We start from the raw sequence: 288358 nt of genomic DNA, 5'->3' as shown, positions 1-288358 counted from the left end.
CTCTCTTAAAATTCAGCAGAGGTTATAAATGAAATTTTCCCCCTGTTACACATGTAACGTGAAGGGGGGTATGATGGTACGTGCCTATGTGACTAGCTCCTTAAGAGGCAGAAGTGAAAGAGTGCTGAGCTTGAGGGTTTGGCCTGCAGTGTAATCACACTAAATTTAGCAGCATTATGCTATGGAGCCATAAAGAGATTTCTCATCAGCTGGGGGAAAAAATGCTCAAAAATATGCTTCATCTCAATCATGGAAACCTTAACACACTCTTTTTAAAATTCCACTTGTTTAAAAATAATATTTCATTTTCAATTTCATGTTAAATTACTTTTTATTTTATATTCATTATTTGGGGAATTTATCTGTTACTAATTTATAAATATTTGAATTATATATATTTGCTAATGTATATTGTATTGATATTTCATAACATATTTTAATTTTCTATGTTTTATTTATATTATGTTTATACATAATATATATTTATATTTGACTTAGAACATATATATTTATCTTTGAATTATATATTCAGTTTCAGCTTACTTTTGCTTGTGTATTCTGCATGCTTTTTAATTAAATACTGGTATTAAAGTTAGTATTTTGGTATTATAGAAATAAATACACACACACGTTCACAAATACCCTTGGCATTCTGTGCCAGTATTGCAATTCACCAGAGGAATGAACTCCAGGATGGAAACAGCAGAACAAAACTCAGATGCTGATTAAAACACAGATGTTTGACAGTGGCCATTGGAAACAAACCCAAACAATAAATATTTCAGTTTGATTTTTTTGATGCCTTCAGACAACTCTTTAAAATCATATGTAGACAAGGCCAAGATTTCTGTGGGTATCTAATAATTTCTACAAACAAAATGTTATGCACTCTATGTTTTACTCACCTTTATCAATGAGTTGCTGTTCATTTGCTAAGAGAACAGGAAAAAGATTGCAGTGCAAATTGCACTTGTATATGTTGTCAAAAGGAATTATTTGGAGAAATCTTTAAGGAAAAGAGCTGTATTTGGATAATAGAAGAAATACCAAGTGATAACATTCAAGTCTGTCAGAATAATCTATTTCATTTATCAGAAACAATAAAGCATGAAGGTTTCTAATAAAGTTAGTTCTGACTTAGATACAAGAAAGATAATACAGTAAAACAAGGGAGTCCATAAATGGATTGAGCTAAGGTTTGCTCACATTTTATTTTATTTGAACTAACAACGAACTTGAAGACCACAGAGTACATTTGTTTTACAACAGCAATATTTGCGACTGTTCTATTAATATTAATAATGAACACCCTCATTTTACAAGGTACGTTTCAAAGTATAAATGATAACATATTATTCCTCAAAAATAAACAATTTCAAAGATTAAAAATTGAGAGAGTGATCTCTGTCATTTATCACTGTGCTAACATAACAGTGTGTATTTCCAACATTTAAATTACTTTAACAAACATAATACAGACCTAATACAAACATGTTAACCATTGAATAGCATGGGTTTGAACTGCACAGGTCCACTTACACAGAGATTTTCTTCCCCCTCTGTCACCCTGCGACAGCAAGACCAAACTCTCATTTCCCTCCTTCTCCTCAACCTACTCATCCTGAAGACAATGAAGATGAAGATCTTTATGATTATCCAGTACACTTAATGAATAATAAATACATTTTCTCTTCATCATGATTTTCTTAATAACATTTCCTTTTCTTTAGCTTATTTTATTATAAGAATGCAGCATATAATACTTATGACATACAAAATATGTGTTAATCAACTGTTTTTGTTATTAGTGAGGCTTCTGGTCAATAGTAGGATAGTAGTAGTTAAGTTTTAGGGAAGTCAAAGTTTATGTGCAGATTTTTGACTGTGAGTGAGTCATTGCTGCTAAACCCCATGTTGTTCAAGGGTCAACTGTAGTTAGGGAATAATTGGATGGCTAATTGAACAATTAATGATAAGGAACATATTAATAATGAACAATGACCATAATGCAAGACATTAATTGAACGCTTACATATTGGCACAGTGCTATGGACTTTCCATGGATTATTTCAATGAATTGTCACAACCTAAGGTACAATCATTGTTACTTTATTATAGGTGAAGAAAATGAGATAGCTGGTTTACCATAAATTTGGATAATTGAATCAAAATGAATATGAGATCATTTTTCAATCAATTATACCTTATTTTAAAAAGCCCACAATTCAAGTTCATTCATGAAGTTTTGAACATAAAACATGTTAAGATGTGAGTTGTAATCAAAAAACAAGAGAGAGAAAGAGAGAATAAAAGAAAAGAAAAGAAAGAAAGAAGGAAAAAAGGAAAGAGAGGAAGAGAAAGAGAGAGAAAAGAGGGAGGGAGGGAGGGAAGAAAAAGAAAGTATTCATTCACTTTGGTAAGATGTGGTACCTATATTGATCAAGGACCCTAAGCCCCCCTACTTCTCTCTACTTTGTAGTGCTATTCTCAGCATTCTCTCTTGATATAGTTTTGCATGCAAGTTGAAAGGCAAGGACCTGGAGATTACTGATCAAATCCTTACAACTCCATGATCAGAGGGGTGATCATCATTTTAAGGTCACTGGGAGAGTGGGTGGAGGAGAAGGTAGGAGTGCTTTTTATATTGTAGAATTTCTTCTGGGGAATTCTAAATTCTTCAGAGAGTTTACTTCCATTCTCATATGGGTAGAAGCTACACTGACAGTACACTGACTTCTGGACAGAGGAGTGTGAAGATCTAATCTTTCTCTATACAGACGTGTAATTAGTCTCCTGGTTTTCAGTCCCTTGCCTAATCATCTGGGGTGGATGCATCAGGCAGAGTTCTATGGAAGGAAATGATTGCTCCATATATAGATTTTATTGGGTCAAGTATTAAAATATACCCCGAAAGAGGACAAAAATTTACTAAAATAGGACTCATGCTTAAATGTTATTTTTTGGTTATAATTTATCAAACACATTCATATAGTATTATTCATAACTATTTGTATTAGTCTGTTCCCGCTGCTATCACAAAATGCCACAGGCTGGGTTACTTAAACTACAGATATTTACTTTATCCCAATCTGGAGGACTGGGAAGTCCAAGATCAAGGTGTCATCACAGTTGGTGTCTGAGTTGGAGTTTTAGATGGCTGCCTTCTCTCACATGGTCTTTCCTCAGTGCGTGCTCACAGAGAGCAAGTTCCCTGATGTCTCTTCTTATAAGGACATTAATCCTATTGACCAGGGCCCTACACTTATGACCTCATCTACCGTTAATCATCTCCTGACTCCAAATACAGCCACACTGGGGGGGAGGGCTTTGACATATGAATTTTGTGGAAAATATACATTTGGTCCATAATACCATTAATCTATATAATGTATTCGTATTTAATCAAATGACCAATCCAAGACAGCAAATAGCATGTAGTTGTCATGCCTCCTTAGCCTCCTACAATGTGTAACAATTCCTTCGTCATTCTTTGCCTTTTATAACATTTCATGACACTTCTGAAGAGTACTTACAAGTTATTTTATAGAATAGCCCTGAATTTGGGTTTGTCTGACATTTTCTTATGATTAGATTGTGGTTATGAATTTTTGGCATAAACACCACAAAATTATTATTTTGTCCCTTCCCAGAGCTACATACCAGGAGGTAGATAATATCAAAGGCCTTTGAACTCAGATTGAATTATGCTACCAGCTTTTCTGGTTCTCCAATCTGCAGACAGTATACCGTGCATGGGATTTCTCAGTTTCCATAATCACATAAGCCAATTGTCATAATAAATAAATAAGATTATATACATATAATCTCCTCTTGGTTCTGTTTCTCTGGAAAACCCTGACTCAATACAGTCACTGTAGCTCAAAAGCAGCCGTAGACAACCTATAAATGAATATTCATGGCTGTGCTGTAATAAAACTTAATTTTGGAAAGACTTTCAGATGTATGCTCTAGTAGGTGCCTCAAGAAGAGTTTATGGATGCAGAACTCACTAAGTTTTTGTATGCTTGAAACTGAAACTGATTCCTATAGCTTTAATACTTGAAAGACAGCTTCGCTGAATATAATTTGTGGTTCATACTGTATTTGAGTTTTATGAAAATGCTACTCCATAGTTGCCTTGTTTACATTTTGATTTTTGAAAAATTTGTAAAAGACTAATTATTTTGCCCTTGAAATTATTTGTTTGTTTCTCCTGATGGCCTTAAAAATTTTGTTTTCTTCATTTTTCCATCTAATACTTTTACCAGAATTGGTCTTGAAGTTGTTATTTTGGCTAATTTTCCCAGGTGTCTAATAGACCCTTTAAAACATGTATATTTAGGTTTCCTTTTATTTCTAGAAATATTTCTCAGATTATAGTTTGAGTATTAGTTCTGTTCCATTGTTCTCTTTGTCTTCTTCAAGGACACTGATTATATTAATGATGTTTCTTTTTTTCTTGTCTTCCATTTCTACCATTTTCTCTCAAACCCATTTTCCATTTTTCCTCTTTTTTTAAAATTTCATTTTCATTGTCTTGGAAATTATCCTGCCATTCTCCAATGGTCTTTATTAAGTTTTCATTTAAGTCTATTCTCCCTTTAGCAATTTGCAATCTATTTTTGTTTCTGAGATAATTTTGCCTCTCATTCCATTTATTTCATGAGATCAATTAACGCCTTTTTCTTCTTTTTTCTTTATTTCTTTTTCTTAGTTTTAAATGTTCTGATCCAAGATTTTTAAAATTTTCTTATTTCAGCCTATTATGGGGGTACAAATGTTTAGGTTACATATATTGCTTTTGCCCCACCCAAGTCAGGGCTTTAAGCATGTCCATCCCCCAGACGGTGTCCACCACACCCATTAGGCATGAATATGCTTGTCCCCTCCTTCCCCCTCCCACCTGCAAGTTTTTTTTTTTTTTTCTATACTCAAATTTTCATTTCAAAGCTCAAATGTTCATTTGAGTATATATTTAACTAGATTTGAAATGCTGTCTTATATTTTAGGAGTTGGCTTATGGTTTTGTTGGGGAGTAATGATGGGATTTTATTAAAGTGTATTGTACATTTTTCTGATTTGTTTTAATAACACTGTATAGATTGTTTCAATTCCACAAATACATATTATATTGTACTTATGTAGATATATAAACATAGAAATATCTATGTTTCTCTACACGTCTCTCTCTCTCTCTCTCTCTATATATATATATGTATATATATATATATATATAACCTCCATATATTTGCTTTTTATCCTTGTGATATTCTCATTACATTTTAGAATCAAGGTTATGCTGGCCTTGTAGAAAGAATTGGTAAATGTTTCCTCTTCTCTCTTTTCTCTACAATAGTTTGTGAAAGATTGATATTATTTCTTCTTTGTAAATTTGGAAAAAAAAGATTAGTAAAGACTTTTGTGCTACAGTTTTTCTTTGTGAGAAGTGTTCAACATTTAAAGATAAATTGCTTGAGAGTTGTGCCTTACTAGTTTAGAAGTCATGTTTTCAGTTTTATACAGATTAAAATGGATTCTATTTTCATTTTAATTTTATCATTGAGCTGTGGATTATTTAGAAATGCTTTGTTTAATATCTAGGCAATTGAAGATTTTCTAGGTCCTTTCATCATTTAATGTAGCTTAATTCTACTGTGAGAAGAGAGTATTCTCTAAATGATTTCAATTTTTTGACATTTATTGAGGGCTGTTGTTGTTATTGCCCAGCATACAATCATTTTGGTTAATATTCCATGAATATTTGAAAAAAGTATATTTGGCAGTGGTTTAATGCATTTTCTATAAATATCAATTAGGAAAAAATCTGTTCATTGTATTTTTCAGATCTTTTATATACATACTAATTTTTTTGTCTGCTTCTTTATTATCTCATGAGAGAGGTAAATTAAGACCTCCCAATATAATTATAAATGTGACTTTTTCTTTTATTTACATCAATTTTTGCTTTGCCTATTTTGCAGAGAAATTAGTGAGACTTCATTATCATTACAAAAGTCCCTCTTTATCTCTATTAATTCATCTCACTTTAAAGCTTAGTGGGATATTAATATAGTGACGTTAATTTTATTCACTGTGTGCATAGTACATCTTTTTCCATCTATCTTTTTATTTTCAAGATTTCTTACATAAAATGCACAAAAAAATTTAATATAAACCTACCTCCTCCAAGTACAAGGGTTCATTGAAAAAACCAAAAAACTAAAATGTATTGTAAAGTAAGTCCAATATCATTAAAATCCAAAATTAAATTCACTTGCCCTTTGAATATTAAAAAAAAAATCTATACATCTTTGCAATTGATTATCCTTTTCAGTCTTAGCCAAAGGGGCTCTTAGTGCTTGGGTAGAGCTGAGGTTACTGGAGAGGCTGCATACAATCTGTGCTATCTTTCATAGGAATGGGTGAGATTTATTGCCATTTTGATGAGGAGAATTAGTTCAGTATCAAATTTCTGATAAGCTTTACTTTTGTAGAATCCAAACAGTGTATAGAGCACAGAAGATTATCACAGCATTGAAACCACTATCTTCATTTAGAAAACCATTAGTATATGTTCTTGAAGTGATTACTTCAACCAAAGTATATTCCCAGAAACCAGCACTTAGTGTTGCCAAGGGTGATAGCATTAACTCAGCGGTGTTGAAGGAGTTTGACCTGAGTTTCAGCCTCAGTAGGTTTCCAGAGTCTATGTAAGTTTCCAGAGTCTACTCACTGATATATAAACTTCAATTGGGAGAAATTTAACAAGTGGCTTATTAACCCAATCTGCAGGAAAATCAACCTATATATCCTGTCTTTGGTAATTGAGGCATTACTTACTTCCTGCAATGTTTAGAAATTTGCATTATTGGCATTTCCTGTCACCAGGTCTTTCTTGAGATGTCTTTCTTTTTTATTCATTATACATTACAAAAAGTAGAGTTTAAGAGAATGTTAAACTCTTGCTGACTAGTTGGTATCTAGCTAGTTACAAAGGTGTTTTCATTCCTCTGTTAATAACACATCTTGCTGTGCTCATCCTTTTGGATGATGGTTTTTCTCTTATCCCCACGTTTCATCAGTATAGTCACTTTTAGCAGATTTCTAAAATAAAATAGCATTTGATGCCTTTGAAGCCAGTGCCCTAAGAGCATTTGAGGACCAACACCACTTTTTGTGTTCCTGCTGATAGTGGCTTCCCTCAGCTTTTAAATATCCCAGCCTTTGCATTTTTGCTATATCTTTTTCTGTAGTACTAAGATATACTTCTAGTAAAAGTGTTAACTGATATTCTTACACTTTAATCTTCTTATTTTTTAAAAAATTATTTAATTTAAAAATGATTTTATTTGCTTTTTAATTGAAAATAGAGGATATTTATGGTGTATAGTATGGTGTTTTATTCTATGTATACATTGTGGAATGGCTAAATTGAGCTAATTAACATATGCATGTGTTAATTATGCATAATAAGTACATCACATACTTATTTTATTGTGGTGAGAACACTTAAAATCTTGTTTTAGCAATTTTTGAGAATACAATATATTGTATTAACCATATTCACCATGTTGTACAATAGATCTCCTGAATTTATTCCTCAAAACTGAAATTTTGTATCCTTTCTCCAACATCTCTTTAATACCCCACCCTACCCCTGTCCCTTAACCACTATTCTATTATCTGCTTTTATAAGTTTGACTTTTATAGATGTCTCATGTAAGCGACATCATGTAGTGTTTTTCTTTTTGTGTCCAGCTTATTTCACTTAGCATAACATCCTTCAGGTTCATCTATATTGTTGCAAATGACACAATTTTTTTCTTTTTTAAGTTTGAATAATATTGTTGTGTATATGTATCGCATTTTCTTTATCCATTCATCCATTGATGGATACTTAGGCTTATTCCATATCTTGGCTATTATGAATAATGTTGCAATGAATATAAGAGTGCAGATATTACCTTGACATATTGATTTTACTTCTTTTGGATATATAGTCAGAAATGGAATTGTTAGAGGTTCATATGGAAATTTTATTTTTAATACTTGGTGGAACCACTATCCTGTTCCATAATGGTAGCATTACTTTATAGTCCCACCAACAGTGTGCAAAAGTTCCCTTTTATTTACATCTTTGCCAATACTTATCTCTTATCTTTTTTGATAATAACTATCCTATTTTCATATACCTGTTGGCCATTTAATCTGCTTAAGTATTTTCTTATCTTACCACTAATATTAATAGGTATAAGTACTGTTTGCTGGATATAAGCTCTTTCCATTTTTCTCCTTTGCTGTCCCATCCAGATGTTTTCTTCTTAACGTATCTCTAGATTTTGTCTTATTGATTCTCTAAAAGTAAGAAACAAAAGTCATTGAGCTCTGGGCCAGGCAAAAGCATCCACTATCCAAAAAAAATATTGTCCATATATACTTTACTTAATTGAATAATTAATAAATCCACTCAGTTGATGCACTCTCATCAAACCAGCTTATCATCCAGCAAGAGTTGGCCCTATTATTGTACCCCAGGTTCCCTTTAATATGATTCATTTTGTATTTTCTTTCAGAAAATTATAAATTATTTCAGAATAAACTCAAATAATAGTAATCCTCCCCAAATATCTATGACACCTTGAAATATATCCAGTAATTTTCTGAGTACTTTATTCTGATCTCCAACTTTTCTTCTTATATTATATATTTTTAAATTTTAGTATCCTAATTTCTAAATGATAGTTTCTATATCACTCTTATTAGGGACTGTCATAACCTTCTGAGAGAGTCACCCCAGCCCATTCTATGTCTGTAGCTCTTTCCTTCAGATTTCACTGGACACCAAGGACTGTCTCTGAACTAATGAACACTCTACTGAAAATTTATTTAGCAAAATTAAACCTGGGTAGATACCATTTTCTTTTTTGTGTCAGACTATCTTGTCCTTCAAAATTTTATTTTACCAATTTTATTTTATCAGGCTATTATTTAAAAAATCTGTCTTTTCCCACGTAATCAGTCTACCTTTCTTTAGTTTGTTTTCATTCTTCTACTGCACCTATTCTGTTGGTAAGCATGTTTTCAAACCCTCTCCAGGTTTTTCTGAATTTCCTGGGTAGGCTTGATGAGACAGAACATTTCATGTACAAGCCCTATTAATTATTTCTTTAATCTTAGGGTTTGTGATCATTGAAGTGTGTTGATAAATCATGTACTTTCTTCATGGTAAGGGGCCTCTTTCCTCTAATCCTGACTGCTAGAATAAAATCTATCCTTCTTTTATGGGTAAAGCTATATGTTACATTTCTGATATGTTCAAAATTTTTATAATTGACAAATCTAAAAGCAACTTAATGTCTTGTGGTAGCAAATGACAGTTGAACCTATGGGAAAAATATATGAATTAGACTGGAAGGACAGTTCAGAAAAAAAATAAAATAAGAAAGGTTTTGGAGGCCGGGCGCAGTGGCTCACGCCTGTAATCCTAGCTCTCTGGGAGGCCGAGGTGGGTGGATTGCTCGAGGTCAGGAGTTCGAAACCAGCCTGAGCAAGAGCGAGACCCCGTCTCTACTATAAATAGAAATAAATTAATTGGCCAACTAATATATATAGAAAAATGAGCCAGGCATGGTGGCGCATGCCTGTTGTCCCAGCTACTTGGGAGGCTGAGGCAGAAGGATTGCTTGAGCCCAGGAGTTTGAGGTTGCTGTGAGCTAGGCTAACGCCACGGCACTCACTCTAGCCTAGGCAACAAAGCGAGACTCTGTCTCAAAAAAAAAAAAAAAAAAAAAAAAAAGAAAGGTTTTGGAGCAGCTAATCTACAGTGCCTACTGACAAAACAGCCTGCACTTTGATGATGACCTGGTATATAAATCCAGCAAAACTGCCATATACTGCAGAGCCTCAGCAGGATCAAAATTCCACATGTCCTACTTTTAGGAAGATATCACCAAAGCCTGAAATCCCCTGCCTTGGCCATACAAGAAGCTTCAGTTTCCATATATTTTAATGTACTCTCAAGTCCACTTTTGCTCATACCTAAAAAGTTCAACTTATACATTGGATTTTTTAGTTCAAAGAGACCTATACATATCAGCTCTCTTTCAAAGCTGAGTCCTGAATAAATTGAGAAATCAAATCCATAAATGAATAAATAGGAGATAAAAATGTCACTTTCATTGATAAAACTTAGGTTAAAAGATGCAGCTTATAACTGTAGGTGTAAAACTTTCTAATCCTGAATGCCGGAGTAAAATATGTATCTGCTAATCACAGGAGGTAATGGAAACTTAGTCTTCTCTTTTGGGGGCAGTCTCCTTTGATATCACAGCAGGAAGGAGCAAAACATACATCTAGAAGTGTGTTTGTTTAGCTCATTAAAAAAAATAAGGAGAGAGATCAGGAAAGAGGAATGCATGTCTGGTTCCTTATTCTTACTGACCATCTTCCTTAGGTTTCAGTGACCAAGGTGAAAATTCTAAGCAGTCAACACAGTACAACACAGACTGCAGGCAACTGTCAAGGTCAAAGGCCTATGCTAGAGCGGCGTCCCCAATGCTTAAAGCCCCGTGTCCTGACTGCCAGTAACCTCATCTCTGAAGGATATCTTTCCTCTGCACTTCCTGCTGTCTCCACATGAACTAGATATTGATATTTGAGGAGGGTAAGCCAGAGCATTGCTCTTTCCTATCCCACTCCCTTGTGTTATTAAGAAATTGAAAGATAAAACAAATGATGAAGGCAGATGGAAAGTAACTATCGCCTTTATTGTTGATGAAGATGATTTTGAAGATTAGTCTGGGGAGCAAACCAACAGTGTGCTTTCTGTTATGGAACTCCAGTGAGGTCAGCATATCCACTCAAGCTCACCCCGATGAACGCAGGGGCAGACCTTCTCAGATGGGTCAGGAACGCACGCTCTCCTGGTAGGCCAGTTCCCCTGAGGAATTGGGAGGGACTAAGCTGACCATGTAGCATTTAATTTGCCCAATTTTATCAACCAAATCATTCCTTCTTGTCCAGAGAATGTGAATGAATGGGAAAGGGAAGAAACAGAAGTTCTTAGAGAATCATCTCCTTGCGAGAGTCAGAATTAGACATGACATATTCACTAACCACAAGAGTCCAGTTTTCAAGTTTATCGGCATGAATTCTTTTTTGTAATTGTCTTATAAAAGTTTCTGGAAGCAAATACTATTTATTTAGTTACATTATTATTAACATCATGGTTACGCAAAAGGGCACTAGAGACAAACTCCATAAACTCAGTTTCTGGCTCATTGTGGGACCTTGGCTAGCTGTATGACCTTGAGAGACTATAAATTTAGAATAGTAAATCTCTCTACTCCATAGATTGCTGTTGCAGATTGAATGAGAGGATACATGTGAAATACAGGTGACTATCTGTGCATTCTCTCTTAGTCTCATTATTTTTGTTATTTTTGCTCAATTAGCCAAAACTTTATTTGATCAGTTTTTTCAAAGACCTTTCTTATTTTTGTTTATTATTGTATTTTATTAATTTTACCTCCTATTATTATTTACTTCTTTTAAGTATTTTTGTTTATCTTTCTTAAATTCATATGTTGAATGATGTAAATAACTTATAGTCTTTCAAAAATTTTTATTTTAAATAGCTATATTTAAGAATTTTTAATTTCTAAACATACTGAATTATTTTATCTTTTGGTTTCTCACTCCTTTTCACTCATTTCCAATTTTACTGCTGAGCTCAGGGATGGAGATACTATTCACATTGTATCCTGTGTAGTGTATTCTTATAAAATATGGAATTCTAAAAACATATTATTTTTTCTATAAGAAATATTTTTAGCAATATAGTTAGCACCTAATTTGAAAATTTATGAATAAATCTATAAACACATGCAATTTGTATTTATACAGGCTTAAATATGAATGTATCAAATTTATGCTAATTATTCTCCACATTTTTTACCCAAAATAACTAGATTTACAGACAATGCCATATGGTTTTAAAAAAAATGCAAAATCGCCTATGAACAGATTTCTAAAACAGACATTAGATAGAATTTTCTAGCATCTGTTTCAAAGTGAAAGTAAAATAAAGCATTTGCAATTCCCAGATAATAGGGCTATTTTGTATTAATGTTAGTGGATTTCCATTTATTTCCTCAAATATTCATATTTAAGTACTCAATGAAAACAAAAGATCTTCAATGAGTAGAGTATAAATAAATGTTAAAACATTTTTATTGTTAATATATAAAACTAATGAGTATATGAAAAAGTGAACTTCATTTGAGGTTCTTATGAGAAATGCATAACATAAATATATAACATAAAAATGAAAAATTTAGAACTTTATGTTAATCATACTGTCTTTGAAGAAGTAAACCAGGAGTCTAAAATTTTTAGCACTTTATTTTCCTCTTTATGAAATAGGATTAAACTCACCTTCACCAAAGTAGATATAGGAACAAAAGTCCATAAACAAAAAAATCGCTATTGATGGATACTACTAAAATATAAACAAAATGGGTTTTAATAATTTGTGTTTTAAATTCATATGCTAAATTCAAGTTTCTTGCATAAAAGGATATAATATAATTTCACAAAAACATACTGTAAAGCATATATTTCTCCAGAAATCTTTATACCGTTTCAAGAATATTCTATTTCCAGAATTCCCTTGGGGTTGTATATTCCTGAGAATACCTGAATATGGCACAAGCACTTTTGTCAGAACATGATACTGAGAGCTAATTTAGCAGAAAAACAAAATAAAACACTTTATATATGTAAACTGCATATAGAAACACAAATTTTCTTTGAAAGCCAATTTGCAAAACCAACTCATAAGAGTTTGTTGCTTTACTTGGTTTTACTTCATTATTAAAGTGATACATAAGACCTGGCAGAGCATTTACTTTTGTAAACCCAGTTCCCCTGGGACTTCACTGCACAGGTTGAGTTTTGCAAACGACTCATTGTCTCTTTCATCAGTACTTTAGTTGCACCATTTTATTTCATATTTGCTCATGAAGATTCTCAACTCCACATAGGTCCCTAGTTTCTTAGCTTATAATCTGGTTACTTCCTATGTTCCAGGAAGTCACCTGAAGCATCTTTCATTCCCAAGCCTTCTTTGATATTATCAAAGGTAGCTATATAATTCCTGATAATTGTCATTTTATATAAATAATCACTATTGATGTCTTTATCATGGGTGAGAGACAATTTTGACCCCATTCAATATTACATGAGCTACTCTGCTCACATAGATCACCAAAAAGGCCCACCTCCATCATTTATTCCCATAATACTGCCTTATACTATTAATATGGAGAGAAATTTGTATCTTTCCTTCATATATGCATGACTCATCCAATCCCCATATTGTGATACCCAAAGGACAACAGCTAAAGACTCAGGCACTCCACTATTTTCCAAGAAGCAGAGCTCTTCTATGGAAAGCAGCAGAAATTCTGAAGATATAGAATGATTATGAGTACTAGTTTTATAGTCCTATCATGTCTTTACCTCTACTCATTCTTAAACTTCCAATGCCTCAAAATGTACATTTTAAAGTGAACATAATATATGCTTGCAGTAGAACAACATTTATTCAGAAAAGCCTTATCTTCTCTCCTCTGTTCACCTATTAGAGAGCATTTGGGTTTAGAGGCTTTTGGTGATTGTAAATTAAGCTGCTTAAATATTTATATATAGGTTTTCATGTGGATGTAAGTTTTCATTACTCTAAATACCCAATGGTGGGATTACTGGGTCATAAAGTAAGTGTAAGTTTAACTTTATAAGAAAATACTTTCCAAATGGTTGGACCATTTTGTATCCCTACTACCAATGTATGAGAGTTCCAAAGGCTTTCTATCCACCTCAGTGTACTGATACTCTTATCAGTATTGTTGTCAGTATTGTCTTATCAGTATTGTCTTATCTGTATTGTTTTTTAATTTAGCCATTCTAATAGGCATATAGTGGTATCTTCAACTTTTCTCATGACAAATCCTCAAATAATTCATAGTGTATGTTTTCTACAACTTTAAATTACAATCCTTACAAAGATGGTTTCTTTTTTAATGTATTTTTTCACTATAATCCATACATCCAAATACCTTATAAAATCAAATTAACTCCTAGTTTTTAATTGAAAGAAGAAGGCAGATAAGGTCACTGTAAATATGAAATACCATGGAAATGACATTGGCAATCTTTAGTAAATAACCAGAATTTACCCCTTCAAATTTTCTTGGAATCAAGTTTACTTTGAGATTTAATATAAATGACACATTTTCCTTTTAGAAAGAATAAACTAACAAACACCAAATATCTTCTAAGTTTACAATGACTTGTCATCATGGACCAAGAATTGAGATTCAAAACAATAAAATTTAAATATTCAAAGTCATAATAAATTTATTTTTATTGTGTTTCATTGTGTGATAACCTGCAAATTAATATGTAATTTGATAATAGTAAATAGTTCTATGTTTATATCCTTTTTTGCTTCTAAAAGTGCCTTTTAAAAGTAATAATTTAGAACTAAAAGCTAAATTGAAATTAGGTGAGGGATGAATTGAGAAAATCATGGAAGTTAATAACTTTATCAAAATATCATATTACTAAGACATATATTCTGCAAAGGAGTTGTATGGATTGGAACTTCAAACTGGTTGCAAACAGGTATTGATGCTAACTGCTGGCAAAGGCCTCATGTGGTAAAGCTTCACATGAGTAAAAAGATAAAGCTGTGATTTGAAAAGAGATGAAGTGGATGGCAATCAATACTCATTGTTTTGTTATGGATTTTGAGAGAAACCCAGAAATAATTGAGCATGTGGCGTTAAAAATTCTCAACTGTTTTTAGGTCACTGAAAAGAATGTCAAGATAAGAATTAATTTGACCAGAGATTCAGTCAGTGTATTTTAATATGTTTATTAAGAGAAAATTTAAATAAATTCAGAGAAATGTAAACATTTTTTCAGTGCTAAAAGCTACCACTCTTACTAACTTTGAGGACTCAGTTCTTCCCTTAAGATGTCAACAGCCAAATAAATTTGGCTAAAAACTGAGACAACAAGAGTTCAGACTCACATTGGGTTCTGATTATTATGAAAACATTTTATAACAGTGGAGTAGAAGTGGTGGAGGGATGTGTGATGATTAAGCATAAAGTCTTGGAGACAAACACATGGATCAAAATTCTGGCTCCAGTGCTTACTATATATGTGGCCCCAGAGAGGCCCTGTAACCTCTCATAGCCTAAACCTTAAGTTTTTCATGTGAGATAAAAGTACCTAAATTTATAGAACTGTAATAAGGTTAAAAGAGAAAATTGATATGAATTTCTTTCTGTATAGTAAGTGCCCAAGCAATATTAGCAGTTTCTATGTTGACATTTATTATTCCCAGAGCTGTAAGACAGTGAGCCAGAATGGATATTTTCCATTTCCTTTTATATCCTTACTGACAGGATTATTGTAAGATTCAAATAAAATTATAAAATATATACTATGCAACCTGGTGAGCATATGCTATGCAAGCAAGCGTACACACAGAATACTAACCTGGTGCAAATTATAAGGCACCATATGATCAAGATAAGCTAACACAAACCAGTAACAGCTGTCACCTGAATTTTTTGTTCTAGTGTGGGTTTTTTTTCTGTTTGATTGTTTGTTTTGGTTTCAACAAACTCATTACATTAAAACCTAAAACCATGGAAATTTGAGAGTAGGTCTTATCTTTCATATTCCTGACAGCATTTGAAGTTAGTTTTTCTCTATTGTTTACCTTTAAGAATCTGTTTATCAAATATCAACTCCTCTGGTTCTCTGGTGTTTGTACCTGGTTTTAGGCACAAATGATACTGTGTTTGTCCATAAAGTTAACAAAATCATGATATACATAAAAAGAATTCTTATTGTATATAGAAAATAGGCATTTAACAAATAGAGAAAAATGTAATGTGAAAATATCTCAACGAACATACACCAGACATTTTATCAATGCATATTAAAGATTATTCTATGATAAATTAATCCATATACTTTCACTGGAAAGAGCAGTGCTCCAAATACAAGTCAAGCATTGTTTGATGACAGAAAGATATTTCAGTGCTCAATGTTCAAATTTATGTAAATAAATTATAGGAGATTAGTCTAAAACTTCAGTGACTCATAATGTTTAACCTTTTTCTGTTTAAAATAAACAAAAATTAATACTCTAAGTTGGTTATTGTCATTAAATTTAATCATATTTTAGGAGCATTTGACAATATGTTAATGATTTTTCTATTTAACAGCAATGTAATTTTTGGCATTATCTTCTAGGAAATTATGGTTTCAAGATGAGTTAGTCCCCACATTTTTCATAATTATTTTGTATCTCATTTTTCTTCACTTCCTTCTTACAACTGAAGCATGTGAAAACAGATTCTGCTTGACTTGTATGATACTGCCTCTTTTCCTTACAGGAAGCTTGACTTGGTCTTCAAACTGATATTCCCCATTATTGGTTACAATATGTAAGGAATTAAAGCTAATTTTTGTAATGGTAAAAGATGGCTTTATGGTCCCAATTAAATTACCCCTAAATCTTACTTTGTCAGTCACCTTTAGCCACCAGCCTGCTTCCCCTCCTCCCACCCCAATGCAAGGATCTAATGAAGGTATTTACAAGGAAAAGTTGCTGAATAAAAATCAAAGCACATTGAAAAACTACCCAAGTGTTAGGAACTTCAATGTAGACTTCTATCATAAAATCAAGGTTGTGAGTGGCTCATCGGTAAGCATCTAACAAGGCTTTTTATTTACTCCTTCGCTCATTTTAAATCATAGACCCATTATACTGAGGCTTACTTCAAGGAAAGTAGAGAAATGTAAATGACTTATGTGTATGGAAAGTTCTTGAAAAATTACCCCCTTGGATGAGGGTGGGATAGAGGTACAACAAAAGAGGAAGGCTTTGGGCTACAGTCCTTGCTGGTGATGGCCATAGAGAGCTAGGTAGACTCACCACATGGGATGCAGAAGGAGCAACACTTGGGTACTGCCCTTTGAGCACAAAATCCTACCCACTTAAAATCATGGTTCCATCAGTATTTGGAATTCTGAAAATCAGATGAAGAACGTGTCTTTTCTTGAGGTTATTTAGAAGGAAAAGGTGGAAGCTTCCTGGAGGCAAGAGGGGAGAAAGGCTCTTTCTTCTTAGATGAACAATACCAGGAATGTTGTCATTGTTTCTGAGTTAAGGGCGATTTCTTTCTTACCTCTTTATATTTTTTAATTAACTCGAAAGAAACCATTTTGTTTCCTCAAAAGAAATTATGTGACTAGTTACATTTTTTTAAAGGCATATTCTGAAACCCAAACTCTTAGTGTGTTTGGTTCTTCTCAAACTAAACGGATCTAAGTCACCCTGGCCTGGCCCACCAAGTTCTAGAACTTCTGAATTATCTTGCAGGGCAAAAGATACAGACCTTTGATGTAATGGGAATTATGTGGCAGACTTAGGTGTTTCCTATTGTATAACAACTCTTATCATAATTGGATAGTAAAATAATGTTGGCATTTCTGATACTATCACCTATGACTTCGGTGAATTTAGTCTCTAAGTCCTCAACATAATGTATCAATAATACTTAAATCTTTCCATTGATTTCAGAATCTTCACATTCTTTAAAAAAGGAATATATACTTGAATATATAGTTGTCCCAGAAAAGGAAAGTGTTAAGGAGGACTCATTCTTGTGGATAGTATATGGCGATATTTTAGCTATAACCAAAATTCCATTCACCCAGTGAGTTCTTGCATATACAGTTGACACCAAATGTTATTCTGTCATTCTGACTCATCAGTTTATCATAAGCCAAAACTTAAAATGTTCATAGACAAAATGAAGCACTCAGAAGCCTGAAAATATAGCTTCAGAAGACTGATTGAGAAAAAGGAAAGAAAATTACTTTCTCCTGAACAAAGAATTAAAGAAAGAAAGAAACAATATGGTAACTACTAATAAAAGGAATTAAGTTCCTTTACCTTTGGTAATTGGAAAAGTAACTAGGATTGTGCAAACAAAACTTGAGAAGAGGCCTTAATGCGTAGTGGCTGCTCTATGACCTGAGGAATTTTAGAAATTGGAAAGGAAAGTGTAAGCAGCAGTGGCACAGGGTAGGGGCAGAGCACTGGGGAGATGGCATGTCAGCTGGGATGGAACCCAAAGCATTTTCTTATCTATCCCCATGAGTTGGTGTGTGCACTACAGGTTGTGTGCTCTATGTGAGACATGAGAATGAACTACTCATGCAGTGTAAGGCAGCCAGTTTGTGTCTTTCAGGGTGTAGAAGTTTATGCATACAGAATTCCAGGGAAATTAGAACAGTCTGTGACTTGAATAGAGAAACAAAAGTACCTGAGTTCTTAAATGCAAAATCTAGCGTGTGAAAGTTTGTCAGACATTAAGGACAAAGTTATCACATTTTGAAGATTCAGGTCACTTAAGAATTTCCAAAATCTATATAGGCCATCCTTATAAAGATTGACACAGTATATAGTATTTCTCCCCATTCAAGTTTTTAATACAATGGTGACATAAGCAAGTAATCAATCAATCAGTAGAGGAGAAAGGAATTTAGATAAGCTATTTTATTGTATGAGATCCTAAAGTTTAGAAAAAGTATTGATAGTGTAAAAACAAGTTTGGTTTCATCATTAAAAATAGATTTAATAATAAGCACTAATGAAAGTGATGGATTTTTCTTTGATTCCATTTGCTCTGAAGATTGCTTAAAGTACACTAATGACTGTTTAGGTATTGATATATGTATACATACCTATAGAATAAAAGTGTGCCTTGTAGAAAGAGCTATAAAACATACAATAAACTCAGGTTAATAGTTTTACAGAAAAAGTTATAGTATCAATTTTGTGAAGATAGATCTTATAAGTATAGTTAGATTAGATATCTTTAACTAAAACCAAATTTCAGATACTTACATTGAAAACTTGAATGCTAACAAAATACCTCTTATTCACTGAGATACTGTTAGAGAAGCCCAAATATCACTGTTAAGAGCAATTACACCACTATATTGAATTTAGTATATGACTACAAATCCTTTTTTCTCTTACATTTTTAATATGCTTTATGAAGAATGAGGAAAATCAAATGCATTAATAAAAGAAATAAAATAATCTCTTTCTCCCCACTCTTCCCTTTTAATTGTTTGGGAAATGACTTGAGTTACACTTGGCTAAATCCTCAATATTAACATTCTTATGGTATTCTTGCCATTTAGATCATAGGTTATAAATTTTTTACAGGAATTAAACATTCCTTTAATAATTCTCTCACAACACCATCCCAAGAGCCTAGGTATTTTGTGATAAGTGTAGCATGTTGGAAATACCTTATTACTAAGAGTAGTTAATTTTTTTATTTGTGCAAGAATTTTTTCTACATTAGTGTTAATTCAAGGATATTTCCATATGCCATTATTTCCACTTTCTCTTCTTGTATAATGAAACAATTCCTACGTGTTAGAAAGCCACAGCTAGATCTTTTAGGGTGTTATTTCAGACAGTCAGTTTTGTAGTGGAAATGACTGTCTCAGAAATTTATAGTTAAGAAAATACACCAATAGATTAATAAATCTTATATATCCTTCCACCACCTCTAATATGCACTGGTCCAAAATTAAGTGACTTAAATTAAGAGTGAAAAATAGTATTCCACTGCTTCATATACACCCACATTGCAAAATATCAGAATGTGAAAATACTTTCAGATTTCTCCTAATATTTCTGGTAGTTTCCAGGTAAGGATGTGTCATGGTATCACGGTGCAGTATTACTTGCTATTTGACTCAGGACTTCCTGCTAGGCCACAGTGACAACTGGCTAGTGTCTAAGTATTGGCAGTGGGGCCAGTAAAGCACAGATCACACCACCAAATGCCCAGTGCTGCTGATTCTCATAGCAAAATGTATGTTCTATGCCTCTTGGACAAGCATATACATCTATGATATCCTCTTGTTTCCTCTCCATTCTAAACCATCTCCTGCTGAGGGTGATGTATGCTTTCATATCTACCTCCAGGAGTACAAATCAGGATTTCATTATGCTTCTAATGTGTTACAGCTTATTACAGTGTTTGTTAAACCACCAGAGTGGCTTAAAACCTATTACTACTTAACATTGAAATTAGAATAGAATTTTTATCTGGTTATCTTTATTCTTCATAACATGACTTCTGACCGCATCTCCAAGTAAATCTCACACTACTTATCCCCCTCAATCATTATGTTCTGGGCCTTTCAAAATATAAGTCCCTCACTCATTCCTTCCTTACTTCAGAACCTTTGCTCATGCATTCTCTTTACCTACAATACTCATATCCCTACTTTTTACCTGGCTACTTCCTACTCATTATTCAAGTCTCAATTTTAATGTCACATCTCATTTTCATAAAGCATTAATTTAATCCAGTAGCCATGTTATAAATGCTCATACCTGTTATTTTATAAAATAATCTTATATTTTTTGTATGTACTCATTAGTATAATTATTGCTTCAATGCTTGTCTACCTCATTAGATTGGTAATACCATAAAATAAAGACTATGTCTATTTGTGTACCACTGTACCACCAGTGCTGAACACAATACTTGGAAAATACTGGTATTTCTCCAGAATACTTATTGAAGAAATTAATGAAGGAGATTGAGGTTAAGCAGGTGGCAGAAAGTGTGCTATATTTAATATTGCCCTTATTGTATTACTGTACAAGAAAAATTGATTCTGGATTTCATAAGCACAAAGATGGAATTTCTTATAATGGGCAAGTTCCTATTAAAGGCAAAGTACTCTGGGCAAAGGCTCCAGCCCAGTTTTTTGGTTCATATATCGGGAAATGTGGTTTACCATACGTATGACCTTTGATATGACAACTGGTGGCTGCCTGTGATGTTAGAGAGCATTCACAGAAAGGGCAAATGATCTGTGCCCAGATACTCACCTTTTGTACACCTGTCCCTTAATCATGGGTCAGTTCTTTAAAATAATTTATGTGGCTGCTCTCCATTTAAAGATGATTTCTTTCCCAAGAGGCACACTCCAGGCCTTATGACAGAGACCCATGTGAGAGGTCCAAAATAATTTCAAAGCCCTCTTCCTGAGACAGTGTGTCCTATTTAGAACACACATTTTTATCCTTTCCCCCCCAAAACACATACATACTCAAAAAGTTATAGCACAGCATCTCAACAACCAAAGTGACTTATGTGTCTTAAAGATTTGTGCCAAGATAAATTCCTTAAAAGTAAACATTTATTTTTACTTACTTTACTAAGGCCACAGCCCACTATCTCCTGTGCTACAACGTGGCATCCAGCACATGCCACAATGATCCCACCTGAATATGGTGTGTGTGCCCTAGACTTCATCTCACCAGGACCAAAGCTGTGAACGGACTAATCTGAAAAGCTCATCCTGCCTAATGATGCATGTAGTGTGTGTGTGTTTGATGGAGATAATAGGACACATTCATAATTCCAATTTTGATTTTTAAGCCGGGAGTTGGTGGAGGTTGGGGGACAGATATATGAACACGGCTTCTCTTTCCAGCACCATTCAAATCATCCCACATGATTTCTAACTGCTCTATCCATGCATCCACAAAACACTGAATGTTCATAGAATTGCAGTTTGAGTACAGTATTTTTTTAGAAATGTGTGGTTTTTTTCAACAGAGCATTAATTTTTCATTTAAGCGTGTATCTTTTACTGTGTGATTATGAAAGGAATAATTTATGCATTTTAAGTACTACTTTATTATAATTTGAGGTCACTATTTTCTCAGAGATATGTATGTCCAACTTTATAATTGGCTTATTGAAATAATAAATTGAATACACATAAATTTAGTTATCATGAACAATATTAAAAATGAATATATTTTTCTTATTATGCAATTAGTGATCATGATCTATGAGAATCTGGAGTTGGTATGCAACCTGAGATGGACATAAGAAAGAAATACCAATGGAAAAACTGAGTTCATTTTAGGAAAAAGATGGAAATTAATAACAGAATTAAACCATTTTTTTAACAAAGGAAGTATAATAGAGATTGCAATAACTAAAGAATAATAATACAACTATGGATTAACATAAAAAATCCATAATTTTTATATAAACAAAAATAGTCAGGATATATAATTTTTAAAGCCAGTAAAAATAACAGCTTCAAAATGAACATATAACTTAACAAAAAACATTCAAACCTATAAGAGGAAAGATCTGAACCACTATTTAAGATCAAAATGTACTTGAACAATTGAAAGTTGTTCCTTATTTATGGATAAAATATTTCAGCATCATAAAGATGCTGCTTCTAAGATAATATATAAATCAAATGTGATCCCAATAAAAATGCCAACAATACTAGATATATTGATTCTAAATTTCATCTAGACAAAATAATATAAAATAATATTTAGGCAAATATTTAAAATGAAGAGCAATTAGTCAGGTAGTACTAACAGATATTAAAATATACACAATTATTTATGTGTATGAACTTGGAAGCAACAAAGATATCCTTTAGAAGGTGAATGGATAAATAAAATATGATACATCTAGACAATGGAATATTATTTAGAGATTTAAAAACATGAGCTATCAAGCCATGAGAAGATATGGAAGAAACTTAAATGAATATTACCAAGTTAAATAAGTCAATCTGAAAAGGCTACAAACTGTTTCTAACCATATGACATTCTAGAAAAGGCAAAACTATGGACATGGTAAAAAGATTAGTGGTTGTCAGGAATTGCAGGGAGGGAAGGTTGAATAGCAGAGCATAGAAGATTTTTAGGGCAGTGAAACTACTCTATATGATACTTTAAGGATGTCATCATAAATTTTTCCAAACCTATAGAAAGTACAACACCAAGAATGAAACTTACTATAAACTATGAACTTCGGATGATTACAACATGGCAGTGCAGATTCATTAATTATAACAAAGGTACCACTCTGAGGAAGATGTCAATAATGGGAGAGACTATACTTATATTGGGGTGGGGGGTATATGGGAAATCTCTGTACCTTCTGTTTAATTTTGCACTGTACCTAAAGCTGTTCTAAAAATAAAGTGTATTTTAAAAAATCATACTATACAGATTCATGAAGAGGCCAACAAAACCATACAGGTAGTCTAGAAAAGACCCAGATACAAATAAAAATTTAGTGCATGCTATATATGGTATCTTAGACCACTAGAGAAAACATAGTCTTTCTAACACATAGTGTTAGAAAAACTGGATAGCTATTTTTTAAAAAGTGGATCCATTTTTGATAACATATACCTAAAAACACTCTACTTGGATCAAAAATCTAATTAAGAATATGATTGGCTTTGTTTATAACATCATTGGAAACATTACTAATTATGATTCAGTATCTTTCAGTCATATAAAAGAAAATATTCATAAATTCATTTTCATTAAAAGTATTTAAATACATGATAAAACTGAGAAAAATTAAAAGGCATAGGCATTTTCAACTTATATCACAGAAAAAAATGCTAATATTTTTAATTTTAAAACTTCTTAAATATAAAGTAAAAATAACATGGGAAAATGATGAAAAGATATGAACAGACAGTTCTCAGAAAAGATATAAAAATGGTCCTTAAATATATGAAAAGGCATTTTAATTAGCTAATAACAATAGGAATGCAAATTAAAACTACACAAATATTCTATTTCTTATGTACCAAATAGGCAGAAAATCAGAACCCTAAAAACACATCCTACCTGCCAAGCTTTGAGAACTCAGACACTCATAACAGTTGGTAGAAACATGTGAAGGTAAAACCCCTAAGGAACACACTATAGCAATATCTAACAAAACTGCATGTGCATTTACACTTTCATCTAGAAACCCCACTTCTAAGACTATACAGTGCATATACATATTTGCAAATACAAAACAGTATTTACAATAAGCTATTCAGTGCAGCATTATTTGAAATAGCAAATGTTGGATAAAATATAAAGGTCCATGCATAGAAGACAGATTAAATAATTTATGGAATAGCCACACAGTAGAGTACTATCCAACCATATAATGACAAGATAATTAGCTATGAACTTTTATGGAGTATTCCCAGGACACATGATTAAGTGAAAAAAGAAGGCTCAAAAAAAGCATACAGAGAATATCTTTGCAAGTAAGTATAGAAGAAGTGTGTATGTACAAATAAACGTTTTCCTATTATATTTGAATACATGTCACATAGTATGTAAAATATCACACATGGGAAGGATAAACAGAAAATAATGAAAACAGTTAATGAAATGGGTGGTTACAAAGAAGATGGAAGGGATGGAGGGAGGAAGGGATGAAGATAAGCTCTTCTTTACAGATGAATGACAGCAAACAAATGTAGAAAGAATGATAGACTTAGAAAAATAAACCATTTTCAACCACAAAGGCAATAGTTGAGTCAGGCAAGCATTATCAACAGATGTGAAACTATCATGTGAGTGCTATGGCGTCAGCCTAGCTCACAGCAACCTCAAACTCTTGGGCTCAAACAATCCTCCTGCCTCAGCCTCCTGACTAGCTGGGACTACAGGCATGCACCACCATGCCTGGCTAATTTTTTTCTATATATTTTTAGTTCGCCAATTAATTTATTTCTATTTTTAGTAGAGATGGGGTCTTGCTCTTGCTCAGGCTGCTTTCAAACTCCTGACTTTGAGTGATCTGCCCGCCTTGGTCTCCCAGAGTGCTAGGATTATAGGCATGAGCCACCGTGCCCTACCATAGTTATGGTTTCTTGTATTGACACTAACACATTATACAGTCAATTATGGGTGGGTCTAAAAATTAGAATAATGAGTGACTTCTGAAAAAAGGTTTATATTGATAAACTGCTGAAATTTTATCTGGATATATACTAGATTTGGGGAAAAACTTAGAGATATCTTCACAGTAATTTCATTCAGACTTACCTTAATCTATTTTCCAAAGCCAGGAGATGTATAAATATGTTTACAGATGTGGTGTCTTAAAGACGGGTATCTGTGAGAGCCTTAAGAAAAATAACAGCAGCTCAGCACATTTATATACCATAGAAGTAATGAGAAAATCCATTTATTTGGAAACATTTCACCTTCAAGTTCATGCCCTTCAACCATATAGACATGATTTCAAAACATTAAAGGTATAGCAATTTAATCACAAATGTTTTCCAGCTGCTGGCCAGGAATGGTATTTCCTGTTGTCTCTCTTTTTTTCTTTTTCTCATCTTGAAGACACCCAAAGTATAAGAAAACCTGCCAGATGTCATGAATTGCAGCCTGATAAACACAGTGCAGTCTGAAAAACAGATGGAGGTGTCTGAGGCTCCCCTCATTCAGTGATGCTGTTCTTTCTCTGGTGTGATTCACACAAGGTGATTATCACGGAGCCCAGACGCTGGCTCTGCAGCTGCCACCCAGAGCTGTGCCTTCTCTCGGGGTCTTATACTTTGTGTAATGACTTTGAAAACGTTTAGGCCCTGCTGAGCCTGCATTTTGCTTTTTTTTTTTTTTTTTAATGATTAGTCAATAGTGAAATGAAATGGGCTCTAAAGATAATGAATAAAATATAACAGGAAGCAAAGACTTTTTTTTTCTTCCTGAAGCAATGTTAGCATTCGTTTAAGTACAAACAGGAGAGAACAGTGACTATTTAGGATGCAGGTTGAGGCAAGTTTAAGAGATTGAGCAGAATTTAATGATAATGATGCTCTAAGATGTAAACCTAAAAGACAGATCTTCTTGAAAGCAAAAATTTTAGATACCTCTAGTTCACTTAACATCTATTCTACCACATGAAGCCTTAAAGTGGGTGTTTTGGCACCAGATGATTTACGTTTGAGAATGGAGAAAAACAATAAAAGTAAATTAAATATTACTAGACCAGAAATCATGACCAGTCAACCAACATCATAATTGGAGGAATCAAGGAAAGATATATTATTGGCCAAGGATATATCTGGGACAAGACAGAATATTGGATTTTTAATATTGAAACCTGTTTCAAGCACATAGATCTAACAAATGCTAGGTAGGTACATTCCCAGCTGAGGTATGAGGCTGAACACAAGTCATGATTCAGCCATTCAGTAGATATATTTCTTTGTACATCTTAAGGTACATGAAATGTATCACACATAAGGAGGTGAATTATATTTAAGTGAATTGTCAATTATTTGCTGATTGTATATGCTTTTAAAAAGTGGATGACAGAGTGGGGAATTAAAGGAAGGGATAGCAAAACTGCTTACAATCTTGAAGCAACTAACACTGGGAGCTAAGACATACACATAAGAAATCGGTAGCATCTTATTGACAGAAAGCAAGTACTGCTGAACAGATAGCAATATAAGTTTCTCATTAAGGACAAAGACCATGCATACGCATATTATGTCTGTCTCCAGTGCCTAACCCTTATTAGGTGACTAATAAATATTCGTTAAATATGATGAGACACAGAACAGGCTAGATTAGAGTAAAATACTTTTGGGCCAGTTCTTTAAGGATTAATGGACAAGACTTGGTAGAAAGGGAAAGAAATCCATGTAAGAGAAATTGTTAGAAAATAATAGGCAAATTATGCACAACATTTTAAATTGTAATATCTAAAAACACAAACTAAGCTACCTACTTTGACTTCAAGACATAAGCAAAGGAAGGCACCATTAATTTCTTTAGTGATTAATGAAGTATAAATGCTATCTAAGGAAAAGCATTCTTAAAGCATAGGTAGCTTGAGTTGTCATAGGAATGACTAAATGTAAAAAAAACTATTTGAAGACTAGCTATTCCAGTGTCAGTTGAAAAAGAACAATCATAGTTTTGGGGGAAGATATACAATAATCAAACAGTTTATAAAGACTGATTTTCATGTAATAATAGAGGAAAACAATAAAATAAGTTATAGAGTACTAGTCTAGAGATCCCAAGCGGTCAATCAATATCATAATTGGAGGAAACAAGGAAAGATGTGTTACTGGCTGGGAAGACAGCTGGACAGGCTGAATTTTAAATATTACAATCTCCTTCAAGCATGCAGACTTAACAAATGCTATGATCTTGCCATATTTATTTATATACTTTTTCTATAAAGGAATAAAACTATACAGATGCCTTTGATACCCCTTTATTACTTTCATTTCCCACTATAGTCAAAGGCAGGCATGAATATAAAGTCATTTTACATTAACAGTGTATGTTTTATACCATTATTAAATCTGTATGCTTTCATAAAGTATTGATTGTGTGTTTAAAATTTATCTAAATATTCCATTTTGCCTCTTTCTTTATAAACTCAGTGTTTTTTGATTACCATGTAAATATTTGTAATACAGGTTTCATTCATTCACTGTGATTCATTCACTGTGGGTGGGTTATTGACTGAGTTTAGGGTATCTTTTGTCAAGCAGAAGTTACCAATTTCAATGTCAAATTTATCAATCTGTTCTATGGGGTTTGTACTTCATATTAATATGTCTTGTTTAAGAGATTTTTTCCTTGCCTTGGAGTAAAAAGCTTTTCTTTTTTATTTGTTCTGTTGTTTTAAATTTAATATGAAATTTTGGAGTTAAACTGAAAATTACAACATGGTGCATGAAGCAAATGTATAATTTTCTGCTTTTTAAATTATCCATTTATTAGAGAGTCAATATTTTCTGCACTCATTTTTAATGCCACCTCTATCACACAGAATATTTTTATAAATCTGTGAGTGACTCCTCTCCCCTTGCACTGGTACATTTGTTGTCCTTGCATCAATACCACAATATTTTGATTTTTATAACATCACTATTGGATTGGCAGACTATCACTTGATAAAATCTACTAAAACTTGTTGGTATTTTGACTGGATTATGTTGAATTTATATATCAATGTGGGGAGATGTGACATGTCTGTGGTATTGAGCCTTTCCATTCATGAAAGAGTATATCTCACATTTATTAATTATGACTTTGTGTTCTTCAAAAACTTTTTACCATAAACAGATTATAATTTGAGTTGCTATAGTTGCTATAAAAAAGGTTTTTAAAATTTTAGTTTCTATTTGTTTTTTGTTTAAAATAGAAATGCCAATGGTGTTTTTTGCATCTTTGTCTTACATATACCAAACTATAGAACTCACTGCTTAGTTTTTTTTTTTTTTTTTGGCATATTATGGGGGTACAGATTTTAAGGTTTCAATAAATGCCCTTTCACCCCCTCCCCCCAAAAGTCTGAGTCTCCATCATGACCATCCCCCAGATGGTGCACATCTCACTCATTATGTTTGTATATACCCGCCCCCCTCCCCCCTCCCCAATACCCTATTACTATAGTACCTATATGTCCACTTAGGTGCTACTCAGTTAATACCAGTTTGCTGGAGAATATATCTGGTGCTTGTTTTTCCATTCTTGGGATACTTCACTTAGTAGTATGGGTTCCAGCTCTAACCAGGAAAATATAAGATGTGCTATATCACCATTGTTTCTTAGAGCTGAATAGTACTCCATGGTATACATATACCACATTTTATTAATCCATTCTTGGATTGATGGGCACTTGGGCTGTTTCCACAGCCTTGCAATTATGAATTGTGCTGCTATAAACATTCGAGTGCAGGTGTCTTTTTTGTAGAGTGTCACTGGATCATTTGGGTAGATGCCCAGCAATGGGATTGCTGGGTCAAATGGTAGATTCACTTGTATCGCTTTAAGGTATCTCCATATTGCTTTCCACAGAGGTTGAACTAGTTTGCAGTCCCACCAGCAGTGTAAGAGTGTTCCTCTCTCTCCGCAACCACGCCAGCATTTATTGTTTGGAGATTTTTTGATAAAGGCCATTCTCACTGGGGTTAAGTGATATCTCATTGTGGTTTTGATTTGCATTTCCCTGATGATTAGAGATGTTGAGCATTTCTTCATATGTTTGTTGGCCATTCTTCTGTCTTCTTTAGAAAAATTTCTGTTCAAGTCCTTTGCCCACTTTTCAATGGGGTTATTTGATTTTTTCTTCCTAATTTTCGTGAGTTCTAAGTATATTCTAGTTATCAGTCCCTTATCGGATGCATAGGATGCAAAAATTTTCTCCCATTCTGTAGGTTGTCTGTTTACTTTCATGACTATTTCTTTGGCTGTGCAGAAGCTTTGTAGTTTGATCATGTCCCATTTATTTATTTTTGTTGCTGCTGTGATTGCCTTTGGGGACTTCTTCATAAACTCTTTGCCCAGGCCGATGTCTAGGAGAGTGTTTCCAACTTTTTCCTCTAGAGTTCTAATAGTTTCATATCTTAGGTTTAAGTCTGTTATCCAGCGTGAGTTGGTTTTCGTGAGAGGTGAAAGGTGTGGGTCCTGTTTGTGCATTTTCTTCTTTTTGAGTGCCCATGTAAGAAATTCTATCATTATAAAAATGTGTTACTTTCCTTTTTTTAATTTATAAACAATTTATTAAGAAATTTATTTCTTGTGGTTATGGAGGCACAGAAGTTCAAGACCAAGGTGCTGGCAGGATTAGTATCTGGGAAGGGCTCAGTCTTCACTTCCAAGGTGACACCTGGTTGCCACATCCTCTGGAGAGGACGAATGCTGTGTTGACACGTGGCAGAAGACAGAAGAGCAAAAGGTCACTCCCTTTGACCTTGAGCCTTTTTATAAGGGTGCTAATCCCACTTAGGAGGGCAGAGCCTCCCAAAGGCCACAGCTATTAATACTGTTGTATAGGGTCTTGCGTTTCAACATAAATTTGGGGAGGCACACCATCACTCAAACCATTGCAATCACCTTATGTCCCCTGTGCCAGTTTCTTTACCTTGACATCCCTCCCAGACCCACGCCCCTACATGGCTGTACTTGAACTAAAAGCTGATGGGCCAAGAAGGACCCAGTTTCTGTCTGACTCTTTTTACTCATGTGGTCTCTGAAACTAAGAACTATCTTAGCATTGCCCAGCCCCAGATCTGTCAGGATAGACTGCTTAACAGGTAATAATAATGGCTACCATCTTTGGTGGACTTCATTGCCAGAAATGGTGCAAAGCACTTTACATTCATTCTGTTTCTTTTATCCTAATAGCAACTCTATGTCAGAGGTCATAGCCACATTTTACAAAGAAAAACTAAGACTCAAAAAGATTAATTAAATTTTCCTCTGGTAAGTTAAAAGAATACCATTAATAGAAAGTGACTAGAATGCACAGCTCTTTACCAATCAGCTATGCTCCAAATTTTCTGGCTCTGGGGCCATGTGGCATTAACCAGCAGATGTTCTGAGTGGCTCTGAGATTCTAATAAGTCCTCACTAGCCTAAGAAATCACTGGTACAGCTGCAGAAAGGTTGAAATTGGTCCAGAATTCCCAGGAGGAGCAGGGCAACATAGCCAGGTGAATGTATCCATGTATCCCTTCTTAAGACTTGTTAATTCATAAAGTGGCTAGAACTCACCAGACACGGCATTTTCCACAGGAGCTTCATTAATGGCTTTCAGTCTTTGACATAAGATTATATAGTACACAGGACTTTTTCTAGAACTCTCTCCTTGGAGCCCTTATCATGTAATTGCCTTGTGATGAAATCTTTCACTTTCAGGAATAAGACTACCTCAGATTTAAGAGAGAATCTTTTCACACTCACCCCACTTATTAGAAACTACCTTATGCAACGTCCCAATATGGTGGACACTTATCTGTAGAGATTTCAAGGTGGGGAAGAGATGTTAGCTATCTGGCAAATGATGCCAGCTGACTGCACTCTCCACCAATTATACCATTTTTTTGCTTTTTTTCTTTGAATCATCTTGCTCTAAAGAACCGAGAGAATTTAGGAGGTGTATGACTTCAACTTATTTTTATTTACTTATTACCTTGACTAGAATTGCAATGCCCATAATTTTAACCACTAGCTATATCTGACTGTTTAAATTCAAGTTAATTAGATTTAAGTAAAATTAACTGCTCAGTTGCTCAACTGCTAGCCACATTTCAAGTGCTCAGTAGCCACATGTGTCTAGTGGCTACCATATTGTGCCACTCAGAAATAGACCATTTCCATCATCACAGAAAATTCTATTGATGGTTTCAGGCTAGAACTTCCAGTAGAGTAAATAACAGAATAAATTGGGATAGCTCATGTACTAAAATAAGTTAGGATTATACTCATTTTATACTGCTGTGTAATAAATTATCACAAACTCTATGGTTTAAAACAGCATAAATTTATTATCTCACAGTTTCTGCAGGTCAGATGTCTAAGCACACTGTGGCTGGATTCTCTGCTCAGGCTTTTACCAGGCTGACATCAAATTGTCAGCCAGAGTTGCAGTTCTCACCTGGGGCTTGGTGTCTTGCCAGCTCACCTCGTTCTGGCAGAATTCATTCCTTTGTGATTGTATGACTGAGGTCCTTAGTTGCCAACCAGCTCTTGCCTGGAATTACTCTTTCTCCTAAAAGCCACCTATAGTTCCTTGCTGTGTGGCAGTTTATAGACAGTTTATTATATAAATATTTGCTTTCATTCAGGCCCACTAGAGTGCATCTCTCTTACTTCCTCTTCTGTGTCTAACAGGTGAAAACTCTACTTTTAAAGGAGTCTCTTGGTTACATCAGTCCCTTCGAAGATAATCTCCCATTTACTAAATCAATTAACATAATCATGAAAGTGATATCTTGTCACAGTCACAGCTTCCACCCACACTTAAAGGAAAGAGGATTCTAGAAGTTGAAGGTCACTGTGAGTCATCTTAGAATTCTACCTACCACATCAATTTTAAATGAAATGCGTATCTACTATTCTAACAATCAAGATAATTTTTCCTGTAGGTTTGGAGTAATTTCCACTAGTATGGCAAGAAAATTCACTTGTAGTTCTAATTTACTAAAATTTTTCACTATGTGCTTGTATTGCATTTTATCAAATAATATCTCTTGTTCTTCATAGTTGATCATATGTGTTTTTGTTTATTGATTCTATTAACGTGGTAAATCATATCCAAGAATTTCTCATATAAAGAATCTCTTGTATTCTTGGGGCCAGTCCTATACTTGGTACATAGTTATAACTAATAACAAATGATCTAGCAGGCATCACAATTCATTCTAGACTTTGGTATGCAACTTTTTCTAAAAAGATTCAACTGAAATTTTTTAATTATTTAGTTAGATTCTTATCTTTCCTATAGAGTAAGGAATATTTGCTGGATTTGAAGGTCTTTGTTCCTTTGTTTTATCTTTCTTTTGAACCTATACTTTTTTCCTCAAAAGTATTGCATTAGATTTTATGTTGTGAAGCTTCACTCTAGTAGTAACAGGTGTGAAAGTAATACATTCTTGTTCTCTCTCAAAGTTAAATCCATTGAAGTAAATTGTGTTCACCTTCATCTCCTTAAGCCAGATAATGCTACCTAGAAGAGACTTTCTTAAGACATCAGTATTGTAAGCAATCAATAAAAGTTAAGCAAATTTTATTAAAATCGTGTTTGTATAGCAAATGAAAACCAATATTCTCTCTGGATTTTTCAGATTTTTGTTTCAGTTGCTACCTCATATGAAATCATCAGGTTAAACTATTTACTATAATTAATTAATCATATTTATGCCAAAATGATTAATACATAGCTGTTTCATCAAAATTATTGGTATAACCTCTATATAGGCTATTTATCCTAATCATAGCTAGATGTTGTGAAAACATTAATTATTGAATATAAGAGGTGTTTGGAAAGTGGATATAAAAGGATAAATGCAATTACATCACTGTTATAGGAAAAAAATAATTGAAAATTTATTTTACACTGCCTGAGTGTTCATTTCATTACATTGGTTTACAAAAACAAATCAAAACAAACTAACTTATTGATGTTACCCATGTATGAATCTATATTAATGATGCAAATATTTCTAAGATAAGAACAAAGAAAAGCCAATCAATTACTAGGGAAAACTAAGTAAATTTTCATGAGAGATATTTAATTTATTAGTATATTTCTCTTACATACATTTTTAATCACAATGATTGTAATTATATTAATTTCAATAGGTAAAGTAGAAAACTTCATCTGGGCCCAGTGGTACATGCCTATAGTCCTAGCTACTTGGGAGGATCACTTGAGCCCAGGAGTTCTGTGATATAGTGGTCTATGCTGATCAGGTGTCTGCACTATGTTCAGCATCAGTACGATAGCTTCCCAGGAGCAGGGGACCACCAGGTTTATTAAGGAGGGGTGAACCAGCCTAGGTTGGAAACCAAGCAGGTCAAAACTCTACACTCCAACCTGGACAAAAAAAGCGAGACACTCATCTCTTAAAAAATTAAAAAAAAAAAAAAATCAAAGACAGTCCAGTAAAGATAATCCTGAGAGTTCAAACATGAAATAACCACCTGAAAATATAAGAGCAATGATAAAAATTTATGGTTAAATACATTTAAAAGGCATAGTATGTATAAGAGAAAGCTGTAACATCTCCAAGAACAATGAATATAACATAAAAAAGAACAGTGATGGACACTTGAAGCTGCATACTTACTAGGTTCTTGGAAATGGGCACAGGGAAAGGTATCCTGTAAATTATATTTTCCTTCAAGGTAATAGGTATGGAAAATAGGCCCTATGTGTCAGAAGATCAGTAGAAGGCTAAAGGTGGAAGGTGCTATTAGTGGGACTGCAAACTAGTGCCACTTCTATGGAAAATAGTATAGAGATTCCTCAAAGAACTAAAAGTCAACCTACCATTTGATCCAGCAATCCCACGACTGTGTGTTTACCCAAAGGAAAAAAAGTCATTTTATCAAAAAGACATTTGCACTACAATGTTTATTGCAGCACAATTCACAGTTGCAAAGAATGAAATCAACCCAAGTGCCCATCAATTCATTTTCCCCATGATTTCTCAAATTTGTTTTGAAGATATTTCATCTATTTAGTACTTACTTCTAAATACTTTCACAACTTACTACTGGAGTCTTCACAACATAAAATCTTTTTATGTTGTGCAATACTTTTGAGAAAAAAATATAGGTTCAAAAACAAAGATAAACAAAGGAAAAAAGACCTTCAAATCCAGCAAATATTTCTGACTCTATAGGAAAGTCAAAAATCTGACTAAACAATTAAAAGATTTCAGTTGAATCTTTTTGAAGAAGTTGTATAACAATGTCAGAAAGGGATCACCAGGTCATGACCCAGTTTTGCAGAAAGAATATAGTAGAAATAAATGAACATGATTGAAGTAATAGTGATTATTCAACCATACTTAGAAAATACTTATTAATACTTAGAAAATATTAAAAATAATGAGTGAATGAAAAAAATCTAGTGAAGAGCACATGGCCGAGGTCTTGGTCCTCACTAAATGTATGTGATCATAAACTTCAGGTATATCAACTATATCAACTGCAGCTTTGACTCAGGAGTATGCTGGTGATTATTTCCCAAATAATGTAGATGTATAAAGGATGAAGACCCTACTGGAAAGTGCCTTTAGACCTAACTGAAACAGAAACAGAAGCAGGATGCTGGGAATTTGGAAAAAGTAAATCTAAAACCCCTGCTAGTAGGTAGTTCTTACTCAGGTAAGAGGGTGCAGCCTGTGTTCTTGCGTCCCGTGTTCAACTCAACATTGGCCTGCATCAGCAACACAGGGCTTAAAGCAGAGTAGAAATTAAGAGGATGATTTTAAAATGGAGTATCAAGTAAGATTTCAAGATAATGGATGTCATGAGACAAAATTCTAAATTTTATGGGTAGTGGATATTTTCAAATACCATGTAATGAGAGATGATTATGCATTGGCAGGATTTTTTCTCTTTTCTAATGGTAAACATTATAGTAGGCAAAATAGTAGCTCCCCAAAGATGTCCATATCCTAATCCCTAAAACTTGTGAATATGTTGCTTTATATGGTAAAAGGGACTTTTCAGATGTGGTTAAGTTAAACAACATAAACGGGAAGATTTTTCTGTATTATATGGATAGGCCCAATGTAATCACAAAGGTCCTTATAAGGGGGTGGGGCAGTAGGGTCAGAGTCTGAAAAGAACATGTAACAATGATAGAAAGGTGGAAGTTGACAAGAGTAAAGGAATTATGTTTTGGGATTTTAATTTCCACTTAGATATTTGGTCATGAGAGGGGTACTATGATTTTTAATTTTAGAACATTTTCTAGAGCATTATTTTAAGATTAAGGTAACTTGATACTATTGAAATATCTTTAATAGGGTCTGGAGGACTATATTGGACCATGTGGCTGGGCATTAGTGCAGTAGGAACTTGTATTTACCTTGATTAATAGTTTTTCTTAACAATATCAGAGCTTTTTTGGTCAAAAATCTAAGCTGTCCAATAACTGGTCCCAGAAAATACATTAAGGATCATTGTTGGTATTGGATGTGAGGGCTCCTAAAGCTAGGGTCAGGAAAAAAAGCAAAGAGCATGGCAATATTATGGAAGAAGCCCTTATTCTCTGTTGTTTATGTTTCCCTATGTCAGTAAGAATTTTCTCTTCATTCCCCAAAAGGAAAACACAGGATGTAAAAAATATGTTTTCACTGCTGAATACTTTGAAAGAATATTTTAAGAGGTTCGAGAGGAGTTGTGTTGGAGTGAGACTACAAAAAGCAATATAAATATAAACTTAATATGGAAGTAATGGGGAGTCATTAAAAGTTTTAAAAATAGCATCATTATGGAAATACTTTAAAATTTTGCATTGTGCTTGAATTATGGTAGGAAGACCCAAGAAGCCAAACTAATTAGGACTCTGTGGCAATAGTTCAGTCAAGATATGATGGGGAAGTTTACTAATGAAGTCAGTGAGTGTGGAGAATAGAAGCAGAATTTAGGATCCATGTAGAGCTTTCTGTACTACAAACTTTGGGATGAAGGAAAGTATATAATGATTCACGCCAAGTTGCTATATACTTTAGGTAGAATAGTTATCTGATTATGGGATTGTGACTTTTGTAATAATTTAATTAAATAAAACTATAAAGTATCCAGTAATTTGAATAATAGAGTTCTCCAGGAATGAATCATATCAGTTCATAGCTCCTAGGATATATGGTTTGGTCAAATTCAAGTTGAATTTCAAGATTTGAAGAATAAGAAGATAGGCTAAAACAATGGAATTATTTAGTAAGTATGTTTGGAGCCTAGATATAGTCTAAATATAGGGTTCTGCAGAAAGTAGGTATTTAAACAACTTAATCAAATAGATGACTTGACTTTTGTTAATCATACTTTAGTGTGCCTGGTGTTATAAATCTAAAATTAAGTATTTTACACTACTAAGATGAATATAGTCTTTGCTTTTATTAGACAGAATATAAATTTCACAATGTATTTTTCTAAGGAATGAAGTTTATTGCATTTCTTTTATGATTTACATTTTCCCCACTAAATCAAATGTTTCTGTTTTTAGAAAAAATTATTTACTATGTAACAAAAGTCAAAAATAATAATTTAAACTCAGAATTGATTATTGTAATTGTTGTATTTAACTTACAGTGTTGATCTCCTAAAGATTAAAAGTCATCATATGCTTATAATACTTACATAGTATATATAGTAATATATAACAAACATAAAAATTAAATGAAAAATAAACCAAATTGGGTGCTAAAGTCATATCAATAAATATTACATAACTCTACAAAATATTGTGACCATGTATTGAATACGTAAAGCCGCATCATGCTAAAATGCAACTTTAAAAATAAAAAAAATCTTTTTACTTGAATCTCTTTGGAGAGTGCAAAAATATATCCAGATAAACACAGATAATTTTGAAAATACATAACAATATATTTTAGAAGTAACTTGTGTACTTTCCAAAAAATGAAATTGCTAAAGCAGGCGTAAAATCCTAGTGATAAATTTTCTAAACATATTATCATGACAGCCTCTATGTGAATCTACTCCTAAGACTATGGTTTCTAAAAACAATTTTATTTTAGTTTAGCAGGAGATACTAACCAAGTCATACATAAATTATCATTAAAAGAAACATTCATCCTTTTTTAAATTCATGTGAAGTTCAAACGAAATATGTGTGACAGGGTGAAGGTAAAGATTCACCTCAAGAGAACAATTCTGCTAAGAGTGAAGCTTCTGGAATCAGACAGACTCTGGTCAGTATTTTTAGAATTAAAATAAGCAAAAAGTTTAATGAAAAAATTAGCACTTATCTACTAATGTCTGTCAAGAGAATATCTCATTAAGATTAAATTTTTTTTCTATCTTCCTTACTTAATCCTTTATTATAAAATTCACAATAAAGGACCAATTGATAAATTAATATTAAAATTACCTTGTGGTTCATATGTAAAAGGAATGAAAATGAGAAAATATTCTCATTTAATTTTTTATATACTTATATCTCTAGCTAGAGATTGGAAGGAGAATTCACTGAGCTCAGTAATATCTTCAATAAGATTATAGCCCTTAGAGCTATATTAAGTCCTATAAACATAGGCATCCCTCAGAACTAGGATAAGGTTCTCTTGTATACAGGTTTCAACATTTAACATCAAGCTAAAAACATGAAAAATTCTGTATAAATGTTTTTTCAACTGAATTTAGCTGAAGGGAACAAGGAAAAGAATAAGGAACCTTGAATTGATTAGCTGGACATTTTGTGAGTGCTTTACAAAAGACATTGCACAAAAGTTATTGATGTGCACAGATATTTTTAATAAATATACTATGATTGAAACTGCTAAGGCAAAAGGAACCACTATCTCAACGGATTTCATTAATACATTGTAGTCACGTTGTATAAATCTGGTTTGATAAACTGGCTTCCTCACAAATTCAGGTGTTTGTCCCATGTTCACTTTACCTCATAATTTGTCAGTACTCATAAGTACTTTGGATTTCATTAGAGGGTAGATTTGTAAAGTTATAGAATACTCAATTATAAGAACTTGGCATTGCCTTATCTGAGTGCTAATTGATAAATAATAAATAATAAAATAATAAATGGTAAAGAACAAGTATGATTTATTCAATCCAAACAGCATTTTAAATACTGGATGATCACAAAGTCATGACAAGTCTACAGATTTAAGTAAAAAGGTCACAAAAAATGAATCACTGAATATATTTTTATCTTCACCAAAGTTTTATCTGTTTTTACTTAATTCCAAATATATTCTCTTAGTGGCCTAAAATTTAGAGAATCATTCATGAAATATTTGCTTTAGTCAAAGCATAAATTTATTCTGTAGTAAGTTTCTATACAAAGGGTGTCATATTTACGCTCCTGGGTCTTTACAATTAATTCATGTAATCAACAAATATTTAGGGGGCAACCACAATGTGCTGAGAGCATTAGTTTAAGGTTAAGCACTGGAGATAAAACTATTAGCTACCCTTGACAGCTACAGTCTAATAATCTGTAGTCTAAAAGGGAAATATTAATCAAAAAAAGGAAATAAGTAGATTAAGTTCAATTAAAAATGAAAATTATGCAGACAAATAAATAGGAGCTGTTCAATAAAAAGGAGGAAAAAAGTAAACCAAGGTTAGAGAAGAAAGGTCAATTGATTTAGGAAGATGGTGATAAAAAAGATCTTTTCTTGTTTTTCCATTCTTGTGATACCTCACTTAGCAAGAATGGGCTCCAGCTATATCCAGGATAATTAGTATTAATTGATCAACACTTACGTGCACAATATAGTAATAACACTCATCGGATGTCAGGCAGGTGGGAGGGGGTGGAGGCCAAGGGTATGTACACACCTAATTGGTGTGGTGTGCCCTGTCTGGGGGATGAACACGCTTGAAGCTCTGACTCAGGTGGGGGCAGAGGCAACATATGTAACCTAAACATTTGGACTCCTGTAATCCTGACCTTATTTGAAATACAGAAAGACCAGTGTTCCTGGAATTTATCAAATGAAGGGAAGAAAGCTTGAGGATGAAGTCAGGGAGGAAGCAGAGGTCAGTCAGGCCAGTCCTTAGGGGAAGGCAATGTTTTTTACTTGACTTGAATTGCAATGGGAAGCCACTGAAAGCAGGGTAACTATGGGTAACTATGTAACTTGCCATCCAATCCAGGACACTTTTGAGAGAGAAAAGAGGTTCTATTAATCATTATTCCAGAACAACAGAAACCAACTAGGACTCTCCCGAGCAAACGGGGACATGGATACACTCTATTGAAGATTTCTAAGCAGAGGAGTGACATGATATGATTTATGCTCATAAAACATTAAACTCTTTCATGGACTGGACTATAGGAAGACAAAACTTTAAGCAGAAAAGCCAACTAGAAGTTGCTGCCTGTGTCCCATTGACCAATAATTTTGCTTGTGTTCAGCTTTGTAGTAGCAGAGATGGTGAAATGTATTCAGATGTGAGGTTAGAGCAAAAAGAAAATTTTGTTGGATTGTGTGTGGGGTGTGAATGAAATAAATGAATACAGGATTACTTTGTATCTTTGCCTGAGCAAATGAGTGAATAATGACACTATTTACTTATGTTTAGTAAACTGGACAGGAGAAATAGGAGAGGAATTAAGAATTCTGTTAAGATAAATTCATCTGAGATTAATATTACATCTCCAAGTACAGAAGGCCTAATCTTAGCTCATTTGAGATACATGGTCAATGAATTCAAACATCCAGGACAAACTATTCAACAGAATTTATTCACATTCATTTGTCACAAGGTAGCCCATAAGGAAATGTAATAATTTTGAAGGTCTATTGTTTATCAAAAAGCAAACTTAATAAAAATAGTAAAACATAAAAAAAATACAATATGTAAGGATATTCTTCTATTTTAAAGTCCAGGGCCCTCTCCTGACTTCAATATCTAGAAAGACATAGCAAATTAAATATATGAATATATGTTGTAGCACAAAATGCATTAACTTCTGTTAGACTTTGCTCACATATACTTTCCATAGTTTCTCATTCTACTATAAAATAGTTAATAAATATTGAGAAAGTATGTGTTTTCATACCAAAAAGCATTAATACTGGTATATATGGATATCAAACAAAATTTTATTCTTTCTTATAGGAAATATATATCATTAGTGTGAAAGGGCCAGTATCTGATATATTAATAGTTGGTTAGCCATCCATTCTGAATGGCTGTTGCATTTGATATACTAGTAGTCAAAGAATCTTTATATTACTAATAGTTGAAGAATTTTATGCTACTTGTCTATATTTTAACTCCAAAAGTCAGATTTATAGAATTAACTATGAACAAGTATTTTTGTGGAAAAAATAAGCTAAAAAGGCCTATAAACTGGCATTTGATGTCAGAATGGTTAAACCCATAATGACAACTAAATATAATTAATTTCATATGGTTGTATAAAAAAATTATGAAGAATATAGTGTAAATGTAAAATCATTCTGCATTTCTTCTTCTTAAAGACTGAAAATAACCTTTAACCATTGTGCTTACTCCTTGTTTCAGGACTGGTAAAACTAAAGTTTAATCTCTGCATATGTGTATGTCCAGAGCACAGTCACTAAGGAATGGTCTTCATCTTAGAAACCTGAGCAAAGTGGCTAGATCTATGCTCCCTTAGTTGTGGTGTTCTCTTGGGGGAAATCAGCACTTTTCTTTATGTTCATACATACAATCTCCATATGTGTTAAGCAATAAGGCATGACACAGAGTGACATATTACAAAATAATGAGTGAGTTTGAATTAGAGGAAGTATCAGAAGTCACTTCACATGGATTCAATCAAGACCAATAATTTTGTGTTATGCATATTTCTATTCTGTTTGAGATAAAAGTTAGTAGGTAATTGTTTTAGAATTTGTAATTTTTACATTTTCCAGGAAAATGTCACCCTCTAGGATGTGGTAAAATGAGTCCAAGGCATGGATGCATCCAGATTCAATTATAATGTTGACTATTGCAATATAACTAACAACAGAGTGATATAATTTCTATTAAAATAAAAATAATTTAAATGTATATATTCATACAGACACATATTCAAATATATATATACATACTTAAATATGTATATTTGATACTGAATACTGGTGGTGGTGTTGAAAATTTATATGAAACAATAGAAGCTATTGATTTTGTTTAAGAAATTATTTCTTTACAATAAAAACCCTTTTTTTCTTTTGGCTTTTTTATTCTCCTTTTTCAGTTTGGATAACCAAATATATCTGAAAAATATGACTAAATTAGAATTTTTAGGTGTTTCTGCATTTTTCATTCTTTTAACTGATTATTTTATGAAATGAACAAAAAAGAACTTCAGAATTTTTTACACAATTCTAGAGGAAAACTATGCCTATCACATTCTAAATCAGAGCATTCTAACATACTTTCAATAAAAAAGAAAGGGATTTCATGAGGTCTGACAGTGTAAGATTCTAATAGTCAAAAAGGTTTCAAGGATAAAAGAAAATATTAGAGAAAATTATTAAAGGTATAAATATTAAATTTTGAAGTAGTAACCAATGAAATCTTTCATCTATATTCATTTTGACATCTATTGATTCCTTAGAGGAATGGACAAGCATTTGTGCTTCTTAAGTTTGGTTAGAAAATTCTATTTCCAAAACTGAGGAAAATACTAGCATACTCCTGAATAAATGTATCAAAAGATTTTCAGAAGGCTATGAAAATATATAACCAAGAAAAGAATCTCTTTTCTCTGATTTTATGCTATTACAAAAAAACTGACTATCCTGTGGTAGAGTTATAGATCAGAAAATACAGACAATAAGCACAAATATTTAACTGATTGACTACTATACGGCAACTGTCTTAGTACATTTGGGCTGCTGTAGCCAAATGACATAAATCATGTAGCTTATAAACAACAGAAATTTATTTCACACAGTTCTCAAGGCTGATAAGGCCAACATCAAGGTGGCTGTCATAAGATTTGTTGTCTAATAGGGTCCAATTTTCTTTCATAGCTGGTGCCTTCTGGCTGGGTCCTCATATGGTTGGGAAAAAAAGGCAAGATAGTTCTATGGGGACTCTTTTATAAGGGCACACTGACCACATTCATGAGGGTTCAGCCCTCACAATTTAATCACCTTCCAATGGCCCCATCTCCTAACTTCCTCACATTGGTGATTAGGTTTCAACATATGAACTTTGAGGGTTCACAAATATTCATCCACAGCAGCAGGCATTGTATCAAATGCTTTGAATACATTACTTTATTTAATCCTCACAATAACCCTGAGTTCATTGCATTTCTTAATTTGGAAAACAAGACAGGAGGTTCAAGCATCTTGACCCAGAGCACACAGTTAGATGTGGCAGGGCAAAAATTCAAACCATGTCTGTCTCCAAAGTAAAAGCTCTTAACCACTAAGTCATGCTATTTCCTTGATCATAAAAAAGAAAGTAAAGTGATAGAAAAACACAAGAAAATAGTCACTAGTATATCATAGCAGCTTTGCTGCATCTAAAGCATGGACAAAAATTCATTCCAAATTAGCCATATTTTAAAATGATGGCAGTTTGTCGAATAAAATTTAATGTGACTGCTTTTTGCACTTGATAATTCAAGTTTCTTTTTTCAGTAAGGTCTAAAGATCTAAAGTTCTATAAAGCTTTAGAATAACTCTTGGAGGTATTTATGAATACATCAACACAGTGCCAAAATTTAAAAATTAATCAGTCTGATTTTTGTCCAAAAAATATCAAATTATTTATTTATTGCTTTTGTTTTTCTGTGTATTACCACCAGTTTGACAAAAATAACCTTTTATTTCAACATAAGGTAAATAACTATTAATAAATTATAGGAAATTATATACAAGGCATATTTCAGAAACAAAAATTACTTTTGCTCATTTATAACCATCTACAATGAGACAAATCCAGGAAGTGAGAGGCTATTATTTAAAAGTAGAATAATCATTTTAAATATAAAGCTTTTATGTATTATTGGAAAATGTTATATAAATAAATCACTTTCAATAGCAGATAAATATGTGTGGCCTGAAATATTTAACACCTCTAAAAACTTTTAGGGATGGCACTTAGTTTCCTTGCTTCTTCCTTGCTTCTCAAAATCATACAAATAATAGCTTCAAAATATGTCCAGGAAAAAATTCACTACTAGCCCAGCACCATGTAGTGTTCACAAGTGTGGTGAATTCTAAATATGGGTATAACTAACTAGAAACAGAGCTAACAAATATATATGTAAGCCATAGTCCAGTCCCTTAAGAAGCTCATTGTTTCACAGAATATGAGTTAGTTATCTCTGAGGAAGCCATAAAATCTTATAATAGATGAAAAGAAATCAGTGATCAAAGCTAATATCACCAATATTAGTATAAACCAAGAATATGTAATTCTAGTTGTGGTGCACTAAGGAGCCAACATAAGGTCAGTAGTATTCCTGCAAAATTTGAATCAAATCAGAAGTAAACATCACACAAACCCAAAGTGAGAGATTCTGCAGAATAACTAGCCTGTACCCTTCAAAAATGCCAACGTCAATAAACAAAAAGAAAGGCTGAGGAATTTTTTTCTGATTAAATGAGACTAAAGATACACAATTCCTAAATGCAATGTGTAATCTTGGATAGGATCCTGGACCAAGAACAAAAGTGTAGGTAAAGGACATTTAAGGGACTATTGATGAAATTTGAATGGAGGCTACGGATTAAATATAAAATATAAGATATAATACAATATAAAGGAACATGTGTTTGTTCTGCAGTACTCAACTACTTCTACAAATTTACTTAAAGGCAAAACAATACATTTCTAACTCCAAAATTGTTCAAAAGCATGCTTATATTTTTATTTTACATAAATTTTACATAATTGGATTAAATGTACTGTTCTACAACTGGGTTTTTTCACCTAACAATATATCCTGATAACTTGGAGATTTTTCCATTTTAGAAAATATATCATTATTTATTCCTTTTAATAGTGTTACAGTATTTTATAGACATTGATGGGAATTTAGGTAGTTTTAATTTTTTAGTGTTATAAACAATAGGTTATTAACCTTTCTTATACTTATATCTTTATAAGCCTGTCTCAGTATTTCTGTAGAATGAGTTCCTAGAAATAAAATTGTTAGATCAAATGATATGAGCAATTTAAATATTGGCAGATGCCATCAAATCAACCTCTGCTATGGTTTGAATGTTTGTGTTCCCATCAAAATTCATGTTAAAATTTAAATCCCCAATACAACGATATTAGGAGGTGGAGCATTTAAGAGATGATTAAGTCATGAGTGATTTGCCTTCATGAATGGGATTAATAATCTTATAAAAAGTACATAGGCAATATAGCAATATGGAGATACCTTAAAGCGATACAAGTAGATCTACCATTTGATCCAGCAATCCCACTACTGGGCATCTACCCAAAAGCACAAAAGACAATCTACAATAAAGACACCTGCACTCAAATGTTTATAGCAACACAATTCACAATTTCAAAGTTGTGGAAACAACCCAAGTGCCCATCAATATATGAGTGGATTAATAAAATGTGGTATATGTACACCATGGAGTACTATTCAGCTATAAGAAACAGTGGTGATATAGCACCTCTTGTATTTTCCTGGATAGAGCTGAAACCCATTCTACTAAGTGGAGTATCCCAAGAATGGAAATACAAGCACCAGATGTACTCACCAGCAAATTGGTATTAACTGATCAACACCTAAGTGGACAATATAGTAATAACCTTTATCAGGTGTTAGACAGGTGGGAGGAGGAAGGAGGGGAGAAAGGGAGGGGTATATACCTACATAATGAGTGCAATGCGCACCGTCTGGGGGATGGTCACGCTTAAAGCTCTGACTCTAGGTGGGAGGGCAGACAGGGACAATATTCGTAACCTTAACATTTGTACCCCCATAATATGCTGAAATAAAAAAGAAAAGAAAACAAAGTACATAGGAAACAGTGTCCATCCCTTCTGCCTTTTTATATCCTCCACCTCATAAGGACATAGCATTCTTCACCTTCAGAGGATACAACAAAAAGTTGCCATCTTGAAACGAGAGAGCAGCCCTCACCAAACACTGAATTCTGGTACCTTGATCTTGGATTTATTTCCTAGTCTCCAGGAGAAGAAGAAATAAATTTCTCTTTTTTATAAATTACACAGGCTTGGGTGTTTTGTTATTGCAGCACATAGACTAAGTAGCCTTCTAAAATCTGAATGAATTTATCATAACCTTCAACAGTGTATGAGTACTCCATTTGTTCCATATACTCGTCATCACTACATATTAAACTTTTATCCAGCTTATGTATATCACTGTTGCCTTAATTTGGATTTTACAAATTACTAATGAGATTGAACATTTTTTAGTGTTATGTATTGATCATTTGTAGTTTTTTCTATAAAATGTCTATAGATGCCATTTGTTCATTGTTTTCTTTTGGCCATTTTCTTATTGAATCATATAAGCTTCCTGTATGTTATGTTTATTACTCCTCTTTTGCACCTAAACTGTGAAAATATTTTCTTCTAGCCTCGTGCTTATCACTTGCCTATATTTATGATATCTGTTTTATTGAATTTTAAGTTTTATATAGTGAAGTCTTTCAATCTTTGCTTTATGTACTCTGTGTTTTATACCTTATTTAGTAAGATTTTTCCTTACCCCTAAATTCTAAAAGTATACTTTAATATTTTCTTATAGTTTTTTAACTTTAATATCTTAATCTACTAGTTCTTATGTAGTGTGAGGCAGCTGTTGAAATCAAAAACATAAATCATTATGTTTTCAAATGGATGTTCATCACTAGTTCATTTAGTGCTTGCTTTTACTTACCCTACTAATTTGAAATACAACCATATACTAAGTTTCCCACATACAAATAGGCCTGTTTCTGTTCTCCCTATTAAATATCATCAATGTATTTTTGAAACAATACCGTGCTATTTGGGCACTACAATGTATTGAAGTGTATGCATTAAAGGATAACAGCCCATCACCATCTTGCAAAAGTAGTGTAATGTTTAGGAGCACAGATCCCAGAACCATCCCATCCCATAGGCATGTCAGTTTGTTACTGTCTTTTGAGTGGAGGCTTTTTCAGGTTCTTGGTGGTTGTCAGGAAAAGAATTTCATAACACACCACATAAGCCAAGCAAGCAGCTTTTTATTAAAAGATAAAAAGCAAAAGTTGTCTCGCTCTCGCTCTCGCTCTCTCTCTCTCTCTCTCTCTCTCTCTCTCTCTCTCTCTCTCTCTCTCTCCCTCTCTCTCTCCAGTGTGAGAGCAGGCAGGCTCAAAAACAGCAGCTTCCCTGAAAGGAAGGGGTTTTTGGTCTTATGAAGTCTTACTAATTGAGAGGAGTAATATTCAAAACTAAGGGTTTGGCTCTTACTAAGAATTTGGGTAGTAATTCCTAAAATTGGGTTCCCTCTCATTTTCATACTTTATATAGTTGTTTTGAACTGTCATGGCCATTTTAAGTATGGAGAAATTTCAAAACCACAATGCAAATTGTACTATAATTAGCCAAAGTTCAGGTAAGGTGACCTAGATAGCTGACAAACTGGTTAGAGCCTGTTGTTGCCTATGGTCATCGCTCCCCCACCCCCTTTGTCTGTTTACTTCCATACCTGCACCCCTCCATCTGGCTCCTAACCTAGTCAGTTTTTGACACCTTCACCCACTTTGCAACCCCCTGCTTCTGTTCTCAGCCCTGTCTCCTATTCTACCTCTCATTCCTTATCTATAAAATTTGCATGAATATAGGATTATTATTATCATTATAAAAGTGCTAGGATTATAGGATTATTATTAGCATTGTTATAAGTGAGTTAATATATGTAAAATTCTTAGATCAGCATTTATCATACAAAAAATACTCTATAAATGCTGCTGATTACTATCAACCCCCTATATTTCATTTTTTATAACATGGCCATCCTTTTGCAATATTTATAAACTTTTGAATCATTTTGCAAATTCTCATAAACATTACCATTTGTACTCCATTAAAACAATGGGTACTAGGTTAATTATACTTGAAATGCTATTTTGTGTAGATTGGTATTATTTATAAATGTAACCCTGACTTCATATGAAAGTTCAACTAGAATATAAAATATTAATCCCTTGAGGCTGGACCTGCAATGTTTACAGCTGCCAACCCTGACCACCAGTGAACAGTTCCCAGGACTCTGAGGAAAATGCTATGAAAATCTCTGCTTTGAAATAATTTTTGTCTTGTCATACTATCTCTCACCCCATGTATGTTTGTATCAGTGAGAAGTGACTGAGTTACTATGCTTTTATTGTCTAAGAGGAGGTTGCCATTTGGTATACTTCATAAGAAAAACATCCCTAGACAGTATTCCAGAATTTGCAATTTCAGGAAAGAAAGCAATAAATGACTACCATTGCCATCTGTTCAAACGCTGCATTTTCCTGAGGAGGCATGATAGATTAATGCACACCATATGAAAGAATTTTTGTTTCACCAAATTCATAAAACCTGTTTATATGGATACATGCTATAGCATATGGTTAGGTGAGATGATATTATAATCATATCCTCATCACTCTGGTGGATAAGCTAACCGTATTGGCCTTTTGTAGAAAATACGCTACTGAATTTTGTGGTCCAGTAGTGTTGTTATTCGTTGTCTTCTTGATTTAATATAAACAGCTCCCTAAACTGTAAGTAATTTAATCAGCCTTCTGTATTTTTATATTTATGTCCTCACTTCTGCTGAGCTAAAGATGCAATTCAATAGTTATTGTCATAAACATAGTCTGCTGAGTACGAGGAATTATTATAATAGGCTGTGTTTGTTCTATTGTTATACTTTGCTCAACCAAGTGACAGCATGAACTTGCATCTAAAATACAAGTTATTGTACACTGCAGGCCAAAACATAGGCTGGTTCTGGAGTCTGAGCTAATAGTGCAGGCATGGGATAACAGTGAATGGCTCTCCAGGTTCCAATGAATAAGGCAACTTTCCAGTTCATCTGAGAGAAGCACAGTCCAACGTTATCACAGCAATGTACCCATCTGTGAGTTTTAGTAGCTCTGAATGAACACATTGCAGAGATTGTGGCTAGTTAGCCAGTTATTAAATGTTGCACATTGCTTTGCCTGTGCAATAATAAAAGACACCACAGATGGGACTATTGTTTTAGGAGGGATACCAATAGTGGGTATCCTAATGCATTGTGTCATCAAAGTATCCAATGTCACAGAAAAAAGAATGGCTGACTTTCAACAAAGGGCTATTATGTTGAGGCAATCTAGGTACTTTGAGCCATTGGAGAAGAAACAAGAATAAATTTGAATTATTCATTATACATAGTGTCCAATATGCCTTGTAAATTACTTGGTAGATCATTATTTATGTAACTCACACAATATACATGTTACTATGTAGAAATTAAACTCAAAATCTTTATTTAAACAATAAATAATAATTATAAAACTTGAACATAGAGTCCTTAGAATTCTGTAAATTCTTTGAGCATTTTCTCTGCTCTAATCTAAAAAAAAATCTACAATTTTCTTATATATCTCCATGTGATATATAGGTTAAAATGAGTCTTAGAAGTGAAGAAACTTGCCCAAAATCACAATTAATTTTGGAGCAGAATTCAAAATCAGTCTGTCTAATTTCAAAGCCTCTAACTGCGCTATGAAATCATATCTCATTATAAGTGTAATTTTCCCCATATTTCAACCCTCCTTAACTGGTTTGTTTTTAAAATTTCTCAAAATATATATAGAAACACCCAATGTAAACCTGTAACAGAGGTTAACATATTGGCTATAACAAGCAAACTATAGAGAGAATATTCAATATCCTTATGTTCTGATTATCACATTCCTTTTATTTCCTTCCTAGAGACAACCACTATTATTAATTTGGTGTGAATTTTGCCAGACGTTTTTAATTCTTTTGCTGTTTTTATATTATCCATAAACCATCAATTCTAATTAATTATGTGTTGACCTACATAAATTGTATCATGATGTGCAAATGATTCTACAACTTTCAGTCTTACAACTTCTCATGTAATCTAGTTGACTCATTTTAACAGCTGCATGATAATCAATCTATAATACATATATAGTCCCTTATTGATGAATATTTAGACATCAGAATTTCAATATTTGAAATAAATCTGCAGCAAACAGCCTTCTGTGTATGTTCTTGTACAAATGTGTCAAGTTTCTCAAAGTTTTTCTAGAGTATGTTCTCCAAGGTAAGTAAATGTATGTTCTGAGTGGTCAGGGCCCACACTTTTCAGTAGATTATTTGAAATATAATCCCTTTGTATGTACAATATTCCTTTGTCAAAATTTATATCAGCACAATATTCCATCAGCCCCATACAAATAGGCCTGTTTTTTATACTACCAATACTAAATTCTTTTGAAAAAGTTTATTGTTTAATCTATCTCATATATAATCTAAATAAGAATAAAATAAATCACTGACTCACCACCAAGCTTAAAACACAGAACACTACTTGTTCCTTACAAGTGATGCGTCTGTAACAAATAACATAATTCTCACCCTCTAGAATCAGTTTTGGATTCATCCTTCTCTTTTTCCATATGGATTTGGGCATCTGAATTGTATTTCTCATTTTGAAAAGCTAAGTAGCAAGCACAAACCTAGATGTGTAATAAAAATAGACAAAATCTATTAGAGGAAGACTTCAGGATAAGCTCTTCTGATGGGTGATAGAATCTCTGAGAGTGTACAAGAGCTCCTTTTGGAGAAGTGAGTGGACAAGGCCATAAGAGTCCTGAAAAACATAGGGCTCGTGTCACTTATGTAATTTAGGTAGGTTGAGGTGAGACATAGATATTGAGGAATGTGCAACAGAAGTATGGTCAGAGGGAATGGGCAGTTCTGCATTTTCTTCTTCTAGGTTCATCGTGTCCCAAATTTAGCTCTCGTTAATTGGTCAAAGCAGAAGGCTTGCAGGATCGAAAGAGTGTCATCAACTGATCCAGGGAATAAACCATGAGGAGAAGAGCAAGAATGTTATTAATATATGGTTTAATCCAGCCTAGAACAGGTAAGAGTCTGGGCTACGTTCCACCCAGACATTCTGCTGTTAGCTTAATAATAATGACACAGTGGCAGTGGAAAGCTGTTGAAAGCTGACTTCAACGTATTTATCTCTTCAGTCTGTTCTAATCTAGTCTGAGGCACAGCTGTTATCTGGGGATCTTCCTTCATCAGTTTACCAGGAGGACTTTTTACCTGTTTCCTGTTTTAAATCTCCTCTTTCAAATGTCCCACTTTGCCCTCTCTTGGTTTACTTTGAGCTTAGCAACATAAAATCTAGTTTCTCTCATCAGTACAGACAAAACCCTTAATATCACAATTTCAGGTCTATCCTCAAGGACTGGTCAGGTCTCTCATGGAGACCTCCACTCTCCTACTAGGAAGGTAAGTATTTGGAAGTGCAGAGAAGGTTTTGCATCTCTGAATTCATTGGTCAGCATAGGAATCACCTTGTATTCCTTTTGTTTTGGAAGTGTCCCTCCTGTGCTTATTTCTATGTCCCCCACCCTTGCCCCATTTTACTCAATTCATAGAATTAACTTTTAGACTTCTATTGGGTTGAGAAAGAGGTAAGTTTTCAAACAGAAAAAGTTTTTGAAGGGAGCTAGGGATATTAATCCATCTAAATGGCTTTTAGCAAGTCCTCTTCATGTTAGGCTTCCCTTTCACTTTATATCCCATGGTCCTTTATATTTCTGGTAATTCTGGAGAATTATTTAGTAGACATTGTGTAGGCTTGAGCTTTCTTCATGTCAGGCTTACAATTTGTTTTTCTTCTGACTGATAAAGCAGTTTACTACTTGTCCAGTTTACTACTACTTGTTCTTTTTTCAGCTTAAAAAACTTTGTTATTCTTACCTTGATTCTGTGTTTCTCATCCTTATAGACAGGAAAATAGGCATTGTGAAGTCTGAGACCAAATCCAAAACCAAGAAGACTTTTGCTGACAACTTGTGTAAGTCCAAATATTCCTACTTGAGCACTTCATTGTTTCTTTTGTTAACCATTTTTTTTTTAATTTTTAAAAATGGAATGCCCTGTATGAGGTTGCATACATCAAAGAAAACAAAACAAAACAAAACAAAACAAAACAAAACAAACAACTCTTGATGGTCTTTGGAATGCAATACATTTATTCAAATGAGACTAAAGTAATTAAAGAAACACATGGCTGTAATTTCTGAGAATCTTAAATGCCAATCAGAGAAAATTGCAAAGCTGGAATAGGGGTTCTTTCTGCATACCACCAAACACTAGCTCAAACAGTGTGTGAAGTGCTGAGTAACTTATGAAATACTTATGAAAATAATGCCATTGCATTCTTTAGATTATATGCTTAAAAGGGAAAAAATATACAAGAAATAATAGCAAGCATCACAGGCATGGGTCTTCAAAATAAATTTTTAATTCAATGACTACTCTTTCAAAGAATATTCAATGTATGATGATTGGAGATCTGAAAGGAAATATATGGTCCATGCTCCTCTCTGAAGCTCATGGTGAAGGGAGGAAGCAGACTGTCAAATAGTAATATGACTCAAGACTTATATCCATGCTAGTCCTTATCTTTTAGGTATCAGCTAAAATGTCACCTCTTCTTGACCACCATATCCAACGTAGATCTCCCAACTACATGTTTGCTATCATTATTTCTATCTTTAGAATTCTGTTTGTTTTCTTTAAAATATTAAACAAAATATATGATTGTTTTATTTTTTGTTTCTTTTTTTCTGTCTCCCATCACTAGACTCTAACATAAAGTCAAGAACCATAACTCTTTTGTTTCCCATTTTATATGTAATGAATAAAGCAGTCCTTGATATACAATGTATTGAGGAATTTAGCAAGATTTCCTACCGAACCTTGTAGGAACACATGAGCTAAGTCTCAAAGGATTTGTATGAGTTAGACTGTGTCTAAGAGCATTTATTTCTGTCAAGCAGAAATGTATGTGAGAAACTGAAAATTATTGAATATAGCTGAAGTAAATACTTTGGTAATAAGGATAAAAAAGGAACTGTAGAGAAAAAACATTGAAAGGAAAACTAAGGAAACTCATAAATTATTGCCCTGTTACAAAGTCTTGAGCATCATTGCAATATTTTAATCAAGGGAAATATAAGAATGTATCTTTTATTTTAGAAAGATAAATCAGAGAGAAGTGGGCAGGATGTATTTAAATAGAGCAAAGCTACAGTTGTAACTGTTAATATAGTAGTTATCCTCTAGAAAAACAAGGATTTTAATTTTACATGGAGTTCATACAGAGAAGAAAGATGAAGCACTTTCTAAAGATAGAATCAACAGTATTTGGTGATCTACTAGATGTGGTAAGTGAAGGAAAAGAACAAATAAAGTTTTTTTTACAAATTTCTGTCATGGCTTGTTAAGTGGAAAATGGTGCCATATACCAAAATGAGGCAATTAACCACTTCGGTACGGAGCTCACCGGCCACGAAACCTTGTCCACAGGCGGCACTCATAGTCTCCATGATAGTTTGTGCTGTGCATTGAGGACGAATCCGTTTTGCTTTTGTGTGATGAGGAAAGCTTTAAAGCACTGAAAGCTTTTTTTACTTTACAGGCATCTTTACTTGTAATGTAAAACAGAATAGGTAACATATACATGTATGTTTTCATTATCTTATTTTTAAATGTTCACAATTTTATTTTGATAAAATTAGGAAAGTCATATCACGGCTGTCAGCTAAAGTCGCTGTGCATGTTCATCTGTGACTATTGACTATAGTCAACGCTGGTACCGAAGTGGTTAAGAGGAACATTTTGATGTGGGATAAGTTGAGTAAATAACCAGTAATGTCACCTTTAGTTTGGGCTTTTGGCAAAATACAAAGCACTAATTGGGCAATTTTTCCTACTTTGTGTCACTTTTTAAAATATTTTTTATTACCTGGGCCCCTCATGTGACAGCTCCTAAATACTTGTTAAATATGTATTTCCCTTTCTGATTTGCTCCTCTGACACTCTCCAATGTATAATTATCCAGACATTGAGACATTGAAATATTTATAAAAGAATGTTTCAAAAAGATAAGCATTTAGGCCTAAGATTCTCTTAATTGTAACTCTTTTATTAAATATGAGCTTACCGACTTATGGAGATAAGTAATGCCACTGAAATAATTATTTTGAAAAGAAAAATACATTTTTATTATTTCCAAAGGAAGAGTAATAGCTTCATTATAAGCTATTACTTCACATTAGCTGAATCCAAATAATAATTAATTCATATAACACATCTTAATTTTGTGAAGAAAATAAAAATATTGAAGTGTTGTCATTTATTTTTATCCAGGCAAAATGTAGGTAATCATAATACAATATTAATGCAAACTTAATGTAGTTACCCAGGCATAAAGAAAATGTACATAAGCCCCAAGTGTTTTAAAATGATTAGATTTGAGCCTACTTACATACTACAGAGAACTCTGAAAAAGGAAAAAGTAATTCTTTCACAAAGTCAAGGGGACTTAAACTTCAATGCATAAATAATTCCAATCAACAAAGCATTTTAATATTTTTATTTTGAAATTGTCAGTTTTGAATACAAATTCAAACCAGATGCTCACTGTTTTTGTCAATCTCAAAATTGAACAAATTTGTTTGAGAAATGTGAATTGTAAATGTTTATATGAAATAGCCAATGTTGATATTAAAATTTTAATAGGTTGGATGCCATATTAATAAAAAGATAAGATATATAGTTTTTAAAAAATTAATCACATGTACTCACCAGCAAATTGGTATTAACTGATCAACACCTAAATGCACATATAGAAATAACATTTATGGGGTGTCAGGCAGATGGGAGGGGGGAGGAAGGCAGGAGTATATACAAATATGAGTGTGATGATCCATCTGGGGGATGGATACGATTGAAGCTTGAACCTTGAAGCTCTGACTGGGGGGGTGATGCAAGGGCAACGTAGCTAACCTAAACATTTGTACCTCCATAATATGCAGAAATAATAAAAAATAAATTAATTAATCAAATATATTTTGTCCTTTCCAGTTCCTCATAATACAAGGCAGGATGTTAAATGTAATGGTAGTCAGACAAAAAATTAAAAATAAAATCAGGTTGTTTATTTCCTTATTTTTTCTTTTGATGGTGCCTACTGGTCCAAAACTAATCTTACCACTAGGGTTATTCTGTCTAATCTTTTTTTTTTTTTTTTTTTTTTTTTTTTTTTTTTTTTTTGAGACAGAGTCTCACTTTGTTGTCCAGGCTAGAGTGAGTGCCGTGGCGTCAGCCTAGCTCACAGCAACCTCAAACTCCTGGGCTTGAGTGATCCTTCTGCCTCAGCCTCCCGAGTAGCTGGGACTACAGGCATGCGCCACCATGCCCGGCTAATTTTTTATATATATATCAGTTGGCCAATTAATTTGTTTCTATTTATAGTAGAGACGGGGTCTCGCTCTTGCTCAGGCTGGTTTTGAACTCCTGACCTTGAGCAATCCGCCCGCCTCGGCCTCCCAAGAGCTAGGATTACAGGCGTGAGCCACAGCGCCCGGCCTGTCTAATCTTTTATTTCTCATTTTTAACATCTAGAAGTTCTGTAACATAAAATTTACATTTTAGTTAAAATCAGACATATCATTTAAAAATTAAAATCTTGGTCAAAATACCTTCACTCATTGCTGCTTCATAGTGTCAAATGATACCAGCAGTCTCTCTACACAAATATATTTATATACACAATCTAGTATGTGTGTGCACGTATTTATATATATATATTTATATATATATATATATCTTGAAAAGAAAAGACAAAAGAAAGGAAAAATAAATAAGTGTGAAGAATTTAAAAGGAAAAACAATCTAGGAAAACTAAAAAGAACAAGAGTGCCTAGGACCAATGGCTAGTTCCTGGTCTAGGGCAAAGAAGGCATTATGTGACGCTGGAGCATTTTGTTCTAAAGAAATCAAGTGGCATTTGAAATTAATGAGATGACATCAAAACAAGTAAACAGATATAAGGAACCTGCACTGACTAAAGTTGCAAAAAAAAGCACCAAAAGAATTTCAAAATCCAAGAATTAGTGTTCATAAACAATAATGCCAAAAAAACCTTATAGATCAAGATTTGATAAAGTATTGCCTTACTGTGAAATTGGTGATGAAAGTAAAATCAGTAAACATCCATCTTCTTTTCGAGTAGGACTTTAGAGTAAGCAAATAGCTCCAGTAAATGAGGAAAAGCTCTATATTATAAAAAAATACTAGCTTATATTTTTTAAAAAAAGATAGGGTTGAGCTTGTATTTTTAAGTCAATATAGACTTAAAATATATTAGTAAAACTTGCAGAACCACATGAAAATAATTCCAGATCTGAAATCAAAACAACATTATAAAACTTTCCTCTGAATGATAAACACATAGAACAATTATAAAATTCATTATTGTTATAAGAGATTTGAAAAACTCAAACACAATGTAATGAAAATATATAGTAAATTGTGCCATGAAATTGCTAAATGTACAATTTTTTTTACTATACATATCATTTAAAAAATTTAAATTCTAAACAATAAATTGACAACAAATATCAGAGAATCATAATCATGCAGGCTATTTTCTGGAGACCATGCAATTAAAATATGAATTAGTTACCAAAAAATTCCCCAAATACATATTTTTGGAAAATTCTACAAAAGATATAACAAAAGAAAGACAATTTCTAATATGTGTGTAATTGGATATTCAGAAGAAGATAGCAAATGAGATGGCAGCAATATTTAATGATTTAATGGCTAAAAATTTTTCAGAACTGATGATGAATTTAATCCATCAATTACATAAGCTCTACAAGCAAGAGAAATACAAACAAAATCACATTAATTCATATAATTTTCAAACTACTGAAAACTAAAACAAAAAGAAAACTTTAATAACAGAGAAATAAAATATACAGTAATGGACCACATAATGATGTTTCAGTCAATGACAGACTATCTATATGACAGTAATTCATTCAGATTATAATGAAGCTAAAAACTTTTGTTTTGTGATAATGTAGCTGTCATAACATTGTGCCACAACTCATTTACTCATTTACCTGTTTGTGAGAAATCTGTTGTAAACAAACTTACTGCTTTGTCAATGATATAAAAGTGTAGCACACACAATTCTGTACACTATGTAATACTTGATATTGATAATAAATGACTATTACTGGTTTATGTATTTACTAAACTATACTTTTAATCATTATTTTAGATACTCTTTCTACTTATTTAAAAAAAACAGTAGATTGTAAAACAACCTCAAGCTGGTCTTTCAGAAGCTATTCCAAAGAAGACATTGTTATCATAGGAGTTAACAGCTCCATGCATATTACTGCCACTGAAGATCTTCCAGTGGGACAAGATATGGAGGCAGAAGATGGTGATATTGATAATCCTGACCCTGTGTAGGGCTAAGCTAATGTGTATGTTTATGTCTTAGTTTTTAACATAAATGTTTAAAATGTAAAAGAAAATTAGAATATAGGAAAAAGCTTTTGGAATAAAAATATGAAGAAAGAAAAAATTTTACAGCTGTACAATGTGTTTGTGTTTTAAACTGTTATTATAAAAGAGTCAAAAGTTAAAAATAATTAAAAACTTATAAAATAAAAAAAGTTACAGTACCCTCCTTTTCTTGGCAGGGACTGGGTGCGTGTTCCAGCTCCCCAATATGTACAGAGGCAGAGGGAAAGGGCGCTGGCCCCATCAGCATCCTGTCTTTGATGCCAGGGGCTTCCCATCTGCAAGTTCTATCCTCAAGCACTGGGACACCAGGTTTCTTGGGGAAAAAAATTACAATAAACTAAGGTTAATTTATTATTGGAGAAAGAAAAAAATGTTGATAAATTAGTATAGTGTACAGTATTTATAAAGTCTACAATAGTGTACAGTAATATCCTAGGCCTTCACATTCATACACTACTCATTCACTGACTCACCCAGAGCAACTTTCAGCTCTGTAAGCTCAATTCATGGTAAGTGCCCTGTATAGGTGTACCATTTTTAAATTTTTTACACTGTATTTTTACTGTACCATTTCTGTTTCTATATATTTAGATACACCAATACTTACCATTGCATTACAATTTCCTATAGTATTCAGAACAGTAATATGCTGTACAAGTTTGTAGTCTAAGAGCAATAGGCTATGCCATATAGCCTGGGTGCATAGTAGGCTATACCATGTAGGTTTGTGTAAGTCCACTCTGTGATGTTCACACAATGATGAAACAAATGCCAAACAAAGCATTTCTTAGAATGGATCTCTGCCAATATTTTCTTTTAATGCTATAATAACGTATTTTTATTTAAACTTCTCTTGTTTCTTTAAGAAGTCTCTGTCAGTTTTGCCTATGTTCATTGCTGCATTATTCAGAATAGCCAAGACACAGAATTGACCCAATCATCCATCAAAGGTGAATGGATAAGGAAAATGTTTTTCATATTTTACACACACACACACACACACACGCCCCATACAAATTCACAAAATTCCTATGGAACCCGTGAAGACTCCAAACACTTGAAGCAATCATGAACAAAAAGATACATGCACATACACACACAAAATGGAATTTTATTCAGTCTTAAAAATAAAGAAATCCTATCATTTGTAATAGCATCAATAGAGCGAGAGGATATTATGCCACATGAAGTAAGTCATGCACAGAAAGACAAATACTGTATGTTCTCAGTTACATATGGAATCTAAAAAAAGATGAACTCACTAAAGCAGAGATAAGAATGGTGGGTTTCTAAGGGTTGTGGGTAGGGGGAATGAGGACATGTTGGTTAAAGGGTACACATTTTCAGTTATGCAGGATGAATTATTTTTGGAGATTTAATATGAAGCATGGTGGCTATAGTTAATAATACTGCTCTGTATACTTGAAATTTCTTAAGAGAGTAGATCTTAAATTTTCTCACCACACCATAAAAGAGGTAACTAGGTAAGGTGATGGATATGTTAATTACCTTGATTATGGTAATCATTGCACAATGCACACATATATGAAAACATCACATTGTACACTGTAAATATACACAATTTTTATTTGGCTATTGTAGTTCAATAAAGCTGGGGAAATTTTTCAAAGAGTTGAAGGAAGGTAAAAAAATGCATGTTGTAAATGTGTATAATTTTTAAAGAAGTTTTGTTATATAGAAGAACCAACAAATAGGAATGTGTACTGCAAGAGAACAAAGATACAAATTGAGTTTAAAATAAAAGACAGGAGATGTCGAGCATATTTATGTTGAAAATAACCCTTTAGAGAGGGGAATTAGTGACTAAGGAAAAGATAAAAGGAAACTGCCGAATAAGACCCTGTCAAACTAGGAAGAAAATGGAACAAGAAACAAAAGAAGTTTCGACCTTTAGGAGAAGTAAAGATACTTCTTTCATGGTAAGAGAAAGATAGAGGCAGAAAGATTTAAGGCCTGATGCCAGTAGAAGCATCATTTAGAGTGAGAAAATCAGAAAGTTACTGTTTAGTTGTTTCATTTTCTCACTAGTAATTTCCTGAGAGTTAAGGAGGGACTTATGTGGAGCTTTTGGAAATAATAAAAGGTTGTAAAATTTTATCTTGGAAAACGTCTATTAATTTGGATTGTTTGGCAATATTCACTGCCAATGGAAAACCAGTAGTACTGGTTTTGCAATTTTTCAAATTATCCCCCAGGTCATCAACATTGAAACTAACAGGATGTAAACTCTTGCCCAGACCGAACATTATCAATACTTTCTATCTGTGCCAATGTAATATAAGATTTTTTTAAAATGCATTTTATTCTATACCTCTTTGATTATCAGAGTGGGAATGTTTCCTTGTTTGTTTATTGTTGTATTGACTGGAAAAGGGTAAGGCTAGAGGCCAGGACATAAGACATAAGCCATAAGACAACCTGCCATAAAACAGATTGAGTATTCCTAACCCGAAAGTCCAAAATCCAAAAACACAGTTGAGCATCAACATGACACTCAAATCTCATGCTCAAAGGAAATGCTCATTGGACCATTTCAGATTTCAGCTTTTCAGATTAGGCATGCTCTGTGTAAGTGAATATAATGGTGGCCTGAATAAAATGAATATTAGTATGTTTGTATATATATCACATTATGAAAATAAAGCACATTGAGTCCATTGAAGACCAGCTGTCTGTCTTCCATGAAGCTACAAAGGGTGAATTTCCCACACTTTTATCAATCTGCATTATAAGTTTGAGTTTTCTGAAACTGAATTTTATCAGAAAATCAAGAAAGACTACATTTCTCAGTGGATACTTTCACATGAACAAAAGCTAAAAACTTAAAATTTACTTTTATCTTTCATCTTTAAAATAGTGAGAATAAAATGAGATGATGTATTTATCAGCATATCTAAAACAATAGATGCTGAATGCATGAAAGCTTAATATTATATATGAAATTAAAATGTTAATTTATTATTAATTGCCACCGAGGAAGAACGTCAAGTTGAGTGTTATTTTTGCATAATCAGGGCAAATTACACGCTCCTACCTACACAAAGAAAAGCTAATTTTCTTTATGATCGTGATGAAAAGTACATGAATGGGTGAGGAAGTAAAGGCAGAACTTTTTGACAATACCTTCAAAAGTTAGATTATAAAGCAATGAAAAAATAAAAATAGTAACTAAAATGGGAAGTCTGGTTAAAAACTGTTTTAAATTTGAATTTAGTTTTTTTATTTTATTAGGTTGGTATTATGAGTTGAATTTTGCCTATCCCCCAAAAACAGATATGTTAAAAGATTAACCCTTAGTATCTCACAAAATGACTTTATTTAGAAATATGTTCATTGCATAAATAATTAGTTAAGATGAGGTCATACTGGAGTAGTTGAGCCCCTAATCCAGTATGACTTGTGTCCTTATAAGAACATGACCATGTGAAGGCAGAGACATGGAGAATGCCATGGGACACCAAAGCAGAGATGGAAATTCTGTATCTGCAAGCCAAGGAACACCAAAGATCTCCAGCAAACCACCAGAAGCTAGGAAGAGGCAATCCAGAACTGTGAGATAAGATTGTAAGTCACCCAGTTTGTGATACTTTGTTATGGCAGCCCTAGAAAGTTATTATAATATAACTTGGGGATACTCAGGGTATTTAAATGTTGTTGGGAATGGGTCACTAGGAAGGGAGACAAGATGGTAGAAGAAAGAAAGGCTATTGGTGGAGTATGTTCCTGAAGGAAGAGATAGGAAACACTCAGAGATATGGCCCTAGCAGGAGAGACATTTCTGAACTGTAGTGAGAGGAAAGAAGAAGGTAAGATAGTTTCTAGCTATGATTCACATTTTTCTCTAAAACTTATGAAGTGAAATCATCATCTGATGATGAGCTGGACCCTGGTGTCAAAGAAGATTTGAGAGAATGGAGAATATTTGAAGTGATCTCTGCAGAGAATGAGAGAGAAAGCTGAGGATCTGCAAGATTGCCAGTCTCCAGATTCAAGAAGAGCATTAACAAATGAATGCATTTGCAGTTTGGTTTGATATAGGGATAATTTAAAACTTGTCTCCTTATTTTATCTATCCTACTTTGAAAAAAAATTTGGCAATAAACATTTTGAGTATTATAATTTGAAACCCATAGTAGATATTCATATGTTTTGTTGCCCCCTTCACATCATTTAAGATAACTATTCATTTCTTTCAAGGTCTGTATTCAGACTGTGAGGTTCTAGATTTGTGTACCATCCAGTAAGAAATGGGTGATCACTGAATTAAAGCTTGTGGAAGCTACATGACCAGAAAAGGTTGAATTCCCATCAGACCTATAAATTCACCTAGTCCTTGAATGTATTTCAATATATGCAGTCATTTATTAAGTAAAATGGCATACTAATATTTTACAGTTTGATATATGTAATAAATGAGTCCCTTGATAGTAGAGTTAAATAATATAGAGGCAGAGTTGTTCACTAGCAAATTTAACAGTTTATTAACATAGATAAAAGCTGTCCAGTTAACACAAATATAAAATATTAAGCTGATATGGAATTTCAAGAGGATTCTTATTGGTTCCTTGAGACATAGGTTTAGGATTGTATTTAGTTTCCATCATCCTGATCCATACAAATAAATAAATATCTAATTAGCTATATATATGTCTGGGAAATATTAAAAAAGAGTATCTGCTCATAAGGGGATAAAGCAAAGCTCAGCATAATAGGAACATTTTGTTTTTTTTACAGGAACATTTTGTTTTTTTAATTTTTATTTATTTATTTACTTTCATCCTAAGTAACACAAATTTACTGAGAATTCCTGGGTTAGTGGTTATCTCCTCCCAGTCTTCAGGGAGGGAGCAACACTAGGAAATCACTGAGAAATAACACAATGTCCCAACACCCCTGGCCAATACGATGGAGGAAAGTCATTCCCCAGAAAAAAGGCTGGTCTTCAGTCTTCCTTAATCCAAGAGGGGTAGTGAGGCCAGGTGTGGGTACAGGGGACCATCACATGATACTGGGGGTGGGTGGGAGTGTGCTGGGCTCCTAACTGGCTACTCAAAAACTAGAGAAGCAGATCCACTTGCTCTCTGGGGTTGGAGTGCTTGATTCCCAGGCTCCTTACTTACCCTTGATGAGGCTGCCACTTCCCCGGGTGAAACTTTCCTCCTGTAGGTTCAGCACAAGGTTGTCAGCAGTGAGATAAACACGATTCTGTGATGTGACAGTCATCTTGGAAATGTTCTGGGCTGCCGGGATCTTGCAGAGTTTGATGTTGCCAGGGTTCTTGCTCGGCGCTTCTCCAAGGTGAGCAGGGTGGGATTAAGGGTTCAATAGGGGCAGGTCTCATCCCTGGCTCCATTCACACCACTCCTTCACTCCAGTCCTTTTCTGGGATGTCAGATCCAAGGTTGCTCTGGCTCAGATAGCTCATGCTCAGCCCTACTTTGGGCCCCACCTGTGGAGTTCCCTGCAGGCTGCTGCCAGGAACTGGGGGCAGCAACAGAAATGGAGGCATGGCCAGTAGTGCTATTGATCTGGCCTTACAGAACAGGAACATTTTAAATGAAAAGTGTAACTAACCAGGAGGAGTAAGGATATATTTATGTATCATTCTAGACCAAGCCCACATTCTTTTTGATGATGTTACTAGGCTAGGCTATTGGTTTAAAGTTATATTATATTATATATATTTTTTAATTAATATTTATTTATATGTAAAACGAAGACACAAAAGTCAATTAGTTATTAAAATGATGAACAAAAATAGTGTTGTGTTGACACTAAATGAATAGAATGTTGTCAAAAGAATACCAAAGTCCAAACATGCATGGTACATGGTCTCAACTACTCAAGGGGCTGAGGTGGGAGGATCTCTTGAGCTCAGGAGTTCGAGTGCCGCCTGGGTAACATTAGTGAAACTGTTTCTAAAAGAAAAAATAAAAACAAAAATTCCAAAGTCTTCATTTCAAGTCCTTTCCGGGAGCTTAGCCTCATCTATTTTCATATTTTCCAATGCTCTCCAATGCTCTCTTCAAATATGTTCCTCTGCTGAGTAGCAATGCTACTTAGCAGGGGAATCAAAGGCACAAGTTCTGCAACAATTCAACTATATTTGGAATTCCACTCTACTGGTCACTAGCTATCGGACCTTAGCAAAGTCATTTGTTCCCCATATCCTATAGTTTCCCAGTCTGTGAAATGGAAATAATAATATTATGTTTAGCATTGTTGTGAGGATTAAATGAGTTACTACATTAAAAGTATTTAGAGCAGAGCCTAATACAAATTAAGAACTAAACAAATATTTAATATTGGAATTAACATCATTATGTTCCCTATCTTGGCTAATAGCATTGTTATCTGCTCAGTTGTACAAACCGAGCATCAGCTTTAAGTCTCACATTTTTATCACATATGTGTCATAAATAATTTGTGGACATGTGCCCTGGTCTATATCTTTAATGTTCAAGCTTTAATATAGATCTCCAGAATATATATGTTTATTTATTTATTAAATAAATATAAATGAATATAAATTGCCTTTCACCTGGACAATTAGAGTGTGTCTCATAATTCTATCTAATCCCATCTGCCCACACTAAGATTCGTTTTTCACATCATTTATCATATCTTTTTTCTGATATCCATATCTAATAATGCTACTTTTTTTCTTAAAAGGTTTAAAAGTTTCCAAGAAAAAGTTTAGATTTCTCACTATTACACATCAAGCTTACTATACAAGGTCACTGTTCTCTGAACTGGTTCTGCTTTTTTTACACCTCGCTGCCCTGCACTATTTTCCCTCCACCTCTCACTTGTAGTGCTTCTCCCTCCCTTCTCTCCTTAATAATGATCCCATCTTCTTCTCATCTTGCATTAGTCACACCTCTCTCTTTGACCTTTTAGCATAAATATTCTTCAGTAACAATGAGAGCAGCAGTAACAATAGTTAATTGATGTTAATGTACAATTATGTGTCACACACACTATTATAGAGACAGGTATTTCCTTACTGACTCCTCAAAACAATTCCATAATGTCGGTATTGTTAGCATCTTCATTTAACAAATAAGCCAACTGGAGCAGAAGAGTTGAGCACTTGTCCAAGGGCACCTGGATGGTGAGATACAGAGCAGGCTTTGAATCAGTGCAATATGATTGAGAGCTGAAGCTCTAAAATACTAAAGACAACTGCCACCCCCCAACTACAGCACCCATATAATATAGCATATTATACTATCATAAAACTCTACATCCCTGTCTCTTCCAACATATAATATTTTCTTTATATTGACCATTAATATCAGACTCTTCATCTCCAGGGTCTAATTCAGTGGATGGAATACAGAATGTACAATAATTATAAAAGAACAAAGGAATGAATGAGTGAAATCAGATAAAATAAGTAGTTCATAATGAAATTACCTTTCCTGCCTTGTGGAAATAATGTTTACCCATTTTTATATTAATATTACTATTTCTTTATGTTTTTCTTTCAACTTCATTAAAGGAAAAGCATAGGAAAATTAAATTTAAATGTTACTTCTACAGTTGAATTAATATTTGTCCAGATCTATACAACCACAAGTAAATCTTATTATTAAAGAGCTATTTTGAATAATGCTGCAATGAAGATGAGAGTGTAGATATCTCTTCATTATACTAGTTTCAATTTCTTTGATATATGTTCAGAAGTAGGATTATACAATTATTATTTATCATTAAAAACATAATTAAGTTAAAATTTTAAAAAGGAAGTATGTTTGCTTTTGTTTGTCAGTTTTTCAAATCCTAAAAGCACTAGTGTTAGTGTTGGTGTAGACTTTTAAAACAGATTTTCATCAAATTGGGTCATTTGAATTCTAAAAGTCTGATCTCTTTTTCTAAGGTTGTTAGATATAGCCACTGTAATAAAAAATTAGTGTAAGTGAAATTGTTTTAATATCCCAAAGTCAAGACTCATAAAAACATGTATGTATTTAGTTTAATCAGTAGAGTATAACTTCAGCATAATTTCCAAAGCATCTCATGGATATACTACAGAATGGCCCCATTCAGCTGAAATACATGATTTGATTCTTGCCTAAAATACATTTCTTTCTGAAATATATTTTTCCTAGATTAGTGAGACCAGGTGCACTAGTGGTTTTTCAAAAAGTTAGATTTGGTTTTACAATACTTATCTGTCTTCATTGAGCCTCTGACTGTCCAGAGGTTTTCAAACTCAATTTTATGTATGTCTCTACTTTTTAATAACTATATGAAATTAAAATTATATAATATATGCTTAACTGATATTTATTCATTTACTCAATTTCCTAACTTATTTCTATGAAGGAAATATATAAAATCTTCTATATGCTTTATACTTTAGCTGCAGTTCAGATAATTTTGTGTTTAATTTCTTAATTTTCAAACATATGGGGATTTTTGTCTTCTTGCTATTAACTTCTAATTAATTACATTTATCAAAGAAATACAATCTGTAAAATTAGATTTGAAATAAACATTTTATATAGAAAATTTCAATACATAGTTTTCTGTAAAACTCAAATACTAAGAATCTATTGTAAGAAAATAACTGAAAACATACACAAAGATTTAGTCATAAGGACTTTCTATACATTTTTCTTTATAAACACAAAAATTTTGAGAAAAATATTACATGTGATAAAAAAAGTACAAATAAATTACTCTGTAGTTAAAATCATGATTCAAATCTAATAACATTCAAATATATTTAAAAATTAAGTGAAAATAATATAATAAAAAGAATATATTTATTATATTTTCATTGTGTGGGTATACCTGGAAGGCAAAACTCTGAAATTCTTATATTGTTGTATGGTAATATTGGGATGATTTCTATTTATTTTACTTATCTACATTTTTAATGTTTCTAACATGTATTACTTTAAAAAAAAAAAACAGTTGTATTTTAAAGCTTTCTGTTCATATAAACTATACATAAGACTAAAATGTTTAAGTTCCATTTAATTCCGTCTACCCTGAATGTTTAGGACAGAGATAATGCAAATAGAAACTTTTGTTGGCCTTGAAGGGAAACAGTTAAAACTTTTTAGTTCAAAACACATCAACAATTGTGGATATATTTAACACACACACAAATAATTTCTACTTTTGCTACTTAAGTTTCTTTAAATTGGCCAGTCTTGACAACTCAACTTGACTCAAAACTTTGAGTTACAACTAGACTTGCCTCTATAGTCTCTAAAATGTTTAAAACAAAAGTGGACTCATTATTAACTCACCTTTTCTAACAAACATTAATTGATGCATAATAAAACTTTAATGTAACAATAGAAAAATTATACAAACTTCTGTAGAAGTTATAAGCTATGGGAGTCCAATATAATTTTTTTGACATCTGTTCTTATTCTGATTAATCTTTCCTATGTGTATCATTACTCTTCTACAGACTGAATAAATTTAAAATTTATTATTTAGTTTAGCCATTTGACTTGCAAGTCAGTGAAATTCGAAATAAAGGAAAGAAATTGTACTTACTTGCTAATCAGTCTACATGACAAAATATAGACGTATGCTGATTTAAAATGCTATTTATTTGATCCATAATAAAATGCTTGGTAATACCTTAAAGGAAATAGAATTTCATTCTTTAAAAGGCTTCAAGCCTGAAGATTATTAAACTTATTAATCTCAGCTAAGATTTTTTTAAATGTTGAGTAGAATAGAAAAGTAGATTAAATGTGGGGAAAATCAGGTATCCCACAATATCTCGTTTGGAGCTTATGGTTCTCTAGCATAAATAAATTATATCAAATTGTGCAATGGAATGACAATGATTCATTGACACAAAATTATACTTTTGATTTATTATTAAATAGCATTTTCAAGAAGATTATATGGTCTAGTTTTTAAAATGTGTTGTGTATGGATATATTTTTATTAAAGTGGGGAGGGTATATAAAGATAGTTATCAGATCATCCTGAATAATGGAGTCATTGGTGATTTTATTTTCTCTTCTTAATCTACTTTTGAACAATTTTATTGTAAAAATAGTTATTTTTACATAAATTAGTCTAATTTCATGTCCATTTTATACTGGAATCCTGGAACTACTAGTTTTCTCTTCTGTGTACCATAAAGATAATTCCCTAAGCAAACAAGGTCAGCAAAATATTTAGGGCCAATAATATTTCCCTATTATCAAATATCTACTTAAAAATAAGTTTAATGCCTACAAGTGTCATCAATTATTTATCTGTTTTGTTTAGAGAGGTTCTGAAAGAGCAGTATTATTTAGTATCACTTTGGTAAAATAGCCAATGTGATAGGCAAAGATATAAAAAAGGGCATAAATATTAGAGAGAGAAAAATATCATTATTGCAAATATGATTCCCTCTCTGAAAAGCATACAAAAATAAACCGAAAAACTCTTAGGACTATTAGGTAGTTTAAGAGATGGCTAGCTAAAAATACAATAACAATACAATAACTAGTAAGAAATAATTGAGACAATCTCTTTGGCAAATATTTTAAATTGGCTCACTCAACTATTATTTCAACAACAAATTTGCCTTCCTGTGTGTTACAAAGGTTTAAAATCTAATGTAAAATCCTATGTTCCTTATTGCAAGATGTAGGTATATGTCTTAGTTTGGAAAAATCCTTTGTGCCTATATAAGATTTGGGTGCAGAATGAATTCCGTGAGATACTCTCAACATGAGGGAAGTTCTCATATTCTGGTAAGCATGGAGATAGAGGCATCTGGTTTTTCTGAAGCAGCTATGATAGCAATTTGGCATCCAGTCCCGTTACCATCATTGGTGCGGAGCAAGAGATGCTGATAATAGGAAAATTTCTAAAAGAACATTCCCACCATGTGATTGGGCAGTTTTCCTGGCTGATTGTTTCTGTTGCGGTAACATCAAAACATGGTATTCCAGCATTCCCAGTGAGGCTGTGAGCTATTTTAAAATAAATTGATTTCCACTTATAATAACAATATTTGACTTCATTTTTGACAATGACAATCTTTTACTAATTCAATGGAGCATTACTAAGTAAATAAATGGATAGATGACAGAGAGATAATCTAAAAGGACATATATGCATTTATATAAATATTAACATTGGGTATACTCTGTATCATGATATTTAAGGTAATTTTAACCTCCCTTATTTTTTAAAATTTTTACTGTGCTAATAATGTTCATTTGCTGCAAAGAAATCATACAATATAAAGTAGAAATACTAAGTCCACCCAGAGATTTTCATCACTACTCCATAATTACATAGCAAGTAGTACCAAAAATAGAATAATCTTTGTGGCAGAGCCGGCCAGTTGTCCAATGAACATCTAACATACACTATCAAATAAACACATATCTGTTGTCTCTTTATGGGGACACAGCAAGACTGCAGTTCTCAGCCTCCCTTACAATTGGGTGTGGACACATGGTTGTTCTAATGAATGGGTTGCAAAAAGAAATGATGTGTAAAATTCCCAAGATTGGCCCATATAAACTTCCCATGAGCAACCTTCATGCTCTCCACTCCCAACCCTGGCTGATGGTAATATCCCCGGTGACCTTGGAATCCACATGTTGAAGATGACAGAGGACTCATCAGTCAGCTCTGTATGTCTGCATAGAGAAAAACCAGCTATCAACCTGAATAAGAGCCGGGACTACTATATGAGGAAGGAAATAAACCAGTTTTTTTAAGGTACTGGAATTTGGGGTCTACTGCGTCATCCTACTCAACATTAATACAGTCTACACTTCTTTCATTATCTGCCTTTTCCTTGGGCCTTAACCCCTTCAAATTAGGATGACTTGTGGTATTTTTCTATAAATTTTACTTACTGTCCCCAAAAGATGCCAGCCTTTAGTTCCTGGAGACTATTTCTTAAAATCCTCATCTGCAATACAGCTCACAAAAATTGCTCAAAATTTATAGAGTAAATGTTGGTCCTTTCCTCTAGTTTGAATGTTAATAAATTATTTTTCATTATCTTGCTTTTCTGTGGAAATTCCTATTATTTAGTTAAAGAAGACTGATTCCCTGTTCCTACATTGACATATTTTACTGAAATTTTGATTTAGAATGATTTCTTCTTTTTTAATGAGTATTGTTTAATTTTTTCTGTAATAAACAGGAATTCCTTATGTAATATTTAATGAAAAATGTATAAGAGCTTTATTAAAGATATCAAAGTTAAAATAAACATTTATCCCACTGTTAACTTAAAATTTTGAATTAAATTCAAGTTCAGGTACAGACAACAAAGTTTTTCCTTCCCCACCTGGCTTTAACTTCGCAGTAAAATCACGTGCACAGGCCTGTCATATTCTTAAATTGTAGGCAGGACAGCATGCAATCAGAGGGTGTGCTCCCTTTCTAATTTTTATCTTTAATTCTCTAACACCTTCTAGAATTAGGAACTGAAACACTGCCCCTTACTTCAAAATCTGATATATACAACTCCTGAAATAAAGTTCCTATCCATGAGGCCCAAACTCCCAACTCTGGTTTTCAAAAGTCCCTAGATCACTCAAGGTCTGTCTCTACTGTTGCCTGCTCTGGGCATGTTTCATGACTCTTCAAACAGATCAGCTCAACATCTCCAGCATATGTTTCTGTTGAACATTTGTATATGGTGCTTTCCAGACCACATCTTTTATCAGAAGAATCCTAATTTCTTGGGTGTTCCCCCGGAAGCTCCTTGAGGTCAGGGACTGCCTCATCTGTCTTTATATTCTCTATACCTCCTGGCACAGCAGAATGCATATTAGTGATGTTTGCTATATTTTCTTGAATTAAATTGAGAAAATATCTAACTTTAGTTAACATTTCTACTTCTAATCTGCCACTAACACCCTAATAATCCTAGGTAATAGGAGCTCTTTCTTTCAAGAATAAGCTATATATGCTGGTGCCAAGAAATACTAGAGTCCTGAATGGAATAAATGGAAAGAAAGGTGTTTCTGAAATCACCAATAGGAATACCTTCAGGACAAAAAAAAAAAAAAATGAACAGCAATTTCAGTAGCAAAAAGTCAGGAGTTTTCAGATTTAGCTATGTATCAACTAACAAGATTGATAGAGAACCTAATTAATTTTTCATACATTATGTCAACAAACATATCTATGCAAACATGAATATTGCATAGTGGTAAGTCAGGTATATATATTGGGAAGTATATGCCATGCTTAAAACAATTCACTGAACCTATGTTTTTGGAATAAAATATATTCTTTGTATTAAATTTACTATAGTCAAAAGAACTGGCACCTTCACACAATCCATTGCCAATTCTAGAAGTGTATTCTCTGTGCAGAAGTTCTCTCAGTTTAGTTGATATACTGGACTATATACAATGACAGTTATTTTTGAAATTTAATGATCTATCATGAGGAGAAGGTTTTACAGTCTTGGCAGGTATAAGAGTTATGTATAATGCCACAAATATTTGTTTTTATCATAGAAAGCTTAAACTTAGGGAGGAGGTATATAATTTTTCTTGTTCTATTTAATGTCACTGAGTTACTATGTTTATGTTTCAAGAGAAATTGTATACTGAAAAAGCAAAGCAACATTAAAATAACATTCATCAGGTATCCAGCAGGTGGGAGGGGGGAGGAGGAAATGGGTATATTCACATCTAATGGGTGTGGGGACTGGACATGTTTGAAGCTCTTACTCGGGAGGGGCAGAGGCAATATATGTAACCTAAACACTTGTACCCTTGTAATATGCTGAAATAAAAAAAACAGACAATAAAATAAAATAATAGCTAAAATCTAAAAATGATATTTAATAATCTGGACTTTTTAGTTTATAATTTTCATCATAAGTTTTAAAAAAGTAAGAAACTGATTGTAATAAAGATATATATCTTTATTATTTATCACTGACTTTCACTTCACCAGAAGGAATTCCTATATTTTCCAAATCTAGGATTTTGTTTTCTAAAAATTTAATTAAATGTTTTATATAAATACAATGGAATATTATGTATCCAATAAAAGAATTAAGTTCTGATTATGCTGCAATATGGATAACACTTGAAAACATTATGTTAGAGGAAATAACCAGATACCAAAGGACAAATGTATGATTCCACTCAGATGGAATATCTAGAAAAGGCAAATTTAAAGAAACAGAAAGTATTAATACATTAGAGGTTAGTAGGGCCTGGAGAGAACTGAATAGGAAGTTATAACTTAATGGTTACAGAGTTTCTATTTGAGTCAATGAAAAATTTTGGAACATCAATAGTGGTAATGGTTGTACAACATTATGGATGTCATTACTGTCACTAATCTATACACTTAACCATGGTTAAAATGGCAAATATATTACACATTTAATCACAATAAACCTTGAAGAAATTGAAAATAATGACTAGTGACATAGCTAAAAATAAAAAAGCATAGCATTGAGTTTTATGCCTGTTAGTACTCTGACATTTTAAATTTAGATTAAATATGTCAAATTTGCATACTTTTTATTTCTTTCTCCTGCCTGATTGTTCTGGCTAGAATTTCCAGTACTATGTTGAATAGGAATGATGAAATTGTTCATTCTTATCTTATTCCTGTTCTTAGAGGGAATGCTTTCAACTTTTCCTTTTAGTACATTGCGGTCTGTGATTTTGCTGTATATGACATTTATTATTTTGAGTCATGCTCCTTCTATGCCTAGTTCTCTGAGAGTTTTATCAGGAAGGGCTGTTGAATTTTATCTAATATTTCTTTTTTGCATCTACTGGGATGATAATATGGTTTTTGTCCTTAATTCTGTATGTGATGTGTCATTTGTTGATTTGTGTATGTTGAACCATCCTTGCATCCCTGGCATAAAACCCACTTGATCATGGTATATTATTTTTTTGATGTGCTGTTGGATTCAGTTTGCTAGTATGTTGTTGAAGATTTTTGTGCCTATGCTCATCAGGAATATCAGTGTCTAGTTTTCTGCATATTGGTGTGTAGTTTTCTTTTTTATTATATCCTTGTCTGATTTTTGTATCTGAGTGATACTGGCCTTGTAAAATGAGTTGGGGAAGTTCCCTCCTCCTCAGTTTTTTGAAACAGTTTCAGGAGAATTTGTATTAGTTCTCCTTAGTATGTTTAGTACAATTCAGCTGTGAATCCATCTGGTCCTGGGCTTTTTCTTTTGCTGGGAGATTTTTTATTACTGATTCAATCTCAATAGTCATTATTGGTTCAGGATTTCTATTTTTTTCCTGGTTCAATCTAGAGGGGTGCATGTTTCCAGAAATTTATCCATTTTCTTTAGGTTTTTTCAGTTTCTGAGTGTGTAGTTAATCATAATAGTCATTTTGATAATCTTTTTTATTTCTGTGGTATCAGTTGTAATGTCTCCTCTTTCATTTCTGATGCTACTTACAAGAAATTTGCCTTATCTGTAGAGAAACATATAGATTGAAATTAAATCTATAGACAAAGATATTTCATGAAAATGGAAATCAAAATCAAACAGGAGTAGCTATACTTATATCAGATAAAACTGACTTTAAATCAAAAATGGTCCAAAAAAAGACAAAATAGTAATTATATAATAATAAAGGAATCAATTCCAAAAGAGGATGTTACAATCTCAAATATATATGCACCCAACACTGGAGTTTTCAGATTCATAAAACAAATATTACTAGACCAAATAAAGAGATAAATAGCAATATAATAATAGTGGGGACTTCAACACCCCACTTACAGCACTAGACAGATCATTAAGACAGAAAATCAACAACAAAAAATGAGACTTAAATTAGACTTTAAACCAAATGAACCTAGCAGGCATTTATAGAACATTCTACCCCACAACTTCAGAAAACATATCCCTCATCACCACATGGAACATTCTCCAAGACTGGCCAAATGTTGGGTCACAAAACAAGTCTCAACAAATTTTTAAAAATTGAAATCATATCAAGTATCTTCACAGACCACAGTGGAATAAAACTAGAAATTAAGACCAAGAAGAACTTCAGATACTATACAAATACATGGAAATTAAACATGCTCCTGAACAGTATTTGGGCCAACAAAGAAATTAAATTTTTTTAATGAATTAAAATGGAAACACAGCATACCACAACTCTAGGACACAGAAAAATATTACTAAGAGAAAAGTTTATAGTGTTAAACACATACATCTGTTAAATAAAAAGTAGAATTATCACAAATTAATAAACTAAGATTACACCTCAAGGAATTAGAAAAACAAGAACAAATCAAATCCTAAGTTAGCAGAAGAAAATAAATAACAAAGATCATAGTGAAACTAAATAAAATAGAGACTGATTGAAAAAATTACAAATGATCAACACAATGAAAAACTGGTTCTTCTAAAAGATAAACAAAATTGATAAATTACTAGGTAAACTGACCAAGTAAAGAAAAGATCCAAATAAACAAAATCAGACTTGGTCAGAATTTTGTAACTAGTAGAAGAATCATTGATTGAAGAAATCAAGAATTTCTTTATGGAGGCCAAATTAAAAGCTCAAGAGATTCAAATCCATGAGTAATCTTATGAAACTATTAAAATATATTTTAAAAAATAATGTAAGACAGAACGCTAAGTATATGAAATAGAAAATAAGAAATAAAGAGAATACTATTATTAAATAAAGCAATCAGTGATATTTTATTTTTCTTAAACTAGTTTTAATGATTATTGCTCACTACATTTGTACTGATATTCAATTTCAAGAGAATTTTTTAAAATGATAACTGACATATTTTTTTATGGCCAAAAAGTAATGGAGGTAGTCAAGTAGAAAGAGACAGAAGAATTGTTGAGAAAAAGTAGTCATTGGTCACTCTTCCTCTGGAAAATCATGGAGACATTCAGGGTTGTTAAAATTTAACCGTGAAAGTTTAATTATTCAATTATTTGATTGAGGCTTCATCAGGTTCATAGCCCTGAATCAAGAGGGATTTTCTGGTGTGTGGAATGGGCTGAGGGCTTCTACATAGGATTATATATTGTTTTGAAGAGAATCTGATACTCATTTATGGAGGTTATTTCTTTTGTCTTTTGCAGGGCCACTTTGCAGTCACTTATACATATGCATGTGTATAGAAAATATTTCAAGTGTAATCCAGAGGTTAAATTTTTGTCTTGAATCCCATTGCTCTGTTAGGTAGGTTTAAACTATAGTATAAGAAATCAATCATTTTCATAGTTTTTTCATTGGCCCCAAAGCCCCTTTCTCTCTCGTAATTTAATATAATCAAATCTTCAAAGTTTCCTCTAATGGATTCTAAAAATAGAGTTTAGCAGTTGGCATCATTACTTGGTTCAATGTCACTTAATCTTTCCCAATCTTTATTTATTTATTTATTTTTGGTCAGTACAATTATCTTTACCTTTCATTTTCCACCAGAGAAACCCTGAAAAATCATTTAAAAGCTTCTGCCACTTTCCATAGATAGATTGTTTTACTTTACACAGCAACTCCTTATTCTGTAAAGATTTAGAAATGGAATAAATTTTTCACTCTTGGATACAAATTCTCTGTTGATTTCAATTATATAAGTGATATGATTCAGCAAGTGTCTGGTATAATAACGCTTTAATCCTTTTATGCATAAACCTGACTTCATCACGGGAGAAGAGTTATTTCTATCCATGTTTTTCTGCCAATCCTAGCTAGGTTTAGCAGAGTTGTGTACTCTTGGTATCCTTCATTTCTTTTGAATTTTCTTCCTTAATGTCAGCATTCCTCACATCCCACCTGGACCAACAAGACTCCTTTGAAGAGCTAAGGTATAAAAGGCAGTAGAATTTTAAAGCATAAACAACACAAAAGTTGACAAAATTATATAATTTTATTATAGAATATGAAAGAAAATTATAAAACTCTCTCCACCAGAACAGCCTAAATTTGCAAAAGGAATTGATAAAATAGTACAGAGAGTTTCAAATTATCATACACTCAGTTTTCTCCATTATTAACATTCTAAATTAGTATAACACATTTGTTACAAATAATGAACCAATATGAACATATTATTATCATCTAAATTCCATAGTCCACTCAACTTTCCTTAGTTTTTACCTAACAAAATTCTGGTATTTGAAAGATAGAAGTTGAAAAGTACATGTATACACATACCAATGTATGCATATTTCAGAATGTAGAATCAACAGATGCCATCTTACATAGCTAAATTCAAAAAAACTGTCCACTTTATTCTTGCTTAACATTATAAGCATTGTTAATACAAAAAACACCTCCCATAAAGAAAATAAAAGACAGAAAATAAAACAAAAAAAATATAGACCCTACGGTAAAAGTAAGTAAATAAAATAAATAGTACTAAAAGAAATACAGCATAAACTTAGATGACAGAATTTAAATAAAACTGACATATTAAACAAAACATATTACAACAGCCACAAAAAACAATGGTGATATAATGCCTCTTGTATTATCCTGGATAGAGCTGGAACCTATTCTACTAGGTGACGTATCACAAGAATGGAAAAAGAAGGACCACATGTACTCACCATCAAATTGGTATGAACTTATCAACACTTAAATGCACATATAGTAGTAACATTCATCCAGTGTCAGGCAGATGGGAGGGGGAAGTGGGGGATGGGTATATATACACCTAATGGGTGTGGTGTACACTGTCTGGGGGATGGACACTCTTGAAGCTCTGACTCTGGTGGGGTAATATATGTAACCTAAACATTTGTACCCCTGCAACATGCTGAAATAAAAAAAATTTAAAACATATATAATATAAATTTCCCTAAGAAAAGAAAAGATATAACAAGATTGTAGTTTCAAAAATTCCCAATGACATGTCATTTTACAACCAAAGACTAAAACAACCTAAATGCCTACTAATAGAAGATATGCTTAAAAGATATTGTATAATCAATGGAATTCTTTATATTCACTAAAGAATAATATGGACCTGTGCTTACTAATCTGAAAGGATGCAGAATGGATACATAAATAAAGAAGGTGGAAGTAAAGTATATATAATGTGATCTCATTTATGAAAAAACAAAAGGGAGCCATTCCAAGCTCTCCAAAGTATAAAACACTGACTGAGAAGCCTGAATTCCAAGTACTCGTTTTATAACAAAAACACAGGTTCCGGAATTGGAGTACTTTATTGAGGAATAAGACAAGTGGCAATATCAGAACACTGCTTGCTGTGCTTAAGAATCAGACTGAAGAGAGATAACCAAAAGCAGCTTTGTTCTCAAGTTATGATAGTCTAAAGCCCTGAAAAGCCCTATACCCTTTATTCTAGGCAATTGTGGAGACAAATATTTATTGCACAAACATAAAATCAGAACAGAGATATCTATGAGTGTCCTGTCAATGAACTAGCTGGAAGCTGCGACTCCCCCTCATTCTAGTGGAATGGACTGCAAAGGTGGCGGTTCCCCAGGCCTCCGGGTGCTGCCATTGCTATATAAACAACTCTTTTGAGTAAACAGCGTTCCAAGTTTTGGGATGAAACCTCCTCCTGAGCAGCTGGCACCTAATCTGACTACTTCTCCATCCTTTTATAAACATTCTCAAAGGCAATCTCGCCATAGTCCTGTAAAAAATTGGAGTAAGAAGGTGACAGGGCCCATTTCCTGGACCATAGTGTCCTTTACATTTTCATATTGTGCCTTAACCCCTGCATACTTCTCCAAGGGAAAAAAAAGAGTATGGTGAACTACATGATCCATTTTATTGTCCCTCTGATAATAAACTTACCCAATAATGCTTGGTATATTTTGCCTATTCCAGGTGGCATTGTGACCTACCTCTCTGCAGGACTGTAGGGAAAACAAACAAATTCATGCTGTTGTTCTTTTTTAAAATATTTATATCCCATTTAAGCACCACAGTTCTATTGTTGGCACATAACAATTAATTAGGTCATAAATCCACTAGTCACATTTTAGTGTTCTTAATACAATTTCAGAGAAACCAAATTCTCATCAGCAATACATCCACAAATCATATTTTAGAATGTTACTTCTGAAAGTAATACTTTCAATTTTTTATTATTTCTAATTGCATGCAATTTGAAAAGGTGCGATTTTCTAATATTGAACAGCAAGCTCCAGGGGTGCACCAAATCTAGCCTTAAATCTCTCACCAATAATCTCACCAATAATCTACCATTGAAAATCCTCTCTAGGTGCAAGATTCATAAACTTAAGAAAAAGCTAAAATATACATAAGCTATATTGTTATCACTATTTAAATGGTAGTAGAAGGATAATGCAATGATTTATCCAAATTCTGAATTACATTTATTGCAATAAATAATAATTATATAGTAGATAGTGTACCTTAATTAAATACTACTTTAGCTAAGAGACTAAACAATACAGTTCTTCAAGCAGAACTGAAAGCTTATTACCCTCTTTCATGTAACAGCCTCAGGTGGAGGGCTACTGAGTAATCCTGCTTTATGAGGTCATGCAGGAACGCAGCATCTACCTTGCTATTTTACTATGACCTAGGTTAATGCTTCTACCTACATGATTACAACTATTCCACACTATAAAATTTGTATTTTAGTATGAGCTGAGGATGGAAAAAGAAGTGGATGGTGTCAGTCTCTCAGGCTACCATAACAAAATACTACAGACTGGGTGGCTTAAACAATAGAAATGTATTCTCCCACAGTTCTGAAGACTAGAAGTCTGAAATCAGGGTGCCAACATGCTCAGGTTCTGTTGAGGGTTCTCTTCCTGACTTGCAGGTAGACTCCTTCTCACTGTATCCTCACCTTTCAGGGGGAGGGAGAAAAAGGGGAAAAGGGGAGCAAGTAAATTCTATGGTATCTCTTCTTATTAGGGCACTACTCCCATCAGGAAGGTACCACTTTCATGACCGCATATAAACCAATTTATCTTCTAAAAGCTCCATCTTCAAAGAGCATCACATTGGACTTCATCATATGAATTTGGGGAGGACACAATTCATTCTATAGCCTACTCCCACTGGCCCCCAAATCTGTGTACTTCTCACATATGAAATATAATCATTCCATTCCCAAAGCCCCATAAGTCTTAACTCATTTCAACATCAACTGTGAAGTCTAAACTCTCATCTATAAATATCATCTAAATCAGATATGGGTGAGACTTGAGGTAAAATTCATGATGTGAATCTGTGAATTCAGACAAATTATCTGCTTCCAAAATACAACAGTGGGATGCATAGGATATAAATTTCCATTCCAAAAGGGAGAAATAGGAATGAAGAAAAAGGTAATGAGTTCCAGGCAAGTCCAAAACTGAGCAAGGCAAATTCCATCTGATTTTAAGGTTTGAGAATAATTTCTTTGATTTGATGCTCTACTTGCCAGATTTACTGGGATAGTCCTGCCTTCAGGACCTCCTGAGGCTGTGGTCCCACTTCCATGGCTCTTCCATGAAGGGGTCATGCCCCCAGGGCTCTGGGAAGCCTTGTCCCCACAGCTCCATAGGGCAATCCCCTCCTATGGAGAGCAGGGCATCCTGCCCCCAAGGCTTTGGTCAGAGGCTGTCTGGCCTGTTGAAATTGAGGTATTGGTCCTGATGATTTCTGAATTGGCTTCAGAATCCTTCTTCCCTCTTTTCTTGAGGTATAGTATATGTTCAAATATGAATGGCTACATGGTCCCATCATGTAGTATCTAAGACATATGAAAGCCTTTCTTCATTTCATCCTGTCTCTACCCACTTTGATTCAAGCTATCAGTGGTTCAGATCACATAATCCTATGAGTTATTTATTGAGTGAGAGTATAGCCCTACCCGTGGGTGTTTTCTTCTGAACATGTCTCCTCATTTTTTGCAATATGGGCAGGCTGAGAGATTGTTAAATCTTTACCTTTTGGTTCCTTTTTGCTTAACAATTTCTTCTTAAACCATATCTTTCTTGCACTTTACTATAAGCAGCCAGGAGGAACCAAGCTGCTCCTTCAACGCTTTTCTTAGAAATCTCTTCAGCTAAATATCTAGTTTTATTCCTTGCAAGTTCTACTTTCCACAAAAACTAGAACACATTTCAGCCATATTCTTTGACACATACAGGAAGGATCATCTTTCCTTGAGTTTCCAATAATATGTTCCACATTTCCCTCTGAAACCTCACCAGAATCACCCTTAATGTTCACATTTCATGCAGAAATATGGACTGCTTTCATAGACTGCTTTACTCAGTCCTCTAATTCAAATTCATGCCAGAAATATGGACATTACTGTGGAACTGGGACCCATTACCCAGTTTCAAAGCTACTTTCACATTTTTAAATATTTGTTACAGCAGCACGTCACTTCTGGTATCAAAATCTGTGTTAGTCTGGGTTCAGCAGATAAAACTTAGTAGGAGGTCTAGTAGAAACTCTTACAAGAACATAAACACAAACACACACACATGCATGCACAAACATAAACATATATGCATATAGAAAGAGACTTACTATAAGGAATTGGTTTATGCAATCATGGAGGTTGAGAAGTCCTGAGATCTTCACTCAGCAAGCTAGAGATCAAGGAGAGTTGATGGTGTAGTCCTAGTATGTGTCCAAAGGCCTGAGAACCAGAATGGCAAAATAAATTTCAGTCTAAGTGCAGGAGAAGACTGATTCTCCAGCTCAAGCAGCCAGGTACAATCTTTCTTTGATCTTAGGATGGCCCTTTAAGTTGTTCCCTTCAGGCCTTCAATTGATTGGCTGGAGATTGACTATACTAGAGAAGCCTATTTTGCTTTACTCGGTCCTCCAATTCAAATGCTAAACTTGTATAGAAATGCCATCACAGACAAATTCCAAATAGCGTTTGACCAAATGTCTGGGCATCCTGTGGTCAAATTGACACATAAAACTAACCATCACCAGTGGTGAAAAGGTTTCTCTTTATAGGTTGTGAGCTCTTATAAGTTTACACACAAAACTTCCTTCACATTCCATGAGCCAGAATGTAGCACATAGCTTTATCTAATCTAAGGGAGGTCAGAAAATGTAGCCTATAGCTGGGTGGCCATACATTGGACTTAAATTTGGAGGTTTCTGATACTGCAAGGAAAAAGAGAAGAGCTTGTACAAGAAACAATCTCTCCGTGTGTGCATGCACACACATGTGTGTGTTGTAGATTTTTACCCTAAGTTGTGTATTACCCCAGAGTAGCACTAAAAATGTTCTTTATACAAATGCATTCTGAAAATTTTCATTTTTAAGAGGCCACTGACAAACTTAACAGATAGCAAGATATAAAATGTTTTACCATGTTCTCCTTGTTTAAATGCAATAGTCTAATTTAAGGTACCTTTTCTTATTTCAAGATTCTCTACCTAGTCCATGCCCTCCCCCAAAAAATAAACCCTAGCAAAAAGAGAAAGGATTTACTCTTCATCCCAAATTAATCTCAAAGAAATGAAACCCACGAATACTTGGGTATCTCCTGTGTTGCAAACACCCAACCACCATCCCAGCTATTCTTCTCAGAGCAATCCTAAGGACAGTAAGCTACTCTGACCAAATGGCACTAAAGTTGCATTCATGCACCCAAATCCAAATAGACGTCGGATATTAGACGTTACATTTACTATTTACCAAATAGACGTTAACATTTACTGAAGTTTCCACATTTCTTCTTTGTAGAGTACTGTTTCAAACTTTTCCATTATTCTCCAACCCCCACTAACTAACTCCTGCAGCCTTACTTTAAGCAAATATAGTAAGCATTCTCTAAAATCTCTTCTGATGATCTCCAGCTCCTGGTATTTATGTCTTTGTATGATCTCTCCCTTGGGATGTTGGCTAAACCTAGTGAACCTTAACTTGCTTCTAACAAAAAGAATATAGGAAAAAAAAGAGGATGTCTGCTCAGAAAATTTGGAGCAAAAAGACTGCAACTTCCCTCTTGCTATCCTGTTTCTTGCTCTCTACTGGATCATTCACTCTGGAGGAAATAAGCAGCTGTGTGATGATGCTTTCTTCACATGCTTCATTTTAAAAAATTGATGTAATCAAATAGTTACCCCATCTTTCTACAAATTCACCTCCTACCCTTTCTGTTCCACATATTGTCCCCCCTGTCCCCCCTCTGCAATGGCAGAAACCCTTCTGGTCCTCTCTGAGGCCAAGCCCTCCACTTCCAACACCTCAGACTCCTCAATGACTTTGATAATTATCACCCTTGTTTGTCACATAATGAATTTATGGCTGGCTGTCATACCATTCCCCATGATGTACAAGAGTGTCTCATCATAGCTCATCTCTAGGAAAACAAGCAAACAAGAACTCTCTCGATCCCAAGTTCGTCTACAATCCTATTTTTTAATTCCCTTTCACAGTAAAAATCTTGGAAAGAAGTAACATATATAATCATAGTCTATAGTTCTTCAACTGTCAGCACTATTTGACATTTTTGGCTATTCTTTCCTTATAAAACACTATTTCCTGTGGTTCTGAGATCCTACACATTTCTGTTTTTTCTTCTAACTCATCAGGGTTTTTTTTTCTCCTTCCCTTCCAGACTTTACATGTCAGAGTGTTCTACCTCTTCTCTGCCTATCTTCTCTCCCTAGATGGTTCCATATTTACTGTTAAAGAATGAGCGATCAAGCCATGAGAAGACATGGAGGAAACTTACATGAATATGACTAAATAAAGGAAACAGTCTGAAAAGGCAACTTGATTCTAACTATATGACATTCTGGAAAAGGTAAAACTACAGAGATGGCAAAAATATCAATGGCTGTCAGGGATTGTGCAGAGAGAGGGATGAGTAGAGCATAGAGGATTTTTAGGGGAGTGAAACTATTTGGCACAATATAATAACGGATACATGTCATTACACATTTGTCAAAACTCATAGAATTTACATCAGGAGTGAACCCTAAAGTAAACTGTAGACATTGGGTGATAATAATCTATCAATGTAGGTTCATCAACTATACAAATATGTAGCACTCTGGTGAGAGATGTTGATTATGAGGGTGGCTGTGCATGTGTGGGAGTGGGGGTGTGTGGCAACTCTGTACCTTCTGCTCAGTTTTTCTATAAACCTAAAACTGCTCTAAAAATGAAGTCTAATTATAAAAAGGGAGAATGCACTCATACATTAATTACTAGTATAATTTGAAATTATTTTTAAATGAGTGGTTAGTCTTAAGTATACTCTGAATCTATAAATTGATTTTAATTCTTAGTAGGCTATTAATAATAATACCAAAAGAACAGGGGATCTGAAAAAACAATAATAAAAACTCTGAGGGGAAGAGACAAAAGTTGAGAACACAATATTAATAAATCAACACAAGGAGTTTATAATTAAAGAAAATAACAAGACTTATAAGTACCATCATTTTTAATATCTTATGAATGCTGATAAACACAACAGATAACATTTATGAAAGGTTCACTCTATGCCAGGCATTCTTGCTAAATGTTTGGTATACAATAACTCTTTTAATTGTTGTAAAAAAAATCCCATAAAGTGGGCATTGATATTTTATTTTCATTTTATAGATGAGAGAAGTGATAAAGTATGTTAATAGATTTTTAAAAATAAAAATATGAGTCTTCTTCAAAAAATAAACACACTGGGAGATGACATAGTAATGTCCTAAAATGGTTTGATTGTTAATATTTAAACTAGGATTTTGCATGATGCTCTTAAGTGATATTGGTCTAAAAAGTATATATGGTATTTAATCTTCAATATCTTTTTATTTTATGTTAATATGGACACTTACAGATTAAAGTATTGAGATTCCTATTTATGGTGGGCTTCATGCTATCTCCTTGAATATCTTATAATTCATGATTTAGGAATGATGGTGATATATAGTAGATAGATGCTCATAAATGCTTTGTTTCCATAGAAAGGTGTCTATTATTGTTATCATCATAAAATATCATTCTTTATCTTGTTTAACACATTCCTAGATTTATGCCACTTTTTTCTCAGATGAATATTGCAACTTCTACTAATTTTTTTTTGTATTTTCCTGGTATATATTTGTCCATCTTTCTATTCTTCAAATGAATAGGTAGAGCACACAGGATTTTTAGGGGAGTAAAACTATTTATGTGTGTATTCTTACTATTTACAAAGGTTTTTATTTTGTTCTTTAAAACTTCTGTAATTATTTCTAAATTAACTACATTTCTGTATTTGTATAGACTGTATCTGCTAGTTCATTAAAATAGACAATGATAAAAATATTAGTGTTTCTTATTCCTCCATGCCTTCTGCTTTACTATATAATTTATTCAATATTATCTTTATTATAGTTTACCTTTGTATGGTTAAATTTTAGACTACTTATTTGTTGCTTTAAGTGATTGTTTTGGACTCTCAGCTATTAAACAATGTCTTTATATCCCATCTTCTTTGCCCTTCTCATTCAAATTTTGTTTAAATACATCATTTTTATATTATCAGCATCTATGAGGTTTATGTCACATTCTGTTGCTTTAATTCTCATAGTCTAACACTTTAGGTCAACAGATATTAATAAATACATTCAATGTATTAGCATGAATAATCAGTCCTCAATCCAGCAAATCTCTTCTATTTATCTCTTAGAAAGCTGAATTTCATTCTCTATTCTAGTGATTTCCTAAAGACATATCACGTTCGTGAGAATAATGTTCCCTGAGTTCTTATATGTTTAAAATTGTTTGTTTATACCTATTGTACTTGGAGAACTATTTGCCTAGGAGAAAAACAAAACCTTAGTTCTCATTCTATTTTCTTTGGTATTTTGTAGACTTTGCTCCACTGATATTGAATGATATGATTCCACTGTTGAAAGTTGTAATGAAGAATTCTAAGGCCACTCATAATATTTTGCTTTATAAGTTACTGATTGTTTTGCCTGCAGGCCCCAAAGAATCTTTTTCATATTTAAATTCTAGTTACTATACTAAGATACATATTGTTGTGATGATTCTGGTGCAATTTTCTCTGGTAATCATTGCTTCCTTTCAAAGTGAAATTTTAAGTCCTCTTTCATGAATGTTTCTTTAATAATATATTATATACTTATTTTTCCCATTATTTTTCTTCTCTAATTCTGTCTCTATCAGATTACCTGTGCCTATCTTTTCTGTCTTTTATATTCTTTCTAATCTTGTTCACCTTTTTCTTTAATGCCATTTCTTTTTGCCAGCTTTTCTCCTTTGTGCCCCTTTTTTCCTTTACTGTGTTTACCTCAGTGTTTATTTTACTGTAATTCTTCCATTATTATTCTTAATTTGTGATGGTATTATTTTTTCTTCCACTTCTTTTCTCAGTTTTGCCAGCTATGTGTCACCAGCTCCTATTGTCTCATCATCTTTCCCTGAGTTCTCACATTTGTGCCTTGTAGTTTTCATTAACAGAACCAATCCCTTCATTGTGCCTTTATGAAAATTCATGACATAATGTTGGGACAAATTTTCAGCTTCTCCAAGGCAACATTGTTATGATGTGTGTTCTTCAACAACTGGTACATTTTACTGCTCCTCTGGAAGTCTTTTCATATTATTTTTGTATTGATACTGTATCCATTCTTTTTTCAATTATTCGTAGTAACTGAGTTAAGTTTTTCTCATCTAGTTTACTGGAGAGGGAAAAGTAGACATCTAGGATTGACAAAGTTTCCCTCTTTGCTGCTGCTACAGAAAGAGGCTGCTTTTTACAAATGTCATTCCTCTGTCTAATTTTTGCCTCATCTTTGTGCATTCCCCCATTACTTCCTACATTACATATCCATGTGGGCTTCTGTCATGAGCCCTACAGGGCACTCCAGTTCTCAAACTGATTGTTGCAAACAAAAAATGCAGTTTTCACAAGTCAAGATGAGCAACTCACCTTTAGGAATCATATGTTTCTTAGGTTGTGTGAGATTAACCATGACTGAGATCTCTCTACACTTGCCGTATTTCTTTCTTTCCTTCTTTTTTGGCAGCTATACCTCAATTCCAGTTTCTAAATCTATTGTTATTACTAAGGGAAATAGATTTTGCACTTCCAAGTGAAAGTCTCACTATCAGGTGGTATATTTTTACTGGTACATTCTAAAATTAGATATCATTGAACCCACTCTCTGCACTTCTTTATGCTTTCTCTTTGGAGACTTCTGGTTAGTCTAGCAGATTTGGCATTGCATATACATGTTTTAGGAACTACAGATTATCAACCTCCTGATTTTACTGAAAATAGAATTTGTGGGTTTTTGTTTCTTTATAATTCTTCTTGTTGCTTTGGTATGCTCTTTGGAAGGAAAACGGGAAAAAGCCACTAATTTTTGTCATCATCTTCATACTTGATTCCGTCCATGAATTTAGCAGTGCTAATCATATGTATCATGTAGTACATATGTACTTATACAAAAGTCTCTATAATCACAAAGACATTTGTTATTCTTCATTTCTCACCATTAATAAAAGAAGATGCATATATTTTAACGTTAAGGCTCACCAAAATTTTCTCTGGCTTAAAAAAATATGCATTGTTTCCTTTTACTACAACAAATATGACTTTCTTATCTAACCTCTCTTCCTCTTCTTTTCTTTCATATAAGAACTGGCTATAGCAGAGCCTAATAATCTGTCTCCCTTTACCTTTCTTTTTTTAATGACTATAATTTAATTATTAAATATTTATTATTTGGGTTTGAAATTTGTCATCATCATCATTATCACTATACCATCTTTCTTAATGATAAAGCCCTTTTATTGTATCATTGGACTCTAAGCCTCACAAGGGCACAGTTAGCAATTTTCTTCACTATAGTATCCCTGGGGCTTAACATATTGCCTGCAGAGGGAATGCTCATTAAATATGTGTTCAATAAATAGAGCTGTGATATTTCCTTCACTAACCAATCTCCAGCACCCATGCAGTACCTTTTCAAAGATAAGGCTTTGAATCTTTCTGATTTTAAAAAATTCCAATGTGAGAATTTGTTTTCAACTAAGTAAATTGAAAAAGGTCAGTGTATAAAAATTAAACTTTTATTTTTATCGGTTTATTCATTTTTGACTTCCCAAGTTGTAACATATGAGTAGCACTAATACAGATGTAGAGGGGAAATGGAATATAAAAGAGAGAGAATGCCATGGTAGAGGTGATATAAAAGTTTTCAGCAAGCCTGAGAATCTAAATTGAAATACAAGTTCTCTCCCCCAAGAGAGTTGAATGTCATTCCATTGCTTATCATTTCTCCTGTTCTTGTCTCTGGTGGGGCAAGTGGTGGGAGAGGTAATGTGGGGTAAGGAGTCAGAAGCTTATCTTGCTGTGCTTTAAACATCATCCCTTCTCTTTGCTTAGCTTTAAGGCATTTTAGTTTGTATATTTTCCTTGCTATTTTAGAACCATAAAATGAGACTATGCAGATATTGATATTACAGTTTCTAATCAAATATAGGAGGAAATGGTAAAAATTCTCAAAAGCAAATTACCTTAGTAAGGAAGGGATGAGATGTGTTCTCTCATCAGGGATGAGAAAAATGGAGATTTAATTAACTCTTCATAATCATCTCTTGCCCAGGTGGCCACTGGCATTTGTAAACTTTACTGTTCACCTCTATAATATAGACACTTCTGAGAAGACTTAGGAAGTTGAATTTTCCTTTTATGGTCTTCTTTGAAAGAATAACAGTTGGTGGATTTGCTCCTGGACATGTGGAGACAGTAATACATGCCTTTTAAAGCTGATGTCTATTGAAAGAGTTTGGTGTCTGTTGTTCCCTTAATGAGGAGGTGCTTCTTTTATTCAAGTCGTTAGGTAGATGTGAAATCAAATACTTTCATTAGCAGATATACTCAATAGGAAAGATCCTAGCAAGTTGAGAATGCCCAAACATCAATATTTTGTCACTTTTTTCCCCCATGTGAATGTATATAGTAAAATCTAGAGGCATTTTATCAATAATTAGATATTTCCAATTGCATTGAAAATGTTTCTCTACACTGCATTTACAATCAAGACAGTACTTATTTTAATATGAGTACATTTGTTATATAAGACATACTTATGTAAAATGAAATGCCTAGTTTATTCTAGAAACTATGATTCTTTAGGCTTTTGTACAAAATGACTCCACCAACTGAAAGATTACTTCGATTTTTCTAAAGCAATACAAACAAATAAACAAACAAATAAAATCAGAATCTCTTTTACTCCAAGGGCTATCAGGGAGTAATTTGATCACTTTATGTGTTATGTTATTTGAGGAGAGTTTTATCAGACTTCTTTTTTTCTAGTCATATCTTTTCCACATGTAATCTGCTTGCTCCCTGCCTACTCCTAACTACTGCGTGAAGATTATGAAACAAAATCATGGTTCACAGAAATCAGTCAATAACGTCCCAGTTGTTTTTATATGTACTGAATGTATGAATTCGCCTCTCAATCTAGTGCGTGTCCCTGCGCTAAATACGGTATCTATTTGCATGCGCTTCTTTGTAGTTTGCGAGTATACAGGATTGATTCACAGTCTAATAGAGCAAACACAAACCCACAATAAAAAAGCGGCACCAATCCTAGGAGAATACAGGGGGACCCAAAAGCTCTGCAATAAAGAGATCCAGAAACATTTTGATTAAATGTGCTAAGTCGTGCCCTGGGGTTTTAGGATGTTGAGAGAAGGGAGGAAGGGAACCGAGACAGAAGGTAATGGACTGTCACTGTGCCCTTCGCTCCTCCAACCTTCCTAGATCAAAGAGACCATGATCCAAGGCAGTCCGGTCAAATTGTATTTTTTTTACCTCGTTAGCTGGTCAACCCCGGTGGCAAACAAACATCGCCACCCCGGCCCAGGCAGCAGCTCCAAGGGACAGGCGATGGTTGCCTGCATTGAGCTCCCTGCTGGCGCCTTCTGGCGGGACAGGCGGTGCCAAAGAGCGCCCAGGGAAACAAACAGCAATGGGGGACCACACAGATGTCACGGATGCACATACAGGATCAAAATCTGACCAGAAAGGGGAGAAAGGGAGGGCGACAGGCTGTGGATCCCGGTCCGGCACCGCCGCAATGGAGCGGGCGGCGGTGTGTGCGCGCACAGGTGCCATGGGCGGGTGGCGTGGAGGGCTGTCGCGGCCGCTTCCCGGCTCTCCGCTCTCACCAGCGCCCGGAAGCTGCGGCTGTTGAAGAGCATGGGTAACCCCTAGCCTGAACCACAAGAGGAAGAGCCCAAGGAAAGGCGCGAAGGGGGAAGAAGGGTAGAGAAGGTGGGGGTTGGGGGACAGACCCATCGCCTCGTCTTCGATTTCTCCTCCCCAGCTCGTCTAGTGCGAACCTTTGCTGGGCTCCTGTGCGCCTCCCTCCTCCTCCCGACTCGGGGTGATCATCTCCCCCTCTCCCCTCGCTCGCCCCCATCCTCCCTGCTCTTCCGTCCCTCCCTACCGCGTGCCTCCTCCCCTCCCCCTCGCCTCCCTCCCTTCTAGCGGCGGTAGCAGTAGCCGCTTCAGCGGAGCTGGAGATGGGCAGAGAGCGCGCGCGGCGCAGCAGCTCTGGATCCACCGCTCTCCCCGCCCGCAGCTCCCTGCGCCCCCGCCGCCGCTTTCGCCGCCTCCGTTTTCGCCAGCTCGAGTCCCGCTCTTAGGACCGCGCCGCCACCGCCGCACGGCCCTGCCTGCCGCCTGCGCCGCGCAGCCCCAGCGCGCGCCCCGGATGGCGCTTTCTCCCCCAGGACCGGTGAGTAGCCGGGAGAGCTCAGGGGGTCGGATGCCAAGGCATGTCGCGGAGAGAACATCTTTTGATTCCTAAGGCATCCCAAACCACCTGCTGTGATCCTCCAGCCTCCAGGCAGAGGGTCTAGGGAGGGTACTGCTCCGTGATCCCCAAAGAGATGTTTATTTCAACTCCACCTGCTGGCAACCTGAAACCCTCTCCCTCTTGGGGACAGCTGCCTGCAGCTCCGAGACTCCCACACTGGCAGCAGCAGCCCCGACTCTCCTGTCACCCCAAACAGGGTCATCTCTGCCCTCACTGTCCCCGCTTTTCTCCCTTCTGTCAGTGCGCAAACGCCCCTGTCTGTCACCCTTCACCCTCTCGCGCTGACAAAGCCTTCTCCACAAAGTCCGCCCTGACCCACCTTCCCTCCTTTTCCAAAGCCTGGCTTGCGATCCCCGCTGTCCCGCTGTGTTCCTTCCCGAGTGAACAGTGCTCAGTGAATTCTGACCTCATTCCCTCGACATGGTGGTGCCTCTCCAGCTTTTCTGACATTCACCTCAGGAAATTGACACAGACACGCTGTGATCCTGGCTTCTGTACAGTTACTTTGTGCGTTTCTCTGCACCTGGGCTGTTTAGGGGATGATCCAGCATGAAAAAGAAAGACAAGAAAACAAAGCTGTTGTGACCAAACTTTTTGTGTTATTGTTGTTTTAAAGCGCAGAACTATTTACACTGCCTAGATTTGTTCTATACATTTTGAGGTATCTTAGCTGAGTACAGGGAACACCCCTGTTTTACCTGTTCCTCTGAACTGATCTTAGTTCCATGTTAAGAACGCAGCACCTGACTGGGCAGTGAATCTCCTTCAGCAACAACACTGTGAAAAGCTCAGCAACTCTTGAGGATTAGAGGCTTTTTCTTGAAGGAGATGACAGTAGCACCAAACTTAGCCTTTAAAATCTTCTTCAAAATTGCAATAAGCCAAAGCTCTTATTTTTCTTTAGGTGTAGTGGCTAAAGAGAGGGATGTAGAAGGATTAGAGAACGTTGTACCAAGACGCTCCGACACTATCTGTGTGCTTCGGGTGTTGTGTAGTATCTTAGCATCCAGACAGTATTTCTGTAGAAGTTTTCTTAGGGCAACAGTCTTTATTTCTGAAACATGTTTACTGTCTCAGAAGAGTATTTCTAGTTGGTTTGAGAGAAAATAGGGAATTGTGTTCACTGAATGAATCTGAGCAACGGAGATGGGGAAAAGAGTGAACACCAAGAGAGATCATTTAAATGCTAAACTTCTACTCCCTATTACCCATGCATTGAAATTTTACAAACAAAACTACCCCACACAATTTATGATTTAATTTTTAAGGAAGTGATAAAATGTATTAATTTTAACATTATATTTTATTCTATAGAACTCTTGGTTCACAGGGCTTGCGTTCTAAGCAATAGATAAGAATACCCAGAAATAAATGTTAGAAACTTTAAAAGGTGCTTCATTTAAGTAGGTAATGTATGAATATAAATTTCCTGGTGTTGTTATTACTATCAATAATTTCAGGGGAATGCGAATTAAATTGTCATTCTTGCTCTTTGCAGTTGGTGGAGAAAGAAGATGCATGCTTCCTCACCTTAAAGGAGCAAGTCTCTGCCTACACAAGAAATGGAAAGGAAAAGTTAGTCAATTATCTACGCAATTTGCTTTGTGAGAATTGCCTTAAAATCTCACCTTCTCAATGTCAAGAATTTTTTTGGCCTTGTCTTGTTTTAATTCAAATTGTATCCGAGCTTTTATTTCTCTTTTCTTGTGTAGACAGAAAGGCACTGAGCAAGCCACTGACAAGAAGTGGTGTTAAGTAAATGTGGACAGCTGCATCAAAAGTCAGGAGGGGCTATGAATAATGACTTTATTGTTGGCTTACTAAATTTGAAAATTTTAGTTAGTTAAATTCAGAGCTTGACTGAGAAGAATGTTCAAAACTATGTATTTAAGCTTGAAGTTACTGCAAATATTCTCATGTGGCCACGTCATGTAGATAGTAGATAAGTCAGAAGCTGAATCAAAAGATCATTTAATTTTTTTCCCTAAATACATTTACCCTTTGGGTAACAGTGGAGTGATTAGTATGTACAGTATGTCCAACAATGATGAGTCTGTACTGGAAAAGATACATTCCATTTGAAAGCAAGGGGCAATGCTGACTTGATCAGTTATTGCCTGTAATTATGTTAATGACAAATTCAAGTCAGTATATGCTAATGTAATTTCTAATTAACATAAAAATAGTAAAATGGTCTCAGAATTATCTATGAGAATACAAATAATTAGCTGGCCATAAATTATGGCAGGAATTTCTTTTCAGAATTCTTGGTGAACTGAAACTCAAGAAGATCAGTCTGGATTTAATGTAATTATCATTAGTAAGGAAGAATATGCAAAACAGTTAAATATAACACATGAGGAGACAAAGCCCACCAGTATTAGAATGGCATACCTTTTAGTACTGTTAAGCTGCACCTTATAATGCTCATAATTATATGCCACCTAGAGAATGGGTCTAAATTAAATGTTTGCAGTGTTAAAGATAAATTAAAAATTGGTAAACAGAAATTAAAAATTATGGAAATGTTACAGATTATTCCACCAACAAGTCACCATTAGTTGAATGTCCCATGTGAAGCCATTTTTTGCCTTGTGTGTGATGAAGAGAGAGAAGGGCTGAGAAAGAGAAAGCAACAAGAAGGGAGACAGAGAGAGAAAAGATTAAAACCTACAGATACTGGCTTAAATTCTTTAATCAAGTGCAAGCAACTATTAATAAATAGTTAGAAGTTCTACTATTTTGGTATTTTGGATAATAGCCGATTTCCAACTTCAATTTTAAGAAATGCCTCCTTAATTATGGCAATAAAAATATGTTTTTCTTACAAAGTGTTTCACTGATTTTATTCAGTAAAATCTAGGGATCACTGGCAAACTATTTTATATAATCAAAATAACAAATTGAACTAAATAAAATTCTAGATAAATTTAAAACAAAACCTTGAAAGAAACAAAGCACACATACTGACACATACCTAAAATTATAATATTAGATAATGAGCCAGCCATTTAGTGTTTTACAAAGGCAAGATGATTCAGTCAAGGGATAACCACATAAAATATTTTCATAGTTTAATATATATTTTTCATATTTTTATTTATGTTGCTGGATATATTATTACATTTATATGGGTATTTGCATTTTTATTTACAAATTCACAAGAGTCTCTATATTATAAAATGCAAATTTTATGAATTCAAATAACCCCAAATTGCACTTGTAAATATCAAATTATGACATAAATGTGCATAATGATTTTGCTTTCTATCTTGCATTCTATAAAGGGAGGAATATTTAGCAAAAACCATTCTCAAAGAGGGAATATGCAAAATGAAACATTTCAAAAGTAGCATGATGATTCAACCAAAGTTTTACAACAATGCTATCAAAGTGATACTCTCATAAATCAACTTTAATGTATAATTAAAATTCCTAAAAGAAAGAAACATTTAAATTGTGATTTTACATGCAACTAATTGTGTAAAATACACTTTTATTCATTTAGCTACAAATGGAACTCTTGGCATTCTCAGTAGAAGGAATCACAGAATTCAGATATTGATTAGAGAATATGGACAGTGATACATTTCCAGCATTTTACTAATGACTTGCCCAATGTTTCAAAGCAGTTAATAGAAAAAGAATTAGAATCCAAATCTCCTGACTCCATGCTGTATCTTTCTATAAAATAAAAACCAGATTTTCCCCCTATTTTATTTTATGATGGCAAGAAGGGAGAGATCAGTTTTAGTATTAAAAAAAAAACCTGAAAATGAAAAAAAATAAAAGGTCTGTTTTTCCTCAGGGACCATCTCAATGCTTAGTCTTGCAACCATTATTATAAAAGTAACCAGGCTTTTCTGTTTACTCCTACCTTCAGGTTAAAGCATGGGAAATATTTTTAAAATTCAACTGTAACTAGCCCACCTAAAAAGCTTTTAAAACTTTTGTACATCATTCAGTATAAATTACTCATTCATACACTATAAGTTTCTTTCATGGTAACATTATGCCACCAACACTTCCATTTTAATTTTTATAGATAGTTGACTGAAAAATATTCCTAAAAATCAGATTTTGGTTTCTGTAAACAGAACAGTGGAAATGAACTTATAGTTCCTTATAATTTCATCTCTATGCTGATTCAATCTTTATGTCACTACAGAGAAAGTTTGTGCATCCATGTGTTTATATATTTATTTTTAAATTTCTGTCTCCTTAGACTGTGACTAGCTCAGGTGGCCAGGGAAGATAAATTTGCCTCACAAAGTTCCAAGTCTATAGATGAAAATCCTGACACTTTTAGCTTTCTCTTCATGACGGCCAGAGGGATCGATGAAAGTGAATGACTAAATCAATGGGAACCCCTCATCATTACTGGGTAAAAAATAAGCTTTCAAATGTATTCTTGGTGATGGTGGCTCATCAGTGCCTTTTCATCCAGAAAGAATAACATGGTGGTGTATATTGATATATCAGTTACATTATCTGGAACTACAATGTATTATCTAAATGTGCCTGGGTTGATGGAAGTTAGGAGACTCTGTGATCTTGGACTGCTTGGTGGTTGGTCCAAAAGCTGAGGAGTTGGAAACCTTGTCTTAGGAATTGGCCTTCTTTCGACACACTAAAATGCAGATTTGGCTGAAAGGAGGACTACTTCGGTTAGGTGCCCATGACCTAATTTCTTTGGAGTGCAACTCAGCCTCCATTTATTGAGGACTTAGTACAGGGCAAGAATTGAAATGATGATGACAGACACATGAATGAGTATGGTATAGGCTCTGACCTCAAGCAGCTTACAGTTTAACTGGAGAGGCCATTGAGGACAAAAGGAAAGGAGTGATGAGACACTAACTTCCCTTAAGCTGGGATAGCCATCATGTTACTGAACAAAAGTATCAGGAGAAAAATCCTTTTTGGCCTTTTTACTACAAATGAGTCAAAATCCGCTTTGTGTAAAATGGATGTAGGTATGCCATGGGTAAGGCTTGGCACAAAAATAATCTATTCCCTTAAAAAAGCATATGTTTCTATTGCTTCCTATATTAGTTTTAACTCTGACAAAGATTTTTTTTTGTTTTTTGACGATGCAAGCATCCATTAGTAGAACTACTGTAGATGGCCCCATACTAATGAACCCAATGGTGGATTCAATCCTTGTAGGCCATAGGGTAATTTTATAAAGGAAATGTAACTAATGATATACTTTTAATGTTGGTTTGAAATGTCAAGTTTATCTTATAAGAAATCTAAATCTTTAAGAAACATTCACAAGGAAGTATGCAGTGGGAGGGTGGGGCAGGAAGATAGAAGCTATGAGCAATATCTATTCAACATCTATTCAATATCTATTCAATGAGTAATATCTATTCAATAATTAAAACTTTACAAGCTACTTTAACAAAATAGATTTAAACTTAAAAAGGTAATTTGAAATCTCTATATCTTATTTATTTATTTATTCTGATAATGAACACTTATTGAATAGTCACAATTGATAACAAGGGAAGACAATATAGTTGGGATGATAAAATATGTACTCATGAAATAATTTGAGGAGTAGTATAAAGCAACATTTTAATAGTAAGTATTAACATGTCACCTAACCTGGAACATGGACTGACAATTATTTTCATACTTATACAAAGTTTATAATATGCTTGTTATTACAAAAATAATGGCTTAAAACAGTTTCTGAAGGTGCGTGAATTATGTTACAGGAATACTTTATACCCGTGAAGGATCTGGTTCATTTGTTTTCACTGTTGATTTACACAGAGAAAAAAAGGTATTCAATTTTTTCATGAAAGGGAAAAATGTAACTCCTAAGTTGTTGACTTTGTTTTATAAATTCTTTACTACTTTATGTTTTCACACATTCTTTGTGTCAAGAAAGCAACTGATTTAGATGAAGTGATGTAATTTGATGGCATCAGGAAAAAGTAGGGAGACCTTTGATATGAGATGAACTATAAGACATAGGGCTGTTAATGGGAACAATGTTTCACTGCCCTGACCTATAGGGAGAGAACTGAGATATTCCAATAGCCAATTCCTGCTCACTTTCAAGAACCCTAAAGGGTTTGAGATTAATTTAACCCACTAAGTTAGATGTGAATAACTGGTTCTAAGTCCTTGTTTTGAAGGGCCTGCATGAAGGCAATCAATCTAACTTATTTGTCCACGTCAATAGCCTGTCTACTCTCACTGAGTGGCTAAGTGGTAGTTACAGAAATGGGAGTGGGAAAGACATCCAGAGGTGTTGACAGGTATTTTGCATGGGAAATGCAGAAGCTGGGACTATTTCCTGCTATTTCCAATAGATTGCTTACTATGTTTAAGGGTAATATAGATCATGGTCAGAGCTGTCTGGTGGGAGATGGCAGATCTAGCAGAGAATTAAATTTATGACTCTTGCAACAGTTTGAATGAGCCATTTTTTCATGTACAGCTGAGATGCCACTGGAGACCCAAGCGAGCTGCAAGATTGAATACACTGTTTCTATTTGACAAGCGAGCTTCATAGGACCCGTTCTCATCTTAGTCATGGAGTCTGAGTTGGCCCACCCAAAATATGAAAATAAGGAGGCCAGACAGTCACAATCAGGAGATCAGTTTTGACAAGAGCCCTGTAGCAAGCTAATGGGTACTTTTCAGTAGAGGTGTACTTGGTAGGGTCCTGCATGTTAGGGAGCTGACCTGTCCAGAATCCCAAAGGGCACCTGTCAGTGGAGGCTGCTGATTTCTTCCAGGGGCTCCAATGAGGAAGATCTTTAGTTGCAGAGACTGGTAGCTCACAGGTTAATTAGGGATGAGAGGCACGATATGTAGAGAAAAGGCCACAGCTTACTGGACAGCTTTCAACATAGTGTGTTGGTTTGTGCCTTATTCAAAGGATGCTGATTTTTTTGGATTAGCTAATATAAAGATCCAGGTCGAATTTCCAAGTTATGTGCATACCATTTCTAGTACTCAAAGATTTCAGGAAGGTGCTGAGCATCCTTTTTATTGGTTGGGGATGAAGAAATAGCAGTTTTCTTTGACTGCCAGAAGGAATGAACATTGTGAATCAGCCCATAAAGTCCCAAGAAACTGTACAAGTTTCTTGACAAGTAGAACCCTGAATTTTGTCAGGGTTTATCAGCCATCAAAGTTGGTAGAAGTGTGATAACACTACAGTCCAGGTCATTGCAATGGAAGCTTCTAACTTGTGCATCAACAGGGCATCATCTATATACTAAAATCTTTGTACTATAGAGGTGGAGGCACCTCTATAGTACAGTATAGGTGGAGGCACCTATTATGCTTACCCACCTACTACTGATGGCAAATGGCAGAGGAATTTAGGTAACCCTGGGGGTGATGTCTAGTAACATGGGAGGGTTATTACAAATGTGTATTTGAATGTGACTTGGTCTTTTACCTCAGGAGCCCGTAATATAGAAATGATGGTATTGACACAGTCCAAGATAGCATACTGGGAGTTTGATCTATGCAATGGATTAATGTATATGAATATGTAATGGGATCAGCAATTGAATTCAGTTAGTGGTAATCTGTTCTAGGCTTTCAGTTCCTACTAGCTTTTTCACTGGCCATACAGGGCTGTTGTGTTAAAATATTGCACCTCTTACTACCCGTATTCCCTTCAAATCTGTAGTTAAGGCTGTAATTTCCTTTTCTTATCCTGGGATTTTAAATTGTTGCTGCTGGACTATCTGAGAGGAAATAGGGGAGAAGACTGGAAACTGATTTGCATGTACCATTAGCACTTCTCTACATGTGGCCTTTCCCAATTGTGATAATCTTCTCAGGCACTTAATGGATGATGAAGTATAATCACATAACACATTAATTCCTAATATACCATCAGATATAGAAACAATAACAGTACATTGAATTTGCCCAAAGTGCTCAATTCACTTGATCATGTTAGCTTGCCTTGTCCACTGTGAACCCTGCTTAAACCCCATTAGCTGAATCGAAGGATCTTTTTCTTTCTATAGATTCAGATAAAAAGGTAAGTGTGTATCCATATCCAACATATTCTAAGTTTGTTTCCCTCACCTTCCTAGAATTCTTCATCATACTTGGATGAGGGCATATGTCCTTTGATGCCCATTGGGGATAGAGATACCTTGACCTCAGGTCATGTTTCTATTTATAGTAGCCGAAGTCATTATAGGAGCAGAGGCATCAAAGAGCAGGGAAGTAGAGAAGCTTCATATGTACTATCAGTTTCAAGCGATGTGGTGGAGGGTCATGGAATAACCAAGTTACCTTTGAATAATTTTGACTTGCCTAATACTCTGTATTGGAAGCAAGACTCCTGTGGTTGACACCATCTATGTCATCCTTGGAAATTTCTTGACTCAGAAGCTATAGCCACATTGCTGTTTTGCTAGGGTGTGGGGTTTGTGATCTCTAGCTGAGTCAGTCTTGGCTCCACAGTGGTGACTTTCTTTAAGGAATTCACTTTAATTTGGGGCACTAACTGCCCCATTATCTAGAACAGATGTCCTCAAACTACGGCCCACAGGCCACATGCAGCCCACCTAGGACATTTATCCGGCCCATGGGGTGTTTTTGCTGCCTCTGCCTGTCTTGCTTAGCAGCCGACTCGTCCTGAGCCCCCAGTGTGCACTCTCCAATCGACTGAGGGACAGTGAACTGGCCACCTGTTTAAAAAGTTTGAGGGCCCCTGATCTAGATGATATGTCTTAAGTTCTCCTGGTTAACAGTAGAGATATGGGAGTTTCCCCATACAGTCCTCGCGGCCTCAAGTATTTATCTAGATTTCTTTGGACCTCTTTCTCATGCTTTAGTGGATAAACTTCATCAGAATTCTAAATTCAATCCAGGGCAATAAAAGCCCAAATACTAGTGAATGCCTCATCTGTGCTTTCCAACAGGAGTTTTTCTGCCTTGGGAAAATCATCCCCAGAGGACTAAAGCTTCCTTATAGCAACAAAGACCCATTGCAACAAAACTCTGAGAGATTTTATTGTCACTTCCAAATGGTTCTAAGGTTGGCATGAGAGAATGAATGAGAGATTTAGCTGTAAGACAATCCAACATTTGCCATTATTTCCTGACAAGCAATATGTTCTAGGATCCCTCCTTTCTGATCTGAACCAATCAAGGTGCTAATACTTCACCTGGTTTCTGGTTATAGAGTTGTCTCTTTCCCACTTGATCTATATGCACATTTCTCGTAACTATTGTCTGTACTGGAGTGTAAACTTTTGCCTACCCAATACGAATCTTAGTATTAGTTGTTACAATGCTGCAGATCTAAGACTGCCTCCAAATTGTCAAGGAAGTCCTTTCACTTAAAGAAAAATTAGCAACAACCAAAGTAGCATTCTGGCATCTGTATTTTACCTATTTCCTGTTACTTAGCCTGCAGTGATCTCCTTGATTTTTCCTCATTAGTAACCAAAAAAGTAGAGTACCATCTATTGTCCAGTTGCCCATATAATTTGGTTTGCTACTAATTCCCATCCACCTCCTTCAAATACTATTAATAGGCTTATAAGGTCCTCAGCTTTCCTCTTCCAGAAAGAAAGCTGTTTCTGTCAGCATCCTGTCCTCATCACCAGCATTATAAAAATATCTGAAGTGTCTGAGATGTTTCCCTGATTGCAAGTCAATATGAAAGCCTGCCACAGTGTCACAGATGCTAGTAGAAGACATTAGACTCCTAGGTCAGAGATGAAGGACAATATATTTTTCACAGCAACTGCAGTAGCAAGAGTATCAGCATTTTTGCCCTGGTTTTCTGGGCTTTAATTTCCATGAGGCAACCTGAAGCATACACATTATAAGAAAGGGACTCTAAACTTAAGGAATGTATGCAAATTTTTTATAATAGGCAGTAAGCATGCTTCTATTTGCTCCAGAAGGGGATGCTATTTCTATCTTCCAAAGCTGCCTGCTTTACAAATATCTTTTCAAAACACTTCAAAAATTGTCAGTAATTCTTTTATAAGATGTGCAGAAATGTGACAGACCCATGGGAAATTGTCTCTCAATAATGACTAAAGACTTAATAGTGCTTGTTAAGGTGGATTCCTTAACTATCGTATGATAGGATCTATGTCATCCTTGCTAATTCCTAATGATGGAATGGTTTGAACTGGTGTAACCTGAGAATGGTGAGCCTCTCCCTAAGACAGAAACTAGTAAGGAAACTTTTAGAGCAAATATGTTGTATTTAAAATTCAATATTTGACTTAAAATTAGTTACTCCTGACTATATAGATTATAGCATAAAAGCATATTAAAAAATTTAGAATCTCTATGTCAGGGAGTAAAAATTTGAGCCTAAACCACAGAATATAAGAAATGTATATTTTGTGTAATTACAGTGGATTGTAAATAAAAATCATTAAGCGAAAATGTGGTATATACGTGATTCCCCATGGCTTTAATGTTTCTCCAATACTTTACAGTTTGAAGAGTGCCTACATTTTTCCAAATAATCAAAGGAAAAAGCTGCCATACTTCTTTACTTTGCTTAACTTTAGACTGTTTCATCAAGACTAAGCATAGCTGTCACCTTCTCCAGTAGGCTTCTCCTATACTCCAGGCTGGGATACATGCCCTTTCTCCGCGTTAGCACAATGCCCAGGCTTATGTGTAACTATATTATGACTTCACAACATTACATTGGCCTTATATGTTTATATGTGTTTCCCAGACTGGATTACTCTGCAACTAAAGCTGGTTGCTTTTTTTTTTTTTTTTGGAAACAACTTTATTCTGAAATAAAGAATTACAGTCTTTAAAATTACAGATTGACTCATACAAAATAATCTTAGCTTTAATTTCTAAAATCATGTTCACTTCAAGACACCTAGGAAAATGATTATACAGGTCAGCTTCAGACTGGAAGGCTGATTAGGAAATAAACCCTTCATGAGATTCATCACAGAACTGGTTTTTATTTGTCTGACCATTTGAAATGTAAAACATCTTACCATGTTGCGCTCACGACTGAAAACACAGTTCCTCAGCAAAGATTTTCTCTATTTTAATATTCCAAAGTTTTCTAAAAAATAAGGCTTTTTAAGTTCTGTAAGTTTAAAATAACATTCTGGGGGCCCAGCATTACGAAATATAACAGCAGATCAAAATTGTTTTTGACTGAAAATATGTTTCCAAGTTCACATAGACAAGACAAAGACACAGACATGGACATTTTATGGAAATATTTTCTAGAAATATTTTTAATTCAGTGAAGTATACTCAACAGTGCTCTTAATGGCATATTTTTTAAAAACTATAAACAAAAAATGTTTTAAAAGGCATTTATAAATACTATGATATATCTTTAAATATATTTTAGTATTTACATACTACCCTGAACGCGCCCGATGTCGTCTGGTTGCTTTTTAATGTTTGTACTCCTAGTGCCTTTATTTGTGGAGTCGAACTGAAAGTAATAATGTCCATGAACATTGACCTTACTTTCAGGTATTTTAGAAAATTATGTCCCATGAGGAATAACTGAATGGAAGATATGTAGAATATTCAACTAGAATAATTTATAAAAGTTCTTAATGACTTAATAGTTATAGTCATGTAAATATCCAAATTCTTATGTTCTATCCTAGTTCTGTAACATCCTGACATTTAAAATTATTTTGTATTTATAGTGAAACCTTAAGGTTTTATATAACTTACATAGTTTTAGAAACTTAGGGGAGAGGGGCAAAATTAAATATAAGACTTTGTTTCGTTGTCAAAAGGTTGGGAGTCACTGATTGACATTATCCAGAATTGGTGTCTACTCTAACCCTAATTAGAAATTTCACAGCTTCTGACTTTTCCCCTTTATCAAAGAGGTAGACTAAAGACAAGTATCCTTCTCTTTCTCCTTTTGTCCTGGTGCACAGATGTCCTTTCTCCAATTTTTGTCACAGTCATTTTTCTCCCATGTTCAGCTGTCTGCTGTTCAGACCTGCATTCGAGGTTTCTGTCACCTAGCACCAACCTTGATTGTTGTTATTGCCTGTGTTGCCAGCTCCGAAGTCTGGTGCACTTCTCCCTTTCCTTTTTTCTCCAATTTTCCAATTTCTTCTGAATCTTATTGCTTACTCACATTGCTTACTCTTACACTGAATCTTACTGCTTACTCACTCTAAAAACAACAAAAACATAAATGAAAGGCCTGTCTCTAAGGAACATCCATACTTTCCTTCTGTGCGGTGAACTTGAAGAATTAGATAAAACAATGGGCTCTCTGGCTCCTGTTCTCTATTTTCTGGTTGTCCAGGGGCTGGCTCTATCTTCACTTGAATTCAAGGGCTATATTTTTCTCTTTTTGTTCCAGAGCCATTTTGGAAATTTAAGAATTCTAAATTCTTAGATTTTGATTAACCAACTTTTTACTATTTTCTTTATAAAAGATAGGTCTTTTGTCCCTACATTGCCTTGTTGTTTTAATGGCAACATTAACAAGTTAATATTTTAGAACTGATGAAATATACATGTTATTTAGAAAAATTAAAAGGTTGAAGTGAATCAAATTCAAGATATGTTTTTATGGGAAACATGGAAGGTCAGGAAATGACTTTGGCGTGTTTGGAGCATGAGAGTAGCAACCTTTACAGAGACAAAGAAGATGATATTGGATAATAGAGAATCATATAAATACTGTAGAGAAAAGAGTGAGCAAAGCAGCAAGTTATAGAATGATAAAGACAAATATTTATTTGTGTTATAATAGGGGTACATGGAAACATTGTTCTCTCTATATAGAGACATATATATGTATATATATATAATAGATCTATAACCAGATACAACTATGTTTAAATTCCCAAAAAACTATTGATTTAACTATTAACTATATAGCTGAGAGACTACAGTCAAATTTCCTAGTATCTCTAAGACTCTTTTTCCCATTATGTAAACATTTTGCATAGTTATTATGAATGTGGAACTAGATAATGTATAGAAATCCCTAAAACATTAACCAGCACTGTAAATACTCATTCAATAAATGTTACACTTTCTCCATACTTAATCATTTGAAAAGACACAATCATTTCAGTTTCTAACAAATGAAACAAGTGTATTTCCCAATTAGGCAATTAGCAAGTGATAATTAGATAATCCAATTAGATAATTAGCAACTCAGGGCACTAGGAGAATTTTGGGCTTTTCATAATATTATATAGTAATGTAGGATGTAGTATATAATGAGCACTGAAGAACTAATTAGAGTCATACTTTCCATGATAAAATTAAGTAAACAAAAGAGAAATTCTCTATTTTAATTATTATTAAATCAGTGTGGTGTAAAATTTTTTCCAAAAGAATTAAAACTGATAAACTAGAGGAGTTCCTCTTTTATGTAGAATGACAAAGCTGGAAATAGTGTAAATCCCACCCTAACACTAAGAGAAAGTCAGATGAACTGATGAAACCATGGCTTTTATTGAACCTGTTGAAAAGATGCGTAAACAGGGCAAACAAACATTAGAATTACAGGAATGGGTAGGTCGCTCCATGAAGAAATGAGTCATGGGGGTGATGTCATATGTGCCAGAGAACAGAACTTGGCCACGATACAAGCTATGATAAAAAGAATTATCTGAATTAACTAATAAGAAATTCTCTAAAGTTAAAATTTTAACAAATTGCTAAAAGCTGAATGTGGGCTAGAGTAACAATATAGAATTCCTGGTAAGCCCTGACACAATGGGAGTTTGAACTTAATCTCTGGTGCTTTTATGTGAACTTCTACCAGGTGTTTATGACAAACAGAATGGGAGACAGGTGGGAACTTCTCTCAGTAATGCAGGTGCAGAGTAGGGGGATGGGCTACCCCTGGAGATAAAGCACAAAATCCCACTCTCTCCAAGCTCCTATCCTGAATCCTCTCTACAAGCAAGACTAAAGGAATGTGAAGTCTTTGGTACGTTGAAGATCACCTCCTGACTAGATTAACTCAATGCCAACTAATAGCCTTAGAGTAGAAAAGATGTAGCCTATTTCCAGGCATAAATTATTGGCATCAGTCCCAACTACTTTACATTTGGTATTTGACATTTAATAAAAATTTAAAGGTATACAAAAATTCAGGCAAAAAATAATCTACTGTCAAGAGTCCAAGCAATGAACAAAACTAGACTGAGATGACCTAGAAGTTAGAATTATCAGGCAGGGACCTTAATATAACTATGATTAATGTATTAAATAACTTAATGGAAAAGGTGGACAATATGTATAAACAATTCTCTGATGTAGAATTTCAGCAGAAAAATAGAAACTGCAAGAAAGATCCAAATTAGGGTGCTAAAAGTAAAAAGAAATATTATCATAGATCACAAATTCTATAAGTCAGCCCATTTACCAACAAGACAACAATCCTAAATGTGTGTGCAGCTAAGAACAAAGTTCAGAATTAAAGAAGTAAAATTGCTCAACTGAAAGAATAAAATAATAAATCCACAATTATGTCTGAAGACTTCAGAACTCGTTCCTCTGTAATCAACAGAATAAGTAGAAATCAGTAAGCTAATATAGAGGGCCTGAAAAAACACCATTAGCAATATAACATAACTGATAATTATAGAATACTCTACCCAATAAAAATAGAATATGGGATAAAATATTTACAAAATACATATATGATAAAGGCTGACATGCAGAATATATAAAGAAAAAAAATCACTATAGACTGCAAAACAAAACAAATCAAAATAAACAGGAGCACTTGACCTTACTAAGTATGGACGAGAATGTGGTGCAATTGGAGCACTTGTACCTTGCTCAAGGGAGTGCAAAACGGTACTGTCATTTTAGAAAGCTGTTTAAGAGTTTCTTATAAAGTTAAAAATACAAATACCATATGATCCAGCAATACTACTTCTATGTATGTATTGTAGTAGAATATACATATTTGTCTACATAAAGACTTTTATATTCATACTTGCCAAAAGCTGCAAACAACCTAAGGGTCCCTCAACTGCTGAACAAATAACAAATGGTATATTCATACAATGGCATACTACTCTGCAATAAAAAGGAGTGAACTACTGCCAGTGAAAAAATGCATTCTAAAGGCTATACACCATACAATTACATTTATATGACATTTTGAAAAAAATCAAAGTTAGGGACAGAAAACATACCAGTGGTCTCCAGGGGTTAGGGTGAGAAGTAGAGATTGTCTTCAGAGTAACAAGAGAGAAGATTTTGGGGTGATGGAACCATGCTATATCTTAATATATAGGCATGGCTTGTAGGCATTTGTCAAAGTTCATAGACCTAGCCACCTAAATAGGATTAATTTTTGGTGTGCAAATCACATTTCAATAAACCTAATTTTTTACAAAAATTATGAATATAAGAATGCACTAAGTCCCATTAGCTAGGTCTACATATTAGCTACTTTCTAACACTGCCTAGAGATGAGTATTTCACATATTTTAATTCCTTGCAGCTTAAACATTTGAGTGCATGTTTAAACAACCTAATTTGTGCAGGTAACATTCTGCATTATTCCAAAGTATTGACATATATTCTTTTGTTTAATCTTTATAATAACCTTGAAGAGTTACTGGGATAGGCTATTTAGACTGATTAGTAGATAAGAAAGCTATAATTCAGAGAGGTTACATGGCTTGCTGGAGCTACTAAATATTGAAGCCAGGTCAAAAATCATATACAGTGTCAACTTACCCCCATGCAGAGTTAGGGTAGCTGCCCCCCCAAATCATAGCCCAGTGCAGCAAATTGGCCTAGCAAGATATCATCTGCCCCCACCAACTGCACGCTAATTATTTAACATATTGTGTATCATTAGACATACCACAGAATATTTAGTGACTTATAAGGAAGCATAACTTTGCTCCATCTAGTATTCATCACAAAATTTAGTTATGTGAATTAACACTTTTTGAAGAATTGACTTTTGCTCTAAGGAAATTGATCCAAAATTTAAATGCTCTACTTCTATTTTAAGTCTTTAAAAAAAATTTTTTTTAATTAAACTAGTAATTTAGTTCTCATTATATTTTTCAAAATTTTGATTCATGATAGGTGGGAAATTGAAAACAAAAGCAGTACCTTACCGCAGTTAGCTTTAGGAGCACTGATCCTCAGGCGTTCAAACTAACTAAATAAGATAAATGCAATGGATCTGTAGCCAAAGTTGGCCTATGGCTTTCCAGTGTGCAATTCTTCCTTTAAATATTCTAAACTTGAAATCTATGCACCAGGACTACATTGTTCACACCCTTTCCAGAACTAATTTCACTGAAATATGATTTACCATTACGTTTTCAGGACATATTGTTGCTTTTAAAATAAGAATATTAAAAAAAAATCCAGTTCACTACATAATACAGACTTATTTTATTAATCTGCAGGAGAAATGTTTTTCACATTCTGTTTTCTCAAGGAGTCACACTTATTACTGATCATATTGAATGAGCCTCTTTTCAACAGCTGCTAGGAAGCTCAGAATCAAATTTATGCCCCCAATAACTAGAGAGACACCATGGTATGCATTTGTAAATTATATAACTTAATTTATAAGTGCCCTTGCTTAATTTTATGTTTACAATCCTATTTGGTTAGTAATATTTTTCTTATTATACATGTAAATTTTAGCAAAGTAAGGAAACTCTAGAAAGAAACATGATAGGTAGTAAGGAAGGAAGGAAAAAAGGAAAGAATACATACATATACACAAATATGCTTGTATATTCCATATTAAGAATTTGAGTAAATCTATATTACATTATGTCTATAATTGTACATTCTTCTAAATAAGATAAATGTTGAAAAGTCTTTAAAAAACATGTTTGAAAATTTTAATGTTAAAAATACATGAAGAGGTGAAAATTTAATATAATTTCCTATACATGAAAGAAAATAGGCCGTAAAATTTACTCATGTTTTCTACAATCAGAACTTATTCTTAACCAGGTTATGAAAACTGGGAGTCACTTCATTATTATCTCTGTGTCCATGTGGTTGCACAATGTTTCAGGTTCCTGACTTAAGCCAGGCTCGTCTATAGGCAGGCTGTGTAACCAGAGAGATAACAGCATCCTACTGAGATAATATGCTTTTATTCCTAATGGCAACCTGAGGAGTAGATGAACAGTACATATTGTTAGAGCAATTGTAAGAAAACTTCAGGCCAGATTTGCATCCTGTTCAACTCGGCATGACAATTTTTTGATTCCCAGAAAGAAGGTTCAATGCTGCTAACCAGGGAAAAAAATCCAACCTATTAAAACCAATACATGTGGTTTCAACCTCTCTGCAATGGGAGTTGAAATTCTATATAATTAATTACACCTTATGCAGATAAAAAGAAAAGAAGTTTAAGAGCAACGCACTCTGCTAGTAAAAGTATGAAAAATATTGAAAGCTCATTTGTTATCAGTACTTTCATAACCACTGCTGAGCGAGCTTTGTTCTAAGATCTTGAATATATTGGGTTGAGTTTCCCCAAAGAAAATGAATTTGTGATACTTTTTAGCTTATGTGACCTTATGTCTAAGTCTCACTGAGAACTTTTTGATCACTAATTAGCTGCTAAACAGTTAGTCAACTTCTATTGAATATGAGCATTTTCCTGGCTGGTGAGACACAGCCACCTCTAAAATGAGAATAGCAGTCCACAGATAGAATAAAATTGCTTATAAAGGAAAATGATTCTTCATTTAATAGAAACAGGGTCTAGAATACCTACAAGTCACAATCAATTACATGGCTTGAAAATTATCCAACTCTCTGGAAAACTGTCCAAGATCAACTTCCCTTCATCCTGAAATTATTCTTCTGACTCACACAAAAAGTATGTTGACGTGGACCAGGTATGTAAATAGCACAGAATATATTAGAACGTTCATTTTTCAAACCAAACAATTATATGGACAAGCTATCTATTTTCTTAAATTTGTCTGTCTTCTGATATACCAAAATATAAACACACATATACACACACAAATACACACATGTTTTTATACTTAGGTACATATGAATACAAACTGCCAAATACATAAATACACATACAAAGATACATGTAAATATACATATACATATATACACTTACACATAAATATACACATCCTTAAAAATATACACACATGCACATACACCTATATGCATGCCTAACTTATTTAAATGCTCTAAATTCAGGGAAAAAAATCCAAAATTTGCTATAAAGCATAAGGACTTTCAAGTTGGGAAGACAAAGCATATACAAACGAGAAGACAGAACAGATAAGCCCCATATGGACCTGTATAAGTAGGGTAAATATAACTTTACTTGGTAGCACTTTTCCAGTATTATCTTCCTGTTTTCCTTCTTAGCTCTTCATCCTTATGGATTCTTCTTTTCTTTTACTGTAGCATATTACCCCTCTGAAGGAAGCAGGCATAGGAACAGAGTCTATCTGTGTACCAGCTTGGGAAGGGATAGAACATCATCATTATAAGTAATAGAGAATCATTATAACTGTCACTATTATTAAAATACAGTTGCATGTGACATTATGATTAGTCACTATTAAACCCTATTGCCCTCTGGGACAGTCCCTGCTTGTGGGTGGAAATCAACTACACCTTGTGGCCAGACGTGGTAGCTCACGCCTGTAATCCTAGCACTCTGGGAGGCCAAGGCGGGAGAATCGCTCAAGGTCAGGTGTTCGAAACCAGCCTGAGCAAGAGTGAAACCCCGTCTCTACTAAAAATAGAAAGAAATTAATTGGCCAACTAAAAAATATATATATATAAAAAATTAGCTGGGTATGGTGGCACATGCCTGTAGTCCCAGCTACTAGGGAGGCTGAGGCAGAAGGATTGCTTGAGCCCAGGAGTTTGAGGTTGCTGTGAGCTAGGCTGACACCGAGGCACTCTAGTCCAGGCAACGGAGTGAGACTCTGTCTTCAAAAAAAACAAAACAAAACTACACCTTGCATGATGATCAGTAAATGTAGTAAAAGGATGTGCAAATTGACTTCCCCGTCAGCAGGTGGTGTTTGCCAGAAGCAACAATCTGTAGTGTTGTGTTTTTTTTTTTGGGGGGGGGGCTGCAACCAGTCTACTTCTTCCGTCTAGTACTGGTGGGTGGGGCCCTGGAGCTTCCAGGTGTGTCCTTATTCTCCACCTCAGCAGGGGTGGGTTGGGAATGAAGCTGGGCATGGCTGAGTTGAGTGAGCCAGCCCTCAAGCTCCACAAATGCTTTTAGCAGGGATCAAAGTTCTGTTCCTGGCCTCTGAACAAAGCTGCCAGGGAGAAGCTGAAGTGACACTACTCAACCAGAAAGTCTGCATGTGGAGGAGGGACTGTCTGAGAACTGCAGTCTGGAAGTCTGAAGAGGCCTCGCTTCTTTCCACCCTCCCCTATTCCACGGTTTATCCCAGGCCTCCACTGACAGGTAGGACTTCTAGTCAATCTGTGATGTGGGCTGGGAGGTTTCTTGCTCAGGATCCCAGCCTGAGCTGGGAGCATGGCCTTCCCATGAGAGGAGGGGTGCCCCACAACTGGGCCACAGCTAGGACCCACTCTGCACTGTCACCTCTGATCTGCCCCTGCAGGCACCCACCTCGTGAGACTAATTCACAAATATCCTCTCTGTGCCCCTAGGCAACGTGATTGAGACCTGGGTGTCTGGGATCTGGCTTGCATACCTAGCCCCGGGGCCCCAGAGATAATCTCTGTCCATGCCTGGAAGAAGAATGCTTGTCACAAGTCAGCCACAGAGTGCCCTAGCTGGTTCAACATCCATCTGCCTCATGATTTGCCAAGCTCTGCTGGAGTCACTGGGCAAGCAGCACCAGGAAGGGCCGAAGGGTTGGGAGCTCACAGCCTGAGCACCCCTCAGTCCACTGCAGGAGCTCAAAAAGAAAGGTCTGAGCCCCATTCCTTGTGGATGCCTCTCTGTGGTGGCTAAATTTTCTCTCTTGGCAGCCACAGGTGGGGGATGGAAAGGGAAGAATAAAAGTCTAGGTGGAGGAAGGTCTGCACACTGGTTGTCTCTGACCTTCTCTCTGGGAAGCAATCCACCTGGAATGATCAGGCTCTGGGGTCACACAGATTGCCTGGGACCCACTGGACCCCTGTGGCTCCTGCAGTCTGGGCCAGAATTGGAAAATGTCTGTGCAGAGATGATCAAGATGGAACCTGAGGGGTTGAATCCCCACAGGGAGGACAAAGGCTCGGGATGGGTAAAGAAGCAATATGTAGCCTGCCCTCTGGGTTGGGTCTGTGGAGTGGGAGGTGCCCTGGGGAAGCTGGTTGTCTGATGACATGTCTGCAAAAAGCTCTCCTCTCACTGGAAGCAGTGAGCTGGTGTCTCTGGGCTGGTGTCAGTAGGTCTCTCCAGCAGCTCGGGAGCCCACCAACAGTCTGAGATGCAAGGTAGGGGAATTTTAACTGCCCTGCCTACCCTTCTCCTTGGTCTCCAAACCTGTCGGGGCTTAATCCCTGCCAATGCCTTTCTCCTTCCAGTTCCGCTCCACAACCTCTTCCCGTGGAGTCTCCTGTAGGTTCAGGCACCCTTCCTTCCAACTTTTATCTGATCTATGTTTGCCTGCCTGTTTGTTTTTTCTCTTCCATCTACAATTTCTCCTTCTTGCAGAGATACTCTGGCTGGTGGTATCTCTAGTCTGCCATCTTGCCTCCTCTCTTCAGGAATTTTTTTTTTTTTTTTAAATAGAACAAGACAGAGAAGCTGACATATTTTTAAATGTCAAAGCGAACAGGAAATGAAGTGTCCTTAAAATAATTGTTTAAAAACCAGTATTTGTTGCTATTGGATCAGGTCAAACCAGTTGCCAGTCTGTTCAGGCTAAGGTTTCAACCACATTGAACCACGGGGTGTTGTCTTTGATCTCATTTGATTTTGTCTGCTTTAATGTCACTCTGGTTTGGGGTGCACCTTTCAAATATAATGCTTGATTTAAAATAACAGTGACTGTACGTTTACATTTGTATATGGATAAGTGGCTATGTGGGAGAGGGAGGAACAAAAGTACCATAAGCATTATAACTTACATAGGTTTTGTATGTGCCCCCCATTTAAAAAATTAATGTATACATGTACAAATGAAAGCCTTTATTCCTGGTGATTTTTCCATTACCCACAATTTGCCTCGAAATTGAAAGTGATTCCTTGAGCAAAAACAGTATGACCTAAATAATTGTACTCAATCTTAACTCTGGTTCCTCATTAAATTTTCAGAATTTAATCATTTAACTTTTGTTGGCACAAAGAGGCAGGCCTTACTTAGCAGACCCATTTGCATTTAAAATTGCTCAGATTTGAGTGGAAATTTTCCAAAAATCCATGGTCTTTGAAAATCTCAATCATGCCCAGTAAACTAAAGTAAAAAATAAGCATACAAATAAACAAATAAATTTTATTTTCCAACAGTGCTGCTGAATCAAATATGTGAGTTATTTTCTTCTCACATTGTTTGATATCTTTGTTGACACAGAATCTCTCAACTAGCAAACAAGGATTAATTGAAACTCTTGGGCTTGACACTGGAATCTTGGTCACTGGTTTGTTCTGCTTTCTCTTCCTGATTTCAACACAGCTAAAATAACATTATTTGGAATCATAGTCTGTGCTAAGTCTTCATGATAAAAATTAATTTTTTAGAAATACTGTTTTTTTAATTCTCTAATTACCATATTCAGTGCATCAAATGAATTTTGAGCAATCTTTTATTATGCTAGACATGAAAGTACTGTATAAATTAATCATTTTAATTAAGTAATGACAATCTTAGTGTAAGTGAATTTACACTGTTTATTTTAACATTAATTACTGCTGATATGTACAGTCTGATATGTTCTACCTGTCATATGAATATTTTGAAATGTTTGATATGCCAGGTAACTAATCTCATTTGATAAAGGAAGGTACAATACAGGAAGTTGATCTAATTTACCTGCCAGTGAAAGGGATGGAGATGGGTCAGGCTCGTTAAAGGGGAGAATGTCAGCATTAGGGAGTTAGATGTGTGGCAGATGGATCCTTCAGGAGGGTGAGATTGGCCAAATTGATTGATCCACCATTATAGTTGGGGGCACATGAGGGGCTGAAAAATTGGAAAGCAAAGGCAAATCAAGCTGGAATAAAGTGACTGGTGAATCTGTCCCAATAGGAGTTAAGGACCAGCAATAGCAAACTGCAAGAAAAAATAAAAAAGTGGAAAAGTGAAAAGCAAGAGCAAGAGAACCATGAGGGTCTAGGAGGATCTGTCAGAGAAACAGACATATATGGCTGGACTTTTAGATGCTGTCCTAGCTGCCTTTTATTTTACCTACATCTAATTTCTGACATTATCATCTTATATAACTGTTTTCTTGATTCCTAAATAGTTAATTCTTTAATTACTTGTTTCATTTTACTCAGGCCAAGAGGAGGAGGATGGCTAGTTGAGCTTCAAAGAGGCTGCCCTAGGTATAAAATGCACCATGTCCTAGGATCGAACTTGCAGCTTTGGAAATATATAAATCTGAGCTTGCTAACGAAATGAGAGTGGATCTGCAGATTTAGCTTTTGAACAGCTCAGATTCCTTTATGTGTGTATACATGGCTTACAACATTCCATCAATGTCTTATTTCATCTGGAATAGTATTCAGATTCCTTGATAAGGAATGTCTACAAAAAGGAATGTCTACAACAATGTCTTTCAAAATGTTTTTACCAGGACCTACAGGAAAAAGAAATACATTTTATGCTATGACTCAGTACACAGACATTCATAAACACTCACACAGACACACACATCTGAAGCAATGATTTTTATAAAAATTGTATATTTTATTTACTTTTAAATTTTATTTTTATTTTTTCTCTTATATTTTTATGTGTTCCAAAATATTTTTTTTGAGATAGATACTGCACTCTGTCACTCAGGCTAGAGTGTGGTAGCACAATGTAGGGCACTGCAGCCTTGAACTCATAGACTAAAGCAATCCTCCTTCCTCTGCCTCCCAAATCACTGGAATTATAGGCGTGAGCCACTGCATCAGATATTCCTGGACATCTGTAGGAAATAGGAAGGGGGAACTGACCAAGCTGTGGGAAATAGGATGGGGGAACTGACCAAGTACTGTTGGAGCTGAACCAAGGTCTAATTTTCCTGGGTGTTGCAGAGGCAGTAAAACCAGGTGTGGAAAAGCAGGAATCCTATAATCAGGTTACCTGCATTTGAATCCTGATTCTGCAGCCTCCTATGTGGGTAACCCTTCAACAAATTATTTAATCTTACTGTACTTCAGTTTCCTTTCCTCTAAGATGGTTATAATCATGAAAGCATTTTCTCATAGTTTTGTTGTCAGTTAATACATGTAAAATTCCAAGAATAGTGCCTGACATATAGTAACCTTTAAATAAATACTAATTATAATTATAGAAGGACAAGGGAGCAATCATGGAAAGGGTACTTTTGAAGTGAGAGTTTGGGTTTTCTAAGTTGGAAAGTATTGGATAGGAAGTAGAGGGCGACATAATGAGTCTCAGAAAATAATTTCTTCCTCACAAGGGTATATAGCCTCCTCAGTGCTGTCCTCGGAAACCCCTAGTTCCTAGACTGCTATTCTGGAGCCTCTCTCTAAGAATTGCACAAACTAGTAACATTCGGTCTCCTGGGATGCCAATCATCAGCATACCAAAACACATGCTGCTCACTGATAAAATTCAGTGTTTAAATTGAAGAATAAAAACACTTATTCAGAATTTACATAATGTAACCTAATAAAGGCCTGTCCTTCTTAAGGCAGTATACAATTCCTTCTAACTTCTTCCATGTCTCATATGAGGCCATGCTATTTCGAGGTTTGCAGCCAAGGTAAGCTATCAGAGAGAGATTTGAAGATGAAGAGGTGGTTTTAATGCTTGTTGATTTGTGATGCAGTGAAAATAAATGAGACATCTACCAGATTCCCATGTAGGCCCCAACATATTCAAGTTCTAGAATGAGAAACACAAATTGGACAATAATTTTGTTTTTTCCCCTTTTCTTTAACTTCTGCTTTGCCTATATTTATTATTTCTTTTGAGCTATGAATTATTGTATTTGAGCATCTCTGTTATTTTCATTCACAGAAAAGAAAGAAACTTGGATTATTATAAGACCATGGTGAAAGGGTAAAATTCTTGACATATTGACATAGCTAAACTAACCTGGACTGAACAGTTACTACGTGCCAGGCACTATACAAAATGCTGTACGTCATTTCTTCTTCATAAACATTCTACAAAGCAGATGTGATCCTTAGAAACCACAAAACTAAGAAATAAATTAGAAGTGGGTCCACCAGAATTCGGTGCTCTGTGCATCTCAAAGGCTATCTATAAACAGGGCTGCAAGGAATGGTAGCCATGTGCATTGTACATATCTCTTCTGCTAATACACATGCTCCATTGTCACACTGGATTTCAAAACACAAGTTCAAAGATAAAGTTATTAAGAATTTCAATATGGCAACAGCAGAGTATTAAACCAAGTGTGGGGCCTTTCTGACCACAGGGCCTTATGAGATTGCACAGGTCGTACACTGGTGATTCTGTCCCTGTGTTTAACCCAACCCAATTGGAAGTCACATTCAACATTTTTAGATTATCGAATAATCATTTTTTATTTATAACAGTAATAGTGTTTCTCACTGTTCACTTCAGTTAAAAATGCAATGTATGTTCTGATTAGTGGCTTAGTGCTCCAGTCATGAGCAACTGCTATCCTCATTATCTAATCCAGTGCTTTTGAAGTTGTCTCAACAGGAAGAGTTTTTCCCTCACTATCCATCACCGACTGATATTTTTGTAAAACACAAAACCACACACTTGGATATATAGCCTTCGTCAAATTGCTGTAAAAGTATCTAAATGCCTATCTACTCTTTCTGAACTAATCTCAATGGGACATGGAAATAAATAGTTTGCATACCACACTTTGAGTAGCACTGATCTAAGGGACATCCCATAATTGCATGTTAATAGTGAAGATGATTTTTTTATGTTACTCCCCAGTAAAGAATTGATAAGATGGATTATCTCAGAGTCTTTTATTTATTTAGGGATGGTAGAGGGATACATAGCTGTCAGGTCTCTTTCGTGTTTTTACCCTGCTAAATAGTAATTAAAGGATTTTTAAAAAATGGATTATTGTTAATATAGATACTGTTACATGACTAACTTGAATATTTTGAAAACAACAATAAAATAATAGTAAAATTAGTTCACTGAAAATTTGCAAATCAGTATTATATATAATATACATGATTTTCCTTTTGGTTAGATTTCTGATGGGGAAGAACAAAAATCCAGAATCATTGAATGTCTCTAGAAAAGGACAAACAGTTTCCCAGAACCCTTTGGGAAGTGGGTGGATTGGGAAAGGTTACTAAAAAGAACTGTGAAGTCTGGTCACCATGGTCACTCTTTCTTCCCATGATATTTATTATCTACAGAGTTCTCTGCTGGTTATTCCCTTATTCTTTTACCCTTGAACTTCTTGGAAAACACTTCATAAGGTTCCAAGTGTTTAGCAATTACTGCTATTCATTAAGCACAATTTCTTTTCCTCAGCTCCCAATTGGTTACGTGAAGACAGTCACAAAAGAAAAGCAGACAGCGTTTCGTGTACACCCTAACCTGGCCAGGTTGCAACAGAAAGAAAATAGGATCAGGAAGGAGATCAGAGGATTTTCCAATAGAGCCAACTTGACCCCACTGTGGTCACTCAGATGTCGTATGTTGAAAAAGATGTTGGGGAAATGACTGCACTAGACTTAAAATAAAAGGTTTTTTTTTTTTTTTTTGCTCTTTTTAATACTTAAGATACTTCTTAAAACATCAAGAAAAAAAATCTCTGAAAAGGAAAATACTTGTCAACTTTTCTTCATAATGGTGATGTGGAGAGAGGACTAGAGGACAAGTTAGTATTTAATAAGGTCAAAAAATTAAAACTCCAGTCTTGAAAATAATATTGTATCTTCACCTTAATGTTCTCCTCACTCAATCACCACGCAGCCAATTATACCCCAAAGCCCAACCAGTACTGAAAAATATATCAAAAGTAATTTTTAAATTCTTTTGAATTTAATTAGCAATGCTTTTTTCTGACCATACATAGGTCCAAAAGATGTCAAAATTACTCTTAAATTCACATGTCTACAAAATGAATTTATTTTATAAGATGCATTAAAGCAATGCATTTTAAAATACCATTTGGTCATTTCAGTTACTTTTATAATTTAGAAGCTTTAAAACTATTGTATCCAGAGTACTGTTAGAATTGTGACTACATTAAATGGAAGAAGAAAGTCTTTTTATTTTCTCATGGAAAAAAACAGAGAAAATCTTGAGGCATTCAAACTGAGTAAAATGAATTTGTTAACAGACACATTTAAATAAAGAACCATTGCAGTGCTAGCCAAAATATCACATGTTACATATTTATTATCAATTTTGTAAGGTTCTCCTGGAAAATTATTCAGTATTTGACTGGGTACCCCAGCAGCATAAATTGTACATGATATTTATTTACTTATAGTATTAAATTATGGTTGTAGGGAAATTGTGAAGATGTGCTATTTGTAAACATAATATATGAGATATAAAATTGATAAAACAAATCAGGCTTATTTCTAATTTTTAGATATATGTAATAATGCTACATAAAGCACAGGCTATCGTATCACAATATGATGTTGCTGCAGATGAGTAAGGTAGCCATGAGACTAAATCTTTAGCTGTTTGAGTGTCAACTTCACTAAGTGATCATAGTTCTTACGGACTTTTTGGCTTGCAGGTCTTGTCCTTAATAGGCAGGATGAGCAGTCAGACTCATCCACTCATTCAATGGATCTGTTCTTCTTTAATAAGCCCTTTCTCTGGGTTAGGTATTGTACTCAGTGCTGGAGTTATAGCAAATACAAAAGAGATAGATACAGTCTTGGCTCTTATGGACCATACAGTCTAGCTGTTGTTTACAGCTTACCAGATACTATAAACCAAGACCAAGTCTGTACACTAGTGTATAATGTCATATGTGCTCTTACAGAATTCATTCATTCATTCATTTATGTATTCGATCAAAATTTTTGAAAATATTATGATCCAGACACTCTGCGAGATCTTCAGACTAAAATGATAAAGGAAAAACTCTTCTTCTCTTAAAGGATTTATAGTCTAAATAAAAATAAAAATGAAACCCACAACTATCAGCATTGTAAATAAAAGATGTATAATGCAATACAATTAATAATATAATGCATTACAGGAAACAAATTCAAAGGTGAAACAACTTGATGTACCTGATGTTAAAAATTTAGGCACAAATACTGATATTGCATATGGAAGTGCCCCACCCACATATTGCCTTGTGATCTTATGCAGGGTGCTAATCTTGTGTTTAAATGTTTCAATCTTGTGTTCCTATGTCTGAAAGAAGGAAAAGGATAGCCACATGGTTTAAAAGTGAAGATTAAATAAGATAACAGATAATGTGCTTATAAGAGTACCTAACACATAGTACATCCTAAATAAATATTAGTTATCATTATTTTCATTTTTATCCATTCTGATTTTGTGTTTGTTTCCTTTTTCTTCATTACATTTTCAAGTGTTCTTTAAATGCCTTTTTAGTGTGTGAAAAAATTATACACCCTGATTTAGTAATCAAACATATTATTTTATGTTTCCTAATTCATTCAATTCTGCTCTTATATTTAATATTTTAGTTTGTATTATAATTGATTTATAAATTATAAGTGATCTGCTTGGTGCATTAACTTAATTTCATTCTTATTTAATAATGCAAATATTTAATATCACAGATTTACCTTTGAATATAGCTTTAGTCATATTATATAATTTTTATGTGCAGCATAATTATGTTCATTAATTTATAAATAGATGTGACTACACTTAATTTTTTCTTGACTGAATAACTAAGGATAATGATTCAAATCTCTAGTTAATGGCTATATGGGGTTTGTTTTCTTTCCTGTTTTCCTGGCTAGAAGACTTATTCATTAATTTCTAATTTTAATGTATTTTGGTAAAAGATTATAGCATGTGTAATTTCTGCTTTTATAATTTATATTTTCTTTATGAGGTGGTCTGTTTTCAATTACACAAACTATAGATATTTGACAAAAAGTTATATGGCATAAAGTTTAGAGTACAGTTATTATATTTCTACTATAATTTGTCAACTTAGTATCAAAATATCAAAATAATATCTGAAATAGTATGTTGAAATATTGCATTTTAGTTCTATTTAGCTTAAGTCCTACTTTTTAAAAAATAATTTCTATTTTAGATATGTTGATTCTTTGCTAGTGCTTGAAGTTTTCCACCTGTGTTACCTTCATTACATATTGTCTTTTTTCTAGATAAAATACCAATTCATGTCTCATTTAATGCTTTCTGCCTTGGAACCTGTCTTGACAGAGACTAAAATAATGATAAATATCTGCTTTAAACTCCTCAATTACCTGCAAATCCTTACTTCACATTGGGTGGGTATAGGAAAGGACAAATAGAATGTGGTTACCCTCTATGTCAAAAATATATATTTGAGATCTAGAAACATTGTTTTTCTTTTGCCAAGGGTATTAAAATGGCAGGTGGAGAATCAACCCTAGGGCTCACACTTGTAATCCTAGCACTTTAAGAGGGCAAGGTGGGAGGATTGCTTGAGGCCAAGGGTTCAAGACCAACTTGAGCAAGAGTGAGACATCATCTCTACAAAAAATAGAAAAATTAGCCAGGTGTGGTGACAGGTGCCTGTAGTTGCAGCTACTCAGGAGGCTGAGGTAGGAGGATCACTTGAGCCCAGGAGTTTGAAGTTGCATTGAGCTATGTCAAGACCATTGCACTGCAGCCTGGGTGACGGAGCAAGACCCTGTCTCATAAAACAAACAAAAAATGCATTTATGCTTTTAGCTTACTTTTATTGTTTATGCAACTTAGATTAAAGCGTTCTTTTTTTTTAATATATATTTTCTTTTTTGTTTTTTTATTTCAGCATACTATGGGGGTTCAGATTTTAAGGTTTCAATAAATACCCATTCCCCCTGCCCCCACAAGTCTGAGTCTCCAGCATGACCATCCCTCAGATGGTGCACATGTCACTCATTATGTATGTATATACCCGCCCCCCTCTCCTCTCCCCCCTCCCCAATACCCTATTACTGTAGTACCTATGTGTCCACTTAGGTGCTACTCTGTTAATACCAGTTTGCTGGTGAGTATATGTGGTGCTTGTTTTTCCATTCTTGGGATACTTCACTTAGTAGTATGGGTTCCAGCTCTAACCAGGAAAATATAAGATGTGCTATATCACCATTGTTTCTTAGAGCTGAATAGTACTCCATGGTATACATATACCACATTTTATTAATCCATTCTTGGATTGATGGGCACTTGGGCTGTTTCCACAGCCTTGTGATTATGAATTGTGCTGCTATAAACATTCGAGTGCAGGTGTCTTTTTTGCAGAGTGTCATTGGATCTTTTGGGTAGATGCCCAGAAATGGGATTGCTGGATCAAATGGTAGATTCACTTGTATCGCTTTAAGGTATCTCCATATTGCTTTCCACAGAGGTTGAACTAGTTTGCAGTCCCACCAGCAGTGTAGGAGTGTCCCTCTCTCTCCACATCCACACCAGCATTTGTTGTTTGGAGACTTTTTGATAAAGGCCATTCTCACTGGAGTTAAGTGATATCTCATTGTGGTTTTGATTTGCATTTCCCTGATGATTAGAGATGATGAGCATTTTTTGATATGTTTGTTGGCCATTCTTCTGTCTTCTTTAGAAAAGTTTCTGTTCAAGTCCTTTGCCCACTTTTTAATAGGGTTATTTGACTTTTTCTTGCTGATTTTCATGAGTTCTAAGTATATTCTAGTTATCAGTCCCTTATTGGATGCCATACCACCCTGAATGCGCCCGATCTCCTCTGATCTCGGAAGCTAAGCAGGGTCGGGCCTGCTTAGTACTTGGATGGGAGATTAAAGCGTTCTTGATCAGTAAAAAGTGCAGCAAGCTAACAGAACCTGTTTTTCATGACTTTCACTGATTGAATTCTCAGGGTATTACTAGCAGAGAAGAAAATACAACCTAATATAAGCAAATATATCTAATGTCTAAAAATCAAAGCTATTTTAATTAATCATGTATTAAATAATTAACTTGAATACAATAATTATATCTTATATAATTAATATAAGACAATACCACCTTACTATGGTTCATATGAAAGCATTATAATTAGTGTTCAGTAAATTACATGAGACATTTAGCACTTCATAATAAAATAGATTTTGTGTTAGATGACTTTGCCCAACTGTAAGCTAATGTATGTGTTCTGAGCATGCTTAAGGTAGGGTAGGCTAAGCAAGCTCTGATGTTTGGTGTGTTAGGTATATTAAATGCATTTTTGATTCACAATATTTTCAATTTATGATGAGTTTATCAGGAAATAATCACATCATAAATTAAGCATTTACATATAATTCTTGATTGTGCATAGAAATAATGATAAAAAGAGAGCTTGTCTAGATGAAAACAATTATATTTCTTTTTTTACTATAAACTTGTATTTTTCTCATGCTTAAAAAGTTAGAAAAGTAGTCAAATATTGCAGTTTGAGTGTCTACTTTTTTCATTTTATATCTAACATTAGGAAGTGCTAAAGATCAGTAAACCAGACCATTCAATAAATCAGTAAATCATTCTGGAAAGCAGGGGAAGAAGAGAAAGCCCCAATAAACCAGATATTTCAGACATATTCCCTGAATGATAAACAGAAAGAAAAATAGAAACTGAACTGCTAAGGCACTTAATCTTGCCATTTCTAAGAAACTCAGCAGTAACAACAGTAATAATGGATGTAATTTATGTTTGTTGATTTTATAGACTTACTTTTTAGAAGTTCTAAATTGATATCTTTCCACTCCCTACAACTGGGTAAAACTTGTTGCTACCAAATGCTGAATTGCAGGAATTCTTTGCTACAATTTTTGCTACAGAAAATTACTGTAAGCATAGGATGAAGGGTAATATTATGCATAGGAAGCTGCTATTGGAGAAAATTGAATAAGAAACATCAAGAAAGGCAATGACACTCTGATAAGTCAAATGTATTAAGCAATCTAGTGTCAGTTGAGTAAATGACATTGAACTTTTGGAGAGGAAATCCATAGGAAAGAGAAAAAGAAAACAAAAACTATGTCTACAAATACTAACAACTAAAAGTAACAAAAAGTATAGTAAATATCTAAAGTAACGATATCACCTTCAGCACTTTCTATATATGGATTTATAGACTATGTAAGGGGTTTAATCCCATTCATTAATGAGGAAGGAGCCTTCTGGTCTAATAACCTCTTAATACTATCACATTGGCAGCACCTGAATTTTGGAGGGGACACATCACATTCAAATCATAGCAGACCCCTTTTTATTCTAAAAATCTGTGTTTCTTCTCTGAAAGACCATGTTTGTCTCCACGTTCCCACTCTAATCCTACACTTGTCTCAGTTCTGCTGCCACTTTTTTCTCCTCCATCCCTCTGATCTCCTTTCTTTGTTAGTGCAACTTAATGTCTTTCTAGCTACCAGTGAAACCCCACCTGGGTAGCTCTAGGGGGCACTGAGATCCGGAAGGGGAAGAAGGGGAAAAGCAGGAGAGAAGGACCCCAAAGCAAAAGTATTCTGACCCTGTCAACTATTCAATAACCTGCCCCCTCTTTCTTCACCAATGGAATCAAGAAGTTGAAATACTTTCTCATCTAAATACAAACCAGTAACCACATGGTTCAATGTTGTAATGAAAAAAAAAAAAAAAAACAAGCCAACCGTTCTTACTTTTTCTAATTGGTTTATGTACTTCACAGAATGAGAGGGACTAATGAATAGTGCAAGTGCTTGATATAGACAATATTGAATAGGTTTGGATGCTTTTCAGATGCCTTGGGAAAATTTTATACCTAAATGATATAACATAAAACTAAATTTTGAAGTAACTGTTAACGCTATTTATATATACTAGACAATTTTCTCAAGATTTGTCTTTTTTGTCTCTCAGACTAGGGCTTCATCATCAAGTTTTAATTCACACATGTGTATAAGCCTCCAGCTTCTCCAAATATATTTAAAATCTGTAAATTAAAGACATTTAAAAGGAAGACACATGATCTCATCTGGACTGCTGCTTGATCTTGTTTGAGATTCTTCAGTGCTCTACTTTTTATAACGGGTCAATAGCAGACAGGCTGTAACTGATCTTGTTATTTCAGAGCTGGAAACACAAGGCACTTTGCATTGGGTGCTGTTCTATTCTGTTATGCTACTCCCGTTTGTCAGTAGGTAGAAACTTTTCCCATCCCCAGAAGGCAGTACCTTCTGTGAATAGTTGCTTTAGACAAGCATTCATTGTTCAGAGGGTTTGATTCCTCACTGAGCAAAAGCTACAGCATTATAAAGATGCCAGTTTAATTTTTTTTAAGCTTGAATTTTTTAAAGCTAGAAAGGAACCCTTACTGTTGAGGCAGTCATGAAAGAAAACCTCTTTTCACAACCCCTGGAACAAGTGGATGAAGAGAGTAAGAGTAAAAGTGCAAAGACTGGGAACCTGGCTTTTTTCCAAAAAGAAAAAAAAAAAAACCCACAGAAAAGCTAGCAAAAGCCATAGTTACAAGAAGTAATTGAACACTTTGGAAATGCCTTGAAAAACTAATGTAATGCAGTAGAACTTTTTTAAATGAATAAATGCTAAATGTATAATAATTCCACAGAAGAAACTATAAATGAAACTTTGAAGTGCTAAGTAATGAATTTATAAATGTTTAATGTAGTGAGACCAAGCAGTACCACTTTTTGGTAAATGTGTGTTAAACATTAGCAATGTTGTTACTTGGAAGAGACAAATTAAGAACCTGGCAAAGGTTTACTCCTTGTTATTTTGTGTCTTGTATGCTTTGCCTGTTTCATGATGATGATATTGTCTGTATTGATTACCCTTGCTCAGTAGAGGTTTTTACATTTGCAAACTGAATTTTTATCTATAGGAAAAAAGATAAAACAATTAGACTTAACTAAAAAATTTTCATTCTTTCATATTGTACCTAATGATACTTTAAACGATCTCATGTATCACTTAAGAATAACAGTAATGGCAGTTGCATTAACCTGGAAAATGTAGGAATAGATTTTAGCTCTGCTAATAGAACACAAAACATTAGTTTTTAATATCTTGCTACACGTGGTATTTTTAAATAAGAAGGCATAGAAAAAATTGATATTTGAAGAACTTTGATATAAAAACAAATCTGTGTAGAGGATCTCAGGAGGTTGAGGTCTAAAGAGGAAAAGTTTCCTTAGAGTAGTTATCACTCTAAAGGGGAATGTGTTTTCTTCTAAATTGAGTATAAGATGTTATGTATTTAGTACATAGGATCAGGTGCATATAGTCTTTCACTAAATAGCCCAATGGTTTGTGTTCATTTTCTCTAGACTTACTACTCTATCTTGATCTGTGGTGATGCCATCTTCAGAAAGTCAGAAAATAATGTTAGTCTAACCTAGTGGGTACACACCTGCACATGCACATACCAGCAGGCTAATATTGTTTTACTTAGGAGCAATGATTTTACTCTGGACTATGTATATGCTGAAGAGAGATTTACCTAGCACATAGGTATTTTAAAAAGATGAATAACTTATATGTATGGTGTGTTTCACAGAGTTCTGAATCAGAAAAACAATAATGACGGAATCTTAGCATTGGAGGGGGTTTAGAAAACCATCTAAACCAACTGTCCTTCTCATTACATTATTCTTTACTCTGAGGCTCATTTCTGATGATGTTTCCTTGGAAGATGACTAATTTCTAGTGTTTGCTTTGAATTTAGTTTGTGGAATGATTTACTAACTTACTCTATAATATACTTCTCTGTACTGAAATATTTTACCTCTCCTTTTTTTCTTTTACAATGAGGATGATCTTCTTTTGTGAGTCACATCCAGTCTCTGAAAACAGTTCCTAAATTGGAGTCACTAAAATGACCCATGTCATGGCAGAGTGGTTGGAGTAGGCCAGGAATGGGGAACTTTTTCATGTTGGAAGGCCACATTAATTTAGCTGTAATCAAATAAGGCTGCATTCAAGAAACTTCAATTAAATATACTTAAGAATGTACATTATTTTGTAAAATATCTAACTACTGTGTACTTAATAATTTCAAAAATGAAAACTATTAGCTAACTTTAAAGTTAATTAACCTTTTAATGACTTTGTTGTGTCTGCTTTTTGTTGGAAAGCATTTGGATATTTGCTTGCAGCATGAAAGTCCCCAGTTTCAGTTGATCCTCTAGATGGGTATCAGTCACTTTTGACCGCAAGGGCATTTTGGTTGGGGTTAGGTAGAAGCATGTAGATTCACAGCAATAAGTTGTTGAAAAGCAAGAAAGTATTTTCTGGGCATGGTGCCAAAGGCATGGGTATTCTACTGCATGTTTTCATATTTCAGTTGGATCTTTCCTAACATCAAACAATGACTTTAAAATCTCATCTAATGGGAGCTCAATCAATTCTATCTGTAGTTCCTTAGGTGCTTTGATGATGTCAACTAGGTGAGGCTGAAATGCTAATTTGAGTGTGATGTCATGATTCTCAAAGTCATTGAATCTTTCATTGCATTCTCCAATTAATGTATAATAGCTGTGCATTCTTCAAATGATTTGCTTGTATCATCTAATTCATCTTTGACCTTTGCTAACTGGGGAAAATGTTCATCTGAAATTTCCTATTGAAGAAGAAGTGTTTTGAAAAAAAAATCCCAGCTCTTTTATAAATGCTTGGATTTTTTGCCATATGTCATATATAGACTAAGTTTTATCTCACAAAGAAATATTCAGGTCATTCTGATTTGACATGATATCACACAGAAATGCTGCATTCCTATAGAAATCTTCTTTCAATAAATCACATTGCTGGTTCTATTATCATAAAATTTAACTATCTGTTCTTGCAGTGGTAAAATTTTGGCTAACGCTTGTCCTTGTAATAGCCAATGCACTTTAGAATGATCAGGAAAATCTACACTGAATACCTCATTGTTCAACTTGAGCATGTTACAAAACTGATGATGCCATGTTACATTTGCAAGAATATAGTTAACAATACTTATAACTTGTTGCAATGTGTCACTTAACAGCTTTAGCACAGAGATTTTGCTGATGCAAGACACAATGAAAAGAAATGAGAGCATCTGGATCTATTAATACCATTTTTAAATCTGTGCAATACACCCTTCATGTTTTCCTGTCATGGAAGGTGCACCATCTATACATATACTCACTAAGTTTACCAAATTCAGTACAACTTCATGACATTTATCTAGAGAGTTGTTGAAGATATCTGTTCCCCATGTTATGTCTGCAAGAGTGCCCAAAGGAAGTAATTCTTCGTAGCAAAGAAAATCTTCCCTTAGGACCTGAATGAAGTATAAAATCTATGCCGAATTAGTAGTATCAGTTGATTCATCCAAAGCAATTAAATAATGTATATTATCCCTATGAAGTTGTTCTGTTAAGTTAAAGGCTGATTCATGATGCTGATCAGTTATGGCTCTCCTTGAAAGAGGCAGTCGTTTGTTCTTTCAAACATTATCAGCATCTAAACATCTTACAACTTCGACAATGAATTCTTTCACAATTTCTACATCACTGAATGGCTTCCCTTTTTTCTGAGTATATAAGTTTATAAAGTATGTACTTTATAAGTTGTTTCTGTGGCATTATTTCTAGGTCTTATTGCTGTGTGAAAGAATTGTCTTTGCTTTTGCTTTTCATCTTTTAATTTTTAGAATAAAACCTTTCATGACTCTCCCTCTGATTTAAAATGTTTGTGGTCCTTATGAGTGTTATAATGCTGATAGGCATTGAATTTCTTTAATGTAGATATTGCAGTATCACAAAGCAAGTAAATAATCTTTTCTTTAGCAGAAACGAGATAGTATTGCAATTCCCAATCCTCATTAAAAAATCCGTTTTATTCCTTCAGTGTTCTCTTAGCCTTCATTGACATGATGGGCTGTTGAGCAGACACAAATAAAAAATACTGTCAAGCTGTGCAATTATTCACAAATTCCACTTCAAAAAGAAACACAGTGCACCATTGTCAAAAGCTGACAACAGACTGCCAAATTCGACTTCCATAAACTCTCTCCAACCAGCCTCATGTGGTAGTGGTGCCAGTCAGGCAGAGGAAGGTAGAAATAAATCATGAGTGTAGCAGCAATCAATTTAGCCCTTATGGCTCATTAATGTTCTAATTGTGCCAGTCAGTCTGGAAGGATTATTTCTTTAAAAATTATTTTATTCTTGTTTATTTTAAATATGTTCATTTAAAAAATATTAAAGATGAACAAAAATGTATTAAAAAAATAAAAGAATTTGTTCTGTAAAATTTGTATTCAGTCAAAAGCTGTATTTAAGGGCTTAGAAGGCCACATGTAGCCTTAACTCTGCAGGTTCCCCACCCTTGGAATAGGCTTATCAAGGTGAATATTCTGGATAGTGTTGCAGTACTCATTTTATAGTCTTGTATCTTTATAATCACATGTTGAATGTAATTTAAATACTAAAAAATATACATAAAAACGTACTGTGTCTATTATTTTCATAGAACAATAGACTAATTTCTTTATTAGTAGATGTCATTTTATGAAAGTGGCATCTGACAAAATTTCATCTTGCTCTCAATTATCTAAACATAAGAGATGATCCTGACTGAATTAAAAATCTCTGTTTAGTGTCAAATTGAACAGATGCAAACTCATTTATGAAGGGTCTCCCCTTGGAAATAAACTCTTTAATTCAATAACTATCTAATCCCAAAATATTCCACAGAATATGAACACCTAGTTAAATTCATTTCAAGTACCAAAGAATCTTTCACTAATAACATTTACATACTAATTTAAATTTAATTATACAACATAAAACATTTAGAACCATTAAATATGATTATTTTGAATTGTTAAGTGCTTCTAAAATCACTAACATATCAATATATTTTGAAATAAAGATTTAGCCATTTATGTAAACTCATCATTTATTCATATTAAAGTTTATCTGGAACCTACAGTATACTTAATATCTACAGAGATATTACTACCTGAACATCTACTACACTTAAAGAACAGAGTTCAATTCAATGACTAAAATAGACTTTTTATGACATTGAAACAGAGAGTTTAAGAAAGCAAATATGTTGTTATTTTATTTTACTTTGCTTTGTTTTGGCAAAAATGTTATAAATAGACAAATATATAGATGTGTGATAACACATTAAAATATATTTTAAATTTAATGGCATTAAAAGTAAAGTTCACTAGTAATTTCATGGGACTGTATCATGGAATTATAGGAATAGGAGAGAACATATAGTTTTTTCTGTCTCATCTTAGAATTTTCCTATTATAGTACAATAATATTAATCTCCTTTATAATGGTGTCATTGAAGCAGATTCTATAATATAGATCATTGTAGTATTTAACCACATCTCCTGTTAAGAGTGATTTTGTCATCTATTCTTTATTTTTTTTTATTTTGGCATATTATGAGGGTACAGATTTTAAGGTTTAAATAAATGCCCTTTCCTCCCTCCCCCCACAAGTCTGAGTTTCCAGCATGACCATCCCTCAGATGGTGCACATCTCACTCATTATGTATGTATATACCCGCCCCCCCTCCTCTCCCCTCTCCCCAATACCCTATTACCGTAGTACCTATGTGTCCACTTAGGTGCTACTCTGTTAATACCAGTTTGCTGGTGAGTATATGTGGTGCTTGTTTTTCCATTCTTGGGAAACTTCACTTAGTAGTATGGGTTCCAGCTCTAACCAGGAAAATATAAGATGTGCTATATCACCATTGTTTCTTAGAGCTGAATAGTATTCCATGGTATACATATACCACATTCTATTAATCCATTCTTGGATTGATGGGCACTTGGGCTGTTTCCACAGCCTTGTGATTATGAATTGTGCTGCTATAAACATTCGAGTGTAGGTGTCTTTTTTGTAGAGTGTCATTGGATCTTTTGGGTAGATGCCCAGAAATGGGATTGCTGGATCAAATGGTAGATTCACTTATATCGCTTTAAGGTATCTCCATATTGCTTTCCACAGAGGTTGAACTAGTTAGCAGTCCCACCAGCAGTGTAGGAGCGTTCCTCTCTCTCCACATCCACGCCAGCATTTGTTGTTTGGAGACTTTTTGATAAAGGCCATTCTCACTGGAGTTAAGTGATATCTCATTGTGGTTTTGATTTGCATTTCCCTGATGATTAGAGATGATGAGCATTTTTTGATATGTTTGTTGGCCATTCTTCTGTCTTCTTTAGAAAAGTTCCTGTTCAAGTCCTTTGCCTACTTTTTAATAGGGTTATTTGATTTTTTCTTGCTGATTTTCATGAGTTCTAAGTATATTCTAGTTATCAGCCCTTTATCGGATACGTAGGATGCAAAAATTTTCTGCCATTCTGTAGGTTGTCTGTTTACTTTCATGACTGTTTCTTTGGCTGTGCAGAAGCTTTGTAGTTTGATCATGTCCCATTTATTTATTTTTGTTGCTACTGTGATTGCCTTTGGGGACTTCTTCATAAACTTTTGCCTAGGCTGATGTCTAGGAGAGTGTTTCCAACATTTTCTTCTAGAATTCTAATAGTTTCATACCTTAGGTTTAAGTCTGTTACCCAGCGTGAGTTGATTTTTGTGAGAGGTGAAAGGTGTGGGTCCTGCTTTAGCCTTCTACAAGTGGCTATCCAGTTTTCCCAGCACCATTTATTGAAAAGGGATTCTTTTCCCCAGATTAGATGGCTATATGAGGATGGTTTTATATCAGGATCCTCAGATCTATTCCACTGGTCAATATTCCTATTTTTGTGAAAATACCAGGTTGTTTTAATTACTACAGCTTTGTAGTATATTTTGATATCTGGCATATTAATACCTCCCATTTTGTTTTTGTTGCCTAGAATTGCTCTTGATTTCGGGGTCTTTTTTGGTTCCATACAAAGCGTAAAATTATTTTTTCTATATCTGTGAAGAATACTGATGGGATTTTAATAGGTATTGCGTTGAATCTGTAGATCAGTTTGGGTAGTATAGACATTTTAATGATGTTGAGTCTACCGATCCACGAGCATGGAATGGATTTCCATCTGTTTACATCCTCTGCTATTTCCTTTCTCAGTGTTTCATAGTTCTCCCTGTAGAGGTCTTTTACCTCCTTGGTTAAGTATATTCCTAGGTACTTTAATTTCTTTGTTGCTATTGTGAAGGGTATTGAGTCTTTAATTTGGTTCTCAATTTGATTGTTGTTGGCATATACGAATGCTTCTGATTTCTGTGTATTGATTTTGTATCCTGAGACTTTACTAAATTCATTGATCAGTTCCAGGAGTTTCTTGGTTGAATCATTGGGGTTTTCTAAATATAATATCATATCATCAGCAAACAGTGAAAGTTTGATCTCTTCTGCCCCTATTTGGATACCTTTAATTCTACTTTCCTGTCTGATTGCTGTAGCCAGGACTTCCAGCACTATGTTGAATAGAAGTGGAGATAGCGGGCAGCCTTGTCTGGTTCCAGTTATAAGTGGGAATGCTTTCAGTTTTTCCCCATTCAGTATGATGTTGGCTATGGGTCTGTCATATATAGCTTGTATCATTTCTAGGTATTTCCCTTCTATGCCTATTTTCTTAAGTGTTCGTATCATGAAAGGGTGTTGAATTTTGTCAAAAGCTTTTTCTGCATCTATTGAGAGAATCATGTGGTCTTTGTTTTTGCTTCCGTTTATGTGGTGAATTGCATTTATAGATTTACGTATGTTGAACCATCCCTGCATCCCTGGGAAGAAGCCCACTTGGTCGTGATGGATTATTTTTTTGATAAGCATCTGGATTTGGTTAGCTAAGATTTTGTTGAAAATGTCATCTATTCTTAAACCTCACATGACACTTCTTAAGCTCTGTTCTCTGTGGAGATGGGTAAATTCTAATAATCATACCATATATTATTATCTTAAAATCATTAAGTCTTCTCTTTTGTAGATATTTTTAGCATTCCTTATTTTATGTGGGTCTAGTTTTGCAAACACTTTCATTCCTTGTATTGCTTTCCATTTCATATTTGCCTTTACCAAAAAAAACATCAAACTGTTTCTTAGCACCTTACAATTATGCAAACTCGTGTGGAATATTTAATGCTTTAGATATATTTTCTTTATTTTATTTTGTTAAATTAGTTGTCACTATGATTCTAAGATCTTTTCTTTCTTACACCTGTGTAATTCGTATCTAAGCCTTATATTCCTGTTTTTCATACTAATGATGTGTAGCTACTGTACATTGTTGATAGTATTTATATTGCAATATTTTCCTCTCAGGCATTGATTATCTAATCACATTTCATCATAAGCAAACTCAAAAAACTCTTAGCCTCCTTGTTTCATTAGTGGCATTATCCCAAAATGCTCCTTTCCAGTAGACTAAAGAGAAAAAGTGAATTAATGCCACTGTTGAGTTACAGAAAACAGAATCATCACTTCATATCTAGCAGCCCCAGACATCATTCTGTTCTACTTGACCCATGCTTTGGAATTCAATTTGATCTTAATCATTCCCATGGAGTGGCTGAATTAACTTAATAATTCAATTTATAACTGTACCATACTTACATGATAGTATTCAAAGTGCCTTCAGTTAAACTATCTCTTTTAAAACTGGGGAGAAAGAAGTTAAAGTAGTTGGTCTGTATCCCTTTCACTGCCTTTGTGAGGAAACAGACATGGGAATGTTGCTGAGAGGGGAAGGGAGGCAAGCAGAGAATTCCATACAATATGATGACTGGATCTTCTGGTAAATGAGCTAATGACATTGCAAGAAAAAGAGACTTTATCTATGGAATGTTCTTAGCAGAATATTCCTAGTTTAGGATTGCTTATGGCTAATAAATTCGGAATCTGTGGATTTATGGAATGTGAGAAATATTTAAGTTTGCAGACTATCTGGGGAATCAGGCTTATTCATACTAGCTGTCTGTCATCCTACACCACATTGGTGATGTTATTTTCCTAGTATTTAACCTATAGACTCATATTTCCGTGAGAAACTAGTTATCTATGAACAGAGTACTGAGACACAGTCTGTCTTATGGGGAGGAGTGCTGAATGGAGGTCACAGAGAGCATAGTACTGGACCATGTGGAAAGTGATGTGTTTCCTTTGAGCATCAATACACTATACCAGCAATACCCAAATAGGATGTGCCTGACAGCAAGCAAAGAAAAAAACGAGAAAGCTGATGACATCATTAGAAAAGGAGCTTTTATCAGAGTCTTCTCATTCCCTATGGGAGAAGTTGGCACAAGACCTCCACTTTGAAGTAACTTTTCTTTGGCTCCAAGCACACACACTGTTCTACATTCCAAAAAATACATGCATAAAAGTAGCTCTAATATATAAAATAACTAGATGTTGAATAAGTTTGATTTATTCTTTTCTCTTGGTTTATTTGTAACCAAGGTCCTACCCAAACCATTTTTCATCTTTACCTTTCACTTTAATACACCTGTGTGTGACACACACACACACACACACACCACTCCATTTCTTGCTCATCTCAGTCTGCATCAGATATTCTAAAACTGAATGTCTAGGAAATCCCACTATTAAGCAAGCTAGTGTTCTAGCCTAAGCAATCAAAAGATTATTTTATGTGTATGAAGAAATATTATAACTTAGAATAGTATTTCTCAAAATATGCTCTTAAATCGGATATATCAGAATCCTCTAAACTATAAAAATGTAGACTCCTTGGCTTCCCTCCAGATTTAGGGTAGGGATCAAGAAATCTGTATTTTAAACAAATCTTCTTTGTGACTTCTAAGAACAATGATTAGTAGAAAGAACATTGGATTAAGTACTACTGGAAGAGTTACTAGTGTCATGTGGCTGTTTTTCTTCTCTTTCTGAGTAGAATTGGACAAATTATTAAAAGGCCTTAGTTTTCTCATCCGTAAAATGAGGCAATTAAACTGAATGGCCATGGATGAGTAGTCCAGGTGTAATTAGTACAATTTGTTGTCTAGTTGTTCAGTATATTTTGAAATGAATTATCCATACAAACAATGCTCTCTTAGAGGATTTGCCTTGCAATTCTTCATTTCCTTATATTCTCCAAGATGTATCTGAGAGCCACAAGAGCAATGACACTTGAGAAAAAAATATATTTAGTGAGTAGAATGGCAGTGTTTACAAATTCCTGGCAACTTTCTTGGTTTTCTAAGTAATTGCCCATGAGTCTACTTCATCTAATACGATAGGATGTGATCAGTATATTGATGAGCAAAAAAGTCGTTGCACCTATTTTACCTACAGGTCTATGAACTTTCTCAGGAATTTATATGCAGCTTAAAGGAATTTGAATTAAAAAAATTGTTAGTATTTGCTTTGCTTTTCATAACATTTCTCCATAGAAGATATCTATATAAATAACAGCCACAAAACTGCTATAGGTCTATTATTTTTTAATTTTACTTATAAGCCACATGCCTAAAATACTTTATTTGAAAGTTTGGCCTCATATGTCATAAATTAGAAAATTGACGGGAAATTCTCAGTGAGAAGACTTAACAATTATGAGCTTCAAGATAACAGAAAGAAATAGATTGTTGTCACAAGATAATGGCTGCTGACTGTAAGATAAATGTCAGAGCAAAGTCATTGCAAAGTCTGGCCATTTATCAAAAGTAAACACTGAAGAAAAGTATGATACATTTATCAAGCAACTGTTCTCAAAAGTTTTATTTTTCTATCCTAGCTAATCTATGATTTAGATGCTGTCATTTCACCTGCCAGGTGTTTGTGCAGCTAACTGACTTGGGTCACAGCCACATCAGTTAGAGTTACATAACCTTGACTTTTTAAGTGATTATTGTGTTTAAGAAAAATCTTATAGTAAGAAATTAATTAAGAAAGTTAATTGATTTGGCTTATTCGTTGTTTCTTTTTACTTAGAATTTTTTTAATGCTCTCGTCTATTATTAAAAGTGATTTAGTGTGGTTCACATTAAAATGCATATTTAACAAATCAGTAAAGTAGAAATTTAAAAAGCTAGAACTAAGGGGAATTATACTGAAAGTTATTTTAATATAAACATAATGACTCTAACAAGTATACTGATTGCTCTACACCTCTTACTCCCTGACAGATGTGGCTTATTGAACCACAAGGGTGATATTATCATTTGATACAGACAGATCTATTGTCATCAATAGCCATTTATACCCATCACCACTCATAAATTACTGTAAAAATTAGGCCACTGCTCTCCCAATTTAACATGTTCTTTCACATTCCAACCATGATGGTGAATTTGGAATTCTCTTAACTTCTTAAAACAATGGGACCCACAGACCAGCTTCCTCAAATGGAGAGCAAACCCCCAGTAATTAGTAAACTGATAAAGTACATGAGGATCTTTGTATATAACTTATACATGTAAACTGATAAAGTACATGAGGATCTTTGTATATAACTTATACATATATAAGCAGATATACTTTATTTACATAACTACTTGAGAATGGCATTATTTGGATAGATCCAGTAAAGATTTTCTTCATTCTCCTCTATAAATAATCAGAGAAGTTGAGTATCTTCCAGAATCGTGCCCAGTCTCTGGATTTTGCACACTTCTTCTCTTTTATTTGTGGATCAGCATTGGCCTGGCTCATTGTGGCCTATCTTACAACCCAAGAGCAGTTGGCAAAGGAGAAAGACACAGTGAAAAAGTGGCAGGAACAGCTGGAAAAAACAGAGGACGGTAGCAGCTCAAAGAGGGCACCTCTGTCTGAGTCTCTTTTGTGGAAAAAGAAGTTACTGTTCAACTTACCAAAATGCCTTACACATTCCTCACAAATAAATAAACCAACCAATACAGCGTTATCCAGGCCCAACTTCCGGTAGCTCCAAGAGAAGCCATTAGAGACAGGAGTCTCTTAGAGCCACAGAAACAGATCTTCCAGACCCCCAGTTTGTAAAAGAACCTTTGTCGCATTTGATAAACATTATTCCCCGGGAGCAGCCCAGGACCTCTGCTGCGCAGACGCCAAAGCCCTCGCTGTCAACTCTGTGAGGCCAACGCTCTGGGGATCTATCAGTCAGTGCAATTGTCTTTTTTCAGTGGGGCAGGTCTGGGAGGTGGCAGGGACCAGGTGGTAAGTTCTCGAAGGCTGTGGGGCAGACTGGAGGGCCACAGCCCAGCCCAGCGAGGCAGCAACCCCACACCCCTCAAAGTTGCCAGCCAGAACTGACGTGTGACCTCCTGGATGTTAATACCATTAAAACCAACGTTGTTGCCCGGGGGAAAAAAAATGAATATCGTGGATCCTAAAATATGGTTACCTAAAAGCTTTATAGTCCTTCTTTTCTTCCTTGTTTCCTTTGTTCATTCATGTGTCCAATCAAAACATATTGAATAGTTGCCATGTGTTGGATATTGCATATTGTTAAGGTAAAAAAAAAATAGATGAACAAGACATGATCTCTTTATTTAGGAATTCCTAGATTAATGTGCATGGATGTATATGAGCGTATATATATATTCATTAGGCTATGAATATATGTGTTAATATACATATATGTATACACACACCTAAAACACATACACATGCATATTTAGGTAAGGGTAAGTATTTTTTTTTTTTTTTTGAGACAGAGTGTCACTCTGTTGCCTTCGCTAGAGTGCCATGGCATCAGCCTAGCTCACAGCAAACTCAAACTGCTGGGCTCAAGTGATCCTTCTGCCTCAGCCTCCCAAGTAGCTGGGACTACAGGCATATGCCACCATGCCCAGCTAATTTTTTTCTATATATTTTTAGATAGCCAATTAATTTCTTTCTATTTTTAGTAGAGACAGGGTCTCACTCTTGCTCAGGCTGGTTTCGAACTCCTGACCTTGGGTGATCCACCTGCCTGAGGCTCCCAGAATGCTAGGATTACAGGCATTAGCCACTGCACTCGGCCAAGGATAAGCATTAAGTATTAAATACTTCAGTACAACTGGGAACGTATGTTTGAGGTAGGGTTGAGGGACAAGTGGGGAATGTCTGGAAATGTAATATAGCTTTAGAATATAAAGGACCTTGAGCACTTTGCTAAGGAGTTTAAATTTTGTCCTATAGGGAAGAGAAAGTCATGAAAAGACTCTTAAATGCAGGAATGACTGAGTCTTGCCTGACTATATTGGAGATGTCATGAAAACATAAAATATTGGAAGTGGGAAGTCTTTGTTACACTTTAAGTAAGACGTGGTGGTTGCTTGAAAAAGCAAGGGGGTAGTAGAGGTGATGGGAAGGGCATTGACTATGTGAAAGACTATATTAATAGTTATTTAGGGATATAAGAGAAAAGAATGACTCAGGAACAACTAATGTTTTCAGTTCGGAAGTATACGACTATGGTTAAAAAAAAACTTTGTGGTGAGACTATAAAGCTGTTTTTATCACTTTTATCACTGTGTTCCTGGGCAATTTGCTCAAATTCTTTGTGTCTAAATGTTCTTACTTGTAAAATAGATATAATAGTTACTTTCACCTTAATAGGATTGTTGTATTAATGTGTTCGTGTATGGAAAGCTCTTAAAATGTTGTCTGGAATATAATGAAATGTTGAACAAATGTTTCTTCTTATTATTATATCACTTTTTGTCATATATCATTATTATTATTGTCATGATGCCATTATCTGAAATAAAGTATTCTAACAACAAAGGAAATTTTGAGGAAAATAGAATGAATCCTACTTTGGATTAATCAAATATTTTAATCAAACATCCAGTGATAGGTAGGTCATCAGAGAAGCAGTTCTGGAAAGAGTATATAAATTTGCAAGTCAGCCATGTACAGGTCACATTTGAAGCTGTGGAATAGTTTGGATTGCCCCAGGGGAAAACATAAGAAAAGAAGAAAAGAGAGGAATATTGAGAAACAAAATAATCCTCCTAGAAATACCAATATTTAAGCAATGGTAGAAGACGGGCCATCATAATAGGCTGAAGAGCAAAGATATAAAAGAAGAACATGGAAAGATGGGTGGGATAACCAAAAAAGTAGAGCCCAATAAGAAGATGAAGACAACTACATTGTCAAATTATTGGCATTCAACAAATAATTGTTGTGAATGAAGTAATTAACTAACTTGATAATTGAGAAACCATTGATTACGTAGCAATCTGTTTTCATCCTGCTGCTTTCACATTGATTGGCATATGAATGAATTGAAAATAAATGTTAGACTGAAAAAGCAGTTTAAGTAATGTTAGGGATGAATTTCAGATTTCAGTGGGCTAAATTTTTAATGGAGACATGAGGAAAGCTATTAATATACCTTGGTAAAAATATAATTGTAGACAATACTATCTATTAAAGTGAATTGTATGCCACGTAAATTTGCTTCCATACTATTATTCATATCAATGTAAGAGTACATGAGTCAGTAAGTTATGTCCATGGGATCACCCATACATGGAAAGAATAAAATTGGGAGAAATTAGGGAAAAAATGGAGGAAAAAGGAAGTAAAACTTTTAAGTCAAATAAACTGGATACAAGCAAGTTAAAATCCAAAAACTGCCTGTACACAAGTAATAACCAGTTAAAAAATACAGTGGAAAACTGATTTTATTTACTGGAACAAATGTTAAATATGATAGTTAAGAGGCTGGGCGTGGTGGCTCACGCCTGTAATCCTAGCACTCTGGGAGGCTGAGGCGGGCGGATTGCTTGAGGTCAGGAGTTTAAAACCAGCCTGAGCAAGAGCAAGACCCCGTCTCTACTATAAATAGAAAGAAATTAATTGGCCAACTAATATATATATATATATGTATATATATATATAGGAAAAATGAGCCGGGCATGATGGCGAATGCCTGTAGTCCCAGCTACTTGGGAGGCTGAGGCAGGAGGATCACTTGAGCCCAGGAGATTGAGGTTGCTGTGAGCTAGGCTGACGCCACGGCACTCACGCTAGCCTGGGCAACAAAGTGAGACTCCGTCTCAAAAAAAAAAAAAAAAAAATATGATAGTTAAGAATCATTTTATCTTAACAAGAAATAAATGAGACCTATGATATTTTGCTTGGCTATTTTGCTTGGCTCAATGGAATGAGTAAACAAATTCTTGAATTAAAATACTGGCAAAAAATTTTTATCAGATTTTTAAAAATATATTTAATTTAATTTCAACAAAAATCTCAATAGAATATCTTTAGGAAATTTAAAAATCAATCTTAAAATTTGTATAAATAAACAACTTCTGGTAAGATAACTTCAAGAAAAATTAGAAAACAGCTGAAGAGAATGAATTATTAAGGCACATTTTTAAAAAACCAAATAACTAAAACTTAGAAATCAATTAAAGAAGAAATCTTGATGGGCATGGTTCATGAATAAATTATAAATTATTCATTAATTTAGAAATATAATAGCTAATGGATTAAAGAATATTTAACTTCCTTAATAATGAAAGATATGTAAATAAAAAGTACATAAGAAACATTCCTTTATCTTTTTGTTAGTTGATATATGAACACCTATTTCATAATGTTTGGCCAAAATAATTAAAAGCTCAAAATTTTACATTCTTTTTACCAGTAATGACATTTCTATGAAGGAAATCACAATATATAAGAACATTTATTTAAATATGTTTATTAAAGCATTATTTTATAAGAAAATATTGGGAGCAAGATAAATGTTCCAGAAAATAAGAAAAATTAATTATGGCAATCTAATATTATGTAACACTATATAAGCACTAAAATTATAATTACATGGAAAATCAGTATTATAAAAATTTAAATAAAAACTTGAATGCAGTTTGATATAAGCCAGAATATATATAACATATTCTGGATTCTGTATTAACCATTTTTCTCTTGGAATCTAAATTATTCATTGCTTTGCTAAGGATGTAGTAATCTAAATAGAAAAATTGAAGTGTATGTAATTAAAGGCTTATCAGATAGCTGTTTGTTTTCCCTCTTAATTTCAGTACATATATTTAATATTGCATCCCTGACAAAAATAAATATGAGTACTTTCAAAATTAATTGACCAAAAGTGATATTACAACAATCTTAGTCTATTAAAGTAGCTCGTGTATATTGGATAAAAATTCTAATTTTGCGTTTTATAAACCAACTGAAAGTAAACAAGAAATTTCAAAAATAATAGAGGATTCTTCAAAATTAGAGCAAGTGGCCGAATTCTGACAGCAGATGTATTTACTGAGAAACTGTAGGTTAGAGGTACTATTCTACAGGAACAGGCATTAGAACAGCATCCTTAAATGAGGAGGTATGTGGGCCTATCTCTGGGAGCAAATTCCCTCAGATAGGATTTGTTCTAGTTGTCTGGCAAGGGATAGTATGTTCTGGGAAGTGATTATTATGAAGAGGGTTTGGCTGAGAAAATGATGCAAAATTAAGAATTTATAATAATTTGTACACATTTGTCCAGATATAATTATTAATTTTCTGCCACATTTTTGCTTTCCAATAAATGATGACAGGAAAAGTAATTTTTAAGTAAAAAATTGTTTTGTTTATGGCAAATCAATTATTTATAAAATGAAGCTTAGTGGTGATTTTAGGGAAGAGTATAAAGAGCACCTGGACGCTAGGCCAGTTTAACCATTACTACATAAACTTGAGCAAGACTCACAGTTGTTCTAGAGTTCAGTTTCCTTAGTTGGAAAATAAGGCATTTGTTTTTAAATCACCACTAAGATCCTTTCTGTTCCTAAATTTCTATGACCATAATTTCAGTAATAGCCACTCCACAATTATAGCAATAATAATAATAATTTCATCTGTTGTTACTTTTAAACTAGGTGTGGTACAAAATACAGTCTATGAATTATTCTATTTAATCCTTGTAATGATAATAGGTTCTATTATCAGTTCCATTTCTTTTTTTTTTTTTTTTTTTTTTTTGAGACAGAGTCTCACTTTGTTGCCCAGGCTAGAGTGAGTGCCGTGGCGTCAGCCTGGCTCACAGCAACCTCAATCTCCTGGGCTCAGCGATCCTACTGCCTCAGCCTCCCGAGTAGCTGGGACTACAGGCATGCGCCACCATGCCCAGCTAATTTTTTGTATATATATTTTTAGTTGGTCAATTAGTTTCTTTCTATTTTTGATAGAGACGGGGTCTCGCTCAGGCTGGTTTCGAACTCCTGACCTTGAGCGATCCGCCCGCCTCGGCCTCCCAAAGTGCTAGGATTACAGGCGTGAGCCACCGCGCCCGGCCTCAGTTCCATTTCTTAATGAGGATCTAGAAGTTTAGAGATGTCAATTAATTTCCTGAAGGCCATATAGTTGCAAGTGGCAGAATCAAGATTCAAACCCAAATGACTACAAATCCCAAGCTCAGAACCACTATACCACACTCCTTGTCTATTTCGCATCTTATTTCTAAGCAACTAGAGCATAGGAATTACTTGTTGCAAATGTGGAAAATGTGCATCAAATATACTAATGGTGTAGAAAGTTGTGTCTTAGCCCTATTATTCTCTGCAGCACCTAATAGATGGTCTTAAAGATGTATCTTTGTTGAATAAACTAAAAGACAGCATTTTTTCCTCTATGTACCCAATCGTTGGGATCTTTAAAAAAGATCAAAACAAAGGGGAGGATCATGTTCAAAATTACTAGTCCATGATGGTTTGAGTTACACAATTCACTGTAAACGTGGTACATGCCTCAACATGATATTAACATAGTTATTTTTATAATAAATTTGTCTTCCATAATTTTTTTAAAAGACCACATTTTTTTCTGACTGTGATGTCCACTGGTTGACTTGTTAGTGAAAGATAAGATTTTCTGATGTTACCATCTTTGTGCTCTATTTTAATTAAAATATTTTGTCATAAGTAAAACAATGTACAAATGTAGCTAAGTAAAATTTATCTTGCTCTAAATATGAGTAAATCTGAATAAAAGGTTATTTTTTGAGCAATGTGTAATTATACAGCACACATAAAGCCTTATTTGGCAGGCACATGTCAAAGCCCGAATAGGTAGACACTGGAGTTACAAAGAGGAAGCAGGAACTCTTCCTACCCTTAGGAGTCTTTCAGTCTAACTGGAGAAATACACATAAACAAGCTGCCAGAAAACAAGAAGACAAATGCTGTAACTGATAATGTAGGCACAAGGAACAGCACATTATTACTACCTGCATATGTTTCACAGAGAAAATGAGATTTGAACTGCTCTTGGAAAGAAGGGTTGAAAAGACAAAGGGTAGTATTACTGATAAACGTTCAGGGCAAGTTGAGGCCTGAAAGTCTATGGGTGTGTAGTATTCAATAGAGTATAGGAAATGTTGGTCTGAAGATCAAGAATGAGGTCAGGTTAGAGAAATCGGTTGCACAAATTAAATATCTAGCTATTAATTACAATTTCGCATAGCATGAAAGGCAGAGCTAGAAGAAATAGGGGTTAGAGAGAATGATGGGGAACAAAAACATTCAAGGGCACTGCTGAGGAAGAAGTGCTAGGGAGGAGTTCTCACACTGTGTTTTATCAAGATGAATCTCCTTTATTTGTTCTTTCTCCAGTGTTGCCTCTCTTTATCTGTGTAACCTTGAACAACCAAACCTCATCCTGGCACAACTTCTGCCATCTGTGGAATGAGGGAATAAAACTAATTCATACATTCCCAGCCTGGGTCCCCAAAGGTACCAGTGAAGTTCTTCAAAATGAACTAAAACTCCATTTATATTTTTAACATTAAAAAATAAGAGTATACATTACGGCTTGTTTACTGATACGAAATCCTTCAAAATTTAGCATCTGCAAGTAAACTAATAAAAGAAACTTTGCTAGTGAAAACATTGCAAGCCATTAGCCCAAATGATTACTAGAATCCTTTCCAGTTCTAAAAATCTATTATTTTATTATTTCAGTGAATATTTGCAGAGCTTCATTTTTAACATAAAATTTATACTCCACCAAACAATATTCACAGTGTCCCCATCCCTGAGAATGTAGCCTGTCTTGCAGCTGCACATGGACCATTAGCACAGCCATTTATGTAAAATGTGATGATATCTGTTTTCTTTGGTTTATTAAAAAACAAAACACAACATTTAAAATCAGTCATTTCTTAGGAAAAAGGCAAATAGCATAATTAAAATAAGATTAAGTTGTGAAGATAAATTTTCTGAAGTAGCCTAGTTTATTAGTGTCTACTTAGAAGTCAGATTTTTGTTAAATTATAAGATTCTTGAAAGAAACTAAAATTAGACTTCTGGCATATCCGTTTTCTCCTTTTAAAAGGGGAAAATATCATAATTATTCTCACCTCATACTTCATAAAGTTTTCCTGAAGAATATTTTGGAGTCCCATTGTTCTCTCGAGCATTGGGGTTCAAAAATAAGATTATTTAAAAACAATACAGCCACCTACATAACCATGGTTTTTAGAAGAAAATTACCTTCATCACCAAAAATTTGCTCTTGTAACCAAATCAAATATTGTAATTGTATAAAGTTTAACTGATTAATTAGAAGGTTTTAGTTTTTAAGCAGTACATATACATATATATTATACATATGCATACGTATTTTTTCACTATTTTAAAAAGACTCAATTATTAGGAGAAAGCTACTACATTACATAAATAAAAAATATGACAAAAATTTGGTTGTATTAGGAGCTGTGTTTGAAACTAATGATGGTGAAAATCTTAAAACAGTAGGAAAACTATCGAGACTGCATGTTCTCCTTGGATACATCAGAAACCAAGTCATTCACCAGGGTTTAATACTAAGAAAACTTGAGAAAGTATAGAATCCTGAATTTTAACTTTTTACCACTTCATATTTAGCATCTGGAGGAAAATAATCAGAATTCAGTGCTTCAGAAATGAATTTTAATCATCTGACAAATAAATATACTAGTTTTCATTCTTGCAGAAGCAGTATTCACATATTTAAAAATTTAAGGATGTTTAATTTTTATTTTCTTAACTTATAATAATTCATTCATTAGATTTTGAAATGAACATTAATGGGCCAAATATTATGCATACCAGGATATTCTTATAATATGAATCCAAGGGAAATTAATACCCTTTCAAACCTTTAGATTTTTAAAACTATCCTTCTAATTCAGTCTAATGCTTCATCAGCTGAATATTAACATCTGTTAGCTATGTCAACTTAAATGCACTGGCTGATTTGCCAGTGGGTCAATGAAAGAGCCCTGTAGGATTCTTAAGTTCAATGTGTACATTAAGATAAGCAATAAAATGACATTACTTTTCTTCTCTACTGTTTTGCAGTAGGTATTAAGACGTATTTATAGCCCAAAAGAGCCTGTTAGAGCAGCCTTTGTTCTTCTACCTCTTAAAACATACCAGAAAAGGATACTAACTCAAGCTTCACAGTTCATATTGTGTCACTAGCCTATTATTTACTATAAATAGTGAAATGACTGGGAGAGTGGTCTGACTTCAGTTGTGACTCAGGGCAGTCAGTTTCTTGGTGGGTAACATTTCCATGGTATTCAAAAAAAGGCCAGATTTTTAGTACCTTTTATTAGGACATGATACTACATAAAGAATGCTTGCATGTTTGCATTTTGTATACCAAATGACATTCTTTAAATTGATGTTGAGATTTAAGAAAATATAGGAAGACTATTTTGGGGTGGAGTCCAAAAGAGGAAAAATTAATAAGAATTATTAAAATATCTTTACAAAATGTCAAGGACAGCAGATTCACTTGATAGGCCATCTTGCTGGTAATCTGGACATTCCCTGAGAGATTTCATGTGGCTGCTGAATTAATTTACACTACTTTGTGAGTGTAAATTATAGTCTTCCTTCATCCAAGGAGAAAATATCCACATATTTTTCTTTCATTTGAAAATAGAACTGCTGGGATCAACATATATACTTGGCATTGGCCTCCCACGTATAAAGTAAATAATTTAAATTATTGTCAATGTATTATACTGTTTGATATATAGAAATATAAACACTTAACTCCCAATAAAATTAAAGTTTAGCATGGGCATATTATAACATTGTTTTATGTTCACATTGTTATTTCCCTGGGGGCAATTGAAGTGTTTCTAATAGTAGTTATTTAGTTCTCAAATCTACCACATGAAGTGCTCAGCAGCAAATATCATTGACCTTGCTTCTCAAATTGGAGCACTTTTGTGAGGTTTATGTTTCAGATAAACAAATAGACAATAATAAGGAAACAATGCTTATTAGTTATCTGAAGGCTCTCTTCATTATTTTATGCATTTGTAAAATTTTTACCAAAGCAATATGCTTACATAGCCTAAAGCCATTAAAGAGTACAAAATGTCTAGTAAAGAAAAACTTCATATACTGGTTCTCATTATTTTAACTTATTAGTTTCTAAAAATCTTGAAACAATTTCCTTCAAATTTTAACTCAAAATTGAATACGCTTTGGGTTATATTTTTGCATTATGAAACTATCTAAAGTTTTTTTTAATTTATATGGAAAACATTAGTTCTTTCTTTATAAAATAAATGGATTTTCAGCTTCAAAAAAAGGGAGGGAAGAAAAACTTCAATTCCTTCCCCAGCCCTTGCCCTTCCTTGGAGTGACACCCCAGAGACACAATACTCATGGTGTGATTTTCTTTATATTCTTAGATATTCAGTGAGCCCTTGCACTCACGACCTTAGTTATTTTCTTGTTATTTTAAAATAATTTTTAAATTATTTCTTCTCGGTTCCATTTCTGGAATTCTTATGAATCAGATGTTGGACCTTCAGAATTGACTCTAATTCGTTTTTTTCTATTCTATCTTTTTACTCTTTCATTTTTATTCTACATTCTGGGAGATTTCCTCAATTTTGTTTTCCAAATTTTCTGCTGGAACTTTAATTTTGGTTATATTTCCAAGAGCTTTTTCCATCTTTTTGGTTGTCCTGGCTTCATATCATTCTGCTTTTGTTTCATAGGTACATCTCCTTTTATAACTCTGAGATAGTCACTATATTTTTTCTCATGAGCCTTTTTTCAGTGCGCTCATTTTGATCTCTTTCTTTCATATTAGAGACTTAACCAGAAGTTGAAAGATCCATTCATATTTGAAGGTAAGGCCAAGAAAGCTAATTGAAACTGTTTATGTTTGGGCGGAGTTTGTTAGATATGTTTCATTTTCAGTGATTAATCAGTGAATTGGTCTTTTTATTGGGAGAGATCAATATGTAGGCTCTTGCTTCTCTCTGCCCCCACCCCCAACCATTCAGTTTCTGAAAAGAAGACTCCTCAATTTCCTTCTCTAGAGATATATCCCTGTGGCTAATGTTTTTAAAAATAAAATTTTTATTTTATTTAAATATTAGATATTTTCAGATAAGGTTGGCTTCCTAGAATGAGATAGGAAGAATTCCTTCCTCCTCAATTTTTTTGAATAATTTGAGGAGAATTGAGGTTAGCTCTTCTTTGAATTAACACTGGTGGAATTTGGCAATGAAACTATCTGGTCTTGGACATTTCTTTGTTGGGAGATTTTTCATTACTGCTTTGATCTCATCACTTTTTATTGTCTGTTCGGGATTTTTATTCATTTATTTTTTATTAAATCTTAGTAAGTTGTACATGTCCAGGAGTTTATTCATTTCCTCTAGGTTTTCCAGTATGTTAGTGTATAGTTGTTCAAAGTAGTCTCTAATGATGTTTTATATTTCTGTGGTATTGGTTGTAATGTCTCCTTTTTCATTTCTGATTTTGTTTATTTGATCTCTCTTTTTTCTTGGTCAGTCTAGCTAGTGGTTTATCAATTTTGTTTATCTTTTCAGAAAACCAACTTTTTTCCCCATTGATTCTTTGTATGTTTTTAGCCTCCATTTCATTTAAAGATCTACTATGATCTTTATTATTTCTTTCCCTCTACTAATTTTGGACTTGGTTTGCTCTTGCTTTCCTAATTCTTCAAGGTGCATCATTAGATTGTTTATCTGAAATGTCTCCACTTTTGATATAGATGCTTATTGTTATAAACTATTCTCTCAGCACTGATTTTGCTATATCTCAGAGGTTTTGGTATGTCGTGTTTTCATTTTCTTTTTTATTAAGAAATTCTTTAATTACCTCCTTATTTTTTTACTTGACTCAACAGTCATTTAAAACCATGATTTCCGTGTATTTATACAGTTTCTGGCTACGGGAGGCAGGGGCGGAGTGATCCCCAGGCTCCTACCCTGTAGAATGTGCAGGTGAGAGGCAGCAGTGGCTATGCTGCAGCCCTGCTGCTTGGCAGGGTGCAGTGGGGTCAGGTCACAAAGATGGTAACTATGGGCAGGAGACTTTGTCTGGGCCTATGAAAATGCATGGTATCTCTGCTGCTGGCAGCAGTGAGGTCACTGCCATTGGTCCCCAGATGCAGTTTGTTGGAGGCTGGGCTCCCAAAATGGTCTCTTGCTGTAGTTCTTAGGATTGGGGGTGTATGTGGGGGACCTAGCTTCATTCAGTTCCGTCCCTGGAGCAGTGCCATTGCACAATTTCCAAGCAGCTCCTCATTTTGGTTTTGGGGCATGCAAGGACTGAGGAGCTCTCCTGTGGCTAGGATTGCAGGAGCCCATGGTGGGAATATGGACCACTGGGGGTTTTTCACTTACCCTTTCTATGCATTGAGTAGTCTCTTCAGGGTTCCAGCTGATCCCAGCTGAGCAACTGCCTTCCTTCCCTCTCCTTCCTTGCTTTAGGTGTTTGTTATCAGTTCCCTGTTGAATTTCAGTATTCTTTCTTGGATGATCTATCGGAAGTGGGATTATCTACTCACTATTCAGGTTTTTCTTTGCAGAGGAGGTGAGCGCAAGATGTCTGTAAGCCATCTTTTTTTTTGGGGGGGGGAGACAGGTTCTCACTCTGTTGCCTGGGCTAAAATGTGGTGGTTTCATCAGAGCTCACTTCAACCTCAAACAGCTGGGTTTAATTGATCCTCCTGCCTCAGCCTCCTGAGTAGCTGGAGGAATGTACCTCCTGAGTGTACCACCATGCCTGGCTAATTTTCTAATATTTGTAGAGATGGGGCCTCACTCTTGCTCAGGCTGGTCTCAAACTCCTGGCCTCAAGCCATCCTCCCACCTCAACCCACCAAAGTGCTAGGGTTACAGGTGTGAGCCACCACACCAGCCCTCTAAGCTTGCAGTCCCCAACCCTCAGGTCACAGACTTCCATGAAACTAGCCCCAGGTGCCAAAAACATTGAGGACCCCTGCTCTAAGTCATCTTGATGCCCCTTCTATTATTATTCCTGAAGTTAAGTCAGTTATTATTCTTCCACTTGCTTTCTGGTTTTTCCTGAAATTGTTGAATTCTCTCAGCTGCTGATACTCCTCTCTCTTTCCCATTCTCTTTGAGCACTTAAAAACATTTTATTCCTTTACAGTCATTTTTGTGAGGTTGTTGAAAGGAGAGAAAATAAGTGCATGATATCAATCTACCATTTTTAATGGAATATTATTTTATTAATTTTCCAGATATTCACATTGTCAGTTTATCTTCTAATGTATAAAGATAAAATGTTTCTGAGAACGTTTAAGATGGCAAATCCTGTCATTCTACAATCTATTTCTGGTGTAAAAACATCACCTCAGTCAGAAATAGCAAGATAATTAGAACTAGAAGTTTTGTCTATAACCTGTATGAAAGCACTAAGAACTAAATTATAATAAGAAGTTAGCTATGAAAGTCCATTTCATGCCAATAATGTATTTAAATATCTTAGGAGAAGCTACTTGCTAAATTTAATAAATTCTTGGAAAATGAATGTCCATTGTTAGCAAACAAAAATAATCCAGAAAAAAATATAGGGAAACAATAATGATTCTTACCAAAAAGAATACTCCTGCTTCTACATTATCTGACAATGTTACTGCTTTGTACTTGAGGAAGTAGAGTAAATGCAGGCCATTAAACACCAAAGACACACAAATTCATACATATTTATGACTTTGAACTTTTTTCAGAATTGTAGCTAAGCAGACCATGATGAATAAAATATTCAATGAAAAAATATTCAACATTTTTATGCTAGTAGCTGTGATTTATTTCTCAGGGGTTCTCACAAGTAAAGTTTAATTGTTTCCAAAACAAAAGCAAGAAAGAATGACATAATACATTTTTAAAAATGGTTATTTGTAAGAGAATATATAAGTGTAGCTATGAGTAACTTCTTTAGTACTTATTTAGAATCTAGGACACATTTCAGTAGACCTTACATAAGAGGAGTGAGATCAATAAGATGAAATTTTAAAGTGTGTTTTTCCATACCTAAAACAATAATAAGTGAAGAATGAAGGACTGAAGTGAAAACAAAAAACAGAAAACCTGTTTGCTTATTTATTAAATGTATGTATACTCTGCCTATTCCAAAAACTGAACTTGAAGTAAATTATTGCAAATAAAACATTATATTGGGAAAATTATGATTGAACAAAATAAGGTATTTAAATGTCCCAATCACCATTTAAAGGGAAATACCTAATTTACCCAACCTCTAATGAAGAACTGTGTCTTGGCCATGTACCCTCTTCACTCTTTTTCATCCAGTCTTTCCTGATGTTGTCACATTCAGTTCCATAGTTTAAAATGAATGCCATCTATATGCCCTTGACTCCTAAATTTGTATTGCTGACCTTGATATATATATCTTTATCTCAAAACTCATTTATCCAGCTGCCAACTTAACATCTTGTTGAATAATGTCTATCATACATCTCAAAAACAGCATGTCCAAATCAGAACTCTTATTTTGCTGGTAAGTGTTTTCCTTTTTTGAATAATCGACAGCAACATGTACCTTGTTTTTTCAAGCCAAAACCCAATTCATTTTTTTTATTTGAAAATATTATGGGGGTTCAAATATTTTCAGTTACATGGGTCGCTTTTATAATGCTTGAGTCATGGTTATAAGTGTGCCCGTCACCCAGATAGTGTCCATTGTACCTGTTAGGCAGGTTATTGGCCATCCCCTCCTCCCTGTCCCCACTGATAGATTTCCATATAGTTTTACATCCGTCTATGCACATGTGTGCTCATTGGTTAGTTCCCATTTATTAATGAGTACAGGTGGTGTTTGTTTTTCCATTCTTTAGATATTTAGGATTAGGATTCTTAATATCATTTTTTCACCTATGTTGCCCATCATAAATTCTTATTAGCAATAACACCAAAATATGTACCAAATCTGTCTTTTATTCCATCTCCATCAATAAAACCCTGGTCAAACAATGGCCATTTATTTTTTATTTTGTTTTAACATCTGTGGACTGTTTCATTAAAGAAACATAAAATGCATATGTAAAGTTTAAGGAATATTTTTAATGAATATCCACCTTCAGAAATAAAACATTATAAATACTCCTAAGGCTCCTTGAATGCTTTTGTTGATCATATTGCCCTCCATTTCTCCCAGAAGTTCATATGTTCATCAATTTGTTTTCTTTTGAAAGTATTCCTTCATATATAGATAATACATTGTTTAGTTTTCATTGTTTTTGAAGTGTTCTTAAATGGAGTTGCATGGTATATATTCTCCTACAACTTGCTGCTTTCTCTCAACATCTTGTTTGTGAGATTTGTCTGTGCTGCTTTGTTTATTTGTACCTCATGTGTTTTTACTATTCTACAGTAGGCAATTGTCTTAATATCTCATAATTTATGTACTGATTCTAATCTGGGTAAATAATTGGATGGCTTCCAATTTTTTTGTTGCCATTGTTTCATTGTTGTCATTCTGGATTAAAAATAATGCTGCTCCAAACGTTCCAGGAATAGTCTATTGTAAATATGTGCTAGAGTTTCTCCAAAGTACATATCTAGAGTAGAAGAACTAAGAGCTAAGATTTCCACATGTTCAAATATAATGGTTTATGCTGAACTATTAAAAATGTACTGATTTACACTCCTATTAGCAACGTATGAATGTTATTGCTGCTCCATTATCTCACCAATACTCATTATTATCTCTAACTTTTTAATTTTTGCCAATCTGAAGAATATAAGTAAGTATCTCTTTGTGATTATAAATTTGGATTTTCCTGATTACTAATTTAGTCCTGCATCTTTTATTTTATTTAATGGCCATTTATGTTCCCTGTCCTCTGAAATGTACATGTAATAATTGAGGTGTATTTTTTATTGATTTTGTCTTATAATTATTGATTTCTTCTACAAATTCTATTATATATTCTCAACATTATAATATTTTGTCCAATATATTTCTGTAAGTATCTTCTTCTAGTTCAAATCTTGTGTTTTCACTCTTTTTATAATATCTTTATATAATTTAAAAATCTATGTTGAGTCAAATTTATCAATATTTTCTTTTTGAATTTGGACTTTTTGAGTCTTCTTTAAGGGAAACTTTCCTGACCTTGAAACATAAGAATATTTTCCTATGTTGTCTTCTAAAGCTTTTAAAGTCTTAGAACAACTTTTGTAAATGACACATGTAAGGATTTAATTTTATTTTTTTCTTTTCAAAGAATATTCATATCCCAGCACCATTCCTTAAGTAGTCCACTTTTCCCAGTGACCAACAGTGTAAAAATCAAGTTTCCACACATATGCGAGTCTATTTCTAAACTGTTTTTGCCATTGGCTATTTGTCTATCCCAAATACCACGTGGAATTATATAACTATAGATTTATAATATCTGATATTTTGTATAGCAAGTTTCTTTACCTGATGCATCTTCTAGACAGTGTTATCTATCATTGTCCCTTTATTATCTTATATACATTTTAGAGTTAGTTTTCAATTTTCTTTTTTACAAAGCCCTCTAATTAAAAAATTTGTATTGAGTCTATTCAACTATTTTGGAGGGAAATCAAATCTTCAATATACTCATCCTTTCCATTCAAAAACATACTATATTGCTCCAATTTTGTGGGGATTTCTTTAATGTCTTTTAATAAAGCTTTATTGTTTTCTTCAAAAGGGCTTCTACAAATTTTATTTACCTATTTGTTTGTTTATTTGTTTCTAGATACTTCATGTTCTTGGCTGTATTAACCAGGAAGATTTGTTTTTCTGGCTGCCAAGTCAGTCATAGTTTTAGAAATGAGAATTCTTTCATTCAAAATTTCCTAACTGGAATATTGCAGTAGTTTTTTAACTGATTTCCCTATCTTTACTTTTATCTCCATTTAGTCATCTCTGCTCACTATCACACTCTAAATTTTTCTGTTTTCTTATTGTTTGTGACCTGTCTTCTCTCAACAGAGCTCAGCTCTCAGAGAGTAGAAACTTCATCTTTCTTGATCAACACCATATCACCAGTGTTTAAAACAAAATGGGCACTTTTAAACAATTGTGAGTCACAGCAAGGTGAGTCACATATATTGTTAATATTTCGGAATGCATAAGTCCAGACAAGGGCTCTACCTTTCACATAAATAAATAAGTTGTTTTGACTATTAATTTACCAACATAGGCCAAAATTATGGAATTACAAACCAAACGATAATATTTATGAGTAGCAGGTAATATGAAAGGAACCGATGATCATTTATTTATTGTCTTCTGTTCTCTGGATGCATTGACTTACACATTACTTTTGAACAGAGGGTAGAATGACACTGTTGATCACAGGTTGCTTAGTTCTGCCTTTCAGCCAGTGTTCCAGCCCTCTAGTGCATCTTGCTTGAGTGACCACATGACTTCCACTTGCACCCCTTCAGTAACCGGTAGCACACTCACTTCTCAGATTTCCATTCCATTTCCAAGTAGCTCTAATTATATTAAAGTTCTTAACACTGAACTATACTCTGCTTCTCTTGAGTTACCTGAGTTCATTAATCTGAGCTCTGATTGACAGATCCTCAAACAACAAAAAACTAGAAAAAAGAAGAAAAAATTTAACATCTTTCAGCATAATAGTCCTTTAAATATGTTAAATAAATTATTAGGTACAATAGTTGTTCTCTTATTTTGTCTAAACATCCCTATACCTTCATAAATGCATTCTTTCAGCTACTATTTTAAGTGTTTACCATATGCTAAGCATAGCAAAGGTGAACATTAGTAACTGTCATTTTATGATAACTCCTTGAATTAAGTCTTAACCTTTCAGAATGTACTTGTCAATAAATATTTAGTGGATATTTGGGGCTTCTTCTTAATTCTAGCCACATGGACTGTTTTTGCAAAAAGGTGCTTGGCGACCTTGAAAATTAAGGAGAGAGAGAGAGAGGCTAAAGTGATGAAATCGCACTAAAAGTCAGACCATATAGAAGATCCTATCTATTTCCTTTTAGCAACTAAAATAATTTTGAGTTGATTTTCCAAAGAATTCTGCCAAAAAGAAAAAAATTCTAAGTTTCCTGGAAAGACCATCTGGAATATTTCGTAAGTGTTATGTATTTTTAAAGATATATAAGGCACTCTGGCAAAGAAGAAAGGGTTTTTGGATAAAAAAATAAAACAAAAAATTACACCAAATTTCAATTTTCAATTCTGCCTCCAATCATTCCTGTCAATTAAAAATGTATATCTAAATTTCCCAAATTTATCCCTAAATCTATCAAAGCTTGAGCCTAGTTGATTTATTTACCTTAAAGTTGAATAACAATTTTTCAGAATACAAAATTTATTATATACCCACTTATAACTGATTGGTCTAATACTCAGCTATCAGCAAGTTAGAGATGCAAGTGAATATGTGTCTCATAGAAACTGGACTGAGGTGAGTGGCTGTATAAGAGACATAAAACTTATAATCATAGACTCAGTGGAGAGATTTTGACCTGTAAGTCATAGGAAATAATTTGAAGCATCAGTTACTAAGAGTTGCATTACTGAGACCGCTCGGTAGACTATGGTCTTCAGTATTCACATGGTTATGATTACTGATTCTTACTTGTATCTCTCCACTCCCCATAGACATTCACTCTAATGTTTCATATACATTCCTGGTTGTATATGTATCCTTGCAAAATACAGTGTTGTATACGTGCCTATTTTGTACTATTTTACGCAGAGCATATTATGATGCATATTGTGTAATCTTGCTCAGTTTCTTGTTTTTCCAAATAACATTTATCCGGGTAGCCAAATGTATGTAAATATTTCCCAAGTCTGGCTATTTGAAAGGACTTACCAGACTCCACAGAGTATACCCATCTAAGACTTTCATTTAAATTTTTTTGAAAATACAGTAAAATAAAAAGAGTATAGGCAAGCATTAGAAGTCCAGGGACATTCTATGTGCAAAGTACCATTTTGGGGAGGGCCTAAAGACTTTTTGGACTGCTATAATAAAATACCATAAACTGTGTAGCTTATAAGCAATAAAAACTTACTTCTTACAGTTCTTGAGGTTAGGAAGTCCAAGATCAAAGTGCCAGGAGATCTGGTGTCTGAAAGAGCCTTCTTCTTCTATGAAGATAGATGGTACACTCTAGCTGTGTCATCACATGGTGGAAGGGGATATCTCACTCTGTGGTCTCCTTTATAAAGGCCCTAATCCTGCTCATAAGGGCATAGCCCTCATTATCTAATCCCCTCCCAAAGGCCCCACTTTCTAATACCATCACCTTAGGGGTTAGAATTTCAACATCTGAATTTTTTTCTGGGGGGGGGGGGACACGAACATCCAAACTATAGCAAAAGATAAGTTCCCAGGGAAGCCTTTGAGTGTGTGTGTGTGTGTGTGTGTGTGTGTGTGTGTGTGTGTGTACGTTCGACAAATAAACGATACAAGTTTGCCAAACCCCAGCGGACCAGTTGTAATCATGAAGAAAAAAGTTTACCCTGGGAGTCCTCAACACATCATAAATTCCACTGGCCTTACCTTGCCCAAGAATCAAAAGCAAACAGTCAAGTGGCCTGGAAATAAAGATAGAGTTTTCCAATATAATTATAAAGTAACTTTACCTCCAATATAGTTATAAATTGACTGTACCTTCACTATGTATGTGTATGTGCACATATATGTGTGTGTATATATATATGTATGTATACATGCTTTATTGTTTCTAATTGTTTTGTAGTATTTCATGGCTTACATCTTTTAAGTGGTATATAATTCATTCCCCTGGAGATGGATACCCAGGTTGCCTCCAGTTTCTAACAAGCACAAACAACACTGTGATGTGTTTATTCTTGTGGACCTATATGAGAGTTGCCCTAGGAAACTCAGGTGTAGAATTGCTGGGTCATCAGTAGGACAAAAATATAATTTATCATTCACACTGAACTAATTCTGAGAATGGAAAGGGACATTATTAATCATTATCATCTATTAACATCATGAACCAGAACCTGAATAAACCAAGGCATATGGTCTTCTGAATCACAGGCTGCATATATACACTTAATCCTGCCAGACTGTTCTCTAGACATCATAAATATACCTGTCTCCACACTTTCTTGCCAACACTTTGTGTTTTAAAATTTCTAATTTTGTAATTTGACATGTGCAATGTTCCTTTCATTTGCATTTGTCTCCACATGTTTGTTAACCATAGAGTTTTTCTTTCTTTTAATTTCTGATTCAAAGCTTTAGTTCATTTTTTGCTATGAATATGAAATTGTTGTCAGTTTTACATATAGCAATTATTTTCCCTCAGTTTGTCCCTTTCCATTAACTTTTTCTTTGACCAGAAATCCTTAATTTTGACCTAATGAATCAATTAGTTTTTCAGCTTTATGTTTTGATATATGTAACTTGTTTAAGAAATATTTCCACATCTTAGGGCCACAAAGATATTCTCCTTTTTTTTCTTCCATAAACTATATTATTTTCCCTCTCAAAACATTTTAATTTTGTAATCAATATGAAATAGGAAGCCAGTTTTATTTTTTCTATATATCAAAAGCCCAGTTTTTATACAGAGTTTTTGCCTTTATTTGTAATCTTTAGTCTTAACTAAGAACTCATTAGTTACCAAGCATCTTTTAATTTTCTCAGTTAGTTAATATTTTCCTCTAGTTGGCCTCTCTTTAGTCCTCACACTAAAGGAAAAAAAACATTTGCACTCAGGTATTAAAAGGTACATGATGACATCAGGACCTTGCTGTCATAAAGAATGGATAACCTGCAATTCAGGATTATGCAGGCTGCCAATTTTTGGTTAGCACCTGTACCTCCTATAAAACTGATAGAGGGGCCGGGCGCTGTGGCTCACGCCTGTAATCCTAGCTCTTGGGAGGCCGAGGCGGGCGGATTGCTCAAGGTCAGGAGTTCAAAACCAGCCTGAGCAAGAGCGAGACCCCGTCTCTACTATAAAAAAATACAAAGAAATTAATTGGCCAACTGATATATATATATATAAAATTAGCCGGGCATGGTGGTGCATGCCTGTAGTCCCAGCTACTCAGGAGGCTGAGGCAGGAGGATCGCTTGAGCCCAGGAGTTTGAGGTTGCTGTGAGCTAGGCTGACGCCACGGCACTCACTCTAGCCTGGGCAACAAAGTGAGACTCTGTCTCAAAAAAAAAAAAAAAAAAACTGATAGAGGGACACATGCCATCTCAACACATGGAAATCAGCAAGGAGAGAAACAATTACACATGTGGATGAAGACCAGTTGTCAACTTTGTTCTTCCTGTAATACACGTTTTTAAAGATCTAGACCTGGTTTTAGAAATTGACACTTTCATAGATCCAAAAAGTAAAGTTGGAGGGTTGCCTTATTTTGGATTATTTGAATATTTTTGTCATCTATTTTACCTCTATTATTGGTTTATTAGCTAAAATTTTTTTGTTGTTTTTGCTTTAAGATTTATAGTAAGCATTTTTAACTTACCACGGTCTATCTTCAAGTAATATTATAGCATTCTACGTATGATATGAGAACATTGCAATAGTAGGCTTCTATCTTCCCCAGAAGCATTTCTGCTGTTGTTGTCATACATTTTGCTTCTACATATGTTATAAACCCAACAGTAAACTGGTTTTGGTTTCGATCTAAACAGTACATTTTCTTATATTGGGATTAAAATTAAGAGAAAATGCCTTTATATTTAGCTACATATTTACCATTTTCATTCCTTGGTGTAGATTCACATTTCCATCTGGGATCATTTTCCTTCTGAAGGCCTTGCTTTAACATATCTTGTAATAGACCCTTGCTGGTGCTAAAGTCTTTTAGCTTCTCTATGTCTGAGAAGGTCTTTATTTGATCTTTATTTTTCAAAGATATTTTCACTGACCATAGACTTCTGTTTTACAGTGCTTTAAAGATGTTTCCACACTGTTTTTTGCTTCCATTATTTCTGATGAGAAATATGCTGTCATTTTTTTCTTTATTCTCTGTACATGATATGTCTTTTTTCTTTAGCAGCTTTTAAAATATTATCATTTCATCTCTAAAGAATTTTATAATGATATGTTGTGGTACAATTTCCTTAGTGTACTTGGAGTTTATTGAAATTTTTGGTTCTGTATATTTGTAGCTTTCATCAAATTTGAAAACTTTTTAATTGTTTATTAAACATTTTTTTTTCTTTCTTCCTTCCCCTAATCCTTTAAGGACCTTTATTTTGCATGTTATGTGGTTTGAAGTTTTCCTAGAGCTATATGATGCTCTTTTTTTTCTTCTTGTGTTTTCTAATGAATAGTTTCTACTATCATATCTTCAGCTTCACTAATCCATCTTCCACAATGTCTAATATGTGGTTAATTTCATGTATTTTTTCTTTTCAGAAATAGTAGTTTTATATCTAGAATTTATTGAGTCTTTTAAAAATATCTATGTCTCAGTCACTCCTCTACCTTCTTGAATATATGGAACATCTTATTTTTCTGATTTCTTGCATGAGTGTTGATTTTTTTATTAGGCACCATATATTGTGAATTTTATCTTTGATGATGGATATTTTTGTATTTTTGTATATCTATAATATTTTTAGTTTTGTTCTGAGGCACAGTTAAATTACTTGTAAACAGTTTGACTCTTTCTTTTTGAGGATTGTTTTTAGATTTTGTTAATCAAGACCAAAGCAGCCTTCTTCACTCAAGGACTATTTTTGATGTTAATACTCTTCCACATACTCTTCTTAATGTACTGTGAAGTATGATATTTGTCTACTTTGTCTAGTTGGAATACAAATGATTCCTGGCCTTATATGAACTTTGGAGGCTGTTCCTTCTCTTCCTTTTTGGTGGTTCTTTGGTCTACAATGGGTAGTTTCCTCACACACATTTTCTCATTAATGCTCATATTCAAAGAGGGTCCTCTGCATGGAGATTTGCTATGGAATTCTCTCCTTTTGGATGCTTTTCTCTGAGAACTCTAGACTGTTGGCCTCTTTGAACTCCTAAGACTTGTCTTCTCAACTCCAGCAGATAATCAGGCTTCACCTCAGTTCCCTTTCCCTGAGCCACAGCCTAAACTTTTTTACCTGGCAGAAATCTAGGGAAGTTATAGGACTTATTTGTTTCCCCTCTCTCAGAGATCACTATTCTGGGTTGCTAGGCATCCAATGTTTAAAATTGTTGTTCAATATATTTCTTTACTACTTTTTGTTCTTGCTGTTTCAGTCCATAAAGTAAATCTGGTTCATTTTTGTGCATTTTGGCCAAAAGTGCAACAATGGACTGGATTTTCAACAGTAGATACAAGTCTCATTCTGTAGTGAGACAGGAAGCTAACTTGAGCTTTCAGCATATTTCCAGGAGGGATGAATGTTTTTCTAGCCAATAACTTGTATTAAAATTTACATTTTTTGAAAGGCAAAGATAGAACTCAAAAAGCAGTGGGGTCATCCTAGATTAAAGAAGTCTAAAGAGCCATACAGCCAATAATAACACATGAACTTTGATTGTATCCTGGATCAAAAACAAAATCAGTTTTATTTTACACACAGTTGAAAAAAATTGTATATGAGCTCCTCATTATATGATATGTGATTATTATTGTCTTCTTGGGGTATTAGAATGGTATTACAGTCATGTCAGGGAATGTCCTTTTTCTTAAGATATTTATTCTGAAATATGTAGCTAAGAAGTGTCAGATATTTTTGATATGCTTTCAGATAGTTAAGGAGAGAAAGAAACCAAGAGAGTGAGAGAGAGTGAGAAAGAGTAAGAGAAAGCAAATATGGCAAATGTTAACAATTAATAAAGTTAGGTGAAGCATTCACAGGTGATCTTTGAAAGAATGCTTCAATCTTTCCATCAATTTGAAAATTTTCCAAATAAAAAGTTGGTGGGAAAGAGCTTCACCAAGACCAGAAGGTTTTACATAAAATTTTATTATATTTTTAAGAATTTTTTAGTGAGAAAATGTTTTGAAAGAGAAAGCTTCCATAATAATTTTATAATGTGAGCATAATCTTGAAACTATATCACATCAGGGTAGTTTGAGAAATTCAAAATTTAGCATACTACTATAAATAGGGATATAAAAGTGATGTTTGATAAAATATTGTCAAAATACAACCAGCAGTGCAGTAAAAATATAATACATAGGCAAAATAGAGTTTATTCTAAAAAGCCAATAATAATTTATTTTATTATATTTTTTGTTTTGTTTTGTTTGTTTTGAGACAGGATCTTGCTCTGTCACCCAGGCTGGAGTGCAGTGGCCCAATCACACACAGCTCCCTGCAACCTTGAGCTTCTGAGCTCAAGTGATCCTCCTGTCTCAGCTTCCCAAACTACTGGGATTATAGACATGAGCCACTGTGCCCAGCCCATAATAATATTTTAGCAGTAGAAAATTGATTGACATATTGACCAAATTAGAAGATTAGAGAAAAACCTTGTAATCAAGTAATAGTTTCCAAAATATTCTGACAATATAGTATTAAAGAGCATATAAAATGAATGAGATCTATATGTAACTTCATGGAAATATTTCTGAAACATACTGTTGAGTGCATCAAACAATTTCAAAATGATACTTAGCATACGATACCACTTGTGAGAAATTTAAAAATAAATAAAAATACTATATCAAGTTTCATGATACATATATTCACAGCAAAAACATAAAAATATGAATGTTGAGAGTATATCCCCTGCTTACAATATTCTAGTGGTGTCCCATAACTACTCAGATGAATACCAGAACCTAGATCTGCCAACATTTCTAGAATTGTCAAATACTACACTTCTCCTTCTTCATGCTTCAGTCTTACCTGGCTTCATTTATGCATTTGAATGTGTCACGCTACAACTCACTATGGAGCCTTTGCACAATAGTTTCCTCTTTTGGAGTATTTTAGCCTTATTTTCCTCTAAATAACATATTTCTCTTTCAACTCTCATCCTATTACTCACTTTTTAGGAGATTCAAGTTCAGATTTCCCCATTTTTCTTTTGTAATATTTCATAATATTCCTTCCTTCCAGGGCACTGTATCAGTTGTTATTTCTTGTTTATTTATGAGGTTGTATGTTTAATATCTATCCTCCCATTAGGTTCGTATGTCCCCACATAAAGTTGGAAACCACATCTATTTTGCTAACCAGTGTATCTCCAGTACCTAGAATAGTTATTGACACATTAAAAGTGCTTACCAACTATTTGTTAAATTGAGGAATGAATTAGCAGAGTTATTTTTTCCCATGGAATTATTTTATTTTGGTCACATCCCTTTATAACCATTTTCTTTCTGTTGATTATTATACACTTTTATTTATCTTTCCCATGTGACTAAGCAGTCAAATGTGGTTTGGGCATCTCTCCTTGGATAAGAGGTCATGGATACTATGACTGACAGCACCCTCTAGAACTATGGAAATTGAAGGCAGCATTCTGAGGCAAATAGAAGGGATATGCTAATCTTGGCAATGTATGCAAATGATTGTTAAGAAATTGCTTCAGAGAGCTAATAAATTAAGTTGTTTCTAAAGTAGAATATTTAAGAGAAAAGATCTCTGCAACAAAAACTAGGGTTGAAATATGCCTTTCTTCGTGCTTATATTATTTATGAGCATATAATCATCATTTTTCCTGAGGAAAGAATAAGAATGGCTTCAAAGATATTAAGTGAATAAAAATCCAGAGAATAAATGAGTTTTTAAAATAATTACCAAGAATTTTACACATACTATCTGTGTAATAGTCTTTCAGAGGAAAGTATACATTGCTCTCACAGTGTTTACAAATGAATAAATTAAGAGACAGAGAGTTAAGAAACATCCCTAATATTACACAGTGGCAGAGCCAGAATTAAAATCCACACCTGTATGACTCCTGAGCCCTAGTTTGGCACACAGCAAGCCAAGTATAGGAAAGTTCTGGTGAAACCAAATGAGCTTGGAAATATATGTTGTTTTAACTTTAAGTCAGTGTTTCTTTAAATTTGATGCTGCACTGTGAAACTTTTCAGAAAGTTTGGAAATGCTGCATGTCATATACAGTATTCCTCCCTAAACTGCAGTTTCACTTTCTGTGGTTTCAGTTACCTGTGGTCAACAAGGGTCCAAATATATAAAACTGAAAATTCTAGAAATAAACAACTCCCAAATTTTAAATTGTGCATCATTCTGAGTAGTGTGATAAAATCTCACACCATCCCACTTCCTCCTGCCCAGATGTGAATCATCATTTTGTCTAGCATGTGCACACTGTCTTAGTTATAACCCGCTTGGTTATCAGAGCTACTGTTGCGGAGCTTGTGTTCAAGGCATCCTTATTTTACTTGATAGTGGCCCCAAAGTGCGAGAATGGTGACACTAGCAGTTTGGATATGCAACAGAGATGCCATAAATTATTTCCTTTAAGTGAAAACATGAAAGTTCTTCACTTATTAAGGAAAAAAATATTGTATGCTGAAGTTGTGAAGGTCTACAGTAAGAAAAAATCCATCCATAAAATTGTGAAGAAAATGAAATTCGTATATAGTATATATTGGGCTCAGTACTATCTGTGGTTTCCCACCTCCACTGGGGGTCTTGGAATGTGTTCCAAATGGATACATAAGAGCTACTCTACTCACAAAGTTCTGAGAAAGTTTTTAGTAAAGGAGCAGCTTTTTTATTGTTTAACTCAGTAATTCTGGAAACATACTTGAATAGGAAAACTGTTCTGGGAGCTCTGTTCCAGACAAGATGGAACTATAAAGTTTTTGGTTATTTTTTCTTTTAATGCAGACCTGTATCTCAGGAAGTCAATTCTGTAGCCTCCACCCCCTTTCTCACCTCATGCTTCTGCTGAGGCTGTTCTCTTTGCCTAGAATACCCACATCTTTTTTGTGGTATATGGTAAATTCTTATTTATATACTAATTCAAATGTCACATAATCTGTCAAGTCTTCTATTAATCCTTCACCCACATGCACATACCTACAGAATAAGCACTAATGAGTTATAATAATAACATAATACTAATGACCACTCACCTTTAATGAGCATTTACTATGTTTATACTTGGTTCAAAACATTACAGATCTCATTTAATGGTCACAATAATTATTTATTATTATTGTTATCTCTTTCATTTCCTTCTAGCTCACATATCATTTCTTGGATCCTCCTGCTAAAAACCTCCTCTACAGAGATGACTGGACTGGCTGACTCCTTTCCTCAATCTCTCCTTTGAGCAGCCCAACCAGGTTTGCCCTACCATTCATCACAGTTGTTCGTGTCTAGTGTACCAGCAACTGCTACATTAATGAATCCAGGCAAAACTTCAGTCCTCATTTTACTTAAATTATCAGCAGCATTTGACAAAACTGATCCCTCTTTAGAAGTTCAAATCTTTTCTTCACTCCCAGGATATTGTACATTTCTTGTCCTTGTACATCGCTGGCAATGCCTTTGTGGCCTTCTCTACTGTTTCTCCTCATCTCTCTACTTTCTCAATATTGACCTGCTCCAGTCTTTTGCAGCCATCGCATTGGTGATTTCATCAAATTTCACAATGTTGAGCACTGTGGCTAAGAACAGAGATCCTTGCACCAGACTGTCTGGCTTTGAATTTCAGCTAAACTACTTTATTAGATGTATAACCTTGTGCTAGTGATCTATCTCTACCTTTCTATCTCTACCTATCTCTTACCTCAACTATAAAAATGTGGATTATAATGGCTGTTGTCACATTAAATGAGCTAATATCTGTAAAAGGGCAAAGAATAATGCCTGACACTATATGTTTTTGTGAATACTACTATCTGTACTCAGATGACTCATAAAATCTACCTAGCACAGACTTCTGCTGTAAATGCATGAATCATATGTTCAACTACCTTTATAATGTCTCTACTTAGAAATATAATATACATCTCAAATTTATTATGTATAAAATGGAAATCTTGTCATCTCTTAAATCAAGTGCACTCAGTAAATGGCAACTACATCCAGTTGCAGAGGCTAGGAGACTAGGAGGCATTCTTTGATGCCTCTCTTTCTCTCAGACCACCCATCCATCTGTCAAATCTAGATTTCTCTGCTTTCAGGTTGTCCTGAATCTTACTACTTCTCACCCCAAACATTCTAATCCTTGGCAGGCCCTTTTCACCTCAATTATTGTATGAGCTTGTTTGATCTTCTGTGGACTGTGTTCAACATAGCGGAGTAGTTATTTTGAAATACAAGTCAGAGCATATCACTTCTGTGCTCCTAACTTTCTGTGACTTCCTACCTCACTGATTAAAAGCTGGAGTACTTACAATGGCTTATAAGAATTTACCTAATCTGGACAACCCACTCCCTGAATCTCTCTAATCTCATCTATAATCCTCACTTCTTAATTCCACCCTCACTTCTCTGGCCTCCTCCCAGGTCCTCTAGCAATCCAGGAATGATCTTCTCTCAGGCACTTTGCATTTGCTATTCCTCCTGCCTAGAGTACTCTTTTCTCAGGCACCCACATGTCTCTGTCCCTCACTGCTTCAAATCTTTCCTCAAAGTTCACCTTCCCAAGAATTTATTTGACTACCCATTGAAAATTAGAACTCCACTTCAACCCAGCCCTTTCCCTGCTTTATTTCTCTGTATAGAACTCGAGAAAATCCGGTACACCATATCTTTTATTCATTTGCTTCCCTTTTTCACAGTTTATTTTTTAATTTATTTTTTAATTTCAGAATATTATGGGAGTACAAACAATTTGGTTACACATATTGCCTTTGCCCTGCCCAAATCAGAGCTACAAGTGTGCCCATCCCCCAGGCAGTGCACACTGCACCTATTAGGTGTGAATTTACTCGTCCCCTCCACCCTCTCCCACTTGCCCAACATCCGATGACTGCTACTTCCATATGTGCATGTAAGTGTTGATCAATTACTGCTAATTTAGTGGTGAGTACCTGTGGTACTTGCTTTTCCATTCTTGGGATACTTCACTTAGAAGAATAGGCTCTAGTTCCATCCAGGATAATACAAGAGGTATTAATTCGCCATTGTTTTTTATGGCTGAGTAGTACTCTACGATATACATATCATATTTTATTAATCCATTCATATATTGATGGGCACTTGAGTTGTTTCCACATCTTTGCAATTGTGAATTGCGCTGCTATACACACTCAAGTGCAAATGTCTTTATTGTATTGATAAAATGTTTTTGGTCTTTTGGGTAAATAGTAGTGTGATTGTTCGATCAAATGGTAGTTCTACTTTTAGTTCATATTACTTTCCAAAGAGATTGTACTAATTTGCCGTCCCACCAGTAGTGTATGAGTATTCCTATCTCTCTGCATCCACGCCGACATTTGTTGTTTTGGGACTTTTTGATAAAAACCATTCTCACTGGTGTTAAATGATATCTCATTGTGGTTTTGATTTGCATTTTCCTGATGATTAGAAATGTTTAACACTTTTTCATGTGTTCATTGGCCTTTAGTCTATCTTCTTTTGAAAAGTTTCTGTTCACGTCCTTTGCCCATTTATTGATGGAGTAGTTTGATTTTTTTCTTGCTGATTTTCCTAAGTTCTATATAGACTTTTGTCACCAGCCCTTTATCAGATGTGTAACATGAAAATGTTTTCTTTCATATTGTAGGTTGTTCACTCTAATGATAGTTTCCTTGGCTGTGCAGAAGCTTTTTAATTTGATCCGGTCCCATTTATTTATTGTTCTTGTAGCTGTGATTGCCTTTGGATACTTCTTCATAAATTCTTTGCCTAGGCCAATGTCTATAAAAGTTTTTTCAACGTTTTCTTCTAGACTTCTTATGGTTCTATGTCTTAGGTTTAAGTCTGTTATCCATTGTGAGTTGATTTTTGTGAGAGGTGAGCGGCGTGTATCCTGTTTCAATCTTGCACATGCGGTTATGCAGTTTTCCCAGCACCATTTATCGAATAGGGATTCTTTTCCCCAGTGTATGTTTTTGTCTGCTTTGTCAAAGATCAGATTACAATATGAGGATGGTTTTATGTCTTGGTTCTCAGTTCTATTCCATTAGTCTGTGTCTCTGCTCTTGTGTCAATGCAATGGTATTTTGATTACTATAGCCTTGTAGTATAGCCTGAAGTCTGGTAGATTGAGGCCTCTCAATTTGTTATTTTTGCTTAAGATTGTTTTGGCTATAGAGAGTCTTCTCTGGTTCCATTCGAAGCATATAATTACTTTTTCTAGATCTGCAAAAAATTATGTTGGTATTTTCATAGGGATTGCATTGAATCTGTAGATCACTTTGGGTAGTACAGACATTTTAACAATGTTGATTCAGCCGATCCATGAGCATAGTAGGGTTCTCCATCTGTTTATGTCCTCTGCAATTTCTTTTCTGAGCGTTTTGTAGTTCTCCCTATATAGGTCTCTCACCTTCTTAACTAAGTATATTCCTAAATATTTAACTTTTTAATGCTATTGTGAAAGTTATTACATCTTCAATTTGATTCTCAGCTTGACTGTTATTGGCATATACGAAAGCTACTGATTTGTGTGCATTGATTTTGTATCCTGAGACCTTGCTGAATTCATTTTATCAATTCCAGGAGTCTCTTGGTTGAATCTTTGGGGTTTTCTAGATATAATATCATATTGTCAGCAAACAGTGATAGTTTGATTTCCTCTGCCCTCATTTGGATACCCTTGATTCCCTTCTCTTGTCTGATTGCTCTGGCAAGGACTTCCAACACTATGTTGAATAGAGGTGGAAATAGTGGGCAACCTTCTCTGGTTCCATTTCTAAGTGGGAATGATGTCAATTTTTCCCCATTCAGTATGATGTCATTTGCTTCCTGATCATTCACCTCTCCCCTCTAGAATATAAGGTTGTCGAGGAGAAGAATTTTTGTTTGTTCACTATCCTTGAGATAGAATATAGTTCAATTTCCTACTCCGTGAGGGAATTTTACATAAAGGATCCTAAAATAAGGATATTGAACCACCCCTCTCTCCTCCTCAAATGCCAAAAATAAAACCTTCAGTGAGAGAGAATCCAAGGAAATATTGTCTATTTAGATAATTCTACTTTTTCCTTCTGGGATAATAAAAAATAAGGTTCATAATTCTTCCCAAGTACAATATCCCACATAATGTATTCTCATTTTGTATTTTATTGTTATTTATCTGTTAATATATGACTCTTCCATTATACAAGTTCCTCTTAAACATTTTAAAACCACCATTTCTTTTAAGAGAATCACCTCCATTAAAAAAAGGCAAAAATACACAAAATCGTGCATACAATTTCCAGAGGCACATAGATTTTCAAAGTACCCTCCTACAGGCCCGAGTGTAAGAACTCCACACTCCAATGAGAGGATCCCAGGGGCAGGCTATTTGTCTAATTTATTTCCTATTCCCAGCTTGTGTCTGGCATACTGACACTTAAAAAAAGAAAAAAAGGAAAAAAAGACTTGCACATTGAATAAATGGATGGAATGAATAATAATCACTTTAGATGCTTCTTACTGCCCCACAGATCTTATCTTTCTCTAAACACTTCCCACTTTGTCAACTATTATAAAGAATGATTTTCAAAACCTGTAACCTCCAGATCACCCTCCTCTGATAACTTTGTGTTCTTGATTTGTACTTGAGAAAGTCAAGCTATCACCTCCCCACCACTACCCCAGATATACAGTTCAAGATTCCATTAATGTTCCAGGCAACTTTGTTATCACCCATGATCCACAGTGATCTTTTGTTTAGCTAAAACTCTATATTCTTTTCACCTGAAATACTGTTAAGCTAGGCCCTTCTAATTCTCTACTTCTTCAGTGGACTTTTAAATCTGACTTTATATTTTTACTATTAAATTTCATTGTCAGTTTCAACCCACTATTCTAGTCTGTAAAGCTCTTTGTATATTACATAACATAGAGCCAGAGATCCCCATAGAGTGATCCCCAAATTTATTAAATATGTCTTATATGTCATCAATTATTTCATTAAAAATGATATAAATAAAAGTACAATAATAGAGACTTCCTGCAGTTCGAGACAATGAGCCATTAACCAGTATCGTTTGGTAGAAAAAGTCTATCAGCTAAAAATTTGACAAACTACTTAGCTATCCTACAAGATATATATATTCACCCTATCCACAAGAATATCTTAGCAATTATTTCAAATTCCTTGTTGAAATCCAAGTGATTCAGATGAGGCATGGTATCTTCTGTGAAATCTTTCCAAGATTCAATTGTGTACACTTCCTTTATGTTCCCATTCCCATAAAATTTTGTGCAAGTCCCTATTATCGGCCTTAACATTATATATCCTAATTTTCTTTTGCATGTGTCTCCTCAAATACTGTGAAATCCTTGAAGAATGAGTCTGTGCTTCCTTTATCTCTACTTCATCAGAACCTCGTGCGTGGTAGTTAATAAATATTTGTCAAATGGAGGAGTAAATAATATAGAAGGATTCTCATATTTTACCTAGGACATGGAATTCTGTATAAAGTTTGCAGTTTTCTCTGGAGTTATTCTAGGAAACAAATCACTAAAATGACTCACAACAATTTGGGAGAATGGAGAAGCCAGTTCATCTCGTTGTGCCTCACTTAAAACACTTACTATTTTAGCTTCATGCACATATGGGATGTATAACTTGGTTTTATAACAGGATTATTTCATCCTTTTAAAGCTAAAACTATACATGCTATTGTGGTTATTTCTGGTATTTTTTTTCTTTTATATTTCACCTTTTGTATTTCTTTTTAAAAGGTCAGAAATAGTATCTCATTATCACTTCAGAGAAAACAGTTGCCAATGTTTCCATTCATAGACATAATACTTGAAGTATCTCCTTTAAAATCATATGAACATAATAAAATGCAACAAAATCATGAGGTTCCTAAATCCTTATGCATTCTGGTATATAACATTTACTTAAACTTTTTGTTTGTTGCCTGATACTAATAAATTTAAGGTATTTGGAGTATAAAATGTCATTATCTTATGCTTGCCTTTTAAAGGCCAGATACAAATCCATTTTTTTCCAAAGCTGAATTCCTATAAGGATACAATCATTGATAAAATATCCAGTGTTCCTGCACAGAGGTTGAGTAATTAGTTTCTACTGCAGACAAGAAAACTTAATGGGTGGAGAACAAAATGACCTGTACATTGTGTGCAATCTTTATTAATTGAACTTTAAGCCAGCCCTTGAGAATTTTATCTATTCTGCAACAAAAAGGTCAACAGAATACCAATACATTTTCTTATATTTATTTGTTCATTTTCCAAATATTAAAGTTGAGTGAAAATTGATTCAATTTATTTGTAATCCAATACCAAACAGGGAAAAGTTATATTCTTCTTACTTATCAATTTATGTTTATGTGGAAAATAATATTTTCAAGAAAAAACAGAAGGAATGTTTGTAATAGCAATGGGCACACTAGATTAGATGTTAAGCATGTTTCTCACTTCTTACCATTTCGTTTTATAAAATGTCTACAAAGAGATTATTTTGCATTTAAAACACTAATACATTTTTATATTGAAAATACTATATTTAAGGTGCTGTTCGGGGCTCCAAAAATACAACATAAATAATATAGTCAATGCCCTCAAAAACTCAAAATCTGGGGCCAGGCAGAGTGGTTCATGACTATAATCCCAGCACTTTGGGAGGACAAAATGGGAAGATCACTTGAGGCCAGGAGTTTAAGGCTAGCCTGGGTAACATAGCAAGACCCCATCTTTACAAAAAATTTTAATTAGTTGGGCATGGTAGTGTGGCCTGTAGTCGCAGCTACTTGGGAAGCTGAGGCAGGAGGATCATGTTTAGCCCGGGAGTATGAGGTTGGGGTGAACTATGATTATACCAATGCACTCCGGCCTGAGCTACAAAGCAAGACCCTGTCTCTAAAAAACTAAATCAATGAAACTGAAATAATCTGTGTTAGTATAGAGGATTTAAAGATGAAACTTTATAAACTGAGAAAGATTTGAGTTATGCATTAGATAATTAGCAGAATTTCATAAGTTTTAAAAGTGATGCTAAGCAATAGCAAAAATAGGGGCAGGGGCTCTGGAAATATATCTAAAGCTATAATTGGAAAATAAAGGGCTGTTGACCTAAAAGAAAGAGGCTGAGGCATAAAATACAATTTGCTTTTGAAAGTTATCATTGGTGACAAGACAGAAGGTGTAAAACCATAATTGACCTAACAAAAGTGAAGAGGCTCTTGGCTGTGACAGTGGAAGTGAAATTAAAAGCATTCTACTATCTCCCCAGGAAACAACCTGGAGGGATAAGCTAGTCCTTATCAGGAGGGATAAGGAAAGTAAGTTCTCCTTTTGCATTTCATCCCTTTATCTCCCTAAGGGTGTGGCAAAGACTATAGTGCCTAATACACCCCTAGGGAGGGGAGAAGGGTGGGTTTTATAGGAGGTTGGTATGGAAGTTTGGGGAGGGTGAATTCTTTAAGCCTAACATTCCACCCTTTTTATTATATACATGTAAGAAAAAGAAGGGCAAGATGTGAGAAAGGGAAAAAATTAAAAATTAGAAAGATTGGGAAGCAGGCATTGTTGTCTTTCCCAGCAGGTTGCTTGCTAGTTTGGGACAGAAACTAGCAACAAATAGTAGGGGGAGCTCAAGATTGATCTTTAAGCTGTTATTAGAAAATTAGGAGATTCAAGGCCTCCCTAATATTCCCCCTCTTTGTTGTTAAAATTAAATTTCTATTTAAAATGAACTCAGAAGTTGGGAAAATGGGCAGAGATCTTTCTTCTGTAGCTACTTCCTGCTAAGAAGGGGCATAGAGATCTTTTATGGAGGTAATTTAAATTATTAAAAAGGAGGGGGTTGAAAATGGACCTTCTAGAAGTTAGAATAGAGGCAGGATGGGGTTTCACAAGAGAACCCCAGAAATATACAGGAGGCAAAGCACAATAAAGAGCCATGTACACACGGCATAGTATTGGAGCCTGGTATCCACGATGCGCTGGACTTTCAGGGACCTTGCTGTGGGAGAAGCAGGTTCTGGAGGGCTTGTGGGTTTTGAGTTCAGAGAGACGACTCTCAGATGGGATTCCCAGAAATTCAGCTATAGTGGTAGAAGCAGTGAGATAATTATTTAAAAGTTGAAGGAGACCCATTTGTTCTGGGAAATCCTTGAGTAAACTCTAGTCTTTAGGCCGTAAGTATTCCAGTCCCTGTAAGAAGTCACTAGTGCATTTCATTGCTGGCAGGTAGGCTCCAGGTTGGGGAGGTGGAGGAAGACAAGGGAACAGATTTTACTAATTCCATTTCTTAAAATCAGTCTTTTGGCCGGGCGCGGTGGCTCACGCCTGTAATCCTAGCACTTTGGGAGGCCGAGGCGGGCGGATTGCTCAAGGTCAGGAGTTCGAAACCAGCCTGAGCGAGACCCCGTCTCTACCAAAAATAGAAAGAAATTAATTGACCAACTAAAAATATATATACAAAAAATTAGCCGGGCATGGTGGCGCATGCCTGTAGTCCCAGCTACTCGGGAGGCTGAGGCAGAAGGATCACTGAGCCCCGGAGATTGAGGTTGCTGTGAGCCAGGCTGACGCTACGGCACTCACTCTAGCCTGGGCAACAAAGTGAGACTCTGTCTCAAAAAAAAAAAAAAAAAATCAGTCTTTATAATTCTACATACCTATCTTTTTTGCAATAGTCCTTTGGCCTAGAGAGGATGAATAAGGTTGGGCTGGAATTTAATAGTTTAAATCCTGGAAATAACTTTGTTATTTATTAATATTACTTCAATGGCTTTTGAAAATAAAACAGGAAAATTATGTTTTAAATAAAAAGTCATAACTAAAATTTTCTTTCTAATTATAGCCAACTGGATCACATACTAAATTCTTTCGTGAATTCCTGTTATAAACTTTATCCCAACCTGCACAGACCATCTACAAAACATGCCTAAAACTTTCTGTTTTGTCCTAACTTTCCCATTTCCTGGCCAAACTGGGGTACGTCAGAGCTGGATCTTCCCAGGTGACAACCCAAACCATGTGGCCAAAGTGGGGTACATCAGAGCTAGGTCTCTCCAGGCTATGACCCAGACCAAACCAGTCATTTTAGGACAAAAAATTCCATACGAGATCCTTTCTTACCAAAATATATTTCCACACTTACTGCCTTTTTACATCTCTTTCTCTTACTCACAAGTTCCTTTCTATTTTGTTTTTAATGAAATATTTGATGTAAGCCAATTAATTAGAGCTCTTTTGTATATTTTGGTAGGGAAACATACATACATGACATATATGGACATGCAAACATGTAAATATATAGAAGAAGATAATTTTAGGTGAAACAAGGCAGAAAGTTCTATAGTTTGAAAGCTCGGAGTACATCAAGAAAAACATATGCAAAGTTCTAGTTAAGTTTTTCCCATAACTCAGAGGAAGGAAGCCATAAGATCTTTTCCCAGTGAGGGTAATTGGGAAGCACAAAAAGAGGGGTGGGTAAATGCTTTCTCTCCCAGCGGAAAGAAGCTGAGGAATTCACAGAGGGTTTGTATTTTATCTTTTACTCTAAAATGGGGGTCGGATAGGGAAATAGAGGCCCTGAAAATTCAGGAAGAGTAGAGGGCAAGGCTCTGGCATTAGTTCTTACCTGTGCCAGGGAGTTACCTAAGGCTCAGCTGTCCCAGTGTGTCGAAGCTCAGTCTGTTCTGAAACAGTCAGACTGAAGCAGTTTCAGAGGGTCTGTGGGCATGGAGGATGCCCCTTTAGGGCGGGACAGCCAGTTCTGAAACACAAGTGCAATCTGCTGTTTTAAGAAGAGGGCACTCACTCTTCCAGTGGCCTTATGTTGTCAGAGGGGGCACGGTCCTGGAGGAGCTCATTTAATGGGGTATGTTTAAAGACCCAGAGTCATAGTGGAGGTAGGGCTCAGTTCCCATAGAAGGGTGTAGCCTTGTCATCTACCTGTCTGGGGCCTTTTTGAGTAACTCTCTGGAAAAGCTCTTTGCAGTGGCAACCACTATTTGAAAAGCGTTCTCTGTTTTTTTAGAGCTGTTGTCAGTCCCACTCTCTTTTTCTTCTGCCTCTCCCCATTTTGGTTATTAAAGACCTTGAAGACCAGGTTTGGGAGATCGTTTTGTGGGGTTTGAGGCCCTTTGTCTGATTTTTGGGGATTGCACGTGATGTCAGACACAGGCTGGGAGATAAAATGCATTTTGGGGAGTAAAGTTCCCTCAGGGTTTCCTACTTGATAATCCCATAATGGGTCTGTTCTAGGGACAGTGACTGTTCCCTATTGGCTGGGCAGGAGTATATCTATGGATTTCATCGCTATGTGCCTGGGCATTAAGCTAAAACCCTGTCCTTCTTTGCAGGGGATAAAGTAAAGAATAACATAGAGGTCATGCCAGGTCAGATCATAAGATTAAGATAAATGAAAGGGACATGCACCCACATGATGCCTTCTGCCCAGCCCCCGGGACTTGAGTGGAAAGAGAGTGGGTAGTAGGGGGCTGGGAAGAGGACAGGGGGCAGGTGGGTGGTAGGAAGATTTGAGCTAGCTTACAGCTTGTACAGAGTGAGGGTTGAGAGTGGGGAGCAAAAAGGCTTGGGCATAGGGAATCTCGGACCATTTGCCATTGCAGCAGCAGAAATTATAATGAGACCTCCAAGGAGGCTTCCCAAAGGGGCAGTTTTAGGAGGAGTAGACTGAGAGTTTCCCATATTCCTGGAAAGAGTAGGGGTCACACGGGGCCAATTCTACTCAATTCTAGGAATCCCTAGAACGAGGGAATGGCACGGGAGTGACTTGTGAGTGACCAGTGCTAGACGAGTTAGAACAGGTGTCCCTGTGTCCAACGAAGGCCCTAGAGGCCAAGGGTCCTCCGGCTTACCTGTAGGACTTTTCCAATTGAGACTAGTAAACAAGAAATGAGAACAAGCTTGTGAGCTCCCTACTCACCAGGAACAGGATATCTCGGGGTGTAGATTTTGGAGGTCAGCAAGGAAAATTCGAGTCCCGGTCCAGTGTCTGCTTCTCAGCTTGGTTCAGGAGGGTCCAGGTGGACAATTACGTTACCTCGGCCAAGCTAGAATGCTCTGTCTACACTCCAGGATCACAAAGAAGTTAGAGAGAGGCACCTGACGGCTCAGGAAAGATCCGTGGAAACCTTACCGATGACCCAGGGACTCAGCAGGGGCAGGATTCGGGAGTACTGCTTCCCGAGTTGCAAGCCTTGCCTGCGAGAGTTTCGGAGGTTGTGTCCACCTGGTGTGTCCTGCCAAGTTTCTGCCTGAAATGTTAGGTCCGGAGCCAAGAGAGAGACACATGAAACCTCATGTGTAGTGAAGTGCTGTTTATTTTAAGCATCTGGGTGCAGATGGGTGGAGGTCAAAAAAGGCATCCACAAGAGAAAAGGAGAGAGCCTTGGGTTTTATAAAGGGTTTTCTGGGAGGAATAAATAAATGCTTTTCAAACAACCAGGAGGGATAAGGAAAGTAAGTTCCCTTCTTGCATTCCATTCCTTTATCTCCCTAGCAGTCTGGCAAAGGCTACAGTGCCTAATACACCTCTAGTGAAGGAAGAGGGGTGGGTTTTCTAGGAGGTTTGGATGGAAGTTTGGGGAGGGTGAATTTAGGCCTAACACTTTACACATTCTCTTTTTCTACCTGCTCAATGTCACCAAGAACTCAGATCTTTTTAAGCTATGGTGAATAAAAAAAGTTTGTATATGAAGATGTATTTGACTAATAAATAGCTATTTTAGTTCATTTGATATCATACATAGGTATGCGTGTGTATGTGTGTGTGTGCATCTGTGTTTGGGAGAATACGTGTGTAAAATTTCAAAAGCTAGTCACTGAGTATTTCAGTAAAACACAATGACACTTTCCTGATTTGTCATGACAGCTGTAGTCACATAGAAGTTTTCTAATATCACATCTGTCCATAGAAGTAGGTAACAGTGTTCTTGCGGGGATCGTTGTATATTTCTTGAAAATGATGTGTGCTAATGAGACATGAATATTCAAAGGATGACATATATCATCAACAAAGTATATATCAGAAAATTTATATATAAATAAAACATTAAATTCACCTAAATTTTAAAAGAACTGATTATTAGGTCATAGCCATTCACTAAACAGAATAAACTGATAGAATGTTTCATTTCTTACTGAGATAACTTTTTAATGCTTGCTTACTTCCTTTTCCTTTTATTTAAGCCTAGGATCTGTCATTTCTTTGGGATATTTTGGCCAATATTTTTATGATCAGGTAGTTCTCTTTAAGAGGAATTATAAATGTTTTCTCTCAAAGCTTCCCCAAATGAGCTATGAGTCCCCCTTTAGACACACATTTTGCTACAACAGTCATTTTATCTTAGAGTTGTATATATAAGCAGCCTTAATTTTATAACTTGGCTTATAATTGCATATAACTCATTGAATTTGAAGTCCAGGCCAGTTAAATCTTAACCTATAGATGTAGTTGGATATGATACCCATGTCAAATAACACTTACAAATTGTGTGTTTCCCCCTCCACTATATACCAAATTTGAAGGGAAAACATCTTCTCATTATATCAGAGAGAAAAGTTTAACTTTATATTCCTCGCATGCATCCAGCTACACTAGAATGTATGACGAGCCTCCTGAGCCAATAGACATCACATATGGAGATGGGAAAGCAGCACGTGCAGGAGCAGACAAAAGGCCCAGAGTGACAAGAACTGAGTGAGCAAGACCCAGAGAGTAGTATGCAGGACTAGATTCCTTCTTGCTCCCCTAAGGCCTTGGGATATTGGAAAATGACAGCCAGGAGGTGGCACAGAGGCTAGAGACCTCCATCCAGCCTTGCAGCGTCAGCTAAGGCAGTGGACAAAGAATGGACAAATATTAATACCTGAATAAAGGGTAGGAGAGGAGGCCTGTGAATATTTTAAAAAATATAATCATGCAATAGCATTATTTAAAATGGTTTAAGTTCAATCAAGACAAATATATGTATGTATTTTTATTTTTATTTATTTCTTTCTTTATTTTTTGAGACAGAGTCTCGCTTTGTTGTCCAGGCTAGAGTGAGTGCCATGGCGTCAGCCTAGCTCACAGCAACCTCAAACCCCTTGGCTCAAGCAATCCTGCTGCCTCAGCCTCCTGAGTACCTGGGACTACAGGCATGCGCCACCATGTCTGGCTAATTTTTTCTATATATATTAGTTGGCCAATTAATTTTTTTCTATTTATAGTAGAGACGGGGTCTCACTCTTGCTCAGGCTGGTTTCAAACTCCTGACCTCGAGCAATCCACCCGCCTTGGCCTCCCAGAGTGCTAGGATTACAGGCGTGAGCCACCACACCCAGCCTGTATGTATTTTTAGACACTTTCCTTCTTCCTCTTTGCCCTCAATTTCCACCACACAGGTGGAAACAGAATTTATATGCTGTCTTCTTTCTATGTAAGAAGGAAACATTACAATATCCCACCATTACCCCAACTACTATCCTTATCCAAATTAAATTAAATCTATGAGAGGTGTATTAATTTCCTAGGGATGCTATAATAAACACAAACTGAGTGGCTTAAAACAACAGAAATATATTCTCTCAGAATTCAGGAGGTTAGAAGTCCAAAACGAAGGCGTAAGCTGGGTCCTTCCAAAGGCTCCAGGATGGATCTTTTTCTGACACTTCTAGCTTCTTGTGGTTGCCAACAATCCTTGACATTTCTTGGGGGCAGAATAACTCCAATCTTTGCCTCTGTCTTCAATGGACTTCTTTCTGTGTGTCTCTGTGTCTCTAAATCTTTCTCTCCTTCTAGCACCAGTCACTGGATTGAGGGTCTATCCTAATCCAGTGGGATCTCATCTTTTCCACCCCCAGATTTATTGAGGTACACTTGATGAATAAAAATTGTATATATTTTAGATGTACAATGTGATTTTGATATACATATACATTGTGAAATAATTACCACAATCAAGCTAATTGACATATTCATCTTAATTACATCTGCAAAGACCCTATTTCCAAATAAATTTCCATTTACAGGTTTAAAACTTCAACATGTCTTTAGGGGGATCATAATTAATGTATGACAGGGGGCTAATCTCAACTAGGTATTTAGAAGAACAACCAGGTTATCCAATTAAATCAATTTATATAAAAGTCAGAATAACACTAGAGCTACTTTATATTCTAAAGAAGGACTTTGTAACACAAAGGTATCAAATAATTAATACACTGGTAGGGATCAGAACATTCTGATACCTGCTTTCTGTCCAGAGCTTCCAACTCCCTACCTTTAGTAAACCCAACGCTAAGGTTATATCTCTCTATTCACTCACCAGAGTGGATCAGCTACAAAATGAAAAGGATACTTATGCAGAAAATTTAGATTGTGTATTGTATTTCCTTTTCTTTTAGTTATGTTTTCACTTTTATGGTAAATATTTAAGTATTTTTGGACCAAATTATATGAATCATGGTTACATAGTTTATTTTAATAGCTTCATGTTAACATGGATTTAGAGCTGCATATTTAAATATGGCCCATATATGAAAGACACATGAAAAATATGAAGGACATTGATGCAAAAATTCTGGCAACAGAAAGCTACACGTATGTAAATGATTTTGGTAGGCACAGATTTTATTTTTTCCAAAATATTTCCTAAATTTGAATTAGAAGAACAGATAAGAACAAAGTAAAAGAGCCTTTGCGAGGTTTATATCAGGTAATCTGGGTTCTTCTGTGCTTGCTTAGGAGAGTCAATATCCATTCACAATGGTGGAACACTCACCCCTTGAAGAGTTAAGGCCAGAAGAATGTGGTACCTTTATTTAGGCTATTAAAATCCTGAAATTCAAGTTTTAAAATGATTCAAGAGGAGATAAATCTATTTTTAAACAAAATGCTTTTCTTCACATGCAATAAATCAGATTACCACTTTATTCTGAACAATATCATGTATTTCATGTTTATAATAATTCAATTTATTTGTAAAGCACATTCTATCAGCACATGACCCAAACCATTACATTTAATGCAAAAATTGCAGATAAAATTGGAATGGACACTTTTTCTTTCTTAGAACATTCATTATTTTGGGGGAGAAAATTTAATTAGAAATTCTAGTTTTTAAAAATCTTTCATAAAGGTAAATACAACTTTAGTAAAAAAGAAATACATTAAATTAAGTTGCGATGGTATAAAATGTCCACTTAACATTGTTTCAGGATTAGCATTTCTTCTTTGTTGATTATAAATACATACTATGCTAAATTGTATTATTTGGATTGATTTCCCAAGAGACTTTGGTCTGAATGAAAAAGCAATAACTTAAGTTTTATAATTAAAATTTACAATGAAACATTTATTTCTCATGCAATTAATTTTTACTCAAGAAAAGTTTTGATAGTTATTTAAATAATGACATGAGGTTCTATAATTCCTTTTATGCAACTGTTTTAAACACTCTAAAATCATCTGTTGTTTTTCTCAGCATGGTCCCCAAACATCTGCAACAAATTCCTCTGAAAGGTAGGGAACTTTTTAGATATGGAAATTCTTGATATTACTCCATACATATGTATCAGCATCTCTGGAAATATACTCCATGAATTTATGTTTTTAATAAGCCATCCAGATGATTCTTATGCCTATTAAAGTTTGAGAACCCAGTTGTTAAAGGGAACAAACCAGGGGATCCTAACCTTTTCAACACTGGTGATCTCTAGGCTCTGTAGTACACAGGAAAAACCTGTTCAGTAATTGTCGTCTTCTTCTAGAGGAAGTTGTCCACGAGTCAAAAGAAGAAGGAAAGGCCAAACTGCCTTCCACTATCCACAGAGATCTGGCAACCTGGTCAAAAGTAATAGGCAGCATGCCTGCAAATACTTCAATGTTCAGTGAGCCCAACAGAAACAGTCACAGACTTCTCTTTCCTCCTACTCTCCCTCCCTACCTTCTTTCCATCTTCTCCATGCCTTCTCCAATTTTTTCAAAAGAATTGGGAGAAAGTGGTGTTGGTAGGAGTGCAGTAAATTATCAAAACCCTTGCCTTATCCCATCTACAAGGCTCAAGCTCACTGAACACTCTTAAAAGCAGGTGCCTACTAAAAGAAGTGTCCAAGTTTTTGTTGTTATTTCCATAGACAAATAATAATAATAATAAAGAAGTAAGAAGTGTCACCAACTGTCTGTTCCTGGCTTTTTTCCCCACCCTAGGAGGTGCAGGAGGTAGCTCCCTCTAGATGATGATGATGGATACAAGTGTCACAATCTTTGTCTGACTTTACCTCCTGTGTCCTGTCTTCAGATCCTTCTTCCAGATAGGATCTTAACATGTAGGGTCAGAAATCACTTCCAGTCACTGTTCCCCTGAAAAAAAAAGAAAAAGAAATCACAACAATTTGTTTATCTGAACAAGCAAGAAGTGCACTGCAATTGTTGAGAGCAGCACCTAGAGCTCATCTCAACACCCACCATGTCCATCGGAAGCTCTGGGGCTACTGACTGGTCTGTCTCTCCCAGGCCTCTCAAGGTTGATTATTCATTGGATTAATTATTCCAAGATCCCCTTAGAACTGAAGAAAAAAAAAGAGATGGAATGCTTAATTTTTATTAATGTAATCAAAAAAACAGAAAATATTAAATCATTTTTAGATCTATATCTCAGTGAAATTTAAAAGTAAAAATGTTTGGCCTGAGTGTGGTGGCACATGCTTGTAATTCCAGAACTTTGGGAGGCCAAAGTGGGAGGATTGCTTGAGGCCAGGGATTTGAGGTTGTAGTTATGTTATGTTATGTTATGTATGTTATGATGAGGCTACTGGACTCCAGCCTTGGTGAGAAAACAAGACCCTCCATCTCTAAAAGAATTAAATAATAATAATAATAAAATAAAATATTATGCTCTAAAATAGAATTTAGTAAACTATAGCACATTATTTATATCTACTTTCACTCTACAACAATGAACATGGTAGGTCTGATAGAAATATGAGTACCTATAAAACATCCTTATTTTTGCCTCTTGGTTTGCAGTGACTAAAATATTCACACCTGGGCTCTTCAGTGCACATGTTTGCAAACCTCTGGTACAAACCAAAACATTCAAGGTCAAGTTTTCTGGAGCATCTGAAGGCAACTGTATTCCATAAAAATATTCTCTATACACATGTTAAAACACATGTATTTTCTTTTTTGTTATTAACCAGCATAAGGTAACCATAAATGTGTGGGAACAACTGTCTTAGTCCCAGAGCAACACCTGTCATAGTTTGGGATTCAATAAATGTTTTGGTTAAATAAATGAATCTTTAAAAATGTATGTAAATTCTAGATTTTATTTTTAATATACTATATCTCTATTTTAGAATATATTTCTTCTCCTCAAACCTTTGAATACAATGGATGATCCAGGAATAATGCACAATGAAGATTCCAGAAATACTTAAAGCCCCAGGGGAGAGAAGCTCTAGAGTTTGCCCTGAAGTGTTCTGCAAGGTTTAAGAGAACAAAGCAGCCCTCCCTTCCCCAAAAGTGTGTGTTGAAAAATATTCCTACTAATAATATATATATATATATATATATGAATTTGGACAAATCAATTTTAAGTATCTATTATAATAGTTACTAACTTGTATTCCAAGCGTAAGTATATTTTAAGTCCTCAAGACACTGGTATTTGCCAATAGTCCTAAGTGCCACTAATTATCTGTCTCTTCTAGAAACCTTGCATCATTCAGGGCTAGCTTCCTTCACAACCTCCAGTTCTATTCTCCCAGTTCACAAAGATCTGTATCCTATTCATTTTAACTATAAAGGTCAAGACAGATCATCTAAGCCAGCTAAGAAGGAACAAGGAAAAAGAAAGCCCAACCTCTAAAAGATTCCAGATAGTGAAAATAAACAAGGAACTATAGAAGCAAGCACAAATCAGACACTTCTTCCATAGCCACTTTTTTTGCTGTTCAGGTACTGCAGCGATATGAACCAAGTGAGATGACCTTTAAGCCATGTAGCCCAGAATTTGTCCCACAGTAAAATACTCAGGAAACATTCATTATTTACTTCTGTTCTCCCCTTTTCTTTTTGCCTGGCTTTATGCTTTTAGATCCAGGATTCTTATTTCCATTTCTACTTAATAGAAAGAGCAAACCAGTAATTTTGTACTGTAAGGGAAGAAAAATTTTATTTTTCATGTACATGATGCAAAAGGAATCCTTTAGGGCTAAATCATCCCATGTTGATCACATGAGGCAGACATGTGGCTCCAAGAATGGGGTTCTGGAATCAATCTGTCTGGGTTCCAGGCCAGCTGCACCCCTTACAAGCTGGATGACCTTGGAAAAACTGTTTAACCTCTCTGTGCTTCATAGTCTGCATCTCTAAAACTGGCATGATAATACCTCATAAGCTTATCGATTGGATTGCATGAGAATGTATATGTATTTAAAAACCCTTAAAACTGTGCTGTATGCAGTAAACAGTCTTTTATTACTAGGTATTATTATTATTAGTTCCAATGAGGTTTCCACTGTCAGCATGACCAAGGGACCCTCCAAGGACTGGGCCCCTGCTCATCTTCCCTGCATGCTCCTTATTGTACTCCCTGTCGCTCGGTTCTACTAAAGCCAGATTACTTTTTAGCCCAAACTGTATTATTCCTTTCCTGCTTATCTATGTTCATGCTGCACTGCTGAGTCATCATTCAACATTAGCTTTGCACAGCCTATTTTCTATTAAGTTTCCACCAAATAAAATGGAATGCCGCTATATTTGCGCCCCCAGCGGGACGTTTTGTACACTGGTCCTCAGTTCTCTTTTTCCCCTTCCTCCTTGAGATTGTGAACCTTTCAAGGGCAGGGTGTGTTAGAAACCCTTGTAGCCATAGCACCTAGCACTTCTCTATTATATAGAAGGGCATTTAAAATAAAAAGTATGGTGAATTAAAGAAGGTTTAAAGACCCTGTCTCGTAACTCTAAAGTCATAAAATTCTATTTAAAGTACAGGTACAGGAGTTGGCAACATGACTTCTCCTGGTAGCAAATTTCATTTATGAATGGCATAAAGTATTTGTTGCTATTTGTTCAAAATTCAATGTCCTATAATCACATCTGGTGAATTAAGAAACTTGCTCCTATTAATGGGATTCAGTTTTGACTGTATCTGAGATTTCTAACAATATCATTCAGAGTCCTCTACAGTTTCTTCTTTGTAAGTGGAATAGTGCTCCATGTAGCTATTGCCCTGTTCCTTTTATTTATAAATAATACTGTGTTTCTCTTAATCATTTGGACTATCTTTAATCAACTGGTTCAAAAGTAACTGAAAAAGGAAAGTGCTTCCATATTTTTCTCCTTCAATGAATTTTACCTAACTCTATTGAAACACCCTGAATAAATTTCTAATTTTTATTATTTAAATTGACCCTTCTCTACAAAAAAAAAATATAATAACCTTCCCTATAATTATGGCTCAAAAATGCATTTGTGTTTGTGAAATGATAGAATTACTGAATTGGGGCTGGGCTCGGTGGCTCACACCTGTAATCCTAGCACTATAGGAGGCCAAGGTGGGAGGATCACTTGAGTTCAGGAGTTCGAAACCAGCCTGAGCAAGAGCAAGACCCCGTCTCTACTAAAAAAATAGAAAGAAATTAATTGACCAACTAAAAATATATAGAAAAAATTAGCCGGGCATGGTGGTGCATGCCTGTAGTCCCAGCTACTCAGGAGGCTGAGGCAGAAGGATTGCTTGAGCCCAGGAATTTGAGGTTGCTGTGAGCTAGACTGATGCCACGGCACTCTAGCCCAGGCAACAGAGTGAGACTCTGCCTCAGAAAGAAAAAAAAAAGAGAATTACTGAATTGGATGTTATACTTTATTCAAATATATCCCAAATCCAAACACTTCTTTCCACCAAACTTAACAACCACCATTGTCTCTCAACTCAACTACCACAATAGCCTTTGAACTGGCTACTGCTTTCAGGTTTGCCCCTCTATAATCAAGCGAACACTTGAAGTAATCCTTTAAAATTTTAATTAGCTCATGCTAGTCCCCAATCAAAACCCCTTATATCCATTGTACTATAAATAAACTCTGAATGCCTTACTATGGCCTTTAAAGCCCAACATGACCTGCCTATCTAGCTTCCACCTCCCCACACCATGGTGTCCTGGGTCGCTACAACTACAGGTATACTGGGATGTTTTTTCTTCTCCTCGAACATGCATTGCTTGTTCCTGTCCTGGTGCTTTGCACCTAGTGCCTCCTGTTCTTGCAATGCAAGGTCTTGAACCCAAGGTTGAGTCTTTGTCTTCAGCTCAAACATGACCTTCCTCATGAAGTCTGCTTTCTCTTGCGGACTCCCTTCAGTGGACCTATCCAGTCCCACCATTGTGAGCCACCAAGAGTCTGCTGACATTCTCACAGTCAATTCTTTCTCAGCTCTGTCTCTGCCTAGTGGCCCTGTTAATTCAGTCTGCTCTGGATCTTGGCAATCAGATTTCTCAGAGTCTCTGCTACTTCCTTCTTTCAATACATTGTTAAAGCTGAGAACCTCACAAACCTCTGTGACTGAGCCATTTCACTCTTACTTAGAAGGCCCATTTTCCCCCTCAACTCATTATGCAAGCCACATAAAAGCCAAGGGGAAATTGGGATTGCAAACTGCATCTGTCAAACCATGGGACTCTCTTAACTACTAGGGTCACTGCATGTTGGCATGGGATTTCTCAGCACAGTAATCTCTCCCCCAAATTATAAGCCATAACCCTGAGCATCTCCTCAATATGGAATTTCTAAAGCTGTCCCCTCTAGAGGCTTGACCTCAAGGAGCTGGGAAGAGAGAATAAGAGCTGTGGCAGTCACTTGCGTCTTCTACTGTAATCTTTCTATCCACCTCTTCTGATGTTTTTCAAAGAAATAGATGAAAAGGGATTTCTTTCCTCTTTCTACATGATTTTAAACTCTTTTAAATAAAATTGCATGCAAACTCAGTCATTTGTGTTAGTTGACAAACATCAAGATGAAAAGTAATAACGTTTAGTGAATCATAGACGTTTCATCTTTAAATTATTAAATCTCTGGGTCTTGGCAAAGCATCCAAATAATAGACTAATCCACTAAGCCTGTTCTTCATATGGTAAGAAGGAACTGAAGGGCTTTCTAAAAGTGACTGTCTTTAAACCATACATCAAAATAATGTTTTAAATAACAGAAACTGAGTGTCCCTTTCCTACCTCTACCCCATGGGAGGCCGATGCCCTGACTGCTATAGCGGGAAGACATGCATGAAAGCAAAGACAAAAATGTATTGTCATTATTTGACTGACCTAGACACAAATGCAGCAAATGGAAGAGAATGATTTTCTCCTTACGTGTAATAGAAAAAGGAAAACAGAGATAATAACTATATTCAGATAAAACATTATCAACAAAAATAAGCATAATATGAGAGCAGCTCTATTACTTGAATGTCATTTATTCAGCATGGTGACCCATTAAATCCTAGCCACAATTTGGGAAAAACACACACATACATACAGGTGCATGCACGCACACACACTCCCAAAACTGATACAAATACAAAGCTGAGTTACCAAATAGATAACAGAACTCAGGGTGCTTGCTGGCCCTCATTATTTGCTCTCATTCTAGAAAGAATTCTAAATGTTTGATTTTTCTGACTTTCCAGCCAAGGTCATTTGAAAGCATGAAATCAGATGTTGGATGGTAAAATAAAACAGATACAATGAGAGCACGAATGGCATTTGATGCTGAGACAGAAAACAGTAAAAAAAAAAAAAAAATCACAGATGTTCTGGAACCAGTTTATATAGGTATAAATACCTCTTCTCTATTTTCATTAAGTTTTGAGTGCTTTGATCCTATGTGAAGAATTATAACCAATACATTTCATGCTTTATATTCAATTATTGTGTTTGTGGTTTTACTCATTTAACAATCCTAAGCACAGATATACTTGGTTTCAACAAAGAAACTTAATCTACCCTACAAAACATTTCGTTATTTTTTTTTTTTTTTTTTTTTTTTTAGTTTGGGCGCTATAATAGTTTTGAAATTAGATATCTAGGCAGAACAGTCTTATAAACGACATCCAGGAAGCCATGTGCAAGTGAAGACTGTGATAAGAAAAACTAGGCACTTTGAAGTTAGGTCTGGATTTGACCCCCAGCTGTAATTCCTTCTGGCTTCTTAAAAGGTACAAGTTGTCTGAATTATCATAACCCAGGAAAATAAAACCTACCTTACAATAAGGCTTTGATGATTAAATGACAATGACACATCCCTATAAAAATACTAAACAGATGTTATAAAATGTAGACAAAGTAATTCATCTACAATGTCTTACACATTTGAGAAAAGAATAATTTGCTGAGAGTTGACTTTCAAGAGGAGATCTATTTCTTATTACTTTTAATTGTGTTTGAATCCAGTATCAAACTAGAAGTAAGGGGGAAAGCACTACATTAGGTGGAAAATTAAATTATTTTCCTATTAAGCACCTTCCTAGACTATGTGCAAATTCACAAAGAAATGAGACTGAGTTTTATTTTAAATTCTACTGATTCCAGGAAAAAAAATATTCAGGTGTTTGGGGGACATAAAATTGGAACAAAAGACGTGCATGTGCATGTGTCTGTGTGTGTCTGCAGTGAGTGCAGGATATCAAACTCCCACTTTTGGTAACGTTTAAGTACAGAGGCTAATTAGGTCTGTTCTATAGCAAAAAATGCATTTTTGACAGGGAATAAATTCATACAACAAAGTTGTGGGGGTATTATCTTAAGGAAGAAATTATTAATACATCTGCCCTTTACTTTAAATTTTCCATAGTTGAAAGATACTTGTTCTTGATTGGGGTGATATAAGCCAGTGAGTGGATCAGTATCCCATTCTGTGTTAAATCCAATCCTTATTCATTATAGAATAAATAATTGAATAAAACTTGACAGTACTTCCCTCATATTATATCAGGAATACATGTTGTCTGGTACACATCAACATGAAAATGAAAGATGCTTAGGCAAATCATCTAATTATTTGATCTTTGCTAAGCATATGGATAATTATAAATATCCAGATGATTTAGTATAACTACATTTTTTTTCTTTTTTTGAGATGACATCTCACTGTGTCACTCAGGCTAGGGTACCATGGCGTTGGCCTACCTCAGACTCCTGGGCTCAAGCAATCCTCCTGCCTCAGCCTCCCTGGTAGTTGGGACTACAAGCATGCACCACCATGCCTGGCTAATTTTTTCTGTTTTTAGGAGAGACTTGGGTCTCTCTCTTGCTCAGGCTGTTCTCAAACTCCTGACTTCAAGTGATCCTCCCTTCTCAGCCTCCCAGGCACTAAGATTACAGGCATGAGCCATCACGCCAGGCCTAGGAACTTCATTTTATTGTTTACTTTTGTTTTTTGTGATATGGACACAATTTATTCTGTATGTGGAAAACATAAAAAATAGAGACCATGAAATATATATTTAGTTATCAAAATATCTTATACTCACTTTCTTAGAGTTTCAATTATAGCATTCATTCTTTTTAATAATATTTTCCTTATTGTATACTGAAATAACTTAAGGAATTCAATAGCACTTTCCCCAAAATTGAAAGAAATTTCAAATTTATATAAGCGAAGGACATAATAATGCATACAGAAAGACATATGTTTGTGTGATACATGATTTCTTTTAGTTTTCTTTGGTAATTTAGCTACATATATAGTACACCGAGCACATTTAACTAACATGTAATTGTTTATTTCTCCCATCAGGTTTAGAATGTAATAACTCAACGATTTGATAATACAGTGGAGTGGTTTAACAACTGTCCATGTGCTTCCCATGATATGTTCTCTACACTGTAAGTATATATTTACTTTCTCAATCTACCTTGATTGTGGGATAAATATGTTCAATTAGAACTAATAGATGACATTGGTTATTTCAGAAAATCGTTAGATAAAACTCATCCTAGGTGTAGAATAGTTTTAGGTTATCTTGTATGAAGAGATCTTCTATAAAGTTAACATTATATCAAAGTTAAAGCATAATTGTTACTATCATGATAGGATAGTACACCACATTGTTTAATTATATTTTTATAAATCATATACTTAATATTCTCAAGATTTCTATACTCTTCTTTAGTTTTCTAGAAAAATAAATATTATATATGCAAAGTTTTATGCTAAAGTATTAAAAGTTCTTGAAATATCTTTTTAAAATATAATTTGTAATATCTTAAATTCAAGTCAATTTCTTTCTATATAACTATCTTTTGAAAATTAGTTAAAATTTTGGCTATATAACACTTATGCCACCAAATCATTCATATCTATATGTATAGATATATGATTAAATCGACTTTAATGAGGTAAATAAAAAGGAGAAGAAAATTGGTCTTCACACAGATGTGAACCTCTTACTTTCTATTTCACATTACTGAAAAGGAAGGAAGGAGGAAAACTTGATATACTGCTCACAGTAAGTACTAAATCATGTCAGTGGGAAAGAAAGAAGACAGCCCAACCCCTTTTCCTCAGAAGAAAGTAAGCTATAAACTGGAGCCCTTCAGTAATCAGAAGTGTCCCTACAATTTATGGCATATTTAGGGCATCAGGAGATTCTGTTGCTTAACAACACCTAATGCTGCCAGACCCAGAATCTCATCTCAAACCTTATTCTCCATTCTCCCAGTCCTTTTCTTGCTGAACTCCTGTCTGGGGAAGTTGTCACCAGTGACTTGGAAGTTAGTGAGCTCTGATCCTTCTCAACGGGAGACAGTACCAGATGATGTGCCTGATTATATTTTGAGGATCGGAGGTGATGGTGGATAGATTATTCACATCCTATTTTAGAATACTGAGTGCATTTTCACACAAAACATAATTTAATATATAGTATAAATTCCTAAAGCAGTTCCAGCTAATAAAAATTTAATGTGAGCCACTCGCTGGCTTTAAAGGGTGGAACATCTATAGAGAACATATCTTGCTTAGTTCTAAATCTCTTGACTTTTGCACCATATCATGAAGTCCACACTATATGGAAATATTCTTTGTTAGATTATGTTCTTGTTTTTCTTAACTTTCAGAGGACATCAAGGTCTTTTCCTTAATTTAAGGGAAATTGTAACAAATTTTATATTATTAATAAATTATTATTTGTATTAAAGTCAAATTTCTCACCTAGAATACCTATTTTCCATTGAACTTCAAAATCCCATCTAGGCTACTAGATTGGAAATCATTTCTGCTAATTTATTTGTGTTATATTAGACACAAATATGTTTCACTTTAAGGAAATCCTATATGAGAACCAAAACATAAAATACAGTCATATACTTTATAACGATATTTGGACAAAGACAGACTACATATGTGCTGATTGTTGCATAGGATTATACTAGAGCTGAAAAATTGCTCTTGCCTAGTGACATCGTAGCCTTCGGAATGTCATAGCACAACGCATTACTCATATGTTTGTAGTGATGCTGGTATAAGCAAATCTTGAGTGCTGCACTGCTAGTCATATAAAAGTATAGCACATACTATAAAATTATATACAATATATAATACTTAATGATAAATGATAATCTTACTGATTTGTGCATTTACTATACTATACTTTTTATCATTATGTTAGAGTATACTCCTACTATTTATTTTTTTTAAAAAAAGTTAACTGTAAAATAATTAGGCAGGTCCTTCAGAGGACATTATAGAAGGAGGCATTGTTGCATTGTTTTCATAGGAGATGACAGATCCATGCCTCTTATTGCCCCTGAAGACCTTCCAGTGGGACAAGAGCTAGAGGTGGAGACAGTGGTATTGATGATTCTAACCCTGTGCAAGCCTAATGTTGTGTTTGTATCTCTGTTTTTAACCAAAAAAAAAGTTTAGAATGTCAAAAAAGATTTTAAAACAGAAAAAATTTATAGGATAAGAATATAAAGTAAAATTATTTTTGTACAGCTCTACAATGTTTGTGCTTTAAACCCTTACAAGAGTCAACAAATTTTAAAAAAGTAAGAAATTTATAAAGTAAAAAAAATGTAGTAAGCTGAGGTTAAATTATTACTGAGGAAAGAAAAAAATCTTTATAACTTTAGTGTAATCTAATGTACAGTGTTTATAAAGTCTACAGTAGTGTGATGTCCTAGGCCTTCACATTCACTCACTATTCTCTCGCTGATTACCCAGAGCAATTTCTAGTCCTGCAAGCTCCATTTACAGTAAGTGTCCTATAAAGGGGTGCCATTTTCTTATCTTTTATACTATGTTTTGACTGTACTTTTTATATGTTTACATATGCTTAGATACATCAATACTTACCATTGTGTTACAAATTCCTACAATATTCAGTAGAGTAACATACCATACAATTTTGTAGCCCAGAAGCAACAGGCTATACCATACAGTCTAGGTGTTTAGCTAGGCTATATCATCTAGTTTTGTGTAAGTACCCTCTATAACATTCACTCAAGGAGGAAATCACCAAATGACACATTTCTCAGAATGTATCCCTGCTGTTAAACGGCACATGGCTATATATAAAGTGAGAGGTATCTTTTTATTATGAAATATAATCATTTGTCTCACAAAAGCATTCATCACGTGTTTTCTTAGATAACGATCTTGCCTTGTACAATTTTTATTAGATTTATACATAATATTTCAGAAGAATGAGATTCATTTTATAAACTGAAGCATATCTGCCCTTGGATATGTGATCCTTTCCTTTAACATCTGCATCACTATGTCCATCTGCTGCAATTTCTCTTAGTAAGAGTTATCTCATAATCCACACAGTTTTAATATGGAGGAAATTTATAGCATACTCTCACTTATTAATAAATCAAGTTTTCTCCCTATTGCTTTCCAATCACAATGTTGACTTCCAGGGGAGCTTATTTTATTAGGTAGTTTGAAAATACTTTATTATGCTATCTGAAAAGCTTCTTGAATATAAGAGGATTATAAATAATAAAAGAAGATATACCGATAGAAAAACACATTCTATACCTTCAAATAATGGTGTAGTAGGTACAGGAGGCAAATGCAAAATCAATTTGATTCTTCCTATATTTAAATCTCATTTGATATCTGTTACAATACATAAATATGCTTTGAAAAGAATATCCCCAAATCTACCTCTCTATCTTATTGAATGTTTAGGGCTCTTTTTTTCTAATTTAAATCCCTTCTGCCATATTAAAGTCTACTTCACTTGTTTTGTTTGTTATGTTTTTGTTTAAGAGACTATTCAGAAGAATTCCTTTTTATAAAACCTGTCTATTTTGTACTAAGCCTTCCTACTGTGCTACCTGGTGAGTAATAGGCACTTAATATTTGTGGTATTGAATTTCTAAACAAGATATTATTTAGCACAGTTTTCAGTTAAGGAAACTAGGCTTAGGAGGGAATTTCAAAATTAACTGAGGTAACCTGGGAGGGACCACAAGTGTGAGAGGCTCCAGAGTTCTAGTGTTTGTGGTGACCATTTTATATGCAGCAGAAAATGATTCTTGGTGCCTCAAATCTTTCCCCTCCCCAAGAAGTAGTAGATGGAGTAGAAATGGATAGATGATGCATGAGGGATGGACGAGGATGGATGGACGGATGGATGGATGGATGGATGGGTGGATGGATGGAAAATTAGATAACTTGTTGCATTATTCCCTCCAACAACGCCCATGTCATGGACAGTGTTTCATCCAGACATGTAAAACTTATTTAAAGGAATTGAAGAACACAGTTGGTGATACTATATCCCATAAAATTGGATAATTTCAGAGAAAAGTGCAGATACATTACTTTCATCCTCTGTGCCCAGGAGAACTTACTGCTTTATTTTGATTGCTCAAAAAAAATGAGCTAATTGACTTTAGCCTTGATAATAAGGTCAAAATCAGTGCCTTTAGAAGACTGCCTATAATAATGGCTACTTTATATTCTTTTCTCTTCTTATCCCTTTTAATGATATATCCTTATTTTGGATATGTAGATATAAGCAGTTCTAAGTCCATGCTTCAACTTATATGCTCTGGGGAAAGAATTAGTCAACAAAGCTGTCCAGAAAATCTGAATTTATTATTTTCAAATTGGTCTTAAATTTTTATTTTTAGAGACTATGATTTCCCTATAGCTACACTACAAAGAGACAAGAAAACCAGCTCCCCTAGGAAAAACACTGTGGAGTGATATTTATGTTAGTAAGTACTTAGAAGAAGTAGAGGCGATAAAAGTACCCTAATTTTTATTTAAAATGATGTATATTATCCCTGTGAGTTTTCTAGCTATCCTTATAGAATCAGTTATCACCTATAGGTTTTTGAATTTTAATTTTAATTATTTTCAACTCTCTTTATTTCAGTTTCCTTTTTACTTTATCTCTTCCTATTGAAAAAAATCAATCTCCTCTTTCACTTTTTATGTCCCACTACTCCTTTGTAATTCATATTATTTTTGTACTTTAAACATAGTAGTATGCTAATTAAAATTTATGACTTTAAATTAATGCCACTTAAATACTCCAAAATGAATATAATGATTAATCCATCATTATGTTTGAAATTTCATAATCTGCTTCAAATTAAATCAATGCTGTTAATGGGTGAAACCTAATATGTGCTCCCAAGATTTTATGCATAGGAGCACAGGATCAAATCTTTATTATGCTCAGAGCTTATGTTAAAGATGAGAATCTGCCTTGTGTGATAAAGTGAGGGGAACTTATCAATTAGTCTTTAAGGAGAAGGTGAAAGAAGTGCTGGGTAGCAAAAAGTTTTAGGAAAGAGGTGGTCAATATTAACTTGTGTGCTTTGCTGTGATATAATACTTTTCCATCTAAAACTTCAGAAATATTTCCTCACCTTACCTATGCATTGTGCAAAAGTTTCAGGGGAAATTTTAAAAACCTAGTTCCATATGCAGGTCAAAACAATCATAGGAGTGTGGGGACATTTTATTCTCAAGCTATGCTTGAAACAACTTTATGATAAAAAAAATCATGGGAGAAATGATAAGAGAATGCCAAGGACACTCTGTAAAGAAGACAAGGAAATAAGTTTGCTTTTAATGCAATTTTCTGCTGAAGAAATACTATGTCAGTATCCAACAGTGAAATAAATGTGCAACATTAGTATTCATTGAAAAAAGGAGTAGAACTAATATATAAAGGTAAGTACACTTTATGTAAGTTAATGACATTGTCAAAGAAAACTTATTTCCTACATCAGTATAAAAAAAATCACAAAATTTTACATTTTCATGGAATTATGTTATCTTTTCATTAAACATTTTAGTTCATAAGACTGCTTTTATACTTATAAAATTTATACTTATAGAGAACATTTGATGATCTTTATTTTTTTTGTTTTTCTTTTTTGTATTGTCTCTCTTTCTCTCCCTTTAATATAAATTATGTCCTGACTTCCCTGTATTCTATTTGAGAATGGCTTCCAATCTCCTCACATAGGGTTGCCTCTGCCAGTTCCAAACTCCTTTTCTGGCTCTCATCACCCTGCATTTTGTTCTTCTCCACAGTCAACAATTTTTAGCACCTCCTCTTCTTTTTTAAGTGACATTGAGTTTCTGAAATATTGGCTTCTCTGATTCTACTTTCACCCCACTGTTCTTCCACCATGCAGAAAATAACTCTGCTCCTCTTTTTTTTTTTCTAAACCTTCCAAAAAGATCTAATATTTTTTTCTTTTTGAGAAATGTGTTCACAAGATAGATCCAGGTTAACTCATTGCAGATGATATTTCTGTCTTCCATTCTGTCTCACTCTTCTACATTGCAGCACCATCAATAGATGACTAATTCCTGCCTGACCTCATGAAAAGAGCTTACATTCTAAGACTAGATAGAAAAAAAAGTGACTCCTATTGTTTCCATTTACTGGCAGATGTAACCTTACATGAGTAGTTCAAGCTGCAGGAGTCTCACCTCCTTTATCTGTAAAATGGGAATTCTACTCCATAGAGTGGTAATGATATAATGAAATTATGTATAGAAAACACATGGCATACTCTTTCTACCCAAGAGGAACTACATTAATAATAAATCTTATTTGGGTTTATTTCTTGTCTCTTACCACATTGACTTTTCTTCAGAATTGCATAACCAAAAGACCTATGAGGCCTAAGGTGAAAAGCTCAATGTCTTTGTCATCTTATTAGGCAAATCAGTTTATCTCAGTTTGTTCACTTAAGGATAATAATAATTCCTTCTTTATCTTAATCTCATCATGATAATAACAAATTGAAATGGGATGAGTACAAAAATACTTAATAATTTTTGTAATAACAATAACTGTTAGCATTTTTTTTTTTTTTTTTTGGAGACAGAGTCTCTCTCTGTCACCCAGGCTAGAGTGCAGTAGCATCATCATAGCTCATTGCAACTTCAAATTCCTGGACTCAAGAGATCCTCCAGCCTTAGCCTCCCATGTAGCTGGGACTATAGCTGGGGTCTACTGCGCCTGATTAATTTCTTCTATTTTTAGTAGAGATGATTTCTCACTTTTGCTCATGCTGTTCTGGAACTCCTGAGCTCAAGTGATCTTCCCACTTCAGCCTCCCAGAGTGCTAGAATTACAGGTGTGAGCCACAGCCCCTGCCCTGTTAGGATTTTTAAATTTGGTATAGTCTATGTGCAAAGCAATGTGCTGGCATTTAATATATGTGAGCTCAGTCCTTACAATTACTTAATATGGAGTTAATTAACATTATTCCTAATATTATGTGAGGAAGTTACAGCTCAGAAGGATGAAGCAGTGGGGCCAAGGATATCTAGCAAGGAGGGGGCAGGGCTGGAACTGAGGTCCTTTGACCCTCAACCCACACTGCTAATGGTCACAGTTGCATTTAGTCAGTTTCCTTTCACTAAAAATCCTAAAGGCATTTTAGAGCTAGAGCCTGTTTTCCTTTACTTGAGGTTATGGCTGCTTTGCTTTCTATATCATTAATTCATACTTGTGTAATTTCACTGTCAAGTTCTCTGCTAAGTGAGGTAGGGAATAAAAAAACACACCACACAATATTTAAGCTTGTCAGTGAGTGAAGGTTGACCTTGGCTCGGTTCTCCCTCCTGCTTTGTGCTGTCCTCAGTGCTGACATGACTCTCTCCCTTTCTGCCCCCAGTAGTGCTTAAGCCTCTCTTATCTCTCTCCTGGAAGCACAGGTTAAATCTGCGCCACAGCCTTATGCATTATTCTTTGCTTCCCTAAAGTTCCGAGGCCTTCAAAGCACTCACTCAACAAAAAACTGATAAATTTTAAAAGTAACAAGTTCAACTGCATAATTATCAAAAATTTAAGCATAATAGCAACAGATAGTATAACAAATTTTTAAGATTTAAAAACCTGGAAGTTGATATTTTCAAAGAAATTAGACAAAAGCTCAATTTTTCATATGTAAGTAGTGTGTAACAATTATGAGAGGACAAACAACACAATAAAAAAGGACAAAGTATGGATAATTATTTTACAGAGGAAAATAAATAATCCATAAATAAAGGAAAAATACCTAACCCTACTAACTAATAGACAAATGCAAGTTTTGTGGTTCAATGAAATATTTTTTTCATTCATATAATTTTGAATACTTCATAACATCCATTGTTGCCAAGGGTTGGTAGAAATTTGATTTAGGGTGGAAGTGACTTGAGCCCTTTTGGATAACATGGTGGTGAAACATAAAATGTTTTTAAATTTTTTTTTATTTCAGTGTATTACAGGGGTACAAATATTTAGGTTACGCATATTGCCCTTGTCCCACCTGACTCAGAGCTTCAACCATGTCTGCCCCCAGACGGTGTGCACCGCACCCATTAAATGTGCTTTTCCTCCTCCCCACTCCCATCTGCCCAATGTGAAATGTAACAATTTAAATAACATCATTTGACCCAGTTATTCTGCCTGTGGTAGTTTATTTATCAAAAATGTACGGCTGGGCACGGTCATTCATGCCTGTAATCCTAGCACTCTGGGAGACCCAGGCGGGAGGATTGTTCAAGGTCAGGAGTACGAAACCTGAGCAAGAGTGAAACCCCATCTCTACTAAAAAAATAGAAAGAAATTAATTGGCCAACTAAAAAAATATATAGAAAAAATTAGCCATGCATGGTGGCACATGCCTATAGCCCCAGCTACCTGGGAGGCTGAGACAGGAGGATCTCTTGAGCCCAGAAGTTTGAGGTTGCTGTGAGCTAGGCTGATGCCCCGGCACTCTAGTCCAGGCAGCAGAGTGAGACTCTATCTCAAAAAAAAAAAAAAAAAAAAAACGCTAGTATATACCAGCAAGATGCCTGCATAAAAAATGTTTATTGCAAATTTAGAATGACAAAATCAAAATGTCAATAAATAGAATAAGAGGAAAATATATAATGATATATTCTTACCAATTAATACTAAACAACCATTGAAAATAATTTGGTGCATCTATAAGATAGATGAAAGTATCAAAATCAAACTATTCATATAAAAAGCAAGTCTCAGAATAAAATAAGCAAGTCTCAATTATCTAAAAAAAGCACATATATATGTATAAACATATTTGGATACATATGAATATGTATAAAGTTATTGAAAACATTTAAAAAACAAAACAAAAAGAAGTTATTAAAAAAATCCTAAAATGATATATGCTAACCTGAGACAAAGGTAATTACATACTGGGGAAGAAAATGGGTTCAAAGAGCAGAAAAATTTAATTGCATATTAATTGTTTATTCCATATAATCCTGAATAATTTAAATTTAAATAATAAAAATATGTACTTAAATTACTTTTATACTTTTCATAAGTCAGAAAAGTATAGATACTATATGGTATAGTAAGTAAATATTTTCAAAGAAAATTACTGGTGAATTATCAGTCAATTATCAGCATTCCCAAGAGTTGTTATTTTTGAGCATTTCTAGAATTTTAATTTTTAACATACTTACAGGTCTTAGCTTTGGCTAGAATCAAAATTTAAGTAAATTAGACATCAATTGAAAACAATTAACCAAGACCTCCTTGATAACACTGCACTAGGAGGTGGAAGAGGTGGTAAGAATTTCAGCATGATTTTCAGAAGTTCAATATTTAGTTTTTATATTTGAAAAATAATTATTTAATTGATAAAGACAAAGAAAAAGAAGTTAAAACTTTGACTTTCTCTGCCATGAGAGACATTGTTGTTATGTAAGTTTATAAATATTATAAGAAACTTAACCTGTTTTCATGTGTTTACAACATTGGTATTAAATAAGATGGAAGAAAAATGAAATCTGGCATTAATGCTAATGTCCCATTAATTACACCATTAATTATATTAATAATTTGCCAATAGTCCACAGAAAGCAGGAATTATAACCAGGACCAATTGATTCCAAAACCCATATGAATACCATTATACTATCCTATCTCTTTCCTATAATATGCACAATTGAATTTTTGATTTACATTAATTAATTTGTTTCCAGAAAATTTGAATTATTTTTGATGAATAATCTAAATTCTATTTTTTAGGACTAATTGCAATTCATTTGTCCCTGGCCCTCAGTGCATTGTCTTTTATGTAACCTTATCAAATAGGTACACAACACATTAAAATTTCCTGACATTTCAAAAAAGTACAAGTCACCTTATTGCTGCAAAAACTCATTGCAAAATTAAGAACTAATATGTTGCTTGGAAACAAAACAGAACAAGTTATTGGCAAAATCACTTTATCAAATGACTTTATTGAATGTCGTATATTTTGAATGGCAATCAATGTGGAAAAGAAACTATCATATGAGTATTCCAGCTGATATTTTTTCTCTACAATAACATGAAAGCTCAGGTGTGTATTGTATAAATAAATGTAAGCATATGAATGGTGTGTGTGTGTGTGTGTGTCTGCACGTATATATGTATGACATTTTGTTTGCTGAAAAGTTGTGCTAATAGAGATATTTCTTTACTTACTGTGTATTATTCTTTTGAACAATATTGTAGACTCAGACAATGTTCGCTTGGGATTAGAAGTGAATGAGCACCAGTCATTGTGCCCCAGGGAAGGGTGTTAATAAGGAAATACCAGAGTTTGTACCTTAAATGCCAATACTAAAACTGCTTTAGGCTGGAGACCAGTTGGCCAGCCAATCTGACTAATCCAAGACTCAACATCAAAGGACATAATGACCATTAGGAATATAATAATATTATGGAAACGAAGTATACTCTATAAAGATACCCACAGCAAATGTAAAACTGTGGGTTGTTGGAAGTAATTGGTGGAGGCGGGGAAATTAGGGAGTTGCTGTTCAGTGGATATAAAGTTTCAGTTATACAGAGATCAGCTGTACAACTTTGTGCTGGTAGTGAACAATATTATATTGTGTACTTACAAACTTGATAAAAAGGTAGATCCTACCTACTAAGTGTTCTTACCACAATTTAAGAAAAGAAAGAAAGTAAAAGAGCGATATTTTTGAAATGAAAAAGTAGGAAACCAATATTTCTTCCCAAGACTAATCCTGTCATCTCCGTGATTTCAAGCGACTTTCTTAAGCAGCATATCTCAGTGATATATTCAACATCTAGCATAGCTTGAAGCGATTACTTACTGCCAGAAAAAGGACTTTTCTGAGATGAAGGTAATAGAGACCAAAAGAAATGGTCCAAATGAGACCAAAAGAAAATCATGCAAAAGACCTGATCATTTATAGATTGACTTTTTCCAATATTTAACCTTTTTTTTTTTAATCTCCTACTGGCCTGAGAAATTTATTGATGGGATAGCATTGGGCATATTTTAAAATCACATCCGTATGCTGCATTACATCATTAAGAGATGTGTTTCAGAGTAAAATATCACCAAAGAGTAATTAGAAAGCCATAAGCCATTTACCTTGATTTCCTTATAGAGTGAGTTGAATCATTTAACCTTTTAGCGTTAAGCATGATGTGTTAATATCTGATGGAACACCAGAGGTTGGATTCAGTGAGAAATATTTTAGTATTCAAAACTATCAAAAAAGCCTCTGAATGCTTGCTGCAAATCTTGATAGATAGAATTGAAAGGTTAGATTTAATTTTACTAAGAAATAAAACCCATTAAACCTCTTTATCCTTGAGTTAGATATAAATAGCATTATCCTTCTTGAAGCTATGAAATAATTTTATATTTTAATTCTAATAAACATTTTAATGTATCTAAAATTGGCAATTCTTTTGAATACTAAGTATCCATTAAGTGATCTGCAAATGCTGAAAGATTGATATCATGCTTAGGAATATCTTCTTCATAGCACTTTTGTTTTCCCAGTGCTTTTTATGCTCAGAAGAATCACTTAAGTGTGGCAAAATTCTGAGTGTGGAAAGGTAGGGACATTATGAGATGTCAAACAATAGGAGAAAAGAAATAATTGTGATGTTACTGTCAAATCAAAAGCCATTCTCAAACACATTTCACAAATAATGAATTTAATATTACTTATGAATATAAACTTTTAATATGACTTATGAATCAGACTTGATCTTTACAGCATACAGACTGCATCTTAAAAAATGGAATTGGATATGAGAAAATGGAACTTTAAGATAGAGTTTATAAATCTTTGACATTTACCTTTTCTTGTCTTCTGTATACAGCAAATCAAAATTTAGATTCATGGTCATCTGCGATCGGTAGGCAAATATTTGCCAAGAACTTATTAATTCCAGGCATGTTGTGAGATGCTGTAAGGCATGGAAACAATGAGCTGCTTCTTCGTTCCTCAAAAACTTGAGGAAAAATCTTCATATAAAAATTCTAAATCCTTCCTTTCACATATGCTTTAATTCGTGAGGAAACAGGGAAGAGTCTTCATGATAGTTGTCAAACAGACTGTTTATCAAGGGACACTTTTCACACATTTTTTTTTTCTTTTTTTGAGACAGAGTCTCACTCTGTTGCCTGGGCCAGAGTGCCGTGGCTTTAGCCTAGCTCACAGCAACCTCAAACTCCTGGGCTCAAGCGATCCTCCTGCCTCAGCCTCCTGAGTAGCTGGGACTACAGGCATGTGCCACCATTCCTGGCTAATTTTTTCTATATATATTTTAGTTGTTCATCTAATTTCTTTCTATTTTCAACAGAGATGGAGTCTTGCTCTTGCTCAGGCTGGTTTTGAACTCCTGAGCTCAAGTGATCCTCCCGCCTCGGCCTCCCAGAGTGCTAGGATTACAGACGTGAGCCACTGTGCCTGGCCAAGAGACACGTTTTTTGCCAATTGCATTCCTTAACAAAAATCAATCCTAGACTTCTTTTCATTCCTAAACAACCAATCAATACCTTTTCCACCCAAAATGTAAAGGAATTCTAATATCATTCTCCAATAAAAGGAACCAGGACTCCTTGGAGGAATGGCTGGCTCTAGAACTAGGACAGGAAATACACAAGATAAGCCCAGTAGATCTCACTTGCTAGAAAATAATGAAGTATTTAACAAAGCAAAAGAGCTGGCTGTAGTAGCTTGTACTTGTAATCCCAAAACCTTGGGATGTGCAGGGATCACTTGTGGCCAAGGTCTTCAAGACCAGCTTGAGAAACATGTCTACACCCCATCTCTACAAATAATTTTAAAAAATTAGCCAGGCATGGTGGCATGTGCCTGTAGTCCTAGTTACTCAGGAGGCTAAGGCAGGAGGATCACTTGAGCCCAGGAATTTGAGGACACAATGAGCCACAACAATGCCACTGCATTCTAGCCTGGGCAATAGAGTGAGACCTCCTCTCTAAAAAAATAATAAAAAGAAAAAGAACAGAGACCTATCAAAATAAAAAAAGAAGCCAACTGAAAGAGCTCCCAATGGCCAATTTTCAGTAACATATAATAGAATAATTTGATCAACAAAAAACTTGTAGTATCATATTTTATACACAGTGTATGAAATGAATATTCATGAGCACATACTTATATGAATACATGACTAAATAAATAAATAGGGAGAAAAGACAGATGTTCCATACAGAATAATAATTTATGTAGATAATCCACCCTCAAAGACAAGGAGCATAGCTTCCAAGTCCTTAAGTGTAAGCTGCACATAATGACCTCCTCCCAAATAGCACAGCATGGAAACAGGGACAAAGAGGAACTTTACAGTAGAGAAACCTGGTAAACACTGCCTCTGCCAGGTGATAAATGTTAACATCAACAGTGAAGAGTCAGGTTGACACTCTGTATCCTTGATTATGATGTGATGACTTTACCTTTTTGGTCTGCCTCCCAAAACTCTATGTCCTCAGTTTAACCTGGACAATATTATCAAACAGTCCAAATTGAAGGATTATTCTATAGAATATCTAGCCATTAGTCCTCAATAATCTCAAGTTCACCAAAAAAAAAGGAGTCTGAGAATCTGTCACAGCATAAGTAACCTAAGTAGACATGATAACTAAATTTAATGTGGTGTCCTGGAACAGAAAAAGGACATTTAGTAAAAACTAACAAAATCTGAATCAAGTATGGGGTTTAGTGAATAATAATATATCGATACTGGTTCATTCGTTTTGACAAATGAGCTACAGTAATATAAGATACTAACAATAGGGGAAACTGGGCTTGGAATATACAAAAACTCTCTGTACTGTTTGCAACTTCCCTGTAAATCCAAAATTATTTTGAAATTAAAGGGTTTTTTTTAATTTTTATTTCAGCATATTATGGGGGTAAAATGTTTAGATTATGTGTGTTGCCTTGCCCCCCCTTCTGCCCCGGAGTCAGAGCTTCAAGCGTGTCCATCCCCCAGATGGTGTGCATTGCGCTCACATTTAAAATTGTATATAAAGGGAAACCTAGAGCAGGAATCTAAGGATACCCATAGATCAGCCCACTGATGACTGAAAGAAGGAAAATTTATCTCCACATGCTCATAACTGCTCATCCATTGATTGCTCTCTCAGTTTATTCTGTTGATGGATAGTCTACATACTCCCCACCTACTTATTGCCTCTTTTAATAACTAAGCTACTAAAAGGCAAAAACATCAGTTTTGAGTTAGTAATGTCTTCTTTTAATTAAAAAATAGGGCAGCAAGGGTTTTTGATGCACAAGCGGGTTTTACTATATCTTTGGAGAAAATGTAGACAAGGAAACAGATATTTAAGGTCTTGAGATGAATGAGCCAGGATAATCTTAGTGAAGGTGGAGGGCAAGTTTTACTTGATTTTTATTCTTTACTCTTTCTCTTATGAACTTCTATTTTTTCCTTTGTTGTATTATAAAAATAGATCTGAATGCTGACAAAGAAAAATGATGGCTTCCAAAGAAAGACATGTGACAGAACATTCTTGAGTAAAACAGCCTAAGCACCTATGTTTCTTTTTTTAACACTTCAATTTTACAAGGAAAGTGAAATTTAAAATGGCACTTCTTCATGTAAAAAAAGAGAGCAAAACTGCTGTTAGCACAGATGGTTAGCAACAAGGTTGAGGACACAATTAACAGTCTGAAATTATATCATTGTATAGTCTGTCAGCAATTCAGAAGCTGAACAGCAGCAGCCAGGTCTGAGTTGGTTTTATTAATAAGGAATCCCTTCACTTCCTTCTCTCTACCTCTTATATCACTTGTTTCTATAACATACAGACATTTTTAAGTGTCTATAAATGAATGCAACTAATCAAGAAAGCCTATCTTTTCTGCAGCATGTGTTATCTCTTTCAAAGTAGAAGTTTCTCATTTAGGAAAACTTAAACATAGTTTGCATCTTTCAGGTAAAATCTCAAACAAAAGTACTACAAGGTACACACCAGTAAGGCAGAGGTCATCCTTTTGGAAAAATTCATCAATCACGTATTGATTGCCTTCAATGCAAAAAATGCAAATCTCAATTTAATCACTATGTTTTTCTAAAAAAAAAATTGACCAGTGGAGAGAAATTAACATTACATGTGTTAGACCACAAGACTTCTGCCTTATGACCTGCTTTCACCACTGAGAATATTCATATTCTCCCACTATAAAATACAAATATCTAAAGTATGCTATGCATTATATGCCTAAAATTTTGACAGAAACGCAGTTACATTTCAATGATGAAACAAATTGTTTTATGTCCTATTTTGACCCTAGGACTAAGCAATAATTAAAACAAACACTTCAATTTCTGTGTAATAAAAATAGTTTTTATAGAATATCCAATTTTTTGCTAAATCTAAACAAACATGGGATTATTTTAATTTACTTGATTAAAATTAATAAGATTATTGAAATTATCTCAAAGGCATTATGTTTGTGACAAGTTGTCTATAACACAATATGGAACCCACCCTTTAATGATAAGTTTCTTCTGAAATATATTTTTTATTGTTGGTTTTTATATTTTTGCAAAATTAATCTTAATGATAAAATCTAGACAAAATATATAGGCTATTGTACATTTTCTCAAATATTGGAATATTAATGGCTCTAGGAGATTTTAGCTATTCTATGAAAAAAGAAAAAAAATGTTCTATAATCAAATAAGTTTCAGAAATGTTGCCTACCACAGTCTCTAAGTTTCTTTCTATTAGCATATGAAAGGTTTTGGTAAGTACTGCAGAAAGGATGTCTGCCAAAAATATTTTCAGAGTAGCAGGAGAAAGTCTGCAGAAGCAAACAGCATCCAAATTATAATGGATGTTTTATGCCTTGCTGAAAGTTTGAAATGTTTTCAAATTTCTTTTTAGAATAACTGCTTTGGTAGCAATGTGAAGGATGGAATGGGGACCTATTTAGAAAAGTTTTTCAGTAATCAAAATGAAAAATGTAAGCAAAAGTAGTTGCAATCATACTGGAAAGAAGTAGACAGATGAAAAATGTATTAGAGAGGAACGACAGGATTTAAAGATTGCATGAATGTTAGAGGATTAGAATTCAAAAATGAATTAAATTTATGGATTAGATACTTAGTGGATGTTAGAACAACTCCCTAAGATCAGGCACTTAAAAGGGAGGATCAGAAACAGATGGGATAAAACGGAGAATCTGTTTTCATGTATGTCAAGTTTGAGGTACCAAATTAAGGAAGAGATTCTCAGTATGTATTTGGAAATAGAACCATGGAATTTCTAGAAAAAGACCTAGGCTATAGACATATACTAGCAAATAAGTGGTGGTTAAAATCGAAGGAATGGATGAAGTCACTCAGAGACATTAGTTAGAATGTGAAATGTAGAGGACACAACAGCAACAAATAAGTGCTAGATCACTAAATAGAATCTACAGGTGGAAAAACATCAGACAGCAGGGTCGTAGAACCCAAGGGTGATGGTTAATGTTAGGTGTCAACTTGACTGGCTTAAGCAATACATGAAAACCTGGTGAAGCCTTATTTCGGGGTGTGTCTGTGAGGGTGTTTTCAGAGGCGATTAGCATGTGAGCCTGAGTGGACTATGTAGGGAAGATCCACCCTCAATGTGGGCAAGCATCATCCAATCTGCTGGGGGCCCAGAAAGAACAGGAACAGAAACAGAGAAAAGGAGATATGTTGATCTATTTGCTGAAGCTGGGATGCACTATTCTGTCCTTAAACAACAACTCCAGGCTTCCAGGCCTTTGGACTTTAGGATCTACACCACTATCCCCCACCACTTCAGTTCTCAAGCCTTTGGCCTCAGACTGAGAGTTACACCATCAGCTTCCCTGGTTCTGAAATCTTTGGACTTGGACTGAGCCATGCTACCAGCATCCTAGGGTCTCCAACTTTCTGACGGCTTGTTGTGGGACTTCTCAGCCTCCTTCCATAATCAAGTAAGGCAATGCTTCTAACAACTCTTCTCTCTCTCTCTCTCTCTCTCTCTCTCTCTCTCTCTCTCTCTCTCTCTCTCTCTCTCTCTCTCTCTCTCTCTCAATCTTTCATTGGTTCTGCCTCTCTGGAAAACTCTAATACACTAAGTATGGAGAGAGTATCAAGAAAGAGGGAGTAATCAGCAATGCTACAGAAAAGGTCAAGTAAGATATATATGAAACAAAGTACATCAGCTTTAGTGCTGAATGGATTGTTGGTAATCATGGCCAGCACAATTTCAGTGGAACAATAAGGCAAAGCCAGATAGAGATTGGGCATGAAGTGTGGACGTGGAGATAGCAAATGTCATACAAGCAGTTATTTCTGGAAACTTTGCTTTGCTAGAAAGGAGAGTAACAAGATAGTCCCAGAGATAAAGGTAAAGAATATTATTTTGTTCTTTCTTTATTTTAAATTTAAATTGGGAGAGGTCCAGTAAAGAGAATAAACACTGAAAACACAGGCAAAGGGATGTGGGTTAATTCAGATTTTTGAAGAAGCTGGAAGGGATGGGACCTAGAGAGATTCATCTTTCACAATGACATATAAAAGAAAAATGGTAATGATGAACATAAAAGTACATAACTTGATAAGTTTAAATATGGAATATTGAGAGATTTCCTACCTGTTCAATATTATATTCTCTTTGAAGTAGAAGGCAAATTCTCCTGCTAAGAATGAAAAAGAAATTTAAATCATAAGAGCTTTGGGAGAGTTCTGAGAGTTATGAAAGTGCCACTCTGAGGAACAAGGAGGAAGTGTCTAGGAACTTGTCTGTAAGGCTGTAGAGGACCCAGTTGAGCTTGGAACAATGAATTTGTATTGACACCTCACTGTTTGGGTACATGGTTTCCTCTGGAGTGATCAACAGTCTGAGTGCAAGGAAGGAGAAAACGGTTGGCTTGATCCAGTTCAAGGTATAAAGGAGTATGTTTCAGTGAAGTAATGTCTAAGTAAGAGAATAGAAGAAAGACAGAAAGAGGATGACAAAGGAATTAGAAGGTTTACAGCTCAAGTAAATTCAATAGCACATGCAGTGGAAGTAAGGCAGTGAGAAAGGTGCTTGAATAAGAATTTGTATGATATTAGAGTATCAAATTTCAGAAATGGAGCTACAGATTGTGGTGTTTGGCCATGAGGATGACAGCCAAGGAAGCACGCAGATGTAGGTCAATGGAGATGCATATGTAAGCAACAGAGTGGCCCTGATGTTAGAATGTTGTACGACACTATGGTTGTCCTCCTTTAGCACAGGATCAGCTTAAAGAGAAAAGTTGGGAGTCAGATGCCAAAGAATTCAGGTATTGCTGGAAACAAGTAAGAAACAGAAAGATAGATGGTAAAGAAGAAAAAAGAAAGTAATCTACCTGGATAGCAAGAACATCGGAGACATAGGGGATTTTACCCACAGGTAGAGCATAAATGATAAAGTGTATTGGGGAGAATGGACTCTGAGGCAGGTGGCATGTAGGAGGATGAAGAGCCTCAAGGGAGAGCCAGGAAGTTAAGGCAAGAAAGTGGAGGGTTCCAGAGTTACAAAGAAACAAGGGTTTAAGTCCAAAAAGTGGAAGGCAGACCAGCAAAGCAGTGTAGGGGTGAAGGGAAAGAGAGGGTAGACTTTCACAGAAGTCTGCATTTTGTGTAGTGAGCCAAGATGGCGAGGATAGGAAACATGATGCATTAACTCAAAGTTTTTAAAGAGAACCCAAGAATTACGTTGCAAGCTGAGAATCCAGGGACTGCAGGAGATCTGGGGAGTTAAGTGCTGATAGGCCGGTCCTAGCTAGGACCTGACCCACTGACATACTACTGCTTCTCCAGATTCTACCTGTCCTGAGATTTTCCTTGCTATGATTTATCTCCTTTTCTCTACTACAATTTATAATCTCCCTCCCTCTTCCTATCTCCTGGATACACACCTCCCAATTCTAATCTTATCCCTACTCCACCTTTCAACCCAGCCCTTTGTAGGGTTTAGCTACAGGTCCAAACACACCTTTACAATACATGTATATTTGTGAAATATTATTTTAATGGCAGTGTCTGGGGTAAGGGCAACAGTTTGTACACTGGGATATCTTGCTCACGAACTTACCTAAGAAACCGTAAAATCCTTTTAAAGCCTAGAAATTTCAGAGATGGAATAAAGTGTAGGAAGACGGCAAAGAAAATCAATCCCATTAAAATTTTCTAGTTCTAAGGCAAGTTTCTAGGTCCTTAACTTTATCAGTGTAGCTTCTTCTTATATTAACAAGTGACACTAAACACAAGATTAATCTCGAATCTTGAGAATTATCAAATTATCTTACTTCTGGCCATAAGTTTAAAAAAAGAAACATGATCTAGTTATGAATAAGGGCACTGGCCAAAAGAGGGCTAGCTGTATCTCAGTGTCTGATCTAAAGTAGTAATCAGAGAGACAAAGTGGACTGCATCTTGCGAAAATTGAGCAAGAGACCAAATACCACAAGATCTATAAGGGAAGAAAATTATCAGAATCAGGACAGATTTGGATTAAGAGCTATTTAAAGGTTCATTATTAATGAACATAACACAAATGCATGAATCTGATCTTAGATCACAGGCTGTTTGTCTTTTCATTCTCCTTGGTATGTATCCCACCCTCACCAGAGTAATTCATTTGCTCTGTACCTGGGTTTGATATGGAGTTAGTATTGTAGGTTGTTAAGAAAATGTTACAGAAATAAATAGAAGGATCATGACACATTATTTTATTTTTGCATCCTCAAAGATCTTGTTAAAATATATATATATGTGTGGAGGGACTAGTGTTTAGATATTAGCACTCCCTAACATTATATTGCACTAATGTGAGTTTCTTCATTTTGTGTTATTTTTTTACCAGCGAAAGAACATAGCTATAGGGGAGAATATATGGGATTTTCAAGTTTTTATCATAATGATAAAAGTAAAATCAAATCAACATATGATTTTTAACACATTAACTGCTATGTGAGTTGTATTTAATTCCCGGGGCCTTGAGAAGCAAAACCTGGGCAAAACCCTGCAGTTGGTTCATGAAAATCTTACTTGTTGATGTTTATTGTTACAATTAATATTGACAAATTAATTCTAAAAACATGGATTAAATGAATAGAAATCAATAAATTTCATTTTTCATTAAATTAGAAAGGATCATCTTGTTTTTGAAGTTTTTATTCTATTTTCACAATAAAGGGAACATTTTTTTTTCTAGTGTGACAGTCAATGTGTTAAAAGTATTTTCATGCAGACTATAACATGTGCTCTTCATAAAAGCCTGTGATTTTGAGAAGGCAGATATTTTGTCTGCATCTCGGAAAAAGAAAAATGGAATCTTAGTGAAGTTTAGGGTTGCTATGGAATGGCTATTAGGAATATTTGTGTCTCCCCCGTAAATTCACACATGTTACAAACCCAATCACCAATGTGATGGTATTAGGTGGCACCTTGGGGACATGGTTAGATCAAGAGGGTGGGACTCTAATGGTATTATTGCCCTTATAAAAGAGGTCCTGAAGAGCGGCCATGTGAAGATTATAGCCCTTACCAGATACTTAACCTACTGGCACCTTGAGCTTAAACTTCCAAGCCTCCAAAACTGTGAGACATAAATTTCTGTTGTTTATAAGCCATCCAGCTTATTCTGGATGTTATACAGCCTAAATGAACCAAGAAAAGGATCTTTCCCTAAATAACGTAACTTGTTAATGTCATGCCTAAAAGTGAAGCCAAAACCATTTCAACTGCAAAGAGTACGTTCTTACCTACTACTTCTCTTCCAGATTTAATCATCTGTATTCTTTGTAGTTGCATGACCTTAGACAAGTTACTCAACCTCTTTATAACTTAGTTTCCTACCTGGAAAATGCAGATACTAACACCGTCTACCTTGTAAGTTTTGCTGCGAGGATCAAATAACATAATGAATGTAACTGCTTGGCACATTGGAGAGGAACATTGACGCCCTCATAAATGCTACCTATGCTACTGTTTCTTCTCCTGTACAATAAAAAAAAAAAATAGAGAAGTTCCTTGTTAGGCATTTATTCCATAAGCATTCATTGAGTTTATATGATATGCCAGGCACTGTGCTACGTACTAGAAAAAGCAAGAGCTTAAAAATATAGCTCCTTGCCTGAGTAGTTTCTGGCCCAAGGAAGGAAAATACTCACACAAAGTAATAGTTACCAAATGTATTTCAAACATTAAGATAGAAACAGGGAAAAGAGGATGATTTAGGCACCAAGCACAGAGTGGTCAGGAGAGATCTGGAGGTTTAGAAAATGTTTCTTAGAATGTGACATTCCAGACAGGGAGGAATATGAGCAGAAACAGTGAAACAGGAACCGCTTCAGTGTGCTTAGAAAACTGTAAGCCTTTCAATATTGCTAGAGAATAAGGATGGTTAGGACCCAATATGATAGAAACTAATAGATAAGGAGATAATTTTTTAAAGCAGTTCAGTCATACAGTTCCTTCCTTCCTTTTTTCGTTTTTTATTCCTTCCTTCCTCCTTTTCTTCCTTCTTTTCTGTTTTCCACCCTTACATTCCTCCTCATTCTCTCTCTTTTCTTTTCTCCCTCTCTCCTTCTCTCCCTTCCCCTCCTTTTTTTCCTTTCTTTCTTCTTGCTTTTAATATAATCTTTCCCCATGCCTCACCCCTGACCCTCAGGCACACCATATCCTTGGAATATGTGTGCTAACCACAGGGCCAATAGCAGTGTCGTTGTACCACTAATGTTTGTTCAACAAGATGATTTTAAAATATAAAGATACAAAATTGGGAGGTGGACTGAAATTTTAGACGGGGTATCCTTTTGCATGAAGAAGATAAGTGGGACTGTCCTTCCGAGTTAGAAGCTAGGAAGGGGCCGTTGGACAGAGGATAGAGAAGGGGCATTACTTGAACAATTTAAGCAGATTCCCATTTCCTACTTAACCCCACCAAAACGCTTTGGTTTTTGCCACTCTGACACAGGTAACTCTGGCTGCACACCTGTCTCAGAAAGTCCTAACTCAGCAAGTGAAGAGGTGAGTCTGCAATAAATAGTGAACTGTGGTATTTAATCATGTGATTCTTCTCTCCAAACGGGCTCTCCTGTTTATCTTTCTCATTTAGTGCTCTCACCTGTATATGTTTTCTCAACATGGGGCCTTCAGCTGCAAACCACACATGAACATGTGCACACATACAGTAATGGGAACTTGTTTTAATGTCATCTGTGACTCGTTTTTGTGGGAAATTAGTTTCTAAATTTTCCTTCTTCCTTAGAGATTTTTTTTCCCCAATTTGTTGAACAAATGATGATATTTGTTTGCAGCCTCCAGGTTTCCCATAAAGAACACCAGTTATTAATTTAGGAAAATTGCTTGATCAATGCTATGCGGGGCTATTATATCTTTTTTCTGCTGATAAGAGAAAAGAGTGATGTGCCATATTGAAACAACTGGAAAAACAGATTGCTAAATTAGAAGTGAAAATATAATTAAATGCACCGTCTGATAATTGGCTAGAATTGGAAGCATTTAAGTCTGTACATAATCAAATATTGCCTGGAAATGCTACAGAATCCTTATTTTATGCTAAATAGATTTTTATGGAAAGACAATTAAGGAGGAAATCTGCTTGCTAATTCGATTAAAAACACAATGGATCTCTGTTATTTCACCTATTAAGACTCCAACTAGGAGAAAGCTGATTAGAAAAGAAGAAATAAATTTCATTTTTAAGATCTATTATCAAACATTGCATTTTTTAAAAGTGGAATTATTCATAACAAAGATGTGTTTTCATAATTATTCTCAGAAAATAGATACACTCCTAGTTCTTTAAAATGAAAAAAAATGTCTAAACAAAAAATAACAGTGTGTCATCCAGACATTTACCAAGCACCTACTATGTGGCAGGCAGCGTTCCAGGTACAGAGGATACAGTAGAGAATGGAGGAGACGCTTTCTTACCATCAAAGATCTTGCATTCTACTTGAAAGTGGACAATGTATGTAGGAGATAAATAAGTACAATACATAGTGGGTTGGATAGTAATGGATGCTAGAGAAGATAAATATGAAAAACATGAACCATGGGTGGGTCTTAATTTTAGAGAGAGTGGTCAAAGAAGGCTTCACTGAGGAGAATTCTGAGTGAAGATTTGAATGAAATGAAGGAGCTGACCTTGTAGATATCTGAAGGAAGCCTGTAGGCATATGTGTAAAGGCCCTGAGACGGGGATGTGCCTGCTTTGTTGTAACAACAATGAGAAATGGTCTTGATAGAGCACATCCAAGGCAGGGATGTGTACCACCACCGCCCCAAGTTGTAGGTCACAGGTCACAGTAAAGATTTTGACATCTAATCAAAATGAGATGGGAAGGACTGGCTAGCATCAACAGAGGAGAAATCATCTGCCTTATATGATTAGATGTGAGTTTCTAAATGGTAGGAGCTACTCTGGACCATGTAGTTCTTTATAGTTCACTAAGTGGCTTAACATAGCGCCTCTTACATAGAGTTCAGAAGTATGTTTTAAATAAATTATACTTTCAAAGCTAATTCCAACTTCCTTTTTTATTTATGCCTCATCACTCTACTGGTTTGTAGATATCTTAAGAACCTTTTTATCTACTTTAATATTTAGTACACCATCAACACTGCAAAGTATTTATTAATGATGCCGGTTACCTTTATAAACAAAATCTAAAATGTGGCTCTAATTTAAACACAAAAATGACAATCAGCAAACTGCAAAGGGAAACACCAAGGATTATATCTTTATAGTCCAATGAATGCCTGTATTTCCTAGGAATTGGCTAATTTGGTGAATGTTCAAAAAAACTCTCTTGGTACATTATGCATAAGGCAAATATTCTTTGCTTTTCTTCCTTTGGAACTACATTTAAAGAGGAATAAATTAATTCTGGAGTACCGCTTTGTCACAGAAAGAAGCCAGAGGGATATCCCTAAATTTCTATTTTATGTTCCTTCTCATTATTTTCCATGTTACCATAAAACAGCATTATTACTTGGTGAAAGTTTGTTTTATTGTAAGATAGTAAATGAATTTTAACCTTATTTCAAAGGATGTATCCCGGAGCCAGCTAAATATGCTCATGGGTTTGTTCTAGCCAAGGTTTTATTGGCGCTAATTGACAGGTCCAATTGTATGCCACTAAATTTGGAACTGGAAATTACCTATCTTTGAATAGCCATAATTTAATCAAGCTTGTTTTAGCTCTCTTATTATTTTATAATGAAATATAAAATATCTTACAAGCAAATGCTTCTCTTCCAGGAATTAAATAGAGAGCAAAGAATTCACAGGCCAAAGAACAACAATCAGTACAAATACAATTATCTTCTCACATACAAGATAAAGCAACTCTACCCTTTTTTAAAAAAAATTTAACATCAGAGTAGCACAATCTTTTCTCTCAACTTGTAAAAGCACTTATTATTCTCATAATCATACTAAAGCAAAAAAAAAAGATGAGTAATTGTGGAATATCAAATACTAAAGTTATTGCTGTGTTTTCTGAGAAAAAAATAAGCTTCAGGAAGCTTATAACTGTGACAATTAACCCTAAAGACAGTAGTAAGCATCCATATATCTAGAAGGAATGTGAACATTTGCCACTAGTAGCACCCAGAGTGAAGATTTTTTAACGCTCTCCTCTTCATCGTTCCTGTGCTAATTGAATGATGAAGACCCCAGAGGGGTTGTCAAACAATCATTTCATACAAAATGCTAAAGCATCCCTTGATGATAGCTAGCCATGATGGATTCAGGCTTGCATAACTAATCCATAAGAGGTCTTTGAAGAGATCACAGCCACACTAGATAAAAGATGCTCAGGGATTGAGATATAGTTAATATTTTAGGGGGAAAAAAAGTACATTTGATATGGTTCCATATCAGAGATAAAGGTAAAAGAACCATTAAACATGGGATAAAGAGTACAGATGGGAAAATTAGTTTTAGAGACACTACAAAGAGAAGCCTTTAAAAGAAACATTTATGTTGGGGGGGGAATGTTGAAGCTGGGCAGCCCACGTACAGTTAATTGAAGGCCAGTCCTTCATTACAAACCAATTTTAACACACTGGCTATCTCACAGAACTGATAATAATTAAAATTCTTTCACTGCTTAATGTAGTAGACTTATCACTAAGCTAGAAATGTAAAAATCTAGATTTAGTCACAATAAATAATTAAATGACCTTGGGCAATTAACCACTCAGTGTCTCAGATTCTAACCTAGAGAATAGGAAATTGGGGCTAGATAGATCACCAAAGTTTCTTCTATCTCTAAGGTTATTTAATTCTAAGAGCTTATAAAGTTTTGGGGAATTTGGAAAATAGAAGCCAGTCGATACTATCAAAAATCAAAAAGATCAACAAATAAATAATCATCAAGCAAGTCTCTCTATTAGAGTGAACAATTCAAATGAGTGAGTACTCTGTAGTGTATCAGAAAAGACTCAGACAGCTGGCTTGTTTAAACTTACAGTTTTGCTTTCAGTAAAAATTACATGGTATAATCAGTTGAGCCGTGGAAATATGCTATGAAGACTATTTATTCCTGAGTTCTTGGTACCTTCATTGACTGTATGAAGAAAGTTACATATTCCAAAGCCTGAAGTGGCCTTGGAGAAAGTCAAGTTGCAGTAATTTTGTATTGCCTGAGGTTTATATTGCTCCTGGTAGTATATATTTTGCAATAGGATTAAAAGGCATTAAAATTAAAAAAAGGTAAATAACTACTTTTGTAGTAGTGCAAATACATGGATTTAACCAGATATATTCTTTATTCTGAGACTATACATGCACACAAATCCCTGCAAAATGTTCTCTAACTGCTTTTATGTGACTGTGGCTTGAAATTTGAACTGTTAGATTTTGAACTATGTGAACTATGTGAAAGAATAGGCTGCTTGCATTATATAATTCCCTAACATCATCTTACAGAGTCAGTATTCCATGTATTTTTGTTAAATTATATTGAATTCTTCTACCACAGAGTGCCTTTGTTTTAATGAAGAACATGATTATTAATTTAGATGACATGTAACCAAGTTTAAGGCAGACAAAAAAAGCCTCTGTTGGAAACCACAATGGAACATTGTTGGGATATAATGAAAATATTGACTTAAAATTAATTTCTACATGCCTTTTAACCTAAAATGGGTGAATATTTTTAATACTTGAAATACAAATTTTCTCAGTATAAACCTTCTGAAAAAGTACTTTCATTTCACTAAGTCACAGAAATAACATTGTCTCAGATCAGGTATGCATTACCAACATTAAGCAAAACTAAATTATTCACAATGTCAGCACTGATAATAAACTTCATTGATATATGAACATTGCTGGAAAAGATATAGATGTGAGTTCCATAGAAAGAAAGCATTTCTTTGCCTGAATTTTTGATAATTACACTTCTAAAGCAAATGATAAAGTTTGCCCACCTAGACGTTGGTTCTCTTAGTAGAGATATGACATCTCCAACAATAACTACAATACAAAAAGAGATAATGCTGTAAATTAGAGAGTTTCAGATAAATTGGCATGTGAACACGGGAGGAAGAGGGAATAGTTCCAGTTGAAGCAATCAGACAGGAGGGAAGTCATTATAAACGTTGACATAAGGGGAGAGAGTGAAAATCCAACATTCCAAGGAAAGAGAGCAACCAAGGAAAGAAAGCAGAGGGCAGGGAGCTGTGAGGCACTAATGGAAAAGAGGATTTCGTTTTACTGAAGCCTCTAGCGTGTGAAAGAGAACAGTGGGTGATAAGGCGCTAGATGGGTGCAGAGATCTGGATGCCTGACGTAGACTTTAATCAGCAGCCTTGGAGCAAGCATAGAGGGTTTTATGGAGAATGACAGAACAAGAGCTGTGTTTTAGGAGATTCATGCTGGCAGCAGTGTGTAGGATGGATTGAAGGAGGCGATGCAGGCTCAGGCTCAACACTTCCTTAACACATTAACTGCCTTGAGAGTTGTATTTAACTCACTCCAGTTTTGACCACAACGCCACATGAAGCATATATAAAATCTTAATTGCTGATGTTCTTATTGCTACAATTAATATTGACAATGTAATTATAAAAATGTGGATTAAATGAATAGAAGTCAATAAATTGCATTTTTCTATTTATGTTTACCTTTAAATTACACTAGAAGTATTTATTCTATTATTGTAATACAACACTGTGACCCCAAGGAGACGTTTCTGTTTTTTTGATGTGTGTGGCAATCAAAAAAGGCACAGTTGCAGTAGCAAATAACCCATGAGCCACTGAAAATCCGCCCTGTGTCCCACCTGCAGCACTAACGTGAAGACTGCTTGCCTTTTTCCATAATACACTGGATCTGTGGACAGTTAAAACCCATCTATTACGTGAGCTGTGTGCAGCTGGCGTGTTAAGGATAATTATGTCATAATAAAAGGCACATATAATTCCCTAGCATCGGTGGTAGAGGCAATATAACACTCCAACACTCCCACTTTGTTCCTGTTTTAGGTTTTGAAGTTCTATAATAATAAGTTACTTAATTCATCTTGAGATTTGAGCTCTACCACTGACATCAGCTTTCTAATTATCTTTATCAAAGTGGCTACAGAAAGGAAAAGGGTGATTCCAAAATTTAGACTTGCAGATAACAAATAGAATGCTAATCCATATTTTGGAAATATGATTTTTAAAGTTAGTAGAATTGATAACAGCAAGAAAGTGTTTTAACCTAAAGTCACTTTGAAAGCTAAAGTAGATGTTAAATTTAGCCTCCAAAGGAAAGTGAGAAGAGCCCTCCTTGAAGCTTTAACGTTTTGATTAAACCTGATAGTGTGTTGTCCTTAGGGTAACTTCTACTTCAAGATGAGCCTCATTCCATGGGCCAGGCCATTGTAATTATGTATAATAGAATTCTTTTTTCCAAAATGCATTACAATTTGTGAAAGAGATAATTTCATTTTAACAGAGGGAAAAGAAAATCTGTTAAAGAGAATGAAGGAGATTATACTTGCCTTTCTTGTCTTTGCTGCCTAACATGAAGTGAAATTGTGTGCCTGTTATCAGACCAACTACAGACACAGTTTAAGGAGACCAGCCTTCCTTAAAAATTTTATCAGGTAGAGACATCAATCCTGCCTTTTTCCTTGCTTCAGGGCACTGCAAATGGCCTCAGAGCACATCTTTATGCTAGTTCACTGGGAAGAATCATTTGCCAAAATTATGCAGAGCAAAACTCCCCTAAATTCTCGTGAGACCAGTTACACAGATTTATGAGTAGAGTTTTGTTATGTACAGATTCACTATCCTCATCTCTCACAAGCTTTGAGTTCCTGCTAGGATATTTTGGACATTAAGGAATATTTTCTTCTTTCTTTTTCTCCGGGAAACAACCATCTGATGATATAAAAGGAGTTACATAATCAAGGCATAACTGTAAGCTTTGAAACTATTTTTAATTGTCAGAATATGCCTTTTATCATAAATTGATCTCCCAAGCTCCATAATTTGGGATAAAAACCAATGGCAATCTTGAAGAAATAATAAGTGAGGACTTTAGAGAGATAAAGAAGAGAAGCATTCAAAAAGGATCAGAGGATGCTCTTATTCACAGGTGCACTTGATGCCAGAGCTTGCGGAAAAAATGTAGAGGTATATTTAGTGCTATTGAAACTGTCTTCATCTTTACATAGGGAGAGATCAGTATTACATTTTGAGAAACCACAAGGAAAATCTTGTCTTTGAAAGTCTGGTGCTACCCATGATTCTGTCCCTGCTTATTGGCTCTTCTAATGGGTCCTGTCTTACTTTTACCAGGTTGTACAAATACATGCTAAGTATGCTGGTGACACCCAGGTCTATAGTCATCCAGACCTAATCCCTGAGGTTCAAAATTGAATAATGACCTATCTTTACATGTGAATGTCCCTCCCACAGGCATCGCACACCTATCCTGTCATCTAGAGCCCAATACCTCCTTCTTAGCACTCCTTGCATTGAGTTCTACATGCTGTTTCTCTACCTACCTACCTCTCCCACTGGACCAACAGCCCTGGGAAGGCCAGGGATGTCTATTTCGTTCATATTTGGAGGCCTAGCTCCTCGTACATAGCAGCTGTTCAATAAGTATTTTTTGAATAAATGAATCAATGGAGTAGGGCTTGAATAATTTTAGCTAATTATGCTTCCATAAAATGTCCCTCTCCAGCAACTGCCATTTAAGATGGGACTGCATTCGGACTTATCTAAGTGCCTGTCTACTTAAGGTCACAGCACACTGATTCACTATGTACAGCCGTTTTAGACTATGATTTGCTGTATGGCTTTACCTATGAATATTCTGCCAAGTTCAAATAATTTAATATTACTGACCATTCAGCTGATAGAATGGTAAATAGAGAATTATTGCCTTCCAGCAGAAAGCTACTAAAAATGCATCCGCATATTCAACATAATACCTAAAGAGCATAACATAAAAAATGCTTTCATTCCCAAATGCACGGTTCAGTTAAAGCAGAGCTTTGCCTCACAGGGGACAGGCTTACTGCATCTGGGCACCTTTTAGGGAAACTGTAAAAATCTACATAGGAATGCCACTAGATTGGCATAGAATATTTAGGCATAATAGAGGAGCCATTAATTCCTCTCATCAGTAAAGAGAATGGAGTGCCTTAAAACAAGCCCATACTTTTTTCTTATCTAATAAGTGGATATAAAACTGGAGTACTTGCAAAAAGTATTTAATTACCTTGTTATAGGTAATTGTCAGGATAAGTTTTCAAGAATCTAAATTCTGTAAAGAAATACATGTAAAAACATTTTTTGAAAAGCATCAAAGACCATCTGAGATGTGATTCCTTTCAACTCATTTGGGATGTACTCTGTGCCCTCCCAGAGCATGCTGCTTCATTTCTCCCTGCCCTCTTTTCCTTAAAAATCAAAAAAGGACATCAGATATTGACTGATGTCTTGCATTAATCTATATTTGAAGGTTACTGGAAAAACCGATGTATCATTTTTTCTAAGTGTGCAGGATTCTCTATGAGTAGACAGTGTGAGAAAAAGTTATAAATAATTTCCAGCTATCTTTCAAGTATTAATATGAAATTAAGAAATTCTCTGAAAAGTCAGAGAAGTCAGATTGAATTTAGCTAAGAAAATACAAGGTCATGAGTTCCACTAGAAAGTTCTCTGCATCATGATAATGACCATTAGATCTCAGATCTTTAAGGTCTTCACTCGGGCAAAACAAAAATAGTAATTTGTGAAATGAGAATATGGGAAATCCTACCTACCTCTTGAGGTCTCTCATTTATCACTTGGTCATGAATCTCACTTCTCCAGTGTCTTTATAATTTTCAATTATGAATGCTAGACTCACTGCTGTCATATAAAAAATAGAATGTCTTTATTTCTATGTACCATTTGCATTTTAATTTCCTGCCCCTTTCAGGGACATTTCTTTTGCTAAGTAATGTCCAGCAGCCAATTCAATCTGGAAAGGAAATGATTAAATTCTTAATTCTCCTGGAGGGGTAGCTACTATATTTGTCTTTTGTTTCTGGATTGGATCATCAGACTGTATGCTTCTACCACATTAACCTCATTTTAGCAGTAGTTTTCAATGTGAGTGGGGGGAGAAAGTAGAACAAATGCTTTCAATACAATAGTTAATCTGTTTGACACAACATTTGCTTCCATATAATATTAAAAATGATGGTAGTTTATATTACTCTCTAAATCAGAACTCAAAATGTTTTATAGATCAGTTTAATAATATTCATCATCCTTCTTAAAGTAGGATATTAGCAAAAGTAAAAGAAATACAAGGGCAAGGAGTAGTGAAATTATTTTCCCAAATGATGATCTACTGTTAATGCTGGGTTTTCAGTTCTTCTGATTCCCTTTGGTCATCTGTATAATTATCTGCTTAAGTTTTATTTTGAAAAATTATACTTTTTCTTGAATTCCAACAGTAATAAAAAAGGAAACAAACAGTACTTAGTACTTGTTAGTTAGAAATCATAAGATTTATTAGTAAACATGTTTTTGGTTGTAAATCACAGAACGTACATCTTGAACTCTCTTAAAAAGAAAAATAAATTTCTTAGTTTTATATATTAAGAGTCTAGAAGTTGGTGGGCTTTGGATATAGTCTGGTCAAGTCTTGCTCAATTTCTTTACAATTCTCTTAGCTCTTTTTTTATTCCACAAAGAGCTTCATTCTTTGAGTTAACTTTTCCTGTGATTGCAAATGGCTATTGCATTTGTGGGCACTTGTGCACCTCTGTACCAACCACTGTAACTGGACACCTCCTGTACGTGCAGATTGGAAGACAGGAGTAGGCCGTGGGTTAGGACTCATGGAAATTCTCTCATGGGATGATATCAGTCCTCTAAAGTGCTTGAGGCTATGCGATAGAAAAAAGGAACATGCTGAAGAGGCAGTTCCCACACTTATCCAAACATTCTTAACATTTCAATAGGCTCTTTCTTAAACCACAAAGGCATTCTCTCCAGTATATAGAAAAATGACCCACAAGCAGCAGAGCCAGGGATCTCTCATTTACAGCAGTTACAGTTCACTTCCCTATAGCACCTGCTCTTCTTTGAATGTTCTGAGAAAACCTATAAGGATTTAAAAATCAGATTCTTCACAGCAGTAACAAAAATAAATAAATGGGACATGATCAAACTACAAAGCTTCTGCACAGCCAAAGAAATAGTCATGAAAGTAAACAGACAACCTACAGAATGGGAGAAAATTTTTGCATCCTATGCATCCGATAAGGGACTGATAACTAGAATATACTTAGAACTCACGAAAATCAGCAAGAAAAAATTAAATAACCCCACTAAAAAGTGGGCGAAGGACTTGAACAGAAACTTTTCTAAAGAAGACAGAAGAATGGCCAACAAACATATGAAAAAATGCTCAACATCTCTAATCATCAGGGAAATGCAAATCAAAACCACAATGAGATATCACTTAACCCCAGTGAGAATGGCCTTTATCAAAAAATCTCCAAACAATAAATGCTGGCATGGTTGTGGAGAGAGAGGAACACTCCTACACTGCTGGTGGGACTGCAAACTAGTTCAACCTCTGTGGAAAGCAATATGGAGATACCTTAAAGCGATACAAGTGATTCTACCATTTGATCCAGCAATCCCATTGCTGGGCATCTACCCAAAAGATCCAATGACACTCTACAAAAAAGGCACCTGCACTCGAATGTTTATAGCAGCACAATTCATAATTGCAAGGCTGTGGAAACAGCCCAAGTGCCCATCAATCCAAGAATGGATTAATAAAATGTGGTATATGTATACCATGGAGTACTATTCAGCTCTAAGAAACAATGGTGATATAGCACATCTTGTATTTTCCTGGTTAGAGCTGGAACCCATACTATTAAGTGAAGTTTCCCAAGAATGGAAAAACAAGCACCACATATACTCACCAGCAAATTGGTATTAACTGAACAGCACCTAAGTGGTCACATAGGTACTACAGTAATAGGGTATTGGGCGGGTGGGAGGGGCGGGTATATACATACATAATGAGTGAGATGTGCACCATCTGGGGGATGGTCATGCTGGAGACTCCGACTTGTGGGGGGAGGGGGTGAATGGGCATTTATTGAAACCTTAAAATCTGTACCCCCATAATATGCCGAAATAAAAAAAAAAGAAAAATCAGATTCTTTGAAATCTAGAAAGTTACTAATTGAGGGTTAAGAGGGAAAAAAAGAGAATGTCAAATGATTTATTATAAAAGGTCTTGTCTTTTGGGGGGAAAGGGTGTTATGGGCTGTATTATGCCCCCTCAAAAATGTATACATTGAAGTCCCAACTCGTAGTATGTGGGTAACCATATTTAGAGATAAGGTCTTTAAAGTGGCAATTGGGTTAGAATAAACCATTTAGTGTGGGGCCCTAATCTATCTAATCTGACTGGTGTACTTACTAGAAGAGGAATAGACACTGGGGTGAGAAGGCACAAAGTAATGACTGTGTGAAAAGGCAGCAAGAGGGCAGCCATCTACAAACAAAGAGTCCTCAGGAGAACCCAACCCTCCTGGCACCTTGATCTCAGACTTCCAGTCTCTAGAACTGTGAGAAAAAAAAATTTCTGTTTAATATACCCAGTCTGTGACATTTTGTTACGGCAGCCCTACCAAACTAATACAGAAGGGTTTTTTTATTTGCTTTTTGTACCATTAAATATCTGATTGTTGAAGCAATTAATTTCTATTAAATAGTTTCATTTCTTAACATGCCTTTGTTCGGTGCATTCTCACTATTTCTGGTCTAGGGCTTTCTCCTATAACTGGTTACATATATATAGCTGTTTCCTTTTGGAAGATATAAAACTAAGCTGTCTCTTCCAATCTTTTAATGTAGAGTTTTATGGTTACAGTGAGGAGAGCAGATTTCACAGAAAGAAATAGTAACTTTACTGGCGTTCAAGGCATATTTCTCACACTTGGTGAGGTTGATGTATTTCTCCTCACTAACAGATTATATAATGCTACTAGAAAGTTTTTAAATTTTTACACTGGTCCAGACTGGTCATTTTCCTTCCAACCCACAAACACTATAAGGATCAGATCTATGAGCCAGCACACCTGTCACAATGGTCTCGTTCTAATTCCTTGTTGCTGTTTATTAGTGCACCTTTTCCCCCATGGAGCCTTGAGGACATTCCTGGTTTTTGTTTTGGTTTTTGTAACCATCATCTCTTTTCAACTCATCCTCAATCCACTTCTTATAATATGTTATATAAAGAAAATATCCTCTTTTTAATGTGTGCTGAGATTTGGACTCAAATGTGTAAATTATGACTGACTGCCTGTATCTAAAGAACTTAATTATGTTACTGTTAAATAAAATAATGGGCAGAAAATGTTGGTTTGAAATGTTCTATTTTCCCTCTGTTCCTATTAAGGTTTAGTTAGTTGGTTCTTGGAGAAAAGAGAGAGAAATAAAAGACAAAGCTTTTGACTAGAAACTTGTCTCCAAAGGAATTAAGTTAAGATGAAATCGTGACTGGCTAGAAAGGCTAAACTGGATCTGGTTTCCTCTAAAATTTCTGCTATATGCTCTTTGAGTCTATATAATATGATTAATACCTTCACTTTCATTTTTTTGTATTAATAATTGTGAAATAGATGTGAGAATTCTGTACTGCAAAAGTTTGTTACCAAAATCACTGAAAATATCACAGAGGGGTCTTGACCCCTCAAAATATATTAAACAAATATTAAATAAGGTAAAATGTAAAGATGCTTGTTTCTCCTCTTAATGTTTCTATCATTCTGATGAGTTTGTTGTTGTCGTTGTTGTTGATGTTGTTTTTTGTGTTTTTCCATTGGAAGAGAATGCCTAATGAAATACTTGGGCAATAGACACTAAGTCAGAGTGAATAATACTCCTAGATTTGGGGTGTTTATTTTAGTTATAAGGAAAGTTCCACTTTAGAATTTATTCTAGACTAATAATGACATTTAAAAATCAGCCAATGTTTTGTTAATAACTCTTTAAATCAAGCAAAAGCAATGTAAGCGAATTTAAACATTTAAACCTCAGAAATGCCAGTGAAGACTATAAAGCTAATTTGACTAATGATTTCTAAATCTTATAAAATCTCTTTTTATTTATGTGTTTTCCAAAACATAAAATGAATCCACATCCTAGTAAAAACTACTCAATCTTGCAATTGTAATTTGAATCAATGAGATATGAATATAGAGCAGCCCTGCCTTGCATTTTTTTCTGTTAATTCAAAGATCACTTGTCTTCAAATCTACTGTTTTCTCTTTAGAGACAAGCTCATTAGAGAAATACAGAGATTTTTACATAATAACATGATGCAAATGAAAGGAGTATATTTATCCAAATATGACTTCCATAGCTATTTATTTTTCTCTCTAACTCTAAATTTCATTTGTGAGTGTCAATTACATTATCCAGTTTTTAAGTATCACTAATAGAATAAACATTATTAGAAAAGATAATTAGATATTATCTCAACAATGATGGCTTTTAAATAGCACTTTTGCAATCTGCTGTTCTGAAGAAAATATAACTAGTGGTTAGCATAATTTTTACAATGCCATTTACCTAAATTTTATATTTCATGTGTAATTTTTCTAAGTAAATAAGGGACACACTCTCACTAACTCCATTTCTGATAAATATTTTCAAAACAAGATATTTCAAAACAAAATATTTTCAAAACAAGTTTAATAGCCTTTAATAATCTTCATATTGTAATAGTTAGGAGAGAAGGATTTCCCCCATTGTGTGTGTAATATTGAAGCAGTAAACCCTATGTAACTATACAATGTAAGTTAAACTTTCTATGATATATATCTATATTTCCTGAGACTTACTGAAATATTTTAAGACAAATTATTCTTCAGGAGCACTTTATTAAATATCAAATATTAATCTATTTGAAGTTATGATCTGGCAAGGGAAGTCATTAACTTCTCTCAGGTGGAAACCATTTTGCAACAGGGCAAAAGAAATTGGTCTTTAATTCCTTAATCACTCATTTGGTGACTCTAGGGACAAACACTCATTAATCAACCCTTAGGTAAGAAACTTGCTCTGCTCTTTTAATGATCAAGTATTCTGGGGAGACTTAAACCATAGCATTAGACTTGCTGGCTCATCATCCCAATTGCCCATGACTTCATTCTATACCATGAATGACTAAAATTCAAGTTCTCCTTCCTTTTTCCTGAATCAACCAGCTAGGCTTGAATCCTCAGAATTTTAGCATCATTTGTTAAATTTATTTTTAAGCTCATACTCATGGATTATCTGCTGCATCCCTGGTGTTGCATTCTGAATGGTGATGTACTACCCATTCCATTGAGCCAAAGGGAAAAGTAATCAAAAGCACCTCTTTTCTAGAACTCCCTTCCAAAAGTCATAGAATGAAGTAGGATATGAGAAATTAAAACATAAGTTATTAAGATGGGTTCTACAAGACCAAATACATTGGTCCACCTATATGTCTGTAAGATGATTTAAAAATGTATAATTTGTGGAAATATCTCCCAAAACAGGCTTTCAGAGTCAGGCTAATTACAATGACTAAATCTTTTTGATTTATTCTCTTTCACTCATATAAGGTCTGCCCATGATGTTTCAAAGCACCCTTCATGTAAAAACTGTCTTCTACTGGAGCCAGTATCCAAGTTACATTCATTTTTCTATTAATATCATTTCAGTTCTTGGTGTGATACTTTTCCTTAGAGCCTAAAAGCAGATCACTATATGTTATGACTGATTGAATCAAACATTACAATTTCATAAGTGAGTCTTATATCAACAGGATTTCAAACACATTTATTATTTTAGCTTTAGAAGTAATGGATATCCTTGGTGCATTGCATCACTAATCCATGCTTTATTAGTGATGAAGTTAACCATATCTACTTTTTGTTACTACCATAGCTACTTTTTACTTTTCTACTTTATATTCACTGATTATTCCTTGGATATAACTTTTTTTAATGGCTCAAGTTTGTATTATCAAAAAGAAAAAATTAATTAGGCTGAATGCCTGATAAAATCAGAGGACATAAGAATCATCAGGACACTTCTTAGGGACATAAAGATAAAAGGTTTTAGATATTTGCTCATGCAGACTTTCTGATTGATCTTTTAAAAATACTGCTATCCCTTGTATTTTCAACTTAAAGGAAGGCTCAGAGTTTAAAATGCTGTGGGCAACACTAATTTAAAATTAGGAATTCTGAAATCTGTATCAATGATGGGATTGTGGCTTTAATGAAGAGTTGGCAGGAGAGGTGGGGAAAAAACTTTGAAATAAACTTCTGGGTGGCCTGGTCCTTTCAGCAACTATTTGTACCGATGAATGATACTATAGTTATGCTGAGTTTGCAGAATAAATACCTTCAATTTCCATTACTGACTGTGTTTCTATTTGAATAAAAAAGACTTTGTTTACCTGATTTGTTAATATTCACTCTGGTCAATCCAGTGAAATAATTAGTAAATATATTTGAATAATATGTAGGAAAGCTTTTTAAAACTATCAAATGCTATAAACTTTCAATATATTATTTATTAGATAGATTGTTGTATGCAATGATAAAAACATTTGTTCAGCTTGATGATTCACTAAATTGCCCCAAATCAGTCAAAAAATGTGGAAAAGACAAACTTATAATAGATATTAATGATTTTTAAAATTTCACCACCATAACTAGCTCTTATGTATGGAAATGAGCTTTGATGACATGAAAAAAATGTAAATGCAGATCTATGTATAAATGTGCATTTTGATTAAAAAGATAAGTTTTTTATAGCAAAATTATCACATTTGGATTGTTTTCTACTATTGTTTATCATTTACTTAATGTAGTACAAAAAGTAAAATGAGAGAGTGCTGATGAGAGAGAGAGACAGAGAGAAAAAATGAAAGATTGAGTATTCTGTTTCTAAACTATAATTATGAAAAGGTAAATTATTATAAAAAGGTAATCACCGGATAACCTCCTGTATTAATATAGGGAAAATTAAGAAGGATATCTTCCTTAGTAGAGGAAAATGTAGATTCATTTATTTTGTAACATCAGAAGAGAAATAATAATTGGCACAAGACCAACCTCAAGGAAAAGGCTTTGTAGCTAGAGACTTGCTATAGTCTGAGTGTTTGTCTACCCAAAATTTATATGTCAAAACCTAGTCCTCAATGTGGTAGTATTAAGTGGCAGGGCCTTGGAAGGTGATTAGATCATGAGGGAGGAGCTCTTGTGAATGTGATTAGTGTCCTTATAAAAGAGGCCAAAAGAACCCCCTGTCCCCATCCACCATGGGAGGACACAGCCAGAAGGTGCCCTCTGTGAGGAACAAACTCTCACCAGACATTGAATCTACCAGCAAACCAAGCATCAGCTTTGGCCTCCCCAGCCTACAAAACTGTGAGAAATAAATGTTTGTTGTTTATAAGCTAGCCAGCCAGTTCATGGTATTTTGTTATAGTAGCCGGAATGGACCAAGACAGAAATATAGATATAAACATAGACAGATTAGATTTGACTTCTTTAGAAAGATTAGTATTAATAGTTTCAGTTCTAGAGATGCCTGCCTGAATGTGGACGTGAGTACTTATAGATCACTCAAATATTTATGGGATCTAGAATACAGCCTTACACCTTTAGCTATACTCTAAATTTACATTTTCTGTTCAATAAAAAACTGCATTATGTAGATTAAAACAATCAGTACAAGTACCTATAACTTCTGTATTACTAATACTTGAATGCCAGATATCTTTTAAAAAAATGCACCCACTCCACTATGCCTTTTACCATGGGATGTGAAGGAGTGACAGTCACCATTTCAAGAATTTGTGCTACTGGATTTTTACTTACTTCCTCCAAAGACAATATGCTCTCATACATGTAAAATGAGTTCTTAATTTCAGACAGTATATTCTCTATTCTAGAATGTTCATCTGGTTCTTTGTTATACACATTGCCATTGTTGAAATTTTGCATCCTTTTATCTAGTCTGACCATTTTTAAATTATAAAAGTGACAATTCTCTTGACACCCTAAGAGATCACAAGATTCTCCAGGCTTTTCTTAATACTTGACTTTAAACAGCATCCCAGGTACAAGCAATATTTAAAGATTGTACCTTTGTTGTTCTAAATTTTTGTATGTTGTCTGCATTATGGGTTACATTTCTTATCACATTTCTCTGTAATGGCACTATATATTCTCAGTAACATCCAGAGCCACAGGCTGAACAATGGTGTGATACAGTACGATGTGAAATATTACAAAATACTAGGACTGCTTCCCCAGGGCAAGCTCTTCAGTGGATGCAACAAAAGTGGCCTTGCCAAACTGGAACAAGAGCATTCTCCTGAATCATTTATTGGGGACACAAGTAACTGGCAATACTGGTTAGAAACCAATGTCTTTATCTTTCAAAGCATTTGCTTGTATCCACTATACCTCAGATAAAATATGCCAGAAATCCAGAATGATGAAATGTTTTCAGTCCATGAATGTTTTCTTTGATGACAAACAGCAGTGTTAGCATGTTAAAAGTCAACTAATTCTTCTGCTTAAACCAACACCAATCGATTCACAGATCTTTGCTAAGGTAGAACGTTTCAAGAATTTTTTTCCCAGACTAGATTCTTTGGCCTTCAGGCGCATTGTATTCAGAAACAAGTTTTGTTTAAGAAGCGTGATATAATTCTGTAGTATCATGAATTGCTTTTGATTTCTTAACAGGTACATACAACAATCTATGGAAAGCCTCAATATAAAACACAAGCCATCAAGACCCACCAGAATAGATTCACGGTTTAGTCAACATTATTTGTTTATTAAAACCTTTGACAACAAACAAACAAACAAACATGTGTCAGTATATCTAAGATTAGGGTGCTTTCTGATCTGTTCAGCAGGGGGAAAAAGTCAGCACCTGTGGCACTGCTGGACAGGAGTCTGGGTCCAGCTGCGTGGACAGGCAGAGGTGTGGGGGAACAGATAGGGTACTCGATAAATCACAGCCTCGCTGAGGCTCCACCACAGTGGTGCATCCAGCCAGGAAATCTGTCATGAGAGCAGCCTTGAGCACGTCTCTACCTGAAGGCAGTGATGTTCTTTGAGGCATGTTAAGTAATAGAATTTAGTTTGCCTCTGTCACCAAATATTTTCAGGGCCCTTTAGTTACTATAGAACTTTGAGTCTAAGATTCTGTCATTCCTCTGAAGATGCTTACTGAGGAAGTCAAGACAGTTCGCTCTACTACAAAACTTTTCAAGTTTTCTCATGCCTCCTTCCAGCTCTTTTCTTCAGTATGTGTACTACTTATTCTTTCCTGTAGTTGTACCTAAATGCCACCATTTCTTCACTTTTCCCTATTCCTTATCTCTTATGACTCCATTCTTTCTTGGTTCTTCTCACTGAAGGGCTTGGCATTTTAGTAAGAAATAGTCATTTTTAATTTGGAAACTATCCACTGATAATCCATGTTATGAATATCACCTGGGCTATCCACTATTCTACATTTCTTAACTATATGAATAATCTCTTATAAACTGATAGCTGTTTTTTCACTCCTCCAACCCCTGAATCTCTTTTCTGACTCTGGTGCCACTCTGGATATGGAAAATTTTCCGTAAGATAAACTCCATATATCTGAGGCATTACCACACATAAAATTTTATGGTTTGAGTATAAAGAATGTGTATAAATTCTGTGCATAATCTGTGTAGGCACAGCCATAGATGGTTTTGTGGAAGGTATGATTAGGAGCTTGGGAAGATGACTGCTCTTTGAAGTACAAATGCATTACTTCTCTTTCAGCTTCCAGAGGATGCCAATATTGCCATGTTGTTATTATTTCTTATCTTCAGATATGATCCAATGATATATAGCAGTAGACAATGCTAACAATCAGGGTGAAAAGATAAGTAGCAGTTGTCTGAGTCTAATCCTGGAGAATGTTTAGGTTTTCTGATAATCTAGGTACAATGCTTTTTTTTTTTTTTTTTTTTTTTGAGACAGAGTCTCACTTTGTTGCCCAGGCTAGAGTGAGTGCCATGGCGTCAGCCTAGCTCACAGCAATCTCAAACTCCTGGCCTCAAGCAATCCTGCAACCTCAGCCTCCCAAATAGCTGGGACTACAGGCATGCACCACCATGCCCAGCTATTTTTTTCTATATATATTAGTTGGCTAATTAATTTCTTTCTATTTATAGTAGAGACAGGGTCTCGCTCTTGCTCAGGCTGGTTTCAAACTCCTGATCTCGAGCAATCCGCCTGCCTCGGCCTCCCAGAGTGCTAGGATTACAGGTGTGAGCCACCATGCCCAGCCTAGGTACAATGCTTTTTAAACTTTAATATACATACAAATCACCTAGGTGTTTTGTTGTAGATGAAAACTCTGATTCAGTAACTCAGATACAATGAGATTCTGTATTTCTAACAATATGTAAAAGAAATGCTGCTGGTCCAAAGACTATACACTTTGAATAGCAAGAGACGAGGGCCATACTGTTCGATACAGAAGGCACTGGCCCTAGGTGGCTATTTATGGTGCTATTCAGGTCAACTATTAATATATCCTTATTGACTTTCTACTTGTTTGACCTATCAATTACTAAAACAAGAGTTTTGAAGTCTCCAACCTGGATTTGTCTATTTCTCCCTGCAGTTCTATCAGGAGATATAAATCATTGCCTCGTGCATTTTAATACTCTATTGTTAGGTGCATACACATTAAGGATTGTTATTTAACTTTTGGGAATTGACACCTTTACCATTACATAATGTCCATCCTTGTTCTTGATAATTTTTCTAGTTCTGAAGTATACTGTTTCTGAAGTTACAATAGCTATTCCAGCCTTCTTTTAATTACAGCTAGCATAGTATAACTTTCTCCTTCCCTTTACTTTTAAACTGTCTAAGTCTTTGTATTGAAAGCACAAACTTTGTAGGCATTTTTTTTACCTCTTCTGCCTTCTTTCAAGATTTTTCTCTTTGATTTTCTGCACTTTAAAAATAAAAGCTGCCTAGATATAAAATTTTGGCATTTATTCTACTTGGTGTTCTCTAAACTTCCTGGATCCATGATTTGGTTTCTGTAGTGATTTAGAAAAATTCTAGACCATTATTACTTCAAATATTTCTTCCTCTTTGATTTTTCTTTCTTTGTCTCATATTCCATTATGAATATATCATTCTTCTTGAGATTGCCCTATAGTTCTTAGATGTTCTGTTCTGTTTTTGTTTTGTTTTTTTCTCATTCTTTTTTCCCTTTGTATTTCAGTTTGGGAATTTCTGTGGACATATTTTCAAACTCACTCATTCTTTCCTTATCCTTGTCTGGTTCTACTGGTGAGCTCATCAAAAGTATTTTTCATTTTTGTTGCAATGGTTTTGGTATTTGTCATTTCCTCTTGATTATGTCTTACAGTTTTCATTCTTCTGCTTACATTTCTCATCTGTTGTTGTGTGTTATCTGTGCTTTCCATAGATCCCTTAACATATTGATCATTGTTATTTCAAATTCCCTGTCTGATAATAAGGAATCCTCTAAGGAAATCTCATGAGGCAACTAGAATCACAAGACAAAATGGGTCAATATAAAACAAAGATCTTTTAGGATGGTTTTGTAAATCTTAGTCTCAGATGCACCTTGAATAATCACTAAGTGATCACAGAAAAATTCACAATAAAAGATAAAGGACTGACCCACAATAGTCTGGTAATCAAGATAAGTCCCACATCTGAGGGATGTGGTGAACATTGTGGAGGGGAAGGGCATACCTCTAACCCTTGCTAGGAAGAGGCAAAGATATAAAATGTAACCAAAATGTTAAGAAAAAAAAGAAAAACAAACATTTGTCTGGTGTAGGGCAAGTGGGAGGGGGGAGAAGGGGATGGGTACATACATACATAGTGAGTGTGATGCATACCGTCTGGGGGATGGACATGCTTGAAGTGCTGCCTCGAGGAGGGAGGGGAGACAAGGGCAATGTATGTAACCTTAATGTTTGTACCCCCATCATATTCTGAAATTTAAAAAAAAAGAAATTATTTCTAGTTAATTCTAGCAATGAGCTGCAAGTCAAAAGTCTGTCTGGAGATGCAGGCATTGGGTGCCACAAAAAGAGACCCACTCTGATCTAAAGACTTATATTTGCATAATATATTACTTTTTTCCATAACATGTATTGTAGCTGTAGCTAAAGACAAACTTGCATTTTCTGCAAATGACTGTCACATGTGGATTTAAAACTGTCTTTATATTATTTTGTATATTTTAACTGTCAGACTTTTTTTTTTTTTTTTTTTTGGAGACAGAGTCTTGCTTTGTTGCCCAGGCTATAGTGAGTGCCATGGCATCAGCATAGCTCACAGCAACCTCAATCTCCTGGGCTCAAGCAATCCTGCTGCCTCAGCCTCCCGAATAGCTGGGACTACAGGCATGCACCACCATGCCTGGCTGATTTTTTCTATATATATTAGTTGGCCAATTAATTTGTTTCTATTTATAGTAGAGACAGGGTCTCCCTCTTGCTCAGGCTGGTTTCGAACTCCTGACCTCGAGCAATCCGCCCTCCTCAGCCTCCCAGAGTGCTAGGATTACAGCGTGAGCCACCACGCCCAGCCTGTCAGACTTTTAATTACCTGCAAACATTTTAGTTTTGGGTTGTGATTTGGGGTATGTAAAAAAATTCCCAAGGGCGTATAGTGAATTGGCCCCATGAACCATTATTTAAAAATTAATCTTTGGGCCGGGCGTGGTGGCTCACGCCTGTAATCCTAGCTCTCTGGGAGGCCAAGGCGGGCGGATTGCTCGAGGTCAGGAGTTCGAAACCAGCGAGACCCTGTCTCTACTATAAATAGAAACAAATTAATTGGCCAACTAATATATATAGAAAAAATTAGCCGGGCATGGTGGCGCATGCCTGTAGTCCCAGCTACTTGGGAGGCTGAGGCAGAAGGACTGCTTGAGCCCAGGAGTTGGAGGTTGCTGTGAGCTAGGCTAACGCCAGGGCACTCAGTCTAGCCTAGGCAACAAAGCGAGACTCTGTCTCAAAAAAAAAAAAAAAAAAATTAATCTCAAAAGCATACAATGCAAAATAATAAGAAAAAAGAAAGAGAGAGAGAGAGAGCATGCACACACAATTCTCTTATTTCAGAAACAATGAAAAAAAGAAAATGAGATTTTCCATACTTTTCATTTTAAAGAATGCCATACAAGTGACAGGTTAAATGGCTCAAACCTTCAAAGTAATTATACTACCAGGACAGGTAATAATCTAGACTGGGAAGCATAGTAATGTTTGCCTATTCTGTACATTGTCAGTTGCTTAGAAATTATCTTACTAGCATAATACAGCAATTTAAAATATTTTCATATTTTTTTCTGAATAATATTACATTTAACTGTTTTACAGATTCTGATATGCTGCTCTAACTTCCTTATAGGAGCTACAAGTGTTCACTTTTAACAACCTGTTTCAATTGGATGTTAAAATTAAAAGTTTATCATTTTTCCTTCTATTGACTTATTTTTTATTTTACTTTTATCAGGAAACAAGAGCCATTAATTCTGGAATGCCATTGGCTGAAAAAAATAAATATTTTTTGTTTTATAATATTATGTTTTATAATATTATAATTTTTATAATTTATAATTTTTATAATATTATAATATTTCCTGCACTAATTTTAAAAAATGTGATATTTGCACCTGTAACAGGCTGATAAATATACATTACACAATGCAGTCACCCCTTAGTATCTCCGAGGGATTGTTTCCAGGACCTCCCACTAATATAAAAAGTAGATGCTCAAGTCCTTTTATATAAAATGGTACAGTATATTATTCATATATAACCTATGAACATCCTCCTTATACTTTATCTCTAGATTACTTATAAAACGTAATAAAATGTAAATGCTAGGTAAGTGATTGCTATACTGTATTATTTAGGGAAGAATAACAAAGAAAAGTCTGTATATGTCCAGTATAGATGTGATTTGCAAAAATATTTTTGATCAACGGTTGATTGAATCCATGATTGAGCCCAGAAAAAAAGACTCCTGAAAATGTAAAATGGTTATTTTTATTCGAGGAAGACAATGTAATTAAGAACAATTTAAAGACTCTTTCTGGGGCTATACGTTATTGGATGTGATCCATAATCCCCAATAAACAACCGTGTATCCTCAAATTTTAAAAATTGAAAATCATAATAAAAGATCTTGAAAGTTCTTAAGCCAAATGCCTGGACCAACCTAAAGACAAATATGTGTAGGAATCAATAAGGAATAACATAACAAGCAAATCACAAAGTCTAAAGTAACAAGGGAAATTAAAAGAGTAGAGTAAGGAACTCTGGAAAGTGCCAGATATAGGAGGGGGGTTGTAATCTGAAATCGTGGGCCTCATTGAGAAAGCAACACTTGAACAAAGACTTCAGGGAGGCGAGGCCCTTATTCATGGAGGTGTGGGAGAAGAGTGTTCCAGGCAGACAGAACAGCTGATGTAATAGCCTGGGGTGGAGAGTCCTACAGTGCTCAAGGTGCTTCACGGAAGGCACTGTGGGTATAAAGGAGTGAGCAGAGAGTGGGGGAAGAGAGTGAAGGAGAAAGGTCAGATAAATCATTGAAGGCTACTCCATATATGTACCAGTTGAAGATAAAGACAAGATTTCCTACTGAACTGAATATATATGTAAGAGAAGGAGTGGAGTTCCCCATATACTCTAATAGCTTAAGTAACTGAAAAGATGAAATTGTCATTAAGTAAGATCAGGCATACAACAGGTGGAGCAGATTTAGTACAAATCAAAATTTCACTTTTTCATTTATTCCTAAATTAATTTGAGATTTGATGATTTTTCATTTGATTATTTTCATTCACCACAAAAGGAATTTGAAATGTCTGTGGGGCATCCAAATGGAAAGATCAAGTAGGCATCTTGATATATGAGTCTAGATTTCGGGAGTAATCTGGTCTGGAGATATACATTTGGTAACTTTGCACATATATGTGGGAAAAAAGAGAACATGAAAACCAGATACTAAGCTCTGGATTACTTGAACTTTGAGTGCTAAAGAAGAATGGGAGTTTAAAAGCCACTCAGCCAGGAAGGTAAGAAGGAGAAGAAAGAAGGGGAGGATGAGGGGGGGAGAAGAGAAGGAGGAGGAGAATGGGAGAGAGGGAATGACCAATAAAGAAGGAAAAAAACTAAGAGAATGTTGTACCCTGACCCAAGAGCCGAAAGTTTATTCAGGATTTGGGAGGAAGCAATTATATCAAACAGCACTCATAAGTAAAGAGTAAGATGAAGACTGATAATTGACCATTGAACTTAGCAAATGAAAGAAAAGTTTTGTGAACTAGCAAGGGAAAACGTCTGATTGGAATATATTTAATAGGAATAGAAGCTGAAAAAGTGAAGAAAGTGAACATATACACAACTAGTTCAGAGAGTTTTGCTGCAAGGTGAAATACAGGAGTAGATCAGTAGCTGGCAAGGAAGTAGAGTCAAGAGATTTTGCTTGATTACTTATTTTAAGATTGAAAACATCTTTGTATTGTGATGGGAATAATCTTATAGAAAGTGAAAAAAATGATAATAGAAGTGGCTCAATATTTTTGCTTGGGCTAGAGATGATGGCATGTACTGTACAAATCAAGGAATTATTTACTTTTGTTATTGTTGTGATTGCCATTGGGGTCATCTTCATAAATTCTTTGCCTAGAAGAGTTTTTCTAACATTTTCTGCTAGCTTTCTTAGGGTTTTATGCCTTACATTTAAGTCTTTTATCCATCCTGAATTAATTTTTGTCAGTGATGAGAGATATGGATCCTGTTTAATTCTTCTACATGTGGCTATCCAATTCTCCCATCATCATTTATTAAATAGGTTTCTTTTCCCCAGTGTATATTGTTGTCTGCTTTGTCAAAGATTATTTAGCTGAATGTGGATGGTTTCATTTCTGGGTTCTCTGTTCTGTTCCATTGGTGTATGTCTCTATTTTTGTGCCAATACTATGGTGTTTTCATTACTGTAGTTTGTAGTATAGTTTGAAGTCTGGTAATGTGATGCCTCCTGGTTTGTTCTTTTTGCACAAGATTGCTTTGGCTATTCGGGTTCTTCTCTGGTTGCAAACAAGTCATAGAATTATTTTTTCTATCTCTATGAAATATATTGTTATTTTGATGGAGATTGCATGGAATCTATATATCACTTTGGGTAGTATGAACATATAGACATTTTAACAATGTTGATTTTACCAGTCCATGAGCATGATATGTTTATCCATTTGTTTGCGTCATCTGTGATTTCTTTGGTCTATTTTGTAATTCTCTTTGTAGAGATCTTTCACCTCCTTGGTTAAGTATATTCCTAGGTATTTTATTTTCTTTGTGGCTATTATAAATGGTATGAAGTCTTTTGACTCTCACCTTGACTGTTATGTAACCAAAACCATTTGTACCTCTGTAATATTTTGAAATAATAATAACAAAAAAATCAAGGGATTGACTCACATAGGAATAAAGCTTATCTAAGGCAATATGGAGGAAAGCAGGGTATACTGGCATGGATGCTGCTAGATCTGAATAGAAGGCAGTGGAAGCCCATTGACTTCTCTTTACATATACTGCCAGCAACCAACATGCCTAGCAACTAAGGAAACAAATGAGTGCCAAGGTCCTCAGGTAAGCAGCTGGATGATGCCCTTCTGGGTCTATTACAGTGACTCACCAAGCACTGAATAACTAACCTACTCATCAACAATTTAATACCACCCAGAAAAATTCTGATGGATAGGAAGCAAATATGCCAATTTCAAATTTAACTTCAAATTAAACTGTGTTGATGATTTCAGCTATATTTTGAATTCATCCCCCGTTAAATATAGTACAATAATGCTGTTATGCTGGATAGGGCTATTTGAGAATTCAATAAAATATTGCAAATAAAGAACTCACCATAGTTACAGGCACATAGTAACTACTCAATTGATAAGTTAAATGAAACTAAATAACTCTTAGAAAATCATAATTTATTTTTTATTAAAGTAGGCATAGGGAGTGATTTTGTTGTTGCTTGTATTTTGTTTTTGTATTGAGGGTGTTCCATTCAAAGTTAGAATTAGGCTTTTACCTCTTAGGAAGAAGTTTAATTTATTGAAGATGTTCACAACCATTTTAAATTTAGACAGTCTAATTTTTTCTTTAGGTTTTATTTAATTGAAAACCTGTTCTAAAGTACATAGGCATTTTAAACAAGACTTTATTTCTCTCATATTCAGATGTCTTTTGAAATGCTATGTGCTTAATAAATTTTTCTCTTTTGCAATTTAAAATTGTTTATGATTTTGGCTCATTTGGGGAAATATAAATCAACTATTTTTCTCATGTTGAGAAAGGGAAATTAATTTGTTATGGCAAAGATGAGTGAGAAATTGCTTTCTCCCAACCAAATAAATTTGAAACAAACTTGAGTGAGTGATTTTTTTCATTAGACTGCTAAAAGGCTATTTATTTCCACATGTAATTATAAAACAAGTAATTCTGACTTAATGAAATAAAACCAACCCTGAAAACAAATAGGACTCATTTGCAGTTCCAACTAAATTAGATATTGAAAAATGCTGACATTCTGATATGTTTTGAAATGTCTAATGAAATTATAAATATAATATTTCAAAGAAGGAAACATATGTGCACTGATAACATAGCAAGAAAGTTGTACTCACTGTGCTATTGAAGCTTCTCTTATGTATAAGTCAATGATGTGAAACACAGGAAAATTGAGTTTCACCCACATCTCCTGAGGTTGCTAAGTTTTATAGGAATTGAGTATAAGTAGTATACAGTATACACAGTAGGTCAAATTGATATTGTGATCTTTGTGAGTTAAATGCTTTATTTGATAAATGGAGAAAGCCAAGATTGATTCTGACAGAAGTTTAAAATAAGTTATAAGCAAGATTTAATGTTAACAGCAGGGATTTATACTAACCATAAACTGAAAAAATAAAAACTGCACATTAATATGTTAGGATCATGAATTACATTATATCAAAATCAAACTGTCCTCTTTTTTATTTTCTTTCAAAAGAATAGCCAATGAACTAGCTAAAACTAGTAAAATTGGAATAAAATTTCTCTCATATACACACACAGTTAAATAGTAATAAAATAAGAAAATAATATTACTGTCACTTAGAATCATTTGCTTATAGGTTGAAGATAATGGTTTTCCTATGATATCTGTTATAAGTTAATAAAAGTCAATAAAGTACATAATCATGACAAAAGAACCACAGTCCTGGAATAAGAAGGAAATACATTTTTCCGTCTCTCCATTCAGACAACACACTTTACACCCTGGAAAATGGGACATTTGGGGATTGTGCTCTGAGTCAAGTAGAAACTCAGAGAAAATTCCATTGATCTAAAAGCCTCTCTTACTTTCTCTAAGTTACTCATAGCATTGATTTAAGACATAAAGGAAGTGACTACTGTTTTAGGAACAATATGTGGTTCACTCTTCTTGTATTTTTCTTTTTTTCTTCCCCTAAATCCCCACTGTTTTATCTTCAGTACTTCTGAAAGCAGGGCCTGAGACAAATACATGATTGCCAATAATTTGGTTTGGGGGTTAGGGAGGGACATATGATCCTAAGGAACAGAAGTGCAGAACAGGGCAAGTGAAGAGGGAAAAGAGTGAAAGATGATGCCAGGATGCATCTTCGAGTTGGGTGCCAAACAGGTGACGGGGACTCAAGACCACATTCTGAGGAGGCTTAGGAAATGAATTAAAGCTGTTTTCCTGGAATATGAAATACAAAATCATTTATCTGTTTGTTCCTACCCCCATTTGGGCAAGGCTGACTCATCAGATGTTAACTGTCCAGAACTTCTGGGTTGCTCATGCATGAGCACTTTTCAGGATCTGAAGACCATCCCACTGTGTCAAAAAAGCTGTAAGGCAGTAAGCAGTTGGTATACAGCTTTAGGAAAGGCACAGATAAGCTGCAACTGCCACAGATGTTGGAGGGTGAAATGGAGACAGTCACCTCACTGAAGCAGAGGGTAGAGTTCAGACAGAGCTCAGAACATTGTAAAGTAGGGCACAATAGTTGTCTGAGACACTCATCTTCTTTATGCAATCCAAACCCTTTCAACCTCCCTCACTTCGGGTTCCCAGACATTTCAGGACCGTTGCTACTTTCCATATACCAAGGTGATTTTATCTCAGATGCATGACGCTTATTTTTCTGGAGCCCAGTAAAAAGGTGGGAGGGGATGGATGATTGGAAGTGCTTGGTGGGTACAATGTGAATTGCTCTAATGATGGATACATTGAAGACCCTGACTTCACCACCATGCCATGTGGAAGTAATATTTACCTGGTGCTGGCCAGGTGGGAGGGGAGTGGTGGTTATTTGTAAATTCACAACTAATTGGTGCAGAGAGCATTGTCTGGGGGATGGGCAAGCTTGTAGTTCTGGTTCGGGTGGTGCAAAGGCAATATATGTAACCAAAATATTTGTACCCCCATAATATTATGAAATTTAAAAATAAAAAATAGCAAAATTGCACTTGTATCCCATGAATATATACAAATAAAAAATAAATTTAAAAAGTAGAGATATCTTTAACATTTTAAGCATTTCTGAACAGCAGCCTTAAAGAGGGCCCATGCAGCAAAAGTTTGAATCGATTTTATTCAAGGAATCCCATCAATGTGAGGAATTTCTATTCTTGGTTTCTTCCAACCCTCAATTTAGGGAAGTTTCCTAATTTAGGGAATTTAGGTGATTGGATATGTGTCTGAATATAATTTCAGGTGATTCTGTTCTCGCTTTTTGGAAACCAACACTACAACACTGAGACATGGTTAGTTTGTTAACTACTTGATTCCTGTAATTTTTCCCCCTTTCCTGAAGATTAGAGTCTTAGTAGTGTGGTAATTAGTTTCTGCATCATACCAACAATGTTTAGAGATTGCTGCCAAATGTCAAGACAAGGAAGAAAGGTACCCTGTTATTGAAAAAAATTGCACAATCATTGAATGTTTAAGGCTGAGAATTAACAAGTAACAGCAAACAAGCTGTTTCTTCATCAAAACCAAGGATTGAGTCTCTAGGATACATTGGTAAAGAGGCTCAATCTGAGCAGCTTCAACTGCTTCACTCTTACTTAACTTGTCACTATTTTTCAAGGTGCTGCAGTTATTACCCCCAGAGGCATCCTTCTTTTCTTTCTATAAAAACCTTTAGGGGTAGAAAATCTAAAAAGCAAGTCACAATTCCAAGGTCAAGTGGCAAGAAGTCCTGGTAGATTTTCAACCAGCCCCCAAGATTCTTTTTTTTTTTTTTAATTTCAGCATATTATAGGGGTACAAATTTTAAGGTTTCAAATAATGCCCTTGCCCCCTCTCCCCCCACAAGTCTGAGCCTCAAGTGTGACCATCCCCCAGACGGTGCACATCTCACTCATTATGTATATATATACCCACCCTTCCTCCCACCCACCCATTACCCAATTAATGTAGTTCCTATGTGTCCACTTAGGTGCTGCTCAGTTAATACCAGTTTGCTGATGAGTATATGTGGTGCTTGTTTTTCCATTCTTGAGATACTTCACTTAGTAGTATGGGTTCCAGCTCTAACCAGGAAAATACAAAATGTGCTATATCACCGTTGTTTCTTAGAGCTGAATAGTACTCCATGGTATACGTATACCACAACCACTCATGAATTGATGGGTACTCAAGTTATTTCCACAACTTTGCAATTATGAATTGTGCTGCTATAAACATTCGAGTGCGGGTGTCTTTTTCATAGAGTGACTTTTGTTCTTTTGGGTAGATGCCCAGTAATGGGATTGCTGGATCAAATGGGTATCTCCATATTGCTTTCCATAGAGGTTGAACTAGTTTGCAGTCCCACCAGCAGTGTAGGAGTGTTCCTATCTCTCTGCATCCATGCCAACCTCTATTGTTTCTGGACATTTTGATAAAGGCCATTCTAACTGGAAATAAGTGATATCTCATTGTAGTTTTGATTTGCATTTCCCTGATAATTAGAGATGTTGAGCATTTTTCATATGTTTGTTAGCCATTATTCTGTCTTCTTTAGAAAAGTTTCTGTTCATGTCCTTTGCCCACTTTTTGATAGGGTTGCTTAATTTTTTCTTGCTGATTTTCATGAGTTCTAAGTAGACTCTAGTTATCAGCCCCTTATCAGATGTGTAGGATGCGAAAATTTTCTCCAATTCTGTAGGCTGTCTGTTTACTTTCATTAAAGGTATCTGAATTGGGGCAGAAGAGATCGAACTTTCACTGTCTGCTGATGACATGATATTATACTTAGAAAACGCCAAGGATTCAAGCAAGAAACTCCTGGAATTGATAGATGAATTTAGTAAAGTCTCAGGATACAAAATCAATACACAGAAATAAGAGGCATTCATATATGCCAACAACAATCAAATTGAGAACCAAATCAAAGACTCAATACCCTTCACAATAGCATCAAAAAAAATAAAGTACCTAGGAATATACTTAACCGAGGACGTAAAAAACCTCTACAGGGAGATCTATGAAACACTGAGAAAGGAAATAGCAGAGGATGTAAACAGATGGAAATCCATTCCATGCTCATGGGTCAGCAGACTCAACATCATTAAAATGTCTATACTACCCAAACTGATCTACAGATTCAATGCAATACCTATTAAAATCCCATCAGCATTCTTCACAGATAGAGAAAAAATAATTTTACACTTCATATGGAACCAAAGAACACCCGAATATCAAAAGCAATTCTAGGCAACAAAAACAAAATGGGAGGCATTAATATGCCAGATATCAAACTATACTACAAAGCTGTAGTAATTAAATCAATATGGTATTGGCACAAAAATAGGAATATTGACCAGTGGAACAGATGAGAACCCTGATATAAAACTGTCCTCATATAGCCATCTAATCTTTAACAAAGCAGACAAAAACATACACTGGGGAAAAGAATCCCTTTTCAATAAATGGTGCTGGGAAAACTGGATAGCCACTTATAGAAGGCTGAAGCAGGACCCACACCTTTCACCTCTCACAAAAATCAACTCATGCTGGATAACAGACTTAAACCTAAGGTATGAAACTATTAGAATTCTAGAGGAAAATGTTGGAAACACTCTCCTAGACATCAGCCTAGGAAAAGAATTTATGAAGAAGACCCCAAAGGTAATCACAGCAGCAACAAAAATAAATAAATGGGACATGATCAAACTAAAAAGCTTCTGCACAGCCAAAGATTCTTATTTTATCAATAACATTTGTCCAAAAGAATTGACACTATAAAGGACAAAATAAATAAAGAGACACAATTCTCATTTTTGAAAAAAGTACTATATACTTTGAGAACATAAGAGACCTATGTTCAAACATTTACATGATATATATAATGATTAGGTGGGAAGTTTTCCAGTACCATTGAAATATAAAAAATTAAAAATGGAAAAATTTTTTAAAGTCCTGAGTCAAAATGAATGATTTTATGGATTTGGGATGGGGGTGGGGGGACTTATAGAAAATGGGAGGTTTGAATTTGAACTAGTGAAGAGGAGCAGGAAATTCTTTGTGTGTGTGTGTGTGTGTGTGTGTGTGTAGCAACCCATGAATACTGACACAGGCACACATTATTCTGTCCAGTCGTGAGGGTACTCTTCCATATCCTTCATTTCCGCTTTGCTGCTTTGTCCTCCAGATATCTGAGGGGCTGGCTCCCATTTGTCATTTAACTCTCGCCTTAAATATTCCTACATCATCTTATTTATGTAGGCACTAGTCACTCTCTGGAACTATGCCTTATTTTCTTCAATGAACTTGCCTTAATTGATACTGTCTTAATTACTTGTGTTTATTGTATTGTCTGCCATCCCCCACTAAAATGTTAGCTACATGAGAAAAGGGGGTTTGTCTATCTTTTTTACCTGCTGTTTCAACAGCAACTTGAACAGTGCTCAACATGAAGTTCATAACTAATCATATTTATTCAATAAGTATGATTATATGCCACATATAATCATATGAACTCACCTCTTTCTTGGCAGGAGCTAAGAATTAAGCATGTTCTTCTCTCAGTCTTCATATTCTCTAGAGCTCTCCTTGAATCATGTTCTTGCTTCATTTAAAGTCTATTCAACTAAAACAAAAGAAAAAATTGATGAATATTTTATGAGATAAAATATTCTTGCATCTATCTTATGAAGATATGAATCTGGCAAGATGGAACACCTGGTCTTTTATATTTACAGAGTTATAATTCAACATGTATTATGGACATTTAAAAGAAAATTCATATGGACTCTCTTTTGTTCTCCCTAATACTGTCTATTTTATAAGATCTGCTATCTTCTTATAGCATTGATGAGTTTTGAGTTTTTAAATAAATGTGATAGCCATATTGTCATTAAAATTTTCATTTAAAAAATTCGTTGGCATAACAAATTAGTTAATGATTTATTTGTATTGATTGTTTAGTTTTTCTAAAGGGAAATGTGAAATTTTATTCTGTAAATTATGACTAAAAGAACTACAAGAAGTATTTATTAGGACTTCTAAAATGAGGAATTTCCTCGATTAATTGAGACAGGAAATATGGAATCCTATGTCCCAGTAATTCCCTCACCCAATTTTGAAGTCACAGACGACTCCATACCCCACCTTAAAAATCCACAAGCAACACATTGGAGATAAAAGTGGAATAGATGTGATTAAGTACAAACTCTTCACCACTCTCATAAAACAACTCAAAATTAATGTCCTAATAATCCCAGCTTTGTATTGAAAGGGCAGCACATTATTAAAAAGAGATGTTAAATAAATTTAGATTACTATTAAAGAAAGGAGAGCTGAGGGTTGTTAATAACTGTTTTCAAGCATATAAAAAGCTCTATAAAAAGGTTGACAAGATGTTTTCCATCTACATGGAGACACAATCAAATTAAATGGTTGCAAATTACAAGAAAGATGTAAATTATACCTAAAAAAGCTTCTCCACTGGAGGTTACTGAAATGGAACAGTCGTCCTTCACCAGTTAAGTATAGCACTACTTGGAAGCAGAAGATGAGGAGATAGTATCTGCTGGGATTTTTCTTCTGGTGGAAATAGACACAGGGGTCTCTAAATAAATTGACCATTGCGACGATAACAAGATATACTCATTATGATCTTGTTTTTTTCCTTTCTTCATTAAATTTTTATTTGGAACACAGGAAAAAATAATTTTAAAAAAATAAAGTGAACACAGAAAGTGTGACTAGGTTAGAATGGTTTAAGAAGGTGAAATAAATGGGGGAGAACAAGAATTCACAGTTAGAAAGTGATCTATGGATAATAGCAAGCCCAAAAATATTTTCTATCTGTGCCAGTTCTGAAGTCCAAAACAAATGATCTAGAAAACATTACAAACAAAAGTTCTTTGAAATTTAATGCAAACTATTTCATATATGTGCATTTTTTAAAAATGATCAGGGTCTAAAGCATTCATTTATTCCAAAGGTTGACTCCAAAAAGTTTCAGTATCTTAGATGAAACATTCCTGTGGACTAATTGTGTTGCTATTCTGATCATGACTTTTCCTTAAAAATTAGGAGCTAGCTAGACTGGGGACTTCTTTTCTGGAGGTGAACTAAGAAAATGTTCTTGACAAGGTATCAAGTGTCTTTCAGGGACTGTTGAAAGCTATCCTAATGCCCCTTTAGCTCCCACTTCCCTGACCCTATAGTTTAGGAGATAAACCTCGGAGATCATCAAAGAGAAGGAAATGGTGCCTCTCCAAGTGCATAGCCCCATCACCTGTTTCTCCTTTTCAGGTAGTACATCCAGCTCTGTCTTCATTGAGTAGAGGCAAGGCATTGCATTTTTGTTTCCTCTCTTCCTCATTCCCACTTTTTGTCTCAGCTAAGTACATCCCTAATTCTACAATGCCTGCTAATGAATGTGTTAGAAAGATGATCACTTTGAAAGAAAGAGAAAAATTGATGGTTTGGATGCTAAATATATAAATCAGTCACCAATTATTTTACCTTCTCTGTGGCTAGCTGTGATAGTTATTTATATACAAAAATCATGGGGCACTTAGTTTAATGTAGATTTAACTAACATGCAAATTGAAACGTAGAGGTTTTTTGTTTGTTTGTTTAAAACTATTTAGGCCTTCTACCTGACTCATCAAATATCAAGAAAATAAATAAATAACTTCACATTATACTTTAAAATAAGTTCTACCTGATGCCATAAACCAGGGGTTGCAAACTTTTTCTATAGAGGGCCAAATAGCAAATATTTTAGGCCTTGTGGGCCATACTCTCTGTAATGGTTAATTTTAGGTGCCAACTTAAGGGGATTAAGGGATACTCAGATAGTTCATACAGCATCATTTCTGGGTGTTTCTGTGAGGGTGTTTCCAGAAGAGACTGGCATTTGAATTAGGGGACTGTGCATGGAAGATCTGCCCTCACCAATGTGTGCAGACGGCATCCAATCACTTGAGAGCGCAGATAGATCAAAAGACAAAGAAAGAAGAATTCCTTCCTGTCTCTCTTACTTTTTTGGAGCTGTGACATCCATCGTCTCCTGCTCTTATACATGAGAACTCCAGGATCTTCAGCCTTCAGACTTCGGGACTTGTACCCCAGTCTTGCCCCCAGGTTCTCAGCCTTGGATTGACAGTGATACCATCTGCTCCCTTGGTTCCCAGGCTTTGGATGTGGACTAAGGCGTGCTACTGGCTTCCTTCGTTCTCCACATACAGAACAAATATCATGGGATTCTCAGCCTGCAAAGTTGTATGAGCCAATTCCTCTAATAAATTACCTCTCATATATCTATTTATTTTTATATATAAGTAAAATATATAATATATGAATATATAATTCATTGTCATTGTAGCACAAAAAGCACTCATAAATGATACATAAATAGATTAGATTTGGCTATTTTCCAAGAAAACATTATTTAAAAATGAAGCAGTGGCTGGATTTGACCACCAAACATATTGTTTGCTGACTGTTGCTTTGAACAGTCCCTTTGGGTAATTTTGAATTTTTTATTCTCTCAGATATTCTCTCCTTTCACCTGCTTTTCTCCCTCAGAGGAAGTTCAAGAGAATAAGTGAAGACATCGTCCTGTCTGTCATCTTCCAACCTCAAGGCCATGCTCCTGGTCTACCTGCCTCTGCTTGTTTAGGTCCTAAGGCCAGGGTGGTTTGTCATCTGTGACTTCCCAGGAAGGACACTGAGTAGAGCAGCCTTGCTGCCTTATTCCCCCTCAGCTCCTTTGGTGCTGCGATCTTTCAGGGGTCCAGCTGTGGCTGCCACCCAGTCTCAGGCCAGGCAGGCAGCTCTGCAGCCCCCGGGGCCACTTCATCCTCTAATAGCAATCTCCATCCCCCCCCCCCCACAAGCTCCCCAGCCATGTCTGCATCCTACCTGTTCCACATGTAAACCAAGGGCAGTTTGGGGAACTGCCCATCAAGATTGCGGGTGTCTAACTATACTGGCCAATTTTACTTTGACTATTCCTGTGGTTGTAAAAGGCCTCCCTGTTTCCCTCTGTTTTTAATATTACCTGAAATTATCTGACACTCCCCGCTTAGGCCAAAGCCCACACAGCTTCCCTCAGTCTTAAACCTTGATATGTTAGAAAAGGAATAAAGGTATTTGAAAAAAAAAATGTTTTCTCAAAATAATAACTGAATTTTCATCTTGTACTATTAATGTTAATATATGTCAGAAGCAGAAAATTACATTCTCCTTTCTCTCCTGGATGCTGAATTGACCTAGTGGCTTGTCTTGGACATCCTGGTACCATCTTTTTATATATTTCTGGATTCTGCCACTGTGTGCTAGCCCCCTGGACCCAGTGAGGTCTGGCAGTAATGGGATATGCGGACAGTGGCAATGTAGGTGGACTCCAGAATTTGTTTCTAAGTTTGAAACTTTTAGTCCTTTTAAAAATGGGATTACCTCACACTGTGAGCAAACAAAGATTACCTATCAAAGATTGCTTCTGCTCTGGGGAAATAGATATCTATATAAATATTCTTTGTGGGTATAATTCTAATGGAAGAGCAATCATTTTAAAAAATAACTAGTATTATTGAGCATTTACTCTGTGGCAGATTCTATGCTAAGAACGTTAGTATACATTGTGTAAAAATAAGAATAATTTTAATACCTTATAGGTTGTTTTGAGAATTAAAATAGATAACATTTAATGAGGCAAAGTGCTTAGAAACTGCCTGGCTCGCAGAGAGGGCTGGATGAAAGATATCTGTTATCCCATTTAATCCCAATAATTCTATGCAAAGGGTGAGAGGAGTTCATTAATTTGATCAAATGGTCAGAACTAATATTTGGTGGCTTTGGAGCTAGAACCCACACCATGCACCTTACCCTTGGTTAGCTTCCTGAGTCTTCCAGGAGCTATGGTGGTCTGGTAACTAGGAGTGGAGTCAGAAACTGAGGTGTGTTTCCTGCTTTCTCAACTTACTTTTTGTGAGAGGTGCCTATTGTTTGATGGTTAAATGACTAGTTTACTCCATGTAAAATCTTCTGCAACCTTGTTTTCAGAGGAAATGCAAAGTTTACTATTGCTACTGCCATAGGTGGAAATTTTATATTCAATAATGAAAAGGGTATACATCTTAAGCCATACATATCTATGGTTAACAATTATTGCTGGTCATATTTACTGAGAGTTTGCTATGTGCCAGGGAATTTACATGGTCAATTCATTTTACATGCACAAATCCAGCAGGGAGTTATTTTTCTCATTTTTTAGATCAATGACTGAGACATGGAAAAGTTGAGGATGTTGCCCAAAAGTTTCAGAGAGAGCCTGGTATAGATCCATGATTTGAAACCAGGTAAGCTGTGTCCAGAGTGAGTGTTATCAGTGACAGAACAATGTGCCACATGCCCTACATAATCCAGACACCAGTGGATGGAGTGGATGATGTCTCTTAGGCTGACACATCCTACTAGTCTCCACCACACTCCTTTTCCCATCTGACGCACAGTCCCTGGTTCAGAACAATAGAAGTCCCCAATATGACTTCACACAGTGGGGAGCATTTAAATGATAAAGCATCTCCATTTTATACTTAGGATACTCGTATAGCTGATGTGATGTCCTCTAGGCAGCCATGCCTCAGAAATCCGTCAAAGTTTACGTTTGTTTACAGTAAGTAATCCTAACCCTAGGACATCTTTTACAAAGTATTTTATAGATAAGAATCCTCCTTCCAGCAAATATTCTTCCTCTGTTGTCCCAGGGATCCAGTTATTGTGTTTACAAGAAGATTAGACCAGGTCACCACCCTTCCCTCGGACTCCCCAGAAGCATCTATCTCCCTGATAGTCAGGGGGAATCATGGGCTAGCTGCTTTAATTCCGTCCTCCCCAACAATACTTTTATAATAATCTATTTTTAAAGAGAGGCAATGAAAGGAAAAAGAAAAGAATGCTCAAGACACAGTATTGAACATGAAGTGGAGGAGAGCAAGACAACAGCAATATCAGTTATAATTGTGAGTGATTCATTACAGTAATCCAGGAAATAAGTAGTATAGGTTTAAACAATGAAGTGACAATATGATGGAGAAAGGGAGTGAGATTGAATAAATGCTACAGCATTTCAACAGACTAAATGTGGTAATTGACTAGATGGTGTATTAAGGGAGATGAGGAGAGAAATAATGGCTTCCTGTTGGAGCCTTAGGCAGATATATGGAAAATGTAGCCATTTAGGGAGATAGACAAAACCGAGGAGCACTCTTTGGGAGGATGGAAGTTCTTAAATAGAATGTAAGAGAATTGTGATTTTATTTAACTTCTTATAGAAAATAACTAGTAGAAACATAGAAATAGACAATGTAGGAAAATGAAGGATGATCTATGCAATGAGGTCACTTTACTCAATTAGATTCCAGAATTTAATGAGGGACCAGCCTTAGATGTGAGGACAGATGTCTTTTCCACTGTGGTGGGAGGGAAGGAAAAAAAAAAGTTCTCTTTTGATAGGTTCTCTTTTGGTGGACTCCATTTCTTCCACTACAGTCACAAAATATGGCACTTTCTTCTGAGTATTGAACCCCTGGGTAAACTGCATATTCAAAAGATTATTAGGAATGAAGTCAGGGTGCAAAGATTGGATGATCCTTGAGGATGTTTCATTCAGGCAATGGAGAGAGAAGACAATGGAGCCAAATGCATTTCCCCATGCAAGAAAAGCCCTTTCCTCTAAGGTTTGAGGTATTTGTCTCTCTAAGATTAACAGTTTCAGACCCTTGGATTTTGTACTTCCACACTCCGCTTTTCCACCTTTCTCCTAATAACATCATCTTCTTTTAAGTATGTTAATTAGTTCATTTTTGGATTGCTCAGCTGCGAGTTGATTAAACTTACATTTTTCCTAAAATCTCTTTAGCTACATTTTTAGCATATTATCTCTTAGGCTGTTTATTTCTTTGTGGCTCATTCTTTCATTTTAGTTCTTACTAGTTTATTCTCTTATTGTAAATTGAACTTGAAGTTTCTGACGCTCCTTATTAACTACAGTGATGTGTTCTTATTTAATCCTAGTAAAGCTGGTGCTAATTAGTTTCACATGAGTTCAAAAGATGATCAGCCTGCAAAATTTGGTGTGATCCAGAAACTGTTGCCATGGCAATGCCCCATCTAACACAATGTTTACTTCTATAGGTAGATGTTCTCTCTTTTACTCCTGCAGCCTTCTTCTTAGTATCTGTTAACAACTTTTGATATGCATAATGATGTTTGTTTTATAACTGTGTGTTAGAGTTCTGCAGAGACACAGAACCAATAAGAAAGAGATTATATATACAGAACATATAGAAGCAATTTTATGTATACAAAAGAGATTTGTTATAAGGTATATACATAGAAAGAAATTTATTATATTATAAAGTATTGGCTTACATGATTATGGAGACCCAAAAGTCTCAATCTGCCATCTGCAAGCTGGAGACCTGGGAAAGTTGGTAGTGTGATTTGAAAGTCTGAGTGCCAGAGAGCCAATGGTGTGGATTTCAGCCTAGGTCTGAAGGCTTGAGAACAAGGAGCACTGAAGACTGAAGATCCATGTTCCAGCTCAGCTGGCTAGGCAGAGAGCAAATTCATCCTTGCTTTCCCTTTTAGCTCTATTCAGGCCTTCCAGGGATCAGATGATGTCTACCCATGTTATGGAGGGCCACCTGCTTTTCTTAGTCCACCAATTTCAATGCTAATCTCTTTTAGAAACACCCTCACAGACATACCCAGAAACAATGTTTTAACCATCTATCTGGGTATCCAGTGGCCCAATTGAGTTAACACATAAAATTAACTATCATAAACTACAAACTAGAAGAGCAGGATTATTGTGTTAGGAAAAAGGGTATAGGAAAGAGCCAAGGGGGATAAAGCAGTTGATTTCCCATTGATTCCCTGCCTTCTCCTGTAAACTGGATTAAAGCCTCTAGTGTTAGTGGGCCAGAAATTAAAGGAAATGTTCTGAGAGAGATGTTGTGAATGTCTCAGCAAATTCAAAGCTGCTAGAGTCAGCAACAAAGTTTGATTCAGCTAGCCAGTTTTTCAACTCCAGCATGAACCCAGAAACCCTGGCTACCAGGGTTTAGAGGTCAGGGAACAGCTGAAATTTGGATTCTAGGCCCCCACCTTCAGTGAGTAGGAGTAGAAGTGAGTTTGTACCAAGTAGATTTTCAAACTAGTGATAAACAAATTATGAAGGACAAACAAGGTAGGTGGAGACTGTAACTGCTAGAAGGGTTTGGGGTACTTTCTTGGTCTTTCACAGAAACAATCTGGGGACACTTTGAAGAAGAGAAATTCTTGGTGTTAAGACCAATGAAAGATTAAACTATATCACAATATGATCTTTAAAAGTATCTGACCTTCTATAGTAGTGTAGTGAGATCCAGAGAATTTGGAATTTAAACGTTTTTAGAGAGAGAATTCTTTCCTCTGTTTTAAGTACTAGTATAGTAAATTCTTTAAAAATATTAACTGATAGTATTGTGTGGAAAACTCTGGAACATAACTGTAAATTTTACTTAAAGGCACTCTTTTTATCTACCCTTATTGTTTTTAGGTAAACTGGTTCCTGGCTGGTTGAGGTTGGTTAATTTTCAAAGCTGACTCAACAAAGCAGCACACAAGGAATTCATCTGAAAGAAAATGTGGCTAGCAGGGGGTACAACTGTCTTCTGGCCCTTGGATCATAATAATGATGCAATTATTGCATCATTAATCCTTGGTGTTCCTTGAGTTGCTTTATAAATATCCCAATGATAGACCAAAGCTAGACTCCTTCACTGCTCTGATTCACCTTTCTCTACTCGCTTGCAGGCAGGAGCCACTATTCCTGGCCATTGTTTCCCAGAATAAGAGCAGAGAGGGAAGCATTGATAAATCTACTTTGTTCTAATGAACAATGACTCCAGAGTAATATGTCATAAAATAAATTTTCATTCATATAATTCATTCATATAATTGCAATTGGAAACTAGGATTTAATTGTCAACATATACTTTTAAAGCAACACATTTTGTAGTCAAGTCACCAGTGTCCAAATCTTGAGTGACCACTTACTGTGTGACTTCAGGCAAATAAATGTGCATCAGTTTTTTCATCTATAAAAGTAGATATAATTGTATAGTTCATCTGGTTCTTGGTAGATTTAAAGTTTTTAGTATTGGTAAAGTACTTCAAACTATGCTTGACACATTGGAGGGATATATATATATACACACACACACATGCATACACACATATTTGGTAAATGAACAAAAAGAAATATATTTTTCCTGAAGATTAAGTGGTGAAATTTATGTGAGAGTCTTAGCCTGGTGCCTTGAACATTGTAAATGTTAAATCATTGTTTGGTCTTTGACCACTTATGAAACATATCTTGTAAGCAAGAATATTCCAGGTATGATTTAGGCACCAAGGATTGAAATCTAAGTAAAAGCACCCAATCTCTGCCTTATGAGCCTAGTTATAGTTGAACAGAGGTGACAACATTAATTATATATTCACACAAATCTAAGTAAACTTGCTACTGTGGCAAATTTTGTGCAAAAATGACAGATGGTACTACGAAACATGTACTTGGGGGCTTTGATTTAGCGTTTTGGGGGGAGGTAGAGAGGTTGTCAGAATTTCTGCCATAAGCAAATGCCAGTAGAGTTAAAAGCTGAAAAGTTAAAAAGAGAAAATCAGTGAAGAGAAGAGAGAAACTGTTCTAGGGAGAGGCAAGAGCTGATGCAGTGACCACATGCAAGGACAAGCATAATGATATAAGAAATGCAAAAGTGGCGTGCACTGAAGCTGGAAACAGAGGCACGGTCCCCATCATCAAGGACTGTTTAAGCCACAAAAGAATTTTTTTTAAAATTTTATCTTAAAAGCAACTTGGAATTCATTGGTGGGCCTTAAACATAGGGTAACATATGATCTCTGGTTTGAAACATCACACTATTGCAGGGATTCTTGAATTTTAGTGTACATACTAATCGCTTTAAGGGCTCTTTAAAACACATTGCTGGGCCTCACCCCAAAGTTTCTGATTCCATATTTCTGGATTAGAGTAAGAGAATTTGCATTTCTAACAGAATCCCAGGTGATACTGCTAGTCTGCAGGCCACACTTTGAGGACTACTGGTCTAGTGTACTGTGAACAAATTGGAAGGATTGAAAGTGAGTGCCAGGTGGACCACTTAGAAAGCAGTGTCAGTATTCCATACAAGAGATGATAGACATTTAATCTAGGGAAATGGAGAGAAGTCAACTAAAGTAAGGAATATATAGCAGGTAAAATTGTCAGGATTCAGTGCTAGGTTGGGTATGAGAGGGAGATGTCAAGGAGAATTCATTGGGTTAATTGTTCTCTCTTATCATCCCAGAAGGAAAGCATTCTCATCTTTACAGTTAGAAAAAAATAGTAATACATCAGCCCCAAATGAGAGTTTGGAGTTTTTATTTCAAAGGTTCCGTTGGCCTTCATTGGCTAGGTGCCACGGGCTGAAACTGGACAATAATCATAGAAAGGGCTGGTGCCAACAGCCAAGTTATGAAAGACTACTGGGCTCAAAGGGTGCTAGAAAATATGTTCAGGGAAAATGCCAGAAAGGCACCCCCTGGCCCTATCTGTGGCATTCCCCATGGGTGGGTGGAACATGAGCCAGATTACACTTGGGCTCAGAGTCAGATCTGATGGCTCTAGTTGCAGCTAAAGCCAGTAAATAGGGATTCTAATGTAAATAAAGACAGCAATTAAAAACTAGTGATTGAGTAGAGATGAGATAGAGCACATGAAAGATCAAACTAAAACCAGCTAATCCCTCAATAGAAAAGAAAAATTCAAAGAGAGTGAATGTAGAAAGTGTCCAAAATAAAGGAATTTTCAGTGTAGGAAAAGTAGCACTTGGCAGCTCTCTCGCCAGTGGAAACAAATGTCTGAGACACAAATGAAAGCAAAATAAGAAAAAAAAAGAACAAGACATTCATTAGGCTGTCCAAAGATAAAACCACTGCAGAAATAAGTCATAGAATTGTTAGTATGTGCTACAGAATGTTCCAAGAAATGTTCAGAAAAAGCATTGGTGACCAAAATTGGTATCACTTGGTGGCAACTTCCTCAGGTTTTGAAGAAATACAACAGGCTTATCCTTGGAAATACCAGAGACTATATCTAAGGATCTGTGAGAAAGGTTTAGAAACACAAATTTAATAGTATTCTAGAGACTAACCAGTGTCTTCTTGCCAAAAAGTAAATGGCATTTCTCCCAAAGGCAGACCCATTTGGCTCAGAACCTAATGGGGAAAATTGTGGGAACTTAGAGAAAGAATGCCCATGAGAGAAGTAAAATGGAATTTGAAGTTTCAAAGGAATCTTTGAAAGTGAGGTGATGAATATATAAAGTTTTATAATACTTCAAGGCAAAATATAATTTGGTGTATATAATAATAGTAGAATTATAAAGCTTTTTTTTTAATCTTATAACTGTTCTTAGCATAAAAATCACAGGGAAGAGTGAAAGCAAAATGAAACAATAACAAAGACACAACCAAAAAATAAAAAAATAAGCTAGGAAAATTTCAATTATGAACATTCAATGTAGTATTCAGAAGACTTTTGTAAAGTCTTATAATAAATATGATACTATAGATCATAATGATTATATGAGGAGTACGTCATTCTTTGAACCTGCCTAAACAGATCACTAACAGTTGAGAGACAACACCACCAAATACCTAAACTCTGAGTGGAGTCAATGGCTTGCATAGTGTGAAACAATTTGTTTGAGGTTTTGAGAGTTTATATACAGTATTTTTTTGTCTGGTTGGTTTTTGAAAATCCAAATAAATATGGATATATTTTGAAGGATTCAAGTTACATACTTTAACTCTTGGGAAGAGAGGAGAAAAAGAAAAGGAGAATATCAGGTGAATTTTCTGCTTATTTTGGCTGGAGTTTATGGGTTTTTTGTGTTTGTTTTAAACAAAAAAATCAATTGTAACTAATATAACTAGTTATTGGAAGGTTATGAAGTAGCTCTTGAAACTGATAGAATACCTAAAGAACCCAGCAAAGAAAGATGGGATGCAATGCAGCTCCATAGACCTGGGTAGCAGAGTTTACATCATTATCTTCTTAGAAAATCCACTGTTATTAATTAGCTCAGACATTTTTCACCCTTGGCCCTTCCACTCAAGTTTTAAAGTCACAGAGAGAGTTCGAATGACGTGGATTCCCTACTCAACACTGGTTAGGGAAGGGGAAGATACCTCACTCTGTAAACACAAAGATTGCACAGAGAGGAAAAGTAATATTTGAATAGGAAATAGGTGTGCTATTATCAGAATAATGGAGAGTGACTGCCAGTGTAGGAAGGGAAAGGGGGTGCTTCGTTTCCTCCATCTCATATGGGGGAAGAAACATCCCTAAAACAAAGACAGGTTAACAAGAGAAAAGCAAAACACATTTATTTGATCATAGTTTACTGTGACACAGGAATTATCAGAATGAAGGCCCAAAGATATAAGAAAAACTATCCATTTTCATGCTCAGATTCAATGAAGAATTGACAGCCATGAGAAATATGACTAAACAAAAAGGGAATGATCTAATGCTATTACCCTGAGTGGGGAAACCCAGCAAGACCTGTCTGTTTAGATTCTTCTTGGCCTCTCTGTAGCATTCCTTCCTTCCTGTATGAGGCAGGACCCTTTCTGAAATGGAGGTCTTATGATCTACGTCAAACTAGGTAAGTCAGAAAATTTCTTTACAAGTTCTTACACAGAAAGGCAGGGGAAAATTAATGTGTTTGAGCTTTATGGCTGGGTTCGGGGAAAAGGATTTCTTGTGGCTATGATGCCTTGGGGAAGAGGAATTCTAGTTTCTATGGCTTGCCTCGGGAAGGAATGAGGGCAAAAGATAGGAAGACAGGAGATGGTCAGAGAGAAACTTTGTTTCTAAGGCAGTTTCTGAGGCCTTCACTAACTTTAATCCACCCTTCAATTTGTCAGTGATTCATTTCTGGTCTTTGGAGTCCACATGAATTGATGTGATGATCCCCAACTTGATCCAAAGTTCTGTTCAGATAGTCTGTGTCTTTTACATATCTTCACTGGTAATCAAAAGTCTTACTAGGAATGGTTTGATCATGCAACTAAAAAAATAAAAAAATAGAAAGTAAGTGTACTACACAGTGATTGTCAAATATGTTGACCCAAGTACTCCTAATGACATGAGGGAAAATCTCTTCCAACCCTTCTGCCCTCCTGGTGTGATGCAGGAGAGGTCCGTAGAAGAGACAGGGAGTGGCTGCAATGTAGAATCAAGCCCTAAGTGGCAAGCTTTATATTCAAGTTTTAGCCAAGTAATGAATTCTAGTCTATAGTGTGTGCTTCTGTTCTTTCCATTTAAAGGATTAAATACCCTCCTCCCCTAAAAAACAAAACTTAGAGTAGAATTACTACTCCTTGAAGAAGCCTCCTGTACTCCTTAGTTTCACATTTTTCTCCTCAATACCTTAACATGTATATGTGGTTTGAGAATCACAACTCCAAGTTTTTCTATGTGAAGTTCTCTTCCTTTCTTTAACATTCAGTAGAGCATTCTTAAAGAATAACGAGAGGTAATCTCTTAATGAAAAACTGAATCATATGCATACCAAGTCTTGTCAAGCAGTAAGATTCTATTATTTTTAATAGAAAAGTCTTTAAATTATATTCTTTGATAGTACTGAAACTACTAAAAATAATTGAAAAGGTTTAATTATCCTATTTACTGTTAAAACCTGCTCTTGTGGGAGCTATATTAACACTGCTGAAGGTGTTTTAAAAATAAGTTGTATTGATTCAAGACATGTTGAGTATCCATCCAAATTTTAGTTATGAGGAATAGGTGAAAAGGTTCCTGTCAAGGAGTGTCAATTTGGCCCTAAGAGGCAAACTTTTCTGACAGTTCTGTACAAACCAGAGGTTTACTGAGTAACTGCCCCTATTATTTAGTAATTGACCCTGACAGCAGTGAAAAATTGAGGGGAGAGGGCAGTGCAGAGAGTTAATAAGAAGAACCTCAAGTAATACAAAATGTCCAGGAAGCAGGAAGACTGAAAACCACGAAGTAGAAGAAACACTGTTTCTGCCTAGTGACCGATTTTTCCTCATTTGGCTAAAAAAGAGGCATGGGACTCCAATATTCTGGGTAAATGCCAAATTTGACACTCAACAGAGTGGCAAAACTGGGAGATTTTGCTCATCTAGTGGTAGGATGACACATATATCCATTTTAATGGTAGTTATTTCATAGCAGGTTATGTGTTAAAGAGAGGCACAGAGAAGGCAACAAAGTACATATTCATTCCTTCATATTTTGTTCATTTTTGTGTATCTGGTTACCTACCAAGCATGGCACATAAATGAGACTTAGCAATTCACATATTCATTTACATAACATATAGCATTTATTAAGCACCTACTTTATTCTGGTGATGAGAATACATCAGTGAAGAAAACAAAGCTCCTCTTGGAGTTTACATTCTGGTATCACCAAGATAATGCTTGCAATCTGGGGAATCAATGATCTAAAACATCATCAAATACACAGACTCTGGAGCCAGATGGCCTGGGTTTAAAAGTGTGCTCTGCCACTTATAAGCTGAGTGACTCTGGGCAAGTTTCTTAACTATTTTGGGCCTCAGTTTCTTTGGAAATATGAGTGTGTGTGTGTGTGTGTGTGTATGTGTGTGAGAGAGTTAATATAAGTGTTCCAATCAGTGTTTTGCACTAATAAGTACCATGTAAGTGCCAGATATTGTTACTTCTAAGAGAAATTGGTCTAAATTTAACTCATAGGTAAATAGTCATTAGTGATAGAGTAAAGGGTAGATAGCATGAAAATCAAACAACAAAACTGGAGGTACCAAATGCAAATGAATTATTGATATTTGTATTATTTGTTCAAAGAAGATTATAGAAGGCAAGAGAGCACAACTCAATGGTTAAGCTAGTTACTTGTATCTCCGGTCTTCAACTTTCTCATTTGTGAAGGAGTGGGAAAAGATTTCCTTCATAGGGGTTCTAGGAGGATTAAAGGAAATGATGTGTGTAAAGTGTTTGGCACAAAGCCTGGCAGAGAGTGAGTGTTTATTAAATAGTGGCTATTACAGTTGTAACCTGATTATATTGAACTAACATCATTTATTTAGAGAGGTTTTGCCATTGCATTTCAATTTTAAAAGGATTTAAGGAAACTTTCAATTAGAATTTCTAAAAACCATTAAACACTGGTCTCATAAAAAGTAAACAGACAACCTTTAATGCCCATGCATATTAAAGGTTAATGTTTTACCAGTGAAAAGGCGACCTTTCCAATAAGATTTGTAAGTCTGTAAATCTTAGGGTCTGGACAGAATTGAGAGATTGTCCAATTAGTTAAATTTATAAGGTAAGATCAAATGTAACTAAACTCCCAAAGTGTACTCTTGAATTTCATCATATTTCCAATACTCTTTATGGATAATTTTTTGTGCTTTTGCATATGTTCATAAGTGCAATTGACTTTTTTAAAAATTTTCTGTATATTGTATGGGTAACAAGATTATAATTGGCCTCATAAAATTAGGTAAGGTTAATTCCTTCTTTCCTATTTTGTATAATGAATTGTTTTTTTAAAAAAAGTGAGGCAGTATTCTCTATTCATTTACTCATTGATATCACTCCTGCAAAACCATCTAGGCCTAGTGTTCGTTTTTTTGTTTTTGTTTTGGTTTTAGTTTTTTGTTTTATTTCGGCATATTATGGGGGTACAAATTTTAAGGTTTCAATAAATGCCCATTCTCCCCTCCCCCCACAAGTCTGAGTCTCCAGCATGACCATCCCCCAGATGGTGCACATCTCACTCATTATATATGTATATATCCGCCCCCCTCACCCCGCCCACCTGCCCAATACCCTATTACTGTAGTACCTATGTGTCCACTTAGGTGCTGCTCCGTCAATACCAATTTGCTGGTGAGTAAATGTGGTGCTTGTTTTTCCATTCTTGGGAAACTTCACTTAATAGTATGGGTTCCAGCTCTAACCAGGAAAATATAAGATGTGCTATATCACCGTTGTTTCTTAGAGCTGAATAGTACTCCATGGTATACATATACCACATTTTATTAATCCATTCTTGGATTGATGGACACTTGGGCTGTTTCCACAGCCTCACGATTATGAATTGTGCTGCTATAAACATTCGAGTGTAGTTGTCTTTTTTGTAGAGTGTCATTGGATCATTTGGGTAGATGCCCAGCAATGGGATTGCTGGATCAAATGGTAGATTCACTTGTATCGCTTTAAGGTATCCCCATATTGCTTTCCACAGAGGTTGAACTAGTTTGCAGTCACACCAGCAGTGTAGGAGTGTTGTCTCTCTCTGCATCCACGCCAGCATTTATTGTTTGGAGACTTTTTGATAAAGGCCATTCTCACTGGAGTTAAGTGATATCTCATTGTGGTTTTGATTTGCATTTCTCTGATGATTAGAGATGTTGAGCATTTTTTCATATGTTTGTTGGCCATTCTTCTGTCTTCTTTAGAAAAGTTCCTGTTCAAGTCCTTTGCCCACTTTCTAATAGGGTTATTTGATTTTTTCTTGCTGATTTTCATGAGTTCTAAGTATATTCTAGTTATCAGCCGCATATCGGATGCATAGGATGCAAAAATTTTCTCCCATTCTGTAGGTTGTATGTTTACTTTCATGACTATTTCTTTGGCTGTGCAGAAGCTTTGTAATTTGATCATGCCCCATTTATTTATTTTTGTTGCTGCTGTGATTGTCTTTGGGGACTTCTTCTTAAACTCTTTGCCTAGGCCGATGTCTAGGAGAGTGTTTCCAACATTTTCCTCTAGAATTCTAATAGTTTCATACCTTAGGTTTAAGTCTGTTATCCAGCGTGAGTTGATTTTTGTGAGAGGTGAAAGGTGTGGGTCCTGTTTTAGCCTTCTACAGGTGGCTATCCAGTTTTCCCAGCACCATTTATTGAAAAGGGATTCTTTTCCCCAGCATATGTTTTTGTCTGCTTTGTCAAAGATTAGATGGCTATATGAGGACAGTTTTATATCAGGGTTCTCATCTGTTCCACTGGTCCATATTCCAATTTTGTGCCAATACCATATTGATTTAATTACGACAGCTTTGTAGTATAGTTTGATATCTGGCATATTAATGCCTCCCATTTTGTTTTTGTTGCCTAGAATTGCTTTTGATATTCAGGGTCTTCTTTGCTTCTATACGAAATGTAAAATTATTTTTTCTCTATCTGTGAAGAATGCTGATGGGATTTTAATAGGTATTGCATTGAATCTGTAGATCAGTTTGGGTAGTATAGACATTTTAATGATGTTGAGTCTGCCAATCCACGAGTATGGTATGGATTTCCATCTGTTTACATCCTCTGCTATTTCCTTCCTCAGTGCTTCATAGTTCTACCTGTAGAGGTCTTTTACCTCCTTAGTTAGGTATACTCCTAGGTACTTTAATTTCTTTGTTGCTATTGTGAAGGGAACTGACACTTTGATTTGGTTCTCAATTTGATTGTTGTTAGCATATATGAATGCCTCTTATTTCTGTGGATTGATTTTGTATCCTGAGACTTTACTAAATTCATTGATCAGTTCCAGGAGTTTCTTGGTGGAATCTTTGGGGTTTTTTAAATATAGTATCATATCATCGTCAAACAGTGAATGTTTGATCTCTTCTGCCCCTATTTGGATACCTTTAACTCCACTTTCCTATCTGATTACTGTAGACAGGACTTCCAGCACTATGTTGAATAGAAGTGGAGATAGTGGGCAGCCTTGTCTGGTTCCAGTTATAAGTGGGAATGATTTCAATTTTTCCCCATTCAGTATGATGTTGGCTATAGGTCTGTCATATATGGTTTGTATCATTTTTAGGTATGTCCCTTCTATGCCTATTTTATTAAGTGTTCATATCATGAAAGGGTGTTGAATTTCATCAAAAGCTTTCTCTGCATCTATTGAAAGAATCATGTGGTCTTTGTTTTTGTTTCTGTTTATGTGGTGAATTGCACTCATAGATTTACGTATGTTGAACCATCCCTACATCCCTGGGATGAAGCCCACTTGGTCATGATGGATTATTTTTTTGATAAGCGTCTGGATTCGGTTAGCTAAGATTTTGTTGAAAATTTTTGCATCTATATTCATTAGGGATATTGGTCTGTAGTTTTCTTTTTTGTTGCATCCTTTCATGGTTTTGGTGTCAGAGTAATATTCGCTTCATAAAAGGTGGCGAGGAGGTTTCCGTTCTTCTGGATGTTGTGGAATAGTTTCTGCAAGATAGGTACTAGTTCTTCTTTGTAAGTGTGGTAAAATTCGGGTGTGAAACCATCTGGACCGGGACTTTTCTTTTTAGGGAGATTTTTAATTGCTGTTTCTATTTCAGCTCTTGAGATTGGTCTGTTCAGGAAAGCTATTTCTTCCTGGTTGAGCCTAGGGAGTCTGCGTGTTTCTAGAAATTTGTCCATTTCCTCCACATTTTCCAGTGTGTGTGCATAAAGATTTTTGTAGTATTCATAAATTGTATCTTGTATCTCTTTGGGATCAGTTGTGATATCTCCTTCTTTGTTCCTGATGGAGCTTATTAGAGATTTCTCTTTTCTGCTTTTCGTTAGCTTAGCCAATGGCGTGTCAATTTTGTTTATTTTTTCAAAGAACCAACTTTTTGTTTTATTAATCTCCTGAATAGCTTGCCTGTTTTCAATTTCATTTAGTTCTGATTTGATCTTGTTGATTTCACTTCTTCTGCTGGGTTTGGGGTTGGTCTGTTCTTCTTTTTCCAGCTCTTTGAGTCGTTTCCTTAGATTGTCTATTTGTGATCTTTTTGACTTTTGGTTATAGGCATTTATGGAGATAAACTTTCCTCTCAGAACTGCTTTAGCTGTGTCCCAGAGGATTTGATAACTTGTCTCTCCATTGTCATTTTCTTCATAGAATTTTTTTATTTCCATCTTGATTTCTTCATTTATGAAGTAATCATTTAGTAGGAGGTTGTTTAATTTCCACAATTTTGTGTAGAAATGTGAGTTTCTCTTACGGTTGATTTCCACTTTTATTCCACTGTGATCTGAGAAGGTACATGGTATGATTTCTATTTTTTTAAATTTCTTGAGATTTACTTTGTGTCCTAGGATATGGTCCATCTTAGAGAATATCCCGTGAGCTGATAAGAAGAACGTATATTCAGTGGATTTTTGGTAGAATGTCCTGTAATTGTCAGTCAGACCCAATTGTTCTAGAGTTTTGTTTAAGTCCATTATTTCTTTATTAATTTTCTGTTTGGAGGATCTGTCTTGTGCCATCAGTGGGGTGTTGAAATCTCCAGTGATTATGGAGTTGCTATTGATCCATTTGCTTAGATCCACTAAGGTTTGCTTTATGAATCTGGGTGTACCTAAGTTGGGTGCATATATATTTAAAGTTGTTATCTCTTCTTGTTGAAGTGTGCCCTTCACCATTATATAATGACCCTCTTTGTCTTTCACTACTTTTGTCGGTTTAAAAACTAAATCATCTGAAATTAGAACTGCCACGCCAGCCTTCTTTTGGCTTCCACTTGCCTGGAATACTGATCTCCACCCTTTAGTATATATGTATCCTTGCAGGTTAGATGTGTTTCCTGAAGACAGCATATACTTGGCCTATATTTTCTTATCCATTCAGCCAGCCTATGTCTCTTGAGTGGAGTGTTTAAGCCATTCACATTTATTGAGAGAACTGATAGGTAAGGTAGATTACTGTTCATTCTGTTGGGTTGGATGTTGTTGCTTTGATTTCTCTCTTGAGCCATTGTATTATCTGGCTTTTAGTCTTTGGTTTTTGGTTGTTTTTATATTCATGAGTTTTTATTATGGTGTTCCGTGTGTAACACTGTTTTGAGTACTTTTTTTTTTTTTTTTTTTGAGACAGAGTCTCGCTTTGTTGCCCACACTAGAGTGAGTGCCATGGCATCAGCCTAGCTCACAGCAACCTCAAAGTCCTGGGCTCAAGCAATCCTGCTGCCTCAGCCTCCCTAGTAGCTGGGACTACAGGCATGAGCCACCATGCCTGGCTAATTTCTTCTATATATATAGTTCGCCAACTAATTTGTTTCTATTTATAGTAGAGACGGGGTCTCACTCTCGCTCAGGCTGGTTTCGAACTCCTGACCTTGAGCAATCTGCCCGCCTCGGCCTCCCAGAGAGCTGGGATTACAGGTGTGAGCCACAACACCCGGCCTTTGAGTACTTCTTGTAGGGCTGGTATTGTCTTGGTGAATTCTCTGAGACTTTGCTTGTCTGAGAATGTCTTTATTTCTCCTTCATATATGAAGCTTAGTTTTGCAGGGAATAAGATTCTAGGCTGGGCATTGTTTTGTTTCAGAAGAGTGAGAATGGGGCCCCAGTCTCTCCTTGCTTGTAAAGTCTCATTAGATAAGTCTGGTGTTATTCGAATTGGCTTTCCCCTGTATGTCACTTGCTTCTTTCGTCTTACAGCTCTTAGAAGGGCCTCTTTAGTTGATATTTTGGTCAGTCTGATGACTGCATGTCGTGACATCTTCCTGTTTGCATTGAATCTCCCAGGGGTCCTCTGAGCTTCTTGAACTTGTATATCAAGATTTTGAGCAAGGCCTGGGAAATTTTCCTCTATTATATCTTCAAACAGCTTGTCCAACCCTTGAGTGTTGTCTTCTTCCCCTTCTGGTAACCCTATGACCCTCACATTAGGTTTCTTCACATAATCCCACAGCTCTTGTAGGCTTTGCTCTTTTCTCTTGTTTCTCTGCTCTATCTCTGTGACTATTTCATTTAGTTGGAGGGTGTTATCTTCATTCTCTGAGATTCTTTCTTCTGTTTGATCTACCCTGTTCTTGAGCCTTTCCACTGTATTTTGTAGTTCCCTGAGTTGACTCTTCATTTCCAGGAGTTTGGTTAAACTTTTCTTCATTGTGTCTATTTCTTTAGTGAACTTTTGTTCTAGGTCCTGGAGGCTTTTTGTGGTTTCTTTGTGTTGGTTATTGATTTGTTCTTGCAGGTCGGTGAGTGTTGTTATGATCCACATACGAAATTCCTCTTCTGTCATATTGGTTGCCTGATTTTGGTTGGTGTCCGTTTCTAGGGGGCTGGTGCTCTTCTTTCAGGGTGTGTTTTCCGTTTGGTTCTTCATATTTCCTGAGTTCCTTCACTGATTTCTTCCCATGTCAACCAGTTATTGTTTCTTTTCCTTAGGTTTTTGTTTGGGTATTCACATGCCTTGTTTAGTTTCTGAGCCAGTAGGTAGTGTCTGTGGTTGAGATTCGACCACTCCCTGTATAATGAGTCAGTAGGTGCCCTGAAAAGGGTGTGCAAGGTGCCCTCCCTGTCAGTAGGTGGCGCTTGCTTGGAGGGACAGGCTACGCTGTTGTTTTTGTGTCCTGTTATCAGCTCTTGTTCCTGTGGAGAGGTACTCTAGTACCTCAGGTGGTCAGTGGGGCCCTGGGACTTCCAGGTGTGTACTTTTCTCCCCCTCAGTGAGGACTGGTCTGGGAGAGAGTCTGGGAGGAGCTGGGTTTGGTAAGCCTGCCCTCAGGCACCACCAATGCCTTTAGCAGGGGTCAAAGTTCTGTTCTCTGCTTCCAGGAAAAGGTGTCAGGGAGGGGCTGGAATGGCCCCACTCAATCAGAAAATCTGTGTGTGGGGGTGGGGCTGTCTGAGACCCGCAGTCTGGAGCGCGCTTCTTTCCACCCTCCCCAACTCCTCAGCTACTCCTGGGCCTCTGCCACCAGACCTCCCCGGACTATGATGCCGGTGGGTAGGTTCCCTGCACGGGAACGCCACCTGGGTTGGGTGTAAGGCCTCCTTTTGGGAGGAGGGTTGTCCTCTAGGACGCTAATCTGCCCCTGGAGGCACACACACCTCAGTAGGCTGTTCACATATATCCCTTCAGTGCCCCGGGCAATGCGAGACCTCGGTGCACGGGATCTGGTCTGCAGGTCTGACCTCTGGGTCCCAGAGTTCGAACTGTATCCCCACCAGGGAGAGCAGTGCCAGTCCCAATTCACCCACAGGGAGCCCAAGCTTGGTCTATGTCTCTAAGCTTCAGGGTCTGCTCCATTCTCCTGGGATCACCCTGCCAGCAGCACCTGGGAGGGCTGGTGGGTAGGGAGCTCACAGTCTGAGTTCCCCTTAGTCAGCTGTGGGTTCCCAAAAGGGAAGGTCCCGTTCCCTGAAGGTGCCTCCGGCTGGTGGCTATATTATCTCTTGGGCAGCCGTGGGTAGGGTCGGGGGAGGGGAGAAGGAGGCAATATGGGCCTGCCACGCGGCTCAGGTCTGTGCACATAGAGGCGCCCTGCGGGATTTGGGAGCCTGGTGCTGAGTCCACTACAGGCTTATCGCTTGCTGGCAGTGGCCGTCTCTGGGCTAGTGTCCTCAGGTCTCTCCACCCACTGGGGAGCCCACCAGCAGTCCCAAATGCAGTAGGTGACTAATCCACCTACCCTTCCTGCTGGTCTCTGGGCTGCTCCTGCAGTCTCTGCTTCCAGTTCTCCTCTGCAACCTCCTCCCGTGGAGTCTCCCATGGTCTCAGGTAACCCTCCTTCTAACCCTCGTCCGCTGTATACTCGTCTTCTTGCTTCTTTTTTCTAATTTCTGCTAGAATCTGTCTTTTCTGCAGAGACACTCTGTCTGGCAGTGTTTCTAGTCCACCATCTTGATCCCTAGTGTTCGTTTTTAGTTGTCGTTTATGAATTCCATTTCTTAAATTTGTTTCTTCTTGTGCCAATATTGATATTTCTCTATTTGTGTAAAAATACAACCATTTATTTAATCATCTTTCAAATTTATTAGCATAAATTTACTCAGTAGTTTCTAAATTTTATCTATGTTAAATCAAGAATTATTTACCATTTTTGATATTAACTTTGAATTTATCTTTTTTCTTTATTACCCTTGCTGCAGTTTGCCTTAATGTTTTCAAAGCTTGTGACATTATTAACCATCTCAGATTTCTATTCTTTAATTTTTTTCTTCTTATTTCTTTAGCTTGGTGCCATTGTTCTTTGTCTAGCTTCTTGAATTGGCCAATTGGTTAATTAATTTCCCAAAGAATGTGCACACCTATAAATTTCCTTCTAAGGAAGGAAACTGTTTTAACATACCACAAAATCTGGCATGTAGTGCCTTCAATATCATTTAAGTCTAAATAGTTGAGATCCCTTCCTAATTTTCTCTGTAGCCCAAGGATTAACTTATAATTTAATTCCTAGATATGTTTGACATGCTTTTTTTTTGTTGTGGCTTTTCTTATGTTATTGACTGCAGGACTGAAAAACTACAGTAAATTGCAGTCTTTGATTCTGATATTTCTGTTCTGGAAGTGCTCTGGAATGCAATGTCCCAAATCTTTGGACTCACAGTTAAGCTTTACTACTCAGAGAATGTCATATGCTTTGAGAAAAACTACATAGCAAAAGAATATGATTTTCTAAACCTTCATGTAAATTTAGGTAATTAAATGAAGAACAATTTCTCCCTTTTTTCTGGGAAGAAACATTTAATACATTAATAACATTTAATACATTAATAACATTAATTTCCACACTAGTTTTATCAAGATTTTGAAGTATGTTAATGAATCTGAAGTTGATTATTTTCGTGAGAAGAATAATATCAGTTTGAGAGGATCTGTAGGGATTTGATCAAGAAACAGTTTCGCAAATATATTGTATATTATATCTTTGTGTTCATATTCATAAAGAAGCATGAATATCAAAGAGGAAAACCTTGAAGATGCTTTAAAAATAAAAGCCTGACTCATCTTTTTAGCTATAATCTGCTAAAACTCATGAGATCAAAATTATTCTCCATGAAATATAACTCTTTTAAGAATCCATTTATTTTAATTTTATAATATTCATATCATTTAAATACAAAGATAAACTTTTCTTCAAAGCCCCAATATCACATAAGAACACATAAGTAAGAATATTGTAACACTGATAAAGCATTTCATGTTTACATCTTGGTAGATATTGAATATACTAGCAGATTAGTAAAAGTAAATAAAGAGAATGGTAAGAAAAAGTATGTGAATAAAAAATAAAATAATGAGGTTTTTAAATTTATCAAAATTTACATCAGTGTACTTATTTTTTAAAAAGATATCAAATCAATAGTTACCATTTTTTACCAGATGACTATCCTGATATATTTATAAACAATGAAGACAAACTTATACCAAACAACAAAAACATTTTTCCTTTGAAAAGTTTGGTATTCTATTGCATTCCATCTGAACTCCAAAGTTATATTAGAGTCTCCATACCATAGTAGAAATTCGATTATGTCAACTGGGAAATTCACTAATTCGATAATCTGATGTGCTTTTAGAATACTAAAAATCTTAGTCATGGGTTTGGTGATGACAATCTGTTGTACCAGTTCTACAAGCAAATAAAAATAGAAAAGGTAGGAATGGCATTGAAAAAAAATGTTCCTTGGCTTGAAGCTATGCTCATACATTTACAACAAATTCTGAATCATTATTTGTAGGAAAAAGTTTATGGAAAACTCTTTTAAAAAGCAGTTTCTTGGATTCAATGAAAGTTCTGTTTCTCTCTATGGTTTGAAAACACTGAAAAGGAAAATGCAGCTAATTTTGTGATTAAGTATATTTTAGAATATATCACGTTTATCTCAAATTATATGTATGATTATCTCTTCATCCGTGCCCCTACCTACCCCTCTTTCTTTCTCTATTTCACAGAAAAAAACTATGACATCAACATCCAAAGGAATTCTCCGCCCATTTTTAATTGTCTGCTTTATTCTGGGCTGCTTCATGGCATGTCTGCTCATTTACATCAAGCCCACCAACAGCTGGATCTTCAGTCCAATGGAGTCAGCCAGCTCTGTGCTGAAAATGAAAAATTTCTTCTCCACCAAAACTGATTATTTTAATGAAACTACTATTCTGGTGTGGGTGTGGCCATTCGGGCAGACCTTTGACCTTACATCTTGCCAAGCAATGTTCAATATCCAAGGATGCCATCTCACAACAGACCGTTCACTGTACAACAAGTCTCATGCAGTTTTGATCCATCACCGAGACATCAGTTGGGATCTGACTAATTTACCTCAGCAAGCTAGGCCACCCTTCCAGAAATGGATTTGGATGAATTTGGAATCACCAACTCACACGCCTCAAAAGAGTGGTATTGAGCACTTGTTCAACCTGACTCTGACTTACCGCCGTGACTCAGATATCCAAGTGCCTTATGGCTTCTTGACAGTGAGCACCAACCCCTTCGTGTTTGAAGTGCCAAGCAAAGAGAAGTTGGTGTGCTGGGTTGTAAGTAACTGGAACCCTGAGCATGCCAGGGTCAAGTATTACAATGAGCTAAGCAAAAGTATTGAGATCCATACCTACGGGCAAGCTTTTGGAGAATATGTCAATGATAAAAATTTGATTCCTACCATATCCACTTGTAAATTTTATCTTTCCTTTGAAAACTCAATCCACAAAGATTACATCACAGAAAAGCTTTACAATGCTTTTCTGGCTGGCTCTGTACCTGTTGTACTGGGGCCATCTAGGGAAAACTATGAGAATTATATTCCAGCAGATTCATTCATTCATGTGGAAGATTATAACTCTCCCAGTGAGCTAGCAAAGTATCTGAAGGAAGTTGACAAAAACAATAAGTTATACCTTAGTTACTTTAACTGGAGGAAGGATTTCACTGTAAATCTTCCACGATTTTGGGAATCACATGCATGCTTGGCTTGTGATCATGTGAAAAGGCATCAAGAATATAAGTCTGTTGGTAATTTAGAGAAATGGTTTTGGAATTAAAATTTTTCATCATTTGCACACTTGATAAAATATTTTGATGCAATATCTTCCAACTTTTGAAGATAAGAAAAGAAATATAATAATACTCTACCTTTGGGTCACAATTTATTTTTATCACCTTCTCTTGGGTAACATGCATATTTTGGTGGTGATTTTTGAAAGCTCAGCATTAGCAATCATTCCATTTGGTTTTAAATTATCCTGTATATACCTGATTATGTGCACTGAAAAATAATTTATTCTTCACTATCATTCGTAAACATTGTTCATTCACATTTCTGTAGCTGTCCATAATGTAAGTTTCTGATTTGATTATTGTTTCTACACTAATCAGCTATTTAATCTATTTCAGAGATGAAGATGTTTATCTTAAAATATAAAAGATTTTCACTATTATAATCTTTAGTTCCAAGTTTGCATACTGTAACAAAGAAAGAACATATTGCAATTGAGTTCTAACCTCTCTGAATTCAAAGTTGAACAAAGTGTGTAACTGTCTCTATTTGATCTATTTTTTACCTGTTTACCACATTTGTGAAGGCAAATTTATTCATGTATTGAATAAGAAGGTGTGAAGCAGAGTTGTTCTATTTAGGAAGCTATTAAACTTCCCATTTATTTTCATTAAGCTGACTTGCAAATGAAACTACCTATTCCAATATCTAAAGCAGTTTTATTTTACCATATGGACAAATAAATAGACATAGCATTTATGCCGTCATTATCATTTGATTTAGTTCTTATCATTTAAGAGAACCTAAATAAACTTATCAACGTGTTAAATATAAGATATTAAATATAATAAAGTGGGGATCTCTACACAATGCTATGACAGAGTAGGATCTCAATGCGGATCTATTGAATGAATAAATGGCATTGAAAGTCATGGGAACATTTTTGTTTCAAACAAGTGACAGTTCTAGCTTAGATGTATTAATTGAAGATGATGTTTTATGTTCCATTTTAGTAATTATTCATACATGGCACATATGACAACGGTCTTCAGGGCTTTGGGAAACCAAAATAAACCTAGTTTTACACTAAATTATTGCAGAATTTATCCCTTAACTTGCAGTTGCCTACAGCATTTTCCTCCATAAAGTTAGAGAAGGGAGGAACTGGATATAAGCAGAGATGGTAGGTGAGAAGAGATGGAATGCTAATGATTGTTCAAGGAAAACATCCCCCAAAAGAATCATTAGTGGCTTTATTCTGTTCAGGCCCCAAATCTCTCAAAATAATTAGAATATTTATCCATTTAGGTCTATTTGTGATTTATTCTAACAGTTCTATTACATTTTGACTTAGTAGAACTCAAATCCACAATCTTCTATACCATATAGAAGTTAGAGAGAAATAAATTTCAATTCAGTAAGAAAGAGGTATGTTCAACAATTCCTTGTAAGAGAATGAACTTACCCTAGCACTGGAAAGATCTGAGCAGAGGAGTACTCCTGCATTGGATATAGGATTGTTTGATGCCCAGATTCATTTCTTTAGCCATAATTGAACAGGTATGCAGTATCAGGCAGTGCCCTAACTATCACAGAGATAAGATGAAAAGGTACTATCACTGCCTTAAATGAGCTTACGATTAAGTGGATAGACATATGAAAGCTTCCTTTCAATTCCAGCTCAAGTGTATGTTTATTCACATACTACTCTCAATGGAGTATATTTGGGTCACTACTGATTTAATGAAAAACAAGTAGCAAATTTCCCCAATTGCTTAGCAACTTTACATGTTTCTGAGCTGTAAACTTGGTCTACTCATTTGACCCAACATAGAATCCCTCCATATTACCCCTTCTAATCACGCTGCATTAAAAAAATGTCTGTGTGAATTCCCTCCTAGATAAGTAAAGATCTCCCACATTTATTTTATTGTTAAAATAATCAAATTCATATATTCACATTTGCTTTGTCATTTTCAACCTGTAAAAAGTATACAGATCTTAAGAGGATGCAGGATGCATTGGTAAACAAGTTTAGAAAGCACCTTCTTTCTTTGAAAGCAGAAAAGCATTCAATATGAGTTCAACTCATGATTTCAAAGAACTAAAAGACTGGAGGGCAGTTGCCTCTATTGTTGACCATGAATTTACACTCTCTCTTGGACTGTGACTGTAATCAAATGCTGACATAATATGATTCAAGCCAAAACAATACTATTAATTGACTAACAGGTACATTGAAAATCCATTACCAAGTCCCAGAAGAAAAGTTTTCTGAATTTGAAGTGGAAAATGAATGACTCAACTGAAGCTTTCAGTTCTGTATCCATTGATTTATGAGTTTTAGGGCTAGAAGGAATTATAACTATGTTTACAAACTACTATCTTCTATTTATGAGTTTAACTAGATCCAGAGGTATTACTTATTCAAGACACATGTTCACACACATACATACACGCATATGCACAACAGCTAGTGAAAGTAATTAGGATTAGAATTTAAGGGTCCTACCTCTCTTAATCCCACTTTTGTTTTCTATCACATTCCCTCCTTATCATAGAAATATATCTCAATTCATATAAATGTCAAAGTCTTATTGGTATTATTTAGGGACTGTAGAATGGTATACTCTGTGCAGAACTTTTACTTTTGAAGGTATACATTTAAAAGAAACCCAAACTTGTTAGCATTCTTCCTGGTTTAAATATTTTAGGAGTTGAGCTTAAGCAGAAGGAAATGGGTTTTCACTGAATTTAAGTGAAATGCAACCCTCAAGAAAGTGTACAGTTCTCAGCCACTCCTTCACTAAATCCTGTGGATTACAATTCTTTAAAGAATATCTCATGCAAAAGATATATTGATTTACAAAATCAGCCTTTTACTGGTTATAAAAACTTATAATTATGCCTGAGGTTGAGTGTGGATATAAAAATAGAGCAGACCATTTAAAATGTTTTATTTCAAAATATCATAAAGTTATTACCTTCAATTGTCTGAATGTTTAAATATTGATTGTATACCTCAGTAAGAATAGTTACATATTACTCATTGTCAGCCTTACTAATAAGAATATATACTGAATTGTCCACGTCCATCAGTATTACAGTCTGAAAAAGAAAGACATGACAGTCACATGTATTATGACAGGTTTATATTTGACACTATGAAGTAGAATTGAAAAAAACCCTAGTGAGAAACTAGTATAAGTTTAAAATTTGTATATTTACTGTAAAAACATGATAATTGTAGAATGTGCAGAAATGTTTTCTATTGTGAGGGTGTAGAAAGTTCAGAGCATTTAATGTGTAAAGCAATGGAATATTTAGGAATTATTTGCTGAGTCTTTAAATTCTTGCCTCCAATTGGAGGTTAAATATGAAAAGAATAGGAAACTATGCTACCGATATTTTTTTGACAGCCTATTTTCAAAATAGATTCCATGAGTCTTAAGGTAATCACCTAGAAATTTTTTTTTTGCATGAATTAATGTTACTAAAACAAGTTTTACATCCTCACATTATGACTGTACTTGATCATATTTTTGAGCTCCCTTAACTCTCATCTCATTTAGGGGAACTTCTCAAGAAATTACAATCGAGCTGTTAAATAGAACAAAATTCAGAATCTAAAGGATAAGCACAGTTCCTAATGCAGAGGAGGGTCTCAACAAATACTGTGAAAAATAAATGAATGTCATTAGTGGTCATGCAAAATATATTTTTTACATGTGGTGACAGTACCAGCTTATTGGTACAAACTGGAGATAATATTTTATATTTATTTTATTAGTTTGCTGCCTGGTTGCAGCAAGAAGTCATACTTGTCTTACCACATGCTAAAGCCCCAAAAGAAACAACATTGCAAGAAAAATTAAAAAGAATTTGGAACATGTTAACATTCTATTCAAATATTAATAACATATTAACTGTTTCTCAGGAAAGAAATTTATTAAATTTTCAGGAAGGAAAATTTGTATTTAAGGAGAATATAAAGTGCAAGAACTGTGAAGGGCAGATATCTAATACCATACTATGCATGGAGAGAAATATGGTTTCTTTCCTCCCTAACTTCTTTCCATTGTATTGCAAACATCAGTCAATTAAGAATTTTTTTTTTTGGCTTTCTCTCATCTAGAGATTTTGTAGCATTTTGCACATGGGAAAGCTTCACTACTACCCAAAGTGTTCTCCCTCTTAGTAATTCATATTGAATGCATCCATATTTATAATCATTTTAAAAAACAGTTAACATAACATAAATGAGGGGTAGCGTGCTAAACTGGAAATATGAATTCTACCCTGGGTTATTAGTTCAACAAACTCTAGTTTTGGGAAAGCCACTTAACCTCTCTGGACCTTGTTGTTTGTAAGGTTCATTCTATCACTATTACTTTCTTGTCTAAGATCTAAATTGATATATGCATACATTTGCAAATACAATTTCAATGACCATCTCAAAATAATTTTTGAAAATAAATACTCGAAACAGATTCCCCTTTTTATTTCTCTATATAGACAGTTAAAGTATAAAATTGATTATTTAAACTAATATATGGAAAAATTCTAATGCAGAATTGCAATATAACAAATGCTCAATTAACTAATCTTCCTCCTTTATTTCTTCCCTCCCCTTAGTTGTCTACCAATATTTTTTGAACTCACTACTCAATAAAAACTTAATTGCCTGAAGAAAACCAATGATATATTGGGCATTATTTTGAGATATTTTAGATTTTTCTGTACTATCCAAAGTCATTATAATAATCCAAAACATTAATTGATGCAAAAATTTCAGGAAGGCAGTGGAAACATACAAGACAATCCCTAACTGATAAAAAAAAAAAATAGCATAGTTTGAGTAAGCTGGATTTAATACATTTAGGAAATTTAGTTATTTTTAAACTTAAGGTTAATATATGTTCACATACTTCATTTACTTTGAAGATATTTTGATTTAAAAAAAGAAATTTTCCAACACTAGTCGCCTTTAGTCAGTGTTACTCAAAGCATGGTTCCTAACTCACCTCACCTAGACTTACCAGAGGTATTTATGAACAATACTGGTTCCTGGGCCCTGCCCCATACAAATTAGAATCTCTTCAAATTGGTTCAATAAAAGAGCATGTTTTTTTCTAATACATTTGCCATATCATTCTGTTCCTGCTGTACTTGGTGAACCACTCTATCTTAAATCAGTGGTTCTCAAACACACATATCTTTGGGACTTCTAGATTAACACATAAAAAACCATTTGAGAGATTGTTAATAATATACAACCTCTGAGTCTCTGGGTCTGAGATGAGACCTGAAATCTTTATTTTAAAAATCTCCCCAGATGGTTCTGATGGGCCACCAGTTTTGAGGTTTCTCATCCCACTTCTTAAATGAGAAGTATTCTATTACTCAAATAATATAAGGTACTGCCTTTCTTGAAGGGTTCCTCTACTTCAAGCCAAATTATTTTATGCATGAGTGTGGAACTCACTGACCAATTTTGTGATTTGGAGCAGGTTATCTATAGTCTAGCAGGGGTCCTCAAACTTTTTAAACAGGGGGTCAGTTCACTGTCCCTCAGACCGTTGGAGGGCTGTTGGAAAGTGTGGTGCACATTCCACACATGCACACTGTGGGCCCAGGACGAGGCGTAGTTTGGGGACGCTTGAGCCTACAGACATTCCTTTAAAGTTGTGAGTGGCTTATAGCATTAATTCTCAAATCTGAATACACATTAGAATCATCTGGGGAGGCTTTGAAATTGTGGATGTCCAAGTCCGACTTCCAGAGATCTGACCCATTTGGTTTGAGGAAGAACCCAGAAGGAAAACAGTTGTAAAGCTTCCACAGGTAATACTAATCTGAGGCCACCTCTAGGAATCACCAGTACACAAAAAAAGACAGGAACAGTTCTTGGCCTAGAGGAACTATTAGGAAAAGAAACTGTGTCTCTCATTCTTGAAACCATATCTCTCATTCTTTTCCTATGTTCTAACTGCATGTTTATATTTTGCAACAGGAAAGACTGAACTAGACAATTATTAGAATCTATGCTTCTGTGATCTTCTTATCTATTGTGTGTGTTTATAAGACCACTTTCCTGGGTTCCAAAGTCCTTGCCTGATAGGTAGAAAGGTAATTTGCAGTGGAGATATGGCAATCAGTTGTAGCCCATGGATCTTTGAGGACCACAAATTTAGAATTCAATCTGAGCTCTTCCATTCACTAGCTGTATTCAAGTTACTCGACTTTTCTTAGCCTCAGATTTTGGATCTGTAGTAAGTAAAATAGAAGTAACATATTCCTGATGTGTTTTTTGGTGAGGACAAATGAAATTATATTCAGGTGACTGGGTAATAAGTGTTCAGTTACTATCTTTTATTTTTATAAAAGACAATTGTGAGGAAGCCAGAAGTATTTCCACAATTTCAGTTCTAAAACTCTGAAGGTGTTCAGCAGGCAGCTTGTAAGAATCATTGAAAATTTAGGCAAGCCAAAAGAATAATCTTCAGGAGATGGGAAATGAATAAATATAGTAGGGAAGCAAGTATTTATGTCTTCTGTAATTACTAAGTAGTAGAAGGGGTGTGAGGAGCAGGCAGCAGTGGTGAATAGGTATTGTTTGTGTTACTAAACATATACACCATTTCTTAAAATAATTGGACCCCAAGCAGGCCTAATTTTCCCTCCCTGTTATGAGCAATCAGTGAATTAATAGTCAATTTAGCTTATTATCAGTTGGTATAGCTCAAGTCATAGAATGGAATAGCAGGAAGATCCTTAGAGATCATTTGCTAGTAAGGCAAGAGGCCTAGAAATATTCAACAACTTGACTTAATCTGTCACTTCAGTTGGTCTACTAGCTTATATACAAATCTAATGATTTGTTAGCAAAAGAATCTAGCCTCCATCTACTTTTCCCAAAACTAAAAAAGAAAAAAAACTGCTAATAGTTACTTTTAAATGTTAGGATATAAATTCAACAAACAAGAATGTATTTGTTCAGTGGTGCGGAAATAAAATAGTTCTTAGCCAGATTGTGATTAAGACTATTCTAATTGCTAATTGCATAATACATAAAGTTTTGACATGAATAATCTCAACTGTTTATGTGTACATTTTTAAGCTGTACTGTGTTAGAACAAAAAAGTAGACTTAAAGAAATTTTATATTTTTTGTGTGAAAAAAATGAATAATATTCAAAACAGTATTTTTAAGTAGTTTCTAATTGTGTTCCTTTAAAGAACATAAGAAATGTGTATTTCAATGACAACATTAGGAAACTTTAAAAATTGAATTAAGTTATTTTTCTGAGTGCTCTGGCAACCAAATAATTTTGAATTAGTTGTGTATGTAAAGTATGTTAAATTACAGCTAGCTGGAATTTCAATGTGAAAAATAAATATAAGTTTAATGTGAAAAATTTTAAGGGCCATTTCTACAGAAAGGTATGTAAACTGTGTTAACTTTTTACACACGGCTGCATTCCATTTTGATTAATGAGGGTGCAGAAGATAGAAAAGCAGGCTCTGCAGAAACAGTATCCAAAGACTAAATTAACAACCCAGGACTACTCATTATGTGAGAAATATGTGCCAGAGTTACAACAGTGCATCTTCCAATCTTGGATTGGCCTCATTAGCCACCTTCAGTCCCTCAAAGAGATAATCCTGAAGATGCCATCCTTGTCCAAGGTGAGCTTACGGGAGAAGAGCTCACTTAACGGTGGATACCTGTTTCCAGGGACTATAATGAGATCAGGACTTTTTTATAATTGTTTTCTTCTTCAAGAGCCCTTGAGCAAAAGGGAGATTATCTGATTGTCTATGTAAAACTGGAAGCAGTCTGCTTTTTAGATAACAGATGACCTATCTAGAATATTTTATATACTATTTTAAAATAATTATTCAAAGGACAAAGACTATCATGCCAGGATTTTACTTAGAAGGGAAAAATAACCCTTTCAATTTGTAGATGCACTATATTCAAATCAATGAAATCTTCTGCTCTGGAAGATTAACAGGCTATGGAGATAGGAGAAAAAAAATAGTGGAAATAATGATTCCTTTTTTATCCTTAAATAAAAGTGCAGATTTTTGGAGTTATCGTAATGATGGCAGCCTTCAAAAACAATGTATTTTTTCAGATGCTTTTACCCCTCAAAGATTGGGTTTGGTAGGAGTCAGGATTAATGGAGTAATTGTGACAATATAAAAAATAGCATTGCTTTAGAGTCTCTAAGAATTAAATCATGTATGAGACAAAGATAACAAGTATTGTTTTCCTGCAGAAATGTAACTGGTCAAAGTTACTTGAATGAAACTATTGAGATTAATCACCTTCACTGTAATAATGTGGCTTGTCCTAATTCCAGAACAACATGTGTGCCGAATAGTAGAGGGTTTTAAGTAGAAAAAGTAAAGAGCCAAAACAAGTTTGTATCTAGATTCAAGTTCACAAGGCTGCAGAAAGGAGAAAAATTTCAACAAGAAATAAGAGAAAGAGCAGTAAACTAAGGACTGGAGCCCAAGATCTATTTTTCACAATATCCTGTGTAATTCACTAGCATTTCTGGGCCACAGATTTCTCATCTGTAAATGAGTGTGATGGATTGTACATTAGAATTACCTGAGAAGCTCCTAATAAATCTTGATGTATTGATTATAAATGCTGATTTAATTAGCCTGACACAGGGCACGAACAGCCACATATTCTTCTAGAATTTTTCTCCTTTTCTTCCTGCTCTCTTCCATGTGGACATGTCCCTGCTCCTCCAGCCACGACAAAGGGGAAGGGAAGAAGTCAACAGGTAATTTCTTTAGGAGCTCTGATTAAAGGGTTGCTGAGGAAGAAAGCTGCAAGGAAGTTCTACAAATGAATGGAGAGACTTTACATGCTTCCTCTTGACTCATTCCCTCAAGAGCACACTCATATAGACACATATATTCCAATACCTTTTCTACGTCGTTCAAGTGTAACTTTGAATAAAATGACTTACACTCAAGGAAGGTGAAAACTATCACACTGAAATAAAATGTGCCAATTCTGCCAATGTATGAATTGTAAGGGTCAATAATCCATAAACTATTTGGATGATAATTGTAAATTTTGTTAATGTAATGTAATTTTGCACTATTGTATTGTCATATTTTAAAAAAAACAACTCTTAAAAATACCCTGAAACCTAATGCCAAATGTACAGTTTATAGGTTCATGTTATTTCTGATAAGGATTTAATTGCATTGTGCTAATAGTTGTTTAATGCTATTAACTTTCCGTGTGTGTATTGTTGCTATGCAGACCCTACACGGTTGTTTTAAGCACACTAATTAGTCATCTGGATTTTTATAGATAAAAATCACACATTGATCAGAAATCACTTTTATACTTATTTTTTTGTAGAGTATTTTTCCACACTTAAAGAAACATGATTATTTTATATCAAACATCAGCTTTTCTTTAAAATCTTATTTTAGTAGCTAATGCATGTTTGAAATAAGATGTGTTAGAAATTATATGACAATATTAAGGTTGTGTTTATATTAGGTGAAAAAAATGCATGTACTCGGTGAATCATGCAGCTTTGGGGGGACTTACACTGCCAGTTCACACAGAGGCTTTGTCTCAATTCACGTGCATGATTCACGTCCTTTCAAAAGTCCTTTTTAAACATTTGGTACAGTGAAAATGTTATTCTTAGTGCTAGTGAGCCAATAGACAATGCTGCTTTGCTTTTTTTCTAACTTTGCAGCATATTATGGTAAATCCCATCCCCCCCAGATTTTCTTCTTGGAGTTTATTGTTGGCAATATAAATTGTTGGCAAATGATACAATTTACTGTACAGCAACTTTAATATTACAAAGCATGAAGATGTGAAAAAATCATCTTAACTAGTTCCATTCCATGAACACAGTATTCTGGCAGCTTTTTCTATAACCAAGAGTGGTTACTTTTTTTACACTGCCAAAATCAGTACTACTGCCAGGGGGGGAAAAACCCTTGAGGTCAGGTCTGCACAATACTAAATTGGGCAATAATGTAGAATATCTAGGCAGTGTAGATAGTCAATCAATGTAATTGGTAGGGGAAAAAGGTGAACCTAGCCTTTTTATTTAGTAACTTAAGTAATTTAAAAATATATACAAATATGAATTTTGGCTGCAGAAGAGACTTTAAATGCTGATAATTTACAGCAGTCTTTGCAAATAACAAAAAGTATTCCATTCAGGGAAGGGTTTGTTTTGTTTTGCTTCTTTTGTTTTTCAGAAAATATACTTGTACTTTTGAAAGGGCTTAATTCCAAACAGATAATATGTGTGGACCAATCACCCTCCGCCCCCGCCAGTGAAATTAGTCATTCATCATAATATATTAAGGATAGAACATAGCTCGTAGTGACTTAAAATACCAATATAAGCATTTACACTGTTGGAAAGTAATTTCATTGCTATGTTATTAAAACAGCAGGAATCCTATTTATACATTTATTTATTTATTTATTTACAGAAATAGATTGGTTCCTTTGAGTTCAATTTAACAGCTTCAGTGAAGTTAGTATAATGATAAGAAAAGTTGACTCTAGCTACTATTCCAAGTGAAAATCATGCAACTGAGTCTTGCTGCATCCTGAAAGTAAAGCATTAAGTTAAATTATAAATAGCCAGTCCTAGCAATATAGAGGCCAACTACACCTACCAAGTATGTGACATTCGGCTAATGTTGATCTGGGCTCTTCGATTCTTGCCATATTATTCCCTTCATTGATTCAACCTGTAAATAACATAATACTTTATGGCAGCTAAGCAAATATTTTAATAAGCCATGAAAGGCAAGATGCCATAGTAGATCTGTATATTCAGCTATTTGGAGAACTTGTATTTTCCACAAATTAAACTGGAGATGTCATTTGAAATTCCCTTTCCTGAAAAATGCTATCACAACATGGATCACTGCTCATGGATGTCTTTCTGGGCTTATAAATATATGGTGTGATTGCTATTATTTTGTGAAATTTGTTCATCAATTATTAATGACTTAAGCAATCTGTGCTAAGATTCCAAGGCAGAAATAAATGTATAAAAGATCTGAGCCTGTATGTATAAAAAGAAACTCTTTCTTCAGTCATATTTCTTATATTCAGTGTAAGTACCTCACTGATTTAGTACTGAAGTTATTCCTTGGCTATGTAAATAACGATGTTCTATTCAGGCCTAATGAATTCCCGTAATGTGAATATTTAAAATAAAAGAATTCAATTTGAATGTACATTAGTGCTGGTTATTTATTATGCTTATGTTCAAAATAATTCACTTGAGAAGACTCATTTTGATTACATGCAAATCTAGATCCCCTGTATATATTGAATTAAAATTTTAAAACTAAATAAATGTATTTTCCAGATTACACACTCCTTACAAATACAAAATCAAAAAGGACAGCCAGTGTACATATGTAAACTGTTCTACAGTAATTTGTTTTCTTACTCTTGCATTGTTTTAATGGATTCAAGGCTACAATTAAATCCATTAGTGATTCGGGCTTGTATCCATTAATGATTTGGGGAATAGGAGAATCTATCCAATTCTCTGCTATTACATACTCTCTTGATTGTTTTTATTCTGGCCTCTAGAATCAATAATTACTAATAAACTAAGATCTCAAGTATATATATATATATCCATTACAGACTTCTCCCTTCAGCCATATACTTCTATCTTACAATTGCCTATTGTCATCTAACTTCCTGCAGATACATTGACTAGGATACTCCTCTGTGAGGGGATTCCAACATCCACTCCCCCCAATCTTTCTTTCACTTAATGGCACTATTATAAATTATGTTGCCCAAGTCAATAACTTAGAAATCATTCTGATTCTCTCTTTTCTTTTTTCCAACATAATGAATTGACGATAAAATGTTTCTTAAACATGTCTCTTTTCTTCTAGTCCACTGCCATTGCTCCATTCAGTCAACAGCTGTAGTGTTGATTAATCAGTAATTTTTCCAAAATGTCACACACTTATTAGGGTCTTTCATTGGTTCCATATTTTTAGCATGGATTCTTTATTTGGTGCGGCTTATATACTGTCCTTTAACATTTGAATTCTACCAAATTTTCTAGCTAAGCCTACTTTGCTCCTTTCTTGTATTATCCTATTACATTTCCTCAGCTATGATACCTCCCACACCACCCAGAGCTCAGGCAGTTTTTCTGCCCAGTGAACTCTCAGCTTCCTTAAGATTACACTCAAGGGTCATATTCAGTATGATGCAAAATATATTCCAAATGTAAAATATTTCACAGGTGTTCAAAGGCCAAGAAAACATGTAAGGTGATTAGCATTTTCATGGAAGAAGTAAGCTGTGGAATAGTCCTGGAAGGAAGAATTTAGTTAGACAAGCAGACAAGACATGTGGATAGAACTTCCAATGGGGATATGAACAAAATCTTGGAAGTAAAATACATTGAATAAATCTGGCTGATTTTAAAGGTATATTCATCAAGAATAGTATTATATAAGACATAAGTGAGATTAAAAGAAAGGTCAAAATATGGGGAGTTTGACACTCAAATTGATGAATTTAGGCTAGGTTGGTTCATTTGAATTCAGGTTGTTTGATTTGATTTATTGTGCAGAATGACATAAAATTATTGAAAATTTATGAGCAGATGTATGGTGTATGAAAAGCCACAAAACACATTTTGTTAAAATGTAAATTAGCATCATAATGTCTTATTCACCCTCATGGCCCATTCCAGTGTATTTTAATGAACAGTATCTCCCTTTTGCTGAGAGAAGCAGTGTGGTTCTCAAATTGTCTGGATTCCGAGGCTGGACTGCTCACATTCATCTCTCAGCTCCTTTATTTACAATTGTGTGGCCTTGGGAAGGTTAGTTCTTCTCTCTTCACCTCAGTTTTCTTATACGGAAGGCAGGAATAATAATGCCACTTTCCTTATATAACATCATTGTAAAGGTTAAATGAGTTAATACACATAAATGATTTACAAAAGTATCTGACACTGTAAGCACTCAATAACTTAGCTCTAATTTAAAAAGATGTATGTTCACAATATATCTTTCCTTCAGTTCCTCTGGTCACTCTTAAACCATCTAAACATACATTGTTTCCTTAAAAACTTAGATCTCCAAATTACTGCTCTATGCTTGAGTAGAGAGGGAAAGGTGGTTTTAAGCACAGAGAAGAGTCCAAGAACATAACTGGATGCCTCCTAGAAACAGAATATTGCATTTTTGGTAACCTATACTCAGTGGTCAAGTACTCTGAAATAAAAAATTCCATAAAGAGCAGAGTCTGCTCTGGGAATTATTATATCTGAAGTAAGCTGGTGATAGTGGTAACTCAAAATTTATCATATTGCAAGCAGTCTGATTACATTTTTGAGCATAGAACTAGCTTGGTAAAAAATTAAACTCTTTCCATATGGGTTATAGTGTTTTGTCCTCCTTGTCTTTTATTTCCCCTTTCTCTTACATTGTAAAAGGAAATTTAAAAAATACCTTTAATAATGGATATGTTGCCACAAGTCAGCAAGAAAATAAGCTCAATTCCCAGAAGCCAAAACAAGGACACGCATACCAACAGCACACATTCTAGTAAAAGAGACCAAATAGATTATCCTTGAAGCTTTAGTGTCCCTCTGCGATTGCCCCATGACATTAAATATTAAGCCCAAAAGCTATAGACAAACCAAAATCTCAGAATTTTAATTATTCAAAGCATAATTACTTCAAGAAGAAATTCTATTTTTAGTCTATGACTTTAGAATCATAAGAAAACATTTGTATGGCCATTTGGCCATTTTTTAAATTTGTTGACATATGTTATTTATTTTAGTAAATGACCATGTTTGCAAATGATCATTCAGACTGAATACTGAATCAAATGGTGTCCCTTAAATCTAAGTCCCAAATTATGTTAGTGCCAAACATTCATTCTTTGCAGCGCTCATTGAGTAAAAATTGGATCACTGGTCAGAAACATTTGAAAAATGCTTTATAAAATATTCCTTTTTAAGAGATTCACAATGCCCTTTCATATAATAAAGTCACTGAGATATCCTTCAATAAAGGACTTTGTTTACTTTTTATTTAACCTGGCATTTCCCAAATATATTTTGTCATAGAAGCTCTGTTTTCCTATAATGTTAATTTACCTCCCAGACAAGTAGTGGTCCAAGTAAGACCAGTTGCTTTTTGCTTTAATATTAAATATAACCTGGGTTCAACATCATAAGACAGTGGAGTCTGACCAGTCCTTCCTGATGCCAGCCTTTCCTATTGGATTGTGATGCACCTAGTCTAGCCCAGACCTAACAAAGTCTCTTTTGTTCATTTTGACTCTTAGGATTCATATTCTATGCCCATCCTGGAAATAAACAGTCCTCTTGAGAGGAAACTCCAACACACTATATAGATAGATATCTGATCTGCTTCAGGATTTCTAGTCTGGACTCTCAGTTAGAGTTAATTAAAAATCTTAATAGTAGTTCCATTAGTTATTCACCAAAACACCAGAGACCATCCATCCATTTCCCTCATTAGACTACAGCAGAACTCTTACCCTAGTCCACTATACAAACAGTCAAGGAAATTAAAAGCCCATTTTATATCTTGGCATTTGTGATTGTTAGGAATAAAAATATACTAACCCTGAATTCAGTATAAAACATATCTTATAACAGTGAATTCTACTGAACAAAGCTCTTAATCCTATTTCTTTCTCCCTGCTCCTTACCCTAATCATCTCCGGCCTCAAATGTCTTTCAGATATGGTCTTGTTCACTGTGGCAATACAGGGAAAATTAGGAAAACCTGAGACCTAGAATTAGTTCTGCCAACTGAATCAAAGCAGGTACCAGAGAGGTAGAACAAAATTTTAGATGCTAAAAGAAAGTTTACTCCAGAAAATAATGCATTATATGATTTCCCCAAGTTAGGACAATAGACAACAAATGATAGTCCAGGGACAAGCAAGGGATTGGCATAATGCAGAAAGGAGGAGCAAAGACATCTATATCTGTGAAATGAAGTGTCAAAACAGGGAGGCAGAACATGGCATAGAAGGCAGGAGCAGATGTCAGGAAGAAGAGAGGGGAGGGAAGACAGAGTGGCTGGGATCCAACTCACCCAAGAGAAGAATCACCAACGGCAGACGTGGATTCTACGGACATATAATTTTTACACTCTGCACTAAGTAAATGTTAGAATATTTAGTATTTTTAAAAGACCTTTCTCTTCAAACTAAACAAGAAGGATAAATTCAGAAGATAATTGTTTTCCTCATTTCATGAGTAGGAAAAAGTAAATAGCATCAAAATAATAATAATTTTAATGTAAAATCAACTATAATTATAAAATCTAACTGAATCTGTTCTGTATGTCTATTTGTGTGTGTATGTATGTGTGTGTGTGTGTATGTGTCAGTGTAGAAACTAAACTGATACAAGGGGATGTTAATTTCTTAATTCAGCCTTTAAGAATTATATTTCCACAAGTAAATTGTAAGGATTTTTACAGCATGTAAGGTGATCATCCAAGTCTACTTTCATTTTAGAAATGAAATCCCCAGTAGTGGGATTGCTGAATCAAATGGTAGGTCTACTTTTAGTTCTTTGAGGTATCTCCATACTACTTTCTATAGAAGTTGTACTAGCTTGCAATCCTACCAGCGGTGTATTAGTGGTCCTATCTCTCGCTTTCATGTCAACATTTGTTGTTTTGGGACTTTTTGGTAAAAGCCATTCTCACTGGATTTATGAAGAAGACTCACAAAGCAATCACAGAAACAACAAAAATAAATAAATGAGACATGATCAAATTTAAAAGCTTCTGCACAGCCAAGGAAACTATCATTAGAGAGAATAGACAACCTACAGAATGGGAGAAAATATCTGCAAGCTATACATCTAGTAAAGGTCTGATAACTAGAATCAATACAGAACTCAAAAAAAAAAAATCAGCCAGAAAACATCAAGCACCCCCATTCAAAAATGGGCAAAGGACATGAATAGAAACTTTTCAAAAGAAGATAGACTAATGGCCAAGAAACACATGAAAAAAATGCTCAACATCTCTAATCATCAGGGAAATGCAAATTAATGAAAGTATTCTTAAATGGCTTAAGGAACTCAAGGTGCCAATCCTCTTGAGAGTTCTGGATTAGGAAAAGGAAAGCCTGTAGGTAGGTATCTTAGCAGTGTTCTATGGATGTGGGTAAGACTTATGTGAGCATGGATGTCTGTACATGTGTCTTGATGCATGGGTCTGTTTTTGTGTGGGTGCTCATGTGTATATGTATGTATCTGTGTCGTGTGGGGGTGGGGGATTAGGGGTTCTTTTCTTTTTCTCAGCTTCATGCTTAATTCTTCTCACTAGACATAAAATCATCACACTTCTTAAGATAGATGGAGGGAGTTGACAACTCCTCAATCTGAGGCTACAACATGGATCCAGCCACATATAGGCACTAAACATTTCCTGCTGTCCTTCCTCTAGGTGAGTACTCAGAGATAAGAAGTTATTTATCTGAGCAGACTTCCCTCTAATGACTACGTAGCTAAATCTCTATGACAGCCTTCCCCAAATGTGTATCCCACAATGATCCCAATAGTTTTTCTCCAAATAAAATAAATAAATAAATAAATCCTAGTCAAATGCACATGATTATAATAGTAAATGTACACTGAGGGCTTTCCATGAACCAGCCAGTATTCTAAGTATTTTGTATATATTATTTCATTTAATTCTCACAACACTACAGTTCTACCATTACCTCTATTTTTCCCAACCAACAAGTTAGGAAATTCATCTACGTTTATACAGCTAGAACGTGGGAGAGTCAGAATTTGAGAGCAAGTCATCTAACTCCAGGGCCTCAATGCTCAATCAATAAACTCTACTGTTTGAAATCACTGGGTTAAATGAGGCTGAACCAATAATTAATTGGTTGATGATTGACTGAATTGATATTTGCTGTAGAATTTCTTACTATTTTTAACATGTTATTGTGAAATATGACTTTTCTAGAACAGGATTTACCATAAACTCATAAATATTATATAATCTTATCATTTTAAAAATCATTTTTATTTCTAGAAACATTCTTTGGGAAATATTTCTATAACTTTTTTTCCTTTCTGGGTTAATAGAATAATATATACAAATTATTGAGCCATAAGTAAAACTGAACAAAAATTAAGTATATTTATTTTCAGGTTTAATTTTAATTAGTTATAGGATTCTCTTCATGTAGGTTCAAATTTAATGAATGTGTCAACATTGGTAGATAAAATCAAATTCGTGGAAACAACTCAACTTCTTAAATTATTTTGAAAAATCAACATAAAGAAAAATAAAGTAGCTCATTTTCAACAAATAACTGGAAACAAAATGTTAACTGGTTCATGTATAGGACATAATGCTTCAAGAATTTGTAGTTCAGAGAAATAGTAACTTAGGAGGTTTATAATTTAGTTAAACTCTTGGGTGATAAATTTATAACAAATTCAAAATGAAAACTAAAGAAGCAGTTCCTTTCTAGAAGTACTTTTTATGAAAGATAATCAGTATCCCTTCTCACACACACAAAAAAAATTTGCTCATTTAACAAACATTAATGTAGTCTCTACTGGATGCACAAAACTGTTCTGTAATTTTAGAAGACAATAGATAAATCAGATGTACACTCTGTCTTCATACCTTTCACGACTTATCCTCAGATGGATAACTGCTACACTCAGGGGAGAAACCACATTCCGAGGAGGGAGAATTGCACATGAGAAGATAAGAAAAGGCTACAGAAAGGACAAAGCATTTAAACTGGACAGGAGAGGTATTAGGACAAGAAAGAAATGAATTCTAAGCAAAGGGAACATCATGACTTAAGTGTAGAAAAGGGGAAGTGCAGACAAGAGGAAAAAATAACTTAGTTTAATCGTAGCTTTGTGTGTGTGAAATGAGGAATAAGTAGTGAGACATAGAGGACTAGTGGAAGCTAGGGTACTCTCTAGAGCAGAACCGGCCAGATAGCCAGCACAGCCTGATGGTGGTGAGCACAGGCTGTGGAGCCTGAAAGTGTCATCTTGCTTCCAGGAGCCACGGGTCTCACCAGGGCTGATTTTTCTCCCCAAGGGACATTTTGCAAATTCTGGAGACATTTTTAGTTGTCATAATTATTTTAGTGTACTACTTAATATTTAGTGCTGTAATAACTTAAAAGATTTAAACTAAGACTACATTTAACATTTAAGACAGTGACAGTATATTAAATAGCTTCAACACACTGCTTATTGACATTTAAGGGGAAAATATCATGACTTTCATTTCTGAAATCAATGGACTAAATGTTTCAGAAAAACTTCTTTTGAACATGACTAAGCAGTTGGATGAACTATAAAGATCATCTTCTGAAAATCATCAAATAGTTGGTTGATAAAGAATTAAAAGGTCAAGACACTGGAAAGGATATGAATTCAGTGATTTTAACAAGGCAAATGGGAAAACTTTGCTCTGGGGCATTGTCCAATCATAAATTGGTTACCACCAAAAGCTAAGCTGCTTTTTATTTTATGCATTTTTAACATCATCACAAGTCTTGAGTTACAAAAATCAGCATTGAAGACCAATGAACAGTGCAATCCTGCTAAACTTCACTGACTGCATTCATTGGGATCCAAAGAGCCAAATGCCAGTTGTAAAAGAGAAGGAACTAACTTTGCCAGACTACAGCCAGATCATCTGAATAAACCAGAAAAGTTCATACTCAAAGCATAGTTTCAAGTTATGCAGCCTAATCGTGACCCCAGAGACCCAGCAGAGCCATAAAAATCTTTTCTAAAGGAAAATAAACCATCTTGAGCTACCAATTATTTCTATAAATTATCTTCCTGATGCAATGTTCATTACACAAAAACAGGCAAATGAGGACACTAGTCATGAATGAAAAGCAAGCAAAATCACTTCCACAAAGTCAACAGAAACAAATAGAAAAGATCACCGAGTAGAATATACACAGTTGGTAGTCTTGAGAGGCAAAGGCAGCCAGCTATATTTGCAGAGCAGAGTACCAAATAAAAGGAGAGAGAGAAAGAGGGGAGCTCTGAGGATCTGCAGAGGATCCCCTGATCCTCTGATCAAAACACATATGTAAGGAAATTACCTGAGGCCAGGAAAAAAACAACCTGAAAGGATTAGCAGGTACAATCCTTGGAAGTAATGCAAGACTGGGACTAGCTTGTGTTCCTACCAAATGAGAAAGAAAACTCTTGAAATTTACAGGTCTTCCTGTAAAGGGCTCAGGATATATTGCCTCAGTGGAGGAAATACTATTCCAGAGTAAAGGCTGCTCTGATTCTGCCTGACAACGCTTAAAAGAAAGTCTTAACAGAATCAAACAATTTCCAATTAATTTAACTGTCCACAACTAAGCTGAAGAATATTTACAGGAATTGAAAATATCTATTATCTAACCAGATAAAATACATAATGTCTGGCATCAAGTCAAAAGTTAAATCCAAATTATGCAGGAGAAAGTAAATAATAAAGATGAGAACAAATATTAAAGAAACAAGAAATGGAAGATTTATAAAGAAAATCAATGAAACCAAAAACTGATTCTTAGAGATGATTAATAAAATTGATCAATCTCTGACTGGACTGACCATGGAAAAAAAAGACAGAAGACATAAATTGCCAACATGAGAAATGAGAGAAATTACAGGATTACAGGACAGATTCTAGAGGTATTAAAAGGCTAGTGAAGGAATATTATGAACAACTCTACCAATAATTTGACAACTTAGATGAAGTTGAAGGACACAAACTACCGAAGCTCATACAAGAAGAAAAAATAATCTGAATAACCCAATACCTATTTTCAACTTTAATTTGTAGTTAAAAACCTTCCCACAAAGAAATTTTCAGACCTACATTGCTTACTGGAAAACTCTATGTAAACTCTTTCAAAAATTCAAGAGGATATGTTTATTGTCTTGGCTGCAGTGATAATTTCACAAATGTGTATGTCAAAACTTATGAAATTGTACCCTGTAAATACATGTCAATTATACATCAATAATTTATTTTAAAATGTTTTAAAAATTATGTTCCCAGTAAATAGGCAATAAACAATTTTCACAGGAATATGTCCAACATTTAGTAAAAAAATGACAAGAAAAAATATTAAAATATTATTTTATGGTTCTTACCAATTTTAAAAATATAAAGATCAAATAAATGCTGACAAAGTTGTGGTAAGACTGGTGTATTCACATATAAACTGGGGGAATTATAAACTTTTTTACTCATATGGAAAACAACTTGGTAATATATGTCATTGATAGTTCTTAGAAATTGCTTAAGTGAAATGATATATAACTAAACCAACTTTTTTTTCATTTACATTATAACAAAACAATGTTGAAGAGGACCTGCTGTACTTGTTTCTCCTAAAGTTGCAGTTCCCAAGAAGCTGTATTATGGTAATACATGAGATGTGTGTGTGTGTGTGTGTGTGTGTGTGTGTGTGTGTGTGTGTGTATCAGCTGTCATGAATAATTTAATTCTCATTTTTCCAATAAAATTTATTTTAACATATGTTTTAAGAAAATGATTTGACTGGATCAAGATGTTTACTTTATTATGCAGAATAGAAAAATGGAAACAATTTAAATACTAAACAGTAGGAGAGGTGTTATAAATCATGTTGCTGATACATTAAGAAATTCCTTGTAAGTCAAAGAAAAGTAAATGATTGAACAAGTGAAACCACAGATGTCAATATTACACATATGGTATAATTACAACTATTTTAAGTTTATATTTATGAGTGAGTGAGACAACAAAATCTGGATATAACATCTCAAAATAAAGAGAGTTTTGTTATGGTGGGGACAATACTGGTGATTTTTAAATGTTGATGTCATTGTTAACATTTGTTTTAATAGAAAAAACGGCACTTGTTTCTTACAATGTAGATTTTCTCTATTTCAAGTTATTAATTCTTTGAAATAATTTTCTATTAGTGATCATAATTTTCAGTTTCATCTATACTTTTTTCTCTTAACATCATCAGAGAGCTGAAGTAGGGACTACAACCAGAGAACAGTGTGAAGCCCTAACGCAGACCATAACCTCATTAACACGACACTTATCAGCTGAGATAAGAGTCCATGAACAAGAATGCAAGAGAGATACTATGAATGAAAAAGCCTGCTGTGAAGATTACATTCTGTGTTGTGCACTAAAAATAGTAATGTTCATGAGAAAACTAACAAAAACAATAATACTAATAAAGATCTTTGCAAAAATATTCACAGAAATTTGCATCCTGCATCTTGGTCAGTTGATCCTCACTGGCAGTGTAGATCCTTGAATGTATTTGCTTCAAATAGAATCTCGTTTGACTAAAGGTAAAAAACAGTCTCAAGATGCAGCTTTTTTTTTTTTTTTTTTTTGCATTTCTCTCAAAATAAAGAAAATACCTTCAATGTTTCTTAATCTGCGCTTACAGCAGCTTCATGGCACAGCCTAACTTTGAAGAAAACTTAGTAGATCTGGAAACCACAAAATATTCAGTAGCTCTGCATATTGCTAAACTTTTCTCTTTAACTGTATAAAACCTTATTTCTGCATGCATCAAAACATTTTTCTACAGTAGGGAGAATCACTTAGGAACCAACTCTACTTGCTCATTTTTATATTGGCGTCATTTCCCTATATTCTCATAATCTATAACCTAATTTGCATTACAGAACACATGTTCAAGTCACTTCAGCTATTCTATTAGGTTACTTATCTCAACATGTTATACTATAATGCATTGTAGGTCCATGGCTTTTTTTGCAGAATTCATAGAAATTTCTTAAATCGTGCTATTTGTAAATTTACAAAACTTTTAGAAATTACCTAATAGAATTGCTATGAGAACTAAGTGAGTGCATGTGTTTATAGTATTTAGCACAGTAAAATATTTATTATCATTATCATTTTCTGTAGTAGAAAAATGGAGTTCTAATAAACCAAAGCTATCAGAGCTAGGTAGCTGTTTTAAACACTATCATGTTGCATACGGAAACATGATAGAAAACATTGTATCAAGAATGTACATTTTTGTTATTAGCATTATTAAACTTGCCTTTGTCAGAAATATAATTAATCCAGAATTGGTTTTATTCAGTATTTGAAAGAAGTTGACTTTTGAAGGGAATGTGTTGATTTTAAACTAATATTAACATTAGTGCCTATTTATTAATGCCTGACACAGTTATTCAAAGTCATTATTAAAATAAGCTAAAAACTAAATTGAGAATACAAAAGACTTTAAAAAACATTGATCAATTCCAATTTAGTGTCAAAAATAGAATCTATACTACAGTGAAATCTGGGAAAATTCTCGGCACACTTAAGGAATATTTTGGTGTCCACTAAGTCATCTCCTTCAAAAGTTATCATGGAACAAACAGACAAGCAGATAAAAAAGTGAATAAATAATATAAAATATCAAATGGTTACATTAAAATAAACAGACTCACTGCTTTACAAAGCTAGAAATAATTTCAGCCATCATTCGGCCTAATTCATTCATTTTATAAAGAAATTGGAGTTCAGGGAAGTCAAATAACTCTCAAAATTAGACTTTCATGATTGGCAGAATTTAAATCCTAGTGTTGTGCCCATTCATCACCTTCTTGTGTGTGTGTGTGTGTGTGTGTGTGTGTGTGTGTGTGTGTGTGTAATAGAATCTTGCTCTGTCACCCAGACCACCCAGACTGGAGTGCAGTGGCACCGTCATAGCTTACTGCAGCTTCCAACTCCCAGGCTCAAGTGATACCCTGGCTCAGCCTCCCAAGTAGCTATGATTACAGGCACTGGCCAACATACCAGACTAAGTTTTTTAACAAAATTATTTTTTGTAGAGACAAGGACCCCACTGTGTTGCCTAAGCTGTTCTCAAACTCTTGGCCTCAAACCATCCTCCCACCTCAGCCTCTCAAAGTTCTAGAATAACAGGCATGGGCCACTGTACTCAGCCCCATTCACCTTCTGTATCATGGCAAATAAGAGAAATCACAAAATGGAGCATACTACCAATATATATGCAATGGTCAAGACTAAAATGTTATTTGTAAACCAAAGTACAAATTATAGTTCAGAACAGTTTTTCTCTTCTTTCTTAGTTAGAAAATCAATTATATTCATGAGTCGCCAATGTCAAATTAAAATATCTCATGTATTACATGTTGACCACCATTATTCTTTTTGTCCTTCCAGCCAACTTTCAGTCAAAATGTCCATGTAAATATAGTTGTGATTAGAAAAATCCGTAAATAATTATTTTTAAAATGTTGTGACTTTAATCAAAATGGTTAAATATTTTATCTTCATTAATCCTCCATGCTTTAGTTATTAATTAGCATTAGGTCTTCCATTTGTATTATGTATGTATTATATATGGGAGTATTGGTAAAATTATAATCTAATAGGAAATATTCATTTAATTCTTCACCACAAAATCATCTTCAGTAGAAAGAAAAAAATAAAGTGATATGATCAAAGCATTAATCTAACTATTTATATTTTTCTTAAGAGTTAGAAGAGGTTTTATTAATAGAAATTATTGAGTTTCAGTATCAACTTAGTAATGAAGAAACTATAACCCAGAGATTATTCACAGCTGTAGGGCTATTACAGTAAGAACATAAATATAATTCTTACATCTTGCTTATTCTTTTCAGAGCTGAATATATTTTAACATATGTATCTGAAAATTTAAAGCCCCAGGATTGGGTTCTCAAGCTGATAACTACATAACTATAAACCTTGAATGATTTTATCTCATTTTAGATAGTATAATAAATAAAGTAGGATGTCAGATACTTGCAATAGAGCTTATCTCAGCTTCCCACCTTCAACTACGTTTACTGAATTTACTAATATATGTTACAAGCAGGGTCCTATTCTAGAAGATACAACAAACCTGATGATTGAAATAAAACAGAGTGATAATAAAAATGGGAGGACAGGTGTAAATAAATCTTTTATAAGAAGGCTTGATGTGTAAAAATTAGAAGTGTCATTTTTTGAAAAGGAATAAATATATTATGAAGGTGGGTAGTTGCAGTGGATTAAAGAGAAACTCGAGGAGTGTAATTTACTAGAAACAAAAAAAAACAAGGCATATTTAACCACAGACAGAGAGATAATCTTCTCTCATGCATATAATTACCCTGGAGGTTCTAGTGGGTAAGAGAAATGAGAATAAAATGACATTTTTCATAAAAGATATGGAATGTCACTTTTTGCTTAAACACCAGATGGCAAAATCAGTAAGCATGGGGCTTCCCATACACCTAGGGCCCCTAGCACCTTACCTAGAATAAGATGAGGAAAAAAGTCCTCTACAAATGCCCCAGATTAGAAACACAAAAACACAGAGATTGAGGGGGAAGAGGAGGTAAGTGGACAGACAGACATACAGACAGACATTGCAAACATTCACTTTTCTAACAATGAAGCAGTTACCTAGGGTGGTCTCTTGTTATAGAGCTTCCAACAGTCACCTCTACCTTCTTCTAATTCAGGTCCCTACCCAATTCCATTTCAGTCTGCCCCATCATGGACTAGTGGTTCAAGACTCTAAAAATGTTTCCATGTTCCAGTAGACTAGTTTAAAACCTGTCAGTGTCACAACCTTAAAAGCAGTAAGCTTCATAATGAGCTGGAATGAAGGAGAAGCATCAAACTCTCACAGATACCCATCTGTCCACCAAAGCTGTCTCTGTAACTTAAAAAAAAAAAGTAGTTAATGCCAGAATTCAAAGATTACTAAATTTAGAATAGCTAGAAAAGAGTTAATTTTTCAGATATATAAATAGTGGGTTATTTTCATACTAAATTTAATCATTTGCTTCAAATTAATAAATATGTATTTGGGCCAGATGTTCATTGGTATTATGGAAGATTATAATTCATGTACTTGCAGATTGTCTTCATATACAGGCAACAAGACAAATGATACAGACATACCCACATTCTGATGTCATGGATTGTTCTAGAGTAAGGAAACCAGACCTTCTTTGGCTCAGAATGGCCTACAATACACATCATCAGAAGAATTAGCTTTCATCCTCTATCATTGTATACCACTATAAATTCAGGTTGTCTCCACATATTATTCGTTTTCTTACAAACGACCATGGAGAATAAATCCAAACAACTCATTTTCAGATGAAGAAACTGAGGCCTCTATTTGGAGGATGTGCATGGACCCTACAATCAACAACAACAAAAAAAAACAATTAAAAACAGTCTCCTTTGTGTTATGAACATTCAAAATGCCCTTTTCTAACATTTTGAAAATATATTAAAAATCCCATAAATATGTACAATTACTATATGTCAACTGAAGATAAAAGGGGGGAAAAAGTCTCCTGACTCTCCTACATTGCTCATGGAAGTACTGATACACCATATGTCATTCAATGGCTCACATTAGGCAGTGATGAGGTTGAGTTTCTCCATTCAGTTTTGATCTAGTAACCTTGAGAATTTACACCACTTAAGTTTTATTACCTGGAAATTACGTCTAATTTATCTCCACAAATACATTGGAATCGAATAAACGTAATGTAAATCAGTAATCAGGTGGTTTTAAGACCTCCTTTAATTAGACCTGTGGTAATTTGTGTAACAAATATATCACTGTGCAATCAAATTAATGTATATAATAATTCTACAGTGGCTCCTCTGCCATTGGAAGACTGTAAGGCATGCTGCATACCAAGTAGTATCAAAGTGATCTCTGGTCTACAGCTTTTCCACAAGCAGTAATGTTTCTTCATTAGGGTGTTAATAACTAACTTGTGTTCCATGCTTGTTCCGCCTCTTGTGTGGCTAACCCAAAGCCACAACATGACCAGAGATTTCCCATGTAGCTTTTAATGTCTTCTGCTAGTGACATCTTGCTCAGCCCACAAGCCTTTCTGTGATTAAAAATTCTCATGGACTTATTTATAAGCTGTCTCTCAAAGGACTTCTTTGTCAGACTCAGCATTCCACCTGACAGAGATGATGATAGAAGTCGGCAGAAGGCAAAAAATTGATCAATGGCTTCTCCTTATACAAGAGACACCAATATACAGGCAGAAGCATCCAGTAGATTAATCCTTTCTAAGCACGTGAAGCCTTATAAACCCGCACAGAGCAGGGTCATGCGGAAGAGGAGCAAGCCTGTCTTCAGCTCTCAAACGCATTTGCAATCTGCCTTTGCATTCCTCACAGTCATCTTTAGTAAAATGGAATTAATACCTGTGTCTGTCACCATAAATTAATAACTCGATTCTTTTCTTCAAATACCTTTACTCCAAAATGCTCAACATATCACATTCTGTCAACACTGAAATGTTTTAATTATTTGCTCTACTGGTAACTTGTTCAAAGTATACCCCAGGACTACATTCTCTTGAATTATTCAGATAAAAATACCGTTGCCCTATGTTAAATGTCAGTTATTATTAGAATATTTCATTTAGCTTTAATATAGAATGGGGATTTTATACTTAATATATAATATTATTTATTTAAAGTATGGTATTATTACTATTACTATGATTATTACTGCCTGTATTTACAACTACCATTTATTATGTGAGTACCCCATCCCTACACGATAATAGGCCTTTCATTTATGTTATCCGACATAATACTCAAAAATAAGCACTGCATGAATATTTTAGATGTAGACATAAATCCAGATTTATCGAACTCCAAAGACAGCAT

The 288358-nt window shown here is 34.9% G+C and overlaps 1 protein-coding gene and 2 non-coding genes across 6 annotated transcripts; 2 read left to right on the top strand and 1 right to left on the bottom strand.

The window, feature by feature from the left end:
• Positions 1–56725: 56725 nt before the first annotated feature.
• Positions 56726–56874, top strand: LOC142871281 (small nucleolar RNA SNORA57). The gene has a single exon (XR_012919532.1). It is a non-coding gene; the product is annotated as a small nucleolar RNA SNORA57 (small nucleolar RNA).
• A 5101-nt stretch (positions 56875–61975) lies between these two features.
• LOC142871331 (small nucleolar RNA U89) lies at positions 61976–62231 on the bottom strand. Its single transcript, XR_012919574.1, has one exon. It is a non-coding gene; the product is annotated as a small nucleolar RNA U89 (small nucleolar RNA).
• Positions 62232–88175: 25944 nt separating this feature from the next.
• Positions 88176–269047, top strand: FUT9 (fucosyltransferase 9). Of its 4 annotated transcripts, XM_012769453.3 has the most exons (4): positions 171949–172620; positions 174233–174270; positions 182545–182633; positions 260518–269047. In XM_012769453.3, exon 4 carries the CDS (start codon positions 260527–260529, stop codon positions 261604–261606), a length of 1080 nt encoding a protein of 359 aa, XP_012624907.1. In that variant the 5' UTR covers positions 171949–172620; positions 174233–174270; positions 182545–182633; positions 260518–260526; the 3' UTR covers positions 261607–269047. The 4 variants fall into 4 exon arrangements, with proteins under 4 accessions (XP_012624904.1, XP_012624901.1, XP_012624907.1 ...); XM_012769450.3 differs by lacking the exons at positions 171949–172620; positions 174233–174270 and adding an exon at positions 88176–88260; XM_012769447.3 differs by lacking the exons at positions 171949–172620; positions 174233–174270 and adding an exon at positions 88283–107758.
• Positions 269048–288358: the final 19311 nt, after the last annotated feature.

This window comes from Microcebus murinus, chromosome 5 (genome assembly GCF_040939455.1).
Source record: "Microcebus murinus isolate Inina chromosome 5, M.murinus_Inina_mat1.0, whole genome shotgun sequence".
Taxonomy (NCBI): Eukaryota; Metazoa; Chordata; class Mammalia; order Primates; family Cheirogaleidae; genus Microcebus; species Microcebus murinus.
The sequence above is the reverse complement of the archived record's forward strand: the minus strand, read 5'-3'. Positions and strand labels throughout refer to the sequence as shown.

What these genes read in the sequence shown, in the direction of transcription:
- FUT9 (XM_012769450.3), top strand. Translation starts at nt 260,527, where the DNA reads ATGACATCAACATCCAAAGGAATTCTCCGCCCATTTTTAATTGTCTGC.